Here is a 288,358-nt window from a genome sequence, read left to right on the forward strand (position 1 = left end):
GAAAAAGAATTTCCAGGTATTACATCAAGTTGAGAGATAGTAACAAGCCATTGTATTGCATAGTGTTTCGAACTTAAGTTGTGCAACTGTACTAGTTGCAAATATAGTCTATGCATACTTTACAAACTTTTCAGGTGAACAGAATGTTTATCTTAGCTGCATCAAACTTTTAATCACATTTTCCAGCTTTACAATAGCAGTTATTGCTATTTTGCTACACTTTACTGAAAACTGGTCAATCTTACTGAAAAAAATCAACTGCCTTACTGAGATGGATTCATCAGGGTTGGCAGGTCTGCCATAGCATCAGTTTAGATTATCCATGCCAGTATCCTCTCAAAATATCTAAAGAGCATGTTTCTACAAGTAAAAAAAAAATGGGAAAACTACTGATAATACCCATTCCCCTTCTCTCATTGAATATATCTTGATTGGGGAAGGGAGTATGTGCTATCCATACTTTTCCCCCTTATTTAGTGATAGAAATTAGTGCTAGCATGATTTTAGCACTGTGTGTACACTGTTTCTCTGAATGGAACCAACATAAATGCCTTCTTTGGAAGCAGGGACAAGTCAGGCTTCAATCTAAAGTCTAGAAGGTCTGTGTTGCCATTGTGGATCTTATTGATTGAAATCTGTCTAGGAAGACAATTTTCCAAATCTAAATGAAACCACAGTCCCTCAAAGAGATTGAATTGCTAATAGGCAAATCAAATTTCCAGGAATTCAAGACCGTTTCTTACATGTAACTGCCCAATTTTGAAACCTTATCTTTTATTCTAAAGTGGTAACAAGATTTCATAATCTAGGAGTAGAGATAATAGGATCTTCAGGATGGCCATTCAGTTTTCGTTTACAGCCAGCTAGACAGCCAAAACCCAAAGTGGATGGGACCATTCATGCAGGACAAGTAGTGATAACAAGGTTTTCAAGATGGTCACTGCAGCAGCATTATTAAATATCTGAGCAGCATCTTTTTCATTTAGGACCAACTAGAATGAAAACCCCATGTTGATATGATCATCCAATCAGGATGAGCAGGAAAAACAAGACTGTCATGATGGCCATTGTGGCAGCCATTTTGGATGAGCAGTCAGCACTCTTGTCATTTAGGACAAACTAGACGTGTTCAATATGGCTGCTGTGGCTTTGAGACCTATAGTCGGAATGAGTTATAGGACCATCTTATGTTGCCTATAGCCAAGTGGTCTTGTATAGCAGGCATCATAACTTTTTCCCCAATACCTTAACTAGCACATTCAGCCAGATTATATAAATTGCTCTTATTCTCTGTATTCAAGACTGAGCATGAACTGACCCCCCCCCCAACAAAAAAGGACATTGAATACATTATCCAGTCAGATCTACTGTAAGAATTTAACTTCTGCTCTGCACCCCAAACCCATGAAACCATCCCTAAAAAGATTTGTTTTCATCTTTCCCACCAATATACATGTACCAAGTAAAAGTTATGAATAATATTTAAGGACTGGAACTCGTCCAAGATACAATTATAAGTGGAGTTATTATCAATGGTTCTGTAATGAAGGGTATTGCTCTTTACCTAGAGTTATCATACGCATATTAAACAAGTGGAGACCCTCAGATCTGCAGACATGTATCTGATAATCTTCTGTGATTTTCAAGATGTATGGTGGCCATATTGTAAGATCAGCAACATTTTAATTTAGAACCAGTTACACATCAAATTAAATCTTTTGGTAAAAACTTATGTCAATAGGACCATCCATTTAGAAGTTGCAATTAAAACGTTTTCATTTAGGTTAGTTTTTCTTGGTTTAAATGGCAGTTTTAGCAGATTATCAGCTTTATCTATCACGAAATGGGAGCTAAATGCATTTTTCAAGGACTTGCTGAGGTTTCAAGCTGGAATGGGTTGGTATCTTACCCCAAACTCTTAAATTACAAGACCAATGCTTCACCAATTAAGCTACCACTGCTCCCTTTCACCGACGTCCAATTAGATATATTTGGTGAAAACCCATGTCAATATGACCATCGAACCAGGTAATGTAGCATTAAGATTTTCAGTAGTGTCTCTATAGTGGCCATACTACCTGTTGGATTGGCATCATTTTCATTTAGGACCAACTAGGCACAGTAGGAAATCTTCTCGTGAAAATTGCAAATAAATAGGACTTCCCATCTGGGAGTAGTAGCAATAAAATAATTTTCAAGTTGACCTCCATGGTGTCTATACTTAGTGATTTTTTAGATGTATGATACTGGATCATCACCATTTCAATTTAGCTTCAACAAGAGACTGTAAGTAGTCTTTTGGTGAAAACCCCGTGTCAGTATGATCATCCACCCAGAAGCTCTAGCAATATGAAGGCATTCATCATGGCTGCAGTGGTGACCATATTTCTGATGTCAGATCAGCACCATTTTCATTTAGGACCAACTCAATCTTGGAATGAATGTGTCTCAAGTTTCATGGTAATCCTCCAGATAGCAATAACAAGCTTGTGTTAAAAAATTGATGGATGATAGACAACTGACCATCTCATAAGCTCTTCTGGTTTTTAATCAGAGGTACTAACAAAGTAAAGTAACTCTTTGTTACATATTGTCTATCATCTCACAGCAAGCTGAATAAATAAAAATGAATAAATAATAAACCAAACAAGAAGTAATAGCAATGAGTGCATTACAAAGGGCCTCCACTTGCTACAATTTGCTCAGCAGGGCCCCACTTGTTACAATTTGCTCAGTAGGGCCCCCACTGCTAAAGTTTGCTCAATGGGGCCCCCACTCACTACAATTTGCTTAGAAGGGCCTAAATAACGGCATGGATGTTGAAACAGCAAACTTAAGAGAATGGAATGTTAGAAATTCATCTTGTTCTAGGTCTCATCATTATAAATAAAATTTGCTGAAATCTAAAACTCCTAACTAAAGTTATGCTGCAGAAAGCAGGGTCCATAGTTTTGTTATAAATGGTAATATGGAATGATGGAAATTAACAGTATTCAAGAATTCATCAATCTAAAGCCACAAACCAAATTCGACTAAAGTCTGACAAACCTTGTTAAAGCTATCCTGCAGAAACAACAGGTGGACAATTATGGGAGAATACTCCTGGAAACAATCATGGGATATACTCCTGGAAAAATGCCAAGAAAAGCTTCATGTCCAACTCTTTCAAGGTTCATCAATACAAAGTCACATACCAATTTTGGTTTAAATCCAACAAACTTGCTATAGTTATGCTCTGGAAAGGCAAGTCTAGAATGATGAACAAAGTGGGAACATAAAAAAACTAAATATCGCCAAGAAAACCATGCTGGACAAGGAACTCGTTCAAGGTCTCGTCAATACAAAGTGGAACACATTTAAGGTCTCATAAATAATGCATGCCAAATAAGTCTGAAATGCAACAATCCATTTTAAAGTTAGGCTGCAGAAAATGAACGCTGAACTGTAGTAACGATAGGAGGAAAGGCAATCAGGCACTTCCAGATCAGGAAAAGGCTTTTTTGAGGCCTCATCAATATAACGCTGCATACCAAATTTGGTTCAATTACAGGAATTCCCAGTAATGCTGAAACCAAACTGCTGACAGATGGACAGACAATCTGATTACTATGGGGGCAGTGCTGACTTCAAGTGGAGCCCTTAGTAGATGCACAATATTTATTTACATGAAACCAGATTATTTACATGGAATTGTCTCCCTAAATCAGTTCACCCATGAGATTTACATGTATGACTTAAACTGGATGAAATTTTTACAAAATGTATATACTTCAGTACATGTGAAGAGTAAACAAATTTCAATAATTTCTAAAGACATTTTACAGAAACAGTTTTAAATGGAAATGCCCTCATGATATAACTGTCAACTACTTACAGATATTGATGAAGATCTGCTGAAAATTAACATATAGGTATTAATACATGCTGAAAATTAACATATAGGAAAAAATACATGCTGAAAATTAACATATAGGTATTAATACATGCTGAAAATTGACAAATAATACTTTTTATAATGCCTTTGTTGTCCAATAAAAACAGGTTTTACTATACCTTAACGTGTGTGCAAAACAAAATTTAATGATAAAAAGTGTAAGACTAACATAAATTTTATACATGTAGGATAGAAAAATTCCACCATTGCTTGGCCAATAGTCAGATGCTAAATTCTGATCCTGAAGGTGGAATTTTGCAAAGCAATGATGCATAATAAAAGATTATTTTTCTCACATTCCTGAACAAATAACTAACAAAGTCAAAATGGTATACTGTGAATTGTGATACAACTTTAAAACTGCAAAACACCTACAAAAAATATCTTCACCTTATGTTTGATCATTTAAAAAATAAGGTTTATGCTGGAAAATTAATTGTAAACTTAAAATATCCAACAAATACATATTGGCATTCAAAGAACAGTAGTTGACATCATCAAGGTAATGCCAATACACAGTGTCAGAACTGCATAATTTGCACAATAAAATGTAAACAGGTAAAAAAACAAAGTCCCAAGAGGTGACTAATGGAGACAGGAGCTGCACTGTGGTTAGCATACTGGACTTGTGATGAAATGGGTGTTTGAGCTGGTACTAAATAACTACTGTTGCTGTGCCATATATCACAGAACAGAGCAGATCTATTCTTATCCCCATGTTTATAGGAGACACACAACTTAGAATTGATTATCCTTGCATATATAATAATAACAAATTAAAACATGAGATTTAAGTGATCCTGACATTGATGGCCTGCTTATATAACTTAACAGTTGTTCAAAAGCATATTTATGCTGTATTATTAGAACACAACCGGATGTAAACTATTTAAAAAACTTTGTATCATGTCAATTTTACCTATTCTACTTTTTCAAAGAAGAAAAAAACCCAATTAGTATGCATAGTATCATGGTCATATTCAAACTCCTACAAGATCTTGATGTTTTAAATCTAGATCAAATTGTATCAGAATCATGGCCCCAAGAATGCAAGCATCGAAGGACAGACAACGGACACAAGGCCTTACCATAAGCTTACTTGGCCTTGCAAGCTAAAACAACAATTACAGCCATGGCTGTTTTGACTTGAAACTAGACTAAAAACTGTACTTGTTGTTAGGTCAATATGGGCTAATAGTCCTGTTAAATTTAACTATTGCATGTTTTAATATAAAAATATTGCAATTTAATGCCTATTGTGAAACTATGCACAAGTGGTGATGGAAATTGGGGTTCTTTTAGGCTAGTTTGTGTGCACTGTGAATGCAGTAGATGGTCATGTGATAAAGACAGGAGTCACATGATGAACAACAGAGATATTTGCCAGCATTGTTCTACACTGGAAAACATGATCATACACAAATAGGAATGTGAGAAAACTGTATCTACCATTTAATTTGTAAATACATGCACATCTATTACTACCTACAATAAAACAGATGATGGTGTTACATGATTCTCATTCAACTCCTGAGATTCAACTCTTATGAACAACAATAATGAAATTCAACAACTTGCAAGTTCACAGTAGGCTCAACATAGTATAATAATGATTCAATCACAAAAACACCATCCATTTCTCACATGTATTCAGTCACAAAAATTTCATTTATTTCTCTTGGGCATTCAGTCACAAAATATTCTACATTTCCCATGTGTATTCAATCATAACATGTCATACATTTCACACATATATTCAAACAGTTGAACACGTCTCATAAATGTATTCAATCACAAAAATGTCATACATTTCTCACATGTGTATTCATAATTTGGTTGACTTTTAAATTCCAAGGCACAATTGCTAGCAAAAAAAATATATGCCTACAGAAACTTTCACTTATTAATGCATTTTAAAAATGTCTGTACTTTAAATTGACTATTTTCTTTAGAATAATGTGATCAATTTGATATAAAAGCTTCTAAATTATGAGAACTACGGAATATACCTGGCTAAAAGTACTACTATAAATAGCACAAAGCCATGGCCTAGATGCAAGCCCACAAATTAAGCATTTTTACAAAATGTGTAACCTTGACAAGGTAAAAAATTTGAGCAATATGTCACAAAATAAACTGTTTTACCTTCATAGTGATCCATCAAATCTATGAACAAAATCAATCAGGCATTTAGGAATTGTAAGGAAATAAAAAAATCTTTGACCAAAATCTAAATGCACATTTTCAATGAGTGTGATCTTGACCATATGGGTAAAGAGGAAATCGTGCATGGCATGTCTTAGATTTCTTAATGATTCATGAGAAAAATCTATAAAGGAATTTAGAAAATACAAGGAAATGAATTTTTTTAAACCAAACCCAATTATATATGACTTTGACCCCAAGGTCAAAGGAAATGAGCAAATGTGATGAAGGATGAATTGTATTAGTTTCATCATGATTAATACCAAGAATGATGAGAATATATCATGGAGTTTGCTCATGCTGCCAATGGTGGCAGAAAAGTGATCCTGTCTTATTTTCCCACAAATGTAGGCACAAGGAAAATTCTGTTGAAGCTAATTATACAAATCAAAAAAAAAAAAAGATTCACTGATCCAGTTAATTTGCCTGACATATGACTGACAGATAAATGCAATAGCAGCTGACCAAAAAATGAAAGAAATTTACTTTCTAAGCTTTTTATTATTTGTTATGAAAATACCATATTTCTAAGGATGATGCTGATAACTACCGACCAATTTCAATACTACCAAACTTGTCAAAATTGATTGAAAAACATGTCCATGACTCATTCATGTCATATTTAACCAAACACTTGCTGTTACACCCTAATCAATCAGGCTTTAGACAGAACCATTCCTGTGAGACTGCCTTGATCACCCTAACTGATAAATGGCTTCAAGCACTTGACCAAGGTAGAATAATAGGAACTGTATTTGTAGATTTCAGGAAAGCTTTTGACATGGTGGATCATGAAATCCTTTTGAAGAAACTGAAAATCTACCAGTGTGATGAAAGAACAATTAGATGGTTTACTTCATACTTAAATGAGAGAACACAACATGTTTACATAAATAATGTTCCGTCTGAACCTGAAACAATTAGATATGGAGTACCACAAGGCTCAATTCTAGGTCCACTACTATTCATTTTATTTATTAATGACCTACCACTTTTACTAAGAGACTCAATATCATCTACAGATCTCTATGCAGATGACACAACATTGTCAGACATCCAAAACACAAAGCATGAGCTTGAAATTTCTTTACAGAATGCACTAAACAAACTGGAAAACTGGTGCACATGTAATGGCATGGTGGTAAATACTGGTAAAACTAAAATATTACTTATCTCAACACGGCAAAGAAGGACAAATCTTGATAGTGATGAACTATGTCTGACATGGAAGGATACAAATCTGCAAATAGTCTGTCATGATAGGCTACTTGGTGTTCTGGTAGATAATAACCTATCATGGACTGAACATATCAAACATACCAGTAAAAAAGTCAATTCAAGTTTATGGCTTCTCAGTAGGATAAGACATTTTCTCCCTGAAAGGCACAGGAAACTATTTTATAACAGTTACATACAACCCTATTTGGACTACTGTAGTACAGTATGGGGTAATTCAAATGATAAAAACATAGCAAAGCTGGCACATCTTCAAAAAAGAGCATTTGGGCTAATATCAATCCAGAAAGAAAACAAGGAAAGTTTAGCTGGTCGGTTAAAAATATTACCTATTAAAGACCGAATCTGTTTGAGAAAAGCCAAATTAATGTACAGGATATCTCAGAATAGTGCTCCTGAATATTTACAATCACTATTCCAGTATAGGCTACCTGGTGATACTCCCCACCTGCGATCCATGTCTACCAAACAGTATAAAATTCCCAAACCAAATAAGGAGTTATTTAAAAAAAGTTTCCAATACTCTGGAACTCTGCTCTATTCCAGCTGAGATTAGAAATGCCCACTCTATTTCCTTCTTCCAAACCCAATATATTCAGTGGCTTCAGAGATGCAGCTTAAATAAATAAATTCCTTTGTATGAGGGCCTCAAGGTAGATTAGTTCTTAGCTAATTGTGTTACCCTCTTTAAATAAGGTCATTATTATTATTATTATTATTTCAAATTTAGGAACTGCTCCCAAGTTGGTACCTTTCCATTTGAACTTGTCAATATTTTCCTGAATACAGGCAAAAACCATTTCCTGGATACAATCTAAATGTAGTGACAGAAACCAGCAAGTACAACTAAAAAGAGCTCGCTTAACTCCTGATTGAATAAAATATGGTGTGCATCAGGGCTCAATTTTTGGACCTATCTCATTTCTCAAGTACGTTAATTACCTGCCACTGTATACAGAGAATAATTAAACTTTATATATGATGCAACAGTCCAATTTGGTCCAAAAAAGTTGAATCATTTCAGTAAATGGTGTCATGACAATAGAATGTATGCTGTTATGTATATTTAATTTGTATTACTTGTTGACTGTTCTTAATGAGTATCCATTAAATCTATCTGCATTTTGTATCTGATTTTATCTAAAATCCAAAATCAAGGTCATGGTGTTCCTGACCAGTAGCATTTATTTTGTAAACAACTCAATACATAGCTATATTTCTCTATCACTATCACTTAGATTTTTATATAATGTTGTTTACTTGAAAAATTACTCATTCTTACCTTAATATCTGAAACCAAATAAGTGTTATTGTTGTGCTCAGTTTTTAATTTGGGTGGATTCATCTATTCATATTTTCATTCACTGGAATTACAAAGTGCTCAAAAATATTCTTGGACTGGAATATTAATTTGGAATTACAGCAAAATCAGACAAGAACATCTGGATTATATTACTGTAATACATCAAAAGACTTAGCACATCATCACACTCTAGGACACTGACATATTAGCATGTTTTAGATTACGGGCACATCATGTCTGTAACATTGGAACTTCAAAGGAATATCACTACAATGATTGAAAAAATATCTACCAATACATGCAAGAAAACTATTCCATTCAAGTTACATGTTTCCCATAATGCACTACTATTGCAAACTATGGGTTCATACACACAAACTATATATAAAATTGCCAAAACAAAGAACAAATGCATTGATATAATTATCTGAATAGACAGGATCTTCTGAATGGGATCGGCCTCAAATTCAACTAAGGTAAGCTGACAATCTTGCCACATTCAAATCAGGATGTTTCAACTAACTAGTAAGCATATAATGTCTCCTACCCAATATTCTCTGTTTCTTGTTTTTATGTATATACACAAATCAGCTGCAAATAAGTTCAATGATGTACATGTACATACACTGCAAGTTTTAAGTGAAATATTTTTGTGATAGTTAACCCGTAATTATCACATTCAATCTTTCTTTCTTTTTAAACACTGTGTACATGCATGCACAGAATGATGTATGCCCCATGACGGTTCCATGTAAGATTAGCTAAACATCTGGAAAAAGAAGTGGTGCCCTCTGAAAATATTATTTTTATTACTATTATTATTATTATTATTATTATGATGATGATGATGGAATGATTCTTTTAAATAATTCACATAAAAATGAACAATCAATCACTCATGAGAGCTACAGAATTTGAAAATCGCAGACATGGATGCCAGTACTAATGACAGATGATCAACCAAATACAATGTTAAATGTTTTACGAAAAGCATTTGAATACAATGAGTGATTCAGGAGTGACAAGTAATATCAACATTTTTGACAGGTCTGCCACAAACGACATACTTAATGTGAAATTGTAATATATGTTACATAAAGCAAGGAATGTTCATGTAAAATACCCATATGACTAGACATTTAAAAGGAATATTCATGAGGTTTTTAATGTTGCCATATTTACTGCTAAAGTTACTGTAATATAAATACTATTGCCAGTGAGAACCAATTATACCTCTGAATAAATGTGTATTTAATGTCTGAATAAATGTGTATTCAATGCCTGAATAAATGTGTATTTAATGTCTGAATAAATGTGTATTCAATGTCTGAATAAATGTGCATTTAATGTCTAAGGACCATACTTAGTTTTTTAAGTAATCATAACAAGACTTTCAAGATGGCAACTATTTCACTCAAGACAATTAGACTTTTAGATGAATAAGCATAGGCACATAATTTTATAAGTACCTGATATACCCATGTGTAACACAATGATAAATGTTAACATAATGGCTTGATACCTATTATTGTAGCTGTCTATGTCTGTCCATTTTCCAAACAGATCTGTGTGTGCACTTCTACCAGAAGAAAAGATCTGTGGTTGTACCTTTACAGTGGGCTCAGCCAAATGTAGGAAATGGATCTATAAACTGCATCTTTTAAATGTTATGACTTAAATCACATCTGGAAGCTGACCATGTCACATTTTCATCTGTGAAACCACTGTTTATAAAGTGTAGGCATCTTTATTTGATGACATATGATGTAATCTTTAACTCTGATGTGATGTTCCACACAAGGGAAATAACTGCAAACAGCAGATGGACTGATAAGCAAAGCACGAAACAGATTAGACCTGGAGGTGATGCTTCATTATGCAATGGCAGATCCGAGTCTGTTATTCATAGTTGGGTACATGTTAGATGCTATTCACATTTGTTATTTGTTACAAGTTATTCAGTTGGGTATGTGTTATATGTTATTCAAAGTTGGGTACATGTTAGATGCTATTCACATTTGTTATTTGTTACAAGTTATTCAGTTGGGTATGTGTTATATGTTATTCATAGTTGGGTACATGTTAGATGCTATTCACATTTGTTATTTGTTACAAGTTATTCAGTTGGGTATGTGTTACACATTTTTCATAGCTGAGTACATGTTATGTTATTCAAAGGTAGGTACATGTTGGATGTTATTAATAGTGGGAACAACTGTATTATTCATAGCTGGAATATGTTTTACATGTTATTTATAGTTGGGTACATCTTACATGATATTAAAAGTTGGGTATATGTTAAATGTTATTGTATGGTTCCCATGCTTTTCTAAAGATAAATTTCCAGGGTTTTTCCAGGATGAAATTAATTATTTAAAGGTTCACATATGACCATTACTGAATGGAATTAATGAAGATTTTAGATCATAAAACATGCATTTTCACAATCTAAAGATGTTTCTCTTTCAAGACTCTCCAAAACATCTAAGCCCAAAAAAGACAAAACCACAAAATGTATCACACAAAACAAGTTTGATTATATTCCTATAAATTGGCATGTAAAGTCATTTCAATGTACAGAATAAAAATTCAAACTATTTTGCTGACCTGCATTATGTTTCCAAGTGGGAACAACATAATGAACAAAAATTAGTTTTGTTTCCTTTCAAACCTTTCATTATAAAGAATTCTATAGTACAATATATATATATATATATATATATATATATATATATATATATATATATATATATATATATATATATATATATATGTATGTATGTATGTATGTATGTATATATATATATATATATATATATATATATATATATATATATATATATATATATATATATATATATATATATGCATCTTTTAAAAAGTAAACATTTCCTATTACGGTATTAAAAAAACACAAATAATTAGAATCTTGTCTTGTAACGAGGAGTTTAACCCTTAATTTATCTGTGCTAATAAAATCCCAAACAAGATTTTTCAAGCAACCTAATATCCTTAAGACGATATGGTTAAAAATCCATCATTTCAAAAAAAAAATCAAAAGGGTTGATCTAAATTTTGACAAAAGACCTTCAAAATTATATACTATTGTATAAACAAGGACTGAATTTTCTGTAAAATCAACTTGTCTTCTTGTAATTCGCTAAAACAGTCCTCAAACCTGTATTGATACAGGGGCTCATATTGTTTTTTAATATATAATACAAGGGATGACAATTTCTCATATCAGCTCTGAGATTCAACAATCTGGACTACAAATTTGGATTAAAATGAATAGCAGTCCATTTTCTAATCTGAGTTTCCTCCAAATATTTCCACCCCATTTTTCATATTTTGACATTTAGGTTGGGGAGTGGGGTCATTACAACTGCATATTTAAAATGTTGAATTTTCCACCACTGTGTGATAGCGACATTTGGTAGTCGCTTACAAGTGGCCTAAAAAATTTAAACTTATGTTAAATTGACTTATGCCTGCATGAAATTGATAGGAAAATGATTTATTTTCTCAGAAATATCAAGTATTATAATCGTTACATCTTTAATCCACTGACAGACTAGACAAAACTATGGCATTGATGAAACCTGACCCAGTGCTCGTCATTTGCATTACTAGTCACATAACTTCACAACTCTCAAATGACGACATCGGAAGTTAAATAGTCCTGTGATATCAACAAGAAACTGAATTTTAATGTTGTTGTACAGAAATTCAATTATATTAAATGAAAGTCAGATACTTTCTGTAAAAAAACAGCAATCTGGCCAGTCTGATTTATTAAGCAGAGAGCACATGTGAACTTGATAGTCACGTGATACAACAAAACTCCAGAAGTTGTTCTCAGAATATATAAATATGGAAAAATTTGTGCTCTTTCATTTTTGTCTTTTAGTACAACCAGTATACAACTTCCATTTAATATTTTTATTTTTTTTTCTCTATATTTAAAAATGTGGGTTGTTAGATTTGTGTACATATGCCAACTAGCAATGCAAATCGCGAGTACCAGGTAACATTTCATCAATGGCATAGTTTTATCGTCTTTCAACAGATTAAAGACATAATGATTTTGAAAACTCAAAATTTCTGAGAAAATAAATAATTTTCATGTCGATTTCATGCATGTATCACTCCAAAGCTTAAAGTTTGCTAGGCAATCCGGTAAGTGGCTACGCTTTGCCACAACCATGTTGGCCTCTTGTGATGCTAGACTGGTTTTCAATGCTTCCATGTAAGGAAAGAAACGGATATCAACCTTATTTTGAAAATAAGTCTTCTAGATGATTCTAATCCACTAAGCACTTGGATTGTCTCAGCATATATGTTTATTGCGAGCACCCAAAATATCCATTCTGCATCCTCCGAATATTATGGTTAGAACTCGATAAATTTATCTTGCGATCAGTTTAGTTATGACTCAATTACGTGATTGTTTCAGGCACCAAGTGATGGCTGAAAATTCCCCGTTTTTTCATCAATATTTGCAAAATTCAATAGACTTTTCATGTTCTGGAAAAAAATTATCATTTTTCCTGACTTTTTCCAGGTAGCGTGGGAACCCTGTTATTAAAAATTGCATACATGTTACATGCTATTTATTGTTGGGTATACGTTAAATGTTATTCAAAGCTGAGTATATGTTACATGTTATTCATTGTTGGAGCATGTTTTACATTATATATATACTTTATATATATACTTGTGTATGTGTTACATGCTAGTCAACGTAGGGTCTTTGTTACATGTTACTGAAAGCTGGAAGCATGTTATATTCTATTCATAGTTGGATGATTGTTATGTTTTTCAAAGTTGTGTGCATCTTATATGTCATTCAAAAATAGGTGTATGTTATTCATAGTTGGACATGTGTTACATCTAATTCACAGTTGGGTATGTTTTGTATCTAATTCATAGTTGGGTATGTTTTGTATCTTATTCATAGTTGGATGTGTGTTGTATCTAATTCACAGTTGGATATGTTTTGTATCTTATTCATAGTTGGATGTGTGTTGTATCTAATTCACAGTTGGATATGCGTTGTATCTAATTCACAGTTGGATATGTGCTGTATCTAATTCCAAGTTGGATATGTGCTGTATCTAATTCCAAGTTGGATATGTTTTGTATCTAATTCATAGTTGGGTATGTTTTGTATCTAATTCATAGTTGGGTATGTTTCAAAATTCAAAACTGTTCTCAACCAGTCAAATAGAGGTTAGTTCAGTGTGCTTTTAGACATTACCAAATAAAGCCTTCTGGTCTTTTGCTGATGTACAAATTGGGTCACTATGCATACTTACTTCATTAATACCCTTGTCTCAAGTCCATAACTACCATTCAATTCTCAAGTAAAGGGTAGGAGTGGGGATCATTAGTGTAACATCATACAGCAGTGTACTCATATTTTGAAACTAATGATGAAGAATTGGAAAATGACAGTATAGTATAGGATAAAGACATCTACATCCTATTTTCAGACTAGTAATGAAGCAATCTACATTCTACTCTCAGACTAGCGATAAAGAATTAGAAAATGACAATGTGTGATGAAGCAACCTACATCTATTTTCAGACTAGTGATAAAGAATTAGAAAATGGCTGTGTGTGATGAAGCCCACATTAAATTTTCTGATGAATGGTTTGCAGCAATGTTATCTTTTACATGTATAAAATAAAATCCACTTCCATACATGGTAACTGTGCAATATAAAACTATTCCACTAATATCACCAACAAACATCGGTATAGTCTTAAATGAGATGTTGCTGGTATCATACCAATAATAGCACCATATATACTGTAAGATTTCTTGTAAAGACACTGAAATGAGTAATTTTACCAAATATGCATTTTGTTTTCATCACATATCCGCTTCATTTGCATCTGAAATGTATTCAGAATTCATTTTGTTTGTACTGATTCATATTCCATTCATATTTACATTTTAGTAATCATTCCATATTTCGTTTCTGGTTGCAGAAATGCATTAATTATTTTTATCGTTCATCATTTACTGTCATTTTTGCTTGTTTGGAATGAAATAGAAATGCATTTACCAAAGCTGGGTTTGCTGTCATTGATAGTGTTAAAGTCAGAAACGAACGTGCTTTCTGTACCTTGTAATATTAAAAGTGTGCTTTAATAAAACAGCAACATATAAACGCTGAATTTATGATAAATAACATAACCACAACTGCAATGAATGTAAAATTTACAGTTGTAGATTTGTCACTAAATTTCATTTATTATTTCACTTCATTATTAAAAATTAGTAAACATAAACCACTGGTGATGCTGTCATCACGTCAATTGGATACTGTTTACTGATGCTGTCATCACGTCAATTGGATATTGTTTACTGATGCTGTCATCATGTCAATTGGATACCGTTTACTGATGCTGTCATCACGTCAATTGGATACCGTTTACTGATGCTGTCATCACGTCAATTGGATATTGTTTACTGATGCTGTCATCACATCAATTAGATACTGTTTACTTCTGCTTGAAGAAAACAATGTCACGATCTGTATGGGTAAAAACTGTCACTGTAAAGAATCTAATTTTGGATTAAAACGCACATGGGCTTTTGATCATAGAAATTTAGTACCAGCTTGAAAATAACCAATTTCAAATCCATTTGCCAAACACATTCTAGTTTCTTTCTATTTTCTTTTATCATCCAAAGTTTTGTACTGTATTTTGAATTTGCAAATCATCTTAAAACATGTCATCATTTGCTTGCATTATAAATTTCATTTGTGTTCATTCTGCATTTTTTTGCATTCAAGTTTCATTTGCTTTAATCTGACTGGTAAAATTAGCCATTTCAGGGTTTGATAATGGATAGGAATAATAAGGTAGTTATCTGTATGAATTTAAGCTTTATGGTCATATATATGTATGCAGCAAGTATATACTTGATGACAAATAGGTATATGTGCTTCATATTTATATAAACTGTACATTGTTTGAATTACTTTTAATCTGACTTGTATTGCTATCCTTTCTGGGGTCACCAGTATCATATTTTGAAAAAATTTGCAACATTTGGAAATAACCTGGAAATACCTTAATAGTTATACTTCACAGCTGAATTTCCCTTGCATCAGTTAATGTAACACTTTTTGACTGGTCAAATATCAAAATTTGGAGCAGTAAATACAAGGTATGCTCTTGATTATTGTGATGCTATTATGAAATCATGACTCTATGTGACACAGTGCCATGGAAAATTGTATTTTCAACTACTATGAATTCATTGTTTTTCATGGGAATCAATTTCTGTGATTTTTGTGCTTGATCCCAATCATGAATTTACGAATCCAAGCAACAGTGAATCTTCTATGAAAAAAGAAATGATAGCATGTCTGTCTGAATAAAAAAAGGAACTAAAACAAAGAACCACAAAAACATATAACCATGAAAATAAATGAATTTGCAGTGTTTTTCAACAAAATGTTCCAAGGTTTGTTAAAATAGTGATAACAATGTTGTATTTAATTCATATGTTAATAATAATTTTACTACTGTAAATAACCATTCTACCCACTCTGCAGATGTGTCGCGATAAAACTGAATATACAAAAGTAAAACCACCATGAAAATTCTTGAAACGTAAAACACAAGACTATACTATCCCTGGATCAGTTGAACTTAGTTTACCATCGTTATGCAAATGAACCTAAAACAGCTTCAGTTTTTGTAAGCAAAGTACAGCTACCATGCTGAGTCAGTTTTCATTGTCCATCTCATGTCTGGTAAATCTACTGCTGAGCATCGCTTTGTATTTGTCTCCAATTATGCTCAACCTTGATTCCTATGCCGATCAATCTTAAACCAGTTTGCTGAGTTACTAGTTGCCGAAATACTTCTGTCCAAAGTGATTAGGAGCAACTGGATGGATTTCTGAGGTGAGAATGGTCATTTCTGGGAATAATTTGATCAAGGCTTTGACCGCTGTAAAAATAAAAAAAGAAAGAGAAAAGAGTCAATATAGTACACAGAATATACAGAAAGAGCTTTAATTCATCATACATTGTAAAATCACTATTGTTTGTTGGGTTTACAAAGATTTTCCTTGCTATAAACCACAAAAATGAAGTAACAACAACTAGAGATAGTAGCAATGGGTGCATCACAGAGGACCAAAATGTCTCCAATTTGCTTAATGGGGCTTTAAACAGAATAACTTCTGCTGAAAAACCAGTTTGGAGAAGATGGGAATTCGGGGGTCACAACTCTTCTAAATGGTGATGTGGAATGCTGGAAATTGAATTCATTCAAGGTCTCTTCAAAATAAAAGTACATGATAACTTTAGCAAAACAGCAATATTCACCAGCAAAGTCATCTTGCAGAAAGCAAAATTTGGAGGATGGAAAAATCAGGGGCTGAAACTATTTTAAAATGATATTGTGGAACATAACTCCTTTAAACTAATTCATGGAACACTGGCAATTAGGTTCTAGGACAATTACTTGGTCATTCACCCCATCTCTCCATGTCAACTGCCCCTGGACAATTGCACCCATGACATGGTTATTCCTGAATTATGTATCATCTTTTGAATTTTTATTGAAAATGTTAGACATTATGAAATTATATTTTATGTCGTTTAATTCAATGGTTAGTACTATTGTAAAAGTACATTTATACTCTGCAGTAAGAGTTCATTCATGACCTGGCTGATCTAGGCGATATCAACAAAACTAAGCAGGTCAAAATGACATGACCAGGCTGATCTAGGTGATATCAACAAAACTAAGCAGGTCAAAATGACATGTGAGCATTGATTGTTGGTCATGTAAACCAGTGTGGGGAAAGTACAATTGCCCTGAAATGTGCACTCTAGCATTTGATTGGTTCAATGAGATTTGAATGTCAGACCAGGACTGTTGTGTATGTTTACAACCAAGCTATTGTGAAAGAGAATAATATGATTCAAATTATTCTAGAAGTCTGATTCAGAGATCGTTTATTTGAAATGCCTAAGGACACTATATAATAAAGATACACACTCCAATTTCATTATTCATGCAGTTATGACAACTACATAAGAGTCATCGAGATAAACTTGTGATTCATTGGTAATATATTCATTGGTAATATATTCATTGGTCATATCTTGGTAATATATTCATTGGTCATATATTCATTGGTAATATATTCAATGGATATAGCAGAGCAGAAAATAATCATTGATTTAAACAGTCAGTACCTTGGGTTTATATGATTATATTCAAGGATTTGAATATCTAACTAAATTTTATCAGATTATGAAAAACTTTCTAGGACTTAAGTGATAGTCTACATCAAGGGTCAGATTGCATTTTATAAGACCATTCGAGGGCTGCAAACACAAATTTCTTTAATATAATTACTGTTCATGGGCCAGATTTCTGTGTTGTTTTAATTTGCCCTGAGGGCTAGACAGAACACGTTCGCAGGCCAGATGCAGCCCATGGGTTGTGTACCCCTGGTCTATATTCAAGAGATTACATTGAAGCAAATACATATGGATTAGTAATTCTGTTGATTTAGCTATATTATCATGGTAACACATAATCATTCTGCAAGCTTCAGATTATCTAGAACCATTTACAGATTAGGGAGAAACTGATAAACATTTCAGGATTATTAGGGTTACATACAGTGACTGTATGTTATTTGTAATTCTTTCACTTTTGCTTGATTTTATATTCTATTTAAATAAATTTATATTTTGGAAACTTGAATACTTGTTGGGTTGCCTAATCCTTTTGCTTAGGTTTAAGCCCCGAGACATAACAAATTCCCTGTATAAAATATCAGTTTTCTTCTACTATTTATAGAGCAGCCTACCTGTATTACATTTGACTTTATTATGCTAGGTCACTTCAGGCTTTAAATAGCGAGACATCAAAGGCCACAAATCTTGATAAACTAAAAGCTTCTCGAATTTTGTAAGTGTGACATCAAAGGCTGCAATGTTAAATGCTAAGGAGTACTTTATCCATTAATACATGTTAAGTATTATTTTCACACCAGCATTATACATAGAGTAGGCAAATAAAAAATAATACCTGGACAATTAGATAGTTTTAGAACTTATCCAAATTATAAGGCCTCTTAATTAAAGTCATAAAACCTGTTGTTTACAGGTAATATATTGCACAGGAGCATATGTTTTTGTTTGATTAAAGCACCTGAATCTATTTGTTATAACTCATTCCCTGTCTTTTGACTTCTTTATCAAAAGGGCTACAATGTCTGCTTACTGAGGCAGAAGTCAGACAAGAGTGATCTTACCTTGGACCAAATTCCCTCAATCATCATTTATTAATGAAGCATACAAACATGCTCATCTAGCGATGTTACTGTAGGAAGAGTTTGGGAGGGAGTATTTGTATTATGATTGGGTCAGTATTATCCAAGAAAAATATGTTGGTTCAAAAACTAGTTAACATATGTTGGTTCAAAAACTAGTTGACATATGTTGGTTCAAAAACTAGTTGACATATGTTGGTTCAAAAACTAGTTGACATATGTTGGTTCAAAAACCTGTTGACATATGTTGGTTCAAAAACTAGTTGACATATGTTGGTTCAAAAACTAGTTGACATATGTTGGTTCAAAAACCTGTTGACATATGTTGGTTCAAAAACTAGTTAACATATGTTGGTTCAAAAACTATTAAAAAAATATGTTGGTTCAAAAACTATTAAAAATATTTTGATTCAAAAACTAGTAAAATCATGTTGGTTCAAAAACTAGTTACTTCTTTAAATACATTACTGATTAAGACACATTACAACAATGGTGTGAAGAGTAAGACCCCCTTATAACCTTGAAGTTGGCTCTGGCTCAAATATCTTAACATTCTGCTTCAGCCACATGTCATATCAGCCAAGGATACAAAAGAGAGAGAGAGAGAGAGACACACACACACAAACACATATATATGCGCTTTTATATGTGAGGATGGTGTACAATAGCTTTGTAAAGGTGACCTGCTCTGTTTAGTGCAAAAGGCATGTTCCAGACTGACTCCTACGAGTGTCTGTTTGAGAAAGTTTCAGTAGTGGAATCTAGATTCTGTATGCTTGTTGAAAGATTGCAATGTAGAGTAGATTCAAGCATGGAACTAACAGCTCCGACAATGCAAACTAGCTGTTGCATATCATGGAATGGTTTCTAGTTCATGAGCACAGAAGATGGCTCAACCATGCGTAAAGTCTCTGTTGACAGCTTGTATCTCTTGAAGGGTTTCTGGTCACTGTGCATGGAAGATGGTTTGAATCTCTCTGTAGACAGTTTGCATATCTTGAAGGGTTTCTGGTCCATGTGCATAGAAGATGGCTTGAATCTCTCTGTTGACAGCTTGCATATCTTGAAGGGTTTCTGGTCCATGTGCATGGAAGATGGCTTGAATCTCTCTGTTCACAGGCTGAACTTCAGTACAGAAAAGCAGCAAGTTTTGTAAAAGTCTCGTTTGAAATAGGATCAGAGTCATTGTTTGTAAGAAGAACGGCATGTTGATTCTAGGGTCTTGAAGTTGCTTCCAAAAGCAATGGAAGATGTCAGTAACTCCATCACATTGCATTAACTATCTAAAGGAAGGCCGAGTTAAAATATGAACAGATGTAGGAATTCTACATGGTCATCAGCAGTGTTGGAGGGGGGCAGTAGCTGGAAGACTTCTATGAAGGCACAAAAGGCTGAATTCTCCAAGAAATCATTGGTTTAAGTATAAAAGAAGGCATCTATAATCATTTTCAGTGTTGGAGGAGTGGGCAAAGGAGAGGCATCCTGCATGGTAGTGAGGACTGAATGTAGGTAATCAAGTTGTCATGGATGATAAACTAAGTCTGAAGTTTGTTCATGATTTAAAATGGTAACCTCTAAGCATTAGCTTGAAGCATCATTGATACATATGCATCTGGAAAATATAATTCATGACGAGTGACATCATGGCTTGGTGCTGGTCCATGATTTTGGTCTGGTACTAGATATTGCTGGTAGGTCGATCACTGGATCTAGTGCTGGTTGTGCTTTGCATCCAAAACAAGGCTGGGGCTGGAAATGGTGTTGGTCAAGTGCCAGACACTGTCAACATCATGAGTCTGTGTCTGGGTATGTTGGGAGGACAGATCACACTACATAGAGCCAATTACACTGGATGCACACTGTGATGATACCTGAACTAAACTGGATAAGGAAAAAGTCTGCTTAAAGACCAGTCCTAATGTTGGGTACAAGCTATCTGTAGATTATCACCATAACTGATACCAGGGTGTACATGTGGTATGGGATTCCTCAAGGCTGGTTCAAAATTGGTTTTGTATCACTGCTTGGATGCCTACATTGCTGGCAAATCCAAAAGAGAGATGTAATAATAAGGGTAAAGGTGAGGCTAGATTTGTATCAGGCATTTTAAGTGGCAAAGAATGCTGGGCTTTCTTTTATGACTTATAAGCTTAAAGTGACTGCAACATCTGGAAGTTCACCACCAAGGCAGCATCAACATAATGGTTAACAGCATCTACAACCTTACTGGACTGTGTTCTTCCTCTATTATTAGCCAGGATAATTCCTTCACCAAAATCACTGCCCATCTATCCTTGGACCAAAGTATACAGATCTCACGAGTATGGTCTGACTGGCATAATAAACGGGTAATGATTGTGGAACTGTTATTCTCAGAAACCTAAAATTCTTGCAAGACCCACACATATTCTTGCAAACCGTTACCTGTAAAACAAATGGCATATACAAGCTAAACCTAACAAACATTTTGCTAAGCTTACATTATTGGTTTAATCCAAAACTGATTCACTCAACCACGCTGAAGGTGTGCATGGCTAAAACTAATTTTGACTTAATTTGGTGGAGGATTGGTTGTTTTGTGAAACACTCACCTACCCACCAAGCCTATCTATGGTAAGCTGACATCTGAGCACTTTTAATACTGATACAGTCAAACATACAGTCAAAAGGCATTATTACTTTATTCAATTACCTGGAAGGGCAGGATTTTGAAAGGTAGTAGAAGGATTCCTCCTTATATATTACAATCAGGACTCCTAACATATGATCATGAGGGCTCAATTTGTGAGGTAGTAAGACTCCTAAAATATGATCAGTAAGGGCTCAGTTTTTAAGGTAGTAGGCCTCCTAACAACATATTACAATCAGGAAGGGCTGGATTTGTGAGGATGGACTCAAACATATTATGATCAGGAAAGGTTGAATTTGGGAGGTAACAGAGGGACTCCAAACATACAATCAGGAGGGTTGGATTTGTGAGGTAGTAGAAGGACTCCTAACATTACAATCTGAAAGGGTTGGATGTATGAGTTAATGGAAGGACTTCTAACATCTTATGATCAGATAATGCTCTGATGATGACACTGTATTTGTATTATTATCTGAACTGATCTGAAAGAATTACATTTTACCATCATTCAACAAGTTTGACAATGTTAACTGTAAGATATACAAATTGAGCAATTTCATCACAACTTACATTCATACACACCTATGCTCTAAAAACTTAAAACTTACTCATGTAATCTTTACCTTCATGCAGTCTTTGCACTTACCAGTAGGTGTTGCAAACAGGTTTAAAAGAATTATATTCTCCTCTGGTACTTTGTGCTCTTTGAGAATGTTCACAGCTTTCATCACGGTATTACCTGAACCTGAAACAGATGTTCTTTCATTTAAGGCTGTACGATTAAAATATACTCGGGACCTAGGGAAGGCATTTCTAATGTCTAACTGCTACCGTATTCTCTGCTTGTCTTTGCATGGCAAATTATAATTACATTTTATCCAAAAATGTCTTTAAATATTACATTCAGTGATGAAAAACAAATTAATGATGAGTTACATGTACTATTTAAATTGTTGTAAACGGGAGAAGTGAATTTAACTATTCATTAGCTTGCAAACACTGATATAAGGAATAATATTTGCTTAAAATTACACACATGTTGATATAAAATCTCAATGGTAAAATCAGAAGGATATACCACCCATTGTTGAAGTAGTTAAAGAAAATTCATATGGAAAGATGAAAATCAATCTAGCAATGGGTGACAGAGTACAATTGACTTTGGAGGGCCATGATGGATTGATAATGAAAAGTAAAATTTGCAACTGGACCCCACCCCACCCCAGAATATGTTCCAGTTGTTGCAATTTCTATCCTTCTAGAGGCTTGACTTGAACACTCAGTACCTAAGTCAGCATCTGACCTTTTAGGCAAGGAACTGAAAACATGTTTCAAACTTACATGTACTCTGATAATACAAAATGCTGCAAATTGTATGGTTTCCTCCAGAAGCTTGCATCAAGGATGGGTTGAGACCAAAAAATTTGTGCTTCATCTTAAGTATTTATAAATGTAAAGTTAATGAATTTTTAATATGATGGGGTTTCCACTGTTTTACTATGGGAGTTGAATTAGTACCACAAATCCTACAGTGCAAGTTGTCATCTTGAAAATTTGTTTAACACCTGCATTGTGCATAAGGCTAAATGTGCACCTGACCCCACACAAGTCAATTAACTGATTCTGCTTTGTGTGGTCAACTACTGGAACTTTCACAAGACTAATAACAAGCTAAAATTACATTCAAATACTTAAAATTTGTAATATATTTTTTTAAACACTATGAGAAAAAAAGGTTTTTGCTAAATATAATTTTAAAAATTAAAATACATTATCCACTGCAACCCTTTTCTATATACTGGACCAGTATATAAATGGGCACAAGTTTTAGTACTGATGATGAAAAACTTCATGCATTTATGATTTCAAGATTGTAAGAAATTAAGTTTTAAAATAATACTGTTAGTCATATCAGTCTCAGCGAGCTAATGAATAGTGCAATCTCACAATCATCGGTAATTGGATGATATATGTAACTGGTCAAGGCTATTTTCAATTAACTGTAAGCTTAGCATATTACAAACTTTCTGCAAGCAGTACGTGTTTGTGTCTATTGTTTTATTACAACTGCATTTGTGTCTGAAAGACAAAAGTGCATGAATACAAATTTTTAAAAACTGTTTAAGCAATATAAGGAAAAGAAAAAAATGATTTGGTCGCCCCAGAATTGGTGTCCATAAACAAACAGTGTCTGATGACATACAGAAAATATAGTACCACTTTCGTGAGCCAGATGAGCAATCTCAGACACACTTTGGCCTCTTGTTGTTTAATGTTTGTAAGTGACCTCTGAACTTCCAACTTGTCAATATGTACAATCACAGGTGAAATGGTGCAAACTATCAATGATAGACTTGGTTAAAATATCAAAGTGTAGGCAGGTAAATGCCATCTGTTCACCAGGTTTTTGCACTGTCAGGCCAGGATTGTGTTTAAATTAAAGCATCTGAAACAAGTGGCAACTGGCTAAATGCCAATAAATAAATGTATATCCACATTACACAAAAAAGATATACTGTAATTGTAAGATATATTTTTACAACAATGGTCATCATGGAAATTATATCACACACCTAAACTGTCTAATCTAATTGTTTACCATATGATACTAATTCAGAAATTTAATAAAATTTGTAAAACTGTCCTGACCGTTATATCTAGATACCATACATTTCAACTACTGACTGTGCCATATACATGATATTTATTCAGCAAAAAAGTCCTGTGGCAGTGAATCTGATCATTTTCAATGCATAATCATTACTTGAAAGATACAGGTTCCCATTCCCCAAGTCTGTTATAACTGTATGGGCTAATAAGCACAGGAAAGAAGTATCAAACAGAAGCAATAAGGGAAAAACAAATAAACAATGAGGATTTTTTTTCCCCCAGTGACACTCTAAATGTCAGTGACACATCTAAGCAACAGTGACACTCCTAAACATCAGTGGCACTCCTAAACATCAATGAAACTCCTAAACATCAATGAATGACACTCCTAAATGTCACTGACACTCCTAAACATCAACGGCACTCTAAACATCAGTGACACTCAAAATATCAATGACACTCCTAAACATAAGTGGCATTCCTAAATATCAGTGGTAACTCCTAAACATCAATGGCACTCCTTTTCATCAGTGACTCTCCTAAACAAAAATGATACTCCTAAACATCACTGATACTCCTAAACATCAATGGCACTCCTAAACACCAGTGGCACTCCTAAACATCAGTGACACTTTCTAAACATCAATGGCACTCCTAAACATAAATGGCACTCCTAAACATCAGTGGCACTCTAAACATCAATGGCATTCTAAACATCAGTGACACTCCTAAGCATCAGTGACACTCCCTAACATCAGTGTCACTCTCAAACATCACTGAAACTCCTAAACATCAATGGGATTCTAAACATCAGTGACACTCCTAAACATCAATGACACTCCAAAACATCAGCGATACTCCCAAACATCAATGTCACTCCTAAACACCAGTGGCACTCCTAAACATCAGTGACACTTTCAAAACATCAATGGTACTCCTAAACATCACTGGCACTCCTAAACATCAGTGACACTCCCAAACATCAAAGGCACTCCTATCTTTAAAATCTGTACTTTAATGTGTCACACAAGATTTATGTATACACTGGAAAACATCAAAAACACTGGCTCAATAGTAACTATTTTTGCAATAACTGTGATACAGTAATCATGATAATAATGAGTTCATCAAAAGAAAGGGCAATCATCATCACAGTTGCTATCTATATTACTGTTACTGCAAGTGGTGCTGTTGTTGTTACAGACTATCCACTTGCCTACTCTTCAAGATGTTGTTGCTCTTTTTATTATTACTATTGTTGTTTTTGTTCTTCTAATTATTACTGAAGTGGTGCTGTTGTTGTAAAAGACCACTCATTGTCTTTTCTTATTCTGTTGTTGTTCACCTTATTATTATTAGTTATTATTATTCTTCTGATGTTTTTCTTCTAATCATTATTATTATTATCGTTGCCGTCATTAAGGATATGCAAATGAAATACTAATACCAATTCAATAATATCGTCTTCATTGTTCTTGCTATTGCTGCTATTCTTCTTTTTATTAAAGTATATTGATGTTTTCTTTCTTTATATTATTAGTAGTAGTAATATTACAATTGTCATTATTATTATTATTGTTGTCATAATTGTTATGAATTAGTTTAAGACTATTATTTTAAAACATATACAGGAATTTTGGTGTAAGCAATACTAAAATGCTTTGATCTAGTTCCAATTATTGTCCACAAATAAAAAGAACTGTCCTCAACATCCGTAGTTTTCACAACGTCAATAAAACGCGACCTCATTAAATCTGATAAGAATCAAGTGGTACTGAAACGCATGCATTTCTGGATGGTCTCACAATCTATGATGACATCATTCCATCCACTGTCAAACTCCATCAGGGTTACTAAAATTTAATTGACTTACCACCAGATGGAAGAGTGAAAATCAAGTATTTCATGCTGTAAACTAATGAGTATGGCCGAGGGAGGGGGTTTTTGGAAATATAACTCGTAGATAAAGAAAAATCATAATTTCTGCATCAAACTGGAGTTGGAAAAGTGACTGACCTTTATTCCAGCATGAATTTCATACACTTTTATAGGCCAGATTTATCCTTTCTCACCACAAATAACTACTCAAAGCAATTTCTGTTCCCATAACAACCATCAGAATAAATAAAATAAATTTATTGGTCTAGGTGGGGAATTGACATTTTTCTGTATAAACCATTTTTCTTCTCTCCTTCAAAGCGACCTTGACTGTTCACCTTTTGACCAGAAAAATCAACATGCTTATTCCGTACAAGTGAAAACCATCCAAAAATCTTTAACCCATGTCTTTGATGTAGAACTAACATTATTGTGTGGAAACCATTTTTCTTCTGCCAGTAACAATGGCTTTGACATTTTGACTTTCTGACCCCCAAAACAATAAGCTTTTTTATAAGAGGCAGATCAGTGGACAATATGATAGGACAATATGCTACCCCTTATGGTAGGCATATAATAAAAATCAAATATAACATAAAGCCCTATACTAACTTTGGTTTTAATCCATGCAGTTCTTGTAAAGTTACTAAACCAAATAAATATTCAAAATGGACAAGACAATATGGGCAGACATGAGGAATTCAACATACTCCTCCTATACAGATATGTGAAGGTGTGTAAGGACATGCTGTTTGCTACAGATGTCTAGTTGCCGAGGACAGATTTAGCAATTCAAAGTACGAATTATAACGTGAAAGAAAATTAGATGTGGCACACCAAGAACTGACTTATATTTATGAAGATAATCCCTCATTGTTTGTTCTTACAATCAATTTTATCAACAGTATTTAAATTGGAAAATGATTCACTAGTAGGCAAAAAAAATTATGCTGTTGAAATTTTTAAAAATGAAGCCAGATAGAAAGTTTTGGCAACTTCAAACATGATTGAAAGGAATGCACTGATACACTATGCCTATCTGTACATCTGATACATGTATCAAGATCTGTGCATCTGAAAATCTGATACATGTATCAAGATCTGTATAAAGATCTGTATATCTGATAATCAAGATCTGTGCATCTGATACATATATCAAGATCTGTACATACCATAATCTGATACATGTATCAAAATCTGTGCATCTGATAATCTGATACACGTATCAAGATCTGTACATCTGAAAATCTGATACATGTATCAAGATCTGTACATCTGATACACGTATCAAGATCTGTATAAAGATCGGTACATCTGATAATCTAATACATGTATCAAGATCTGTATATCAGATAATCTGATACATATATCGAGATCTGTACATCTGATAATCTCATACACATATCAAGATCTGTACATCTGAAAATCTGATACATGTATCAAGATCTGTACATCTGATACATGTATCAAGATCTGTATAAAGATCTGTACATCTGATAATCTAATACACGTATCAAGATCTGTATATCAGATAATCTAATACATGTATCAAAATCTGTACATCTGGTTATATGATACATGTATAACTCTGCACATCGGAAACACTGAAAACTGTTGTACAGCATCAAAATCTAAAAAAATTTATTCAGAGAAAAATGATTGAAAATAGAAACACAGCAGCTAATACAAAAGAGACTTACTTATAATAGGATACATAAGAAGGACTTTTCTTTGATCAACATCTTGAGGAAGCTTGGCATACACTACTTTGGCATCATGAGTGTCCTCATCACTGTACACAAGAATTTTTCCAATTCTAATGGATCTGCAGCAGTCCCTGAGGCCTTGCTCCATAGCTTCTCCTGTGTACAAATGATACAAAATTTTAGGGAAACTGTCCCACTTACATATTCAATCAAATCTGTCTAAAGCAACCTCCTAAAGAAAGTAAAAAAATATGGCTGACTGCATAATAGAAGATAATTTCCCCTAAAAAACATGCAAGTATCTTGAGAAAAGTGTCTGATCCTAAAAGTGATGATACTGAGACATCTAACTGTATCATTCAAGGTCAGTGACTTCCTCTGGGTTATCCTGTTTCCTACTTCATTAAGGGGAATATTCCGCCTACCAACACCTAGACCAGGGGTCTCTAACATGCGGCCCATCAAGTCCTACCCTGTGGTCTGCAAAATGATTGGCGTCACAAAGTGTCATGAGAGATAACTAAGGTGGTGTGGCCCTTGGGCCATTGAAAATGCCCTCATGTGGCTCTCAGGGTGGTTTTAGTCTGCAAAATGATTGGCATCACAAAATGTCATTAGAGATAACAAGGTGGTGCGGCCCTTGGGCCATCGAAAATGCCCTCATGGTGGTTTTAGTTTGAGACCCTGCCCAGACAGTCATGTATACTCTGTATGGTAGTCTTGACATACTGTACAAACCACACAAAATAAATACAGTTAATAATAACACAGTGATATAGTTTTCATACAGCATAGGATTCAAATATTCAATGAAAAGTAACCAAAATTCTTTTTAATTAATCATCTCTTCCAATGTAGCAAGATTCTGATGTGAAAATCATGTTTTTATATTTATTTCAAGAATTATATAGCATAAAAAATTCTGCAGTTACTTCAAGGACATTATTTTTTATATAAGAAAGCTTGAAACAACAACTGACATTTTTGAAAGCTTCTCTGTGCATAAGAGTTTTGTCTGCTATAACCTTCCCAATTAAGCTAATTGAACATTAAATCATTAATTGAATTAATTAAATCATGTTTTCAAAGAATGAAATGAAAGTAACCTATATGAGAAGAATTATATAAGAAAGCTTGAAACAACAACTGACATTTTTGAAAGCTTCTCTGTGCATAAGAGTTTTGTCTGCTATAACCTTCCCAATTAAGCTAATTGAACATTAAATCATTAATTGAATTAATTAAATCATGTTTTCAAAGAATGAAATGAAAGTAACCTATATGAGAAGAATGAGAACAAGGACAAGATCTAGGCCATGTGTTATATGTCGAGAACAATACACAATATTATCAGAAACAATCCAACAAGCCGATACAGCCCACAAGTCAGGTTAAATTAGATAATGCACACACTGGTTCTCTATATGGCTTGTATTATGGCTCAGTGAAATTTTCATCTTCCACCAATTTCTGTTTAGTTTATGTCAACAAATGTAATAACATATTTCACTATACTAATCAGCTGACCTTTTGGGTCAAACTATGGACGGTTTCTCTCACAAGATCATTGACCCTATTGCTGAGAAGATATATTCTTGTCATGCATCCATCACAAGATGTTGAAACTGGACTTGTTTCAATGACTTGCAACTTTAACAGGTAGTATGACACGAAATTTCAGGGCTGTAGTGGTATGTCAAATATAACTCATTATTAAAACACACAAGAACAATGTCATTAGAGACAAAGATCAATGTCATTATAGACAAAGATCAACGTCATTATAGACAAAGATCAATGTCATTATAGACAAAGGGAACAACAGAAAGCTGGAAGAAAAACATTCAGATAAAATTAAAGAACTGAGAACTGTTGGAAGAAACAAATATACAAAAAACATGATAGAACAATGGAACAGGTACTCACAAAGTAATGATGGAACAAACACGCAGAAAGTAGTTTCTCTTGAATCCATGATTTGTTTTTCATTGCCAGTTATTCCATTTTTAAGAACAGACCATGTGTTACAATTCAGTTTCTTCATTACTTTCAAACCTGTTGGCTGTGATTTTAAAATGGATGCTAAAGTGTAAAAGATAAAGATTATACGAAAAGATTCAAAATTTCCTATGTTATCTTGCTACTGTCTTTGATTTTCTATTGCCCCTCCTCCTCAATACCTAAATGTATATTTTAATTGGTAATTACAAGAGGAATGTTTAAAAAATTGTTAGGTTTAGGGTTATCAGCTTTTCATTACTGACATATTCAAGATACACACAGATCGTCTGTGTGAATTAGAGAATTTTTATGTGAGGGGTGCTGTGGGTAGTTGGGGGGGGGGGATTACCTAAGGTTTTCTTCTGAACCAGAATAGTTTTTTTCCTTTAATTAAATAATTTTTTTATTTATTTGAATGACTACTATAATTTATCTCATTAGTCACATTTTTTTCTACAAATCAGAGCAAGAATATTTATGTTAAGCTATATGGAGGCCAGGAATATTTTCCCCCAAAAAGTACATACCACCTACCCCTGGTAATTTCCTTACTGCTTGACTGTATTTCTCAACTCTTTCATCCAGCCTGTCTGTATTTAGTGTTGCTGACCATACCGAGGTGTTAAGTACACTTGCACTGATTCAGAAAACTGGCAAAGAAGGTCAATGGAGCTAAGATGCACTGTTACACGTACTTTCAAAAACCTGAACTTCTTAGTATGGATTTTAGACTTAACCTACTAAGTTATTGCAAAATTAAGCATACTAATCATCAAAGAAAATTTCAGCTACCCATAACACAAGTAAATCTGTCTTTGGGGTTCAGATATTAAAAAAATTTAAACTTTACATTTAAAAATATTGACATGCTACTTCAAAATTAAGAATAATGTCACATAATTTGCATACAGAAACTAGGAGATGGAACAGAAAACATCCTACTTCAAATTAATTACATAGATCAACCATTTTAGGTTGGTCAAGTATGTACAAATTCAATGAAGTATGAAATTATCAGCATTGTAATATTATGAGAAAATGGAGCAATTTCATATAAAAAGCATTTATCCTGATGTACTGTAACTGCCAATATACTATAGATTTATAAATATACTGAATTTTAAAGAATCATAAGCTTAAATCCTGCATGTACATTTCTCTGAAAACTATTACTAACAATGATGTATGTACAATTAGACAATATAAAGTTACAATTGTATCCCTCTCTACATGCTGAATACTGCAAACATAGATCTGTAATGATATACTGTATATTTCACCCAGATTTATCAGTTTTTGCACCACCATCCAATTATGTGTATATTATGTTTATTGTGTACCTGCCATGGCCTTCCCATGTTTACTGTGTACCTGCCATGGCCTTCACATATTTACTGTGTACCTGCCATGGCCTGCACATATTTACTGTGTACGTGACATGGCTTATAATGTTTCTTATGTACCTGCCATAAGATTATCATGCTGATTATGTACCTGCCATGGCTTTATGTTTAGTATGTACCTGTCAAGGCCATTTGCCATTATGCAATAAACATTCATTGTTTCTGTTTTTGCATTTACCTCCACTTCTTGCATAGGGTGCATCTTGATGTTGTCCTATCCATCTGTCCTTTTGAATACATGTAAGTGTTTAACTAGTGAAGCAATATCTGTACATTGAGTTAATATGGTACAGTGGAATCAAGATTTTACCATTAGGCATATGAAGTGTTCAAATGCATGGGACTTAATAAGCAATGAAACAACAGCTGAAAAACTGAGCAATAGATCATTGTATTCTACGATCTTTTCAAGTGGAAAGCACTTTTCAATTAAATCTAAAATATCCTAAATCTGTGACTTATTCAAACTCTGGCATCTCCAACTTTGTCAGATCTACAGTAGTATATATACCACAGGACTGGCTTTTTATCCAAATCCTGTTCATGTTGAGTACTGGTTATTTAAAACCACATATAGGTACGTATATGTATACAGTATGTCCCTTCGAATGTACAAATTTTGCAAAATGAGCATTCACATATATGCATATGCATGTCTACATCACTTTTAATATTATATTAATTTATAAAATTAACCAAGTTCCATTGCAACTTTTTATCAAAATTTATGTCAATATTGTACAACTAATGATATAAGACATTTATATAGTGACTATTGTATCACCAGTTATAATATCAAATTATTCCGGTATTCGATGTTAATGTGCACCCATAATAAATGTACGTGAATTACAGGGCCTGTGTTTTGAGGAGCACAATCACTTTCCCCCATTTTATTGTTCAAAACAAAGATTTCCAGATTTATTGAGATTTGGTACATCTAACATTCATGCACTGTGTGTCTATGTCTATGTGAATGTACAGATTTGGTACATCTAACATTCAAGCACTGTATGACTATGTCTATGTGAATGTACAGATTTGGTACATCTAACATTCATGCACTGTGTGTCTATGTCTGTGTGAATGTACAGATTTGGTACATCTAACATTCAAGCACTGTATGTCTATGTCTATGTGAATGTACAGATCTGGTACATCTAACATTTATAAACTATGTGTCTATGTCTATGTGAATGTACAGATCTGGGACATCTAACATTCATACACTGTGTGTCTATGTCTATGTGAATGTACAGATCTGGGACATCTAACATTCATACACTGTGTGTCTACGTATATGTGAATGTACAGATTTGGTACATCTAACATTCATGCACTGTATGTCTATGTCTGTGTGAATGTACAGATTTGGTACATCTAACATTCATACACTGTGTGTCTATGTATATGTGAATGTACAGATTTGGTACATCTAACATTCATGCACTGTGTGTCTACGTCTATGTGAATGTACAGATTTGGTACATCTAACATTCATGCACTGTGTCTATGTGAATGTACAGATTTGGTACATCTAACATTCATGCACTGTGTGTCTACGTCTATGTGAATGTACAGATTTGGTACATCTAACATTCATGCACTGTGTCTATGTCTATGTGAATGAACAGATTTGGTACATCTAACATTCATGCATCTATGTAATGTATATTTGCTATATCATGCATACCAGAACATGTCTGTACATTTCCATCTGATTTTGTTGTTGTTTAGTTTAATTATAGTGGCGTGCGCACAACTGTGCATGTGCCACTTTTTTCTGACTGCACCGCAGCCTGCTAGTTGTTCCTGGGGAAGGGGATGGTGCCACCTCCCCCAGGCTTTTATGGATTCAAGGAACCCTGATAGTTTGGCCTCAATCTGTGGGTCCATAAAGGTCCCTACATTTGAATGGTTGGCTGTCATTAGTGGGAAGGAGAGCTCGGGAACGGTCCTGCTTGCTTTACATCGCTGGTTTCTTGTTGCATTTGCCTGGTGTTTCTTGCGATTTTTTTTTTTTTGATTTTTTTTTTCTTCTTTAAAATGTTCTAAAAGGAGGGGGGATGTTCTATGCTGTTTATAGAGGTTCTTTAGCAGAAATCGTGTATGAAGAGAGATTTTCAAGGTTATTATGGTATTACTAGTCGAGGTGTTTAGGGTGTGTTTCCTACGTTATGTTATTTATAAGTTTTTAGATATTACCTCGTTAAGTTATTTATTAATTAATGTTTTTAGAGACTGAATGTTATTTATACTTTATTTAGCAAGAGACTGGAGTCCTAGCTGATTACACGGTTTGTTAAGGACATCTAGGACATCCGATTTTGCGGTTTCCTTAGTTTTTTATAGGTGCTTCGTAAGTGAATTATTTATTAATACTTTTATAAAATTGAATGATATGTTATGGGTTTTTATGTGGTGGCTTCTAAATTTATTTAGCTAGTTACTGGGTCTTTTGGTTTTGTGGGGACAGTAATTATATTTTGTTCCTAAGTCCTGCCGAGTCTAAGAATTGATTTATATTTTTATATGCTGATTGTTTATTTTTATTAGAGTCCATAAGTAACTCTGAGTATGTGTGTGGTGATCCAATCTCTTTTTGGTTTTTGATAAATATTTTCCGAGCGGGTTGGTATTTCGGGCATATATTGAATACGTGGTGTAGATCTTCGGTGGTGTGGCAGTCAAAGCAGTTAATGGTTGCTGGTTTGGGTCCTATAAACCTTCCAAACTGCTTGCTAGTTTAGTTTTTCCAGTTATTATCCAGTTTATGGTTTTCTGTTCTAAATAGGTACCCTTAGGTAGCTGTATGTTCCTATCTATGTTTTTGGGGGTTTCATGGTGCTTTTTACCTTTTGTGGAGGAGTTCCAAAAATCTTGCCATGTTTGGTCTATATATGTTTGTGCGAAGCTTATTGCTTCTGTAGAGCTATAGTTAAGCTTGATAGAGTTTTGATCTCCTAGTTTGGTTTTTGCAACTTTGTCTGCTGTTTCGTTGCCAGAGATTCCAATGTGCAACGGTATCCACATGAGCTCGACTAACTGATGTGCTGTGGTGATATCGTCGATTATTGGCATGCTCTGTCAAGGAATTGTTCCCTAGAGTGTGTATTGTGATTTTGGATCAATTTGATAACTCTTAGGGAATTGCTTATAATGACTGCTTTAGGTATTTGGTTGTATTTGATCCATTGTAGTGATTCAAGTATAGCCCAGAATTCAGTGGTGTAAATGGAGCAATAGTCAGGTAATCTGGATTTTCCATCTGATTGTACATATTTGGTACATGTATATCTATCATTCATGCATACACACCTTCCATTTATCAAAATGGTGAGAGATTGGGTCACTGATGTTTTACCACAACCATACTCTGAGCTAAGCCAATTCATAGACTCCTGTTCTTGACAATGTTATGAAATTGCCTTTAACTTACCACTTCTCATGATGCTGACACCACAATTTCCCTTCTCATACCGTAGTCCTTTATAGGGCTGACCTGTAGTTACGAAAAGAAAAGCATTAACTACACCGATCAAGTACAGCGCCTGCAATCAAAGAAGCTGGCCTGGGTGGGTAACAAAACCTGCAAGCCTTGGATTACAAGCAAAATGTTAACTTGCTGAACATCTTAAATGACTGATCAAATAGGAATATCTCTGAATTCAATACTTGTGGATTCAAGCCCCACTTAGAAGTTTTTTGTTTCTAATGCTTAATTGAAAAATACACTTTTAAAAGTCTACAACAACAGCTGCCATTGGTATTGATAGACCCGTGTAGTCGCTGCTGAAATTACTGCAATTTCGTCCAAGAATCCATGAAAAATATATGCAATTAAAATTACATCCATATGTTCTAGAACTAATAATTTGCTTGAGTTATAAATTATAAAAAAAACAACAACTTAGAAACCATTACGGAGGACATGAATGTCCCTGCCAAGATTATACAACTGGAAGGCAAAGTTTTATGTAAACCGGGACCACAATTTTACAAAACTGAATCCACATTTCAAACCCAACCTAGATCTTCCTAATGTAAAGACGTGTATCAACCTTGTTTTCAATCAATTAAATCCGTCAAAAAATTTATGAGTGAAAATGAAACATGTCACAGATGTGATATGACATGAGTGGCATCATAACAATATATGCTCATACAAAGATCAATTATAGAGTCCGAGAATAAATAAATTTATTACCAAAATATAACTTGCACATTCATTCTGTTTTGCACATGAATCCATATAAATCTATACTGTTATAGTAAAATCTGTCTTGAAAGACTACTTCTAAAACAGACCACCTGTTTTGAGAGACCAGGATCTCCATGCACAGATTGTTGATTATATTGTGACCTGTTGAGATATCACCTGTTTTGAGAGACCACTTTTTGGCAGAAGAGGTGGTCTTTCAAGACAGGTTCTACTGTTATTGACTTTTTCTACAATCAAATATGAAAAAAATAAAAAATGTTTAATCAGATTCAGTCAAGATCCTGGGTACTGTAGTAAAAAACTGGTCTTAAAAGTCTAAAAAAATTTTTTGAGATTACTGAGAGTGGAAATGACCACTAACTTTTACCTCATTCTTTCAGAGAAATGCAAAATATCTCAATTTTAAGATATGAACCTGCATATCTAAAGCTGTTTTTGCAAACTAATTACCTTGTGCCTATGCAGGAAGTGGCCTTGAATACAACCTACTCTAAAATTAATCATGTGACAACTCAGAACAAGGTCTATGCATGCTGTGGCCTTGTATACAATCTCATCAAAATATATCATATGACAATTCAGAACAAGGACTTTACAAGCTATGGCCTTGTATACAACCCTTTCTAGAATTACTTATAAGACAAATCAAAACAAGGCCTCTGTGGTCATAAGCTAAATGCAAGTACTTAACCTAAGCCAGCAAAACATGTAAAATATTGGTTATAGTGGCCTTCTTTTGTTGTATGGGTTTGTACTAGAGATGTATACAATTATCTAGTTGAATGATTCAAGTACCCTGTAAGCTGTAAACCCAGTGAAGCATGAAAGATAGATCACAGTGACCTGATTTGATGATGGTTTAAATTTCATCATGATGCATATATATGTGATTCTACCACCGCTAGGCATAAACATTTGAAAGGCTGTGTATTGCACATACCGTTTTATCAATGAAATTGACCACTTTTGAAAATTACATGAATTTCTTTACAAAATTTAATTAAAAATTCCAAACACAGTATTATAATGTGTTCTATCAACAAATCAGAGAAACAAGCCTGAACCTGGTCGGATGATAAGTTCAAGAACACCTGACATATATACACATGGTTCCCACACTTTTCTAAAGATAAATTTCCAGGTCATTTCCGGGGGGTTTTCCAGGATGAAATTAATTTTTTCAAGGTTCACATATGACCATTATTGAATGGAATTAAAGAACATTTTAGATTATAAAACAAGCATTTTCTAAATCTAAAGACGGTTCTTTTTCAAGACTCTCCAAAACAGCTAAGCCAAAAAAGGACGATCATGTACAAAACCACAAAATGTATCACACGAAACAAGTTTGATTATATTCCTATAAATTGGCATGTAAATTCATTTCAATGTACAGAATTAAAATTCAAACTTTATTTTTTTGAGATGCATTATGTTGCTAAGTGGGAACAACATAATGAACATACATTAGTTTTGCTTCCTTTCAAACCTTTAATTCTAAAGAATTCTATAGCAATATATATATATATATATATATATATATATATATATATATATATATATATATATATATATATATATATATATATATAATCTCCTTAAGAAGATCTGGTTAGAAGTCCATCATTTAAAAAACATTTTCAAAAGGGTTGATTTAAATTTTCACAAAAGACCTTCAAAATTATATACTGTTGTATAAACAAGGACTGAATTTCCTGTAAAATCAATTTGTCTTCTTGTAATTCGTTAAACCAGTCCCCAATCCTGTATTGATACAGGGGGCTCGAATCGTTTTTTAATATATAATACAAGGAACGACAATTTCTCATTTCAGCTCTGAGGGTCAACAATTTGGACTACAAATTTGGATTAAAATGAATAGCAGTCCATTTTCTAATCTGGTTTTCCTTCGAATATTCCCACCCCCTTTTTCATATTTAGGTTGGGGTGTGGGATCGTTGCAACTGCATATAAAAAATTTGAAACTTGACACCACTGTGCAGTAGCGACATACTGTAGTCGATTAATTACCAGTGGGCCTAGAAAATTTAAAGTTATGTTATATCGACTTATACCCGCATGAAATGGATAGAAAATTGATTTATTTTCTCGAAAATGGCAAGTATTATAATCGTTATGTTTTTATTCCGCTGACAGACTAGATGAAACTACATCATTGATGAAACCTGTTCCGGTACTCACCATTTGCATTACTAGTCACTTCACGAATCTCAAATGACATCGAAAGTCCATTAGTCACGTCATATCAACAACAAAATCTATTTTAATACTGTTGTAGAGAAATTCAATTATATTAAATGAAAGTCAGATACTTTTCATAAAAACCAGCAATCTGGCTAGTCTGATTTATCAAGCAGAGAGCACGTCAACGTGGTATTCCTGTGATACAACAAAACTCCATAAGTGTTGTTCTCGGAATATATAAATATGGAAAACTTTGTGTTCTTCCATTTTTGTATTTTGATTACAACCAGTATATGACTTTCATTTATATTTTTTTATTTTTTCTCTACAACATTTGAAAATGTGGGTTGCTAGATTTGTGTACTCATGCAACTAGCAATGCAAATTGCGAGTACCAGGTCACATTTCATCAACTACGATTTTAATACTCACAATTTCTGAGAAAATAAGTAATTTTCATATAACTTTCATGCATCTATCACTCAATCTAACAATGTTTAAAGTTTGCTAGGCTACACTTTGCCAACACGATGTTTGCCTCTTGTGATGCTAGAGTGGTTTTCATAGCTTCTACGTAAGGAAAGATATGGATATTAAACTGATTGAAAATCAAAGTCTACTAGACGAATCTAAACCACTGAGCGTTTGGATTGACTCAGCATATATGTTTATTGCAAGCACCCAAATGATAAACACTGCACCCTCTGAATATTCTGGTTAGAACTCGATAAATTTAACTCACAATCAGTTTAGTTATGACTCAGTTACATGATTGTTTCAAGCGTCAAGTGGTAACAGAAAATTTCCGGGATTTTCCCAACTTTCATCAATATTTGCAAAATTCTAGGACTTTTCATGGTTGGGAAAAAAATTTATCATTTCCCGATTTTCCAGTAGCGTGACATGACAAGCTGTTAACTCATTAACCCCTGGCGCCACGTTTATGCGGTAGGAGGTAGTAGCCTACTGCCTAGCTATGAAGCATCAAGGTCATGTAAGATACACTAAAGTGAGTGCTATTAAAGAAAGGCAGATAGATGTAGCTCTACAATGATACCAAATAATCCGGACATTCTCGTTGCACTACAAAATACAGAGGGAAAAACCTCATTTTTGGGACCTGATTTTTTCCCACCCAAAATTCGCCCATGGTCAGAATCTGATTTTGTGTCTGGATTTTAGACTTTTTGGCCTCAGATCTAAGGCAGACTGGTCTCAATTGCACACAGACAGGTGAACCTTAGCAAAGAGTAGGATAAGATGGGCATTTGGAATAAAGAGTGGTCTTGATTTGAAAATGATGGAGCTGTCTTAAAAAAATGTAATAGTCCAACTTTTACCCTTCTGCTCATACGCAAGCAAAATAGCCAATGAAAAATGATGTTTCTAAGACAACTAGGCATTAGGTTAATGGGAAATCTCTTGGAAGTTAATGGGTTAATTGATTATCTTATTGCTGGAATATGGGGAGTGTAAGGCCAAATGAGAGATGTCTTTTCAGGTGTTATAAATAATAAAGAGAAACAAAGGTAGTCAGGATGTCTTTTGAGCCGTTGATGAAAATCAGCTGACCGTTAATGGATGGGAGATAACATAAAGAGACCATAATAAATTATTTCAGCAAAGACACTAGAGGAAGTATCCAGAATTTTTTTCATGTTCAATTATTATTGTATTGTTCTTTTGAGAGGAATATTTAAGGCAGCTCTTGCTTTTGTTCAATGCATTATGTAATGCCAAAATTTGTACTTGCTCCGTCCCATTGCTAAGAAACCACCCACCAAGAAATATCAGAAGTTCAACAGTGCATGGGCATCATTGTTTTAATTGTGTGCAGGCAACTAGCAAAGGTCCTGAGTTTCCATTGTGTGTCTCAAAGGTATGTGTCTTTGTATTTCATTTACATAAATTAAATTCAATCCATTCAACAGTATATTACAAGATAATTAATTTTAAAATTAATACCTCTGATCATTCCTGCCTGAACAGAGCTTGAAAACTGAACTTAAAGTACAAAATCTACAGACCTGCCACTCTAACAAGGCTCTCTCGGCAAGGCAGTTGATTTTTTTCTTAAAGTTTGACCAGTTTTCGGTAAGGTGTAACAAAATATCATGTACTGCCCTTGGAAAACATGTACTTAAAAAGTTTGGTATTCAAAACTGATGTGGCAATGGTAAACATTAAGTTCAACTGAAAAGCCTGTAGACACATAGACCTTGTCTACCTCTAGTACATTTACACAAACTTCAGTCCCAACCCCTATGCAGCTCAATGGCTTGTTGCTATCTCTCAACTTTATGTAATTCTTGGAATTTTTTCCATTTCACATGATAATGGCAATTATGTCTCCCACCATAAGATGTACTCATATGACATGTGATAAACAAAACTGTGTCCCATCCTTCCTTTATTCACAAGAATCTGAATATTAATTTTTTATTTAACTGTACTGATTATTGGCACTTTATAAGAGGCTTATTTTTCCTTTTATCTTCAACATGTATCGCTTGCTGGATGCCATTTTCAAAAAATCTATAATCAACAGTTTTGCCATACTCATGTTTTGCATGAAAATGTATGCGCAGTTTAAAGCATCCAAAGTACTACTGTAAAGTTAGTCTGGTACCCTAACTGTATGACTGTAAAGTTAGTCTGGTACCCTAACTGTACTAGTATAAAGATAGTTGTTGTTGTTGTAAGGTTTAACGCCATTTTTCAGCACACAATAGGATATACATGGCAGCCAGTATTAATGGTGGAGGAAGAACCGGGGAAAACCCCCGGAAAGAACAACCGACCCACGAGAAGCTACTGGCAAGCTTTATCACATACCCACATTGGCTGAATCAAAGACTCGAACCCACGCAGACAGAGGTGAGATGGCAGTGATCTCTAATGGAGAGCGCTTTAGACCACTCGGCTACTCAGGGCCCCTTATAAAGATAGGCTTGCTCCAGAACTGTACTAATGCAAAAATAGGCTGGTTCCCTAACTGTACAACTTTAAAGATAGACTGGTTCCCTAGCTGTACTACTGTAAAGATAGACTGGTTCCCTAACTAACTCCACTAAATCTAATATGAAACTAAGATTCAAATCAAACACTGATGAGCCAATTATCTGGATTTTAGCACTATAATCACATTTCCGTAGCTTTTGCTTTTGAGCCGTAAGTCCATATTTTTCATTTTTATAAGTCTTTTGGCAAAATTGTAAGCATTGGTAGGTCTGAAATTATCCTAATTAAGTGACATGTCAAATATGGGTAAACATGAACTACTTTTATGATAAGTATCCCTTAACCAAATTTTTTAAATCAAGTTTCACGAATTTATGTATACTGGATCAGGATGCAGAAAACCAAATTGATCATGAACAAAATGCAGAAGTTTAACATGAGCCAGTAGAATGTGAAATGTCTCTCAGTGACCTCCTGTTGATGTAAAGCTGTGGTAATAACAGAGATGCAAGCATTTATTTACACCTCTTCCTCGATAACTCACACACATCGGGGTCCAAAAACAAAGACTGCACTATAAGCGAGGGTGCAAGTTACAGAGGGACCTTCCAAAAATCAGCAAGACAAAAAGACATCCAGAGAACCACGGGGTTGAGGGGGGTGACAGAATATTTGTTTTATAATCGCGTCAAGAATAATTGTCAATAAAGTGATTTTTATGATGAAGTCCTTTGTTATTCTGTATAAATCACATTTATTTTCAAAATGTCCAACATCTGAAAGATTCAATGTTTCCAACTGGATTCAACAACCAAAATGGCATGCGGAAATACACTTGTGTACTACATCATGTCTTTTTGTTTTTGTTGATTAGTCTGGTTCATGGGGTGTTGTAAAATAAGTTTTTTTAAACAAAGAGTCTTCGAAGCCAGGAACCAGACTAACTGTTGATACACTACCAAAAAAGTGTGTGATTTGGATTTTTAACATAGCTTTAACAATTTTTCAGTCATATTGCTATGATGTCTGCAGTGTGGCAGTTTATAGTGATGTCCAGCACTGGAGCATCTTGCTGCAAAAATATAGCATGATGTCCCACCCAGTCACATTATCCTGATACCAGGCCAACAAGTCTTAACACTAACCTCTTAATGCTGAGCACCAAGCAAGGCAGCTATTAGTATCGTTTTTGTAAGTCTTTGGTATGACTCGGCCAGGGATTGAACCCACGACCTCCTGCATCCAAGGTGGATGCTCTAACCGCTAAGCCACTGGAGTGGTCCTACCAAACAAGATTCCTTTTTATATAAAAAACGCAACATTTCATGAGACAATTGTCTATGTTGAAACAGAATTTTTGAATTGTTCAATTAGTAAAATATTGATGCCATGATTTCATTGCAAGTAACAGTGAAACTTCTTATAATCCTTGAGAATATCTCTACTTGCAAATTCAGGAATACCCTGAAACTCGTCTTCCCCACAATAGTCCATATCTGTGAAACAAAGCACTTTATTTTACGAAGTACTCATTTCGCTTGGTTGCCTTGCTATCTTTAATCACAGTTATGACTGAGTAGGTTAATTTAAGGTAGTTCAATTAGACTACGTAAACAATAATGTTTATAACAGTGTTCGATTGATCAACTGAAATGAGTTACCTGACATACAACTGGAGGCATTGGTTCTTAAGCATGTAGAAATTGTATGCCTTTCAAACTTTTTGTTTCTTCCACCTCCTTTATTAGATTCAAAAGACATAATTAACGTGATAAAAGAAAAGGTGGCCCGCTTTTTATTTAGTGCAACAATACAACAAATGTTCCCCCTAGTCCGATATCAAAACACAGTTGGCACTTAATTAGGTTCTCAGAGAAACATTGGCAGTCAGCTGTTACAGTAGATCGACACATTTTACGTTTATTTACAACAGAACACATTGCATTTATGATGATTACACTTAAAAGGAACTAAAAGATGGAACTAGAACACCAACTTCAACTGATACAAAACATTATTTAATTGGTATTTATTTATCAAAGTACTGCCTCCACTAGGTGTAAGTGACATTTTCGTTGATAAAAATTTCCTTGAGTATCATTAATTATGGTCTACTAAGAATGTAGTTTGGAAAGAAAATGTAACAAATTTTATGACTTCTTTTTAAGGTTGGTATTTCATAATGTTGATTAAAATTTCCAGGTCCTATCTATCATTTTCAATGATAAAATGAGTGATATATGTTTCCGTTACCAATTTTGATCGCAATTTTCTTCAAGTTCAACAAATAAGAATACACTATAAGTGGGTACGTGAGTTATCAGGGTGCAAGTTATCAAGGGAGTGGTGTACTTTGATAATTCTAGGATATGAAGAGGTTGAGAAAAAAAAACTTAAAACAAAATGTAACCGATCACTGAAATCATGAAATATGGCATTACAGGGACCAACTTGGTGTGATGCAAGCAAATGCAGTATTAGTTCTTCAGATGCATCTCCTCACCATATTTCATGATTCGAAGCAAAACTATTTACAGCCCCCTCTGTGGGTGGGAGATGCCAAGAAATCTGATCCAAAATGTTGCCAGGAACAGGAAAGAAAAAATGCTTGAGACTCTGTGAAGCTGTACAGATCTATATGTTTTTATCTGTGTGGATATCAATGCCAGTGAGAGTGCAAATATTATTTATTTATCGTGTGTAGTGCATGCCCAGCCATGTAACAGTGTCATTATCAGCAAGGTGCAGGGCCTGTAGTCCACCAGGGAACTAATAAGTGGACAGTTGTGCACAATGTGTGACATGGTCTGTAGAGCTCCACAGCTACAGGAAGAGTCAGTGGCCTGGCCCCACCCTAAAAGGTTGACTGCACAATGACTCTGTCCTGTCCAGAAATGGTTCAGCATGGTCCACAGATGTCGTGGAACGTTGAGAGTGCAATAAATTAACAGCTACTCATAAAGGTGAGCTAACTGGCATTCAGAGTGTTAACACATTAACCCCTGGAGGTTTTTGTTGTTTTCGTCTGAAATTTGAGTAGGAAACACATTTTGAAAGCTATTTCTGAATACATCCTAAAACACCAACTACCGGGTGATCTCCCAATAGCATACTGCCTAGGTGTGTTAGAAACATCATTTTTTATTGGCTATTTGGCTTGTGCATGAGCAGAAGGGTAAAAGTTGGATTTTTTTTTGCTTAACGGACTGTTATTTTTTTATCGAGACCACTCTTTATTCCAAATGCCCATCTTATCCTACTTTTTGCAAAGGTTTATCTGTCTGTCTGCAGTTCATACCAGTCTGCCTTAGATCTGAGACCAAAAAGTCTAAAATCCAGACACAAAATCGGATTCCGACCACAGATGAATTTCGAGTAGAAAAAAAATCAGGTCCAAAAAATGAGGTTTTTCCCTCTGTATTTTGTAGTGCAACTAGAAATTTCAGATTATTTGGTATCATTGTAGAGCTCCTACATCTGTATACCTTTCTATAATACCACCCACTTTAGTGCATCATACATGACCTTGAAGCTACAGCGCTCGGCAGTAGGCTACTACCTCTTACCACGTAAACTCGTTACCAGGGGTTAATGTGTTAACTCCAATAAACAATATCGTGCAGTGTCTGGGTGTGTGTGTGTGTGATTTAGATTTTTAACGTACCTTTAACAATTTTTCTGTCATATCGCTATGATGTCTGCAGTGTGGCAGTTTATAGTGATGTCCAGCACTGGGACATCATGCTGCAGACATGTATCACGATGTCCCACCCAGTCACATTATCCTAACACCAAGCCAACCAGTCTTAACACTAACCTCTTAATACTGAGCGCCAAGTGAGGCAGCTGATAGTAGTACCATTTGTATAAGTCTTTGGTATGACTTGGCTGGGAATCGAACCTGCCACCTCCTGCATCCGAGGCCGATGCTCTTAACCACTAGGCCACCGGAAGAGTCTTGCAATGTTTAAAATCAATATAATTTGGATGAAAACCTACAAGCAGTGACCCCAAAATGAGTTGCAATTCATGTAAATGATGACATGGACTGTTGAAAATTGAACTCATTCCGGGTCATATGAATATAAAGCAACATAACAAATTTGTTTTGAAAAACAGCAGGCATTGGTCAATGAGCAACAAAAAAACCAAAGTCACAAATGATAATCAGGGGGCATAACCCTTAGAAATGATGTTATGGATGCTGAAAATTGAACATATTTAATGTCTCATTAGCACAAAATCCCATTCCTAATTTGATTGAAATCCATCAAACTCTCAAAGGTATGCTGTAGAATCCCCAAGACAAATGGAAATGAAATCGGGCTACATAACTCCTGTAAATGATATTACAAGCTGGAATTTAGACTCATTTAACATACTGTCTATACTCAGTTATAAGATGAGTCCAACTGCAAACTGCACAGAACCAGATATGCCACTGCATAATGTGCCAGCAGATCCAGGTAAGTGCAGTTAGGAGAAATCAGTAGAGCAAGCAACATAGAGTATATATGGTAACTATTAAAACCATGCAAGGTCTCCTTATTATAAAGATCTGTACCAAATTTGACTGAAAATCTTTCACACTCTCATAAAGTTATGCTAAATAAACCAGCCAGGAGGGAAGGCAATCAAAGTGCAATTCGAATTAGTGATGTCAGGAAATACTGGAAATCTAATTCCTTGAATGATTTAGTGCTGCATGCTTGGGAAATCAAAGCTGGTAAAATGAAAGTTACGCGACAGGACATCAAGTGCCATAACTAATCCAAATGATGACACAAATCTGGAAATTGAACTCGTTCAAGGTCTTACAAACAAAATCTGGAAAATGAACTCATCCAAGGTCTTACAAACAAAATCTGAATACCAAGTTTGGTTAAAAATTTAATATTTCCCACTAAAATTCTTTTGTGGAAACAGAACCACTGACAGAGAGCCGGATAGATGGACTGACAATATGAATATTGAAAACTTAATGATATTGGACCTAGTAATTACTAGGTACAATATTGAAAACTTAATGATATTGGACCTAGTAATTACTAGGTACAATCTGAGATACTGTGACCCCATATCCCATCATTTAAAGTAATATGAAGATTGTTCTCGTCTCAACTCAAATTAAAATTTTGCACCATAAATGGGCTTTCTTTTTGCCAACCCCTTCCCCCGGATAAGTTTCGCTTTCTGCAAAACAGCAAAAGTTCGTTACAGTGTAAATAAATGCAATCAATGTGGATGTATCATCTAAAATATTTTGTGTCTGTTACCTGTTGGGGTGACGACTTCGCAATTTTTGTAAGGCAGCTGGTTCAAACCCTCCTCTACAACAAGACGGATCTGAAAAGAAAAACAATATATATATATATATATATATATATATATATATATATATATATATATATATATATATACACACACACACACACACACTTACAAACATAAACATGCAAATCCACTTGCCCCTATGGGAGAAAGGGGCTATATATTCTGTTTGTGATGCTTTATGTTCTACAAGGTGTGCCCTGTGATGACAGCACATATATCAGTACCTTTATTTCATGTTTATATTTCTTTAAATAACTGGCCAGTTTCTATCATTACCATGTTTTTATCCACCTTGCAGTCAATAACCAGTCTCACAATTTTCTTGTGCATACATGATAGTGTAAATATTTACCCTTTAAATAAAATTTTGACAAATAAGGCAAAAATATTTTAACATAGTGGCTACATTTTAATCTTAATAACTGTACATATCCGACTTTAAGGTCTTAACCTATCAGTTTTTCAATGTGAACTTGCCGACTCTAAACAATCGGCTTGACAAATATTGTTTTGATGCACATCACAGATTTTAAGGTGAGTGCTAATTTTTAATAATATAACGCACTTGTCTCTAATGATTAGCCACCAGGAGGATTTCGTTCAAAACATGACTCATGTACTGTAGCACCCACAAGCAGTGTTTATGAGCTGTTTTTTTTAACGTAATAATTATGAACCAAAACATACTTATTGCTTGGCAAACAATTAAATGGAGAAAAAAAATATGTTCTGAATCACTATGTCAACTTGTTATATATTCTGATGCATGTTGCCAATTTCAAGATGACTAGATGATTATGTTTAGCAGGGCTGACATGGGGGAGGGGCAATCAGGGATATATCCCTAAAGCCTGGGCCCAGGCAAGAGCCAAACACCTTTTTTTTTAATTTCGTAAAAGAAAAATTTTGTTTGTACAAGAACTAGGAAAGGCACGGGTGTTTCTTACCCAAGGAACTGTGATCGCTCTCTACGTCCCTGTTATTAAGCAAATGATAAAATAAGCATTCTAAAAATACTTTTATTATGAGTATAAATAAATCATTACAAACAGTTTTGCTTTCGTTATTCCTAATGTAGTTCATGAGATGAGACAGCTATCTTATCTAGGCCCAGAAAGGGGAACTTGATAAAATTACAAGATCTAATGAAATGTTTTAAAGAAAAATAAACAGTATGATGCACTGAAATGTGCAAGAAAGTTCTGATCATCGTAGAATGACAAGTGTCCCTGGCTGGACTATTCATAGTTACAAGTGTTTAATTTTTCAGTTCAAGGTCCTTTAACTTAACATCTGTGTCTGTCTCTCTCTTAAAAAAGAAATATCCATTCAAGTGTTAAAACAATCACAATTATCTAGTGATATATGTGTTAACGAGTCGACTATTTAAGGACACCAATTGTTACTGTCACAGGATGTATCTGAATATCAGTTTTTAACACTCAAAAAAGTATTAGATTCACAGATGAAAACATTTACATATGCAATCTGTTTTCACTACGAGCATATTTCTCATTTAAGATGAATTTATGATGGTAACTGTGCTTTATTACCTCACCAGACTCCCCATTTGATTTATTTTCCAGCTTGCATCATTTTCATCAGTTAACTGACTTGGCTGGTTATAACACAGCCAAGTTTTATGGACCAAGACTTGTTTGATAGCAGGGCCACACTGTGTGTATATATATCATACATGTATATTGTGAACATATTACTGTAATTCTTGGATACAATGTTTTTATCCAAATAAATAAAGGACCACTGTAATACTACAAGTAAATTACCGAACAAAGACATTTTCACATAAAAGTGGTTTTTATGATTCACCAGCTGGGACATGTACATGTTGACACTTTAATCATATGGTAAAACTTAATAGTTTATACTTTTTACCTTCATGATAACATGTATTTATATCAATGTATATTTTCTGACATTACATATGAGATCTCGGTAAGCACACCAGTATAACTGTTTTTTTTCATGTAAGAACAATCTCATCAACATGGGCAAGTACATACACATTTTGACAAATTTATGATCAGTTTTGGATATAACATTTCTTATTTATAAGATTCTGAAAATACCAGTCCCTTGGTAAATGTTATAAACAATCTTTACTCTGTTATATATGGCCCCGCAAATCCACTTGCCCAATGCCCAGACACAATTCCAATTTGACTAAAACAAGTTTGCAAGGTGAGAGATAAGGTATGATCACTTATTAATGCTTTATCTTCTGCAAGTTGTATACACTGCAAAACTTGCCCTGGTACATGTAACAGCACATTTATTTAATTTTTTATGTACTGTATGCCTCTGAAACATAAATGTCTGCAATTTCCTGCATCCATGAATCCAGTATTACTGGTTCATTCAGCATGGAGGATAATGCCATACAGTGAAACTGCCTTATAATGAAGTCAATATCAGTTTTATAAAAGGAAATGTGTTATAATAAAGGGCACTATAGTTGGGGGGGGGGTGCTGTATACAGATCTCCCTTATTATAATGCAAATCTGAATATAATGAGGTAACACTATGGACCCGATGACCAAAATGAATAAAATGTATGACAGTATGGACTGGAAGAAAAGAATATGAAGCATAGAATTGTGTCATTTTTAAAAAAAAACTTATTTGATAAAAGTAAGTTCACAAATAAGATGAAGTTAATACATTTAATATACATATCTAAATTATTAATATACATTTGACTGACATTTTGCTTATTCCTATCTCATCCCTCCAGAGTCCATCACATCAACATGCCCCTATCAAATTTCTTACTACTACAAAGCAGTTTGGAACATATAAGCTTTTCTCAATAAACTGCAACTCAGCACAAATAATACTATATATAATAAATTTGTCAATACATGATGGTTTCTCTGCACATTGCTGTTCATGTTATAACTTAATCAGTCTCACTCTCATATATATACATGTATATATAAAATTTCCAATGGCTCTTACTGGACATACAAGTTTTTCTGAAAATTATCATGGCAGCCATATACTGGTGAAATTAAATATGAAAGCATTTAAAGTCAAAAAAAGAACTTGTAGCAAAAAATGAAAACAATGATGTACGTAACCAATAAATGTTCCAAAAACTGTAATTTTCAGTCCCAGACTCGTTATTTTAGTGTAAGCATTATCCAAGATTCCCATGTTTCCTCTGAAAATATTTTGAACAAATGCTTTCAAAAAGCTATGTTTGAGAATTTCACCCATCAAAAGTAATTTATTCCACTTTATTGTTTTAAAAATTAGTTATCAAATGACAACAAGCAGATTTACTATTTGGAAAATATGTGACACTTAATTTAATGCCAATTCTGGTAAAGCCTAACGGTGAAGTTTCATTCAGAGTTCATCCTGAACTCTGAATGATAAATTCAAAGACTTCTCCCAACCATTCAAAGGCCAGAAACATACATTTCCAAGCCTATTTTCGCTAACATTTTCTATACAGGTTATATGAGAAAAACAATGAATGCAAAATACTATAATATTGTTTAATGATGAAATTCAAACTATAATTAATTTCCTAAAATTCGCTTTATAATGATCTGGAAGATAGGTTATCATTCATTGTTATTTCAGAAATACGTAACTTATGCATCAGATTTAATATAAAATAAATTGTTCTTTTAACAGACATCAGCACTGCTTTAAATGCATTATTATAGTTGCTGTTTTTTCTCCTCAATCATTTTGTAAAGAGAAGCCACCATTGTCATCTTTTCCTCTGCTCTTCTCCTACAAGCAAAGCAAGTCCTTTTAACCATGCTTCTTCTGCCTTCTGAACAGAGGAAGCATGTAGGCTGGCAATGTCAGCTTCAAGACGCAGCTTTTTGTCTTCAAGTTCTTCCACTTCATCTATGGCTAACTCCCGTTTCTTTCCATTTCTGATTTTCTCCTCATGCCCCTCCTCTGCTTTCTTCTTATCCAGATAGGCATGGTACTTACGCCTTACAGAGGAGGCATATGTCATTATTTCATTGCTAATGAAGATTTCCAAAGGTCCACCAGCTTTTCTCATTGTGTCAATGATTAGCCTTTGACCTCTGAGGCTTTCTCTGCTGAGGTTCTCAACAGATACCTGTTTGTTGACAGAAAATCCTCTCTCCACTGTTGATTGCTAATGTGACAACAACATTTTCTGGAGAACATTCCAAAGTTCAACATGCTCCTTTCTTTTGGAAAGGATGGAATAAAACACTTTATCAAGGCTGTCATCTGTTCTATTGAAGCATTTGAAGCATTTCAAGAGACGATTGTCCCGTTGGATAACTTCATCCACTAATTTTCCACACTGAGTCAATATTAAATCACATCGGGACTCTACTTCTCTTCTGCCACACACATAATTCGTAACAGTGTGTAGTTACTGTAGTAATTTGCATCTTACCTTTGGCATGACTTGTAAGGACTTCTTCTCCCACTGAAGCCAAGTAGTCCAAGTTTCCTCTGACCCTTCTCACCCCATTTTCGATATTCGGATATTTATATTGGGGTGTAGGGGTGAGTCCATTCCCTATCGAAAAGTTGGAATTCACCAACACCATTTGGTTTTGGCATGGGGTAGCCAATTACTAGCCATCCCAGCAAACGTGAACAACCTTTCATTGTTATATACCTGCATGAAATCGATAGGAATATGATATATTTTCTCAAAAATCGTGAGCACAGCATTCGTTCTGTCTTTAATCTGCCGACAGACAAAACAAAAGTACGTCGTTGCTGAAATTTGACCTGGATCTGGCCATTTGCATCCAGAGTCATATGACTATACAAATCTCGCAACCAACATGTCAATGACATCAGAGGTCATATAGTCATGTGATATCGACATTAAACAAATTTACAAAGTTGTTGTAAATATAATTTGGACATATCATAAAGAAGTCACTTAATGTTTGTAAATACATATAATGCACACTTAATTCTCAACATATTTGTTCTGAGAACAATGACCAGAAACCTGTCAGTATTGCAGCAGGGTGGAGAAAACCATTTTCAAGCATGTGTCAGTAATGCTTTTGTTGGTGTCACGTGACTAACACATTGACATGTGTTCTCTGCATAGTGAATCTGGTTTTCTTCAAATTACTGCAACATTTACAGATTTTCAGTCGTTTTCACAAAAATCATGTAGGTTGCAAGAGTGGTGTAGTCACATGACTAGGAATGCAAATGTCAGACCCAGGTCAAACTTCAGCAATGATGTACTTTTGCCTCGTCTGTCAGCGGATTAAAACAAATGCTATGATCATAATTTCTGGGAAAATAAATCATATTCATATCAATTTCATGCAGGTATGTCTCGATGAAAGGTCGTTCGAGTTAGCTAGGCCGGCTAATATGTAGTTACCGCATGCTCCCAGGCAAATTCCAACTTTTCGATAGGGCATTGACTCTGACCCTACACCCCAACATAAATGTCCAAATATCAAAAAAGGAATGGCAAGGGTCAGAGGAAACTCGGACTAAAAGCCAAGTTGATCGCCTTTTTAAACAATGTACAAAACGCCTTTCATTATCATGTTTTATTCTTTTTCAGCAATTCCTTGTATTTCTCTTGTTCAAGCCAGAAATCACTGAAAGAGCAAAGACCTGGCATTTTTAAACAAGAGGTGAAACAAAGCTGAAGATAATAAATCGACTGAACAAATTTTGAATCCTCGAGCATGTTACTTTCACTCACTTTCTACATAGAGTGAGCACTTGTTCAATGTAACCAAAATTCAACTGGCTGAACAGTCTTGTTAAAAAAAAAATTGTCAATCAGTGTAATAAACATTTTGATTGGCCAAAGCTGATGAACTCTTCCAATCAAACTGAACGATTCATCAAAAGAAAAAAGCCAGGAAAACCGACTGCATCCAAATTTAACTACATTAGGGGGGCCCCGAGTGGCTGAGTGGTCTAAAGCACTCACCATTATGGATCACTGCCATTTCACCACTGTCTGTGTGGGTTCGAGTCTCAGGCTCGGCCAATGTTGGTACATGAGAAAGCTTGCCAGTAGCTTCCCATGGGTAGGTGGTTCTTTCCAGGGTTTTCCCTGTTAAAATAACACATGTCCAGATAAACCACAGTGCAAGATATTGACATAATGTCTACAATACAGACCCTTAGGCAACTGTTTATGTATAGCTTTTTTTTTATGAGTCCTGGAGAGAAGCTTTCACACCATTTTTGTCTTGTGTTCTTTGGCCATCATGTGCTCAAACAAGTTGGAAAACATGAGCAAAGAAATGCATGAGATAATTATGGGTGCTTTATGTCTAATGTCTAACAGGTTAGCTAATAGTTCTTAGACAGTTTTCAGCTCACTTGTCCAATATGTCTCACAAATATGGTGATTTTAGAATCTAATACATGTAGTTCTGAAACAATATTACATATAGCTACTCCTAGCAGTGGGGTCCATTTACAGTATTTCTCTAACTTTCCAAGAATTTGGTCTCTAAGGGCCCACATGGATCAAATTTATGTACCATTCTCACTGTCACAGGGTCTCCTATGGCTTCCTAATTACAATCATACAATTATGAATATTTTACTCACCTACTTCTGCAATGAGGGAATTGTGCTCATCCAAACGCATCCTCTCACAAAGTCTCATGATTCAAGGTATAACAGTACATGTATGTACAGAATAATGCATGCAAAATCCTACATAGTAATGAATTAAACTCAAAACTTAACCCAAGTGAGTAAAATATGAAACGTAGGTCACAATGGCCTATTGTTGTAAGAATATGGCACCAACAGAGATTTATACAAGCATCCAGTTTAATGATTCTAGCATCAACAGCTAAAGTAAAATAAGTGACATACTTTTTCAAAGATGGTTACTCATCACCACCCCTAAGTTTCATAGTTCCAGGTACATGACTATGTATACAAGATGTAAACAAGAACATTGCACATTAGACTTAACTGCATACTGTGGTACATGTATCTCTCAAACTTTATACATGTATTATGTTGATTTTTAGCTTTTTCACTATATCCCCCAAAAATTATTTCTTAAGATAAAGGCATAATTATAATGCAGTCTCTTGCTCATAACCAAATCACCCAAGATCTTGATGATATAATGTTATTCACCAAGTTTTAAAGAAACTGGATGAAAAATAAACTCATGATCTAAAGAGGCATACCAAGCTCAGCCAATCAGATTTAAGATATCTCAATTGTGTGAGCAGGTATCTCTTATCACAGATCCCATCTATAACACAGTAATAGTATAACTATAAGGTGGAGCAAAATCCAACTGAAACTCAGTCATCAGAGTGACAACAAGCTCAGACAATCAGATACAAGTTTATTTAACAAGTCTGATGAAAATCTGATTGGACATACAGTCACTAGATTGTTGACAAGCTCAACCAACCAGCTACAAGATTACATCATTAATATGCATAAATTTCACTCCAAATCCAAATGAGCCTCCTGAGCGGTAAAAAAGATCCCCATATCAGATGCAAGATAATTATGCATTAGTCTCACTTAGAATGAAATCAAGAGTCCCTTGAAGGGGCGGACACACTACTTTCCAAAACAAATTTCCATGAATTAAAAATAAGAACATTTCTTCTTTATAACTGCTGAATAATGATACCATTTCTGCTATTCTTTAATGGTAAGATTTTCAAATTAGCCACTGTGGGAACCAATACTGGTGTAAGCCTGGGACCAGTTTCATCCATGATAAACCAGACATCATTAAAAGACTTCAGTGAAAAACCCATGTTGATACAACCATCTGTTCAGAAGAATAAGTAGCATGGCTTTCAGTATGTTCACTGTGGCACCATTATCATTTCATTTCATTTTCATTTAGGACCAACCAAATATTGTAATTAGTCTTGTGGTGAAAACACCATGTCAATATGACTTTCCATATAGAAGGCATGGCAACATCAAGATTTTCAAAATGGCTGCCATGGCAGCCATACTGGATGTTAGATCAGGACTGTTTTCATTTAGTACCTTATAGACACCATATAAAGTCTTCCGGGGAAAACGCAACCGTTCATATGACTCGCCGTCGAGGAGTAGTAATAGGTTTTTTTAAGATGGCTCCTGTGATGGACATATTGGATATCAGACAATTTAAGTTCAACTGGATGCTTTAAGAAGTCTTTTGGTGAAAACCCCACCATGATGACTTTCCTTTTAGAAAGAGCTGCAGTAACAAGTTTTTCAAGATAGATAACCACTGTGCTGGCCATATTGGACATTATATTGGCATAATTTTTATTCAATACCAAACTGACATGATAAGAAGTCTTCCAGTGAAAACAGTATGCTGGTGTGACTTTCCATTCAGGAGGATAGCAAACACAAAATTTTCAAGATGACTGCCAAAGTGGACATACATGTCTGAATGGGACTATTTTTTATTCAAGACCAACTAGACATCCATTCAGGAGTAGTAGCAATATCAAGATTTTCAAGACTGATTCAAAGGTGCCCAAACTGGTTGTCAGCTTGGTACCGTTTTCATTTAGGGCCAATTAAACTTAAGAAGTCTTTTACTGAAACCCATGCTAATAGGATCAACCAATCAAGTGGCCCTATCAGATGTCCTAGCATAACCATTTTCATTTAGGATCAACCTGACTATACAAGTCTTTTGGCAAACACCCCATGTCAATATGATTATAAAATCCATTCAGGAGAAGTAGTCATAACAAGATGTTCAAGACTGCTAACATGGCAGCCGTATTGAACATCAGATCCGCAGATTCCACTGAGGATCAAATAGACCTTGCATGTAAGTGTGTGTGATTTGGATTTTTCATGTAGCTTTAACAACTTTTTAGTCATATCACTACGATGTCTGCAGTGTGACAGTTTATAGTGATGTCCAGCACTGGGACATCATGCCGCAGACATGTAGCGTGATGTCCCACCCAGTCACATTATCCTGACACCAGGCCGACCAGTCCTAACACTAACCTCTTGATGCTGAGCGCAAAGCGAGACAGCTGCTAGTACCATTTTGTAAGTCTTTGGTATGACTCGGCCGGGGATCAAACATATGACCTCCTGCATTCGAGGTGGACGCTCTAACCATTAGGCCACCGAAGCAGTGATAATAAATGCGTTGTTCTTGGTTTTAACATGGTTTTTTGTGGGTGGGTGTGTAAAAATTCACTTTAATGAAGTAATACTTGCCTGTTGCTACTGCATAATTGTAAATTTTCCAAGAGGAAAATACCCTGACTGTATGACAAAATTCATCGTTGTGTTAGGGTGAACCAGAAGAATTCCAGCACACCGTATCACACTTGGGGCACCCAGCACATATTTGCCCATGCATACTGGCCCCCTCATTCTTTTCCAATAGGGCAGCTTCACTTAGTGGGACATGAGTGTGGGGACAGAAGAATAGGACATGAGTGAGGGAACAGAAGAGTGGGACATGAGTGTGGGGACAGAGGAGGGAATCTGGCAATAGCAACAGGTAAACTGTATTACACCACTGAAATTAATCTACCCCACTCCCACCCCTTTTAACATCAGTAATACCATACCAGTTGCTATTGCATAGCTGAATTTATCTGTTTGGTGGGAGGCTTGATGATTGCACAACTGGAAAATAAAAACCAAACACAAGGAACACTCACCCTCATTGAACAGAGTATGATATTGGTCTTTGCAGCTCAAAATACCTGATCAGGTGCGTGTGTGATCTGGATTTTTTTCAATCATATTGCTACAATGTCTGCAGTGTGTCAGTTTATAGTGCTGTCAAGCACTGGAGCATCATGCTGCAGACATGTAGCATGATGTCCCACCCAGCCACATTAACCTGAAACCAGGCGAACCAGTCCTAACACTAACCTCTTAACACTGAGCACTGAGTCAGCTGTTAATACCATTTTTAGAAGTATTTAGTAAGACTTGGCCAGGGATCGAACCCACGACCACCTGCATCTGAAGCGGAAGCTCTAACCACTAGACCACCAGAGCAAGTCTGCTAAGTAAGAGTCTGACCTGATGATCGGGCCTTTTGAAAGTTCTGGAGTGTGGAAAGGGCTGCTTGATAGCCCATAAAAGTAGAAACTGTGCACTGTTTTTCATTGAAAAGGTAGAGAAGAAAATCAACCACAAAGCTCATAGTGGTACATCTAGCAATGACAAGTTTTCTGCTACACCAATCACAAAAGCTTTTTCATTATCAATCATACAACTTTGACATTGATAGCCTATCCTCCTGGAATGAATGACGCAGTTGGCAACTTTGACTGAAAACTTTTATTCGCAAAGAGTTTGAGATGAGCCAAGCATGAAGGTGGAGAATCTGAGAATCCAAGTGCTGACAGGTGGTCCCTTTTTTGAGGTATGGTCTTGTAACAGTCCACCAGCAGAAGATAGCTGAACCATGATCATGGGGGCCACTGAGGGGTGATCAAACTGAGCTGAGCCTGACTTCGTATAGAACCCGTGGGATCATCCTGAAAGGAGGAAAGGTTCAGGGGAACAGACAATCCCACTGCAGGCTGAAAGTGACCATTGCAGAAGTCTTCTAAATTTATGTAATGGGAAAACATAAAAAGGGAGCCTGTTATTTAGTTTGGTGGCAAACAAGGCCACCAATGAGTCCCCCAATGTTGGAATAGGAAGTCTGCTACAGACTGGTGAGGGAATCATTCCATGAGGACTCTTTTCTTGAGAGACCGTCCACCAAAATATTCTTTCTGCTGGGAGTGTGGCTAACTCAGACAGATGGTAATTCCCAGTGAAGAAGGTTTCAAGAAAGATGGTACATGTGTGCCTCCTTGCTACACTACCACTGATATGTTGTTGGATGAGACCATCAGCACCCATAAAGGTCTCAGAACAGTGTGCATGATTTGGATTTTCAATGTATCTTTAATAATTGTTCAGTCATATTGCTATGATGTCTGCAGTGTGGCAGTTTACAGTGATGTCTAGCACTGGGGCATCATGCCACAGACATGCAGCATGATGTCCCACCCAGTCACATTATCCTGACACAAGGCCGACCAGTCCTAACACTAACCTCTTAATGCTGAGCGCCAAGTGAGGCAGCTGTTAGTATCATTTTTGAAAGTCTTTGGTATGACTCAGCCGAGGATCGAACTCACGACCTCCTGCATCCTAGGCGGACGCTCTAACCGCTAAGCCATCGGAGCAGTCCTAACAAACAAGATTCCTTTTTATATACAAAAATGCAACATTTCGTGAGACAATTGTCTATGCTGAATTTTTGAATTGTTCAATTAGTAAAATATTGATGCCATGAATTCATGTGAAATTATTTAAAGTGTGTGTGTGTGTGATTTGGATTATTAATATAGCTTTAACAATTTTTAAGACATATCATTATGATGTCTACAGTGTGACAGTTTATAGTGATGGTATAGCACTGGGGTATCATGCCACAAACTTATGGCATCATATCCCACCCAGTCACATTATCCTGACACCAGGCCGACAAGTTCTAACACTAACCTCTTAATGCTGAGCATGAAGCGAAGCAGCTGCTAGTAACATTTTTGTAAGTCTTTGGTATGACTCAGCCAGGTATCGAACCCATGACCTCCCGCATCCGAGGCAGACGATCTAACCACTAGGCCACCGGAGCAGTCAGTCTCAGAACACTGATACCATTTACAAATTGTTAACACGTAGGGTAGATTCTCTGGAACCATGAACAATGAAGCATCAGTCCTTCTGGTTCTAGATGAGTTCCCTAATCTGATGCCTCTGTGAACAGGTAGGAGATTGGTTCAGGGATGGGGACACCAGCCCAAAAAATGGTCCTGATTTGTCCACCATATCAGATGATGGTGGAAATCCAGACCTGGAGAAATCAGAGCAGAGTTCAAGGTCCCCTCAAAAAGAGAAATATTAGCTGACAATGTGGTCTTTAATATTAATGCTCCCAACAGGGACACAATCTTGTCTACTCAGTAAAGACCGAGAGAAAGCAGAGAATACAAGGGGTCTCTTTGCAGTTCTCGTGATACCAAGCGAAGTAACTGGCAATGAAAATAGTCCTTACATAAAATGATCAACATATTCTATTAGTAGTTTTACAGCATATAAGCGGGAAATTCTATTGAAAACGAGGTCAATGGTGACAGTAAAACAAAATGGCAACATTCATGTATTCCGACAACAATTCTGATGGAAGTTTTGAAGGATTTGAAAGTGATGATATTGATTTTAACCAGATTCAAGATGAAGGATTGGACATTAGTATAAGTCCTGTTTCGACACCTGACATTTCAGTTTTATCTGAATCCGAGGATGAAACGCAAAACAATCAAATCTTGTCGGAACATGTGAGACCGGTAAATGTGGACGACTTTACAGCAGTTTCAGGGCCAGCATTTATTTTAGAAGAAACTGCAAGGGATATAGATTTCTTTTGCTTCAGGCTGTATCATACAAAATTACCAAATCTGCAATAAAATAGTGGACATATTGGTGTGCAAAATAGTGGTGAGAAAAGTAATCTAATCTACATTTTAAACACAGATATATTGAGAAATATTTTTTATTATAAATATGTGAATATAAACATTGATTCCTGTGGATCGTATGTACTTGGTGGTGGAAATGAGTGGCACAAAACATTGGTAAGTGTTTAAAATGTTATTTTTCATTAAATTACATAGTTTGCATGGACAAAATTGATACAGAAAATGTAGACAGCATGTAAATAACTCAAGAAGTTCTCACTCAGGCAGCTATTATGATGCTCTGGGTTTCAGCCTACAAACAGCTGCTAGAAGGCAGGCTGCTAATCAGGCTTAGTAGCCAGGGCAGCAAGTACTTGCAGAAGGTAAAGACTTAAGGACCATCAGCAAGATAGATCAAGGTTGAGGAACTCGAACCAGCCATCATCTAAATATTATAAAACTCGGACACATAGTGACTTTAAATGTTCTCCAGCCATTCATCATGACCCTGGTAAAAATTATAGATGCATTGGCAAGGCAGAACAATAAAGTTTAAAAGTGGAAAACCTCCCTATGCAAGAAAACCTCAAGGTACTCCAAGTGTGGAGGCAAAATAGGGATGTGATGATACACATCTTGAAGATCACTGGACCAATTTCCAGGTCTTATGGCATTCCTAACTCAGGCTGTGGTCTCCATCTTGAATGGTTCATCCATCATAAATCTGCTTAGGGTGGAAAGGTCGATAATTAGAACTCTCCCCTTTCTTGGGGCCCAGGAGAATCAGAAAAGGCTGGAGACTGTCATTTAACACCCTTGTACTGTGCCCTTCCAAAGTAGGGAGCGAATCTTTCCTTTGAGTGTACCAGATTTAACTGGAAGAGAATGAGTGACCTTACTAGAGGAGGGAGATCTTAAGCTGGTAGCCATCTTTTATGATAGAAAGGATTAGTCATCAACTGTTATGCCTGACCAAGTCAGTGCAACAAAGGTTCAGACTGGCGACCTGAACCAACTATAGAATTTCATTTGGCTGGAAAGGGAGCGAATCCCCAAAGCTGTCCACCCTTGAACTAAGGAACGGCCCAAAACCTTCCTCCTTAGACCCGTATTGCAGGCCCTTTTAGGACCTACCTGAATAGAGCAATTCTGAAATGAAGTTCTTGCTTTGACTGTGGTTGTGCAGTTTTAAAGAATTTAGCCAATGGACCCTGAAGACAGTCAGGATAGTCATGATCATTTAGTTTGTTGACCAGTTTAGAAGAGTCAAGATTGGATGCAAGGGACTGGTGTTCTTGGTCTCTCTCTCCTCCTCCTCTGCCATCTTCACAGACAGGTGAGAAGTGGCAGTGACCTGAACAGAGGGGGTACCACATCGGCCTGTTCTGTATCAAAACTCGTGTATATCAACATTTATAGAAAAGACGTCTTCGCCCTGCATCCTCTCTTGGGACGCATGACTATGTGACCCAATGTCTATGTTGTGGGGGAAAACTTGAGGACGGGGCATAAACATGAACCAGTAACTCCTCCTGTAGAGGTAACAAACTGTCTTTAGCAGTGAACTCAGCAGGTGGGTCTGCGAGGCTCTCCTCCAGCCTAGAGAGTTTGGTATAATAATAAGATCCATCCCCCTCCCTCTTGTCTGACCCAATTTTATGAGACAATGATGAACCACAGCACCAAGTCAGCTAACCTTGGCTGGCCTGGGCGGTTATCAAACCCACAACCCTTGGATTTCAAGTTTGATGTTCAACCACGAAGCTACTGCAGCTTCCACTAAATGAGATGCATACATTTATCAAGTTCAATGATTCAAGAATAAGCATTTGAAAGTTAAGCTTCAAACATACATATGGTTAACTTCTGGGCCAAAAAAGCTATTCCAGTTATTTATTGTCAGCTACTTTAAGCTCTGCAAACACAAAAATTTCAATTAGGTACACTGCTCTTTCATTTTAGCACACCCAAATAACTCACAAACCAAATTATAATGCAAGGACAGTTGTGAATCCATTTTTTACAGATAGAAAATATCCCAAAAATAGGTCCCCATCTACTGAATATAAATAAAGTAATGAGCAAAACTGGAAAATGAAACTTTGATATATCAATCATTATATATTCAAAATGGCAATTAGTGACTGGAAAATTTGGAATCAACATTATTAAATTTGCAAATTGGAATAAGTCAAACATTTTGCTCAAATTATCTTTTAAAATGTGTAAATAGCAATATATGATAATATTGAGCAATGAAAATGGTGGTAATGCCTAATGGTGGCAACACCTGAAGAAATACAGTAGATCTCAATTAAACAAGTCTTGTCAAGTGAAATCAAGTGTTATGCCCTCTTGCATTCAAAATGAAAAGTGTCAATCAACTGTCAAAGTGATGCCAAAGTATTTCCATGAGAACATAATTAAGTGTCAACAGTGTTTGGATCTGCAATTTACATAAGTGTTTTTGCTTCATTGTTACAATCAATTAAAAATAACCAGCTTTGTAGTATCACATTAATTCCTTCTTCTGTACCAAATAACGAGAAGAGAGCAGAATAAAAGAAAGTTAAAAGGCATGCAAATTCTACTTGCTAAAGCTGTTGGTCATGGCTGGCTGTCAAGTCAACTCACTGAGAATACTGAATGTTGGTCAGGTTAGGTACATGTACATTAAACAGTATCAAAGTGATGAACATACATTATTGATAATCCTATTCTGATAATAAGCAACAACCAATATCCCTCAAACATATGATATCTGAATTTCAAATATTAAAGTCTTTTCTTCTCTTTATCTTCAAAATGGCTAATTGATTGATAATTAATTACCTCTCATTAGAATTCCATGGTGAAATGATTATACAGTCTGAGAAATTCAACCACAAAAGCAAAACTTAAGACCAAACACTACTTGTGAAATATAAGTCAATTTTATTTTTGGGGGGACTGAATAAAGTACTTATCTGGATATATGAACATAGAAAGTTGTGTGACCAGTCAAAGGTATCAAAGAAATTGATCAAAACAAAATACCAAAACACCATATTAACCCCAGACAAACTAATAAACAAACACTAATTAACTTAATTTAGCCCAAGTTATATCTTGATTTTTAACAAAATCCAAAGTATCCTATAATCCTACTTACCAGTCTATCTGCATAAAAGATGAAATCACTCCTATTTGTATTTCTGTAAAAAAAAAGAAAGTTCAAGAATCTAGAATAGACTGTAAAAAGGATAAAAGTATCATCTAGGATGATAAAATATAAAGTATTAACATATATTTAGTGCACAACCCATTAGTCAAGATTAAGGAAATTTTAGAATAACAATGGTGTATAAAATGTATGTGAGGAACACGTGGAATATGTAACCAGGGTATATGCTAGAACCATGGTTTTGAAAATTCATTCATACAACTCAAAAGGTGAGTGAAAATTTCCAGTCATGAAGTGAAATTTCTAATCACTAGATTACTAGACATTGTTTCAGTTATTCTATATTGTGTAAACATTTACAAATTTTAATAAATTTTGCAGTCTTAGTGTTAGCAAACAGTTAAATCGCTTACATACTGTACAGACTATTGCCGATTAGAATAATCAAATCAGAAATTGGCATTTGAATAGTCACTGCATCATGTACGTGTGAATGCATCCACTTTTAATGCAGCTTTTGAGTTACTGAACTTTGGGACAGCCCTCGCATTACATTAGTGTCAGTTAACGACCATACTATGTGCTCGAGTTTTGGATTTTTAATGTAGCTTTAAAAAAAAATTCAGTCACATTGCTATGATGTCTGCAGTGTGGCAGTTTATAGTGATGTCTAGCACTGGGGTATCATGCCACAGACATATAGCATGATGTCCCACCCAGTCACATTATCCTGACACCAGGCTGACCAGTCCTAACACTTAAGCCCTGGAAGATTTTGTTGTTTTCGCTTGAAATTCGAGTAGGAAACACATTTTGAAAGCCATTTCTGAATACATCCTAATACATCAACTTCCAGGTCATTTTCAAATAACATAATGCCTAGTAGTGTTAGAAACATTGTTTTTCATTGGCTATTTCGCTTGCACATTAGCAGAACGGTAAAAGTTGAGAGTTCTTTTTTTTTGCTTAACGGATCCATTATTTTCATATCAAGACCATTCTTTATTCCAAATGCCCATCTTATCCTACTTTTTGCAAAAGTTCATCTGTCTGTTTGCAGTTCATACTGGTCTGAGACCAAAAAGTCTAAAATCAGGACACAAAATCGGATTCCAACCACAGGTGAATTTTGGGTGGAAAAAAATTGGGTCCAAAGAAATGAGCTTTTTCCCTCTGTATTTTGTAGTGCAGCTAGAATTTCCAGATTATTTGGTATCATTGTAGAGCTACATCTGTCTACCTTTCTATAATACCACCCACTTTAGTGTATCATACATGACCTTGACGCTACAGAGCTTGGCAGTAGGCTACTACCTCCTGCTACTTACACTCATTGGCAGGGGCTAATGTGTTAAAGCTGAGCACCTAGCAAGGCAGCTCTTAGTACCATTTTTATAAGTCTTTGGTATGACCTGGCCAGGGTTCAAGCCTGTGACTTCCAGCATCTGTTCTAACCAGTAGGAAACCAGAGTGGTCCGACCATACTATGTACATATGGACTAAGTGTAGTCCTGCAAAGCTGGAGACCCATCAACTGCCATGGACAAATGATGCAGCACTGTGTGCGAGCACAAACACTTTGAATTATGTTCCCTACGGAGACAAAAAAAAAGAGAAACAATGCAAATTTCATCATTTGCAGCAATGATAGCCATAAATGACACCACTAACATAACATCTTCAGAAGGAAATCAGTATTTCATTGGTTGCTTGTACTTTGAAAGTTTTAAGTTGTTTAGTAACATCTTGAGAAATTAATTGTCATGGTTTCATTTTCCAAAATATTTATAGCAATCAAATAAAAAGTGGAAGTTCTATATTTTTTTAACTTGGTTTTCATAACAAATCCTGCATATCGCGTGGAGTCATTTTTTGCTTCCAAGTGAAGTGAAAAATAAAATGAATCCCTTAAAGGAACTGCTCCTATTAAAAGAATTTCCTCGAATTTATGACAAGCCCATTTCTTTGTTTTAACTGCTGAATGATGAACCCACGATGAGCGCTTTAGACCATTTGTGGCCCTCGAAATGAATAATATATGTTATAGTGATATTTTTGGTATGGGTGTTGTACTGAGATGCATAAATCAAGCTGACTAATTCATGCATGAACAGGAAAAACACAAAACTTACACCAGCAATAAATAAATAAATAAATAAATAAATATATTCTCGAATGAACATGACTTTTTGTATGGGCACATTATTAAGACAGCTGTAGATATAATTATCTAGTTCAGTGATTCAAGCATAAACAGGAACAGCAAAGGTGATAAGCAGTGGAGCATGGTATCTGGATCAATCTTAACTACATTTGCAATGATTCTGCAGTATTCTTCCCTTAACCAATCCATTTTTCAGGATTCTATGTATAGCAGTACTGGTATATATATGGATGAGGCAAACCCCAACCCCGAAAAACTATCCTGTCATTATCTTACTGCAAAAACTCAATCCGCGTCAATGAAATGCAAGTCGTGATGATCTTTAATTGTAAGGGTGTGGTACTAATGCAGTCATTTAGCTTGAGGATTCCTGCATGAATAGTGGTTGACATATAAACAAAACTGAAGCCAAATCAGTTCAAAGTAAAATATGGGTCAGTGACCTGATTTTGCAAAGAGTTGTACATATAGTACTTATCAAGATACATGTCCTCACCAAGTTTAATGAATCCAAAACAGTATATATATGGAAGGCGCAAAAAACCTCTTTGGTCAGGAGTTAAATGCAAAAGCTCAATTTAAGCCAGTAAAATGTAAAATATAGGTCACAGTGACCTTCTTTTGTTGTAAATGTTGGATACTAATAAAGCTGCATGCAGTCATTTAGTGAGATACATGTAACTCTAGCATGAACTGAGTTTCAGAAACAAACTTGCAAATTTAAGTCAGTGAATCATGAAATATAGATCATAGTGACCTATTTTTGTGATGATGATATAGAAATTGTCAAGATCAGTCCTCAAAAACATCTGATAGCCCGATGCCCAGGGCTCCTCTAGTTTCAGATCAGGTTCCTCCCGTGTTCTAAGTGAGATGCCCATTGGGATTATCAGAAAAAACATTAATTTGCCCAGGAAAAGACCTTTAACTGCCATAACACGGAGTGTCATGCTAAAAATGTGATTTTTACTCCCAAAACCAAAGATATGGCCATGTTTCAGAAAACATGATATTCAGTAATTTTCAAAATTCAGAACCAAAATAAAGACCACCAGTATATGCCCATTACATACAGCAAGATGGTAAACTGTCATGGTTGGAGACTAGATAGAGGCTAAGAGGTTATAAATATTCCCCACCATTTCATGTTTTACATAACTGGATGACAACTAGTGTGATGTGCTTGCATACCATTATGTTAAAACTGCATGCCAGTTTCATATGGGTTGTATAAACAGTAAGCAGGCATGGTTGGAGCTTATGTAAAACTATTATTTAGGAAGTTTAATTAAAGAAGGTTAAGAGGTGAGGTATAAAACACCTGTTTTAGATAACTGGCTGACAAGCAAGTGTAATTTGTTTAAAGACTGCAGTTTGTGAGCCTGTTGTGCTAATTTGCCATAGGTAAAGATCACGAAGTGGAATCAACCCAATATCCATAGTTAAATGAAAGAGATGCTAGATGAACAAAAGTTATTATATATCACTGCCTTCATCGAGAATGTTTAAATAAGACATGCATTAAAGATTATTGACAAGTTTGTGAACAGCGGCAACATTTCTCTGAAGTCAGATAGTACTCAATATATAAAACAGAAAGCAAGATTCATTCAGCAGTCGGAATAGGGTTCAAGTGTGATTCATTTTTTAAGGCAATTTGGGAAGCAAAGCCGTGCAAAGTAAATTTTAAAAGTCTTGTTTGATGTACCTCTACTTTGTGATGTGAAGCACACAAGCAACAAAAAAGGTGGGGGCATTTAATTCTTTGTAGATACGTCAAACGACATATAGACAAACTTCATTCCTGTGTACCATGACTGTCAAAATAAATAGGAACACCACCTGTAACATATTCAACATGCTGAACTGAACAGTCAGATTAGTTCCCTTTATTCATTATCTTGTTAAAATACCAATTATTAATTGACCTATGCAATGAAATTGACTGAAAGGCAATAATAAGCACATGCTTGTGTTTGCAGTTGATTTGTCATGCTGAAGGGTTAGCACCCATACTGGACAGATGTGTTTTTTACCGCTGTGTTACCTGTAAAGCCCCCCCACCCTCAATTACAGAACAAACTACGCACACACACACCAAAATGATGTATATTCAGTTTTCAATAAAGGCAAGCATACGTCAGTATTGGACAGCATGAGATACAGTTCTGACAAGTCTAACGTTATTGTCATCTAGAACAACTCAGTTCTGACCAGGATTCACTGAGAGAATCAGGTAGAAGTTTGAACACCAGGTCCATCTAGTCTTTAGTGAGTGAAAAATAATGACATTTGCATTACCTTAAAAAAACCCTGTATATTTGAAGTGTAGCAATTGCAACTTTGTGAAAAATACTATTAAAAAGGGGGGCTTTTTTGGCATATGTATTCCAGACTTGTGGAATTTGCATTAGGCATGGGTTTTTTCCTAGTCACCAGCCCTGGGCCAGTGTCTAATGGTTTTTTCTTAGCACTGCAAGGTGCATTCCATCACCAAGTTTAACGATTTGGTGGATGACAGTATGCAGAATATGTGCAAAACAAGTCAAATGCTAAAGCTCCTATTCATGAATCTACAACCAGTATTTACAAAATAAACCATTCCCAAAACATTCCAAAACCGTTGCCTAAAACCTAGGAAAATATTTTGGTTGAGATACAGTAAGGCTGTACATTTTTATGCCTTTATCCATTTGGATGCAGACACCATAGGTTGTGCAACAGTTCTCCTTTACTGTGATGTGAGCTAAAATGAGGGAAATATTAAAAATATACATGTAGATGGGATTTAGTGATGAAATACAGGCACATCTTGAAAATATATTAATGCAATGTCTTGTCATGATTTTTGCAAAATGAGCTCAAATCCTCCAATAGCATATCCTAGATTAGACCCTTTATAACAACAAAGTTTCACTTGTCTGACCGTCATCATTGTCATCCATGTTGATTTTTGTTGACCCTGCTGTAGACACTGCTCGTGACGAAATTTCAAATCTGCTCACTGTTCTGTAGTAGTCAGGATTGGAAAATCGTACATCCAACAGCCGGATACTGCTCATAAGTTAAATTTGAAATTACTAGTTAGAAGTAATATGAAACAAAAATCAAAATATCATGCAAATTCTGGGCATGAATAGAATTTTGGAATATCTGGGTCTTTCAAAGCTGTATCAGTACAGTTTACTGTGAGAATGTATTACAGTTCATACAATATGTCTGGCATCTGAACAACAATGTCTGTAGTGAATAACATTGATGAACATCTGTGCTCAGGGCCATGAGAGACCGGACTCAAATTTAAAGTTCAAACGTGAACTTTTTAAAACATGTATTCAAGTCATGTCATTCTTACATGTGGAAATTAGACTCAAATGTAACTGACAGGGAATGCACAACATTAACAAAGCCTGAAAGATGACAACCGTTTATGAAACGTTCTCACTATGGTTACTCATTCCAAGTACAAGACTTCTATCTTAAGATTTGCATTCAACAGAAATCAATGACAACTATAATGACAGTAAGATATTAAGTTACATGCAATTTTATTGATAGATATTACATGCATAGCTGCCAACCTTCTAGGCTCACAATTAGTGAAAACAGGGATAAAAAGTCATGAATTTGGACAAGAATTAGTGAAAAATACCATGACAATAACTCCATCCACTCTGACCGTCAATACTACACTATATCAAGATCGCAATATAAAACTAAAACACTATATATATGCAGAAATATTTATTTATCAAGATATGATACTGTGGCAGACTTGAACTTCCTCAACTGCTTGATCGTAAATTTGTTTTCTAAACAGTTCAGACTTCTTGCAGCTGGTTGATCTTGATGACTAAAATTGCCAACAAATTTTCTGCAGCCAAGGAGACCCTAAAGTCTGTCTTATTTTTCCTTACTAGAGAACATACTCTTTTGCTGTAACTGTTGCTGTGAGGAATGCACAGGAGCTGCACCACTTTTGGTTCTTCCATAGGAAAATCTGGAAGCGATTTTTTAGTCCGGGAACATTTGTCAGAAAAAATGTCTGCATGGTCTCCAGCTGATAAAGGTAGATTGTGTTCGACAAGAAAACTCACAAATAAAGCCTCAGCGTTGGTAGCTTGCAGGTCTTCCGCTGATGGCTTAAAATATTCCAGAGCTGAAATCTGCGAAGTCTTAATTTTCCCAACTTCTATGTGTTTTTTGCAACCAATGTGATTCCTCACATCGTCTCTGCGATGGCACACTGGGTGCAAAAAGCATGATGAACATCAATGTTTAATGGCCAATTTTTGATATATTCCAAATTAAACTTCACTTTTTGAGCAACACATTTCTTTTTCCTTGTTGGTGAAGACATTTTCAAGATCTTACATGCGATGCTGAACGGTAACTCAAATCAGTGTTGGTGACACATGTACAGAGCAAAATTCCAGTTAGGCCCCAGTTTCTTTCAAAGCATTTGTAAAACTACTCTTATACATATAGATTAAAATAGGCTAAAATGCTTGCTACCGGGCCAAACTGTACTAATTGGCTGTAGATCTACTAATATCGTGACCAGCAGAACCGGACCATTTCGGCAACTGTGAATATCATGACTAGCACTTAAAGAGAAATCGGTTATTTTATGAAAGATTTAAAATAATTGAGAATTGGAGAATTCATGAACTTTTGACTTGCCGCATGAATCCATGAATCACTGAAAAAGTCGTGAAATTCATGCCAAATTCGTGAGGGTTGGCAGCTATGTACATGTATTAATCCTCCTCTATTTGTACCTTCAATACTCGCTTTTAAATGGAGTCCAAATGCAAACAACTTAAACACTGATCCATCATCACATAATATGCAGGCATATCAGGGGCTGTGTTGTTTGCTGTAATGGTTACCCGTAACAAATAGCATGGACCCAGATATGTTGCCACATTATGATCTTGACAATCATGTTATACATTATTAATGGTAGCTAGAAAAAAGAACAATGTAGAACACTGTTGTGCTGAAAGATTACATGCATACTGCTAAGATCTGCATGGAAATTCCATATTTAACTTATACTGTTATTTAATAACATCATTTTATACATCTAATTATTTCATATAACAATATGTAATAAAAATACAGATAAAAATCAATACAAAAAGACCATGGAAATGCAGTTATCTTAATGTCTTTGCATGGTGGATGCCAGTGATTTCTCAGCATGATACTGTTGTTACTTTGCATCACTGCCATTATTAAATAATGAATACAAAACACGCTTCATTTTGGTGTGTTGTGTTTGTGTCATTAGGAACTTGAACGTAGCTTTAAAAATAATTCAGTCATAGTGCTATGATATCTGCAGTGTGCCAATTTAGAGGCATTATGCCACAGACACATATCATGATGTCACCCAGTCACATTATCCCGTCACCAGGCCGACCAGTCCTAACACTAACCTCTTAATGCTAAGTGAGGAAGTTGTTAGTGCCATTTTTTAAGTCTTTGGTATGACTCGGTCAGGGTTTGAATCTGCGACCTTCTCCATCAGAGGCAGATGCTCTAACCACTAGGCCACCAGAGTGGTTTCTCTGTTCTATAAAAGGTAGTGTTAAAAACAAAGAGTCCCCGAAGGACCAAAAAGAATTTCATGGAACCCACTATAAACCCATTGCTTCAGTCATTTTATTCATTTAAACTGAAACCACTTCAGACATTCCTGAGAAACTCGGACATAACAAATATGCAAACAAACATATTTTCTTATATTTGAATTAACACATTCACAAGATACCCAAAGGTGTATTGCAAAATTTCTTGTCATTGCCTTTGACTTGAACCTGCTATCATGGACAGAAGATCGCTGCATTTATTTAAAACACTGCACTGTTGTAACGAGTAATCAAGTACCCAAATACGAGATGAACACATCTTAGACTTCGCAGAGTCCAAATTTTGGATGTGATCACGTGATAAAATGGAGACAACTTCTAGAGACAAATTAGAATTTTGTGATTTTCTTACAAGTTAAGGTCATGGCAACCACTTCAGGGGACACATATTTCATACAAGTGAGAAATGTAGTCAATACTTTACGAGAGGGCACTTCTACATGACCTACTTTTAATCAAGTGGTTCACAAGCTATACAAGGGGGTTAGGCTTAAAAGAAGCTGTAATAATGTTTAGTTCAAATATTCAACATGTCATGCCTACAGTGCAGTAACACTGCATTTCTACCAATGAATATTACTGCCAATCCATTTTCCTACATTAAAACAACCCATAACCATGGCTACATTAAAACAACCCATAAATTAACCATGGCTTCAATGGCTAATACGCTGTACTGAATGGAATGCTACTATCTACATCCTAACTGGTCAAGCAATAATGATGGAGAATCAGAATCTTATAATTGTCATTTTTCCAACTGAAATATAGCTTTAGTGCATCAAAGCTAAATATAAGAGAAAAGTTTGCATCTCCAACAGATGGAAAATATATATAGTGAAGGTACGTGTGTAGACATGTTCTCAGAGCAGGCTAGAGATACTGCACGAATCGTGAGAACAAGTGGAATATGCAGATTCAAGTTCTCAGTTTGTATCTACTGTCAAAATATTCTCACATTTTAGGTTTGATTAAATCTGTAAAGTTTTGGGAGGCAATTTTTTTTCTTTATATTTTTAGAATGTTTAATCATCATAAAAAGACAGCAGAGTGCTGACATGCTATTAAGCTCTTTATATACAGTACAGTCGTCATGTGTTCAATGTTGATACCCTGCTATGGACATGACATGAAATTTGTTTGGGGGGGGGGGGGGGGGTAAAACTAATTTTAATTATGCAATACTTACCTGCTGCTATTGCACAGCTACCTATTTTCATTCCGAAAACTGTTATTCTGGCTTTTCTCTACTATGGGAGTTAGTTTTCAGCATGAAAATAGGTAGCTGCGCAATAGCGACAGGATAAGTAACTGCTACTATTAAAATAAAATCCACATTCATCCCCAATAATTCATCATAGATTCTTGTTCTTTTGGCAGCAAAGATGGACTGCATTTAAAATCCAATTATTTTTAAGAAATACTGTAAATTGTGGTTGGTTTTCAATTTAAATTACTGGAATAAAAGAATTCATTCAAACATTCCTTGCTTGTTATTGTTTTTATTTTAAATTTTCTTGAGCAGCATCAGCATGCAAGAATTAAATTATTTCATTGAATTTGTGTTAAAAGTCTTCTTTCTCCTTTTTCTCTCTCTCATTCTTTCACTTTCATCACTGATCAAAATGAACCAATGACAATGTCTAAAATTTGTGTGGCCAAAATAAAATTTGGCAATTACTTGATAGGTTTTGTTTTGAAAGAGACATTATATACGTAGGAAAACTAAAGTTTATAAAACATGTAGTTCAAGAAAATGCTGGACATAAGTTACGCCAAACCAGAAAATTACTGCAATATAGGAAAGACAAAAAGTTCATAATGTCATACTTTGATACAGTTTCATAATTTTTTGAAACAATAACTTGTTAAAGAAAGGTTCCATGGAATACATCTTATCTTTTTGACAACATTTGATGAATAAATGCTGTCATCATTCCGAAACTTTGAACTACTGAAATGAGAGACAGTACAAGACGTAACAAGAATGAACACTATCTACATAACTGGGCTATACTACTAAATGAATAAATGTGTGCCATCCAGTTTCAAAACATTCCAGTTTATTGTTAATTTTGGCTAATTCCATCTCAAAATGTAGTCTCATTTTAATATGTACTTAAAGAAAGGTAGAGATGGAGATTTTCTTTCTTTCATGGTGCATATAATAACCATCATTTATATATCAGCAAGATAAAATTAATTACACTGCCTACTTCCAACATACCTACATTATTCATGTAAGTGAAAAGGTATGCACGAAATGACTGTTATTTCTAATCCACTGGTGTAAATCATTCCAAAACAATTTTAAGATGAATTAATGTTTCATGTGAATCCGTAAAAAAGAACACTATTATTATTTACTATTCAAATTGTTTCCAAAAAGTATTTGTTGCAAAAACTCTATGCAGTAATTAATAGTGAAACCAAATTAGATTAGAATCTTTTGTAATTTTGTATGCAAAAGGCGAAATGACTTGTCCAATTCAAATGGTTTGGCAGATTAAGGTGCATTTTCCATTTAATTCGTGGTTTAGTTTCTAATATTTTTGTGTCTTTCACCAAGATACAAAAAATATTTTTCCAACCTTTCTTAGTTTCGAGGAGAAGCAAGGTCTCTTTTGCAATCCTAGTTTTTTTCCCCAAAAACTTCTGGTTGGGATTTGACAGATAATCTATTCATAAATGATTTCGCCGAGTTCAGGACTCCTACATATTGTACAAAGTTAGTCCCAACATTATATATTTCATTTACTTTTTGCCATGAAAGGAATTATTCATAACTCTGGAAAATATAGTTTATAAATAGTATACCAATTTTCAAACCATTTTTTGCTAAAAATAAAAAATAAAGAGTCTCCAACCATATTTTCATTATATTAGGGCTTCAGTTAGAAAATCTTAAAAGTCCTTGGAATAAACCTTGTTAGAGTATATGTTATACAAAATATAATATCAACAGCTTCAATGTTCCTTTCTATATAAGTGTTACTCCTTCAAAAACTTAATTCTGTAGGGAAGATAAAGCCTAATACATGTACATGTATTGTGAAACTACCAGCTATCCAGCACAAATTATATGCTATACACAAATGGCTGTTGCTGTTTTACATGCTTCCTATCAATATTCTTGTTTTGAGAGATTCCATATATTACAGAGAGGATATTTGCTTGCAAGAGTAAATAACAATTATATTTCATTTAATGGGTGAAAATACTTAAGTGTTTTCACCCATAAGATGAAATAATTCTGTTATTCACTTGAAGCAAGCAAATTTTCTTTTAATTTTATACTTAAATGTATTGGCTGGCAAAATGCATCACGTATTGAGCTAGCACATTTCTTATACGCCATAATGTCAGTGGTTTATGGTTTACAGTTTTTGTTTTGCTGTGTTTTTTATGTATATTTGCACAAAAATATCTGAAAATAATTCTCCCTCCCAATTCAAGGTAAAACAGCACATATAAAATTTGTTTCAGAAATAGGCAGGATTTGAACTTGGTTCGTTTCCGTCCATGGCGGCAATACTTACCACTAGACTATGCCAGGACTAAAATTCACTCAAATGTTTTTTTGATATATTACAAATGTCTGTTGACAGGACTATGAAAAAATGTTTATCATAGTCTATTCTAGTGAGTTAGCAAAATTATTCCTCTTGGAAAATCCAGTTATTCATAGCTTAAAATAAAACGAATAGAGGATATTTTCTTTTTGTACATTAATGCTGGATATATTTCATCATGTGGTATCAAAACACGATATTTTAATGAGTGGCAAAGCCACAACTTAAAATATATATTTTTTGGTACCATAAGATGAAATATATCTGGTATTATTGTAGGAAAAGAAAATTTATTTTTATTATACACCAAACTTGCTCCAGAACTGAAGTTAGAGGATTTAACTCACTCTTCAGCACAATACACTAACCCCCACCCCATTTTTGTAAATTCACCTTTCATAACCAGATCATATAAATATACATGACTTAAAAAAGTGGTAAGATCGTTGTGACATAATCTATTACAGTAAATTACATTTTTGTCATTTTGTATACTATTGGACCATCTCTGAAAACAACACAAGTCTAACGCAGCAATGTATCCACAGCGGATTTGTTGCTGTTGTCAAGGAAGTAAAGGAAAATAACTTATGGCATCTGGTCAAATTTCTTAATAAAAAATACATTTTCATGTCTGTAATGTAGGGCAGTTTCTATGTATTTGTTCTAGCTCACAAAGTACACATTTTTGCTGCAAGTACAACTTTTGTGGGAATTTACAATGAACCACTGTATGGCATTATGGGACACCTTATATTTTCACATGTGAAAACATAAGAATATATTTTTCACAAGTGAAAATATCAGATAGAAAAAGAAGAAAAAATTATTTCACCAGTAAGTCTCTATATTTCGCACTTAAGTATGTAATAAAACCCAAAACATGACAAAAGCTGGCTTTCTCCACATTGCCTTGGATTAATAGGACTGCTTTGGTAATCCAAGAGACCAGGCAAGGGTAATATTTTCCTGTGACAATAATAAGAAAAACTGACAGATCAGCAGACAAAGAAATCAAGTTCCGCTCTCCTATTTTCGTAATTTGCCACAGTCTCTCTAAACTCCATATAAAACACACAAAAAATATATAAAAAATGGAAAGACTAAGCAGAGGACATTAAATTCTAGTTTAATGACTTCTTTTAAATATACTGCAAAGATTCATATCCTTAAAAAAACAAATTTAATTCAGTGTAAAATTAACCAACCATGCAATAAGATCATAGGGCACTTTATTCATATAAAGAGAATTATTATACAATCATATCTACTTATATCAATATCAGTTTTGTCAACAAGCTGCCTATGTCAACAAAAATGCAAAGTCCCAGTCCTAATAGTCCTACTATCTATTGTTACTACCAAATCATGCAAAGTCCCAGTCCTATTGTCTACTGTTACTACCAAATCATGCAGGAAAGTAACTTTACGCTTACAATGGCCACCAACGACTGCACAAAACGCAAATTAAATTTACAGTCTCTAGAAATAAAATATCGGGCCATTAAAAAAGTTTAAGAAGGGCCAGCACGTTAAACTTGCTGACAAGTTTTCATTTCCTTTGGTAGTCTCTCTAAGATGAGTACGTTTGCTCTCTCCAGCAGAGCAAACACTAGGCCAATGTAAATATATGTATCATGTAGCAAAAAAAAACCATTAGTGAATTGTTTGTTGACAATGGGACATAGATTAAATGAGGACTACTGTTTTTTAAAAGGATGTGACTGATATGATACAAGAATTATCTAATATCTGACCTATACCTGAATTCATATACACGCACAGCACTTAACATATTCTGGATTGTATTACATAAAGGTACAGAAATGTAAATTGTCCATATACAAGTGTACTTTAAACATGTTTTTGTCTTCATTTAATCAAACATTCCATTGTTTATTTCTCTGTGCAATTCCTACTCAATGACGACAGGTCACCTCTTACAAACTTCATGCGTATGAATTTTTTTTCCAGCCCCCACCCCCGTAATGCAAATATAATTTAATTATGTTAGATTAATAAACAGATAAATTTGTCTCATATTAAATTCTTGTTATTAAAACAAAAACTTTTTTTAAAAACCAATAATACAAAGCAGCAACTTCTACCACTTCTACTATTTAAAAAAAGCAAACTGTCTACAAAACATGACCAAAACTAAACTAGTAATTTTTGTTCATATTATTATATTTTTTTATTTGCTATAGTGTGGATCATTTGAAAATATATTGTGACAAAAATTATAAGTGACAAAGATATAGGTTTATAATGAAAGTATCAGCCTGTGTGTTAAAAATTCTGAAAAATGTTTGAGATTAAAAATTTCCAATTATTGCAATGAGTTCCCCAGAATTTTATTGCAGAATAATCCCTGCTTACTTTCTGATTTTTACCCCTGAGCATCAGAAATCAGTATTTGGTACACAATGAATGATTTTAATTTCCAATTAATGTGACCACCATTCTGCTGGGTATTCCAAGGCGACCTCTGACAGTAGGTGCTCTAAACAGAATGTCACATTACCTTGGCAGCAGTATGGTATAAAAATAAAAATTCATGAAATATTTCATAAAAGCAAGACATTTAATAACAAAATTCAAGCGTTAAATTCATAAACTTAATTAATGCCCAAGTCATAGCTAAACCATTATATAATTATGATTTATAACATTCATATGTTATATTACAAGGTATGTTTATAGTTAACTTTACTGTATACCCCAATGTCTTGAAAACACCTTTATTGTTTTTAGTTTTAAAGGATGACGGGGTTTATGAATTTACCTTTAAACTGATCTAAGAACCCATGCTGAAATAAAACTCGCAGTTTGGACAATATATCCTTAATGGGCCCTCCACATTTCAATAACAGTGTAAGTCATATCACCAATTGTTTAAACTGTGAAGCAGACTATTTGTACAAGTAGATATGGCCATCAATTTACTCCAATAATTATACAAATCATAAAATGGTCCAAAACAGCATTCATTTTTGGAAGTAATTTTATCCTATGAATAAAACAAAAATTAATATTTATTTATTTTGTTTACAAGACAAAATAATGACTCTGTTAGAAGATAACAAAATATTAAATAACCTTCTACCTAATCAATTACTCTTTGAAAAACAAATATATTGTAACAAAATTCCAAAGTGACGACTACCAACAAAACTGGGGCCCCGAGTGGCCGAGTGGTCTAAAGAGCTCTCCGTTACGGATCACTGCCATCTCACCTCTGTCTGCGTGGGTTCGAGTCCAAGGCTCGGCTAGCGTGGGTACGTGGGAAAGCCTGCCAGTAGCTTCTCGTGAGTCGGTGGTTCTTCCCTGGGTTTTTCAGGGTTCTTCCTCCACCATTAATATTGGCCGCCATGTATAGCCTATCGTGTGCTGAAAAATGGCGTTAAACCCTACAACAACAACAACAACAACCAACAAAACTGGCTAAATTCTTCCATTGAATGAGAAGACTTTTATTAAGCACATCATAAACAACTTCACCATACTCCATGGCTTCAGCGGTGATGCCACAAAAGTCACCGCAAAAAAAATTACAAAATTATACTCAAGTCCTCTAACATATGTTAGTAGCACTCAGGAAACAAACAAAAACACCTTGACTTATGGGTTCATCAATCCGCAGAATGAAAGGATGTTTGTACTAAAATTAACAAGTACTGGTTTTGAGAAGTCCACAAATTTCAAATGTACGCTGAACCTTTAATCCAACATATTGTGCATTACCCAGCAAACCAAAAATATTTACCTATGGTGCCTTCAGTCCATTAAAAGCAAAACACCATGTGTAGTTAAGAAATCATATGAATCTTTTGCATCAATAACAAAATATCTACTACTTGATTAATATTTTTTCTTTTCTTTTTACGTCAGTGATATAACTTATGATATATTATTAAATGTACTGATGTATGATCGAACAGTAACCCCCAAACAAAAAATGACAGCCAATGTGGACCAAAATTAAGATCCTACTTATCCTTCATAAATAGAAAAGCAATAATAGTTAAAACTTTATTTCAATCAGTAATATTTAATTGATAATAATAATATTAATAATAGATTCATACATATAGAATTTATATACAGATTTCTTTGCCCACATTGCACTTAAAATTCATACAAGGTTATACAATCCTTTTTTAAAAAATGTCTGCTGTTGTTATCATGTATTTAACTTAACTGACATTAGTGTACCAGTACTCAATTTAATCATTGCATCCTTTATTTTTGTGCAAATATTCAGCCAGTGCAAGCGTGGACATTCCATCTTATTGGTAAGTTGAAATTTATATATTATAATATGTGCATGCTACCATACTTATGTTAGGCAAATATTGCAACCCAATTAAAATCAGATCTCCACTGTCCTACATGAAGATCTGACAATGACCACTTAGAGGTCATGTTCTGGTGACCTTTGAATTAGCCAATGGAAATGCAGCTTTCAAAAATCTGAAAGTGAATGAAATTGCTTGGCACAGTGATGGTCTTCAACTATAATGCTCAGTTTCCCAAACTAGAAGATGATAAGATTTTATCTGATTGGCTGTCAAAATGAGTGATTATGGTAATAACAGGTCAGCAGAACATTAGCCCTAAGTAATCACTGTCAGATCTTCACTTAGGACAGTGAAGACCTGATTTTAATTAGATTGGTAAATACCACAATAATACAGAGTTGTTCCCCCATGGTATGGTAATCTGGGCTGACCGACATAAGAAGTTTTATTTCAGTTACTTGAAACACCAAAATACACCCTGTAATTATGATTTGTAATTGATTTAATAATAGTCATAAGCAAAGCAAACTTTGACTGTCTAAATAACCTTTAATCAGAATTTACCTTTTACCAATTTTGGGTGCAATCCATGTTATGACATCACTTGGTCATACTTGATTATACTTAAGATTGGACAGGTATGATAAATCGCTATCTGTCAGAACTTAAAATATAAGAGCATGATTATGACTGAAGAATCTAGAATGTATATTTACATATTTTTGTGGAAATGTCATATACTTTTGTGTTTTAAGTAAATGAAAACATAACAGACATACAAAATGAGGTAATCAAGTATGACCGCATGACTTCATTACACGAATGGAGCAATAAATATAAAAATGTAAATAATTCTTATAAAAACATCACTAAAATAACATTTTAATTTGCTTTTATAATAAGTATTAAAACACATAAAAAATCATAATACATTTATCTTCACGAGTATTAGGTTACACAACAAGTGTATTTTGGCATTTCTAGTAACCCGTTCTATTTACATTTTTTCGTAGGAATAGAGAGAAGAAAAGTCAGAAAAACTTCACAATTTGTAACAATGCGGCAATAACGGAACGGTTTTATTATGTACGGACAACAATATGAAATACCGCGTTAAAGGCCAATGAGATTTGATCACGGACTTAAATTTATACATCAGAAGCAACTGTACTATATTTTCACCCTGAGTAGAATTATTCTTCAAATTTTTAACATTCAGGGCTATGTGAACTACCTGACTCTATGTTTACATGCAGATTATTCAGATGTGACATCAATGAACAAAAATGTTTAAATTGCAGCGACAATAGGGTACTGTAATATGCACGTGCAATCCACGAGTATTACCTGTCTCGTAAGACTGTTTGGAGTTCCCGAACATTATCAGTGACTTTCAGTCGTTTAAGCTTTGATCCAAAGTCATAATCATCGTATGTTTCAATTGTCACAGAATTCTGAATCAGATCAGGCTCCATATTTTCACCCTCACACTGTTTTTGTGAACAAAGCATGTATGAATGAACCCAACAGCATCTATGCTAGATTAACAACGCCGTCCGGTAAATGTATACAAAATAAACCCTCTGTATATATGATGATATTTTGTTTTCTTTTATGTATGAAAAAAAGAACAGTTGCATTCAGAAATATTTAAAATCAGCTCTTTATTTTATTTCACGAAACATATAAATAAGATAATGAACAAATTTTGTCAGCGTAGTAATATGTAATTTACAGGGGAAATCACCCTTGCTGAAAATATGGCTATGTTGATACACAGTTGTAAGGTGCTGCCGACAAAACAGAGGCTGCTGGCGACAATAACTTGTAGATCTCTTCATCGTCTATCGGGAAAACTTCAGACACCAAGGAATTTGCTATCACAATGCAAATTAGGAATTTCTTTGAAAATAGTGAGCTGATAGTGAAAAGTTTAACCCCGTAAAGAACTATATAAATGTCAAATCACCCAATGATAACAAATGTCAAGATTTAAAATGAATAAAAGTTGAGCCAAGAGATTCAGAAAGTTTCAAATCTCACATAGAGTATCAGTTTGATCACACATTATGAGCTTTGAGGGCTCTCAACAGAGTTTCAGGATGAGGAATATTTCATCAGTTGATATTTTTTGTTAACTTTCAGTTGAATGTTTCTACTTAAATCAGTGAAGCTATTTTGAAACTTGTGATAATTAGGCTGACAAGTGATATATGGAAAAATGGACTGATAGTAATCTTACTGGTGGTTGTTTCTTTTTTTTTAAAGGTGGGGATTATGTTGTCCTGCCTGTCTGCACCTCCATCTGTCCATTGAGTAATGCAGTGCTTCTCCTTCTCATCTGAAAATACATAAAACTTTGTGTATGATTGGGGATGGTCTGTTGATTCAAATGATATACTTTTACAATTTTGATATAATAGAAGGGAATGAAGTCAGGATTGGTGATGTTTTTTTTCTAAAAATCGCAAATAATTTCTTAAATAGCTTAAATGAATATTTGAATAAGGCATGTGTCATCATAAAGCCCAGAACTATAATGTAATTTTTTTAATTCAACCCTCAGGTTATGCTCCAGGAATAGGGGAATAATTCCCCAGGCTGTTCTTGAAAATGTTGAGATGTATACCTTATAATCAAATATAGGGTTGAAGAACATCATGAGAAGAAATCTGGTGTATGTGTTTGTAGGAAAAGAGATGAAACTAGGCATAAAGCCCAAACAGACCATTGATCATGCCTTTTGGGTTCTGTACATTGTTGGATCTCCACCCTATCACCATGTATACCGCTAATGGAAATAAGGAGATAAATTTACATCCAGCACATGTCTTAGCCCATGCATAGTACTTGTATATATTTTTACTGGGTGGGAATCACAACAGGTTCTATGCTGTGACCTAGATACAAGTTCCTTTCCAAAGGAACATGACCCTGGCTCTTTATTGGCTATATGCCTAATTGTATCGCCTCATGTCCTTCAGTTCTATGTTTGGGGTAGGAGATAATTTCACATGGGTATCCAACATAGACCCTGGATCATGCCCCAGAAAAGAGGACTTGCCTCAGTTTAATAAGTTAAAAAAACTACCTCATAACCATTTATACACTATTTGGATCATTAGAGCAAGGTGGTCCAACATCCTCAACACTGTGTTCCACGTGGACCATGAGTGTAAAGTTCACAGGCCGTACATATATGATTGTATAAAAAAAAATTACCCATGGGCCTGTAGTTGGACCATTCTGATTTAGAGACAAATGCAGTGTTGTAACAATCCCCCAACAGGTTGTACCTCTAGTAACATAATGTAGCGGTGTGCAATGCATGCCATGGACATGCATCTAATTTTGGTTGATAATTTGACTGATGTCAATGTATGATTGTCACAATATTGAACTAAAAAGACATACTTCTTGATACTTTTTAGACGAGACAACACCAGGCACTGTACAGGAAGAATGCATCTTTTCCAGCATCAAAATTACTTAGAAAGGTAAGTGTTGGTACAGAACAGTAAGTATTAAAAGATGAGTACATTTTTGTAACATCAAATTTTAAATTGTTTATATGTATGGTATGTATCATTTTACCACTTGAAATATCCAGTTTAAGAATGATATTATTAAAAAATTTGTTAGTAGAAGCATACACGGAACAAAAAGTATAAAATTATTAAAATTACTGTAATATATTTGTCAGTAATAATGGGAATGCAAACACTTTATTCCTTCCATCCAATCTGAGAAATTGAACAGATTCAGTTTTTTTGTTTAAAACACATATTTGAAAATTGTATGAATTTACTAAAGGTGTAAAGCATCTGTAAATGGATAAGTATGTGTTTTGCAATCCTTTGTTTATGCAGAATCTTGAAGATATGTCAGTGAACAGTGTTTTTTTAATAATTTTGTTTAAGTCTTTACATCTGATTCATTACTATGCATCATTTATCTTGTCTTAATTCAAGAGGTTAGTGTTAGGATAATGTGACTGGGTGGGGTATCATGCTACATGTCTGCGGCATGATGCCCCAGTACTAGACATCACTTGAAACTGCCACACTGCAGACATTGTAGCAATATGACTGGAAAATTGTTGAAGTTATGTTAAAAGTCTAAATCACACACACACACACACACACACACACTCTCATGTCTTTATTATATTTCTAGCTTTTTCCCAAGAAAACAGGCTGTCAGACTTGTTTTCACCCAGGTGCATCCACTCTAGCACCGAATGAATTCCAGGGTGCGGACAAAGTGCGTGGATGGGACATCATCAAGGCAATGCTATCATATGTGTGGCCCAAAGATAAACCTGGAATCAAAGCTAGAGTCATCTTTGCCATTTCACTTCTTATCGGCTCCAAGGTTAGATCTTAGCCATGTTATATTTTCTTGCATGCATTGGATAAATATAAGTATGACAGTATCATATTCGTGCACTGCAGCATTCTCAGCAACAAGATTTGTGTTGAAAAGTTATTATGCCATACATTATAGTGTGGTTTGGAGGAGAATCATTATGTTCTACTGAAATCATGGTGCGATCAGGCCATCTTTCTACAGATAAAAATAAACCAACTTTGTTCTTCTAAAAGGGCCTTGGGTGGCTGTATGGTCTAAGATGCTTGCCTATACAGATCAGTGATATCTCACCACTCTTCATGTGGTTTTGAGTCTCTATGTAAAAAAGAACCAACAAGCCAACTCACTTTTTCTAATGAGACATCATAGGATATGATTGAGGTGGGGTGAGGAGTTAGTCTGTAAATATGCACAAGGGTTTTAGAATTTTGTTGCATCCACAGAATGTGGGGTGACCAAGGAGACATAATCGGATTTGATTGGTATTTGTTGAAGTAATTAGTCTGTAAATATGCATAAGGGTTGTAGCAATTTGTTCCATCCACATAATGTGGGGATTAAGGACTGGGACTGGTTCTTTCTAACAAGATAAGACTTCCCGAGTTTATATTATTACTTAGTCTTACTGTCTTACAGATATGAAGACTGAGTATTTTTGATCATTCACCAAAATGTCCAAACATATCTTATGGAATTTTGAATGAGACCCATGCATCATAACTTGGACATTGGATCCATGTGTATAACCATGTACTAGTATACATGCATTAGACATGAAAAGGCAGATTTGGACATGAATTCCTCATCAACCCACTGGCACTTAATTGGAAATAATCAGATTCTTGACCCTGTATTGATGTACAGGGCATAAAAAGAGTTCAAATAAGCAATCTAAGTTGCCTCCTTACACCCCACCCCTCAGTGACTTGGCTCAGGGTTCACAGATGAGGTGGGACAAACAGAATGTTCTTTATTATGAATTAGTGTGGGATATGAAAACACAGAATCTCCCCTTGAAATGTATTCTTGAAGGAATATCAAATTTTAGCAGTTGTTTGTTATCACCTCTTCACTTCTACTTGGAGGAGAGTCTTGAAACTTGGCACACAGTTTCATCCCCATGATCTATTTGGTCTTCATTGAAAATACAGCCCCACAGGCATCCAATATATTTGTCATGGTAACCATCATTAAAGTCTGTAACTTTTCATAAAGGAATGGTCATATCTGCATGTTTTTCTAATTGAAATATTTTTGTATGTAAATGGTCATAAATGGTGCTGATATGACAGACAACATTGCTACCATAGTGGCCATCGTGAACATCTTTTTCTTGCTAACTCATCTAGAATGGATAGCCCTGTTGACATGTGGTTTTCATTTAAAGCCTAGTTATGATTTGTAAATGGATCCTAAAAGAAAATGGTGCTGGTATATTGGCTACTATGGTGTCCATCTTCAAAATCTTGTTTTTGTTGCTCCTTCTAAACATGGTCCTGTTGATTCTAAGTGAGTAGTATTATAATGATTGGGATGATACTAAGGGAGTGCAGTGTTACAATGATGGTCATGATAGTTCGGGACTAGTCTAATAATGATGGGGATGATAGTACAGGAGTGCAGTGTTATAATGATGGGCATGATGCTAAGGAGCAGTGTTATAATGATGGCCATGATAGTAAGAGAGTAGTGCTATAATGATGGGCATGATTGTAAGGAAGTAGTGTTATAATGATGGGCATGATTGTAACGGAATGGAGTGTTATAATCATTGTCATGATATTAAGTGGAGTGCAATGTTATAATGATGGCCATATAGTAAGGGAGTAGTGTTATAATGATGGGCATGATAGTAAGGGAATAGTGTTATAATGATGGCCATGATTATAAGGGAACTGTTATTATGATGGCCATGATTATAAGGGAATTAAGTGTTATAATGATGGGCATGATAGTAAGGGAGTAGTGTTATAATGATGGGCATGATAGTAAGGGAATAGTGTTATAATGATAGCCATGATTATAAGGGAATTAAGTGTTATAATGATGGCCATGATAGTAAGGGAGTAGTGTTATATGGATGGCCATGATTATAAGGGAATAGTGTTATAATGATGGGCATGATAGTAAGGGAGTATTGTTATAATGATGGCCATGATAGTAAGGGAATAGTGTTATAATGATGGCCATGATTATAAGGGAACTGTTATTATGATGGCCATGATTATAAGGGAATTAAGTGTTATAATGATGAGCATGATAGTAAGGGAGTAGTGTTATAATGATGGGCATGATAGTAAGGGAATAGTGTTATAATGATGGCCATGATTATAAGGGAATTAAGTGTTATAATGATGGCCATGATAGTAAGGGAGTAGTGTTATATGGATGGCCTTAATAGTAAGTGAGTATTGTTATAATGATGGGCAGGATTGTAAGGGAATGCAGTGTTATAATCATGGGCATGATATTAAGTGGAGTGCAATGTTATAATGATGGGTATGATAGTACAGGATTAGTGTTATAATGATGGGCATGATAATAAGTTTGGAACCATAGAACTCAACCGTGTTATAGACTGAACCATGTTATAAGCAAAATGGTCAGTTAGCTGAAGAAAATGATGCTTGTACCCCAACAAATTTGCGGGGTGGAGGTGGGGGTAGGTAATAACTGCAGGTGGTAAAGTATGTACCTCATTGGCACAGTTACCATCTTAAATTGGAAATACACCTGTAGAGAAAACAGATAAGGCATATATAATGTTTTGCTTTATTTAGAGAATCATGGATTGGTACATATGTGTGTACACTGTTTATATATACATGTCTTATGTATAGCATGGATAGATTATCATCACTGTGTACTCACCCATGAATCTCATCAGATACATTGAATCCACAATACAAGTTATTCAATTGAAAAAATCATCACAGATTTAAAATATTCAGTAATTTTGTCACAGGTCATATAGGTCTGAATTCATTAGATAAACATAGCACAATCACGTAATGAATAATGAAGCACATTTACATTTCAGTACCTCCCAAGTCGGTAAAAGTTAGTTTGCGTTTTAAACCACCATTGGTAGCATTCATAAGCACAAACATTTTCCCTGCAAAAAGGAAACTTTCACAGCACAGTAAATGTGTTCCAGTCATGTCGGAAAATTCAAAAGTCCATCAGATTCCATCGCTTTTATTTAAGTTTGGTACTGACTTCTTTGAAGAAAAGTTCTTTGTTTTTATTGAAGATTATAGTCGGCTTTTCTGATGAAATGTGCATGCATTGTTGAAGTCACTGCTAAAGGCCAGCTTTAGAGAATCAAACAAATTATTGTGGCGGCAACATCATATAATTGTATTGCATGATTGAGATTGATTTTTTTTCCCATTTGCTTAGTATTTTTTCATAACAGTTGGTGCTTCAAATGTAATGTTTTCTTTGAAATTTCAGCAAACTATTTTATCTGGGTACATTTTTAAACAAAAGGAATTGGTCATCATTTGGTCGATTGTAGTTACAGTTCCTCCCTGCCTATTGAATGATCCAAGTAAGGTTGTTTTATTTTTTACATTTGTGGTTGCGGAGTGATGCTGCCTTCCACTCAGTTTAACAAAGGGTCAACGGACGACAGAGATGCAGGTGTTCTGGTCTGATGACAAGAATTAGTACAGAACATGTGGGTGTTCTGAAGGATTTAATTCTGAGTGGAAAGAAGAGGAATTTTACATACCATCCACACACAGATGTCAGTCTGTGTAAATATGCTAATTACTAGCAAGCAGCCGAAAATCTGATGAAAGATAGATTATGAGATAATGCTTCGTCCGGTTGATCTCTGCTAGCAGAAATGTCAACAAGAAAGAAAATCGGATATCTCACAGCATAAGTAGTCATGCTCGATGTCAACATAAGCAGATTATGATATAACAATGCACTGTTAAGGTGGTTTGTCAGTATGGACAAGGAAATTATTTATGTAACAGTATATAAATTTCAGTACATTTTATATCAGGTTTGCGGATTCCTTTCATGGGGCCTCTGAATTTCTCTATTCCAAACCAATGGTTGTATATACAAGTTTAAATAGCCAACAATGTCGTTAAGAAAAATATAAAAAATCGCCAGATGTTATAATTTGCCACCAATTAGGAAAATAAAATTGCAGTTTGAGACATTAACAAAGCCCTACATGATCCTAGAATAAACATTTTACACTTGATTTTTTGTACTTTTAAGAAAAATACATATAAAATTTCAGTAACCACTCCATGATCATCTTGTATTATTCATGCATGATCTCTTCCCCAAAATGATAATAAACATTTTACGTTTTTTGGGGGTAATTTTCAGAAAGAATTTGTTTTCATGTGTGAGAAAAATACATGTATTTAAATTTCAGGAGCCATGCCGCACCCATGTTATATCCAAATTCATGTTATAATGGAGCGTGCTATAGCAGGGTCACACTGTATAATGATGGCCATGATTGTTAGGGAATGCAGTGTTATAATGATGGGCATGATTGTAAGGGAGTGCAGTGTTATAATGATAGACATGATAGTGAGGGAATGCAATATTATAATGATTAGATTTTTTTTAGGGAGTGCAGTGTTTTAATAATGGGCATGATTGTAAAGGAGTGCAGTGTTATAATGAAATTATGATTGTAAAGAAGTGTGGTATGTTGGACTTACTCAAGAATATCAGTGGCAGTTCCACTACTGTAGCAATTATAAAGAATAAAAGGAAGAAAGAAAGAAATCTGTCATGAATTTCTATAGAATCTTCATAGCAGTAGAATGTCAGTACCATTGAGGGACTTTTGTTTTACATTTGAATTGTACTTTTACTTACAAAGTGATTACATGTACTTGCTTTTATCTTTCACAGGTTTTGAATGTGCAGGTTCCATTTATCTTCAAATATGCTGTTGATTTCTTAAATCAGCCTAGCAATTGGCTGAATCTCAGTGAACCGGGATCCACAATAATGACTGTGGCAACAGCTGTCATTATCGGTTGTAAGTATCTGTAATGTCATTTCTTGTAATACAGAGGATTCTTGAGTAAAATATTAGGGTTTGCAAGGTAAAATATTCATGTCATAATAATGTTTTGGGATAAGAAAAATAATCTTTGCCCACATCTTGGGTTGGGAAATTCCACAAATTAAATGGAAATATTGTCTAAGAACATGCAAAATTGAGATATGACCAGCTCCATGCTTTGCCTTTTACAGAAACTCAGTGAATAGTTTTACATGCATAATCATCAAATTGAAAATGTGTGAAACTCTTACCACATATTGTTGTAACTCTGAATGTATTAAAAAGTGCCGTTTTGAAAAGAAATCTGAAATTGCAAGAAACAAACATTTGATTGGCTTGACACTTCCTTTCAGTACAAGCACACACTAATGGCATTGTTACTAAATCAAATTACAACTGTACTTTTATATATAAAAATTCCAGACTGTTTTAATTTTGGGAGTACTTTCTGTACTTAAATTTTACAATGTTTCTAATTTGGTGGCACCAGCTTTAGAGGTTTCAGCTTTCAGAGATCAGTGATTACCATTTTTTAGGTGCAAACCATGTAGATGATAATTACACAGGTCACAAGACTTTGTTATTTAGATCTTAATTTATTGGGGTGTATAGAATATTATGACCTTCGTGAACCAATTACACCCAGAGATGAATGACTGTCTTGAACTCCGTACACCGTGATCTGAATGACTGTTTTGAGTTCCATATACATGATCTGAATGACTATCTTGACTTCCATACACCATCATCTGAATGACTATCTTGACTTCCATACACCATGATCTGAATGACTGTCTTGACTTCCATACACCTGATCTGAATGACTGCCTTGAGTTCCATACACCTGATCTGAATGACTGCCTTGACTTCCATACACCTAATCTGAATGACAGCCTTGAACTCCATATGCCCTTAGCCAGATAATCTAACATGTAATGAATTTCTTGCATCATAAACCTAAGAATTTTCACCAAAAATTTCATCATGCATTGTAAATCTTGAAGCTGTCATTGTTGGCTATTGCAAATCTTTTAGGTGTCACTGTTGGCTATTACAGATCTTTTAGTTGTCACTGTTGGCTATTACAAATCTTTTAGTAGTCGCTGTTGGCTATTAGAAATCTTTTAGTAGTCATTGTTGGCTATTTCAAATCTTTTAGTCACTGTTGGCTATTAAAAATCTTTTAGTAGTCAATGCTGACTATTACAAATCTTTTAGTTGTCACTGTTGGCTATTAAAAATCTTTTAGTAGTCATTGTTGGCAATTTCAAATCTTTTAGTTGTCACTGTTGGCTATTAAAAATCTTTTAGTAGCATTGTTGGCTATTACAAATCTTTTAGTTGTCACTGTTGGCTATTACAAATCTTTTAGTAGTCACTGTTGGCTATTACAAATCGTGTAGTAGTCATTGTTGGCTATTACAAATCATTTAGCTGTCATGGGCTGTATAAACAATTGATAACAGCACAGTGGTTGTAGCAGTCACCTCACTTATACCAGACAAAATCCTGTTGAATGAATGATGAATCAGAACCGTTGAATTATAATCAAGCCTTCTGTGGGGCATATTGTCCAGTACCAAACTGCACATTAATTAATTGCAATATTTAATAAAAGTCATTATATATATATATATATATATATATATATATATATATATATATATATATATATTGAAACAAAAATAACATTATAAATTCAAAACAGTTTCCCAACATCATGAGCAAAGGAAGCTCTTTGTCAGGGGAAAGAAAACAACTTACATATGCAAAACAAACACTTAACACAAAATCTATGAAAAATTCTGGACTCCCACACATTAGAATCGCTAATGGCAATTTACAACAAGACATATCAGTACAAAGTTGTGCAAAAATAATAGACTAGTGGAGTGGGTTCTTGTGTTTATCACATAGCGAACCAATATTTTTTGACCTAATTCTAAGTTGTGAAGAAACGACAGAAGCATTGTTTGGTGAAAGATCAATGCCATCTACAGGATTTGGAAAATACATTATGCCCTGGTCGAGTTATGCAATGAGGTTTTGAAGAAAAGATGTTAAGATAATTGTATGTCAGGATAATGGACAAGAACTTTAATAATAATAATAATAATAATAATAAATTCATTACAAAATGTAATTACAGGGTAGATATTAGCACAAATTTTGCATTAGGGTGCAATTTTGGTAAGACTGACCAAGGTATGAATGTTTTATTTTTTTAGATGGAATTGCCAGAGCTGGAGCAGCTGGGTTTAATGAACTTAGGAATGCTGTGTTTGGCAAGGTGGCACAGAATTCCATTCGCACTGTGGCCCGTAATGTCTTCCTTCACCTTCACTCCCTTGATTTAAGTTTCCATCTTTCACGTCAAACAGGTGCCCTCTCCAAAGCTATTGATAGAGGAACAAGGTTTGTTGTAACTATTGGAGTTTTGTGAAAATGCAGCTGTGTGTAATCTCTGTGAATCACCAAATATTAAAAAGCATAGGTGCATGATTAGTACAGATACTAAATCACTAAAATGTTATACATTTTTGATGATCGAAACAGTGGTAGAAAATTTACATATACATGTAGTTGTAAGTTGCCACAGTTTAATGCAGCAAAGTGTTTTATAAAAATATCAGTGAAATGTAATACTTTTAATGCAATCATTTTGCACTCCCAGCTTTTTTATTAATGTAGTATGTTTTGATGTGGTCCTTTTGCAGTCTTGACTTTTTATGTAATATATTTTTTAATGCAATAGTTTTTCAGTCTTGGCTTTTTATGAAAGTAATATGTTTTAATGTAATAGTTCTGCAGTCTAGGTCTTTTATAAAGTAATGTTTTGATGTAATAGTTTTTCTGTCTAGGCTTGCTGTAATACATCTGTATGCTCTCATTTTGAATGTCACTTAATAGTCCAATTTTCTCATCTAAACAGTTGAAAATTTGCCCAACTTTTTACATTAGTTTATGATAACAATATTCAAGATAGGTATAATTTTGTGTTCCCACCTCTGATGTCCAGTGGAGGAAGGGGGTGTCAAAGAACAGATATACAAAAATTCCCATTACCATGACATTTGAGGATAAGTTTTGAGACATGTACCAACAAATTTCCTGAGTCTCTGTAATGAATGATCTGCATATGGTAGTGCTTAACAATGACCTGTAATGGACTGGCTAGTTTTTTAAGCCACCTGCTTTCAAAATAAATTTCCACAATAATCAACATGTCCACACTTTTAAATTAATTTGATTGGAAATACAAATCAGTCAAAAGCTGATCCTTGTAGGATTATCTTCCTTATGTCCCAGGGACCCATTCACTTCCAGAAACTCATGACATTCCCAGCAACTGAAAATTTACTATCCACAAAGACCCTATACTGACCAAAATTAGATATTTCATATTTAAGGTATTGACGAAGGCATCCCAGATATTAATTTAATGATGAGGAAAGTAAGCCATCAGTGGTCTGATTTCCCCATCTTATCACAGAATGAAAATTTAGAAATAGAAGTAAGAAATGGCCAGGAAAAGTTGGATGGCACAAGTTCATTGTAGGCCAAAACTTAGTCTCAAACCTTTCCATGTATATGCATTAGAATTGTCCCCTTATGCATAGCACATGTAGTAAGCAAACTTGTATCACTGTAAATAATGGGAGAGACAAATGGAAATAAACTTCACTACAGGTATCTCTAAAATAAAAAATGTGACTGTCATACCCATCTGTTTTATACTAATTTAGATATTTAAAATCTACTTTTTGATATATTTCAGAGGAATTAACTTTGTCTTAAGTGCCCTTGTTTTCAATGTTGCACCAACGATTTTTGAAGTTACTCTAGTAACTGGCATATTGGTAAGTATTTACAATTAATTTATCCATATGAGATATTTGTATTAAGTAAACTTACACAGAGTTCTCTGTAAACACCAAGTTAATAAACTTGGTGGAACCTCAATTTAATGCCTTTCTGTGCATCAAGGTCAGCTGGACAATATATCCAGATTGGTGTTGGAGAAAAGATCTTTCTCAAGTGGTCACTCTATGCTAGTAGTCATCCTTTATTTGTAGAATTTTGTTTCTTATTTGTTACAATGACATGTGAGAGAAAACAGATAAAAAAGAATGAAAGAAGTTTGTAAGAAATTATTTTAAAAGTTATAAAGAATTTGTGTTGATTGATTTACAAATATTGCAGATGAGTATATACAAGTACCATCAGATTTTCTTTGAATTATGGTATAAAACTAATTTCATTTTGAACTTGAAATAAATAAACTAAATGTTATATTTCTCGTCACTTTATCAGTTTGTTCAGGTCTTATGCTTGCATGTATATGGATTACACTGGTCCAGTATATTAAAAAATAAAATCAAAGCACCAAAAAGTGGTGATTGTCATTTGTATTATCATATTTTTTAATTCTGCTCATCATAACACTTTGATAAGATTCTAAAGTGAAAGACTGCTGCATAAGAATAGCATAAGGACTAATTTGACCCTTCATAGTTCTACATGCACATTCCTAATTTTCTATGTGTAGCAATTGTATGTGACCCATTTCCAAGAAAACAGATGGTTTTCTTTAATTTGCCATGCAGATTCATTATATCCATAGTCAAGTTAGTTAGAGGAACAGTCTGTATTTTTCAAGAAAATGGTACCAATGTTAAGCAAAACTGGCTTTTATGGTGGATGAAAATTTAGATCAGATAGGTCTTTTTAAATTTCAGAACCTGTCCCATTAGGAAAAACTCAACACTGCTTTACAAATTTGTAATGAAGAATATGAGAGTGATGCTGTTCAGCACTTGGACTGAGCATGTCATCATGCAGAATTTGTGTATTTCCTTATCATTCAGCAAAAGTTAGACATGTAGACTAAATAAGTGAATGTGAACATAATAATTTTTCAGTATGTTTTGCGTTTCTATTTTGGTTCTAATCCACATGAATTTTGCCCATTTTTGCCAGGTATTTTGACCTGCAGATCCAGGTTAGTAGTAAAAATGTACATTTTTCATACATTTTTCATACAGTGTACTGGACCGCTCTGGTGGCCTAAGTGGCCTAGGATATGCCTCAGATTTGGGAGGTTGCAGGTTTGAATCCCGGCCAAGTCATACCAAAGACTTATTAAAAATAGTACTGGTGGCGCTATACAGTTTCGCATTTTGCATAGGGTTAGGAATTTAAAGAAAAAGAATGTCCCCGGCTTTCCTCACTGGTTATACTGGCTATTTAAAAAAGACCTTGTATATCTTAGGTATAATGCAAAGGACCTTTAATTCCCTTTATTTTGGTGTATGATTGATGGGTGTACTATGGGTTATAGAGTATACAGCTTGGCCTTACTTCAAATGTGCACCTTTCAAAAAAGTGCTAGCTCTACTTGGTCATTTTCACTTCCTGAACTTCAGAGGTCAGTTGTATAAAAAAGAGCCGATAACTTTTTTTACATTTTATATATTTGGTAATTCATTCATTGCACTTTCAGAAGCTGGTATTGTCTAGTCTGGCAAAATTCATTTTCCCTATTTTAATAGCTGCTATGTATAGTGTACTTTAGACTAATTCAGACTGATTTTTTAACACAAGGGAGCAGTCATTTTAGTTAGCAGTGTGCTTAAATCATGTAAAATTTCCAAAAGTACAATATCCAAAAGAAATATCATCCACATTACATTAATGTAGCATAGAGGTATGCAAACGTTCTCTCCACTGTGCATGTTTTAAATGCGAACTACTTCACCTTACATACGTCACTCTCTCAAAAGTACATATTATCTGGTGAGCGCCACCATAAAGAAGATGTAGGTATTATTTTTTATGATTTAATTATGTTTATATGGCTGAAACATTTAAGTCGCAAGCATCAAAACAATCCTTATGAATAATTCTCCTGCCTTTTTCCACACAGAACAGTATTTATGAGAGTCAGAGTCTCTAATAAGTCCAGCCTACCCCCCCGCCATGATAAAAGTGAGCTATTTTAAGAATGCACATTACATTTTGTAAACATAGCAACCAATGTTATGCTGAATGACAGGAACATGAAACTATCCAGAATTATTTCTGAGATATCAACAATGAATTTTACAATTAGAAAAGGGAGGTAACTCATCAGCTTCATAAAGGTCAAAGGTCAAAGTGTAAAATATTTGCCTATTGTTTAATATGGAAGAAGCGAATTCACTTTCTCTTCATTTATTTTTTTATTTCATTGCAAATAAATGAAAAGAAACATTTTCACCATATATTTCTGTCACTTATTGCAACAGTTTTAAATTTAAGTTGACTCTATTCCTATATTCTAAGTCTTCTAATTTCCCCATAATTAAGGTCACTACTCACACAAATATACCTCATGGCAAATTATGTAAGCAAGAGAAAAATGATCATAATTAGCTTATTTTCATGCTTAAATGCAATATGAATGTACCATTTTATTCAGAACATCATACATAATTATATGAAAATAAAAAAAAATAATTGCAAACATTTTTTTATTTTCTTTAAGGTGGCGCTATACAGTTTTGCATTTTGCATAGGGTTAGGAATTTAAAGAAAAAGAATGTCCCCGGCTTTCCTCACTGGTTATACTGGCTATTTAAAAAAGACCTTGTATATCTTAGGTATAATGCAAAGAACCTTTAATTCCCTTTATTTTGGTGTATGATTGATGGGTGTACTATGGGTTATAGAGTATACAGCTTGGCCTTACTTCAAATGTGCACCTTTCAAAAAAGTGCTAGCTCTACTTGGTCATTTTCACTTCCTGAACTTCAGAGGTCAATTGTATAAAAAAGAGCCGATAACTTTTTTTACATTTTATATATTTGGTAATTCATTCATTGCACTTTCAGAAGCTGGTATTGTCTAGTCTGGCAAAATTCATTTTCCCTATTTTAATAGCTGCTATGTATAGTGTACTTTAGACTAATTCAGACTGATTTTTTAACACAAGGGAGCAGTCATTTTAGTTAGCAGTGTGCTTAAATCATGTAAAATTTCCAAAAGTACAATATCCAAAAGAAATATCATCCACATTACATTAATGTAGCATAGAGGTATGCAAACGTTCTCTCCACTGTGCATGTTTTAAATGCGAACTACTTCACCTTACATACGTCACTCTCTCAAAAGTACATATTATCTGGTGAGCGCCACCACTAGCAGCTGCCTTGTTTGGTGCTGAGCAATAAGAGGTTAGTGTTAGGACTGGTCAGCCTGGTGTCAGGATAATGCAACTGAGTGGGACATGATGCTACATGTTTGCAGCATGATGCCGAAGTGTTAGTTATCACTGTAAACTGCCACCCTGCAGACATCGTAACATTACATTGTTGTAATAACAGTTTCCCCCTGAATCACTTTGTAATTTTTGAAGAATAGAGAATGTCCTCTCTATATCAGCATTAGAATGTTGTAATAACAGGACAACTATGTTCAGAAAGAAGGCAAAGAAGCTTTAACTTAAATTTTCCTGTTTCTGGTTCCTCCCCAATACTATCCAATACTGCCCCACATTATGTTCACCCCATGGAGGAAGTTCCTGACTTGGATTTAAGAGATATTCCTGAGCCTCATCCTCATGGCTCAGATCCAGAAATCTGATTGAATATTCCTCTTAAGACTTCTTGAACAATAAAATAAAAATTAAATACGCCCTCCACCCCAAAGATTCAAATTACTTTAGTGTGTCTGCCGAAATCATTTATTATTGCTAGTCCCTGTCTTATCTCTCCTGTGCCAAAGTTCAGCCAGTTTTCATCAAATGCTTAGAAGACATCATAACCACCCTTTATTCCTTTATTACTTTTAACACCTAAAAGAATCCCACATTTGGCGTTAAACTCCCTGAATTCCAACCATAAGGTAATCAGTTAGCTTGGTGTGAGTACATGTCAACTTCTATTCAACAATTCTAATCCTATTGCTCTGCCATGCATCATTGTACCAGACATTGTACTGGTGGAACATTTCCAGTCTCCATTATACTTGTTCTGTCTAGTTTTTCTAATGTGTTGATAGAACACATAAAAATAACATGCTTGGGTTTTGTATCATTAAAAAATAATAATTCAAAAGTAGGAGATTTCAACTATAAATGGTATACCTGGTAGTCTTCAAAATGTCATTTTTGGCCTACTGTCACATTAATTGATCAAGGACTTCTACAAGCTGAGTAATGAGTGAGATGAATTTACATGAATGAATTAATCTTGTGTCTGATCAGCTGAGCCTCTTACAACTATGGAAGCCATATTTATTATCTGACTTTGATCACATTTGAAATATTGGTTTCTATCGTCAAGATCTTTCATAATGAGCAAAATCCACACATCTAAAATCTTGATGACATAAGCCCACATAGAATGTTTGATCAAAATAGGATTGGATAACACACAATGAAGGGCCATGCCACAAGCTCAGTTTGAATTAGGGTAAGGTAAGCTAAACATAATTAGAACATATAAATCAACTATAGGTTTTGATGAATCTTTGTTATTCCACATTTGTTCTGCCTTCATGTACGTTGGTATTGTGTTGGCTAATGTTATTGTGTAGAAACAGTGACATTGACCTTTGACCACAAAAACAGTAGGTTTCTTTTATTCCTGTAGTATAAGCCGTCCATTATGTTCGGACCAGGTATGTGATGCAGAACTAATATTATGTGGAAACAATTTTTCTTTCTTTCTGTGACAGTGACCTTGATCTTAAAAATTTATAGGGTTTGCCCTAACCCCATGTACCTGCCATTCACAAAGCTTGGTAACAGTAAATAGTGGAAAACTGAACTTACTGTGCGGAAACCATTCAACTTCTTTCACACTGACCTTCACCTTTGACCCCAAAATTGATACTGTTTTTTCTTACCTCATGTGTAAACCACTCACAAGTTGGCAAGTGTATTTGGCTGACAACTAGAGAAATGAAATTGGTAATAGTTGGATGGACAAAATCAAAACAATAAAGTCACATGCATGCCTACCCTGAGAGAGGTATAAGCATAATTTTTTCTAATATAAGTGGAAAAAGTGTAATTTGAGAATAAAAAGTGTATTCTATATATTACTAGTACTAATACTAGTACCTCTATGTCATCAAGGCTATGTCGATGTAGCTAATATATTATTTGCCTAATTACAAAGGGGGCATGGTTCAGTTTTTATGTACAAATTTATGGCCGCAATCAGCGACCTAGTATAAAAAAATCATAAAAAATCAAATACACAAGTGAGGTCAAAAAGGTCCATATTTTTAGATACCTATATTAAAACAATGCATAAGAATAGTATTCACTTGACCAGAGAAGTCAATGGCAGTTCATAGCAGAAGAGGTTTATGCACCCCAACCACTATTTTATACATGCATTTTTCACATCCAAATGCCATTTTTGACAGCATGTGGTGCTCACAGTGCAAACGCAAGCCATTTCCCTGGATGAAAATTTTGAAAAACATTGTCTACTAAATAGTTTGATGCAATTCAGAATAGTTGTCATCCAAGCTGTTTTTGAGATACTCTGCTTGCCTTGAACCCATGTGTCTACTGCTATGGGAAGCTAGCTCTTCTTCCTACCCAACTATTGGTATTTCACTATCAACATACTGCAGAGCAACTATGGAAGGTGTACATGCCTGACATCAATTTCAAGAACAACACAAGCTCAAAACACCTAGTTCACAAATATATCCATATCTATAAATAGTAAACAATAATAGCTGAAAAAGTCGCACCATAGCCTTAAGTTAAGAAATTTGCCAGGGGCCAATTTACGAAACTGGACCCAGCCACCAAAACACTATGTGGGTGGGTGTGATTTGGATTTTTAATGTAGGTTTAATAATTTTTCAGACATTTCACTATGATGTATGCAGTGTGGCAGTTTATAGTGATGTCTAGCACAGGGGAATCATGCCACAGACATGTATCACTATGTCCCACTCAGTCACATTATTCTGACACCAAGATGATGAGTCCGAACACTAATCTCTTAATGTTAAGTGCCTAGTGAGGCAGCTGCTTGTACCATTTTATAAAATTCTTTGGTATGACTCAGACAGGGTTTTAACCCATGACCTTCTGCATCCAAGGCGGATGCTCTAACCACTTAGGCCACTTGAGCAGTTGAACTATCAGGTAAAATGGTGAACAGTGTACTTACTAATGTAATCATTGGTTCACTCATTAAAGTTAGGGCATTAAACTCACCTGTAGATAAATTTACTGTTTTCATTGGGGCCCCGAGTGGCTGAGTGGTCTAACGCGCTCTCCGTTACGGATCACTGCCATCTCACCTCTGTCTGCGTGGGTTCGAGTCTCGGATTCAGCCAATGTGGGTATGTGAGAAAGCTTGCCAGTAGCTTCTCGTGGGTCAGTGGTTCTTTCCGGGGTTTTTCCGGGTTCTTCCTCCACCATTAATACTGGCTGCCATGTATAGCCTATCGTGTGCTGAAAAATGGTGTTAAACCCAACAACAACTGTTTTCATTAATATAGACAAGTAGGCATACAAAAATGCTATTGCTTTAATTTAAGAGGTACTTATTTGACTCGGCATTAAGTTCAGGGAAAGAATATCCACTCAGTTTTCTGTCAGTTTTGCTTAACTACATGCTGCATTGAAATGTACAAAATCAGGAAGGGACAATGTGCAAGATTAATCATTCCAGTTATTTGATACTTATTTTTATCCAACAGTTTTCTTTGTAACCATTTGCACCACCTTTAAAGAGACTTGACTTTTAGTTTGGAAATAAAATTTAGCAGTGTGACAATTTATGTCATACAAATATTGTTTCATTACAAAAGAAATGTAAAAAGTCAGGATTCCTACCCATTGTGGATGCAAAATTAAGGATACAGGATTCCTACCCATTGTGGATGTAAAATTAAGGATTCAGGATTCCTACCCATTGTGGATGTAAAATTAAGGATTCAGGATTTCTACCTATTGTGGATGTAAAATTAAGGATTCAGGATTCCTACCCATTATGGATGTAAAATTAAGGATTCAGGATTCCTACCCATTGTGGGTGTAAAATTAAGGATTCAGGATTCCTACCCATTGTGGATGCAAAATTAAGGATTCAGGATTCCTACCCATTTTGGATGTAAAATTAAGGATTCAGGATTCCTACCCATTGTGGATGCAAAATTAAGTTCACAGTAGCCTTTTAATTCCTACATTTAATGGTTATTCTGACTACTTGGATAATCAGGTCTAAATTTTGAGTCACCTCTGTGGCTAAATTGCATATTTATTCTGTATTTATCTTTGTAGTACTACAATTGTGGAGGTAGATTTGCCCTTGTAGCCCTGGGTTGTATTGGATCCTATACATTTATTCTGTATTTATCTCTGTAGTACTACAATTGTGGAGGTAAATTTGCCCTTGTAGCCCTGGGTTGTATTGGATCCTATACATTTATTCTGTATTTATCTCTGTAGTACTACAATTGTGGAGGTAAATTTGTCCTTGTAGCCCTGGGTTGTATTGGATCCTATACATTTATTCATTATTTATCTTTGTAGTACTACAATTGTGGAGGTAAATTTGCCCTTGTAGCCCTGGGTTGTATTGGATCCTATACATTTATTCTGTATTTATATTTGTAGTACTACAATTGTGGTGGTAAATTTGCCCTTGTAGCCCTGGGTTGTATTGGATCCTATACGTTGTTTACTCTACTTGTCACCAGTTGGAGGTAAGACTTTACAAATATTTGTATTTCTATATAAGCACTATTTTGTATATATTATGATAGACCATTTCCATCCATCTGCTAATGCTTCTTTCCATCTGTATGTCACAGTTTTTCTTGTAACCAACACCAGCTGAGGATAGGTGGTGATATCAGTATGCAGTTTTAAGCAGATGAATAGATGACAGTAAAGGTTTGAGATCCTGGATGCTGGGAAGCTGGGGCTGAGGGTTACAGATTACATTTTCATCTGTAATAAGGACTAATCCAGTTCACTTGAACTCTATCTACACTGAGTTAAGGGGAAATGATATAGTAGTCCCCCTCTTGAACGGCCCCCCGCCACCCAGACCAGCGGCCACCCGCTCCTTACAGCCAGAATCCATTGGCACCGACAAGTTTATGTTCAAAAGTACCCATCACGAAAGGCCACCCGGCTAACATGACCAGCGGCCACCATATTAGTGCAATAATATAAAATTTACCCCTCATATGCGGGCTCATTTTATTTTAATATGTATCCAGTATTTTATTTATCATGTGTGTTAAGTTATCCGATTTCTGTTTCCTGATGTCAGGTTTTCGTTGCTGAAAAAAGTGTTGACTAAAGTACATGTACCACTAAGGTTAATATTATATCATTTATGCCTCACAAGAAGTCACATTTATTCCATAAAGCCGAGAAAGACTCAAATTTTGATCCATACAAAATGGTAAGTACATGTAATCCCATTAGCCTTACTGCTGTGTTGTCATAAGATGTCCGGTTTAGTCACTCTGATAATTGTTAAGATTACAATTATTGAACAGTAGTAACAGCTGAGAAGTGGCAGTATTGATGTACAATACACAAGTCAGCAGGAAAATGGTTTGATAGCCTTTATGGCTTCCCTTAATAAGATGTTGAGCTTGTTCACTTTGATAATTAGTGGCTATTAACGGCCGCGAGGTCAAATCTGCATGATGTTAATGGTACATAACGAAGCAATTTTGGTTTCTCTCACATAGTGTAAAGAAATGTATATAAACAATAGGATACCAGACTGCGACTAATGAATCACATGACAAGATCACTTCCTTTAAAAACACACAGCAATTTGTTTAGATGCATAAAAAATTGTTTTATCAGTATTGTAGTTGGTAACATGAATAACTTACTGCAAAAAGATCAACATGTCATTGAGGAAAAGAAAAATTCTCAGTTTAGAAGAGAAAGTGAAAGTAATTCAACTGACCAATATGTGGAGGCGGGGTCGAGGATCCTTGCAGAAAACTAATGTCGGAAAGACTGAGATAAACAATATCGTGAAAGATAAGGAAACAATTCTGCAGAAGTGGGAAGGTGAAGTGGACGGAAAAAGGAAGATTGTTTGAGCCAGATGTTTGTATCCTGATTTGAAGGACAAGAAAAAGCAACAATTTTGTCAGTTAAATTGGGATATGACGACTTTACTGCAAGTAACGGATGGTTGCACAGATTTCAAGTGTGACACAATATTAAGTGTTCTGTTCTTAGTGGAGAATCAGCTGATGTTAATAATGAAGTTGTCGAAGATTGGAACAAAAGACTCAATGATATATGCAGGGGATATGACAGCAATGATATTTTTAATTGTGATGAGACTGGTTTGTTTTTTAGACTGCTACCAACAAAGTGACAGATGATGTGATCTGTAACATAATTATAAAGACAGTTTTAAAACTATATCAATGGTTATTCATAACATTCTTTTGAAAATGATGAAACAGTTTGTTTTACATTTATTTCACAACATGCATTTGATTTTTTTATTAAAATATTAAATGTTTTAAATGTACTTGTGACTTTCTTATGTCTTTACTATTCACATATGTCACCCCCTCTAGAAAGGCCACCTTCATTATAAGGCCACTTCCCTGCTGCAATAGGGGTAGCCTTATAACAGGGGGACTACTGTAATCATATTTGGTATGATATTTCAGTAGAATGGATGGATAAAAACATAGGCTTTAAATCCTGAATGCAAAAGGAGAGGGGTTACAAAATGGGGCAGTTTTTTTCAAAATGGCATTTATTTCTGATGGTTTTCTTTTCTGTTTGTCTAAATTAGAATTAAAGATCAATATGGAACTAAATATGAATTTTAAATATTTAGTTTTTATTGTGATGAGCAATTTATTTAATTTAAATTTGTTATCATTGCTTGGTACAATTTTGCTGAAACAGCTTTTCAATGTTCATGGTCACTTCAGTTATCTAACTATGAACCAGACACAATTTTTTTTGTGAGTGAATTGAGTGGTACCAGTTAACATAATAGAAAGAGTGATGGGAGAGGATGTCATAGTGTTTCTTTAACTATTCCCGTGTATTATTTTGTGATGCACACATACACACATAAATGTAGTATTCATAATATGCTAGTGATACAGTGGAAATTGATCTCAAATCTTGTCCCAGTGTTCTCACATCATTGCAGTGGCAAATTTGACTCTGTTTCACCATCCTTGTACAAGATTTTATAATGTGTAGTCCAGCTTAGTAATGTAGATTCTCCTAAAGTGCATGTACCTAATTTTCAAAACCAGGACCAAGTTTCGAGTGATGATGAACAAAGCCGACAATGCAGCTGGCAACATAGCAGTTGACTCCCTAATTAACTATGAGACGGTGAAGGTAAGTACACCATGTTTTCCCTGCTTTGGCATATTTTGAGGCTTGTACCAAAACCCACTTTTTAGCTGTTGAAATTCCCAGTTTCCAGAACACAGACAGTCATGTGATCTCTAATTATGGATATTAGTCACTGTTCACTTTTCTAAAATTGTGTATTCACAGCTCCAGTTGACCTCAATGATAACACACTCTGGAGCAATACATTTTATTACAGTGAAAATATTTCCATGTCTAAATAGGTGGCGTGTAAGCTTCAAGAATCCGTACAAGATCAGTGCTTGTATAATAAGTAGAAATAGGGCAAATAGTCATTTACAGAGCATTGATGGCTGGAAAAAAGACTCGCATCCATCAGGAAATCGTATCAGTTATGTGGTATTTTCAGTTTTGATGATACAGGAACGTTTTCAGAGGACTACCTGAAAGATCACCAGTTCAAAAAGATGCTTTACCAGACTTTTTCCATTTCTTTCACAGCAAATTTTACTCAGAAATAATTAACTCTCAGATAACTAGAATTCAGAAAATAATTAACATTAATTATAAACAAATTTGACATATTTGAAGATTTGTCATAATTGGAAAGATGACAAAGTGAACAGACATGGTACTTTTAGTCGGACTGAGCATGTGTACAATGGCTTATTTTTCTATGGTAAAGTTGTTTTCAGTTCAACTGTATTTACTTATGAAATAATCCAGAAACTTATGAACTAGCTTTTATCTTGACTTGCATTTAAGTTGAATCTAACCCACAAACTCTACCAATGGCATTGACCCTGATATGCCAGTGCATTATGCAATGTCAGATTAAGGTCAGTAGTCCTTGCAGTTAGACTCTAATTATAAGCAAGTATATAGCTTAAATACTTAAGGTGAGTTTCTGTTTTCTTACCAAATGGATACAACACAATTTGGAAATTAAGACTTTCAAAAAGTTTAAACTAGATTATTTATTTCTGAGATAGACTTTATTAAATTTCAAATATGTGATTATCCTGCAAATTCTGCAAAAATATATAGCAAGCAAATAATATGTTAACTTTACAAAAGGTCTGAGTATCAAATAATGGTTGCAGTAACAACACATACTGCATGGACATCATATATCACACGTTATGATGTGGTTTCAGATATGACAGTCTGTACTGTAAAACCGTGTTACAGTAAAATCTGATTGAGTGACCTTCACTGTGAGCAGCTACCAGTCATAAGTGTTATGTATATTTTTTGGTATGTTATGAATGACCTTTGAGCCTACATGATTATTGTCTTTTTTTATAAACAACATATTGCATTACTAATTCATGTCTATGATTTTCAGTTATATTTTTAGGTCATTGATATTTGAAGGTAAACATGTTTATGTAAATCTAAGTTCATGAGACTGGTATTCCCCTTGGAAAAACCTGGTCTACCTGATGTTTTAAATGTTCATTATTACATTTAAATTATTCATTGGAATTACAAATTGCTTATTAATACTTCCAGACTAAATCACTGTTCATTTAGAGACAGTGTAGATTATGTCATTGTGACACATCAACACTATTCCAAGCTTTTGGCACATTCACAATTGAAATTCATTTAGAACACTGTTGGAATTCATTCAGATTACTCTATAATTTCTGTTTTATGATAGAACTTTTAGGACAATTTGAGATTTAATTCACATAGAACTTTTAGGATTATTTGAGATTTAATTCACAATACTGCAATTTCTTTTTAAATTTTAACTTTGTGTTCTAGAGAAATAAATTATTTTATTAACTTTACTAAACTTGGTGACCTTTGCTCTTTTCTGTTGCTTAGTGTAAGACTATAGAGTTATAACATAAGCAGCTACTTGCTGAACTCAACCAGCAGTGATAGTTTTTGTTTATCCCAATTTGATGGAAGCAGTACGTAGCAGCCACTCTCATATCTGTGCATGTATATGTCCATTTGTCTGCACATCCATCAAACACTAGATTAAATTTGTATTTTACGTTGTGTGTTTAGGTAAACAGTGTTTATTGCCACATATATTTATAATTTTACAGTTGCAAATATGTCTTGTTTTCAGAACTGTGTAAAAATAAATGAAACTGAAATGATCTAATTGGCAGTACTTTGACAATGATGAATATGAAGCAGTCAATGACACTGAAATATTCTGATTAACATTATAGTAACAATGATGGGTATTGGGAGGACTATCATTCTGAAATCTTCTGACTGACAGTATACTAACAACAATGGGTATCACATAGATGATGACACGTGTTTTGATTGACGGTATATTAGCAATGATGAGTATCAGGTAGAGAGTAACACTGAAATGTTCTGATTGACAGTATTTTAACAATGAGGAGTATGAGGCAAACAAGTTTGACAAATACTTGGCCAGATATGAAGAGGCATCCCTGAAAACGACCACCAGTTTGGCCATGTTGAACTGGGGGCAGAATGTCATCTTCAGTGTAGGACTCACTGCCATCATGGTGCTGGCCAGCCAGAATATCATGTCAGGTAAACGTTTTGTTCTTTTGCTTACAGGAATTGCACAGGATGTTCCATTTACACATACATGGGACTCAGGAAAGGCAGTTAAAAACATGTTGAATAAGTACTCTGATCATAAAAATCTCTTAAAATTCAAAATTGCATCTTTAGGTGGCTGCTCAGATGTGATAGTGCTTCTCTGGGTCACATAGAACAGCCCTTAAGAATCTGGCATAACTTCTTCTTAACTGTTTCGATATATCAGGGTTGTGATTTTTTAAAATCAAAGTTTTATTCTTAGTGCTTTCTGTCACCAAGTTGGTGGAAGAGTACAGAGAAGTGAATGCAGCAAGGTCAGAATCTTTACAGTTCAAAACATTCACTTAAAACAGCCATTTTATTAAGCCTTTGAAGCATTTGATATCAAAACAAAAGAAATTCCTAATAAACTGTATGACGGTATTACAGTTTTCTTTGTCTGATTCACATTAGTGTAATGTTTTCTGCAAAAGGTGATAATCTGTAAAATAGGTTATTAAAGACAAATGGGTGACATTTTGCAGTACTAGTTCCGTCTGCCTACCTTTACAGGTTGAAATATAAACTAAACTTGTTTAGCTTTACTAATAATCAGCCAGTATACCATCACATAGTAATAATTTACTCATGAACCAGCTACAAATGCATGGCGTTTCACTTTTATAAGCTTCATGTGTTAATTTTGGTGCAAATCTCATACATTGAAACATAATTGCAGATGTAAATAATTTTTAATTGATACAAAAGTTAGTAGAAAAGCCAGAAAATACTATATGTAAACTGTTTTACATTGAACTTTGAATGGATAATATGCACAACAGTTGATAACTCTGCGAAGTACACGAAAGCTTTTATTAGCCAAAAATTTGGATATAGGTTGAGGTGACGTTGACTGTGAGAAGCACGGACCCTAGAATACAGGTCAGCCTTTTCCAGAATGCTGTGAAAAAAATGAGAATATTCCCTTGTAAATATCATCTAGACAAATTTTATTCTAACTAGATTTTAAACAATCCCACCTCAAATCAATTTTGTAGAAGCATAAACAGATTACAGGACTAAACCTTGTATGTATTGACTGAATCAGATTCGATTAAAAAGTATAAACACTGAACTTGTGACAGAGTGGGATGATTTCAGAAACTTGCAGACAATTTAAACAAAATTATGCGTATGAAAATTAATTTGAAAAATTCCAGCCATGAATTAATTGTCTTAAGTAGATGTCTTTGGTACAATGTTTTGATCTATGATAGAAAAACTTGAAGTATTATTATTTTCCAGTCTTGTCATGGATGCTAATAGGTCCTTAAGAATTTTTATATATTTATGACAATGAAGTTCAGTCTCTAGGTGTCAGTGTGTGACCAAAGACTTTTAATTATTGTCTGGAATGTGCACTATGAGGTTGTTTATATTGCTAATACTTTAGAACAACTTAAAGAACTGTATGCATGTGTAGAGTTTTCAAGAAACTTTGCACATATCAACTTTAAAATTGCATTTTCAATTTTCCAGGTACCATGACTGTGGGTGATTTGGTAATGGTGAATGGTTTACTGTTCCAGCTGTCTCTTCCTCTTAACTTTCTGGGCTCTGTATACAGAGAAGTGCGCCAGTCGCTGATTGATATGCAGACCATGTTTAATCTTCTACATATAGAGCCTAATATAGCGGTAAGACTATGACAAGATTGTGTGTGTAAAAATGCCCTTTTTGTTAAAATATGTGTAAATTACAGTCTTGTGTTGCTATCATCATTAGTTGAATTTGCTGAGATGTTTTTATTTAGGACACAAAAATGGGGTCATCTAGCACTTTGTTGTCCAAGTTTTTGGGGTTTGTTTTGTGAGTCTCTGGACAGCTTTGAGTAAAAAAAAACTTTTTTTCCTTATCTCTTACTGACTCATTTCTATCTTTGTGACCCATTTCTATCTTAGTGACCCATTTCTATCTTAGAGTCCCGTTTTTATCTTACTGACCCATTTCTATCTTATTGACCCATTTTTATCTTACTGACCCATTTCTATCTTATTTACCCACTTCTATCTTAGTGAATCATTTTTATCTGACTGACCCATCTCTATCTTACTGACCCATTTTTATCTTAGTGACTCATTTCTATCTTTCTGACCCATTTCTATCTTAATTACCCATTTCTGTCTTAGTTTCCCATTTCTATCTTACTGACCCATTTTTATCTTAGTGACCCATTTCTAACTTACTGACCCAATTTTATCCTACTGACCCATTTCTATCTTACTGACCCATTTTTATCTTACTGACCCATTTCTATCTTAGTGACCCTTAGTGACCCATTTCTATCTTACCAACCCATTTATATCTTAGTGACCTTTTTTATCTTAGTGACCCATTTCTATCTGACTGACCCATTTCTATCTTACTTACCCATTTCTATCTTAGTGAGCCATTATCTGATTCCTTTTATATTTGGAATATAATACTGTCACATTCTCTCCTTTTCTCATTACTGCTTTGGTAAAAGTTGGTAAACTTGAAAATAGGTTGCTATCAAAAACAGGTAGCAGACATCAAAGTATAAGACTTCTTTTCCTGCTTGTACAGAATAATATAGGAAATAATCTTGTTTTCCTTTGCTGGCAGTCAGTCTAGAAACCTCCAGAGTAACAATTTTCTTGTGATTTATCGACCAATATATGGAATTTTTCTCACTCTAGCTTCATGTGTGAAATTTTGGCAAATCTCATAGATTACAATACAGTTGCATACATAATGATTAAAATGAAACAGAAGTTTATCAGAAAGCACAGCAAAACTATGTTTATTTAGTTTTACATTGCATTTAAACAGAAAAATAGCAGGACTTGATATATATCCAAAATGTGAAATCGTTCAGTTGCCTAAAACTTGGTGGGCAGATTAAGACCTAAATTCAGAAGATAAATTCAGCTTCACTTTCTCTGCTTATTTTGGTACACTGACAGGCATTGGGGTGATTATTTTTGGGTGCAGTGACAGGCATTGGGGTGATTGTTTTTGGGTGCAGTGACAGGCATTGGGGTGATTATTTTTGGGTGCAGTGACAGGCATTGGGGTGATTGTTTTTGGGTGCAGTGACAGGCATTGGGGTGATTATTTGGGTGCAGTGACAGGCATTGGGGTGATTGTTTTGGTGCAGTGACTGGCATTGGGGTGATTGTTTTGGGCCAGTGACAGGCATTGGGGTGATTATTTTGGTGCAGTGACAAGCATTGGGGTAATCATTTTGGTGCAGTGACAGGCAGTGGGGTGATGTTTTGGTCCAGTGACAGGCATTGGGGGGATTGTTTTGGTCCAGTGACAGGCATTGGGGTGATTATTTTGCCTCATTTGCTCCTTAGCATTCACCCAACTGCTTCTGTTCCTGGGTTGAATCATTGGGTTAGGAATTATGATGGGGACATATTTTGGATAAGGTTGTCTTTTATCATTTTATTTTCATAACCACATCGCCAGTTCACCTCTTGTTTGTAATATACCAGCACACACTCCACTGTTAGAACCAACCCTGAACTTTGTATATGTCCCTATGGTCAAGCCATGGGATAAGAAATTATATTGGGTTCACATTTTGGTTAAAGGTTTCAATCAAAGGTTTTACCATCACTTATATTTATATAACCCATTACCCAACATATTTAGAATAAAATCAAATCACACAGTCTCTTTTATTCAGTACCTAACCTTCCCCTGAGTTCTTCAGAAATTATAATGACACATTATGTTAAAGTTTTTGGTTAGGTTTTTGTATTTAGTTTTCTTTTCTGCTTATATTGCAGCAATCTTTATATTACACTGTATATTAAGAATATATTAAGGATATCAGTAGATAGGAAATATTTTGTGACTGAAGTGGAAAACATTGTATTGTCACAGGTTGACAGTACAAAATTTCATGAATGAAATATTTCCTTATATCAACTCAAGAGAACATAGATTTATTTTCTTTTTATTACATATTTTTTTTTGATGCATAAATCATCAGTTTGCATGATGGATTGTTTTCTCATTCTGTGCTAGTGGGATTAATGGCTGTATTGATACATTGATAAAAGAAGTTCCAAACTTTAAAAAAACATTCAATAATGGCGACCTTTTACAAATTTAGCTTATTCATAAAATGCATCAGATTGCATATTTTGTCAAATTAATGACTGTGTTCAAACATATTTCTTGTGTGGATTACTACAGTAAGCTTTTTTGGGGTGGAAGTCTGTAGAAACATCACAGAGCAGTCACATCCAACAGATTTCACAGCATAGCATCTTTAAACAAAAGATTTTTATGATTGTGAGTTTATTTGTATGGTTCATTATTTTGTTCATTTCTGCATTCAAAAATGAATTTTTTGCCTTTGCAAGCTTCCAGTCTAGTTTGGTAACAGACACTGCACCCAAATTTCAGGGTCACTTAATTTCAGTTTGCAGTCAAGACTCGTCAATGCTCGATTTCTTCTTCATTTTTAGGCATTGTGCTGTGAGTTTGAATCAATAGTAACAATTTGATTACTATTTATTCAAGAGTTTTTTTTTAATAAATGTGTCTGTCACATGTAAAAGATATATGATACTATATGGGAGACAGAAAATTGAATAGCAAGACTTAATGTAAGTTCAGTCACATTAATATAATTTACAGGATTGATGTGGAAAACTAATTAAATAAAGTTAATATTTGAAGCCTACTTTTTGTTCTTTGGAGCTCATTTATGTGCATTTTCTGATGGCACCTTCTTTATGATTCAATATAGTATACCATGGGTATACAGTCATAACAGATTTTTAGATCTGTTCATTTTGATGGAGAGAGAGAGAGAGAGAGAAGAAAGAGAGAGAGATGTAAATATGGAAATACAGATTTGAATAACATTCATAATGGTAGATATATTTCCTAAATGGGAAAAGAAAGTAAGTCCAAAAAGCAATACTGCCACTGGTGATAAAAGTAGTATTGCTACTTTTGTGATATCATTTTGCTCCCACTGATATATTTCACTATCTTATTATAAAATATATAATTAAACATCATCACACATTCACCTTGTGGGTTTTATTATTCCTGCATCAAGATCAGTAAAAAGAACATCTTTTCTTTACAGTTTTGATTCCATCCCTTTCTATTAAATTCACCCTTTTATTTTCATAAACTTTCTGTTGAATTCACAATAAATTTAGAATATTGTGTGATGCCAAGCAACACTTTTTTCCTTTACTGCTGTTGTCCTTTGGGTTATGTTCCAAGACAGGGCCATGGGATTCAAGAAGTAGGTTACCCTGTGGTTTAATTTTGTCTAAAATTCAAATCACTGCTCACTAATTTTACTTAATATCTGGAGTAATATACAATCCCAATATTCCCTTTCTTCTTATACCACTGTTTCCTCGGTGTTATGTCCCTAGGTGTGGCATTTGATACTGGTGATGATGATTATTATTTTCATCATTGCTATTATTTATAGTATTGTCTCACATGCTTAAGCATGTTATAATATTTTAGTCATTTTTGCACCACTACTTGCAGTGATGGCATCATCAGCAATGTTAAAGATTTGTGTTAAAGTTCCTGAATGATTTAAGTCTTCTACATTCATTGGCTGCATGAAATCATAGCTGTGTAGTTCAGAAGTTTATACAATCTTGAGCTAGGAATTCCTATCTTGCCTATCTTACCTGCTTTAATATCATGGTGAACAATGGTCAAGTTTTGCATTACAAGTTTGTCAAAAGCCGTATATGGTCTACATCACTGGCTACATTCCACTGAAATGTTATGATAATAGTACTATGAGTTTAATGTTAAAGTTTTATATGAAAGTTTATGAAAGTCGGATAGAGAGATTATACAGACAAGTATACAGATGTACGTTTGACACCAGGTTGAATGGAACACATTATTTTGATGATGATTATTATTATTATTGTTGTTGTTATTATTTTTTTTTCTTTTCATCAGTAGAGCCTTATTGAGTTCAGTTCTTATTTGAAATATATCATATTCACGTTTTCATCTATCACCATGCACCACTCCTACTTATTGGATTATTATTAGAGTCAATAAGTATGATACTTTCTTTTGGTCATAGTTATTTGCAGCCAGTTTAGAATATGTAAGAACATCACATCATTCTCATGCATAAAGTAGCACTTTTACCCTTGATTCGTGCATCTGGTTTGGGGTTGTGGGGTTATGCCCTTTGATATATTGACAGCTTGATGGGGTGGGGGGGAATCACATATTTATAAAAACGTAGTTCTTGCTAACCTGGTAAAATGCTGTAGAATTACAAAGTCATATACTATTGGTAGTATTTGGTGCCTTTCTGTCCTCCCTAAAGCGGTATTGCTTGATCTTCTGTATAGTGCTGGTCTATAAAATTTTCTTCCCTGCTGATCAGATGAGGGCACGAGCATAAACCATCCTTCCATCTGACTGTTTACAAGCATTGTCAACACACTGACAGCCAATGTATAGATTTGATTTCAGTCTAATTTCCTGTTAAGTTTCATCCAAAATAGACTTGCACGAGTCAGGCAGTGAGCAGTTTGCTGGTATTTATTGCCATGGATCAATTTAGAGTAGGCAATGAGCACAATTTGTTGGTATGTATTGCCTTAAGTCAACTTAAAGTAAGCATTGAATACAGTTTGCTGGTATGTATTGCCTTCAGTCCACTTAAATTAGACATTGAGTACAGTTTGCTGGTATTTATTGCCTTCAATCCACTTAATTTAGACATTGAGTGCAGTTTGTTGGTATTTATTGCTTTGAATCAACTTAGATTTAAATTTGTTGTTAAATCTTTATTTTTACAAGGTCTCAAATGATATTGATGTTTAGTACATTTGGACAGAATTTTGCATAGTTATTGCTCTTAATTGAATTTGAATTCCAATGGCATGTAAACACTAGATCAAAATATTTCATTTATTTCAACCAAATTTGCCATGAATTAATATCTTAACACAGTCTCAGATGACTTCATTGATCAGCAAACTTTGATGATCTTGTTTATAGTTATGGCCCTTGATCAGATGTTTAAACACTTGCACCATATTTCCTCTAGCTTTGGCATTTTCCTTGGGAAAGCAAATAGGGCAGGGTGCTGGTCAGATAGGGCATGATACTAGTCAAAAGGGGTAGAGTGCTTCAAGTAAGATTCAGATTCCAAAATGCATGCCTGCTGTAGAAGATAGAGGATAAATTTTTAAACTGAATAAAATTTAATTATACATGTATATTATGCTGTGGTGAATGATGTCCTTGGTCGAGAAAGATAGAGAGAAAAAAGAAGGATAGAAAGTTTTAATTAAGAAAACCATTTATATTACAACAGATTGAAAAGAAAGAGTGAAAGTCAGTGAGAATTCAGAAATTAAATATGAAATAATATGTATAGAACTGAACTGATTCAGATTGTTTAAAATTAAACACTTATTAATCTAGGACAAATGAGCAAACACTAGATATACAACACAATAAAAATATAATTGGACATCTATGAGCTTTTGAAAACCAATAAATTTCAAGTAATCGTTTTATAAGTACTTTGTTTTATTGACCTATATATAAACAGTCAAATGAAAGACTTGAACAAAATGGGCACACTTGAAGCATTTAGCACATAGAATATTATCGACTGTCAGTTTTATTGTTACCTTGGCAGAAGCTTAGCATAGCAATATCCCTTTGTGTCCATGTGCATGTCTGTACATCTATATGTCTGTCCATGCCCAAGATTAACCTGAATGTTAAAGTTCATTTTGTGGTCAGTTTCTCAAGTACAGGTGGCTGAAGAATCATTTTACATAGACTGCAAATAGATCTTGATATGAACAACACAAATTAACCAAAAGCTCAATGGTGGGCAGACCATGGCCATGTTCTAGTCTTTTGTCTCAATTTGTCTTTTTTCATCCATTGGTTCTGTTTTCAGAGTAAACCTAAAGCTCACTTGCTACTGGTGTCTCCACAAGAGTCCAGCATCACCTTTGAGGATGTACATTTCCAATACTTACCAGGACAGAAGATTCTTAATGGACTGTCCTTCTCAGTTCCCTCAGGGAAAAAGGTGGCCATTGTTGGTGGCAGCGGATCAGGGTAAATAATGTTATTTCTTTTGCTTTCTTTTTTATGAAGTTGACATAAGATCCGTGAGTCAACTATTACATTTGGCTCTCAGTGACACGAACGTTGGCAGACTGTGGTCTTTGGTCCATCACAGAGACTAGAAAATCTGAAGGAATCCACCACATCATTTAACATTTGTTAGACTTACTGATAAAAAAGTTGACAGCTTAGGCCAGAATGGGATATTAGTTCTTGGCCATTTCTCCATAAAACACTTGACCTGATCAATCCATTGACAGCATAGGCCAAAATGGGATAATAGCTTTTTGGCCATTTCTCCATAAAACACATGACCTGATCATATTACATTCTGATAACTTTCCTTGCTAACTCTGAATCCAGCCCTCCAGGAAAGCTGGACAAACATATTTTTGTATATTATTATCTATACAAAGGGAAGCAACTATTACAGGTTAACTCCCCTCTCTAGCTGCTAAGTGGATAGTATTATATCTGGTTTAAATTAGATTTTGCTTTCACTGCCATGTGCTACGATATCTTCAGGACAATGCAGTTAAAACTGGATACATTTTATAACTTCAGTTTAATCATCCTCATCTCTTTTTCATTGGTACAGTAAGTCAAATCCTTGTTTTATATGGTCATACAACATTCTGTTGAATTCCAGTGATTTTATTGATATTTTGCAATTATTGGACCATTCATTATTTGTATTGAATTTCACTGGAAAAATTTTGAGTGCTGTGACTTATCAGCTATTACACATCTGAATCATTTTGTTGTATGTACTTGTTTGTTCTTCCTCTTCATTACAGAGATAGCAACCAGTTGCAAAGAAGTGTAAAAGATTTTAGGTCATGGAGGAGGGACACAGAACATGTCTATGTATATATTTGCTCGTTGGCACACACATGTGATGTATGTGCACCACTTGGTACAAAAATATTTGGGCCAACAGTTTTAAAAAGAAGTTCAAGGGCTGCAAAAACAATCATGCTCCAATAGATTTTAACAGACACTTCGTGTCCAAATTCTTGATGTTTTTACACAGAAATCCATTTTTCTTCTTGTCAAGAGTGGTGTAGATATTGTAAAACCACACAAACAGGGCTTCCATTCCTTAACATTTCTGGTATAAAGTTCAATGGAAATTGAGACCTGTGAAAGAGATGCAACTAGCACTTGATCAGTTTTTACTTGTCTATCAAATCCTTCAATATACTGTTTCATGCAACCCCCATCTAAGTCTTTGGGCCTTCACTAAGAATTCAGAAAATCTGCTGCAGAAACTTGCCTGCATGACACACCACAGAAAAATGGGTAATGTTGGTTTATGGTTGACTACATTAGCAATCTTACTTCCCATATTGTGTGATGGATAATCAATGTAGAAAATCTGACCTTGTCCCTTCTACATTATGGTCCATCTAGCTATGGACCCCTTATCACTTGGCATCTTTCTCTCTTATACGTCATAAGAATCATTCATTCATTGGAGAGAACAGCAACCAGACATTGCAGTTGGACCTTCAGGAAGACATTAGATCAGATCATATCCTAGTTTGGGGGGCTCTCCACGGAAATGGTAGCATTCCTAGTCGGTCATTCAGTAAGTATGGTTTTTGGTTCACAACATCAACAACCTTACTGCTCTTATTTGCACTTGGGGTGGATAATCAATGTAGAGAAGTCGGACCTTATCCCTTCACAACATTTTGTCCATCTAGATATGGAACACTTAACCCTTTACCTCATGCAAGTGTCTTTGGACGCCTCTACACCATTCACATGGAAGCGCCTTTTGACGCCTCTACTCAAGTCGCATGGAAGCGCCTTTTGACGTCGGCTGTAAACATCAACCATTTTAAACCAGTTTTCATAATGCCACCTTCGGGGGAAAACCCCCTATTAGATACTACATTCATTTCTACGAATGACAATTACGTCAGGTCACGTGGTCAGTGTTTATACACTGGTCGATATTTGCTATTTAAAGTAACTGGGTCGTAATCTCCACTCTCCAAAATAGTGGTCGCGGATTTCATTCAGTACTTACGAAGTTTTTACGATTAAAAATCACAACTATGCAAGATTCAATAACCTAGGTAACAGCTCTGATATTGATGTAGGCAGCAATTAGTTTTTATAACTTATCAAATTCAGATGACTTAGTGATGTAGACACAGACGAAAAACTTGTAAATTTCGAGTATGTGAAATGGCAGCTACAGTTGGTCACGTGGCCTCACTGACATGACGGTGAACAAGTTCTCTCAAGATTTTAAAGCACATAAAAAATTCTTCCGTGATAAATAATTACACAGCTATAACAATCGGACTTTACTCTTAAATTTTTCCACATATAATAGATGTGTACCAAAAATGTAAAATGGTTAAAATTGCTGTTAAACGTAACATACACTACATTGCTTAACAGTTCACAGGCAACTGTATGCGTATGGAGTCGACTAGGTAACAGGTGTTCTATTTATAGTGCGCTGCACTTTGTAACTATGCTCTATGAGATAAAGGGTTAACACATATTAATTTGGTGTCTTTCTCCCAGCTGAATTGAAAGTATAACTCATGCATCAGAGAAAGTATCAGACAAAACATTGTTAAGGTAAGGAAGTTTCTTATAGCTCCTCTGCCTATTCATTGTGGGAGTGAACCTGTTACAATGCCAGTTTATGACTGGACTGGACCTGTGATTGTCATTGGCATGTGGATGCTTCCAGAGAGGGCTCTTCATATCAACCACTTCGAAATGAAAGCCACTCTCAACACCTTCCAAACATGGATAGAACATATCCATGAAACATGGTCCAGATAATGTCGAACAGTTCACATGTGGTGACATACCTTGGCAAGATGTAGAACAATCATTAGACGTTTGCCTCACAGTAAGGGAATGTCTTCAACTAATTCATCCATGTACAAACTCCTCCTTCACTCATGGCTTCTTTCAGAGATGTCCTGATTGAAAATTAGTTTGGAGCTTCAGTCCTGGAGAGAATCACAACAGTTGAATGACTGGTGCTTCATCAGTGAAGCTAAGTCCACTCTTAGCACCCATTCTCCAATGGCAAACTTCTGTCTTGTTCTCTTTGAAGACAAGAAGTCAAGGGGTACCGTTTCATGATCTCAGACTTCATGGAAGAGATGTTTTTGGAATACTACAAGGTCATCTGCAGGTTTTGATCCAATTCTGACATATCCATGCACATGAACAGAAACGGCTATCATACCTGACTTTCAGTTTATGATAACTCTAACTTAAGCATGCAAAGTGTGTGAGCTACATACAATATCTGTAGATCCAAACATCTTGCAGTTCCATTCTCATAGTTCAGTCATTCTCATGTTATTTCCTAAGAACTTCTTGCAATAACTATTCATTCCCTCTCCTTAATTGTTCTATCAAGCAAATCAAAGATGCAGGACCCTATAGTGTCCTTAGTTGTTATCAGTCATTACACAAACAATATCTGCATCAACTGTGAATAACTTCCTGCTTTTAAAGGCAGAAATGCAAGAAATACCCCCCCAGCACTGGTCACTTGTCTAAAGTGAGTTATTAAATCAGTGTACTCTGAACTCTCACAGGATCAGGAACACTAATGAAGATTTCAGCTCATGAAATATGAGCAGCTTCCATCAGCCTGGCCTTGAATGTAATGTCCATTTTGGGACATAGCAGTGTCAGCTGACTGGCATGCCCAGTATGCCTTCGCTAGTTTCCACTTGCATGACATGGCCTTGCTATGGAGAGAATTGAATCTCATTGGTTGGGGTAGCTGCACAGGCAGTGACTATTCCCCCATTCATCAAAGCACAACCTTTGACCCAGTCACAAATTTGCCACCTTCACTGGATTCACCTGGGAAACTTGTGATTTTGATATAATAATGAAGTCAAAAATGCCACAGGACTCTCCTATGTATGTGTATAAACAAATTGTATGTTTTTGTTGTGCTAAACTAACATTAGAAGTTCACCCTCTTAGTAGAGCAATCATGCTCCCACTGGGTGGCACAGGTAGAAGGAGGATGCTTAACATTGTTTCCTCCTTGTACCTATTCTCCTAATGTATCATGATCAGGTAATGTATCATAGAGAAAGCACATTTTTTGTAAACTATGTTTCTCTGAATACTTTCTTGATCACATTACAAATAATTCCTCCCACTCTTCCCCACAATGCAAGCATCCTTTAAGGTGTAACTCAAGTAATAATAAAAAAAAACTGGTTTGAACTCGATATAATAGTAGCTACCTTGTGGGTAGACAGGGAAGTTAACCTGTAAGAGTTATTTCCCTTTATTTGTGCGACAAATAGACAGAAAGATGTCTTTCTGGTAAGACTGGATTTGGAGAGAGCAAAGAAAGGTATCTAAGTTATCTTAATTTCAACTACACATCGTTTGAACTAGTCCAAACCACACTCACACTGGAGCAAAGGTCAGTCCATTTTTTTTTGCCTATACTGCCCTCCTCCTAGTAGAAAAAACAAGCTGACTGAATCTCTCTTTTTGGAGCAGTTTCCGAATCTCCTGGAGTATGGAAATTCAATAGGTGGCAACCTGATTATTCTTGAAGATTTCAGCTTTCACTTGGACTGTCCCGGAAACCCAGACACATCAAAACTCATAGATTCCATTAATGTTTTCAACCTCAAACAGTCAGTTAACCAACCCACCCATAAACATGGTCACATTTTAGACTGGATTCTTCATAGACCTGATGATAGCATTCTACAGTCCTCCCTGGTATCCCATGAACTTGCATCAGATCACCTCAGCATTATATGCCATCTTGATGTATCAGTCCCTAACCCTCCACCTTTATCTGCTACTAAGAGAAACCTCTGTATGATAGATAGAACCAAACTAATGCATGACATCCAAGAAAACCTAACAACTTGCTTACCTCCTACAGCAGAACAACTCGATAACTGCCTGCGTTCATTGCTCGACAAACATGCCCCAGCTACCAAGTGCAGAGTATCAATTCAAAAGTGTTCTCCAAGGTATAGCAGTGTTAGGGACCAGCTTCGCACTGCTAAAAGAGACTGCCGTAAAGCTGAGAGGCTTTATCTTTCCACCAGGCTCACTGTTCTTAAGCAAATCTATGAAGCCGCTAAGAAGAATGTCACAAATATAGTCCATGCAGTGAAATCAGCCCATTACACTACTAAGATCATGGAAGTTCCAGCTGCAAAGAGCTCTTTGAGATTACTAACAAGATATTGTCAAGGAACAAATGTACACCACTTTCAACTACTTTCTCTCCAGTCGACCTTCGGACATGTTTGCAAATTTCTTCTGTGACAAAGTACAAACCATTAGAGATAAGCTTGACACCACAATTTCAGTTGACTCATCATCAACATACAGTTGGGATACAGAATTTGAGCAGCAACCATTAGCAGAATTTGAACCTGTCTCTATGGATTTTGTACGTACAATCCTGGTGAAGAGTGCACCAAAGTCATGTGAACTTGATCCAATTCCAACATCACTGCTGCTTGAGTGCTTAGATCCAGTATTGCCTTCACTAACTGATGTTATTAATACCTCTCTCTCATCAGGGGAATTCCCATCATTTTTCAAAACTGCCATTGTAAAGCCTCTGCTGAAGAAACCAACACTAGACCATAACGATTTAAAGAACTACTGCCCAGTTTCTAATCTCCCATTCATATAAAAAATCTTAGAAAAGATTGTTCTAATGCCAGCTTGAATCTCATCTGAATTCAAACAGTCTTTTTAGCAATATACAATTGGCATATTGCCTTTGCCACAGCACAGAAACTACTCTTCTAAAAGTAGTTAATGTCATTCTCTCTGCTTTAGATAGCGGAAAGATTACAGTCCTCACCCTCCTTGATTTGTCTGCAGCATTTGACACAATAGACTGTGATATATTACTTCACTGTCTCCAGCATGTATTTGGCATTCATGATACAGCCTTACTGTGGTTCAAGCCCTACTTGGTCAACAGGACACAAATTGTGTCTGCAAATGGAAAACACTCCAGCCCAGTTGATCTATGTTGTGGTGTTCCACAGGGGTCTGTTCTTGGACCTGTTCTCTTCATTATATACACTCAGTTGCTCTCAAGTGTCATAGATCATCATTCAGTGTCTCACCAATTGTACACTGATGACACACAAATATACAAATCTAGCCACTCAACTGAAGTTGATGCTACCATCCAAGGTGTAGAGAGGTGCATTTCTGATGTGAAATCATGGATGACATGTAACTAGCTGCAGATGAATGATGATAAAACTGAGGCCATTCTGATCACAAGACAAGACTTTCTCATTCACATCCTTTACCTGAAACAATAAATATCACCAACACCAACATTAAATTCACACAATCAGTATGAAACCTAGGTGTTACTCTGGACAGTACTCTCACATTGCACCAACATGTCATGAAGATATGCAAGGCTGCATATCTTGAGCTGAGACATATCAGCTCCATTTGCAAATTTCTTTCAGTTGATGCCACTAAAACACTTGTGTGTTCATTATTACTTTCAAGACTGGATTATTGTAACTCAATTCTGTCTGATTCATCTCAATATCTACTCAAAAAGCTTCAAAAAATTTCAAAACACAGCTGCTCGGATCATACTTAGAGTACCACGATCAGAGCACACCTCCCTGGCTATCCATTTGATCCAGAATCAAACATAAAATTTGTTCTCTATGCTACGTTTCACTGACGGACTCTAGTCCAGCATACCTATCTGACCTCACTGATGTGTACACACCAGCAAGATACTTACGCTTCTCTTCTGACAATCATATACTCATTATTCCCACTATGAAAACAAAGTCATATTAACAGCGTTCTTTTGCATACCAGGGCCCAGCAATGTGGAATGAATTGCTCACTGAACTTTGACACAAAGACACAGTGAAAACATTCAAGAGGGCTCTCAAAACTCACTTATTTCGACTGCAAGAACAAACTTAAAGACGTAATAATGTTTCCTACCTTAAATATTCTCAGCATGTTTTTTCTGTTTTCTAATTTCATGGTGTTTGTGTTTGTAATCATATCATTATATATGTTTTTTATCTTATAGGTGTTGTCTAATGTTGTAAAGCGCTTAGAGCTTCTAAATATTAGGCGCTATACAAAGTCCTCATTATTATTATTATTATTATTATTATTATTATTATTAATGTATTGTGACCTGGTAATGTTATCAGAGAAACATAATTTACAAAATAATTCACTATCTCGACTTAATATACAATTACTATAAGTCAAGTCTAATTGCAAGCAGCACAGACCCAGATCTGCTGTGGAATTATGCGCTGGCAGATCTGGGTTATTCAGTTTGTTAGGAATAATCAGTAGTACAAACATGATAAACCCTGACCTGCAGCATATTATGAGATGGGAGATCAAGGTCTATGTCATTTGCAGTTGTACCAAACTTATAAGTAAGTATATACAGTAATGAACTGTATGAGAGTTTGATAATTGAATGGCATCCATGAGAAACAGGGATTTTTTTTGTGTGAAAACCATTCACTCTAAAAACAAGAAGAAGATTATATTTATAATTTATTTTATGCCTCCATGGCTTGCTGAGGGAGCATCTTGATTTGGTACCGCCTGCTTCAATGTATTTCCATATGTTTATCCATCTATCAAGAAAATTCTTTTTGCAGAATTACACAAAAACTACCTGATGTAGAAAAATGACATTTTTTTCTAGGCATTTTCAAAACTATATGTACCATATTTTGGTGTGTGTAATGCACACTGTTGTACAATACAAAAACCCAATTTTCAACCCAGAATGAAACTGTAAAAAGTTGATTCTAACATATAACATGCAGATATTTTAAAATCTTAATAATTTGGGCTGTTTTCATAGTGCAATGATAGTCAGTCATTTTTCTCTTGTCTTATCTGTCGGTATGCGGCACCTGATCATGACCAATAATTTTTTTAAAGATATCTTAAGAAAAAAAGAGAAAAAACTGGCAGTATTAAAATTTTATGGTTGGCCTTCAAAAGGGTCATTTTAAGTTTCGCCTTGTTAATAGAGTTCAGTCTGTTGCATGACCTAATTATATTTTCGAGATGCTAGTGCCATTTTTATAACTTTCATGCATTTTGTGGACTTGCATATTTCTATTGAAAATCTTATTAGCACGATTGCGAACAAGCATGTGACATAGACAAAATACATTTTGCAGGCATATTTGTAACATATGAAGATTACATGAGTCAATTTTAAAGCTATTAAAGCAATTTTAAATTTGTGATCATATACTTTTCTTTAATTGAAAACCTTTGTAGAAGATTTGTGCAAAAAAGATTCCCACTTGACATAGATAAAATGAGATTTTATATATATATATAGTCCTACCCATTTATATTGACATCCTCAGGCCCGAGGAAATAATGTCAACATAGGCAGATGCCGAGATAAATGTTGGGGGGATCTGAAAAAGATACAAGTTAAATTCGTCAGTAAGAGGTGACCTGTCATCAGTGAGTAGCTTTTACCAACAATGGAAATTCTGAGTACACGAAAACAAAACCAGTGTGAAATAGACTTGTATATTGACAAATTACATTTTGGTTACCTTTGTGTAATAAAATCCACAATAAAATATTGCATCTGTCACATCCTGATATGAAAAACATTTACTACGATATTCAATGTCGGCATTAGCACATGGTTGCATAGTTGTTATTTACATGCTTCAAGTACATGTACTTAAATTGGCCTAGATTTTGGTCAGTCTGTTCCCATCTTATTGAGGCTACCAAGTGGATGGGGCTATTCACAGGGAAATGAAAACCTGTCAGCAAGTTGGTTTAAACAGTACATGTATTTAGTTACAGAAGTCATCACGAAAAGTACATAAAAGCGAACAAGAGATATGCGGCTGATATGATTAAAGAAGGCATACTATTGTATATATTGACACATGCTAAATAAAGTTAAAAAGGAAACTGTCACAGCACAGTAAACTTGTTTTAATCACCGATCACTTTGGAAAGTGCAAAAATCAATCAGATTTCATTGCTTTTGTTTAAGTTGCCATGAGAGGCCAACTTTATAGGACCAAACAAAAGCTTGATTTTTTTATCCGACCGCGACATTAAAGCCTGGCAGCAAGATCAACTAATTGTTGAATAAAGCACAGGTCAGAACTGGCCGCTTGCCAACATAAATGATTAGGCAGGAAAATTAAAGCCTGTTGGCAAGATTAACTAATTGTTGAACAAAGTATGGGTCGGAACTGGCAGCTTGTCGACATCAATGATTAGAAAACAAAGGATTTGTTTAAGCTCGGACCAAAAGCTTCTGTCGACATGTACGTTTATTTTTTATCTCGACATCGACATAAGCATGACAATTTTGGTAGTAATAGTAGACCAAGGGACCGGGACTTTGCTTTTTTGTTGAAATAGGCAGCTTGTCAACATAACTGATGTCGATCTAAGTGGGTAGGACTGTATATGTATGTATGTATGTATACATACATACATACATACATACATACATCTTCAGCATTGACATTGTAAACTGCAGTAGTGGTATACATGTTTAAATCTTGTACTTAACCTCCTTCACTCACTCTTAGACTAATTTAACATTCAAGTCAAGTTAGCACAGGGCCATACAGTAATGCTTTAATTCACTGATTAGAATAAGAAGGTTTTTAAGCCTTGAGTGCAAAAAACATAAGCATTTGTAATTTTTTATTTGCAATAGACTTTTAAGTTTTTTTGATTTGTGAACTTTTAAAACTCAAAGAATGGCATTTATGTTGTTAGTTTTAAGAACAATATGCCAAGTTACTGTCATTTATCTTCTCAAGATTATTTCTTTTAATTTCTTTGATCAATAGACAGGACTGTCTATCATTCATTAGTTGTGTATGATGTTATTTACATTCATTTGTAAATCCAAATAAAATAATAATTTAAACTTATATCATTTTCACAAATGTTGTGATCTTTATGCAGTTGTAATACTGGAATTTGTGTAATGTCATATGTTCTGTGTAAACTCACCTTTCTTCCCTCAAAAGATATGATGGAAAACTTGGACATATGTTTGTACCTACTTTGACTTAAAAGTTGGACAAATTTGTTTGAATATCTTTTTACTTATCTTCTACCTAAATCTGTGATGTTTATGTTGAATGGAAAGATAATATGGAGTCTTTTTGTTTCAGAAAATCTACAGTTGTTAGACTGCTGTTTAGGTTCTTTGATCCGGATCAGGGTAGGGTACTTATTAATGGGCAAAACATCAGAGAGGTTGATTTAGTTAATGTCCGAAAAGCCATTGGAGTAGTCCCTCAGGTAAATGTTATTCTGATAATTGAAGTTCAACTTGATAGGTTATCTAGGCATAGATTTTAATAATTGCACATGTTACTACTGATATTATCACAATGAAGACAGGTTTAACTTGCATACTTAGCTGGAATTTATTCTTTTGTAAAATTATTTCCTTCTTACCTGTGAGCTTTTTGCATCTTTCTTGGGCCCTGGGTGACTGAGTGGCACTTACATTTACAGATCACTCGCACATCTCACCTTTGTCTGTGTGTGTTCGAGTCTTTGTTTGACCAAAGTAGCTATATGAGAAAGCTTACCAGTGGCATTCTGTATTTCCTTGGTTCTTTCTTAACCGGATGTACTTGCTGCCATATGTAGCCTATTATGTGCTGAAAAATGGCATTCAGCACCCACAAAATAAAAAAAGCCATGCCTCTTTCTTAGAGATTCATATGTTCTTCATTGATTTAATGCACTTTTTATGCTCCCATTATGTAATACATGAGATATAGCTATGACTATGTCTGTCTGTCTTTCTGACTCTCAAATTGTTCATAGTATTTGAACCAGATTGGTTCATATGTCAAGCAAGTTGCATAAATATTCATTTTGATAGTTTGAATTTTCTGCATTCAGTATGTTTTTATGTTAACATGGTAGCAAAGTTGTAAATAAATTGAGGCTTTTGGAATTTATGCTGATCAGGGTACCTGGGAGATACAACTTTTTTTGTCTATTTGCATTTGATGCAATCACAATATGCCTTTATTACATACACCTATGTAGTATTCACATAAAGGTCACAACTTTCATATAGACTGTGATTTGTTTTATTGTCTTGTTTTAATATTAATCAAATTGTATCTTTGTATATGTGTTTTTTTTAATGGTGATTTATTTTCTATTCATCCTTAACTTAGAACTTATCAGATTTTTAAAAGATGATTAACATGGAATAAATTTGACTCGTAATTTTGTGCATTTTTCATTATGTCATAAACTTTGTCACTACTGGTACAAAGCATATAATGTTATTATTTTTTGTCACTATTGGCACAAAACTTACTGCATTTCACAGGTTATCTTTGTCACTAATGGTACAAAACAAACTACCGTATTTCATGTATTTTTTTCATACCCTTTAAATTTTTGTACACAATCCAGTTATAAAAATAATTATTATTTAAATGGATGATAATTTTTCGTACATATCACTTTGTATTTATTGAAAAAATCCATTAAATTATCAGACATAAAATTTCTACTAAGAAGATTTACGTTTGCAAAAAAGATTGAAAATAGCATATTGCCATTTTCTTTTTACAAAAATTAATAATTAATGGTTGGTAAGAAAATACAATGATTGATGCATAAGCATGGGCGCCTGCAGCATAAGTCAAGGGGGTCATGTGACCCCTCTGGAAATCATACTGCATATATATATATATATATATATCATTTGGTGGAACTGACTGTGTATGAAAAATAAAGGGATCATACCTTAACAAGTTTGACAGATCATCATCAATCTACTTTAGTTTTGTGTTTTGGCTGAACAACATCATAACTTTCAAACCGCTCCAGTGGCCTAGTGGTTAGAGCGTCTGCATCAGATGCGGGAGGTCGTGGGTTCGATCCACAGCCGAGTCATACCAAAGACTTACAAAAATGGTACTAACAGCTGCTTCGCTTGGCGCTCAGCATTAAGAGGTTAGTGTTAGACTGGTTGGCCTGGTGTCAGGATAATGTGACTGGGTGGGACATCATGCTTCCTGTCTGCGGCATGATGCCTCAGTGCTAGACATCACTATAAACTGCCACACTGCAGACATCATAGCGATTAGACTGAAACATTGTTAAAACTACATTAAAAATCCTAATCTCACACACACAGCCTAATGGTACAAACGTACAGAGTAAACGTATATTTTCTGTCTCATTCTGCTCTTCATTCAAGAATCTAATTGCAATAAAAATAAAAGTACTCAAAGATTTTTGTTGTTATTAGTTTACGAGAGAGAGAGAGAGGATTATGTCTCTGTGTGCAAGCTCATCTGCATTTAGAGGATATGTAGTTGTTATGTTGTGTGATGTTGGCAAAATGATTAAAATGGTTTGAACATGTATTAGTTATGGGTATTATTTATTGGTAAATAGTATGCAACGATATGAGACCACATTGTCAAGAAATTAAGTGCAACTTGTATTTTTACATTAACAATAATCTCATTATCAAATTGCAATAAAAAATAAAGAACTTGAAATCACATTTTAGTTAATGTGCACGTGTGCGAATGTGTGTGTGTGTGTGTGAGAGAGAGAGATGAAGCAAAATTTTGTCAGTGTACAAGACCATATTTATTCAGGGTGGTTTTTATTTGTAGCATTTGCAAAGAGAAAAAAGGACTGTTACCTGACAATTGTGATAATCCTCTTTGATATTTTCTTATCCAACAAAAATTACAACTCAGTACATGCTAAAGTGAAGACCACAGACCATTGATCAACTAGTCTTATTGTTTCATTATAGTCATACAAACATAAAATATAAAAACATAGTCATTTTCTATCGTAAATATGAAAGTCACGGACTCCGTTAAATCGATTCGTATATATACATATACTGTCTTTTAAGTACTTGTTCTATTTTGATTTGGATATAATAAACATTTTATTGCAAATCTGTTCTATCATATGCCCATCTTAATCATTTTGCCAATATTACACAACAAAACAGCTACATATGCTCTAAATGCAGACGAGCTTGCACACTGAGACATAATCCTCTCTCTCTCGTTCACTAATAAGAACAAAATTTTTTTGAGTACTTTTATTTTTATTGTAATTAGATTCTTGAGTTTAGAGCAGAATGAGACAGAAAATGTATGTTTACTTTGTACGTTTGTACTGTTAGGTTGTCGAGTAGTGTGTGTTCTGTAGAACTTGTTCAGGTATGATCCCTTTGTTTTTCATACACAGTCAGTACCACCAAATGATAATTATTTATTTTACATATAATTTTTGTACACTGAAATTAATAATTATTTTTTCGTGTACGAAAAATAACGTGAAATACAGTATGCTTCACAAATTGTCTTTCTCAGTTTTTTTTTCCATTTTGCATAGTATATGCTAGGCAGTCAGATTGTGTCCCAAGATATTTTTGACCACAGTAAGATAGACATTTTTAAAAATTTTTTAGTTGCTTATGAATTATTGGATGCCCTGCATTACATATAATTATATTTGGTGGTAAATAATCTAATACTATCGTTTTTAAGTTATCATATATGAGTTATTCTTTTAGGATTAAATGCAACATATCTGAATAATGTAAGCAATACAGTCACTTTGAAAATTATTAACATGGAAAATCTGGGCTTGGTAGGACTATGCTGCATTTCTTGCAGTTTAGAAGAAAAACACTGATGACTGATCACATTCATTGTTGGACTGCAGAGGTGTTCAGTTACACTACAAATGTTCTTAAAGTGATTATATTATATTGTATAGGCTTGTCTTGCATGTACTGTTTGTTAAGAACCATTAACAGCATCATCATTACTGTATATACTTGTGTATAAGCCCGTTCACATATAAGCCAACCCCCCAAACTGAATAGGTATAAACACTAAGAAGTGCATGACCCATGTATATGCGGACCCACAACTCCATGATATCATAAGATGCAAACGGTAAGTTCTAAATACATATTTTTTAGGCAAACTTATATTAAGATAAATTACACTTATACTTCTCTCGGATTGGCATCTCTGATTATTAAAAAGAAATGGTATAAACTTGTTTGAAAAGTAATTTATTTAATTTTCTGTTTTTTTATTTTTTCTGTCTAATTTAGATTTGTGTATAACTAGATTGAACGATGACAAAAATTGAGCAAACGCAAGTTGCTATAACACTACCTCTCCCTTTTGACTCAATTATTGTTTGTTTATGCATTACTGCATTGAACATTTTATATCAGTGCACCAGTAATTACGTTTTTATTTTGCCTTGAAAATGGAAATACCTAACACATTAAAATGTGATCCCAGTATGACAGCACAGCGAACAACAAAACAGGTTGATTCAACGCTCGCAATGAGAATACTGAATGTATTTACATAATGGTGCCACCACATGTACAGTATAGGTTTAAACATGTGCTGAATGAAGTACATCCCTTGGAGACGAATCATGGAATGAAAATACATAACATGCTTCATGTGTCCTCAAAAAACTAATTCAGAATACATGTTTCATAGGAAACAATACTAAATGCTGTTGACAGTAAGGAAATAAGGTCTGATACACAACAAGGGGAAAATAGTTGCCACATGTACGGTACCGTGAGGCTGCCTATTTAGGTACCTTTAGTTCTACAGAACTGGGAATCCTTTATCTGCCAATCTATGGCTCATGCTTGCATAACACACAATAGTCTAGAACATGGTTTCTTTGAATTATGACTGAGGGTCAGTTGTTTTCACAAAATAGCTGCGTCGATAAGCGGGATTAACTTTTATCTTTCTGGCTTTCTTGCTTGTGTATTTGAGACTAACCTTTAGCTATTATGCAGTTTGGCCACAGCTGACCAGAATATGAAAATAGGGCATTTTGTGGGGAAAAATAAGGGGTGTCACAGAGAAAAACAGTGTGTCCTTAGCGAATTTCACACATATTGGACCCAGAAGATCGGTCAATATTTAGTGAAACCAAGGTTTGAAAAATGCCACAAAAAACCTCTTGATATTTGGTCCCAATTTCTCTCTTTTTTATTCAGTCTTCCTACTTGAATTTTGAAAAGTTTACAGGTTTGCCTTACACCCCATTTTACAGAACTACGGTAATCGTGCTAATATTATGGAATGAAAGGCAGTTATATGTCAATGTACTGGTATAGTTGCCAGTCAGAATTCCCTCTTAACACAAGCTAGTTTCATGGTTTTAATGATTAACTGGCCTGTATTGCTGTCAGAAAACATAAGACAAATCAGGCAACTATCAACAAAGGAGACACCGAAACATCAAGCTTTCCATTGTGTGGAAAGTTGTGTGTGTGGGTGTGTGATTTGGATTTTTAACATAGCTTTAACAATTTTTCAGTCATATCGCTATGATGTCTGCAGTGTAGCAGTTTATAATGATGTCTAGCACTGGGGCATCATGCTGCAGACATGTAGCATGATGTCCCACCCAGTAACATTATCCTGACACCAGGCTGACCAGTCTTAACACTAATCTCTTAATGCTGAGCGCCAAGCGTGGCAGCTGTTAGTACCATTTTTGCAAGTCTTTGGTATGTCTTGGCCAGGGATCAAACCCACAACATCCTGCATCTGAGGCGGACGCTCTAACCACTAGGCCACTGGAGCGGTTTGAAAGTTATGATATTGTTCAGCCAAAACACAAAACTAAAGTAGATTGATGATGATCTTAGTTGATCTATATGAGAATTTTAGCCTTTATTATTACCACTCTTCGTGAACATGTAAGTTATGCTGGTTATGTGCCTTGTACAATTAAACGTGTACCTTTTCATAAATATTACCTCAGTTTGTAGGGTCGCTTATATGATCGAAAATGAGTAATTTGTGAGCATGTGGTTCAACATAAATGAAACTGCTATTAGGAATAGCTGAAATGTTATCTGGAAGAATGCAATTTGGTAGAAACAATGAATAAAGCAAAATCTGCATCTAATATGTTTGGGAATAAATAAGGATTTAAGTGATGCTATGCATGCTTTGCGCTTTGTAAGTACTGTACATTATAGTTCAGCCTGGTCTCCCTGGTAAACTCAACTGTCCTGTGAATTATGAAGTCTGTATTTACCTTTATTTAATTTCATGTTACAAAAATCAGAAAATATGCACATGCAAAATAATAATAAAATCAATCATAGTACTTTATAACAGTTAAATAAGTGTTGGGACACCAAAAATGATCTTTTTTTACATGCATATGACTTAGGACACAGAAAAAATTATTTTTTCGTGTCTCAAAATTTACAGCCATTACAGTAGTCAACAAAAAGACTTAAAAACTGTCAAGTTTAGACATTGGCCCGCGGATAAGCCACGCTCCCTTCTTCCAGGGCTTTAATTTTTCCAAAATTATTTGGCTTATATGCGAGTATATATGGTAAATGAATATTCAAGATGCAAAACTTAAAACATTGTCATATTTTTAACAAGACTTGTTGAAGATGCCATGACAGTAGCCAGAAGATGAATATTTGAAAAGATATCAATTGTAATTACTTTAAATTTTCATTTTTATTTTTAACCATTAGGACTGTGTCCTGTTCCATGATACTGTGTTTAATAACATCCACTATGGTAATCTAACTAAGACACCAGAAGAGGTGTACCAGGCAGCGAAGATGGCTGAAATTCATGACACAATTGTCAACAGGTTCCCATCGAAATATGAAACACAGGTTGGGGAGAGAGGGCTAAAATTGTCAGGTAAGCTTTCAACTGCTTACTGTTCCACTTTGTAAATTTGGCTTAGAAAAGCAGAATGGTTTGATGTTTAGTCCTGCCAATGAAAAGAGGGCTGTTACATCATTAGCTAAGCTCAAACTCAAGGAATGCTTACATTTGTTTTCATTTTTAACTGATGTGGTTTTTTTGATGCCAAGAAACAATACGTTTAGGGCATACACTCAAAACTCATTTTATCTTAACATGGACCCACCTACAATAACAAGCAAAACATTTGTTTTGTACTGTCTATCCATCTGTCACACTTATCTTTGAAGCAAGATATCTAAGAAATCATTGGGTCAAACTAGGCCAAATTGGATATTTAGATATCCTGAGCAGGTTACAAGACCCAGTATTAGGTAACAGTGACCTTATTTTCAAAGTCTTTGGGTGATACTGTGGTGTGGAGACATGTTGTTGCTTTCAAAAACAACTCTTCAATTTGATGATTGAATGCCATGTTGTAGAAGGCCTTTATGTTTTTTTTATCATATACAATGGTTCCCATCAAATAAAACCCTCCCAAAATTTAGGGCAACCCCTGATGAAAGACCGAAAGTACCTATTTACTATTTTGTACCCTACATATTATAGATACCATTTCATTGCAGAAAAGGTGACCTTTTAAGAGGCTGGCCCTTTTTGTATTTCATTTCTAAATACACAATTATGTAATTACAGAATTTTGTACCAATTAGTGAAAACTATGAAAACTTGTATTAAATTAAAATGTTACTTTCTAAAGTAATATCAAATTCCTGAAAATTTAAAGTTTCCAAAAATGAGAAATATTATTTAAAATTAAATTGTTATGTTTATCAAGTTAAACATTATCTTAAACAGCTGTGTCTGAGTTTAGAAAAATAACCTCATAGGTGGGTGATTTGATAATGGAGGTTTATTTCTACATCAACTTGACGTAAGGAACCTATGATAAATGTGTCTGTTTAGGACAGATGATAGGACATCTAAGGACAGGTTTAACTGTATTTTGGGCAGATAGGGTGAATCAAATTTGATATAAAAATATTTGATTTTCTTCATATTCTTCATATGTACAGGTGGTGAGAAGCAAAGAGTGGCCATAGCTAGAGCCGTATTGAAAGATCCACCCATAATTGTATATGATGAAGCCACATCATCCCTAGACACCATTACAGAACAGGTAGGTCATGTCGGAAACTTTGTAAAAAGCAAGGTAAATGATGGCAGTAATTAAAATAAGGTACTGTGCTGTGAACAACTTGAACTCCATGTTGAGGTTTAATTAATACATGTTTAACATAATGTTAAGAAAAGTAACACTGGTCTGGATAAAGGGTTGTCACTAATCTAGTGAACATTTAACAGTAACTTTGACAGTAATCTGTTATTGTCCCATAACTAATTAGTTTAATGGCAGTAATACATTAGCTGCAGTTACTGCATTGCCATATCTTTTCCTGGCACTAGTCCCCGGTCCAAGGACATTATCCCCCTTCAGTTGAAGGTCTAGAAAAAAAAACATGATACCAGTCTAATTTATCCCCCCTCAAATTTGTAGTTGAAGGCCTAGAATAAAAAACATGATACCAGTCTAATACCTTAGTCCACTTGCAACAATTGTTATTTCGTCCTTGATTTTTTATTCTTTTCATTGTTCGTTGATACAAATATGTCTTGAGCAATCAATACTTCATCAGATAGGTGATCTTTTGGCATTCCTACTGTCAGCCAAATCATATTTGTGCTGTATTGATTATTTCCTCCCCAGTCCTTGCTTCAGTTTTGTGTATCTTTGTTCAGCTTAGTCGACTTGAGGGTTTTGAGTATGCTACTAGCAAAATGGTGCTTCTTGTGTTTAATCGTTCTAATAATAATTACATCGGGGTAATTCCTACCTTTTTGCTGTTCCAGTTCATTTTTATTATATGTTTATTACTTTCAGCCTTCTTTAATGCTCCAGAGTGTTGGCAAATGTGGGAATAAAAAGGCTATGTGGGACACTCACACCATCTGTCTTGCATGCATGCAGGTCACGTGGGAAGTGCAGTTATCATCCTGCACTAGTAAACCTCAAGTCAAAGACCCCAAAGAGAGACTCCAAAAAGATGGTCATCAGGCATTAAATTAGTTAGTTTTTTTAAACTTTGTTTCCATTAAGTCCCAGTGGGGTATGGACTTGAGAGTTTTGAGGACCAGTGGGGGATAGGGTCATTCCCCCCACTTTTTTTAATGTTACTATTAATTCATATGTAGCTTGGGGAATCTTTGCCATGGCTCGATGCATCAGTAGTTCAGCACACCTTAGATCTTCCCCACTTCCTCTGGCCTTTCAAGTGAAGAGGAGCAGAACTACCACTTGCCAGCACTGAGAGGGAATCACCAATCCCTATCTCCAGGAACAAAAGATCAGTGGACTAGTCCTAGCTTTCACCTTGAGCAGAAAAAAAAGCCCTGGTTCTGACATCACCTTCTCCCAGGAAGAAGATGAGATGAAATAGTCCTACCTTGGCCCAAGAGCAAAAGACAGCATAATGAACTGTTGTATTTTGTGAATGCAGACAAGTTTCTGAAAGAACCCATACATCATGCAAGTCCTTCTCAAATGTTGGGTTCTGCATCCTTCATCCCACCCAAGGAGTCCGGCGATATAGGACAAAGAGGTGTTGACTTTTGATGATGCAGTAAATGAGGTTTACTGTTAATTCCACCAGATCTATGTTCCAAACCTTCTGGAATATCAGAGACTAGGATCATCTCAAGTTAGGAGAGGCTTTCCATAGCATAGCCCAAGCAAGTCATGCTATTGCTCCCTCACTCAGTGATGGTGAGGGAGCTGGCTCAAAATATTTTTAAGGCCATGTTGGGGCTAGACAGTGGAAGGGTTGATCTATCCTCTTTTCTGTGTTTTGGCCCATGGTCTTATTAAATGGCTACGGGGTCCATTCACCCACTTGGACCTATAAAGCCCTCCCACTGCAGATTTGGGTACCTTAGAGCTGGGGATTTAAATAGGGACATGGGCCTGTCTCCCTGTTATTGTACACAAAGGTTTAGCACTGAAGTCATGGACACTAGTTACCATAGCCTCTTATGCTGATCTTTTTTAGAATGCCTCTTTCAGTCTGCTTTGTGCAGAGCCATGTGAGATGCCATGGCCAAGACATGAGGACACACTCTCGATGTCTGTAGGGTTCTCTTGATATCCTTCACCTCCACGGAGATGCAGCCATAGAGACATTAAAGGTTTTGCAGCAAAAGTCTTTCATGGATATGGAAACAGTATTTAGAGGGCTAATAATTAAATTGACCTCCCAGGATTTGAGGGATCAGCAACACTGTTCACCAGGCCTGGCTAAATGGGCAAAGAAATGCCCCCATCCCAAAAGATTGATGGCGGCCCTGCCAAAGCATTTTAAACAAAAAGCAATCAAGATCAATCCCTGTTTTAAATCCATTTCTGCCTGTTATTCTGACAGTGAGGTTGCCCCACTGGCCCCCTTTTCTTGAGAATGAAGGGAAAGAATGGAGTGTAGAACTCTTTCGTTCCTTCCCATTGTCTAAGGAGAGAAGCAATCATTATCCATAAGTCCCACTGTCCTCTGCTAAGTCACCATTTGCCAGATTAAGTCTTTTTGTAGTGGTTTGGTTGATCCTTTCAGGGTGTGAGTTCTTTACACTGTAAGGGGTGGTTACAGTCTCAGCCTCTTTCAAGGACCCACAATGTGTTCCAGCAGCCCCAACTTGTTTCTCTAAAGACTGGTGCAGTAGAGAAGGTTATGAACCTAAGAAATTCTGGATTTTATTCCCACATTTGTTTCAGCATCTGTCTTTCCCCTTGTAACAAATTCATTCAGGAAGAGCAGTTCAGGAAGGAGACAACTGCCCCAGTTAGGAATGCCATCACACTGAATGACTAAACAGTCTCATTGATCTCCAGGATGGTTATTTTCATATTCCTGTCTTCTCCATTTTGACAGGGACAGAGCTTTCAGTTTTAAGCCTTTCTTTTTAGCACAGCTTCTGCTGCCATAGAATTCACCAGGGTGATGGGTGTGACAGCGGCCTATTAAAGGTCCTTAGGGGTTCCCATCCTCCACTACTTCTGCAACTATGTTGATGCACAATGTCCTTAGACATGCCCTTTTGAGGGATCTGTCTCATGTTGGGAGACATTGACTTGATTATGCCTAATCCCCAATCAGGAGAAGTCATATCTTTTCCATTCTCAGAATTTCTTTTATTTGGGGGACAAATTTTCTCACCATTCAAGGAACAATCTATATCCTCCTGACAAAATCCCACAAATACATGCTCTTTTAACAAGACTGGGTGAAAATGCATCATGTCTGCTCAACCCTTCCTCTCTCTCCTGAACGAGGCAGCTAGACTGAGTTTCCCTGGGAAGACTTCATATACAGTCCATCTAGTTCCTGCTTCTCCTTCTAGTAAACTGGAGACCTTAAAGTGACTCCCTATAAGCCTGTCACTGAGATTCACACTCCAAACATCATTTTTTCCTATATATCCATGTTTCAAATTCAGGCTGGGGAGAAAGCTCACCTAGACCCCAAAGGAGTAGTCCACAAGTGCCTGTGATCTCAGGAAGCTTCCTTCTCATCAACAATCTAGAAATGCAGGCTGTTCTTTTAGACTGCAGGGATGTGTCAGTCACATAAGACATCGCAGGATCATGGTCACTGCAGACAACATATTGGTAATAGCATGGCGCAAACACCATGATTTACAATGCCTAATGAAGAATTTTCTGTAATTGGTGCAGCACGAAATGATTGATCCTGTCTACCTCTTTTTTAAGTGTAGTAGCATATTTTGTTCTTTTTCTCTTCAAAGAAAAAGACTGCAATGTATCCACCAGCAGCCCTCTTTAACAATTAAGTTTTCCATTGGCTCCATCATAAGGTTTGACCTACAGCTTTCAGAACTGATTCTGTACAGTGAGTTCCAGAGACCATTCTCTTGCTCATTAATGTCCAAGTGTAACTTCTTGTGTATGTTTTGATTGCTATCTAAACTGGAGTGATGCTTCCTTCAAAACCCTTGCAATTAAAACTTTCTTCCTCCTATATCTTGCTCCAACAAAGAGAAGGATTGAAATTACTGCTTTGCCATTGGAAAAGGATTGTTTACTTTTTAGTGCTAACTTTTATTCTATATTACTTCTTTCTCAGTTCATGGTTTCTGGCCAAGAATCAGCTATGTTTGGTAGCTCCTGTTCCTGTTGAAATCCCCTGTCTCAGTCATAGCTGTGCTAGGATGATCATGGTAGACTAAATTGCCCAGTTCGAACATTACAGCTTTATCTAAATCAAGAGATAATAGAAAGGGTTGTAACCAGCTTTTTCTCCGTTTCAAAAGGTCCTTCAGATATTTTGGGATTGTTGCAAGGGTCTCCTGAGAGTTCCCTCTTTCACAAAAATAATCACCCTATGAAGTCACGGCTATTGCTGCATCTTGGGCCTTTTTGAATCACTCCTCGTTGGAAGATATCATAAAAGTTGCCTTCTTGTGTTTTCACTCCACATTTTTTTCATTTTACCTTCCTTCAGTGGTGCACCAGAGTGTATTTATTACACAAGTCCAGTCATATCAGCACTTCAAGTTGTCAGGTTGTAGAACATATTGCAGCAGTTGTAAATCCACTTGACAGCCTATCTTAGGCCGTCAGCCTCACACCAGGTTGGCAAATTCAGCAATGTAATAATAGCGGGTAATGTATTACTGCTATTAAAATGTAATTGGGTGGGTTGTGTTTAAAACTGATTTTAATTACTTACTCTGCTATTAACTCATTCGACCCCGATCCTGTCTGTATGTGTGATCCAGTTTCTGCATTCAATGGCTAATCCTGCCTGTAGTTGTGGTTTGTTTACTGCATTCAGTGGCCGATCCCGTCTCCAGTCGTGGTGAAAGTGTGTTAGATACAATGTCTCAGATTGGTTACAAATGTTTTTTTTCCAGAAATCAGACCAATATTAAAACCAATCAGAAATTATTTGACTTTCCTTTGTGCAAATTTGAATTGTTCAGAAGCCAAGGGTTACTAATTGAGAGCAGTTTCACTACATGTGTTCTGTTCATGAAAAATCGTAAAGATGGTGGACGTAAGAGTGATTTTTGATGATGATGAGAGTGAAAATGAGGAGTTTCACAGGTTTGATCCCGAAAATATTGAGTTTTTGAGATTGAATCATCATCAGAAGATGATGATGATGATAGTGATAATGATAGAGTTCTTGTGGATGAAGCAGATTGGAGCCGTCATCTTCTGCCTGTCCAACTCAGTGATTTTAGTAAATTCATATTTGCTGATGAAAAAATCGTGGAACCATAATATCGTCACCAAAATCAACAGGGAAGGAGCTAGAACCCAGTTGGAGTTTAGAATGAATCTTGCACATCAACTACTTGAAGGATTTGTAGGTAAAAGGAAAAGAGAAATAGAAGTTCAACCCCTGCTTCAGCAAGGTCAACAATTGCCAGTGTTCATGGCAAAGAAAAAAACCTGCAAAATGTGTTCACTGAACAAAGTTCAACAATGTCAAGTAAATTTATGTGCAAAATGTTCAAACTATATCACAGATTAAATTTTCCTGGTTTATTTCAATGAAATTAAGGGCGATGACATGATATTTCTAAAAATGTTGCACATGATTTTGTAAATAGTGTACAGATAAGTTGTGAAAGACTTGGACAAATAGGAAAAAAAAATACATCACTGTGTAGACAAATTCATATGAAATAATTGGTGAAAATTTCATGGATTTTTATTGAATATAAGAAGAGAAATTAAGTTAAGAGTGAATGCATGTGCGTGATGTTTACAAAATTTTCCAAACAGGTAAAATCTCTCTGGGGCACAAGCAGCTAGACACAGCTTAGTGCTGCTGGGGCGTAGCAGCAGTGATACTGATAACAGTGCTGGGGCTGAATGAGTTAAGGAACAATTCCCTCCTTCTCTCCCCAATCTGATGTCCTTCAGTCTCATTTAAGGTCAAAGAAGGATGATATTTCAACTGTCAGAATCATACTAAGGGTTTAGACCTGGATCATTGTATTTGTATTATTCCTGACCTCTAGTTAATAACTGGAGAAGGGAATAATGTCTTTGGACTTGGACTAGTGCCAGGAAAAGGCATAGCAATGCAACAATAGCAAGCAAGTATTACATAACTAAAATTAGTTGTAAAGTAGTTGTAACTCCGAAACACATTTTTCAATATCACTATTCTGTTAGATATAGTAATTTTTAATGGGTGGTGGATCAGCAGAGAAATATAAAAATATTATTGGTAGATAATAAGGTTTTCAAAAGAGAGGGGGATAGCAACCAAGGTAGTGCTTAGTATACGTGTATTTTAACACATGTATAGCAAGGAAGGTTTTATTTTAATTTCTAGGAACAGTGAGTATTTTTATTTTGTTGTACAACTTAATTTCCACAAAATAATGTATACCTGGGTTTAAAATTAACAGTAGTATGCTAGCCAGATGAATATTTTTCCTTGCAGACAAGTATTTTTTTAATAATTTTAATTGTCTAATGACTAGTAAATCTTAAAATGTGCATAATATTCTTCAGTGAGAAGATTCAGCAGGACTAGTGTAAATTTCTCACTTGGCTGGCTACAAAGAAAGTTATGTTCAATCTCAGCCAGTACAAACTTTCATCTTAAGAAGCATACAAGTTTTGGTAAAGCCCATGAGTTGGTGAAATATTTTTAGTTTTTTAAGTGACAGTGTTACAGAGAAAATTATTGATGATGGAAGAGAGATACAAATTTTTTATTTGATGACATAAATGTGTTATGATTTAAAAGTAGTTGTACTGTTTAATACCTGACATCTCAAGCACACAAATATTTTGGTTCATTTTTCTAAGCTTAAGTAAAAATTATGCATTCTATTTACAGAATATTTTGTGGGCTTTACGAAGAGTAACCCAAGGGAAGACAACAATTGTGATAGCTCACAGACTATCAACAGTTGTGGATGCAGATGAAATCTTGGTACTAGATAAGGGACAGGTTGTAGAGAGAGGAACTCATCTTAGTCTTCTTTCCAATCCAAACAGTGTCTACCATGAACTTTGGTTGAAACAGAGTCAAATCCATGTAGCGGTAGAAGAAAAAGAGATCAACATGGAAACAAAATCGTGAAAATAATAGGATTATTGGATGATTGTAATCATATATTACAAGAATATAATCATAGTATTATTGCCAGAAATAAATGGGATGTGGTAGTGGGCACAGATTAAATTTATATGGTTCAACTTTCATGGAATTAGGTGGTTTCTAAGATCTTTAATAGGATTGTGATGAATTACTTGGACATGCTCCCATTAACTTCTGTAAGTGATGATAATTTTGATGACCGTGATCCAGATTGATTTTAATCCTCTTAAGTTAAATCAATATTTTTATTCATGTGAGTGGAAAATTCAGGATAAAATTATAAAGATGCATTGAACCATGTGTGTGTGTGTGTGTGTGTGTGTGTGTGTGTGTGTGTGAGAGAGATGCAATAACACAATGGTTGAAGTCCACAGATTGCCATCATGCCATTTGCCATATAGTACAATATCCAACCAAGTCAGTCAACTGAGTAAATTATTGCATATATATTTTCTTAGGTTTGCAAGATGGTGGAGGGGGTGGTGGAGTTGGGTGCCAAACTATGGACATCATTGATGCAGTTACCAACTTGATGCATTTTAAATGAGAAATACTTTCAAAAGTTATTACATATTTACTATTTAATTTTTGGGGCAGAGAACCATTTATTCTTATTTACATATATGTGAGTTAGAAGATTGGCAGAAAACCATTTATTTGTACCTACATGTAAGAAAATTGGCATAGAACCATTTATTTGAACAAACATATATGTAAGAAAATTGGCATATAACCATTTATTCATACACATATGTAAGAAAATGGCAGAGAACCATTTAATTCATATATACATATATGTTAGAAAGTTGGCATAGAACCATGTATTTATACGTACATATATGTAACTAAGAAAATTAGCAATTTTAGTGAATCACCAGCTGATTTCACAGTATCCATATTTATAGTAATTTGATTCAAAATACAGTCAAACCCACTTATCTCGACCTCGGTTATCTCGACAACCCGCTTATGTCGAGCGTTTTGGTCCGGTCCCGAAAAAATTCTTCTTTGTTATGCTATTTTTTACCCGCTTATCTCAACCTCTGTTAAGTCGATAACCCGGTTATGTCGGGCATAAGTTTTGGTCCGAAGTAACATGTGGACCCGCTTAATTCGACGAAATGCAACTTTTTAACGTCAATCTCACAGAAATTGTACAAGAAATAGTCAGCAAAAGCGATCGATTTTCAGGCACAATTTTGGTCCGTTACGGCAGTAGTCACATGTTTATTTCATATTCTTTCTATTTTTGGTTCGTAAGAGTAGCTTAATCGATTAGTTTATTAAGAATATATCATGTTCACTACGTAAAATATTCAAGGATTCACAAAGACAAGAGTGTGTACAAATTACAATGTAACTTTATTTTACGAAAACGCAGAATCTTAGATGTCAGCTACATGTGTATTTTATCATTTCCCTTTTATTTCTTAAGGTACATTTCAGATATGAATTATGTTCCGAAGTACATGTATACAAGAAACAACAATCAAGGAGATACAAGTAATGAAATATTATGTACATGTACACATTAATAATCAATGTGCAGACGGAAAAGTGCTGATCGGCTGAATATTCAGGTCATGAAATTGCTCCATATGCACGTAATATCATGACGATTTATTGTATAGCATTTTATGACAAAATAGCCAAACATGTCAGCAATATTTTCAAAATATCTAGGAATTATAAACTGAACATAATGTAGTGGAAATACAAAAATATACGGTAAAATTACCTACACGTACATGTACAATAAACGCATACTATATATGAATAAAAAAATGAATACATGTACTTTTTTCATTTTGAATCTATACATCTATAAAACACACAAGTACATAAACATATCATAATGTGCACTACATTATTTTTGTAGAAAATATGAAGTAATATCAGTCTGCTTTTGTTTACTCCGGTGCTGATTTGTAACGAACGATTCAAAAGCACTTACGTTTTCATACATATGCTCGGCACCGTCGACGCTTGCCACAAACAATTTCATTTTTTTAATGCATTCAGCCATTTCACTGTAGCTTGGGATAGTGATAGGCTGATCATCATCATCATCATCATCATCTTGCTTGCATGATTGTATCTGCTTCGTTGTCACCGATTGGATTATTTCCTCATCAGTAAGTTCACCATAGGCATTGGCATCATCATCCACGTGAACATAATTAGAAAATTCATCCCGAGCAATGCCTATGGAGTCCGCAATCTCATCAGCCATCGCTTCAAGACCTATTTCTGATTAAGGCTCTTTAATTTCTTGTGCAATTAAACACTGCTGGTGAAATTCTTCATCAGAAATTTCCGGAAAAATACAATGGAACCAGCAGTTTTGAATGGTTTTCGGTGATACACTGTTCCAAGCTGCACGGGCATACATGATGGCGTCTAGCAGAGTTGGTTTATAGGATCGCTTTTCCTCAACTGCAAGCAAATAATTGCAAACTTAAGCTATCCGATAATGGATTTTAAAAGCCTGAATTATTCCTTGGTCGAGTGGCTGAAGCTTACTGGTAGCATTGGGAGGAAGAAAATACACTGTGATTGCTTGTAACCCTTCTACACGTGGGTGAGCACGGCAGTTGTCTATTATCAATGCGATCTTTCGTTTTTCAAACTGTAAGTGGCGATCTAACTTGCGTAACCAGCTGGTAAAGATATCACCTGTCATCCAGCTATTTGACTGGCTTTTATAGTCAACGGGGAGAGAAGACCTATTCAGGTTTTTGAAGCATCTTGGATTTTCTGATTTTCCTATTATTAATGGCTTGATCTTGTCACTTCCATCCATATTTCCAGCCAAAAGCAAAGTTACTCTCTCTTTGGATTTTTTTCCTCCATGGCATTTGTTTCCTTTGAAATCCATCGTCTTGTTAGGCAGACATTGCCAAAATAGCCCCGTTTCATCAGCATTGTATATATCGCATGGCTTGAACTTGTCTAAGATTTTTGGCAAAACTTCTTTATGTCATTCCTTAACAGCCACATCTGAAACAGATGCACTCTCTCCACACACGGTTTTAAAACATATATTATTGCGCTGTTTGAAACGATCTAACCAGCCATGTGATGCTTTCCATGTTTCGTGTCCCAAGTCTTTTGCAAATTTCTCAGCCTGTTGCTGGATACGAGGGCCATCTACTGGGATATTTTCGGCACGGACGTTTTTAAACCATTTTAGTGTTGCCTCGTTGACATCATCGAACTTTGCGGAACGCATTTTCTTTCTATCGGGACCAAATTGTCCAAGTTCATAAGTAGTTTTGATTTTATCAGCATTTTTCTTCCAGCCTGAAATAGTGTTTGATGGAATGTTGTACTTGTTTGCCAAATCAGCACACTTTTCGCCTTTTTCAAGTTGTAGCAAAATTTCATACTTCAGTTCAATGTTTTGGTTTGAAAGCTTTCTCTTTTGGAACATTTTTTTCTCTCTCATGAAACAGCATATACTGTACATGTACTTGTCAACAGAAAATAAACAGAACAGATATATTTCTAGGCAGAATATCACCCTATATATATGCTCGTATATATGCACGCGAATGGATAATCTCAGGCACTTGGCTTCTATACAATGGTAGTCGAGGCCCCATAATTTAGTTCTCATGCTTGAGGTCTTCTTAATTTTGTTTTGTTTTCTTATTTGTAATATATCTTATTTAGGTCTGGCAGAAAAATTGGCTTCCATTGTTTTAATTTATTTTCAAAATTCCTGTGAATACCAGTAAAGGGGAACCCAAGTCGGCGAAAAGAAAAACAGAAAAGAAAATAAGAATCGGCACACTTGAAAGAGTCAAAAGTCAGTTTCCAGTTTCCGGTTTGCTTTGCAATAAAATAACCTTTGTATTTGATATCCTGCCGGTAAGTTCAAAGAATTAGTTTACTGCTCGCTACCGAATGTGTTTATTCACCACCCGCGCATCTATTTATTTGCCATCTGGAATCATAATTGATACAAACTCGCATTGATGCCTGCGGGGTAAGTAGTCTACTCAACATTAACTTGCTTTAATAAATACTCTTTGTAACCTATGCTAGCGAAAGGAGTGTCATTTGCACTCACAGTCAATGTACATGTACATGTACATGTATTTTCAAAAACATATATTGATCTTTATCTGCGAGATACTGTCATATATTAACCTGGATATAATACAATCTTGGTTATTTTGCACCTAACACCGCGTTATGCGTGAATGGCGGGTGCCTGAAAGCAATCGGTGGATGTTTCTCTCTCACTCTCTCGTTTGTGATTTTCTTTGATCCATTTTTCAATCTGATAACATATTCAAACCTCTGAGTACAACCAAACATGATTTGTTTTTCAATATTCACATCAATTATAAAAATGCGTCGTGTGTTATCTGACATAAGTGATGCACACTACAGTAATGGATGCATACGCTACATGTGATATAAAGAGTTCATAGATATATTTTTTCTTTAATAAATTACTTATGATGATAAAAAAGGAATAAATGATAACAACACCAGGTTAGTTCATTTCATTTTATTATCAATTAAGCGTTTTGTTTATTTTATTGTAACATGCAGTGGGAGGGGATTCCAGTAAACACCAGCAAGAGACAGGAGTAATGCTCAAGGACATTTTTAAAATTACCGGTTTTTATGAACCCGGATATCTCAGGACCCGTTATGTCGATGATTTTTTTACACCCCCGACGTAATTGAGATAACCGGGTTTGACTGTATGCACAAAGAAGCATAATTTCTTTACTTTTTCTGCTAATTTCTATTTGAATCCAAATACTTAGTTTCTTGCTAATAGATTCACACTAACTTAGGAAAAATTGCATTTCCAAAACATTCAAATTTGCTGGACATGTCCAAAGGGCCTAAAAAATAAAAGGCATATCCAGACAGTGCCATTTCTGAAAAGAAACTTGTATTTAGACTTGAAAATATTTTTAATGATCATATTAGATGTCAAGGGTATTAACCCTGTGATGTACATGTACTAGAGATGTGTTAACTGCATAGGCCCAGTTTGGCAGTAACCCATCAGTTTCATGGTAAACTGATCTCCATGAAAAAGTAGAGTCAGTCTCTAATAGACAGAGGAAAAAATAAATAGAAAATAAACCCACTATTAATTCCAAGATATTTACAATGATGACTTTGTATGTAACTTCAGAGCAAAACTACTTCTGACAATTTGGGCAATAAACAGATGTTGATTGAGCAGACACTGGTGGTTTATTGTTTTCCCTTAAATGGGTGGGGTGGGTAAATTTTAATTGATTTATACAATTGGTTGAGAAACTTTTAAACCTCCACATTATTTTGATATTTTGTTGAGATGATTGAGCAAACGTTTGATGTTTGTCATTTTGAAATGATTGTACACAGGATATAGTGAAGACAAACACAAAGAAGAGTTAATGGCTTTACTGTTGATCATTCAATAATACTTGGATTAACAATAATCAGCTTCGTAAGGGGCTAAAAACATTTTCAAAAATAAGCAATAAGAATTTTTTTCTTTAGGAGTGTAACATGTTGCCAAATTATTAAATTCAACTCACTTATTTTATTACCACTGAAACTTCATTGTACTTTAAGAAATCGTTGAAATTTTTACAGAATTTCATGAGGCACACCACAACCATGCTAAATCAGTATTCATGTTATCACAAAGCATTTTATATATCGCTTCCACTGTAAACACTAATACAAGTGGTAGTTCTTTATTCAGGATATAGATCCATAGATTTTCAGAAAGTAATTATTTTAAAAAAATGCTATATAATATTTACCTATTGAATAAATGTTTTCAAAGACATGCTTTAATCTATTTATTGCATATTCTAGTGAGATACCTGTCACCTGTTGTAAAGGGTCTTACATGTGACAGCAAATAAGGATGCAGAATTCGGGGTTTTGATTCTTTTGATCAAAATATGAATCAAGGAATTTCATCAACAAGAAATTGATGTGGGATGTTTAAAGAGGCATTATTTTTATGTCAAGGAGGCAACTCAGATGATAATATTCTGGTTATTTGATTATTTCAGTGAAGATCTGGTACAGTAAAAAATAAAATTGTATATCCAAGAGAATGTGGATGTTTTGGATTTTTTTTGTTGTGAGCATCATATCTTCATTATGAAGAAGGAAATATGGTCAAGAAATTGCATAATCATTATGATTCATTTTAACATGTTGAATGGGCACCAACTACATTATGGTAAAAAATATCATTATTGAATAATGAACTATTAACCTTGCAACTGATATATCTCTGAATCATAACCTTTCAGTGATTGAACTCTGACCTATGAGGTTCATCATATTTGTTGTTGTTATAGGGTTTAATGCCATTTTTCAGCACAAGATAGGCTGATAGGCTATACATGATGGCCAGTATAACTGGTGGAGGAAGAACCCTGGAAAACTCCAGGAAGAACCACCAACCCACAAGATGCTACTGGTAGGCTTTCTCATGTACTCGCATTAGCCAAGCCCGAGACTCGAACCCACGCAGACAGGTCAGATGGCAGTGATCCAGAACGGTGAGCACATTAGACCACCCAGCCACTCGGGGGCCCCCTTCATCATTTTTGCCTTTAATTCTTGATGTGCATGTGTTAAGTGCAGGTGTATGAGATAAAACACAGTGGGGTTCAGTAAGGTGAAGAAGGTAAATAATGTGAGATTATGGAGTTCAGATAGGTGAAGAGGATCTGGGTTTATAAGTTGACAAAAGTTGTCCCCACACAGACTAAGGGTGGGTGGGTGTGATGTGCATGTCAAGCAAGACTTGCATGTCCACTATACATCATATTTGGAAGAAGGGACAATGAAACATAATTAAAGAACATGTTATGGTACCTACCCAAAGGACAAGAAATGCAAATTTTGTACCACTGAAGCATGGGTTGTAGAGGGGGCTGGCCAGGCCAACCATAGAACAGCTATGAGGATGGATAAGGGGATTGACCAACTGATCAGTCCCAGTAACAGGTTATAGATAATGGAATGGTTTCTGGCTTGACTCATTGTTACAACTGACTGCTGATCAAAATTGGCAACAGCTGGCTAATCACTGGTTACTGACTGTGAGCTGGAATGAAGCTCAGAATTTCAACATCACAAAACTTTGATTATGAGTGCTTTACCAATCCTTTTAATTGTTTCCACCAATCTGTGGCATGTCCAGTCTTCCAGCATGTACAGGCACTGCATTGATTGGACAAGTATATATAGTACACCCAAGACACATCCTTTGAGACCTTTAGCTTTTTAACTTTATACACCCACTGCACATCTTGTGAGTGTCCTCTGCAATCTTTAGCTATTTAACTTCATACATCAACTACACATTTTGTGAGTGTCCTGTGAGACCTTTAGCTATTTCATACACCCATGGCACATCTTGTGAGTGTAATCTGAGACCTCTAGCTATTTAACATTATGCATTTAGTCATCACTGTTTACCTGTAATGACAATGAAAATAAATGCAATGAACACAAAACTTGCAAACTTCAAACTAATACAGATTAGAGCAATGAAAGCTGTAAATTACAAAAATGCCAAGAAATTAATCACTGAACTCTAAACATAAATTTTATTACTGAGTCAGTAACCAGAAATGCCAAGGTCAGTTAAGCATATCCACAACACGTAAAAATATACAACAATTACTAATGACAAACTAATGACAAATAAGTAGTTACCCAGGCTTGAAGCAAAGAATTCTGTAAAACAATATCCACTTTAAAGGAATGGCTGATAGTTGATACAGATTCATCATCTCCAACAAGCAAAAGCTTAAACTGAAAGACTATGGAGTATATGGATAGCCACTAAATGGTGACTAAGGGAGGTAATTATACTAGTATTTTAAAACAGATACACCCTACAGATATTGTTTTGATTGTATTGTGTATAGATATGTCAATATTCCTGTAGAAACATGTTCAGATTCCCTATTTACCCAATATTTTGAATTTTACATAGTATCAAATATCACTAGCATTACTAAATTGGAACAAATAGAAACTCTTTAAATGACTTTTCAAAACAAACAGAAAACTGTTGCACAAAGGCCTTTCAGTTTCCACCATCAAATATGGCTGCAGGAACTAAAAATGGAAAATCCTGTAAACTTCTCAAAAACTGCTGAAGAGAATATGACAGAAAGCATCCTAACTCAAACTGTTATCAGTTTTGTTTAAACAATGCTGATATGCCTTCAAATATGACTCAGACTGTAGTTACTGACAAGAGGCCCAATATTGTATACATTACCAGTTTATGAACACACCTGTTGAAACTATAAGGAAACGAAAAGGTTTGAGCATTTAGTAATTATGACCATATATACTGGATCATTTCTCTGCATAAAAAAGAAATGTTATTTACACAACCAGCATCTTCACCTGAATTTCTCCCAGACCTAGGTTACTTTACCCTAATTCATAACTTGGAAATTGTTCATTATCCGCAAAGTAGAGGTAAGCTACTGTCCTACTCTTAGTATTGGCATATACAGATGTATACTCTCACTCAATGACAACCATTCTTTCATCTTGGGTCCTAGGCAACAGATTTGAGTGGGTTTTGTAGAACCAACCCCCAGGGTAGGAGGGTGTAAATTTGAAGATGTAAATTTATTTTAGTTGAACATTCTTAAGTTTTTGCATACAGTGGGTTTTATGTGCACTGTATAAATACTGTTATATCTGGAATCATGGTGAGAGGATACATCTTGAGTACTACATCCTCATCACAGACACTGGTCAATGTGAAAAACGTCACACTTCACTGACTTTGGTTAAACTTTGTGGTTTAAGTATATTTTTCAAGCTCTATTCAAGACAGAATTATCAAACTAGATCCAAAACCTTGCAACAGAAATGTCATAATGTCAATTTTTTGCATTAACTTACAACTACTTTGGTGTTTTATCTACTGCATAACACTGCTGTACCTAGAATCATGAAATATACTTGTGTTATCCCTGGAATCATAAAACTTGGTAAATGAATGCACCTCGAGTACCACATTGTCATCACAAAAGCAGGTTACTTATATGTATATTTCATTCTTCAAGGACTTTAGTTATATTGTTGTTTTAAGTTTATATATCGAGCTCTGTTCATGCTAGAATTGTTAAACTTGGTGATTTGTGTGCATTTCTATTAATAACATGCATTTACTACAAAAGAATGTTACTGAGTCAAGTACTTTTCACATTTTACTAGCTTGTGTTAAGTTTTGCTGTTTAGCTCAAAACTAAATAATAATAGATAAACTATTTTCGTTAGCCTCTTGTGTACATGCTGTTATTCCAAAATTAATGAAATTTCATGAGAAGATGTACCCTGATGAGTATTATACCCTTGTTACAAGAGCATTCCCTGCAAGCCATATTTCATGCTTCATTGCCTTGGTTTCAGTCTCAAGCAATGTTTATGCCAGAATCATCAAACTAGGTATGCATCCTTGTTAGTATCACTCTCTTTCAAAAGGGGATTATTATGACCTATGTTTAACATTTTACGGCATATGTTAAGTTTTTGCATTTAGCCCATGACCACAACAGTGTTTTAACTACTGTGTAATACTGCTAAGCCTGGAACCACATAGTGAGAGGATGCATCTTGATGAGCATTAAACCTTCATCTTAAAAGCAGGTCACTGTGACTCATATTTCATTCATCACTAATACAGGGAGACTGCAAATTTGGAGTGCAAAAGAAGTTCAAAAATAAAAAAGAAAGTAAAAAGAAAATTATCTGCAAGTATGATAAATGTTGAGGAACAATATATCCATATGGAATTGTTCTTCAATATCAAAACAAAACAGGTCACCATTTCAGTTCTTTTAATATAAAATATATTTTTTTTATCAGTATATGTAGTATTAACATACATTATTAAAAATACAGTTCACACACATATGGAAATAAATACAAACATGCACGGGAAACAATGTCATACTGAACACCTCAATTAGGCATGACTATATTGATGCATTTAGTATTTGGTGTTAAAGTGTACCATAATTTAAATGATCTACACAACCCCTAATACACAAGAGGAAAGTCCCACTTATACCTCTAGGTAGTTCACACGTAATAAGCATGTAAATGCATATTCAAACATAGAGGGGAAAGAAAAGGTCAAAGAACAAAGTTTTTCTGTTAATGGTGGTCTTTATGCTTATCTTTTTTCCTAGATCATATATATATACTTGGCATAAAAAGGACAAATCATTTATGCAACCAGCTTTGTCCCTAGTATCTCTCCCAACCCCTGGGGACTGGACTGCAATTCATACCTTACATACTGTTCACAGCTCCACCCTTAAATTACATACTTATTTGGCTGTATAAGAGGAATTAATCTTTGTATTCAGCATGAATTTTTCTGTCTGTCCTTAACCTTCTGCAGCCTTGCCCCTAGAGTTGTAACTTGGAAACCAACAAGATCCTGACCCAATGGAGCTATGACTGTTCTGTGGTTAAGGCACTTGACTCATAATCAGAAGGTAGCAGGTTCAATACCCATGATCTGATCAGCCAAGATCCTCATATGCATGGGTCTTGCTCATAATCAAGTTTATCTGTGATCTTGATGATAAAAGTTTACATACCAAATTTGATCAAAATCGGATCAGAAGTATGGCATCTAGAGTGTTTACAAGCTCAGCCAATCAGACACAATTAATCCACGACTACAACAATCCAAGTTTACTTGACAATATGTACACAACCTGATCAGAAATGTCCTCATGTACTCACAAGCTCAGCCAATCAAATGAAAGATCACCTCATTATTAAGTGTAGCTGTTGCTCGTAATCCAACTCATCCAAGATTTTGATGATACAAGTTTACGTGGCAAATCTGATCATAGATAAAGTGTTCACAATCTCAGCAAATCTGATGCGAGACCATCACGTTAATGTGCATAGATATCACTCACAATCAAGTTCATCTGAGATGGCTGTGATGCCAAATCTGAAAAGATATATGGCCTAGAATGTTCCCAAGTTCAGCCAAACAGATGCAAGATCACCTCATTAATATGTACTGATGCCATATATAACTGAATTCATCAGACATCGTGATGATGTAAGCTTACCTACTAAACCTGATAAAACCCCTATCAGTAATTTGGCTTTCTGGGTGTTTACATGTCCAGCCAATCAAATACAAAAGCACTTCATTATTATGCATAGTTGTTGCTCATAAAAATTCATCCAAGATAACTGATACAAGTTTACAATCTGACTGTAAACATGGCCTCTCAAGTATTCCCTAGCTTGAACAAGATTACCTAATATTCTTATTTATCCATGATATTGATGATATAAAACTGTATTCAAAATAAGATCAAACTTGGATCAAAAACCTGACTTCCAGACAAGTAACCAGCTTGTGTTAATGGAAAAATGGACGACTGACAATGGACACATGGCATAAACTCACTAGGCCTTATGTCAGTGTGACTTGTATCACACTTACACTCACCCACCACTCATCTAATCACATGACCCATGTGTACCATGGTAATACTAAACTGGTTCTCTATTCTATACATTAATGCATCTTGTCCAACAAGGAACATTCCAGTCATCTGCTCTAAATGAGACTTCAGAAGTAGGTATGAATTAACCTCATGCTTTTTGAGATATTAAAACAAAAGCTAGATAATTTATCTTTTTACTTGATAATTTAACCTCCAAAACATGCATAGATGATAGAATCTATGATTTCTTTTGATATAATTATGATTAACGCTATTCACTGTATCGATTGATATACATACGAACTAAATCTAACACATCTGCAAATAATGTAACATTCACTCTGACTGGCTGAATGTTAAATTTCTGCCATGAAATATACAGAATATACAGTCAGAAATGTTGAAAATATGATGATGCCGATCATTTCCTCTATTTTAGTCATAAGTTTCCATAGTATATTAGAAAAGGGACAACTGGTTAACTGTTTTCTCTAATGAACTGTATATAAGACTTAATTTTCAATACTATAACCATTGATGAATATCATTGGTCTGAAATCTGTGAAATCAAAACAATGAAATCTATGAATAAAATTAAATCCATTAAAAATCTATGAATGAACAGTTCACTTCAAACTGTTATTAATAATGCTATTAAAATTATATGTCAAATTTGCCTATCCCAGTTTTGATTTAGCAACAAGCCTTTTGAGGACTTCCTCCATTTTAAGAGCTGCTGACAGGTCCCCTGAGACTCTAAGTCGTCCACTCATGTAGGCATGCATGGGCTTCAGTCGCCCCAAGAACATCTCTTGCATGTCCTCCACACTTAATTCCAGGGTTGTATCTGGGTTGCCATGGGGATCTGGTCCCTCTCCTGTACTTCCAGTACCTGTAGATGAGACATTTTGTATTGGAGGAATATACTGTAAACAACAATATTCTTAAGAGAGTCTCAAACTTTTCTGAATACCATATCTTTAGTATAATCAAAACAAAAAATACTCATAACTTATTTATCGCATTTTACCATTTTCATGAACAATAATTTGCAAATGTAGCATTGGAAAATTGGAAAACTTTTCATGCTGGTGCCAAAAATAATTGTAGGTCCACTGATTGCCATACTTTTATGTCTTTTTTTTATAAAAAATTGTATTCTGCAAAACTAACAATAATCAAAACAAACAATAATAAAAAAATAGCAGAAATTGCCAGCCATGATTTTGATGGTGAAAACACATGAATGCTACACGCATTTTGCCTAATGAAGATGTTAGATTAAAATTGGACTAAAATAATTAAATGTAATCATTCTTGTGCGTAATGAAACCAGTACAAGCTGGTTGGATTTGAACACTTTAGTCCATTCAATAACACTCACATAAAATAATTTCACATACTGTTCAAGTGCAGGAATATTTTTGTAAAACTTGTATATACAGTTTTGTTGCTTAATTTACATTCTTTTATTTAAATAATGAAAGGATAATGACAAAACAATTTTCTGTGTGCAAATGTTGACCAAAGCACATGGGAGAGGCTTTCACCCTTGAGTTCAAGCTCGTCCCTCCTGCTATAGCTAACATTTGCACAAGGCAAATTTTGCATTATTTCTACATCAAGAAATTGTCCAAGTTATAATGCTGTATCATAACAATATCTAGACTAATGGAAGTTAAATAAAAAATAAACCACTGTACATGTGTCAGTTTGACACAACATAACATTTCAAGGTCAAATATGGAGAAAATTTTCACTACCCTTATTTTGTATCAACTATGTGGGCCAAATATGTGTAAATTAAAAATTCACTTTCCATGACAATTTATTCACACTAAATTGCTGAGCTAATGTAGACTGTCCTTTTTCTGTTGCTTCTTTTGACAAAGGCACTGTCACTGCAATGTTTTGCATGATGCATGACATCAATGCAGAATCAGTCGACCATCTATTACTGTTGAAGCGTACTTTTGGGAAGCATAGTTTAACATTTATTACGGGCCATGCATGACCAAAACTTGCAACAGGAATGGAAAGAAGTCTTCTTTTTTTCTTCTTTTTAGTCTAAAGGTACTAATTTGATGAAACAGAATCTTACACACGAAACAAACTCTTTTCATAATAAAACTGCATACCATGAAAACATATTAAATGGTTCAGGAGGTATTAACCACACAAGAGAGAAACATTAATCCAAGTTAAGCCCCATTTCCATCTGATTTTCTTGAAAAATGACAACATACCAAATTTGGAAATATGTCTTGATATGTCTATATTAACATTTTCACAAGATACCTGAAATTCTCTGTCAATGTTATTGAACTTGAATTTGAAATCAGTGAACTTGACTCGGGGGACACAGATAAGATATAACCACATGCTAAATTTTATTAAATCTAATGGTTATTCTTGGAAATGAAATGAAGTTCATAAAGACAATCAAGGTATATCTACAAACTAGGTTAAATGATTAAGATCCATTACGTAGCAATAACATGATTTTTGAAGCAATGTTGGAGGTCAGACTGACACCATCTTCATTTAGTACGAAGTAGAAATGATACATCTTTAAGTAAAACCCAAATTATGTATGACCATCCATTCTGAAGGAGTAACGATAATATTTTTATAATGGCCATCAGAGTAGATATCAATGGGATGACATACCATTTCAAATGTTTTTCTGGTATATCCACAAACTAGGTCCAATGATAAAAATCCAGCAAGTAGCAATGACCAAATTTAGTGGCAAATCTGGAGGTCAGTTTTGCACATTTGTGATTAGTACCTAGCAGACATTTAGGTCTTCAAGTGAAAACCCCATGTAGTTTTGATCATCCATCCAGGTCATGAAGTAAAAGTACCAAGAGTTTTAAGATGGAAGCCATACTGGATGTCATTCCAGTGCCATTTTCATTTAGTACAAAGTAGTCATGTATCAAGACTTTTAACGAACACTTAATGCAGATATGGACATCCACGTGGAAGGAACAGCATGCTCTAAATTATTATGTACTTGTGAGTGGGTGTAAAGTGAATCAGTTTGCATTTGCAACATGCACAATAGACAAATGTTGGCATATCTCTACATTGCTTTCATGTAATATGGCTGAAACTGCTTTGGATATTGTGCTTGTGGTTCAGGATATATTAAGTAAACTGTAACACGTAGATGCACAAGCTGGCTCCACCTTATTTTCTAAAAACCAAATATATTATAATCTAAATACCTCTACCAAAATACTGACCAAGATATGTTGTTTATAATGCACCATATTTATGTGGACCTGTTTTATAATGCACCATATTGATGGAGACCTGTTTTATAATGCACCATATTGATGGAGACCTGTTTTATAATGCACCATATTGATGGAGACCTGTTTTATAATGCACCATATTGATGGAGACCTGTTTTATAATGCACCATATTGCTGGAGACTTGTTTTATAATGCACCATATTGCTGGAGACCTGTTTTATAATGCACCATATTGATCTAGACATGTTAAATAATGTACCATATTAATAGAGACATGTTTTATATTGCACCATAGTGATGGACACATCCTTGTAATTTTGACACATTTCAAGTTACTTTCCTCCCATGTTTTGCTAAATATCTTCCATCATAATTCACTGGATGAGAAACAAAATCAGGTCATAATATTATGTCAGATTATAACTTCTTTTTGACGGGGGGCCCTGAATGGCAGAGTGGTCAAAAATGGATCACTGCCATCTCACCTCTGTCTGCGTGGGTTTGAGTCTCAGATTTGGCCTAAGTGGGTACATGAGATAACTTGCCAGTAGCTTCTTGTGAGGCGGTGTTTTTCCCCAGGGTTTTCCCGGTTTCTTCCTCCACCATTAATACTGGCCGCCATGTATAGCCTATCTTGTGCTGTAAAATGGCATTAAACCCTACAACAACAACATTTTTTTTACAGGCATTTTTATCCATTGCAAACTTGCAATGGTCCCTGCCATTTGGGTCTCAGTCCTGAAAGTGTGATGGCCTCAACACAGGAAAGGAAGAATAGTTCCAATTTATAATGTAGCATGTCTTGAAAATAAAATTAGTTTGGCCCTCTCTGTATACTAGTTCATGACAAGAAACAATTCAGATAACATTACAGACTGGCAAAAATATAGTGATTCCTCAGAGAAATAAAAATCTCTGCTAGCAGAAAGGTAAAATTAGAATCTGAAGAACTCTGACTATAATTAGGGTAATCAAAACATTCAAGGTCTGGTGGTCATCTATTTCAATCATGTTTTTGAGCATGGGTAAAAATATGTCAGTTCAAGTTCCAACTTCATATTTTGCCATCAGCTTGAGAAAACATACCTGGTGATCTGTATGAAATATTAAAAATTGTTACAAATTATTTTTTTCTTGTGTCCAGAAACTTGGAGGATCCAGACATTTGGATTACTGATGTAGTTTAAAAAGGCTTGATAAAAACAAGCTGCTATAATGCAAACATTTGGATCTCTACTTTGCCAAAAATGCTGAAATTTGTATGCACAAGTTATAAAAATATTAAATTCGTACTTAGAATATTTATACAATGTTAAGGTATTTTAAAAAAACAAGTAGAATAATACATTTTGGTAGTTAGTAATACTTATTTCTATAATCTATAAACATTCGCTTTTCAAAATTAAGACCTACCATTTTTGAGATCCAGGAAAAAGGTACCCCCATTCTGTCCTGACACCTCAAACTGATAGACAGAACCCACACATCTGACCAAGGACTCGGACAATACCGACTTTATGGCAATTAGGAGTTCTCTTGGGTCAGACAAGGGCTGGAGTGCAATGTCCGCACTCCCCACAGCTCCAACCCCTGAGGGCTGTGGATCTTCTGAAATAGTCCTCACACTGGCTGGCTGGGGTACATGAATGCCTAAAAAAAAAAAGCAAGCGTTGCATAAGATGTAAGTTTTAACTAAAAGAGACACTCAGGCTGGTTTAGAAACATACATATACAAAGGGTATAGCACACATATAGAAAAAATAAAGAATCTATTTAGTGATACAAAATTATTCCAGGTTATAACAAACAGAACACAAAATGATGAAGTGAAACAGCATTCACTTTAAGCTCGTTACTTCTGGACACCAGAGAATCAAGCACAATTTAATATCATCACTGGATACTGCAGGGAGAGAGGAAAGTTTCCAATGCCTACCTCTCCAGTTCTCCATTCTTTATTGTTTTCATGGGGCATCATTTTAGGTGAGACCTGTATTGGTCACATCTTAGACAAATATTAACTTGTATTGGATATAAGCAGCTATTTGGAACATTACGTACAGAAGCAGTTACTGCTGCAGCTGCTGCTGGTGTTGAAGATCATTTAATTAAGACTCTGGGAAGATGGTTTTCATCCCATTACACATTACATTTGGGTGCAGCCATGCCAGATCCAAAATGCGCAATTCTGTTCATAGGACTGCAAATTGGTTTAATAGAAATTTCAACAGCTGATTTCTTCCCCACTGGAGTTTGTTCCATTCTTGCAGTCCTCAACATTGTAACTTTCAACTTTTATTTTCTGTCCTGAACAATGTAACTTTCAACTTTTATTTTTTTAAGTCAAACAATTACTTTGCTTGCTTGTAATGGGATCGCCCAAGTATAGACCTCGGGATCAGCCCAGGGAATGATGGAATTCCCTGGATGAGAGAGAGGTATTAATAACATCAGTAATGAAGTGCAATACTGGATCTAAGCACTCAAGCAGCAGTGATGTTGGAATTGGATCAAGTTCACATGACTTTGGTGCACTCTTCATCACGATTGTACGTACTAAATCCATAGAAACAGGTTCAAATGCTGCTAATGGTTGCCACTGAAAATCTGTATCCCAACTGTACAGTGGTAGAGTCAACTGAAATTGTGTCAAGCTTATTTCTAATGGCTTGTACTTTGTCACGGAAGAAATTTGCAAACAGGTCCGGAAGGTCGACTAGAGAGAAGGTATTTGGAAGTGGTGTACATTTGATCCATGACATAAGCTTGTTGAATTCCCTGGATGAGAGAGAGGTATTAATAACATCAGTAATGAAGTGCAATACTGGATCTAAGCACTCAAGCAGCAGTTATGTTGGAATTGGATCAAGTTCACATGACTTTGGTGCACTCTTCATCACGATTGTACGTACTAAATCCATAGAGACAGGTTCAAATGCTGCTAATGGTTGCCGCTGAAATTCTGTATCCCAACTGAAATTGTGTCAAGCTTATTTCTAATGGTTTGTACTTTGTCACGGAAGAAATTTGCAAACAGGTCCGGAAGGCCGACTAGAGAGAAGGTAGTTGGAAGTGGTGTACATTTGATCCACGACATAAGCTTGTTAGTAATCTCGAAGAGCTCTTTGCATCTGAAACTTTCCTTGATCTTAGTACTGTAGTGGGCTGATTTTGCTGCATGGATTATGTTTGTGACGGTCTTCTTAGCGGCTTCATAGATTTGCTTATGAATAGTGAGTCTGGTGGAAAGCCAAAGCCTCTCAGCTTTACGGTGGTCTCTTTTAGCAGTGCGAAGCTGGTCCCTAACACTGCTACACCATGGAAAAAACTTTTGAATTGATAATCTGCACTTGGTAGCTGGGGCATGTTTGCTGAGCAATGAACGCAGGCAGTTATCGAGTTGTTCTGCTGTAGGAGGTAGGCAAGTTGTTAGGTTTGCTTGAATGTCATGCATTAGTTTGGTTCTATTTATCATATGGAGGTTTGCAAATAAAGGTGGAGGATTAGGGAATGATACATCAAGATGGCATATGATGCAGAGGTGATCTGATGCAAGTTTGTGGGATACCAGGGAGGAATGTAGAATATTATCATCAGGTCTATGAAGAATCCAGTCTAAAATGTGACCATGTTTATGGGTGGGTTGGTTAACTGACTGTTTGAGGTTGAAAACATTAATGGATTCTAGTAGTTTTGATGTGTTTGCATTTCCAGAACAGTCAAAGTGAAAGCTTTAGTCTCCAAGAATAATCAGGTTGCCACCTATCAAATTTCCATACTCCAAGAGATTCGGAAACTGCTCGAAAAAGAGAGATTCAGTCAGCTTGTTTTTCCTACTGGGAGGAGGGCGGTATAGGCAGAAAAAATGGACTGACCTTTGTTCCAGTGTAAGTGTGGTTTGGACTAGTTCAAAATGATGTGTGGTAGAAACTGAAAGTTGTGGTGTGGATAAGACGTTTGTGTGATGACTTGATGGAGTAACCAGTGTGTGTTAGATCCGCACACTTGGTCCCATCGCCTTATGTTTTTAGCCATGTTTCTGTCAGGAAAAAGACGTCAATATTCTGACTGTTGACTATTAACTATTTCTGTATGCTTTTCCGGTGGTCCTACTGATTGGGCATTGAATAATACAATACTCAGAGGTATCTCTTGGATAGTTGACACAAAGGTTGACGATTTAATAGGGATTTGAATTAGGTTATCTAAATTAACGGTCAAATTTTTAAACTGTTGAGCTGGAAAGGGCATAAGGGAGATAACTGGAATGCTTCACCCTGTTCTACACTGGCCAGCTTTGAAACGTTTCTTTTTTTCGCTTCTGTTTACATTTAAGTAATGATGAATGTAGCCCCAGCTCATTTAGTCTAGAGCACAATGTAGTGTGGAGAGCCAAGGAGTGGTCATTTAAAGCAATTAATGAGGGTCCATCATAGCATAAATGGGTTGACTGGCAAGTATCATGTGATGGCGGTTTATTCAACAACAAAGGAAGTTGTAGCAGTGGAGCAAGACAGCTGAGAAAAAGTCTAATTGTTCTCGTTTCCAAAACAAGGAGATGAAGAAACACGTACAAACTGAACAACCAATACACGATGAGCACAATAACGTAAATGAAGACAGGCAACAAGTACATATATCATGAAATACGGCACCAAAAAACGGAACAGCTGCTTCAAGCCAGTTAAGCGATAGCGGCCATCTTGTACAAGGTCTAAAAATGGTTGGATTTCAGAATTCCCCATGATTATCAATAATCCCCATCCAAAGTAAAATCTAATGCAAACCATGTAGATCATTATATATAAAAAACATCTCAAAAACAATAATCAGCATTATACTGTTGAAACTCATCTTTCTACAGACCTTATTTCATGGGCAGCTGTACATTGGATACCACAGCCTCATTTTTTAAGCTTGGACCTAGTTCTAATGCTGTCATTGGTAACAAGTCAATGAGTGAGGATTCTGATTTTCATTCGGACTATAATTCAGATTGGTCATCAACTGAAGCATTGGATTCTGATGCCCTGCCTATAGATACGGCATGCAAAGATCTGGATCATCTAGACACTTAACAGTATTGTCCTAATCAATAAACAGTGGCTATAATATGATGCCCTGCCTCAAGATATAGTATGGATAAATCTGGATCATCTAGACACTTGAAAGTATTGTTATAAACAGTGGCTGTGTTATGGAGAATTTAATATAATATAAAACATTTACATATGACCAGATTATATATATATATATATATATATATATATATGTGTGTGTGTGTGTGTGTGTGTTCCTTTTTTTTATCCAGTTTTGATTATACTGATGAACTTAATTAGGGTTGATAGTCATATCTATTAGCATTTACCATCAAGTCAGTCACTTCATTTCATCTTCTTGTATGGACAGGACCAGCTGTTTATGGACAGGACCTGTAGCATTTGTATGTTTGGGATTGCAGGATTTTATGGCCACTTTTGCACACTGTTAATGTATCATCAAGGATGCTCCAGAATAAGGAGGAGGATGGCAATTGCATAAAATGAATTAAATATAAGTGGTGAAGAAAACCCAAACTTACAGTGTTTTTTTTTGCTTTCTGAAAATGAAACAATGGGTGGTGAGGCCTCTGATGTCCGCCAATCATTCCTTCTGAACTCCTTAAAAAAACCTCAGGAGACATACATCTGTGATACTTCAAATTTGGGATTATCAATGAAACAATATAATAAAAGTGTTATACACAAACAAAACCTGCATCCTAACTACTACCTGAGGGTGATGTGAAAGCCTGGAACACCTGCTGTAACACCTGGGTTATCCCAGACCCACCACCAAACATACTATTAGGGTTTGGGCGCTGCAAGATCCTCAGCTCTGACCTGTAACAGTAAAATACACCTCTTCTCATTCAAGAACAAATACAACAGTGCTGCATTACATTCTTTGATAATTGGTATTCAAATTTATCATCTGTGAGAAAATATTATACTGCCAGGGTGGCAATAAAAGTGGTACCATTGCAATATCACCCCTGGAACAACTTTCTTTTTCACATTTAGGAAATATCTGCCCTTAGGTAAGATGAACTTTCTATATTTAATTAATTTATATATATGTATATATATATATATATATATATATATATATATATATATATATATATATATATATATATATATATATATATATATATATATATATATATATCTATCTATCTCTGTCTCTCTCTCCAGTGTGAACAGATCACAATAAAAATGCTTCAGTCTACACTGTACTTTATGAGTGTACTGAGAAGCAATAAGGATGTATGTTTAAAAGCAAACTCAAAAACATGTATATATGATTATTTACAATAATTTTTCACACGAGTCACCTAAAAATGCATACTGTCATTGACTGAACTTACATGGCCCATTTCTATTTAATATAAAGTATCTTTTGTTGCCAAAATAACTCATATCCTCCATAACAAATGATGAAAGTTTAAATGAGAAACTCAATCGAATATACATGTAATACTAAACTAACAATTTTACCTCTCATCTCACTGAAACTTATGTTTGTCAACTTTGGGGAAATGGAGTGGTATCATTATGCTAGTTTTGCCTTTTTTTTATATACCTTTTTTGTCGCTGATACACATCTGATACAGCCTCTATCCCCATGACTTGGCAAGCAGGCTGTATGATATGTGCAACCCATGGATGATCAGCATTAATAATCCACTAAAGTGATCACTACTAGAGATACAGGCTTATGACCTTTATCAAGCCCATAAGAAAGACAAAACCTGAGCAGATTAACACTACTAATCACAACCCATGGAATGATTAGCGCGCTTTTGAGACTGTATACAGTATCTGCACACATCAGTCGCTAGGCAGCCAGTACTGGATCGATTGATACTTCCCAAGGCTTAAGTGGCTTTCAAAATTACTAAATATACTCAAAGTCCAACAGCAAACTGCTAAGACCTAGATCTACCATTGCATACTGTGCCCACAGATCTAGATTCATGTAGACTGTTATGAGTAAGCAACACAGACCCTGATCTGTTGTTTGCAGCTGGACTCAATTTATAAATTAGTACATGTATTTACTAGCAACTCTTAGCATGCAACACAAGATGTTCAAATACAGAATATAATACGGACCTCATACAATGTAATTTATTTCTTCCCAATCTAGTAATAATATTGGATACTGCAATATCTGCACATTTTTTGAACACTTATACAATTTACTGAGAGGTCCACAGTGGTTGGCTATTTTCTGTTTTAACTTTTGACTTATATCACATGTAATGATCTGCATTGAAAGATCATCTGTGTTACACAATGTAATGATCTATAACAAGAGCTGATTTGTGTATGTATAAAAGTAATGATCTGTATTGAGAGATCATCTGTGTTACATAATGTAATGATCTGTATTGAGAGATCATCTGTTACATGACACAATGATCTGTATTGAGAGATCATCTGTTATATAAAGTATAATCTGTATTGAGAGATCTGTGTAATATAATAATGTAATGATCCGTATTGAGAGATGATTGAAAGATCATCTGTTACATGATGTGATGACCTGCATTGAGAGATCATCTGTTACATGATGTAATGATCTGCACTGAGAGATCATCTGTTACATGATGCAATCTGTATTGAGAGATTATTTGTGATACATAATACAATGATACGTATTGTGAGATCATCTGTGTAACCTAATAATGTAATGATCATTATTGAGGGATCATCTGTTACATGATACAATGATCTGTATTGAGAGATTATTTGTGATACATAATATAATGATCTGTATTGGAGATCATCTGTTTTCAGAGACCACATTTTGTTGCCAGAAGGGTGCAGGTTTCACACGATGACTTTCATAATACTAGGTGTCAGGTGAATACATCTGCATTTCAAGATTATGACAAATTATCTGTCCAATGTATGATGATAGGACAGAAGTTTCTAAAAATGAGATTAAGACTTTCATCATAAATTTGGCAAGGCACAAATCTTATTCTCCCATCACATCCACATACATGGAGAATATTTCAATAAATACATGTAGTATTCATATTTACTGCAGGCAATAACTTACAGTTCCAAACGATCTATCTTGATTCCCCAGCTCTCAGCAGTCCTATTGCAGTCATTCTGGAGAAGAAAAATGCAAAGAAATTTCCACTAGCGAGTCTTCTTCAATCTGAACAATTACATGAAATAGTTGTACGGTAAGAAGTGGACTTAATGGATAAAGACATTATGTGACACAGTTGTATGACATGATATCGTCTTGATAAAAAAAGACAATAATGTATATACTTGTTTATGAGCTGAATAATTTAGAAAAAATAAAAGCCTGAAAAGAAGGGAGGTCAACTTATCTACTGAACAAGGTCTAAAACTGGAAAATTTGTATGTTTTCTAATTTACTGGTATATATTGTTATAGTAGATTACTGAGGACAAGATTGCATGCCTGTACTGAAACCTCATGGCTTATTAAAGAAGGAATAGTTGTAAATAAACAAGTATCTATTCCTGCCAGTCAATAATTTTGCATTTGTAAATTGTCATGCAGACTCTGTCCATATCTGGTTAATTCATACACACCAGCTTCGAATTTAATTTACTCCAAATCTTCCATATCCAGAAACAATTCTTAAATTTAAGCAACCTCATATGGCTGTATGTTTAAATGCTATTTATTATAATGCAAAGCAGATATCAATTGACCTTTAAAAGTGAACTGTTGTTTCACAGAACAAAATTATCATTTCAAAAATGCAAAATATAGCAAATAGTGTTTTCACATTTAAGACCAACATAATATATCACCCTATTAATATTTTTTGTTATAACTTGATGTAAACCTTAATTATGTCACATAGAAACATCCTATTTTAATGCACAATCTGTCCTTTATTTGATGAAAAGACCCTGAAACATGTGTTCAGAAGACATAAAACTAACAAAATACATGAGAGTTGTCAGTGGGCGGGAGAGGCAGCAAGTCAGTGCTGGTTAACAGGAGGATTGGGGGATGAGAAACTTTGTTTTCTCTGTCTCTCTCTCTCCCACCCACCTTCTGGTCTGCTTGAGAAAATTTTGGGCATATGGTTGCCTACAATTTGCCTAGTCATGAAAAGGATGTCACTGTTGCAGTGAAGTATAGTGCTGTCTTTTGAACAACAATCATTCCTTTTCTGGTATGGCTCCTGATGAGACTGCGAAGAAGTGGGGGATTGCAATAACAGCTTAAATGACAACTCTTGCACTGCCTGTTTTTGTGCTTCCTCAATTCAGCCCTTGCCCAATGGGGATACTAAATGGAGAGCTTGCAGGGCCACCACAAGGCAGGAGATAAGAGAAGTTTGCAAAATGGTGCCTCTTCTTATCAGATGAAGATTACATGAAGCTGTCAGAGCATTTGCCATCTTATCATGTGGTGAGCTGTCCTGTTGACTACATTCTTAACATAGCATAATGACTGCCATGTGTAATCACTCTCTGCCTTCCTGAGTTTGTGCATGGTATTGACTGCCAGAGGAGGAGTGCAATCAGCCAGTGGCAAAATTCTGTAGATCTCTTAAATTTCTCTTTTTCTATATTTTCAGAGAGAGAGAAAGACAGAGAGAGAGATGGTTTAACCTTTTTGTCTTTCTGGAAGACTTTGATTCAGAGGCAACAGAAGTTAATTCCCAATATTAACATGATTGGGTAATTTATTTAATAGAGAAATGACAAAAGCTGCATACCTTATCTTGAAGCACTGTCTTTACCATGAAAACTAGTTTTTCAAATTCAATCTCTTGCTAATTTTGCAAAAATTTTATGCATTTATGATTTGTAGCAATACAATATGACAATCACTACAAACAGCTTATCAAATAATTAAACTTGCTTCATAAATTTCTTTATTTAATGAACAATCATGTAAAGTTACTCTGTACAATTCATGCAAGATCCTTTAAATAATTATACAAGATTCTTTAGTCAATCATGTCAAATCCTCAAGTCGATTAAGTAATATCATTTAGACAATCATGCAAAATTCTCAGATTCTCGTGTTAATTATTCAGTTCATCTAGACAATCATGCAAGAGTCTCTAGTCAATCACGTCAAATCCTCCAGACAATTATACAAGATCCTCTAAACAATTATACAAGATTCTCTTGACAATGAAGTAAGATCCTCTAGACAATTATACAAGATTAGACAATAATACAACATCCTCCAGACAATCAAGTACAATCCTCGTGACAATTACATGTTTCTCAAGACAATTATACATGATCCTCCAGACAAGTAAGATCCTCCTGACAATTAAAATCCTCTAGACAATTATACAACATCCTCCTGACAATTAAGTAAGATCAGCCAGACAATTATACAAGATCCTCCAGACAATTATACAAGATCCTCCTATAGAAGATCCTCCAGACAATTATACAAGATTCTCTAGACAACTATGCAAAATCCTCCAGACAATTATACAAGATCCTCCAGACAATTATGCAAGATCCTCTAGACAGTTAAATAGGATCTTCAAGACAATTATACAAGATCCTCCAGACAATTATGTAAGATCCTCTAGACATACCATGATGTGAGAGACGATATTTCCCTTATGTGTCTCTATATCCTCCAGTCCATACTTGACAATATGGTTGTTCAGCACAGTCCTGACAAGGCATCTGACTGACACATTGATATCCTGTACTGCAGTCACCGATCTCACAACATCAGAAGTTAGGTAGTGAACAGTGGCTCCAAGTTCCACAATCCCTCCATCTGATGTTATCACCTGGAGAACAGAAAAGACCAATCAACTTGCAGTCTCCAATCAGAGATATGTTTTTATCTCAACAATATAATTATGATAGCATTCATAGTAAAAGATATTACAGTTGCAACAATGAAGCAGTATTTGTTGTTGTTGTTGTTGTGGGGTTTAACACCATTTTTCAGCACACGATAGGCTATACATGGAGGCCAGTATTATAGGTGGAGGAAGAACACCGGAAAGAACCACTGACCCACGAGAAGCTACTGGCAAGCTTTCTCACATACCCACATTAGCCAAATCCATGACTCGAACCCATGCAGACAGAGCTGAGATGGCAGTGATCCGTAACGGAAAACACTTTAGACCACTCGGCCACCCAAAGCAATATTTACCATGAACACTGATACTGTAATGATGATATATAACTTTGCCTCCTTGTATCACCCACAAACAAGGCTCAAAGTGATTATCAAATTTAATTCTGTAACTCTGTCAAATTGACACTTTCAAGTCCAGAAGTTACTAAATATGCAGACTGCTTTGATATCAAATTTTATCATGTTATGGATAGTTTCAACACAAAATTCATTATTCATTTATTCTAATGACTGGAGAACTTAAATATATAATACATATACAGTGGGCACAAATTCCCTGCAATAAGAGTACAAACTTTCTACTTTGTACTCTGTGAATATCCTTCATGTTATGGTCTAAAATGTTAGTTTTGACCAGGTACCTTGGAATCCATTAGTATGAGAGCCATATTAAGGGATTGTGGGTCTAATACCTGCCTAGGCCAGCTGCATCACAGACCTGCCAACCCTGATGAGTCCATCTCAGTAAGGCAGTTGATTGTTTTCCGTAATATTGACCAGTTTTCAGTAAGGTGTAACAAAATATCAATAACTGCTATTGTAAAAGCTGGAAAACATAATTAAAAGTTTGATGCATCGACGATAAACATTATGTTCAACTGAAAAGTTTTTAAAGTATGTGTGGACTTTATTTACCACTAGTACAGTAGCACAAACTCTAGTTCCAAACCCTCTGCGGCTCAATGGCTTGTTGCTATCTCTCAACCTGACATTATTCTTGGAAATTCTTTTCCATTTCACATGACAATGGCAATCACATCTCCCACCACAAGACATACTCAAATTGGCACGTGATGTCCAAAAAATGTACTTGTGTCCTTTCCAACTTTTATTCACAAAAATCTAAATACTCCTTTTTATTCTTCTTTGTTGATTATTAACACTTTTCTAGAAGCTTAATTTCCCTTTCATCTTAAACATGCATCACTTTATGGACGCCATTTAAAAAAATTCAATAATCAACAGTTTGATCATGCAGATGCTTAACATGAACAAATAGGTGCAGTTTAAAGTGTCTGAGGTGCTTCTGTAAATTTAGTCTGGTTCCCTGACTAATTTCACTAATTCTTAGATGAAACCCAGATCCAAATAAAACACGGATGAACCAATTATCCCGCTTTTTGGCAATGATCATTTTTCCGTAGTTTTAGCTAGTATGCCGTAAGTTCGTATTTTAAGGGCAATTTTCATAAGACTTACAACAAAATCGTAAGAGTTGGCAGGTCTGGATGGCATCAGTGTCTCAAGTTTTATGTATACTTAATCTGTATTGCATGCTTAACCTTTGTCCATGATTGTAGCTGTACTTTAAATTATGGCCACTTGTAAAAAAAATATTTATGTAGCATTTGAGTTAACGGCCAGTTTATTTCCAATGAGTGTGTGTGTGGCTTGATTTTTAATGTAGCTTTAACAATTTTTCAGTCATATCACTACAATGTCTGCAATGTGGCAGTTTATAGTGATATCTAGCACTGGAGCATCATGCCACAGACATGTAGCATGATGTCCCACCCAGTCACATTATCCTGACACCAGGCCGACCAGTCCTAAGACTAACCTCTTGATGCTGAGCATCAAGCGAGGCAGCTGTTAGTACCATTTTTGTAAGTCTTTGGTATGACTCAGCCGGGGATCGAACCCATGACCTCCCGCATCCAGGGCAGACGCTCTAACCACTTGGCCACCGGAACAGCATATTTCCAGTGAGACAAGGTCATCTATTGGATTGCTTCAAATCCTATTACAATGTAGGTCAAGTGAAAATGTGAATAAATAAGGATTTGATAAACAAATAACTCACTCCTGTTTTAGATCAGTCTGTGGGAATCCATTTGTGATCAGAGTTTACAGTAAATGTGTTGCTGACACCAGCTATAATTCGAGAGGAATTATTTATTTAAAATATTCACTAGAATTTACCAAAGTGCTTGACATGCACTTTTGGATTCATACACTACTTTGGATTGGGAATTAATTCAATGACATTCTGAATAGCATCACTGTGTTATATCAAGACATTAAAGACTATTGGAATTCATCTGGAACATTATATATTTTTGGACTTGTGATAGGACATTTAGGATTATTTAGAATTTAATTCATAATATTGCGTTTTTGAATTTTCATTTTTATATTGTAGGGAAATAAATAAGTTGTTGGTTTTACTTAAATTGCTGGTTTCACTTTCTTCCTATTACATATATTAAGACCTTGAGTTGTAACCAAGGAAAGGCATTTACTACCATTTGCTTGGCATGATACATGTTTTAAAATTGTCATTAAAACCCATAAATAAAAAAAACTGAATCCATCTGCTCTACATTCAAAACTGTGTTTTATCAAAGCCTTGTTGAAATATAGAGTTCCAAGATAAGCTATCACAACAACATCCTCAACAACCACAAGAAGAACAATAACAACTCTTGGTTCTCATAAACTTGCATGGCTACAGACAACAGTTAATAAAAACCAAATGGGGTCTTTATTTATTCTTCACAAAATTTGTATCAAAAAAAGATATGCAAGAATGCACTCTTACTTTAGTCAGTGTAAACTGGTACACAACAAAGAAAAATTCCAACACTCACCTGATATTTAGTTTTAACATGCATTATACACAATACCAATGCAATGATCATCAACAATAAAACAAAAATAAAAAATATGTACCATATATACAGGAATTTAAGTTGAGTCCAACTGCATCAGCATATATTCTGATCTGCTGTTGAACAATGCACTGACAGATCAGGGCCATGTTGCTTGTTTTACTGATTACTTCATAAAAAAATAGCAGAGACCCAGGTCTGCAGGCACATTATGTAATGGTTGATCTAAGTCTGGGCAAGTGGACTGAACTTATAAGCAAGTGTTATGTTCTTTAATATCCCTAAAACACACACACACACCCGGCAAAATCTAACTAATGATAATAAGTATAATTTACAACAATAAAACAATTACAAAAATTAGATAAAATCATTTACCAGGAGTTACAAAATATATAGATATACATAACACTATCCCTCATAAGAAAAAAAAAAAGATGTATACAATGAAACACATACACACATACATGATAATAATGAAATTCCACAGGAAGATTTATAATGAATACACAAAAATGAAAACAATTTAAAACAATATACAACTCATATATAAAAGTGCATCTTTGATTAAATTGTCTTTATGCTTGATGTTGTGAATGTCAATGTTGTATTCTGGCAACATCAAAATCCATCTCAGCAACCTGATTTCTATATTACAATTTGTTGATGAAAGTAAGGGAGCTGTGATCACTGAATACAATATTGGAGAAGGATCAGAATTAATATACACTTCAAAGTGCTGCAAAGCCAGAATTAAAGCCAAACGCTCCTTCTGAATAGTGGAATACATCTCTGGCGTTTATTTTTTTTTTTATAGAAATAGTGCACTGCATGATCCATGCCATTTGTATTTTCCTTAATTAATAGTCCATCAACCACTACATCACTTACATCAACAGGCATTTTAAATGGTTGATTGAAATCTGGAGATGAAATAACTAATGCACTTTTAAATATGGCCTTTAATCTATCAAATTCCTCCTAAATTTTGTCAGACCAATAAAATTTCTTCTTCTTACTCAATAAATTAGTCAGAGGCTCAGCAATTATGGAAAAAGTTGAGCAAAATTTGACAATATCCAGCTGTACACAAACATTACATTGATTGCTTTTTACTGATTCACATATGGAATTCGGAGATAGCTTTAACCTTAGCTTATACTGGCCTAACTTGATCATGTCCCACAATATGTCTTAAAAATGTGACACAAGCTTGGTAAAACTCATTTTTACCTAAATTATTCGTCAAATGTACCTCACTTAAGTGAGTGAAGAATTCCTGATGATCTCCCCAGGAATCATGGTAACAATGACGTTGTGGGTGCATGCATTGCAACCATCTATACAAGATGTTATCATGTTCATTATGAGCTGGAATGCTGAGGGAGAATTTCTCATACCAAATGACAACTTTGTATTGATAGTTGCAAAGGCTGAAATGTATTTTACTTTATCCATAAGTTGAATCTGCCAGAATGTAACAGGTCAAACCTAGTGACAGAGTTTGTATTTCCAATTCTGTCAGTACACTCATCAATTCATGGTATCAGAAATGAATTTGTTTTGGTGACACTGTTCACTTTTCTTTCATCAGTGCACATATGGAAAGATTTATCTGGTTTTGGCACAAGAATACACAGTAAACTCCAATTACTTTTGCTTGGTTCAACTGAGTCATTCTCCAACAAATATTCAACTTTCTTTTTCAACCATTCCTGCTTTAGAGAATTCATCCTGTAAGGATGTTATTTTGCAGGTTTAGATTTTGTTTGTTCATGTTGGAACATACAGTAACAAGTATTCACATTCAAATATTAGCTGCTTAACTCATTCTTTTTCCTGTGGCTGTAGATGTGAAAGTTTATTGTCCAGATTCTTTTAATATTTCAGAATTTTGTTGAAGAGTCATTGAACCAAAGTCACTACAATCTGGTTGTACATCATCATTTAAATCGTCACTATGTGGGACAGGAACAACTAAACTTAATGAATGATTTACAAGGCTACCTCAATCAACTTATTCCTTTACCATGTTTATATGGCAGAGTTGCTCCCATTTCTGCCTCCCAGGAGTGTCAATGATATAATTTAAGTCATGTACTTTCATGTTAAGTGTATTGGGACCATACTACCTAGCATGAAGAGGACTTTAAAGTATAGGCAAGACAGCCAGAACTTTATCACCAGGTTGAAAAGTTCTTTCTTTTGTAGTTTTGTCATACCTTATTTTCATTTTCAATAACTTCAATGGTCAGTGTGTCCAAAAACAAGTTCAAAAAAAGATTTTACTGACTCCTAAATGACCAGCCAAGGGAGATTCATGGACTAAACTAAGAATTTCCTTTCTATACAGCTTAGGAACAACATTCCGATAGCTCACTGATCTCTCACGAGCAGGTACCTCTGGTGCTCTCCACCTTTTCATAAGGACCCCATTTATAAAAAAAATAGCAAGTTGATACCTCTGCAGAATCATCCCTACTAATAGCCCTTTGAAACAAACAGGAGATCTCAGGTTCTTTTCCTGTTTGATGATGAGTGATTGTCTTTTGTCACCTAATTTGAAATAAGAGAATGAATGGTTCAAAAAGGATCACAATGATCAATACCTCTTGACTTATTAGTAACAGGAGCAAAAGCAACCTCATCCAAAGCCTGACCAATACATGTGTCAGCCAAAGGAAAAGTTTCTTCATCAGCGTCATTCTCAAGAGCTCGTTATGCCATAGCTCTAATAACTGTACAAGCAGGGAATAAATCAGGAATTTAATTTCCAATAGGATCAACCATTTGATCCAAATAATGCTTGTGAGTTATAAAAGTATTAACCACAACCTTATCTCCAATTAAATCATTGCCTAGCAATAAATGTTCACCTTCAATGGGCAAAGAATTCACAGCACTGATAGTCACTGGTCCTGAAACCAAGTCTGATGTTAAATTAACATTATGGAGTGGAATTTGAATAAAACTGCACATTTAAACTAGAACATTTTCAGAAGATGACTTCTCAGACAAAGTACCTGATAATAAAAGACTCTGAGAAGCTCCTGTGTCCCTTAATGGGGATAGGCTTGGGGAATCACCAATAAGAGATACAGAGAATTTTGACATGAATGGTTCATAATTATGCATAATAAAATCAGGAATTTAAGCCCACAAATGTATTGTTTCCAATAAATTATCATGACCTTGACCTAAGAAACAAGAGCATTAGGAACAGCTCTGTCTTTATTATATTGCTTTTTTTTAACATAAAGAAGTCAGAAATAATGTGATCTATTTTCTTGAAATAGGTGAAATTCGGAAGCGATAAGGATTTCTGATCAGTCTTATGAGACATTTGATTTTTATTTGTGCCAAATTTAAATTTGTTAGTAGTCACTTGAAACTGACATTGTTTCTTGTTAACCATTTGTTAAGAGGAAAACCTTCTGACAAATGAAACTTTGTGAGTCAAAGAATAGTCATCAGTTTTACAAACAGCATTTTCCAAAGTGTCTACCTGGTGTACATCAAGGTAAATCATGCATTATTATGAATGTAGTTCTTAAGCTCTTTAATTTAATATGAGTTCTCTAAGTTTGTCATAATCTTTATCAATCTTTTTAGATGTACACCACCAGTCAAACCGTTTTTCTTATTCACTAGCAAATTTGACATGGGTTTGGCTACTTTCTTTTTTGCAATTCCTAAACCTCTGTCAATATGCCTCTGGTACGGACTCATAGCCCTTCTAGATACATTCCCTGAACAATTTATAATCAGCACTTTCTTTTATATAAACTTCACAAGCTTTGCCAATAAGTACATTCTGTAGTAAAAAATACCCAATGCTCTCTTAGCCATTTTGAATTCTCTGCTCTTTTTCAAAATGTGAAAAAATATTGATACATGTCTTTTTCTTTCTAAAAAAAAAATTGTAACATCAAAAAGCTAACTTTCATGAAAGGAGAGATTTATGCTTGCTAGTTCTAATTCTTATAATCTAAGTTGAATTTCCATTACTTTCGTTTCTTTTTGTATTTGCAATTTCATTTGCATCTCTTTCTTCTTTTTGTATCTGCATTTTCTGCTCTTCCATTTCTCTCTCTCACCCCTCCATTTGTATCTGCAACAGCCTATCTTCTCTTTCTTTTCTCCCATTTGCATCTGAATTTCTCTTTCCTCTTTTGAATTTTTCTTTCTTTCTTCTGTCTGAATCTGCATTTTCATTTCATTTTCTTTTCTTCTTTTCAAATTTTTCTCTCTCTCTCCTCTTTCTGAATTTGCATTTTCACTTCATTTTCTTTTTCTTCTTTTTAAATTCATCTCTCTCTTTCCTCTTTTTGCATCTGAAGCTCAAGCTGTCTTAGCTCCATTTCATTCTTGTATTTTAATTTAAATTCCGTAACTTGCAAGTTTGAGCCAGATGTAGAATTTCTAATCAAACCCAAAGCACTTTTATCCAAAATAATTTGTTTCTATAAATAATATTGAACCAAAATGTTTTAAGTTTCTTGTTTTACCAAAAATGGTTTTGCCTCTGAAAGATCATATTGTCTGGCAATTTGGAGCAATTTATCCTTTTCAAGGACTCTAAACATTCCTGGGTATGACTTTAAATAAAGTTCTCCATTTTAGATGACATTGTGAAAGCTTATAGATTTCACTATGTAAAATCAAAAGACCAGGGACAAAGAAAATTCCCCCAAAAAATAAATTTTAATTCTAATTTTAAAAAAGAAATTTCAATTTATCTGAAATACTCCTTAATTTTTTAATATTCCTAAAACAGATACTAGTTAGGTAGGCAAAATCTAACTAAAGATAATAACTATAATTTACAGAAATGAATAAAATTTACAAAAATTATATAAAATCATGTACCAGGAGTTCCAAAAAATACAGGTATACATAACATTAGCATATATATGCTAACTTTGGCTTAACTATGCAAGATTCACTGTAACAACCTTAACTTTTGTGAAGCCAAAGAAGTAGGCTTTATGACTGTATTATCACCCAGTCAATTTTTTTACATTATTTTGCTTGCAATCTAAAACTGGCTAAAATACATTGACCCATATTACCTGCAAAGGAGGGACATGGAAAGCTTTCACTCTTGTATCCACTCTCTTCCACTTATCTATACAGGGTATAATAAAGACAACACCTGAAAAGATACAACCATAGGTGATAAACATGCATAACTACTGAAAGGTTCCCTTTTATCTTCTCCTCAGTGAGAATATTAATAACTGACTTCACAAGATAAATTAATCCTTCTGTGAGATTATGAAGTTATGGTAATTATAGTTCACAAGATAAATTAATCCTTCTGTGAGATTATGAAGTTATGGTAATTATAGTTCACAAACAAACAAAAACCAAAATCAGATTAGTTGTGACCCAATAAACCTTGCCTCTATTACATCCCACCCACAGCCCATGATGGAGATGAATCTATAGTAAAATAAATTGAAAATGCACGATGTGATCTGGATTTTTAACAAAGCTTTAAAACAATTTCAGTCATATCACTATGATGTCTGCAGTTCTGCAGTTTGTCGTGATGTCTAGCACTAGGACATTATGCCGCAGACAAGTAGCAAGATGTACCACTCAGTCACATAATCCTGACACCAGGCCGACCAGTCCTAACACTAACCTCTTAATGCTGAGCGCCAAGCAAGGCAGTTGTTAGTACCATTTTTTAAGTCTTTGGTATGACTCAGCAGGGGATCAAACCCATGATCTCCCACATATGAGGCAAATGCTCTAACCACTAGGCCACTGGAGCAGTTAAATTGAAAATAGTGTGAGTACAATAATTTGTCAATAAACTTATCCCATGATCATGAACATAATAAGTGCTAAGGTTCAGAGCAATCTGCTAAGAAGAGGCCCAATTTGGCCTGATATTGCTCACCTTGGTAGTTCACATGTCAATGTGCAAATGTAAATTTGCACAAGTACTAAAACTGTGAGGGGGAAAGAAAAACTTGGAGCACCCAGTTGCAAAATTATCTGTTGAATGTTGGTGTGATTTATTTTCTTTTCCAAGTCAATAAATATAAGATTAATTTACTGGCATAAAAAAGACACATCATTTATACAGCCAGAAATGTTCCCTTCACTTTTCCATTTCCTGGGAACTTGGCTTGAGTTCATAACTGTTCAAACCCCCACCCATAAGTACATAAATTATTTGGCATTACAAGGGGAGTTAATCTGTGCAGTCAGCATGGGTTTCTGAGATTGTCCTTAACTCCCTGGGGCCTGCCCCTTTAGTTAAATTTGTGGAAACCATAGAGATCTGCACATGTTATACATCCAGCATTGTAACCTGGATTTCTTGCAGTCCCTTGAACTTGGAACTAATTCACAACTCAGAAACTCTTCTATATTTAGTAACAGTAACCATATTTGATGGCAGATTAGCATCATTCATATAAACTTAAAACCAATCATGCCAAAATGCAAGTTGTAAAATTTGATTAAATTATGCTGAGTAGTTTTTTAAAGAAAGTCTTTTCAAAGATTTTCAATATTTTTGTCATAACAGCTATATGTAACAGTGAACTGGCATCATTTGTATTTATTAAATGAACGTTTTCTGTCAAATTCAGTCAATATCTGCTGAGCAGATTTTGAGAAGGTGTTTAAAATGTTCTCTACTAACAGCAGCCATATCTGATGGTGGATTGGCATCATTTATACAAAAGCTGACTCCCTCTATATCAGACCTGCAACAACTTTAACACAAAACTTTGGAGATGGGCGAAGTGTGACATAACTGTTAAAATCATAATATTGTAAAATTAAAATACAGTGTTCATCTGCAGGTGAGGACAATACTGTGAATTCATTGATTATTTGAACTCAAATTTTTAATTACTGAGCATGAATCATATTGATTCCAGAAAAGGATCATTGCTCATTGGTACTTTAAATGCATGGTTCGCAGTAACCATAAAAATAATAAAAATTGGTACCTCAAGAAAAGTAGTGAATTGAGGATGTTACAAACCAATCTGTAGTTTGTCTGATATTGGAAATCTGAGGATGATTTAAATTGTTGTTGTTGTTGTTGTAGGGTTCAACGCCATTTTTAGCATAAGATAGGCTATATATGGTGGCCAATATAAATGGTGGAGGAAGAATCCAGGAAAACCCTGGAAAGAACAACCGACTCACAAGAAGCTACTGGCAAGCATTATCACATACCCACATTGGCCAAACTCGATACCTGAACCCAAGCAGACAGAGCTGAGATGGCAATGATCCGTAACGGTGAGTGCTTTAGACCACTTGGGGATGATTAAGTCTTCATAGACATATAATATTTTACTGATGCTGCAACAACAAATATTAACACACAACAAGAATACAAGTTTAAACATTTACCTGGACCTTTTGGACTCAGGAGTCTGCCCAGCCTAAAGATGATCAGTTTCTCATATTCAGCAACCACCTAAAAGACAAATGTAGCACAAATTTAGCCAGAAAAAACAATTAAAATCCCTAAACGTTTAATGTGCATTTCTTTTAATGAACTCATGAGTATAGGTTTGTCTTTCTACATGTGTAACATGAATTAGTTGCATCCATGTTTATGAATACAACCTTCCCTATATCATTCTTGTGTATCATGAAATCATGAATGACAATTACAACATGACCACAGAGGTCATTGGATGATTTCTTTTCTCTAGAAACGTAAGAAGCAAGACTAGTTCTAACCAAAACAGTTGCAATGTTGCTTGTTTGCATAAGTACTGTTGACAATCACTTATAAGTCAAGCTCTACTGCAAACTGCATGGAATCTGATCTCCTGTCACATAATGTAGCATCAGATCAGGGTATATATTGTTTGTTTGACTTCTTACTCCAAAAAATTGCATTGACTCTGCTCTGCTGTTACATAATGTACCAGCAGATCAAGGTGTATATTATTTGCCTTCTTACTTCAAACAAACTGCATTGATTCAGATCTGCTGGTGCATCATGCAAGAGCAGATCTAGTGCAGATTGCAATTTGACTTGACTTATAAGCATTAATACATGGAATTTTGATTATAAAGTAGAGTACAGCTGTACTTGACTTAAAAGCAATAATATATGGTAGTTTGATTAAAAAGTGAAGTACTAAATTCAAGCCCTTATCATGGAAATTTTGTATTCAAGTTTAAAAGTATCTGTAACATAGTCATCTTCTATATTTAACTAATATTTTTGTCTAATTAATGGAGTTCAAGACTTCTGAGATTTTTATTTATTCAATTCATAAGGTCTTTAAATGTTACAAACTTTATTATTAGAAATATTATTAAATTTTGCAAAGCTGTTCAACTTTAGAAGTTAAAGATTCATATAAATGAAAACTGTATTGATATTTTCTTCAGATAAGTGAAAATTATTCCAAAGCAGATGAATTTGTCCACTCATTTGCCCAAATTGACATTTAATTTTCGAAGTTAATATGAAGTTCTGTCTTAATCACATAAATGGTGTTATAATTTATGCATGTCAAATAAAAACAGCAAGCCGTCATTATAATACCATTAAAAGTTAATATCAAGGCGTCTTGATAATGGTGCTATAATTTATACATGTCAAATAAATACAGCATTCCCTCACTATAATACCATTTAAAGTTACATATCAAAGCTTGTCTTCATAATGAAGGGTGTTATAATTTATTCATGTCAAATAAATATGGCATTCCCTCAATATAATACCATTCAAAGTTAATATCAAAGCCTGTCTTGATAATGGTGTTATAATTTAGGCATGTCAAATAAACACAGCATTCCCTCAATATAATACCATTCAAAGTTATATATCAAAGCCTGTCTTGATAATGGTGTTATTATTTAGGCATGTCAAATAAAAACAGCAATCTGTCAATATAATACCATTCAAAAATATATCAAAGTCTGTCTTGATAATGGTGTTATAATTTAGGCATGTAAAAAAAAAACAGCATTCCATCATTATAATACCATTCATAGTTAATATCAAGGGCTGTCATAATCATATAAAGGGTGCTCCAATTTATGCATATGAAACAAATAAAATACTTCCTCACTATAACACCTTTAGAAGTTCATATCAAGATCTGTCATAGTCATGGAGTTTTAATTTCTGCATATGAAATAAATGCAACACTCCTTCACTATAACACCACTCAAAAAAGCCATATAAATGTACCATCTTATAGATGAGGTTGCTTTATATTGATGTAAATTATAAATAGTATCACTATTAAATATCCATATTTAACTTTTACATTACAAATAGTATCAATATTAAATAAGCGTATTTGCCGTATACATTACATATAATATCACTATCAAATAACGATATTTAACTTATACATTATAAATAGTATTACTATTAAATAACCATATTTGCCTTATGCATGGAACTATTATTCTGAAAATTGTTACAATGAGGGATTGTTACAGGATATTTTCACTGCTGTTTTAATGGAATTGCATAAAAATGGAAAAATTTTAGTTTTGTAGTATTTAGTGTTTACAAATTAAATGACCACATCAACACGTGTGAACATGTATGCAAATATGTAAGTGTATATATTTTTGCAGAACAATAAATGCATAAACCAGAATGAAAGTGCATACAAAATGTTTGATTGCAGGTGTATGGAAAATCCATGTCTCAATCCTTGATTGTATATAACAAAATGGCAAATACAGATTACCTTATAGCTTCTCCATATTGTGAATGGGAAGAGCAAAATACAAAACAACGTGCACAACCCTGTCACTACGTAATGGCATATTCTGCTCATAAGAGGTTGCTTTACTGAAAGAAGAAAAACTGATGGACACAAAATGCACAAGAAACAATCTCAGTTAAGCTCTCAATAGAAATGTTTCATTTGTCAATGCCACACCCACACCTTATTAAAATATAGGGATTAATCTGTACCTTTAGCGGGAGGGGAGATGCGTATCCAAATACATCCTGAGCATGTCATACGAACAACCATACAAATGAAAATATTTAATAATAGTTGGAAGACTTGTAGTTATGATCTGATAATTTGATTTTAAAGGACAGTAAGAACAACTAAATTCAGAAGCAAAGCTAATCATTATATAAATATGATCATATATACAGCTTTCAATCACTTCTATAACAATAAAATGCAGATCTTTTCCATGATTGATTGGAAATGATTTCTAAAAAGCCTTCTCTTACTTTTAAAATAACAAAATCCAGGTATTCTCCATGACTTTTTCTGGATGAAATTGATTACTTATATGGTCATCTATGACCATACCTGAATGGAATCAGCAATGATTTGACATAGAAAGTATACCTTTTAAGACTCTCCCATGACATCCAAGTTTTTACCTGAACTGGACATCTGATGATGCAATAAAACACAACATGTATAATTAGAAACAGGTCCAGATAAAATATAATTCATCCAACTTTGCACATCATTTAAATGGAGTATATAAATATGTTTTGGGACCTATTATTTAATTGGGAAGGTGAGTGGGACCTGGGATTGTCTTTCGAGCCAGGATAATAATAATAGAAAATGACCTGCATACAAAAATGAACAGGAAAGGCAACACTCTATAATTCTATATAAAAGCTTCAATTTCAACTGACTTTCAAAAAAATACATACACGGAAACAGTGACAGTAATTGAATGGAACCTTACATAACAGGTTTACCCCTGTATAAAATGGTTTGAAACTTTCCTCAAGAAATGTTCCCAGTAGCCTAACCAGAGCTTTTTCAGGATGCCAGTTATGCAGTACACTTTCCACCTTTTTTCCATTGTCAACATGACACTTGATTTAGCTATTAATGGTTGCTCAGTAGTACTAGGAAAAAACCATTTGGACAAGTGTTTTTGAACACTTTCCTGCAGTTTCCAAATACCTGTGATTTAGATCACTGTATAAGGTGCCAAGAAATACTTGCATATGCCCAAGGGACATATTCAGTAACTGCACACCAACTGCCTGAAAAGTTCTGTAACTTTCAAATATTTCAGTAATCTAAGTCAAAAAAGCAAATGCATAATCAGCTAAACGATGATTTTTAACACGATTTGCTAGAAATGATCTATACAAAGTGGCTGCTGAACATTCATGTTTTTAGTGACTTTTTGAAGAAAATGCCAGGTCTTTCCTAATCAAAAATCTATATTATTCCTGACTTTTCCCCATTAGCATGAGGACCCTTAATAAAGCATAAGTAATTTGTTTTTCAAATGAAATACTACCTGGTTGTATTGAATAGTCATAAATGATTTTACCACAATCTCAAGAAAAATGTGCAACTGCATCATAGCCATCTGTGTTGCTAGATGGTGCATCAAATTCTGTCACCAATTTCATTTCCAATTCTGACATGACACAAGAATTCTTTTACAAATCACATCATCAATGCCCCTGACAAAAACTGTCAATGCCCCTATGCTAAATAGTTTCTATAACTGTTTGAATAAATTTCATTAATGCCAGAATGTTATGTGCATCTGTGATGCCTTCTACTACTGTGTTAATTTGCCAGTTAATGAAGAATAAAAAACAGAGACCTTAAACCTGCATTCTAAAATACCAGAATATAATGTATTTCTTTTATAACTCGTCCTAATTTAATTGTGCCACTAAATTCAGATATAAGATTTAATATGACGTAAAGGTGGTATTCAAAATGTTATCCTGTTTTTCCATATCCTTGGGACTTGAACCTCTTCATCAAAATGTATTAGACTTCAAATGACAAGCTTGGACTGATTCTCAAGGCAATTTTGTTTCATACGGATACATTCATCTTCAATGATATTACAGGTATTATAAGCACTCAGAAAGTATTTCATGTACATTCAAAACCATCAAAAAAATTTAAACTTTAAATTGAAATTAAAGTTTCAAAGTTTGCATATATTGTGTGGAACCAAATCAGCCATCTTAAAAACCCTCTTCTTTACAGGTAACACATTTTAACATTGTATCTTAAAAACCCTCTTCTTTACAGGTAACACATTTTAACATTGTATCTTAAAAACCCTCTTCTTTACAAGTAACACATTTTAACATTGTATCTTAAAAACTCTCTTCTTTACAAGTAACACATTTTAATATTGTTGATACATTGTTGAACTGACCCAGTCATGCACTACTGAATATGAATATCCAAAAATGTGTGAGTGTTATTGGATTCTTAACATAGCTTTAAAAAATTTCAGTCATATCGCTATGATATCTCCAGTGTAGCAGTTTACAGTGATGTTCAAGCAGAGGCATCGTGCCACAGACATGTAGCACGATGTCCCACCCAGTCACATTATCCTGACACTAGGTCGACCAGTCCTAACATTAACTTCTTAATGCTGAGTGCCTAGCGAGACAGCTATGAGTACTACTTTTATAAGTCTTTGGTATGACTCGATCAGGGTTCGAACCAGTGACCTCCTGCATCAGAGGTGGATGCTCTAATCACTATTCCACCGGAGTAGTTGTCATGAATGTAATTAATATAACCCTCTACTAAAGTGCCATTTTCTTATGAGGCAACTGGACCCTAATGTTTCCTCATAAAAAAGTTGATACAGACTGAAAGTCCTAGACTCCAAATGTCAAAGGCTTAATAACAATACTGATTCTTGAACCTGTCAAAACATTATCATACCAATCTCCACACCTATCTCGTTTGCTTGGTGAATCATGGACTGTGCTCTAGGACCACCATAGGTAAAGATGGACTTGTATTTCTTATCAAGATTCTTTGAGTCATTATATTGAAATCCAGACTCAAGGTCAAATGTCACAGATTCAAACTCGTCTGTCGGCAGACGGGAATATCTAACAGAGCTCATCTTTCTAGCGACTGGTGAGGGATTTGACTGGTTTTGAACAGTCAAGTGTCATCATGCTCTATCTTGTTGATCTTTCCTGTGTCGTGCATCGTAATTCTGAACTTTGCTGAGAAATACTGTAAATCAAAATATTGAGCATTTAGTAAATGCACTATATTTGTGAAAATACAAAATTTTATTAAATAATTAAATTATTAATTAATCATGCTTACTGTCATAGTCGAAATAATGATTTAAATTTTAAATAAAAAATTTTTAAAATTATGTTTCTTAATTAAATTCACAACAATTCTGTCATTATGCAGTATTAAACCAGAAATGGAAGCTAACACAAATATCTTTGGAACAGTCATAACTGTCATGTAATGGCTAGAAATAATCACAGCACAGATTACAGGTTATTGTCTACATTAATGTACTTAGTTCACTTAATTCCATTTTAAGTCTACAAATTTGCCAAGACACTGGAAGAAACAAATGAGCATACTGTCTTTACTTTCTTTTCATCTCATCTTTAAGCAACACATCACAACAAAACTACATTCACATTTTTCTTAAGCACACATCAATAAACATCTCAACAGAAGGTTTAAGATCCAAAGCCTTATGTTCTTGACCATTGTCCATTACCCACATCAATTTCATTACAGTTTCTTGTTTTAAACACCCATGGTCCTTTGTCTTTATACAGTTTTATGTCTTTCACAAGCCACTGACATTATAAGTAAAACCAAAGCAGCAAAGTCTAGAAACATGTCTGAGTGCAAAAATCTAATACTGATATGGTCATTCTTTTCTCATTCTGAGCCCATGGAAAATGTCCTGCTGCACGATTCATCCCCTGAATCTTGATATTCTATTTTCTTTATCCAAACTAGATACACTAATTACTTTCTGTTGGCCAGTCTTGCAAGAATCAAGCCAATCTACAGTCTTGGCACCATAGAAATTATAGAAAGTTGTCATCTAAACTGAAAGTGTATACTTAACACATAAAAATAGCTGATCTTGATGATAATTTATGATAATCAATGGATGTCATATTCCTCTGACAAACAAAATAAGTCCCAAAATTTTGGAACTTTTTTTTTAAATATGGTATACAATAAAATGTGAGCATTCCATATATCACAAATGGATTTAAAATAAAATTAAAAATGTGTTGAGTGATGCTTATCAAAGCATGGCATCAAACCATGTATGTAATTGGTCTTTTGATAAAAACAATCATTAGGCACTAGCAGTCAATTAACAGGTGACCTAATCTCCTTGTCTGAGATCTAACCCAAGCAGCTTCACCCAATTCATTTATGATCCCTTGAATTTTGTTTGATAGCCCACTCACAATATAACTAGCACGTGTTTGTAGAAATGGATTTTTAAAAAAGTTTGTTGACAAAAAGACATGTATAGAGGACTTGGCTGTTGGAATTTACATGTGTTCAAAATTAAAAGTATGCAGATTTCACCATCCTAAAAAAATCTAAAATCAACCACAATTTATTTGTTATGAGTACTAGTATAAGTGATAAAGGTGAATGCACATATCAGGTTTATTGACCATACATGTAACAGTGCCTGGAAAGCCGGACTGAATTTTTTTTCTCAAGAATAACATTATTCAATGAAGTATCTCACTTCCATAAACACGTACATTTTGCCTGAAGTGATTTCAGTTGTGAACACATTCAAATTTCATGCCTGGGGATACAACAGTGTTTATGCTCAACTGGCCTTGAAAAGTAGATCATTTTAACCTACTTCTGCTGACAATATTATCATCCAAGCTTAATGTAATACTATTTAGTGATCACTCAATAATACTGCTCAACAGTTACTTGGAATTCTGCATATGCAATACTATCCAGTCTAATGTATCTACACATTTGGTTACTCGTTAATATACTCTGACAGTCCTAGTACTACACTTCATTTGCAAATACTAAAGATAAAAATTGAAGCATCAACAGAAATTGCGACACAGTACATAAACAAAACTACATGCATGTTTTGTTCCAAGTCAGCATTCTGTATGAATTGGGATTTAAAAAGGTCTGATTCACTGCACCCTAAAAATACCTATGCATGAACGTCAAAGAAGAAACTGAAGTAGTTCAAATCTGGGTGTGTGGTAAGGAAACATGGACTTGAATAGCTGTATCAAACAACTGATCAAGCATTAAAGATTAAATGGGTAATAAAAGGATGCACAGATAAGAAGAATAGAGCCTGCTATGAAACTTTTATGCTTATCTCATGTAGGACCTTGGGTCCTTAAGAGAATTGTAATATCATCTGCAATAAAATATTGATAAAAGGACATTTAAATATTCAGAGGTTCAGGTAGTAAATGAAATGGGCATGATAATAATAATAATGAGGACTTTGTATAGCGCCTAATCTTTAGAAGCTCTTAGTGCCTTACAACATTAGACAACACCTATAAGATAAAACACATGCATAATGATATAATTACAAACACAAACACCATGAAATTAGAAAACATAGAATAAACATGCTGAGAATATTTAAGGTAGGAAACATTATCAGGTCCTTGTTATTTCTTGCTGTCGAAATAAGTGAGTTTTGAGAGCACTCTTGAATGGGATCACTGTGTCTTTGTGTCTAAGTTCAGTGGGCAATTCATTCCACGTTGCCGGTTCCTGGCATGCAAAAGATTAATAAAGATATGTGCCTTTAAATCACAAATTACATTGTTTCAATAAGGAATAAACTTTCTGTGATAACTTACAATCATGTTTTTTACTAATATATCAGAGGAAACAAAAAATTCACTAGATCTTGTATTTGAAACCATGAAGCTGCCATTATTGTATCCTTTCTCTATTCCTGATATACATTCAAACACTTATCATTACTTGCTGTATATATATTGCTACAAAGACATACACCAATCTACACATATAGATAATTATCGATACATGTAAGTCGATTGTAGCAGTAGCTGAGCTGTACAGTGAAATTAAAAGTACGATGACACTTTACTCACTGCCCAAATCACATTAAAAAGCATGTATCTCTTTATACTACTGTAAACCATCCTAACTCCACCCCCGGGATTTTTCTGTTTGCGTGTCCGAGCATATTAGTAGAAACATGTTGATAGCTGAGGGTAAAAGCGATGAAAGAGTAGATTGAAATCTGGATAAGATCAAAGCAGGTTTACAACAATCTAGATCATTGGTATTAGGGTTTATTATGAAATGGAGGCTATCTTAAAATTACCGTAGTCACTTCAGTTAGAATTGCAGTCCTAAAATGCAAGACGCCTCCCCTGATATGGTTTGGGGTCTTCAAACGTCTTACATCGTAGGACTGTTAAATTAATTAGCATTGCAATTTCACACAGAATTTCAAAATACTACTGTTTTGCTATATAGATGAGGAGCAAAACAAAACCCAGATCTAAACAGAAAAGTATACATTTATCCACGAAATCTGTATCCACTTTACCTAACTATGCAGAAGCCATCTAACATAACTAAGTTACTCTGAGAGTTTCGCAATTTTCTGATAACGTGATCATTACCAGGACAAGAACTGTAAACATAGACTGAATATGGGGATCTATCTTAATTCTGTCCATGGCGGACACAATACGATCGAGGAGCAGTTTTGCGGTCCCATCGTAAATTAACTATAAAGGAAATGTGTTCCTAAACGATACATCCCCGGTCACGACCCAGTAATATTTTGTTGCACAGAAATAGCCGATGTGGTCCGAATGATCACGCCGCGAAATTAGAAATTAATCAGCTGTACTCTAATCACGAAGATGAACAGAAATGTAAAACTCTGCAAGACACACATGAAAGCGTTTAAGACTGATAACATTTATTTTGTCTTTGTTCTTCGTTTTCTTGCTTGTTTGTTTGTTTAATTTTTTGTTTAATTTTGTTTTGTTTTTGTTTAGTTTTTATTTTATTTTTATTTTCTTTATTTTTTTATAATATACTCTGGGATTAGTATTGTGCAGGAAATGGTATATAGGCCATTTCTAAACTAATATTTGACTGCCCATTGATACGCAAATGAGGCACAGCCACTGTCTTAGCACTGTCAAATGAGGGTATATATTTTCGAGGACTATTTACGTGGCTCGTATTTGCAAAGTTGCTAATCTTTTCTTCCAAAAATTGAATAAACATTTATAAACTAAAAATTATGTTAAAGTAACACTATTATACGTTTAATGCCTATTAAATATTCCAGTATAAGTTTGTTTTAAACTTTAACTATTCAAGAAAACATTTTCATGTATCATTTATAACAATCTAATTTATGTAGACATTCATTTATAACAATCTAATCTATGTAGACATGCATTTATAACAATCTAATCTGAGAGTTTCGCAATTTTCTGATCTATCAAAACTATCTCCCCTATTACAGAGTAATTTTAACAATCAATAATTGTCTCTGATTTAAAGTTGTTGTTGTTGTAGGGTTTAACGCCATTTTTCAGCACACGATAGGCTATACATGGTGGCCAGTATTAATGGTGGAGGAAGAACCCGGAAAAACCCCGGAAAGAACCACCGACCCACGAGATGCTACTGGCAAGCTTTCTCACATACCAACATTAGCCGAATCCGAGACTCGAACCCACGCAGACAGAGGTGAGATGGCAGTGATCCGTAACGGAGAGCGCTTTAGACCACTCGGCCACTCGGGGCCCCCTGATTTAAAGTAACTAAATCTCTTACACACACGTACACACACACATACTATATATATATATATATATATATATATATATATATATATATATATATATATATATATATATATATATATATATATATATATATATATATATATATATATATATATATATATATATATATATATATATATATATATATATATTCTTTATGTCATTGTTTCAAAGATCATTTAATGGTATGAAAAAAGTAAGATGGAATACACTTGTGCAGTTGTGTCCTGTGTACTAACTTAAAAATCGTTTGATAGTTTTATGAAGGTTTGCAATGCCATAAATATTTGCGTATTAATTTCATCGAAATACATTGGATTGCTGGATGATAATGTCTTTATTGTAAGTCGGGTCGGCAATTTGAACAGAACACTATGTCTCGGAGTTGTATATTTTTGACATTCGAAAAGAAAGAGTTCAACTGTTTCTACGGGTGCAGTACCTATAGTTAGAAAAAGATTTAGGAATAAACCATTATTTAAGCTACTGCAGTATAAGTTTACGACTTCAGCTACAGATACAACATGAGAACAGTTCATTAGAAAAATGTTATATAACTCCGCCGTTGATTGATAAGCAACATTTTTAATTAGTTTACATTTTCATCGCTTTTTTATGATAGCAAACAAGTATGATCTAAATAAACTGCATTAGTATATTGTATTATCTCTTATAGATGAAAAAAATACGTGTTTAATATGTCTCAGTAAAAAATAATATTCTGTGTGGTGTATAAATCAGATACTGTACGGTAATGTGTCAAGTGTCTGGAAGTCCTTGTAGACCTAAACCAACAAGTAGGTCTCCGCTTTTTTTTCTGACAGCGGGAAAAAGCCGAGTCCCACTTGTTAGTCTAGAATGCCCCTGTGGCACAACTGATATATTTGTTGAGGCGGACGATAATTCACGTGTAATTTTAGTCACAGATATACTGAAACATTTTTCAATGTAATATGATCTATTCAAGAAATCATATGATGTCATATGATGTCATAATACAGTGTTGATTGTTAACTATTACAGAGGATTGACAATGCCTTTTTTCCACTCTGCTCTCCCAAACTTTTACCCCCTCCAAAAAAAAAAAAAAAAAAATATGCTCTAGATTGACCATTAAAATATAAACTATATTTCCGCAGCACTTTTGAAATACTTGTTACGGTATTGAACTCGAAAATCTCACAAAGATAATGACAGGATCTTTTTTTATTCGCAACTTTTGATGTCAATCCGATTGATCGCATCCCAGGCATATTTTTTTCCTCACAGAAATGTTCGAGGGAGTCCGAATGAAGGTTTTTCACATTTTTTAAATGTTCTATGCTAAGCATTGATGTTTCCTGGATGTGCAGAACCGACAATTGCCGAAATTAATAAATAAGCATCATTGAAAACCGTAAGTTTATACTTAAAGTCTACTTTTTGCTATTTGGAGTCTACTACTTTGTCAGGCATTTCTTGATGGCACCACATAGATTTTCTAGATATACACTAGTGGGTCTGTACTTGAAAAACAGTGTTAAGATCTGTGCATCAAGATCTGGGAGGAGAGGAGGGTGTGAAGATGTAGAGAGGGAAGGAACATAAGAAGCGAAAAAATGTAATAGGCTTAAATAGGGAAATACAGATTTGAATAACATCCATAAAGACTGATATATCCTGAATCGGGAAAAAAGGTAGATCCAAAAGTGATATCGCCACTGTCGCGATGAAAGTTGTGTCCTATTATGGCGATATTACGGGTATATTTCAATATGTCACTTAGAAATATGTAATAAAAATTATAGCACATAGATATGAAATCTTTAATGATATTTAATTTTATATAATAATAAAAAAAACGAAGATCGGCTGGTTACAAGTTGGTTGCAAGATTAGGAGAGCAAAACTCGTATCGAAATATTATGGGGGAGGGGTCTGCTAGAGGTATTGGAAAAGATATCGAATTAGTATAAGGAGGGGTCTGCTACAGGTCGTGGACAACATATCGAATTAGTATAAGGAGGGGTCTGTTAGAGGTCGTGGACAAGATATCGAATTAGTATAAGGAGGGGTCTGTTAGAGGTCGTGGACAAGATATCGAATTAGTATAAGGAGGGGTCTGCTAGAGGTATTGGACAAGATATCGAATTAGTATAAGGAGGGGTCTGTTAGAGGTCGTGGACAAGATATCGAATTAGTATAAGGAGGGGTCTGTTAGAGGTCGTGGACAAGATATCGAATTAGTATAAGGAGGGGTCTGCTAGAGGTCGTGGACAAGATATCGAATTAGTATAAGGAGGGGTCTGCTAGAGGTCGTGGACAAGATATCGAATTAGTATAAGGAGGGGTCTGTTAGAGGTCGTGGACAAGATATCGACATGATTATGATGGAATAAGCTCAGAGAACAAATCGAAATTAGTTGAATCAGTCAGTAAAATTGTTAAAGTATGTCTTGGTTGCTTTCCACAAAGAACTTCAGCTTTAATGTGTCAGCATCCAGGTATCTTAATAGAGGATTGTTATGCATTTTCGATTTTTCGTCAGATATACAGATATGCAGACGGATAATCCAAAATTGCACACTTTAGTCACGATGAACTTGCATTTTCCTTCAATTTCTGCATCTGCTATTTCTTTTCTTTCAAAATATAGCTGATAATTATAGGTTACTGCATTTGTATGGGAAAATATGAAAGAGCTTTTCGGATGGAATACTGCATGACCTTGGGTGTGCAGTATATCCATCCGACAAAACGAATTCTTATTGTCCCATACAAATGCAGTAACCCTTTTTATTATATGCTTATTTTCTTATTGTACCTAAGGCTTAATTATATAAACAGAATATACTACAATAAACAAAGTAACTGAATGTATGCCTTATTAAATTTGAACTTAATCGCGCGCTAGACATAACTTTCGAAAGAAAATGGCGTTTTGGTCTACTTAAAATTGAAATTTGGAGTCATATTGTGAATGAATGCGCATTGCAACAACCTTTCCATTTGATCCAGAATGAATAGATTTTGTCACTTGCATGTTATTTGTAGGTACCCAGCAATTTTATGCAATCTGGCGTCTATCGCCCAACAAAATCCGAAAAACTGTATCAAAAAATTTAACGCGGAATGTAGCAAAGAAGCTGGCATGAGGCAGTCCACGAAACAACTGTTTGAGTGTATATTCAGTTTATTCGATGGTTATAGTAATACAATATTTAAGGAGTGTGGCCATAATAAAAATGTCGATGATCATACTCGAAAAAATGAGGTAAACGTATAGAATCAAACTACTCACAATTGTAGCGAAATGGAAGCTTATCAGTTAAAATAACCTAGAGGTCATCAGTAAAAATGGTATTCCTTCCTCTGTTTCTTCTTGGTGGGGATGCGTTGGGACAGTATACTTTTAAAATGAAGTCTTTATAGTAAAATATGGGACAGTGATTTAGTTTCTCGTGATGCAATATGACAAGATTCATCTTGTTTATCTTGTATGTGAGGATATGAAAGATTAACCTTCTTGCTAAACAATCATAAGGTTTGCTAAACCATCAACAACGAATAAATCTGAGGTATGTGTCGATAGCCTGCATAGTGTAGTTTATATTTTGTATCATAACTTTCGGTTACAGTTTACTACTTCTAGCATATGAAGCAGTGAAACCAGTTTCATCCTTTTTAACTTCGCTTTTTATCATAAAGATATTTCTGTTTGAAATTTCACACCTGCCCTTTAATAAGAACCTAATTTCAAGACAGGAAACTAGGTCTATGCCTTCAACCTGATGATTGATATCATGATCTACACAGCCGAACAACGACTCTCCTTCAAATTTATGGGTGTAAAATGTGTATACTCGACCGGATGGCGCTGACTGACAACATGGACTTAAATCTGATTAAAATCAGATCTCCACTGGTATACATGAAGATCTGACGGCGACCGCTTAGGGGTCGCGTTCTGGAAACCTATGTTATTACGATAATCGCAAATTTTATCAACCAAACAAATGAAATCGTATACGTTTGGAGGCTAAGCAGTGCTGATGAAGAGCATGAATGTGTACCAAGCGATTTGATTCACTGTCAGTTTTTAAAAGCTGCATTTCCATTGGCTAAATTCAAAGGTCACCAGAACACGACCCTTAAGCGGTCGTCGTCAGAACTTCACGTAGGACAGCGGAGATCTGATTTTAATCAGATTGCATGGATTTACACGTTCTCATGTTTCTATATGGGCACCATTTTCTTGCCAGCTCAACATTATTATGCAAGGTCAGAATTCTGATTAAATTCATATATCGACTGTCTTCACTTAGGACAGCGGAGATCTGATTTTAACCAGATTTGCCAGGTCAGTTCAGCAGACGCGTCCGCAATGCTGCTATCAACTTCCAGAAAATCAGAGACAGGGTGTGTTAGGTCGATAAATCGGCCTTTCACCGGTGATGATATTGGTTTTAGGGTGAGGGGCTGATATCACCTATTCATTAAAAGATGCAATTATCTGCTTTCAAATGTGGCTTCATACATCGATGTATATTTTATACACGGTAATTCTCGTAGCTGTGCAGCTTCCGTCTGCTGAAGGGTTCTTTTGGTGACATGTAGATTATATTTCCTGAGCAAATAATATGTTTGGTGACTTGTAAATCCACCTGGAATAGCACAACCATCTGTCCTGTGGCCATTTTGAATTTCGCGCTTAATATGGCTGTTACCAATTACCGGTATGTGTCTAAAGAGTACGCTGGTTTGTTCCGAAATGATTTTCATGCAGTTAAATTGCATATTTTAATGAACAGGTGACATCATACCCACAACATCGTCCATCAGTATCAACACATATTTGTGGGGGTGATATATCGGACTAGGGATGTGTATGCTGAGTTGGCCAGTTAGTATTCATTCATTTACAAATGTCCAGCAAGAACAGGGAGACAAACATGCAGGTTGCATTTACTTATCCTCAACTGCCACAACCACTACCTGCAGTTCCGCTAAATTTGGTTCCCGCTCCAAATTCGCGTCATCGTGTTATAGCTTCATTAGTATACTAATTCCAAAATTGCTGGAGGTGGTAACCAGACCCTTCATACTAACAGGCAACACCTACCGTATCTTCTGCAAGCGATATCCGCCGCTATTACATTATGAGGCATTCGGCTGGGGGAGGGGGTGGCGCACGTAGGGGATAAACCCTCGCCCGTATTTCACCTTTAAACAGGTTTTGTCCTTTAGTAGTAAAACTTACTAGCTGACCACTACATGTTTGCCGCTATTCCCTTGCTGAAAATAATTCTGCGGGCGCCCCGTCCCCAATCCACTCGACATAAAGACATAACAATTTCCGGCGACTCTGCCTCAAATACAGCGGCAAATCTGCCTTAACAATAATATCAGTGTCATACTGCCGAGCGTCTGCCTCGGATGCGAGAGATTGCTGGTTCGAACCCCGGCCGAGTCATACCAAAGACTTATAAAAGTGGTACTAACAGCTGCCTCGCTAGACGCTCAACATTAAGAGGTTAGTGTTAGGAATGGTCGGCCTGGTGTCAGGATGATGTGTATGGGTGGGGCATCATGCGGCACGATGCCCCAGTGCTAGACATCACTATAAACTGCCACACTGCAGACATCGTGGCGATGTGACTGAAAAATTGTTAAAGCTACGTTAAAAATCCAAATCACACACACACACACACACACACACACACACACACACACACACACACACACTGGCGAGTACGCATTTACAATTGTTATTTAGCCATTCTGGCGAGTTGCGATTCCGCGTCACAGATAGTGAATGTCGGCTGTTCGGCCCGAACAATTATATCATTCAGCAGTGCTCGATCACGGCTCGTAGATCCTGTATTCATCGCTACCAACTTACCTCAAGTAACCTCGTGCAGAAGAGGGCGAGATCCAAGGAATGCCATATATAATAACTGTATATTAGTTGTGAAATACAAATTTTTATAGACGACTTCTCTATTATTTCTTCCTATGCCATCATGTATATAATGTACAGTTCTCCTGTCCGTCAATCCATGTAGCAGTACATTGGTATTGAGCGACTTGTCGGTTTCAGTTCTTAGTCTACTTGTTCATTATACCATCTGCTTTATATTGTGTAATTGCTGTATTGATGTTTGTCCACGTAATGGTTGCAGGGTCCGTGAGCTGGATGCTCGGCTAATTAATTGGTCAGTTTGTATAATTTTGGTTCCTTTTATTGTAAAGATAATTATCCACAGCACTCATTCACATATTAAAATCAAACCGAACATTTTCACCTATCGGAAACAAATTTATAACCTGTATATTAAAGTCATAAATTATCTTTTAAGAACTCTCTAAATTGTAGTTGGTGTACTTTTGGTGCTTGTTTTTTGTTGTTGAAGGAACAGAACAAGAATATAAGCAGAGATAGTATGGTCGTGGCCATAAGATGGGAAACTTACAAAGAGGATTAGGTGAACAGAAGACATTATCAAATTATCTTCAAGGTACAAGGGGATTACAAATTTATGCATTAAAACAGATATCATCTGACAAGAAGGAACAAGCATAAATCAGTTGTGTTTTCTATTTTAGAAATTTTTATTATAATAGATCACTTGCAGAGCCACAATACAGACAGGTATTTAAAAAGTATTTTATTGACAAACCTTATTACATCATCTAGTCACGTAATATGATGATCTCAGTATTTTAAAATATAAATATCAACTTAATTTAATTTTTAAAACTTCTTTCTACTTATCTTAAATTTCTTTCATGCTTTGCACCAAACTAACTCAATCGTTTTTCTTATATGAATTGTTTGTTTGCACGGTTTTTAAATCAAATAAATATACCAATAGCTTGTGCTTTAAACGTTCAAAATGTTTAAATCATGTTAATATTTTTACAATTAACAAATCACCAAAAGACACACGTACATCCCTTAATACGTAATGTAATTAAATATTTCATGAACAGGAACACTTGAAATCCAATACAACTCCGGTAAAATATGATTTCACTCGAACTCCTAAATCATGCTTATGACATGTATGCAAAACATAATTTCAGAATTTTAGACCAATTCCTAAATCATGATTATGACATAAAAATATTATTCAGTTCACGAAGAAACAATTCTTCATCCATAGGTAAATTAGAACCCAAGTTTCCCTCACCTTATAAACATACTTTTTGCTAGGTATGCTGATGCAGTCTATACAATTTTATATTGGTTATTATTGAGTTATTCTGGTTACTCATCTGGAACTCGCCATGCAAGAAGTTTCTTAATCCTTTGTGCCTCTTGAAGGCAAGACCCACCAGTTCTTTGATCTTCCTTACAAACAATAACAAGACGATTCCCTGCCAAACACGCAGCCATGGAAACGAATTTGTTGCTGTTTGGCGTATCTTTGTGGTTGTGAACGTTTTTGTCATATATGTCTTTTGTAATCAAAGAATCGCTGTTCAAACGAACTGTTTCATTTATATCTTCTCCTTTTGTGGGAGAGTTTGAGACACAAAGCAAAGAATCTTTGTCAGGCTTCAAACAAAACAAATTCTGATTTCCAATTGTTATGTTGAAGAAGGATGGTCCAGGTCTTGAAATACATTGAAATAGCTTTTCAGCGTCAGCAGACGACAACGATGATTCCCTGAAATATGATTTCCTTTGTCTGCATTTGTACTGTTCGAATAGATCAATAGAAAACTTAAAACTCGAGCAATTTCGGGAGCCAATATATTTTGTGAAACACATTTCAATATCCAAATCAGAAATGAATGACTTTTGCTTTCCAGATATTTGTCTTCAAAATCGGATTTTACATTTGGAACATAAACAATCGAAGGCTAGCATCTGTCTGCTTTTCAGCATTCCATGTACATAAAGCATATAAACAGTATTCAACCGAATAAAAATCGATAACACGTGGTATCCACGGTACCAGAAGATTATGGAGATACGTAACGGACAATAATAAATTCAAGGGGCTCAATCAATAGAAAACTGTAAATGTATTACCTGGATGGCGGGGTAACCACGCGCTGGCTAATAATAACTCGATGAATGTGTTACAAATTATGACGGTGATAATGTCGACAGAAGCAGCTTGCGTCACCTGAAATTTTATATGCGGACAATGCGTTTACCCATTCTTGTTCACCTTACGCAGCTTATAATTGTCAATTTAAATTTACAAGCGTTTATTTTTACCAATGGCTTTTGTGAAAATCCAACAGCTGGGCTAAGGTATAAAGCCTATTAAATGCACGTTGCTGTATACATACATTTAGAAAAACAAACATCTGAAAGTTTTTAAAAGACTGGGTTTTGGAAATTATTGAATTACTTTCGTTAACAAAAAAGATACATATTTCGATTGTGTTTTATTTCCCAGCCTCTAAGCGACTTTACAATAAATCAATTAACATATTTGTATGATTCGTTTTGCCAAGCAGTGGATTCCAGTAAAGAAATTAGATTTGTATTTTGTTATATAAGTACAACGTTTGATTGCGTGCGACATAAAGGACACCTTACATTCAAAGGATAATGGCATCACAGCAGGTCTCTTAAAACGGTTTTCCTGGTATCCAAATAACAGGAAACAACGAGTGATAGATACTTTCTGGGATGTTTTCAGAGTGGAGATGTATTTAGAGCCAGTATGCCCCAAGGACCCGTTTCAGGCTCCATACTTCTTTTTTTGTGCTGGGGTGTTGGGTTGTTTGATATGTTTAAATTATATTGTACATAATTTACATTCACATATGTATTTATTTGCAGATGATACAATCTTCATTCTATCATAGTTACAGCCGATCATAACCCTAACTCTGACTTGGAAAAAATGTTTCGCTCTGCTAGCAAAACTTGACTTGGACCCTCAACCACTCTAAAACTGAATCCCTGACAGTTTCTAAGAAAATTGATAAACCTTCAATTCACCACTACATATATGTTCGACCAAAGAGTGGACGAAGTTGATTTGCACAAACATCTTGGAGTTTTGTCCATCGCACGATTGCTCATGGCACAAAACAGATTGATGATATTTCACCTGACAGGAAATCTTTAGAAATTATATATACGTCTTTTATACGACCTATTCTGGAATATGGTAATATGCTTTGGGATAAATGTACATTAATTGAGAAAAGTGAACTCCAAAGAATACAAAATAAGGCAGACAGAACTGTGACTGGTGGAACAAAATTAGCAGGCCTATTTGTTGAAAGTTTATACCGAGAAAACGACGGGAAAGACTAAAATTCAGACTACAAAAGCACAATCTTACACTTTTATACCAAATTAGAACTGGTTCAAGCTCACCGTATTGCACGTTCCCGACTCCATCATCTTTTAGTTATATTACTCACAATAACGTAAGTAAACTTCCGATCTATACAAGCTACAAGTCCCTTGCTACTTTTATCTTCTTTCTGTCATTCGACACCGGAACAATTATCTATCCAAGTCTCGTCAAAACGACTTCACTAACAACTTCAAAAGAGCATTAAATAACTGTGACACTCACGTTCCCGGACACTCATTTGGGGTGGAATAAAGTTTCAATTTCTTAATTCTTGATTTAGGGCAAATTGCAATTCACTTAATCGATATTTATTTATAATTTATTTTCAGTTGGCCAACGAGAAGGTAGTATTCCATTTAGCGCGTTGTTCTTGCATATTAGGAGGGCGCAATCAGGGCCATGTCGAGTGGTAGTGTGGGAAAATGATTTGGCATTCCTTAAAGGTATGATATTAAGTCAACCTTTTGATAGGGATACACATTCTAATGCCTGAGCTAAATATCGGTACCAAACTTATTAAGCTACGCAGAGCGTAGCTTGAAATATCGGCGTTTATTCGTAAATAGGTTGCGCGAGCAAGGAGACAAGTGTCATCCCTTGCAGTGATTATGTAGTTCATGTACGACAGGTCAGTTGTAAGCAACGATACGAGCTCCTGTGTCCAAGACAAACAAAGTTCATCGAGCCAATGCAAATTGGAAAAAGTCCCTTATGGGGATTTAGAATGGACCTGGACACATCATATGCTTCCTCTGATGAAATCTCCAGCTATCCTGATACGGCGAAGCAAGCTTCGTCAGCTTCTAGTAAAGCAATGGACTTTAATATCCCATAATTCATTGCTTCATTTAATACATTATCAATCTTTAACAAAGCTGTGATCATTCGGCACTATTTTCCAAGCATGAAAATTGAATAGTGTACCCAAACCACGCGTATAAGCTGCATCCAGAGGAACTGGATACTCGTTAACTACACGTCAAACCACAATCATCAGTCGACAACTTCATGAATATTGCAACAGAATCAGCAGTATCGTTATACTTTCGCAGCTGTTGGTCGATATAGCTTATATTTACATTAATTTATTCCCGCAGCTAGCACAGATAAATATATACGATTTTGTTAAGGAAGACGGTAAGACCTGATATGCTTATCAGACGAAAAAGGATGTGAATGCTCTTGAAACAATGTATTATATGACACCTTGCTGGAACAAGTGTCATCTCAACATATGCATGAATAGGTTTATGGATCAACGTTGAGAGAGAGAGAGAGAGAGAGAGAGAGATGACACCTGAATTTATATCACCCTTTAAAAATTTAAAGCAGATAATATAATTAATATTTGAGTAATTTCATTTTTTTTCTGATTCAGTTTGCTCATCATTGCATCTCTGAATAGCAACTACAGAAGTTTACATAATTAATCTTCTTTATGCTTGCTTGAACTTGGCTTGCACTGTTTTTTGGGGGGCTTTATTGTATTTCCCAAACGGACAAAAAACTTTAACGAACACGTTATTTAGACTATATAATACTTGGCATGAAGCAGTCAAAGGTAGGACTGGCATAACCGAATCGTATTGTACACTTTTTAAGAAATACAATTTCTGTAACCTTAGGCCGATTGGACCGATTTGGCTCAATCGGGTTCCGCGCTCACAGAGGCCCCGCGCGTTAGTAATTTTTAAAAATATATCTATAGAGAGAAAGTAATTTTAAAGCGATGGAAGAACATTTTAAGTTCGATATCATATAAAACTTGTTTAATTTTTTTTTTCTCCAAATGTCGCGCTCACAGGGGGGCAACCGCACTTAAATCCAGGTGGCCCCAGCACTTAAATCCAGGTGGCCCCGCCAAAATGATCCGAATCTGGCCCGCGTTTGCTAAAGCCGTTACTGACTGTACTCTACTGGCTAAAGAGGTTGAATATATTTGTATCCTTTCTACATCATGCTTCAGGATGAGAGATTCTTTGTTAATAATGTGAACTTTAAAACTGATTTACAGGTTGCAAAACAAAATATATAAAAATAAAAAAAATAAAAAAATCCGAAATATACGATTTGAACAGTAAATAAATAAATAAATAAATAAGTCTTACGGCTGATATTGATTGCCAAAAGAAAAGGTTACTGATACAATAAATTTAGTCTTTTAAAAACAATGGGAGGACCAACTGAATCACTTATATTACAAATACCACGTATGTATCGTTAGATACTGTAAAAAAAAATATAAACATCCCTTTATCCAGTTTGACACGCTGATGAATTTAATACAGAGTTAAAACTTAAGGAGAGTCGTTTTAGTGTAAGAGCTACATTAAGTAAACTTTTTAAATTTACTTGCTGGGGGGGGGGGGGGGGGCGATGTCTAAAAGTTTACCGAACTCAATGTCCTTTGTGAGCTGAATGGTTGTAAAGATTTTAAAGCAAGAGTGTTGCAAAAGTTGCAGAATCTAGGTACAACAATTTCGTAAAGATCAAAGTGACGAGACATTTAGAGGTTGTTGTATCTTTATAGATCCAACAATACATCAATAAAACCGGTTGGCCGAGTAGTCTCATGCGTTCGCCTTAAGAGATCATTGGCATTTCCATGCAATGCTGCGTTTCCAGCATATTAATTTTGTCTCTTATCATTCAGCTGACCTTATCTATCTTCTTCATGAGCCAACTAGTCAACTAGATAACTTTCTCTCTCTCTCTCTGTCTCTCTCTCTCTCTGTCTCTCTTTCTCTTTCTCTCGCTGTCTATCTGTCTGTCTCTGTCTGTCTCTCAATATATATATATATATATATATATATATATATATATATATATATATATATATATATATATATATATATATATATATATTTATATATATATATATATATATATACATATATATATATATATATATATATATATATATATATATATATATATATATATATATATATATATATATATATATATATGGGATCGGTATGAAATTGTACAGTTCAGTCTTGGATACCTCTGACGTCAAATTTCCCTATCGTGAAAATTTCACGCTCCTGTACCGACGCGTTATGAATGATAAATTCCTTCGTATCAAAATCTTAAAACTTCATGATTGAACAAAAATGTACATTGTCGGTTTATATTTATTTTTGTACTAAAATGGACCATTGTTGCCATTGGTCGAGTTTAAAAACTACATATTTTTAAAACAGGGATTGATTCCAAGGATGCGTATATACTGCCAAGACAGCGCTTGAATGCAGGCCAAGAATAGGTAACTAATTTACGCACGATATCGGACAGATTTGGTTATGTCACGTCCGAAGAAGAGTCGAATCAGTACTATCAATAGGTCAATGTAAGTTTGCCGTATCAGCAAGTTATTTCAATGTTATTTGTACTTGATGATAGCGCAGGATGAAGCTTGATGAAGTTCTTGTTCACCTAGGTGAGTTTGGCACCTACCAGAAACGTATATACATGTTGTTGTGTCTTCCCCAACGTAACTCAATAATACAGCTCACATTATCTGTATTTTTTTCGAGAGTGCCAGATCACAGGTACTGTGTTTCTCTTTCTCTATATGTGCGGTGGTGTAGTACTAACTAAAGAAGTGAGAGAACTTAGTAAAATAGTCGGGGGTGGGGCAATATCGAGCATACCAAAAAGTAAGGGAACGCGCAAAAAACAAGCAAACAAACAAATAAAAAAAACGTAAGGGAACGCCGTTCCCACCATTCACACAGCACTACACCCCTGTATATGTGTCCGGCTATTTTGTGGTGAATTTTCTTATTCATCATTCATACTTATCCATCAGTAGGTGTTGATGAAGCATTCTGCCAATCTGGTTACGTCATAGCTCGTGGATTTGTGGTTTAATGCTTAATCATTCGTCGCATCCCACATGCATACATACATACATGCATGCATGCACGCACGCACGCACGCACGCACGCACACACACACACACACACACACACACATAGATATTAAACCACCCCATAAATACGGTCAGTTTTTTTCAACGTCCCTCTGGTGGTTTTAGCAGCAGGGCTAAGTGAACAAATACAGCGAATAGCAAATAATAATGGCTTTTTTTGTTGTTGTTGTCTCTTCTTATATTACTCTTTGTTGACAAAGTGGAACTATTTGCGCAAAATAGCGAGTGAAATATAAAGGGAGATAAATCTCCTTTGTATGATGTTTGTGCTCTTAAGAGTACGTTATCTTGGTCATCATCATCATCATCATCATCATCATCAATCCCTTAGCCCAAGAGGTCGTTGGTAGTTGTATGCATATTGGAAGTTCTAATATTACCTAGCATTTGTTCCAGAATTTTCAGCAACAAACAAATAAAATTAAAGAAATGAACAAAGCATAAAACACTAAAAGTTCAATTAGTACATGTATCGTATTCGTTTACAGTAATCACAGAACGACACGCATCCTTTTAAAGAATATTATGTTTAAACGAACCGCATACCGTTAACCAAATAAACAAATGTGATAAGAGCCGAATATAATGAAATTTGCATATTTAACAACTGTGAACAATCCCACTGTCTGTAGCGGTCACTACATAAGAAAATTAGCTCAAATACATTCCGTCATGAAATATAAATATAAATAAATAATAATATGCTTCGCAATTAGAAAAATGATTAAAGTACTTTCACCAAATACAAATAATGAAAATAAACATTTGAGAAATTTGCATTGAACGGCTTGCTCACAAGAATTCGTGGCACAGTCAATATGTGTAAGTACGTTTGTATGCCAGAATGTACGTACATGTATGCATTCACTAGTATATATGTATGTCCATCTTTCATCTATCCATTTATTCATCCTCATCTATCTATCTATCTTTATTAGTGGTATAGATATGCGAAAAAATATAGCCCAGAAATAAGACAAAACTAAATTAAGAAAATTTAAACAAGTACAGCGAATAGTTAATGATAATGCCTTTTTTTCTTGTCCTTTTTACTGTTTGTTGACAAAACGTACACTCACAAGGTAGTCAAATATAAAAAGACATCATTACCAATAATTGTCTCAAAATGCGAAATCTTTATCAACAATGATTTAAAACTGTTATTCAGCATAGTCCTGCATTATTCGTTCAGTCATGCCAACACGACCTTTTCTAGTTGGCCAGATTTCAGAATATATCGCTGCCCGAAGGCCGTTTTGACCACAAGGTCATTCAATTTTTCGCACGTCATCTTTGCTCATTGATATTCGAGTACGTTGACTGGATCACATTTTTCATCCATTATCACATATTGAAATCCAATCAAAAACAAGATATAAAAAGCAAGACTGTGTAAGGCTGTTCCGATATGGTTCATCATAATGTTACTGGTATATAGATGTCAGGAGCGTGCTATGTTGTAACATAGCCATCCCTGTGCCCAGTCTCTGCAAGTAACCAACTCTCGACAGTTTCCTCCACCGTCTTAGGTGAACATCTTTACATTCTGTACTAATGTAATTGTAGAGAATTGATCACAGGAAAGCATTCTGAATTGATGACAGTAATCATGGCCGAAGGCGGTGTACTTGACATTACCGACCTTGGTTTTCTGCCCGAGGTATAAGAAAATATTGTCGGCCATTGTCACATAAGGAATCGGAGAAAATCGCTAAAATTCAAGGACTGACACCGGTTGTTTCTCATGCCTGACATAATACTGTAAATGCATTTAGTGCTTTGGATGACAAGTTTTTAGACTTTGTCTTTGCTGATTACTTTTGCCTGGCACTATAAAACCTAGTTGGAGCTGAGGCGACTTTAAACTATATGCATTATATCAACACAACTATTTATTTTCTTTCTGAACCATAACAGGAATGGAATTAGTGGGTCCCAGGAAAAGACGATGGGCAGGAAATGTTTGCGGATAGAAAAGGTATTTTAGGACATGTGCTTGATGGTATTGATGCATTTTAAAGGTTTGCCGATACAAATGCTTTTAGGACATGCGCTTGATGGGTCGCTAATGAATGTTTTCTGGATGTTCACTTGATGTCATTTTTGCGTTTTAGTGGTGAACATGCTTTCTGGATGCGAGTTCTAAACAATAAGAAGGAATGTTCTTTCCTAATGGCTCATCGGTGTAACAATGGTTGACATCTTATTTGACAATGGCCGTAATCTATATTAGTTTGTCCATTCAATTTATTGCCAAGAGGAATCACGCTTGATTTAGTTATTCTGTATAATTTCATACGGTGGATTTCGCTCGTTATGTAATATATTTCATGTTTCATCTAAATTTTAAAAAAAAATATATTTTTGGGTAGTTCAAATGGTTTAATTTTTATTTTAAAAATTGGCCTCAATACTCCCTTAGACTCGTGAATTTGATTCCCGTTATAAAAAATAATGGAATATATTTTCTGCCGAAACTCAACAAATGTGCTTTTTAGATTTCCATTGCACTGGTCCTTAGCTTGATTTCTTTTATTACTTTTTTGAAGTACAAAAAGTGGAATACGAGCTGTTAAAAACACTGTTTGGAGGAATATTTATATAAACTAATAAAAAATGGAGATACACATTTTTGAGGGTAGTCATCTGGTTATTGTAACAACAAAAAAAGGGATCGCATGAAGAAATAAGTAACATGTTATCGGGTTGATCTAAGCCACATGAAATTGTGGCGCAGCACGAAACATTAAGAAATCTAGATTTTGAGAACGAAATAAAGTACAGAAAGATAAAACAAGAAAAACTGTTTAAACTGTATTCTTAAAACGTAAATGAAAATACGATTTGCAAATGATGACAAGGAATGATTTAAAGACCAAAAGTTTGGTCCATTTAAAATATATTGCAAAAGGTATGCACAATTTCCAGAGAGAAACAATAAAAGACAAAAGAAAGATTTTATTAGCAAACCGACATAAAAAACATATGCAAATATGAATTAATGCTGGAACTAAAATATAATATAAGTAGATTCATTTATATGCATTGTTTTAATTTACAGGACCACGAATCTATTTAATATTGTTTTTATTTACGAACCCAAACCCAACATCAAATAATAATAATCTGCATAACTATAAAATATTATGACAAATATTACATGATATGGATTTATTATTAGGGTATATACGGCTCATTATGTATATATTATTCTCTATATTAGATAACGTGAAACCGGATAAAATGCCATTTCTGTGGATAATCGTATTTTGTATGCATATCAGGGAAAGAAAAAAACAGTAGTAACGACTACCCGCACGCACATTTACTGGTGTACAATGTGTATACTATGAATGGTTCTAATTACAGTTTTGGAAACTCAAATCTAAAAAAATTGTCTTATCAAGTTGGTATAGTGAGATGATTAGGCAAATACGTTAAGCTCAGTTGAGCCTGAAACGGTATAATTTGTGTCACAACGTTCGTATTCCATTCAGCTATTGGTTGTTAGAGGGAAACAATGTTTAATATAAAGTGTGATTCATTGACAAGCATGTGAGCTGTCCTACCAGGGGAATAATATTTAAACATCGTGCAGCAAATATTAGAAAAATTAAATTTAAAAACAATTTAAGCGCTAATCGGATGACACTGTTCACATATAACTGAATTTGTGTAATCACATTACGAGGAATGTTTGCATTAGAACAAATTTGCTGCTGTCTGCATCATGCTGGCATCAACATGGCGGTTTCAAATACACCGAGTTTTATTGTGCACACACATATAAATTTAGCTATGAATGCTTGAGAATTCACTGTGTAAAGAAATGTCCATCTCGCGCGTGTGGAGACATAACTTTTCAAATTAGAGGGTTCTCCACACTGGGACTGATGTATGATATAGAAGGACAGGTTTTGTTATAAAGGATACTACTAAATTTCAAGTTGATAATTATCCAAAAATTGTTGCCCTTCATAAAGGAACAGATTAGGACCTTAAATGACGAGTAGATGAGGCCCAATGTGCAATTGACAGAAACGGGGAATACTCCCAAAAAATATACATAAAACAAATTGGAGTCTAAGACAAAAAAGGGGAAGTCCGCCAGTAGTTCTTATTAGGTACTATTCAAGAAAAATGAGACGTCTCAGTTTGCTAATAATTACATAATAGCCATGCATCTAATACCCGGAAAACCTCAAAACCCCAAAACCGATGATTGTCTAATTCGTCAGGACGGAAAATGAAAGTGAAAAATGAACCATGGAAAACGAACAGGTAAAAATTTCAGATGACATGACTAGTGTCCACGTTGGGTTAATAAATAATAAGAAATTTAATCAGCTTCGTTCGACAACAGTTGCGCAAACGTTAAACCAACGGGAGTGAGTAAAACGTCTAAGGCATGTACCAGATTCGAACTTGCGGTTCAGATGACTAGCAAGTGAGAGAATGTCGAACCAGAAGACCTTAGATGCAATAAGATTCGTATATAGAAAATTACGTATTACATGTTTTATTTAATTAGAGTAATGATTTTTTTCTTGTTTCTCTTTTTCAGACACCCCATTGTATCCTTGCAACAGAAGTTAAACTATAAAATTAATAATTATGATGATGCAACATGGGATATAATGCAATGTAAGCTTGATTTCGGGAGAATGCGGAAGATTCTGTGTGTTACTTGAGTACAAAATGATGAAAATGTTAAAAACAAAATAAGCATACGTCAAATCTTATGTAAAAGTTTCGAGTGGATCAAGTGACCTCTTTCAGTGTCCACTCTTATTGACACCAATGATTTTCTCACCTTTTCTAAATGACCTGCACGTATAATTTCTGACATAGACAATATGCTTAAGCGTTATCTTCTACCTTTCGCAGATGATTTTGTATTGTGACGCAGCAAATGAAATACAGCGTTTGTTATATAGACCTATCCAATACTGTGACCATTGAAAACTTTAAAAATATCTTGATAAAACTGAAGTAGTGGTTCTTCTCGGGGTTTTCCCGGGTTCTTCCTCCACCATTAATACTGGCCGCCATGCATATCCTATCGTGTGCTGAAATATGGCGTTAAACCCCACAACAACAACAACCAGAAGGGCAGTTGTCTAATGATACTTTGTGGACAAGAAACTTAAGTTTGGTTCTTATTATTGGGGTTGTTTTCTCATCAAGGGAAGTTTGGAACAAGTGTCAAAAAATATTACTAGTACAAGCTTCAAAGGCAATTTAAGCTCTGAAATTAATTGGTTATATTTGTGAAATTGTCTGCAAATATTGTATTTCAAATGTGTGACTCCACAGTTTTGCATATTTTGTCTTCTGCTGCTGAGGTATGATGATTTAATGAAGACTGTGATGTAGAAAGAGTGAATAATAACTTTTGCAAATTTATCTTACCATTAGGCGGATCGAATCCTACATTTTTTCTGCGTGGAGAATTAGACTGCAGCTCTCCTTATCTGTATATATTGCCAGAACTATACAATATCGGTTGACATTACTTCAGATTTAATGTAATCAATCGCCCAAAATTATGTTATAAAATGCAATTCTCCTCTTGCCTTGAGATAAAGTTGTAGCGATGCAATTTGGGTTCATAATATAAAGAAAATTATAAAGTATCATTCTATACATTTAATTCTGTAAAATGAAAGAACAATATATATATAAACTGAACAAATTCAGAATTCGAAAAAATGTGGATGTATAAAATTTTACAATTTGGGGATCTATAGAACTGATGGAGGAATTTTATATGATTTTGAAAATGTAGGATAATTAAGAATCAAAAAGTATGGTTTCTATCCTGCGTAATGCATCACAAGGCAAATAATGAACTGTGATACCCTTTATCTTGATCTTCTGACTGATATTGATATGCAAATATTCGTCCGAAAAAGGATAAAGAGGTACAGTCTCAAAGGTTTTAACAAAATTAAGTGAAGCCAACAACCCCATGGTTTATTTGTTAAACCAAAATAACTGGGTAATGAGTCGTTATGGTAACAATTTATATTGATGATCTGTGATGCAACCACTACCAACGCCTGGGTTTAAATGGATTAATCCTAATAAAATAATAATGCTTATGATTCGAAGGATATATTTTGGAAGTCATTCTGGAGTAGCTTTATGAATTATATAACAGCCTCAGCGGTTGTCCGTTGGCTCCCAAGAGATCGCAGATCATGGGCAAATGGCTGAGTGAATACCAGTAAACATTAAGTCTATTCCGAATTTACTGAATAACAATACGTATGTGGTCTAATACAACATTCTGAAATTATATTTAAAATCTGGGCATGAAAATAACAAACGCCCATGGGTTTTGCAATTTAGCCAATCACAATGGATGTCACCATACATCCAGTTGAACACTGCCTCGAAGGCCTGGTCCAAAAAACAAAAGTCAAACTTAAAATGCTTTCTTCAAACCGTTGAACAAGTTAATATTCAGCATAAACATGGATAACCTGAGAAATAGGGTTAGTTTTGAATTAGTTAGGACTTTAGAAGCAAAGAAAATCAGAAGACTTCAAGCAGACCCCGGATTTATATAAAGAAAAAATATTTGATGAAGATTTGGTAGCATTTCAATCTGTAAAGTCAAAGCTAATGCTAAAATGACCCTTTTCTACCGGACAGCCTGTACTGGATCTAAGTTCTTAATGCATGAATATTATCTTAATCACCTTGAAATGGACTGAATATGAATGTGTTACACACAGACATAGATAAATTGCTGATGTAATTGAAAACAATTTATTTTAAGATAACATGAAAAAGAATAGCTCGTATCCTGCTGACCATCAGCTTTTATGTACTACAAATTCAAATGTAGCAGGGACATTCAAGGACGAGTGCATTGAAAAACTAATAAGCGAATTTCTTGGGCTTAGGCCGAAAATTTATTCCATCATTCTTGATACCATGAACCAAATGAATCAGGTTAAGTAAGTATAAAAGCGAATTTGTCATAAAGAACGAAACTATGCGTTGTCCTAAAACTCATTAGTTTAACAATGTAGATGGAACATTGAATGCACTACATAAAGAGCGAAAACAACTGCATGCGATTATACAAGATAACAAACACAAGCCTGATCCCACTCGACACAAAAGTAAATGCATTACGGAGGAAGGAATCGGTACTTATTCTTAAGGTAATTATATACTAAGATGTTAACCATTATATTTCTGAATCAGTAAGGGAGATTATTCGTTCTAGAAGTACGCATTTCTTATTGTTAAGAAAGCATGTTCTAATAGCATATTCATCTGTGAACCTTTAAAACGCATAAAAATACCATCAACCGCATGTTGTAAAAATATATTATATCCGAAGACTTGAAACACTATGAATGTTATGTTCTAAAGACATTACAATATGAAAACACTCTTTTAGCCTCCAAAAATTACAAACACTGAAATGATCCCCTTCCCCCAAAAAACAAACACCCCGCGAAGAAACAGCACCATCTTACAACAACCATTTTCAATCTACTAACAGGCTATACACATTGCTTGCATTGGTTGTTTTGAAGCTTATATGTATCTGTGTTGATAATCAACCAGAGCCTTGACAATCCTGCATAACATCAATAATGACGTTCTTTACACCCTCATTTTTATTCTTGAAGGAAAACAAAGAAACCACTTGATCATCTTTCTGTTGTCAACTTGTTCGATTTTCTCGATAAAATATTTCTATTCAACTCATTCGTTTACTTTTTCTCCACTGGTGTCAATATTAGAGGGAAGAAAAGCGTATTTTCTGTTATCCTTTCTTGCCTTGTGCAAAGGTTTGGATATCGAACAACATTGTCAAATCTACCCTGATTCAAAGCCGGGTTTTAAAATTTCTTAGTGCTCCTTTTCTGGTCAACTTTAAACAACGTCTATTCGCCGATTATGTATTCGATGTGCATGCCAATGTTCATGTCGTCCGTAAACGTTCTTTTGTATGTGTGCCAAAGTTATAATAAGGCAAAATATGTTCACTCTGAACAGTCTAGTCGCTTACCAAAGACACACGGGCACATTCTTTTTTTTTCTCCGAAGAATCGCATAACGATTCGCTGAATAGACGAAGATGTTCTGAGTGACCTTTGCTTACCCTGTAATGGCTATAGGACACACGGTACTAATTCAACTCCAATAGTAAACATATGGAAACACCATCATATTCAAAATTCAGTAACTTAACATTTCTGGGTGCTGATGATGAGACCTATAATTCTCCATGCACATCTAACCTTGGTGCAAGCTTATGTGTGGAGAACACCATATGACCCGCGGCATTTTGTTTAGATACATGTGCATGAAACACATATTATTGATTCTTCACCAAATGAATCAGGTGCTACTTTCATTATTGAGTACTCCTGGGTCAAGCCTATAAGAATGCTAAAATTGCATCAGTAGAAATTTGTCTATTTATTTTTAAATTACATATAGGATAAGCTCTCAAAAGATATTTTTACTAAAATTTTAATTTTCATTATTAACCAATTATGAACCACCAAACCCGTAAATACTCTATTATTTCTTCACCCATTTCTAGACTGGTTCACAGTTCTTCCGTATAATTAGTACCGTGTGTCCTATAATGAATGCAAGTATTTTCCAGAACTTTCTGTAGCAATATGGGAAAATGTATGTGTCGTATATAAACGTATTAAAGAATATCCAGAACCTTTGGTGGCACTACTGGACAATGTACTCGTCGTAAGCACATGTATTAAAGAATATCGGGAATTTTATGTGGCAATACGGGAACACGTATGTGTCGTATGTACTATTTTTAAAGAATATCCAAGCTTTAAATAATGATTGAATATTTGTTTGTTTGTCGTACAGTGGAGAATAATTACTTTGTAATAGTTTAATAGTTTTAAAGATATCAAGAAACTAGTGCTCTGTATTTAGGCTGATTTTGGTATTTAAACATTTGATATTGCTACATAAATTCCAATGAATCAGTAATATTTGTTAAAAAAATAATGCTGATACGATATATTTATCAGGCAGTTGACTGGCTTATTAACTCAAGTTTTATACGGAAACAAGCAAATGTAATATCTTTATCGCACTTTTATTCATCTAATATGAAAAAAATAACTCAGTTCATAAGCTCCGAACTTTTTTTTTTTAATTTTAAAGGTTAATTTTCAACCGCTTCCTTGGCTGCTTGCATATAAATTGAATCTTAATTAATTAATGGCTGAGTGGTCTAAAGCGCTCGCCGTTACGGATCATTGCCATCTCACCTCTGTCTGCGTGGGTTCGAGTCATCATTGCAACGGAATAGAGATGCTTCCTTTATGCCATGCATGTGCTGAAATGTGTAGTTTAAACGAACCTTGTTGTCACGATGACTAAGAATGAGCCTTGAGAGGAATGTGGGTGTGTGCAGAGTTGTTTCATGCTTTTGAGTTTAGGATGCCAACTATTACAAATTTACGAAATCTGGCACGTTTCTAGCACAGAATAAAGCCAACAGGATTACTGCTGGAGTCAGTGTCCCGGCTACGTCAAGTCGTTTCTCAAAATGAAACAAGGAGCGAGCGGCAATCCCTCCTGGTGTAACATCTGCATGCAATAATTATAAGGAATTATTGATTTCTTCGTCAAAAGGAACGTTATTGTTTTCGTGTTTGTTTATGTTAAATGTTTGTTTAAATTTAAAACATAAAGTAGCCTAGACACAACTGGTATATGCAAGAAGCGATATGCAAACATAGAAACAAATTATCTTGGGGTGGTTTTCTAGGACGAGTGGCTATTCATTCTCTTCTACGATGGGATCTCAGTACTGCAGCCAAGCTATAAAGAAACAACAAAAATAACCACTAAACAAATGATCAGAAAAGAAAATCAATACAACAAAGAGAAAACGAAGAATACCAAAAAAAGATAAAGACTACCAGTACACTCTCAAGAAAGAGAGGTAATGATAGTAGAATGCGCACGTATTCAGCGAAACGTCGATCTTTAGAAATTACATCGTCATCCCCCGTCATCTTCTGTTCTTCTCATTTTAAGATGACTCTAGCTAAACCTAATTTAAGTTAAGTGTTTCCCAATCTGTTGAAAAGGCCCCCATTTCTAAAATGACTCATACACTCCTTCTTCTGCTGCTGATGATGATCTGGTTGATAATGCTTGTGCCAAATATTCGCACCATCTAAGAAAAAGTGATCGACAGAACAGGTTGCTGGATTTGTTCAAGAATAAACTTGCACAATTTTGTCGGTACACAAAGCTTCGTTGTTCCATTGCTACGTAGTACACTAAGTCGAGTTGGTATGACGTCCCTACAATCAGTGGAAACGAATTTATATCCAGAAGAGGACTTTTTGAGAAAGGTTGCTTCAGTGCACTGAACAAAATTTCCTCCGCTTAAAGAACACTATCACAGCATCGTCATCCAAAGATTCCTCTAAACGAGGGAAAGAAAGACCATTTCTCCTCGTTTAAAAAAAAAACATGGATGTGTCTTAGGAGTCAGTGCTCACGAATGCGAATGCTTCAATGCAAATATAATATATTCCACAAGCACCTCAAGAAATAATCGTTACATTCTGTGAAAATTGTTGAAATGTATTTAAAGGGACGGTTCCCTTAATCACGACACAGAAAGAGAAAGTAGGATGACGTCGTCATATACTTCGATAAATGGTAAAAATAAAATCCCAGTCATTCAGAAGAAAAACGTATTTTTTCAACGGTGAGGATTTCTTCCGATGAAGATATTTCCTTTGTTAGCCAAAGTGAATGCTTCTATGCTAGGAATACTATTTGGTCCTCTTTTAGGAAGAGCGCTGAAGTGAACATAAAAGGGTGGTACCTTCTTGAAATGCATCAACATTAACTCTAACCCCTTACAAATGGTGGATGGAATTCCGCCGCTCGCACGAACCGATACCTCACTTAGCACCCAATCTCACAGAAATATCACCTACAACAGGAGTTACAGTTGCTTATCAACCGAATAGACTTATCAGAAAATGTGAAGATAGCAACAGTACAGAAAATTCTTTCAGCGTCTGCAACAAGTTCATCAAAAAGGTTTAGATTATATCGCCAAACCTGTTCTTAGAAATGTCAAAAATGTTATAAGGTCCGAATAATAAAAACAAAATCTACAAAGACGTCAACCCCAGACGCTGATACATCTATAGAAGAGAAATAGAAAAGAGAAGAATTACAAAATGTTGAAACCACTTCTGCTCAGACATCTTTTTTCTATAACAAAAACAACATTGCATCCCTGTCGACACCTTCCCCTTCGCCGATTCAGCAAGTAATGAAAGCATGGTTCAGAATGATGATGTAAACAGGAAAGTAAATAAATAAAGACAAAAAATGATAAAGGGAATTTGGGCATCCTATTGCTTCAAAGAAGTCAAACAAAATTAACTGCGCTCGATCGTCAGTGGCAAACGATTTAGCAGATGTGTTTCACTAGGCTTCGTACAAGTCACTGATAAATATGTTTTGTTTTATTAATAATCACCTTTATTTAACTTTACCTATATAGATATTTAAAAAATTATAACCGTAACTATGAATTCTTTGTGCGTTTATATTTGTTTTGAAATTAGAATTGAAATTAATCCATACAGTATACACCCCATACACAGGCACTTGATTCTGGGGTAAACTAATGTGTACACTCACCAATTATCACAAGGTAAATAACTCTCGCCGGTCACAATCTTCACGAACATCCAGAGATCACCTATTTAGCTATTCAGAAAGCGCTAAGAAAAAATTAAATGTAATTAACAGGTCAAGAAATGTTGTTAAATATTTTCCCGGAAAATGTCACATAGTTTTGAGCACATGTAATGATCGAAACAGCGAAACGACTTGACAGAAAATACCGTGGATATTCCGATTGCATATTTGCCGGGTTAAGCCGAGATGTAGCGATTGAAAGCAATGTTTGAAAAGACTCATTCAGTGAAGGAACAAATCACTGAAGCAATCGCATTCACCGGAAGTAGATCTTTGCAATGGTCGCCTGTATGTAGAAGACACGAAGCAACGGATAAAAATCTTTTCGCAAAATTGGCCCTTCAGAAGCAGTAAGGTTGCTTAAATAGTAATGGCTGAAAGGTGTGGAGTGTCTTCTATACAGTGGTGTACGTTATGAGTTACTAAATGCGTAGACAGTATCGGAAAATTAGATCGGAGTCATCGAGGGGTCAGATTGCGACCGGCGAGAGTTAGTTACCTTGTGATAATTGGTGAGTGTACACATTAGTTTACCCCCAGACTCAAGTACATGTGTGTCATATAAATCAAAGCGTCAACAATTATATCTACATATATGAGCAAACTGTGTACATATATACGAACGAAGAAATATGTAACGTAGATGCAGCAACTAATAATCGTTACTCGTGATATTTGAAAGGCGTCCTAATATGGTTCAAGCAGAAGCAGGAAGTAGAATTGATCGTTTATGGGAGTCTTTCCAATGGGATGTTTTGTACAACTAATCAAAACCGTCGTTTTTCGCAAGCATATTTGCATATCTGAATATATTAATATTTAATTACAGACAGGATTTCTCCTTTATTTCCTCTCACTGTGAGCTAATATATGCGCTGAGAGTAGTGAATGGGGCCACCCTAGGGACAATGGGACTTAGCATTAAAAACACCCCTGGGCCACTCTAGGGACAATGGAAATTTAACATGGAGAAAAACGCTGGGCCACTCTAGGGACAATGGGAATTTAACATAGAGTTTGGGCTTGTCTAGGGACAAGGGGAATTGAACATGGGAATAGAGTTTGGGTTTGTCTAGGGACAAGGGGAATTGAATATGGGATTTTTTTTTTTAAATGTTTTTTTTAAATTTAAATTTAAATTTAAATTTAAAAAAGGGTAGGCAATGGAAAGGCTATCTCTTTTCGAGAAATATGGCTGGCCCTGAAAAGGGCCTTTGGGTTTTCTTCTTCTTCTGCTTCTAATTTCTTCTTTTTCTCCACCAACTTCTTATTTTATCTCCAACACTCTTTCTCTTCTTTTCTTTCTTTTTTTTCTCCTCCTCTTCTTTCTTCTTCTCTTCCTCCTCTTCTTTCTTCCTCTTTTCATTTTCTTCTTCTTTTTCAATTTTTTCATTCCATGCTCTCATCCTTATCCTTTCCTCTTCATCCTCCTTCTCCTCCTTTATCTCTTTCATTACACCACTTATCTTGTCCTTTACCTTTCTCAAGTTATTAATTTCCATCTTTACACGATGGGGACTATAGGAATAGTGGTCTTCAACGAGTCTTATTAACATCTGCTCCATCATTCCTAAATTGTCTAAAACGTCTTGCAATGTTTGCATCTTGTCCATTTGGTTCGAAGCCATCTTCTTTGTAGAATGGTTTGAACGACGAATACTGTGGGTGCTTATAGTGAAAGCGCGGACGTGATGGAAAACATCCCCCTTAAAACATAAAATTGATCTTACCTAGATCATGACCAAAGAAACAGCAACGCGCGGACGAGAAGGAAAACATCCCCCTACTTTTCTCATTTCATATAATAAAACCCAAACTATACTCTCCACATACGCTAAGAAACAATAAACAAAATCCATAATCTACTATCCACACAATCGTACGTGATCGGTTACAAAACCCAAACTATACTCTCCACATACGCTAAGAAACAATAAACAAAATCCATAATCTACTATCCACACAATCTTACGTGAGCAGTTACAAACACAAACACACAAACACATACCCTCGCACTATGAAAAAAGAGTTAGTGTTAATAATCACACTACTCTACCTACACACACACACACACACACACATTGGCAAATCGATAGTTATTTCTTTTCTAGAGTATTGGGTAGCCCTTAAAAGGGCTGTTTTTTTTTTTTTTGAACTCCAGATGCACCTATCTAATGGTTGCACCTTCCTGGCCTGGCGCCACACACGCATCTTCTTCCCCAGTCTCCTTTCACCTTTCTTCTGGGGAGCGCAGAGGAGGATGATTCGCTTCAACACCCCAATCCTCTGTCTCGGGAATATTGTACGACATCCTCTCTTCTAGTTTCTTTTCCTCCTCTTCCCTCTGTCTTCTGTCCTCCTCTTCGTTCTTCATTCTTTCCTCTTCTACTATAGCCTCAGTGGCCAGTTCATTTAACAGGCGCCTGACATATTCCAGATGTATCTGGAGTTCAAGAAGTTTGCTTATTCTGCTATTCATTCTTGTGTTGATCAATCAACAAGGGTAGCTAGACTGCCCAGCGAGTTTCAATTTATAGTGAAAGCGCGTAAGTGAAGGAACACATCCCCCTAAAAACATAAAATTGATCTTACCTAGATCATGACCAAAAAAAAAAAACAACAACGCGCGGACCTAAAAGAAACACTCACTCACTTTTTTATTCTACCCATCACTATTTTAAAATTTTTTATAAATCACTTCAATTGACTATCCACATACTCAAAGCAATCCAATCTAACCCCGAAATCTACACCTCAAACACCAAATAAAGACATCATTTTAATCTACTATCCACACCAACGTACTTGATCACTTACAAACACACAAACTCACAAACACATACCCTCACATTTTTTAAAAAGATTTAGTGTTTATTTTCACACTACTCTACCTACACACATTGGCAAATGGATAGTTATTTCTTTTCTAGAGTATTGGGTAGCCCTGAAAAGGGCTGTTTTTTTTTTGTTTGCTATGGCAATCTTTTAGTTTCTAAGAATGCGATGTCCTCTGAGGATAGACTTTCTGGCGATAGGTCTGCTTCTTCGAAAAGAGAAGAAGAACTCTTTGGTGTCGATACGACAATCGACAAAGCCTCTGTCAGCTTCAGGTTGCTGCTGCTGTTGTTGTTGTTGCTGCTGTTGCTGCTGTCTCTGAAGTCTGTACTTCTCAATCCATTCTTCTTTTTCCCTGTTCATTTCTTCTCTGAAGAGCTCTTCTATCAGGTCTTCAGTGATTTTTAACATTCTCACATTCTCTATTTCTTCTGGCTTCGGTATCAGACTGTGTCTGACCCTATGCAAATTCACGTAGGCTTCGTTGAGCTTAGCTAGTTTGGAACACATCTTCGTAGGAGGATGAGTCGACAATGGATGGTTAGACTGGAAACAACCCCGGTTCTTAAAGTCAAAGCGCGGACGTGAAGGAAAACATCCCCCACACGGTTTTTGAGTCGCAACGTTTAGTGAGTGTCATGAGAGGGATAGTAAGAAATGAAAGAGCATCAATCCAACATTCTTATTGCTAAACAAAAGACAGTCATTTTTTTCAAAACACAACATTTTTTATTCAAAAATCACTTAACACTAAACAACAACTCTAACATTTTTAACAATAATCCAACAATATAACATCAAACAATTTTTTCAAAACACAACATTTTTTATTCAAAAATCACTTAACACTAAACAACAACAACTCTAACATTTTTTAACAATAATCCAACACTAAAAGTTTCTCCACTAGGTAAAGAGGGATAACAATCTTCCATGGTTTCTAGTAATCTAGGATGACTTCTCTCAAACTGTTGATTTCTATGGTATTATCGAATTCTGCATACAGGATGACGTTCACCGTTTCATCAGGGTCTCGGTCTTTAAACTGAATTTCCACACGAATCTGGCCGGATTTTATAGGGTGGAAATGTCCCTCGTCGCTGCCTTGGTCTGGAGTGAAATCGAAAGCCCACAAAGCGTAGCCTCCTGCATAATCCTCGTACGTAATACCGTGACTGGTATTGGTTCCTAACTGTCCGGTGGCTTCGTACAGGGACAAGTACGATCTCAAGTAATTCTTCTTGGTAAAGTCAGGTTCGAAAGGTCGGGTACACAAGGTCTTTCCATCGCGACTGACTTCGATTTTGGACACGCCAAAGTGTTGAAAGTAGAAAGGATTTTTTTCGGCAGCTCCGTTGAAGGCTGTATTCTCGACGATACCAACGATCAAACGTTTGGGTAACTGTCCTTGGAACAGATGATCTTCGATCATGGATCGCTGTCCCTTGGGAATGGTGAAGGTTTTCACTTCCACGCGTCGTATGGGATACTTGGCAGTCGTTCTGCTCAACGTCTGACTGATGTCGTTTCCCACTTTAGGTAACACTTCCACACGGCGTACGTAGAGTCTGTCTTCTAGGATTTTGGTTTTGTAACCGTCACTATCAGCCATCAAATGGAAAGCGGCACTGCTACGATTCAGTCTCAGGCGGACATCCACCCCGTTCAGCAAATACTTTTCTTGCAACCACATGTCCAAATGCAAACGATCCATCAGTTCTAAACTTGTGTCGGCTCCCGTGATTCTCTTTCTTCGTTCTACAAATCCATCATTGTTGTCTTTCTTTTCATCAGTTTCCAATATTTCAAACTTGGTAGGTTCGTCAGCTTCCCATACCACACAGGCATTGAGATGAGTGTTCTTGGCATCTATTCCGTACGTCAAGAGACTTTCCAGGTAGGCACGATAAGGGTAAGTATTCATGCTGCTACTGACCAGTTTGTTATTCAAGTACAAGTCCACTCCACTGAACAAGGAATGCATGAAATTGTTGACGGGAGCTACTGCTTCATCGTCTATAGCACCTCCAGTCTTATCTAGAATTTTGACTTTCAGGTACAAGTAACTGCTATTCAGATCGATGTAATCTTCGGGCTGTCCTTTGATTTCAAACTCGATGGGAGCGGAATCGGTCAGTGAGGAGACGGGGTGAAATTCCACCCACTGGGATTCTTGCATCGTCATCATCGTGGGGGGCATGGCAAACAGATCCAGTTCCGTCTTGGAACAAGCGCAAGATTCTCGGTGCATCATTTTTTTTGTTGCTGTTTCTCAATAATCGAAAACGTCTAAGTCTCGAACGGTTCTTCTTTTCTTGGCCTTTCTCGCTTGAAGTCTGGTGAAAGGGTATTTTCTTCGTCGTCTCTTTCTGCCTTGTCCTTGCTGAATGCCTGACTCGGTAGCGTGCAGGGCATTTATAGGTGTTTCTCGTTGGCCTAAAATGTCTTTGCCCGTTTGCAGCAAGACATTTTTGCCTGCCCTCACGAACGCTTCTTTAGGGTTTTGTTTGTCGATGATGACATTTTGGAGAAATTCTTTGCCTTGCGTCAGTGCCGCATCTTTCAAGGCGTGCAATCCGCGTGTCACCATCGGTTTCAACACCGGGGCCACCGAACGAAAGGCCGATTTTAACATATCTCCTAAGCCGTGTCCTCGCTGTCGAGCAACCCCTCGGTACACTGGATACATGAGTTAAGAGTCGTGAGAGAACCGTTTTCGAAAATGGAGTTTCACCGTGACTTTTCCTTTGGTGAATGAAATATTTTGTCCCAGATCTCCTTTTATAGCAATGTTGACCGTGTCCAAATACGACTTGCTGACCGGCAAATAGTGAGGATGGACAAATTCGCGGTGGACGTGGTAAGTGTTTCCACCTTCCTCGTCAGCGTTCGTGGCAGAATCCACTTTGAAAGGAATGACACGCAGTAACGGTACGGAGGTGTGTCCCACCACGTTGTACTCCACCACATCGGAATACACGAACATCAAATTCAGTCCTTGGTTCAGTTCTACCGGGGCACGAAATAACTTGCTAAAAGACTCGTTGTCGTAAACGATGGGTAATTCGTTTTTCTTGATCATGGTCTTTCTCATGTTCATGTCTCCGCCCAACATGTCAAACAATTCAGGACAAAATAAAATGGACAGGATTTTACTTCGTTCAAATTTCATCAAGAAGCGACGAGCTGCTTTGTGGTACTCCATGGTGACATTTTTGTTGACATTCTCCAAAGCTTTCAGAAACACGACATTAAACCTGGAGGTTATGGTGCTGACCAAATGTTGACCACTAAAATAATAGCCTGGGGGAATGAACAAGTGATAGGTGGTGTACTTTTGTGTACGGGTTTTCTTGTCATATTTGACATTGCTATCCATCCACTGTTGCATTTGCTCGTCATGAACTTCCACATCAAAAAAATTTTGATTGGGAAGGACATTGAGGACTTGGGTCGGGTGAATCATTTCTACTAAAGCCACTTCCCAATGGGCTTCGTGATCTAACTGGACGGCCTGAGGTAATTTGGCCGTGTAACAGCACAACGTGTTCTTGGGAAACACCTCCATGGAACTGTCACTGGGTAAAGTTAAGTAAAATTGGTTTTGGTGACTCATAATTCCAGAGTTCTGTGGCTGTCCGAGGGGTTAGTGGACGTCAGAGGCGTGTCTCCGTCTAAAATGGGGTTCTGGTTGTGATTGAAGTGGTGACTGGCACTGGCACTGGACACAAGGTTCCCGGGGTTCCCGTTCGAGGTGAATTTCAGGGAGGGATTAGGAAGCAGGTAACCGATGCAACTGCTCAATAAAATGGTCCACAATTGTTTGTCTCCTTGTTGCAAACTCAAATTGGCGATGGCTGCCCCGATGACACAATACACCACGAAGATTTGGCAGAAAAAGACGATTTGCGTTTTAGGCACACGTTCTCCACACCACACCCACAAGGGTTGTTTTTGTAAATCTTGCACAGAAGAACTAGGTGAAGGAGGAGTGGTCGACGTAGCTGCGTCTGCTGTGTGAAAGGGCATGATGGTCACTTCTTTTTATAGTCGATGACTTGTGAAGCGTCGATCCAAGAATCAAAACTGGGTGGATATCCTTTCCAACGTACTTTGACTTCTTTGACACGTCGTTTGCCCACTTTACGGATTCTGCGTTCGAGAATGCTTTCGATGTCGTACACGTCGTCTTCTTTTTTGGTGACACGTTGTAACTCGGGCAAATAAAACGTTCCTTTGAGCACTTCTCCGTTCATGTCTTCCAATTTATAGACGGCAGGATGACGGCCATGCACTCGTCCAGTGACGCGAAACAATTCGGTCGTCCAGTTAGGTAAGTAACCTTTGTCGAAAGTGCGTTTGGTTTTGCCAATGCGCACCCAATCTCCTACGGCCAACTCTCCACTTTTCTTGGGGACAGCCCTCGTCGGGGACGTACCAAACAGACGCTCAAACACCAACACTTCGTTGTCGGGAGTCACGTCTTGCGGGGCACGTCCGATGCTTCGATGGTAAGATTGGTTGTACGCTTGCACCAGGTGCGGTAAGATGTCGATGTACTTCAGAGTGTGGTGATGCGTAAAATATTTCCACATGCGTTCTTTCAAAGTGCGTTGAAAACGTTCCACGATGCTGGCTTTGGTTTCGGGATTCTCGGTGGTAAAAAAATGAATGTCACGTTTCTTTAATTCTTTTTGGAAAGCTTGGTTCAGAAATTCGGTACCTTTGTCCGTTTGCCATCGAAGAGGGTGAAGACCGCTTTGTTTCAACACTCGTTGCAGGGCTCGCACTAACTCGCTGCTCGATTTGGAAGTCAAGGGTACGACCCAGGCAAATTTGGAAAAGACGTCGATGACACAAAACAAATATTTGTAGCCACGATTGTAGCTGGCCAAATGAGAGACATCGGCTAAATCGGCTTGCCATTGATGATCGATGCCTTCCACTCGGGTGTGACTTCTGGCAAACTTGCGTCGAATGGGTTTGTGTAAAGTGTAGGTAGCTTGTTCTTGTAACCATCGTTGCACTTGAGGTAAACGGAGACTTTTCAGTCGCGTTTTGGCAGCACGATACAATTTTTGTAACCTGCAGGATGGGAGGGATCGTAGTAAATGCTGGCTAAGACTTTTTCCATTTTTATTTTTTGTGTTAATAAGACACCCACTCGTGGAGGATGCTACTCTTTTTCTCTTGGGGTACTTTCTTGGATTGCAATGCTTTGCGTGTGCGGCCGGCAATAGGTGTTGAAGAGGAGGAGGATGTCTGAGCGGGGGATATCGGTTCTTGTTTCACTTCTGTCTTCACTTCTGTCTTCACTTTCTTTTTCTCTTGTGATGAAGAAGGGGTGGCCATCATCTTTTTAATCCATCCAATTCTGGAGGTAGGTGGTGTTGTTAACTTGCGTACTTTTTCTGGTGGAGTTTGAAACCCTTCCTCTTCTTCTTCTCCTTTTTCTGTCTTGGTCACGGGTAGTGGTGGTACTGGTACTGGTACTGGTGATGGTGCTGGACTTTTCATCAAGATCTTAAAATCTTTCAGAGTGGGTAGAGCTGTTTCGTCTAAAGCTTTCTGGTGAAAGAGTTGCAGTCGTTGCAAGAGTTGACCGTACTTTTGCGATTTTTCTGTTTCGGACAAATCTTGGCGATCCATCAAGGACTGCAATTCGTGTTGTAACTGGGACATCTCGCTCAAATTGGGATTGGGAGGTAAATGCGGGGTGCGTTGTTCTTGCAACCGATGGTATTCCATCCATCGTTTGTAAGGCACTAAAGCTAGTTTTCGTCCTTCCATGAGGCTGTCAGGGGTCGATTCTGAGATCTTGGGACTTCCGAGGGCCTTTTTATCTTGCTCCCACCAGTCCTCCCAACATGGTTCCCAAGACTCCTTTCAGTATGGGACCTAACAAGAGAGGCAAAATGCCTCCACGTTGGACCAACATCTTCTTTTTTGACGAATGGGAATTTTCTTTCGAACCATTTGGCGAAGAACGTGACGATGCTTGCTTAAGCATTGTTTCTGGTGTTTGGATAAAGGGATCGTGCCTTTCAAAACGTTCAAACAACATTCGCACACGGTATCGATGACCTCTTTGGAGGCTGTTTGAATGAGTTTTTTTCGTAGGGGTGGAGAAGCTTTGGACAGGGCATGTCCCCATGTTTGGCTAAACGTGGTGGCAGTCCTTTCCTTTTCTTTCCTTGGGGTTTTCTGGAGGGTGACATCTTTGAGTCTTCAGGAGCACCAAAAAAACACTGATACCCTACTTGGTCACAGGCCTTTTTTATACTGGAACGCGTCGCCACTGATTGTCTTGACGTCGTATCAGTTTGAGGACAGGCATGACACGTCGTGCAGGGGTACGCAACGGACTAAATCGAGCCAGTTCTTGCTTGGACAAATCCAGTAAACTTTGTAACATGCCCGATCTTTCATGGACTTTGATTTTGGGAGAAGGTACTTTGTGAGCAGCAGCCACTGCCACTAAATTGGAGGGTCCTGCCACTGGGGAAGTTCTTTTGGGGGTCATTAACGGAGAAGTTCTTGGTGTGATCAACGTCTCCAAGTACTCTTCAGTTCCTGGTGTCATCAACGGAGAAGTGGATAAACGTGAGGATGCCGGAGACGCAGTCACTGCCGTGGCAGATCGTGGTTTGCGAGTGTAAGGTTGCGTCCTGGCCGAAGTGCCTCTCTTGCGACTAGTTTTCTGTGGACTTTTCTTTTTCTGGGGACTTTTTCTCTGTTTCTTTTTCTGGGGGCTTCTTTTCTTTTTCCGGGGTGGTGGTGTCTGGTCAGAGGAGGGTCCTGCCACTGGAGAAGTTCTCCTTGGGGACCTGGTCTTTTTCTTCTTGGGGCTACGTTGGACTTTTGTCTTGGGTATAACTTTGGGGGCATTAGGATCCCATCTTAAGAGTGAGCGAATGATGACCCCTCCTAGAGTACCGCTCCCTCCAGGTTTCAAAATGATTTGTTTTTTGGTTTGAGTGTCGATGCGGGGATCGGCCAGTTGGACCAAAGCGACTTCGTTTCGATCGAAAAAGCGTTTGGTTTGATGAGGAATCTGAATGATTCCTTGGAGTAATTGACGTGCCGTCACCGTGAACCATCGTAAGACTTCTTTGAGACTAGCTTCTAAGACACGAGCTCGTGTTTGTGGATCTTTTTCTCGACTGATGCCATACAAGGCACGAATCAATTTGACGGGAAGATGCGACTGAAGGGACGTCATGTTCGCACTGAGAGTGAGACAGACGAAAAAGGGTCTGAGGTTTTTATAGATTTTTGTATGGGGAGTGAAATGAAGTCGAGGACGGAGACGTGTACAGGACAGGCCCTCCGTCTTGGCACCAGTGGTGAAACAAGTGGGTACGAAATCGCAAATCCTCGGGAGTCGTAGGTTTCAAATCGACGAGTAAATAGGCGTGTGGAGTTTGAGTGGCATCGTCGTACGCCTGAGTCAACCAAGGCGTTCCTAACTGTTTGGCTAAGACTTGCACTTGCGATTTATCTCGAGGGCTTTTAAACAAGACCACGTAATGCGCATTGAGACTGATGGTGCGATGGGCTTTACTTTGTTGAAACAAATTTTGGGTGATGTAAACGACACTGGCATTACGGTGATGCCCTTTGCGCGTGAACCACAGTTTAATTTCTTCTTCGTCTTCTCCTAACATGTCGTCGAAAATGACCAAATGGGTTTGACGGGAGTCAGAGACGATGCCGTCGTCTTCTTTAGGAATGCCTTCCACAAACACGATGGAATCGCCTTGACTTTCTCGCAAGAGGTTGTACGCCGATTGCCACTCTTTGTAACACCACACGATCCGTTGAGGTGGCCGATCGATCAAATGATGTTTATGTTCGATCAAACGTTTGACGAATTCGGTTTTGCCTGAACCGCTAGGTCCAGCAATGAGGATGTTAAAGGGATGGCGAAGATACAAAGCCTCCCAACTGGCACGATCTAAGTGTTCGTCGATGACTTTGACAGTAGAGGAAGAGGGAGCAGAGACAGCAGAGGTAGCCATGGTGTGAGAAATGTCACTTGTGACACGAAAAACAAACAAGACAAGAGTTTATATACTTTTTCAGAACACGTTTATTGAATGTTTTTTTTCAAACATGAATACGAAAGACAAAAATACATAAAAGCCAAAGGCTTAAGTACAAGAATAAAAGGCACATGATAACCATGAACGTGGAATAAAAACAAGTGTCTGTACAACAACCACATGTTTTGGGTAAAGTTCTAACCAGTTCTATAGTAGGGGGTAAGGTCACACAAGTGTCCTCCCGAAAGGGTCTTTCAGGCCTGTCCACGACAGTCCCGTCCTGGGTGACGGGTTCTTCTGGCACCGTCACTAACACGGGTTGAAAAGTAACTTTTTTCCTTGAATAACTCTCGTGCATACTGGGTTACCTCTTGTGTCCAAGCCTTAAAACCCTGGTCTCGGTGATGTCCAACATTTGACTCCTAACCAATCTGGTTTCTTCTTCGTCAACGACATGGTAAGTTACTTCAATGAACAATGAACTATCGATCTTGCCTAGGGTTCCTTTTTATATACAGGCCAATACCGACGTGACCGTACGGCAACGTAAAGTGATTGGGAAGTCGCACTCGCTTCTGGTATACAATTTGATAGACTTTTTCCAAGGGTCGACTGACGATGTGGTGAGTGGGTAAACGTACAATCTTGTTCGGTTGATAGGTGGTCACTTTAAAGTTTCCATCCTCTCCCGATTGCAAGGCTTCTTTCAATACCCCAAAGTTGACCACTCGACTGGTACGATAATTCAGAGTCAGTCCTTTCACTTTGCACGTCGTGTGCACTTCTCCTTGTTTGTCCCGGTATTCGTAGCCGTAATTTTTGGGACAGCCACTGACGAAACTTAGAATCTTGTCGTCGGGATGCTCGTCTGTCTAGGCTCCTAAACGGTCTCCTTCGATGTCAGGGTGCTGTTGACTCGGGTGATGGATGTAAATGCAACTGTCCGTGTCAAAGTACAGGACGCGTTCTTCTAACAGTTCTAAAGCTTCGTACAATTTTAAGCGAGCATGAGCTGTCACGTAAGCCGCAATGATGACATTTCCAAAAGGGTCGTCTTGTACAAAGTCCAGATCTTCTTCGTAATTGACCAAGATCAAATCCTCTCAAACGACGTCCACGTGTTTCATGTATTTGGTTTTGTCGTGAATCATCTGGAAGTAGCGGGAAGGTTCTGTCAAATATTCCGTCTTGGGTAAACACGGTCGTTGTGCCATTTTACCCCACAAGCAGTTTAACATCACTTTGGCAAACGATCGCCTGCCTTCGTTTTTTTCGATGTGTTCTAAAGAGATGCCTTCTTGTTCGTAGTATTTCTCTTTGAATTTTATTTGGTCTTCGGGAGTGTGACACCAGGAAGGATAGCCGCTGGCTTCTTGTTTCAGTTTCAAAAAGGCATCCACGTAGTCGGCGAAAATGCCTTTCTGAGTAGGGTCACCCTTGTGGTATTGTTGTGTCTTGGGAAAGTGGCAAATTTCGTACACTTCTAACAGTTGGTATCCCATGTCCAGAGCTTTGAACAATTCTACGCTGACCCAGGTTCCCGTGAAGGCACGTTCTTCCTGGGTGTGCTGACAAGGTTGGTCTTGGTTGCACGTTTCGGCACAAGTACGGCACAAGGGAAACATCAGTTTGCCTTGACAATGGTGAGGTAAGACGGGATGGTATAGGTTCGTGGGAGGCAAAACTTTACACTTGATCAAGCCTTCGTATTGTCGAATGTTTTTCAGGTCGATGTGTTCCGTTAACAATTGCGGGTGCCGACAGGAAAGCGACAATATTTGCACACGTAGGGATACAGCGAACACACGTCCAAGTATTTGATTTCTTCTCCTTTCTCTTCGTCGGCTTGGTACATCAAACAGGTGGCATTGGTCCTTCCTCCGTACAAACTATCCCTCGGGTTCAGCGGGTCCATGAACTGGTAACTTTCCACGAGGCGTTTAAACTCGGGATCGGTTTTCATACGGTGATCGTACTCGTGTTTCCACATTTCCACCACTTGGTATCCTTCCTGTTCTAACTTTAGGCGCCGCTGACAAGTGTCCTGGTACAAGTCTTCCATGGTTCGTTGCAAAAACTGATTTTTAGTGCCACGGTCAGGGTAACAGACGGGACATCCGTGAAATAAGCAACCGTTAAACTCGTACACGATCTTGGGGTTTTCTAAGTCCCAGCCATCGACCGAATACGTTCCGATGGTCTTTTCGCCCCCTCCGTTGCGGGCATGCTGAATCCACTTGTCTTCCTTGTCGCACAAGTAATGTAACCAACGTAGGGCTTTGACCGAGTATTGACGTTTGACAAAGTGGATCGTTTGAGGACTGATGACAGCCACAGTGTTTTCAGGCATGAATCGTTGTCGATACACTAAGGAACACGCTTTGTCAATGGTGCAAGCTTCTTTCAAAGGATCGACCCCTCCGTGTTCCATGAACAGTTCTCGAAATTTTCCACAGCAACGCCGTAAAATGTCCACGTCGGAACGACAATACTTTAGCATTTCTTCCTGAAAGTCGAAAGGGTCCGAGGCGTGAGCTTGGTACCAAGCGTAGAAAGCTTCTCGTTGTTCGGTACGCATGTTGTCGGGGTCGTAATAGTGAGCCTCAGGTAAATGGGGTAGAACGGCATGTTGATTGGCTTCCGTATTGAAAAAGTGAGGAAAGTACCCTTTAGCCATTTCTGTCATTCCAAACGTTTTAGGCATTCGACTCAAAGGCATGGCCAAGTAACTCATCGAATCTTTAAACTGCACTTGTCCCACTTGCATGAAAATGATTTTGGCTCCGTTCAAAGTCACTTTAGGACGCTCGGTGCCTTGTTCCGTATAGTATCTGAGAAGAAACTGTCCATCGTATCCGGAGAAATTGTGAGCCATCACTGTGGCATGACGATGACAATCTCCGTAACGTTCGATGTCCTCTTGGCTCCACGTCTTGTCGATGGGATCTAAGACCCATTTGGCAAAATCGGCTAACGTGTTCGGTCCTCGAAAGATTTTTTCACGCCCTCCAGGAATCTTGCTGCAGTGAGGGCAATGACTGAAGATAGGTTCTTGAATGCACTTCTCGCACGCTCGATGAGCCACGCAGAAATTAGGAATGTGAATGCCGGTCTCTTGCATGCATTCGAAATCGAAAAAGATGAAATTGCCTTTCTTCTCGTGACCGTCCTCTTTCTCTGGTGGAGGTTGGTATTTTTGCACGTAGCATTGGTGTTCCAAGTCCACGATGTGGTGTCAAATGTGACATTTTTTCTTTCCTCGACATACGTGTGCCTTGGCAGTATTGGTACATATGTCTTGTCCACACGTAGGGCACAATCTCAGGAGTTGACAAGCACATTTCTTCTGTGAACCTTGTGTTTTCAAATGTTGCTGGTAACAGGTAGGGCTGACAAACGTGCGCAGACAAGTCGAACAAGGCACTGGTTCTTCGCTCAGACAGGGTGGAGAGGCCAAACATCCTGGGCATTTCCATCCACAATGCTTGTGTTGCTCTCGATTATTATAACCATAGTCACATTTCTCACAGTAATATCTGTATCCCAGGAATCCGGTGATAGTGGTAATGGTATCGAAATGGTCATCGTGATGATAAACATGAATGTATTTTCCGTCCTTAAAGTCTTGGCCTCGAAACAACAGAGGTCCGCGCATTTCTTGAGGGTGCACTTTCAAGGTGTAGCGTGGAGCTAGGGCATCTTGCAATTTTTGCATCTCAGGAATGCCACAAGGTGTGTCTTTGGACAGGCTAGCTTGTTGCAACAGGAGTTCTGCTTCGTTTCGTTGTTTGGTTCGGTTCGATTTTCGAATGTTCTCCCAGGTTCTTTTCCATTCTACCGTGTCGTTCTTGTTGGCATAGGTTCGTCCCACCACGATGGCTCGGGCTAAGCACATCTGGTCTTGAGGGTTGTTAATTCGGACGAGACTTGTTTTGGTGTTGCGAAGGTCGTCCACCAATAACATCTTTTTGCGTCCAGTCCCTTGAGGAAGAGAGACGTGAGCCATTTTCAGTGTGGCTTTACCATCGGTGATGTCAAACTGGTCATTAGATTGTTGTACGTGTTGAATCTTGTCCATGACTTTGGAAGGGGTTAGTTCTGCGGGTCTGCTAAACTCGATCCAAACAGGGGATTTCAAACCGTCGTGATCTATGGATAGTGTCAAGCGATCGTCTTCTTTGGGTTGACATTGTCGCTTGAGTGAGGTGAGCAAAGAATCCCACATCTCGGTGATAAACCCTTCTGCTTTCTCCAAGGGTACGTCGGCCTTGAAATCTTTAAACTTCACCGTGTAGGTGTAAGCCGTGGTTCTAAATTTTCTAGAGGAGCGCTTTTCCGTCTCTCGAATGGAATAGTACTTTTCAGGGTTGACTAAGGGTGGTGAACTTGGTTTAGAGGGTTCGGATTCTGGTTCACTCATGTCCTCTTGAAAATCACTGGCATGAATTTGTGCCAAGATTTCAGCCCTGGTACGAGGCGATAGATCACGTTTCTGCCTCTTACTTTCTTCTTCTTCTTTCTTCTCGAATGAATAGGATCGTTTCATCTTGAGTGCAAAACGTCAAATGACTCAAGTTTAAACACCATAGACTAATTTATAGTCATGGCAAACCAACGTATATAAAAAGGGTGTGTGTCTTGTCCTTTCACTATTCATTTCACTCTCAAGCCGAGCACAACGATGGAAGAGACTAACCAAATCGAACGTTTGGTCAGAGCTTTGCGAGGGGTCATTAGAAAATTCTCTTCAGACCAACCTACGGACTACTCTCCTTCCTTTCGAGATAAAAGTCAGGATACTTGCTATATCTGTCAGAAGAAAGGGCATTGGTCTTCAGAGTGTCCAGACCGTCAAAAAAGAAAAAAAACATTGGCTAAAAAAGACAAAAGTCAAGATACCTGTTATTATTGTAAAGAAAAAGGACATTGGTCTCCAGATTGCCCAAAAAAGAAACAAGAGGAGTCAGAAGAAAAGAAGGATTCTTCAGAAGAAGAGAGGGATTCTTCGGAAGAAGAGAGGGATTCTTCGAAAGAAGAGAGGGATTCTTCAGAGGAAGAAGAGGAAGAAAGAAGACAATTCTATTTAAAAGAGACAAAGAAACAGGAGAAGAAAAGAAGAAGGGAAGAAAATGAGGAAAAAAACGGTGAAGAAATTAAAAAAACAGAGAGACTAAATAATGAGAAAGAAGAAGTGTACGAACTTTTTAAAGTGTTCTGTGGTGAATTGTGAATTGGATTGTAAAAAATGGATAAAAGAATACATGAATGATATAAGGTAAGTATCTTTGAGTTTTGATTTTAAAATAAGAAGTTACACTCACGCACTCATACACAGACACGTACTATAAGGGTAAAATGGGTGGGGTTTATTTTTGAGTTATTGGCAAATTGAAATTGTATTTCTTTTCGAGAAATGTGGGTGGCCCTGAAAAGGGCCTTTTTTCTTTATAATGTAGGAGTGAGTTTAACCAATCAACTTTAACTGCCTTAAGCCTTTGCCACGGCCAAAGCCAACTTCTGATGATTGGGTTGAAATCACTAAGGGTGGTACGACAGGCTTAGTCACAGGGTTGGCGTGTTTAGCTCGGGAAGGTCGTATTCTCTTCGGTCGTGATAAAGAAGTCTGATACATTTGTTTCAGACTTCTTAACTCCGCTAAAATGTCCAACAGTACCGTAGCCGTTTGATTTTCACCCTCTTGTTTCTTTGCTGCTACTTCTTCTTGCTGTTTTTGCTGTTGTTTTTTTCTTACCTCTTCTTGTTGCTGTTGCTGTTGCTGTAGGAGAAAAGCTTGTTCCGCTTCCTTTTGTCGTTGCATAAATTTCTCCAATTCTTCTTTCTGTCTCTGTCTAAAATTCTCCACTTGCGGTAATGAAGAATGAGACGAAGGTTCCGGAACAAATTCTTGCGAGGTAAGAAAATCCACAAAATCCCAATGTACCTCTTCTGAAAGTAAGTCCGGGTTCCCTTGGGCGGTCTCCCCTGCTGGTGCACCCCAATGGATCGTTTTCTGAATTTCCGTCATGTTGAATCACTGTCGCATAGATTGACTACACACAAGCGCTAGCGAATCTATATAGACCAACTGACGTCACAGACTAATCTCTTCGGATTGGATGCGGGCTGACTGAATTTTGTAACGCGTGTTTGGATTGGTGAATGAACTCAATCCGTTTCAATCCTACCTCTACCTATAAATAAGCGCAGTTCAGTGCATTGATTCACTTGTTCTCGTCGCTTCAAGATGTGGACCGATGTGCAATCTTCTACGCTTGTGTCTTCCATGATGTTCCGGACGGACATACCCATGTATGTCCGATCCAAGTGGACCGTTGTCCACAGGACAAACACCAGTCTGTCGATACGTAGGATCTACGTAGAAAGACAAGGATGCCTCAAAAGAGTCCTGATTTACGGTCCTACAGTGAAACGCAGCCTAAGGACAAGAAGAAGACCAATGCGGTGCCCTTTATGTTAATGGATACATTAACATAAACCCAAAGGCCCTTTTCAGGGCCAGCCATATTTCTCGAAAAGAGATAGCCTTTCCATTGCCTACCCTTTTTTAAATTTAAATTTAAATTTAAATTTAAAAAAACATTTTTTAAAAAAACAAAAATCCCATATTCAATTCCCCTTGTCCCTAGACAAACCCCAACTCTATTCCCATGTTCAATTCCCCTTGTCCCTAGATAAGCCCAAACTCTATGTTAAATTCCCATTGTCCCTAGAGTGGGCCAGCGTTTTTCTCCATGTTAAATTTCCATTGTCCCTAGAGTGGCCCAGGGGTGCTTTTAATGCTAAGTCCCATTGTCCCTAGGGTGGCCCCATTCACTACTGCTGAGAGTGAACACACATATTCAAATTATTTTCATTTCAGGCTTGTGGTTGGTATGGTTTATTTTCGTTTGTCTCATAATACGGTAAATTAGGACGGAAACTACTATATGGACTTCGCTATTTCCGGCTTGGTTGAGATTCCGGTGCAGCTTCTCTGCCTTGTCCTTCGTGATCGAACTGGAAGGAAACGGTTGTATTTGGGCGGCATGTTGGTAGCTGGAGGTGGATGTCTATCGACGTTAATCTACATTTTTCATCGCGGAAACGGTAAGTTAACAAAGGTGATGCACTTGATAATCTTCTAAACTTATAACCAGCAAAGAATATCCAAATATGTTTAATGCTTTTATTATCATTAAATAATTCAGCTTGCTCAAATCACTTTTGTTCACGTCCACCTCGAGCATAACCCAGAAGCTATTAGGTCTAACGATAGCAATTCTCTAGGATAAAGATACATTATCAAACATTCATTTCAATTTTCAAAAATTAAAGTCTAATTTAATTGGTACATTAAAACTACGGTATTTGTACACAATTATAATTTGTCATACATTTAGTAAAACTATACACCTAGAACTTTACTTCTCTACTTTATCCATTTCGTTGCAAGATGTTATGATTGAACTTCCTTGTGTTTTATTGTCAGGTCTGCATTAGCAATGGTTGCCAAGTTCGGAGTTTCTGTGGGATTTAATGTAATTTACATCAACTCTTCGGAACTTTTCCCCACCGTGGTACGAAACTCAGGCATGGATGCTGGCTCCTGCTCCGCACGTATTGGTGCTATTCTAGCTCCTTGCGTTGTAGATTTGGCATTTAGTGTTTTTTCTTTTCTCTTGACCTCTTGTTTTGTTCTTTTAAAATATTTACAACTACGATGATCGTGAAAGACATCATTATATGCTACATCATTATCAGGATATAATCTGTTGAAGGAACTAAAATTATGTGTATAATTGGACCTTAAAGCTGTTACGTCACATTTGAGTCTATTATGATTTAAAAGAGATATGGTACCGCCGACACGTCCCGAGGTATTGTCCTATCGATTAGTTATCATGTAATGATACATGATAAGGGCATCAACTGCATACCTGGTTTATCACAACCTGGACATATATTTAACATGCTTGTCTCTGAAATTCATCATTTCCCATGATTTATAGTCAGTATTTGTGTCGTCGCCATCATCTAAAGAACCGGCTACTTATAAGAATAATTAGAAAGGTGTCTGAACAAGATAAAATCTCTGTTTTGATTTTTTTGATGGGAATATCGAGTTAATTAGGGATAGGTATCTATAAATCATAATATAAGATTTGAAATATTGGGGTTTTACAACCTTTTTGACCTCAATGTTTACTTTTGATAAACAAACTCTTTAATGGCATTAGTTCCGTCATCAATAGGGCCAATCATTATTCAATCAATCATGGATGCCAGCTTCTACTAAAAACAAACATCAAAAGTATTTTTGAAGCTCATGGCTGACTGACTGTTAAGGAAATTTTGACTTTCATGGCAATACAAATGAATAAGATGATACCACAATGAAATAATTAAATCGTTACTCGTAAACACTTATGTCTGGGACACAACAACAACAGCACACAAAACCAGTCTATAGACATCCTATGATGATATCGTGCTGAATGATAAATAATGCCCGTGCATTGTGCCTCAAACTTCGCAGACAATAACGTACTTTGGACGCAACATGTAAATTTCAAGTCATTCCTATTGCCATCCCTCAAGCGAATAAAATTACATTTGTCATTGACTTTAATCATAGTTGGTTGATGAAAATATTAGTCGTTTTTTCCAATACGGGACACATTAATGAGTATTACCTGAAAATTAGTAGACAATACTACGTTTCAAGTATCTAACGTTTTTAACCTGCTAAACAGACAATCGTGGCCAGTCACTGGCGACCATCAGCTACGTTCCTTTGTCAACAGGGGCGGCATATGCTTTGATTTGCTTGTTTCATGTGAACATGCATAAATCTGTTTAACCAATCACTGCGAGTGCAAATAAAATTTTCTTGATATTGTGACCCAATCTGACCTTTTACATTCTTCGAATGAACCAATCAAAGTTTCTCTTTCATAAACATTCACTTATCGATAAGTTAAACGGACACTCTCAATGACGTGTTGAAAATTGGTTTAATTGTGTTGTTGAAAAGGTATTCTCATTCGTGCATACTCATGAAAAAAGAGGAATTGTTAGCACAGGCGGTCAAGGCTGACAAGAGAGTGCAGGAGATATACCGCCCGTTGCTTACGACGATGCACACAGTCTTGCAGATGAAGTTTTATAAATATGTATTAAAGAGTGCTATGGAAAAAAAGGCTATATTTCTCAGAGATCCACACCTGAAATTAATTTGCAAAAAGAAGAGTTCATAGCGATTGGGTGTTGAATTTAAATACACTCTGTTTATTAACAAACCTCTCATGCGCTAAGAATTGCATTGTTTTAGATAATTCCGTAATTAACTCTTTGAGGGATTAAAACGGACCACATTACAGAGGTTCAGTAATATAACGGAGATAAATCTGTCGTGCATTCGAAGTATTGCACGTGTTTCTTTCGCTTTGCTAATAGATAATTGAACAATGATCAGGTTTTCCGAAAATAGCATAAAAAATGGTTACGTTACAATCTCATTAAAATTGGCTAGTTTAGAGAGGAAAACTGCAATTACACCAACCCACCACCAAACAAGCACCCCCACTGACGAAAAATTCATAGAACTGAATTCAGGAATTATTATGAAGGACATCCATTTGTGACTAATTGTAGGGCTAGTTGGACAGGAAATTAGCATTCTGCAATAAATGTATATGTCTAGCGAAGCCCATTTATTTAAAAGGTCCTTTTTTTGGTTACAAATGTCCTTGAGCACAGGCTTATCACAAGGACCGAGAAAGAACCTTAAAATATATTAATACGGACAATCTCATGTCATCCAATTCAAACAATAGAAAAATGGCGAGTGATCATGCTCTCCAGGGAATCGTGAACGATGTCTGAAAGTATGCGCTATGTCACACAAAGACAAAATCACCCTGCACACACACACACACACACACACACACATATATATATATATATATATATATATATATATATATATATAGAGAGAGAGAGAGAGAGAGAGAGAGAGAGAGAGAGAGAGAGGACTTTCACTAATCATATTTGGAGTACTGTCTACGGTGTCCGCACTAATATCGCTGCTACTACCGGAAACTCGAAATAAGCTACCAGAAACCATAGAAGACGGGAGAAACTTTGGGAAGTATGTGATACCCTTTAAGTGACTTTACTTTACTGCTGAATATTTTAGTGTAATATTAGATCATTTCAAATGTCATTTGACGACTATGCTCGGTATCATAACGCATCTGAACAGTTTCAACTTCACCCTTTCTTTATCCAACATTTTGTAGGATGACACATAACAAAATGAAGCAATAAATTGCTTTTTCGGTGTATAAATGCAAAAATCTAATGAAGCACCATCGTAAGAACTTATCCAGAAACAAATATTATATAACAGAAGAAGAGCGTTCCTTGCTGGCAACAATCGGTCCTTATTTGGTTTGCTTTGGTGTTTTCGACGCAACAATACTTTCAGCGATATATTGTATCGTGGCAATGTTTTAAGACGAAATGGTTTTGCCCTGAGATACACTACTGCAGCCAGTCCAGGTTGATCTAATGATGGGGATCGTATGCTCACCCTTCTGGAAACAACTACAACGATTTAACCATGATCTACTGTAGTTCATTGGGATTATATTCTACATGACATATTTCTTGACAAATGTGGGACTCCACGTGTAAAGTAAATATTGGAATCCAAAAGGTGTCTCTTTAAAAATAATATTGAAGATTATGTGTTTGTATATTATCTCTTGTATGCATACACCTGACCAGAAACCTGATATGACCTTAGCATAATCACATGATGTATTTATAATACTGATGTCCGTATAAGATGCAATATATCTTAACTTCGTATTCTTAAGAAATACCTAAAGTTCTATCTATCTATTGATCTGCCCGTTTTTACGACTCAACGTACAGAGATGTCGCCTCACACAGAGTTGGTCTGCATGCTCTAACATTTTCGTGGGGTGTTTTGATTTATAATATATGTATGTTAATAACCATATGCAAACAATGTTGATTGTACATATTGATGTTTAATGCAGACAACTTAGTTGACAAAGGGATACACTCCTATTTAGGTGTGCAACTTCCATACAGTGTACACATTACAATGCCATTTATTTTATCCACGTCCAAAGTTCGTAAAAAGTCTCAGCGTACAAGATATAGTGTGTGTGTGTGTGTGTGTGTGTGTGTGTGTGTGTTATAGAGAGAGAGAAAGAGGGAGAGAGAAAGTCCAGTGTTTGAACTGGTTGGAAATGCTGATATAAATAATATTGCAGAAACACATTATTGTCTAAGCTGCAACGTATTTGTGTGTTGTTAACATTGTCTGTTAACGTTAAGTCGGCCATTACTGATCGACAAACACTGACGATCGTGTTTCATTTACGTACAAGATGAATTGGTGTGTGTGTGTGTGTGTGTGTGTGTGTGTGTGAGAGAGAGAGAGAGAGAGATGCATGTCTTTCAACTGGTCAGAGCTTTATAAGGGAAATTTAAATGCATAATCAAGTCAGCTTTCATATATTTTCTCAAACGCTTTGTTTTTAAAGTGTAAAAATTCTTAATGTTAAATTTGTCTTAAATTTTCAAAAGGTTTAAACTTTCCGTTAAATTAATTTCCCCTTGATTTTATCCTCTAACGTAAAAAATTAGTTTATTAATAAAGAATGTTTGTGTTATCAATGAAAATATCTCAAAATTAAAGTTTGACAGAATAGTGTATTTCTAAAATCCACAAAAAATAAAAAACGTTTGACTGATGTATGCATGTATTGCGAAAACTGTACACACACTGTTAAGACAAAATTCATCGAATATATATATATATATATATATATATATATATATATATATATATATATATATATATATATATATATATAACGAAAAGTGATACATCATTAAACTTTTAAAAGGTGAATAGTACAACGGGCGAACAATCAGATGAATATTGTTCTTTTACTTTAAAAGCTGATGCTTTTTCGAGTTCATATTTCGACAGCGAAATACATTAATGACTAACTTAGTCAACCTGTAGTGTTCTCATACATTCGCGACGGTAATGTACAAGAATAAATATTATAGTTTAGAATTATAACAGTGTCGATTTTGTAAATTTAATAGCAGTTAATTTTAATTTATCGCAAAGAGAAAAAGGTAAAAAAAAAACGGCTTTAGATATATATATATATATAGACCTTTAAGAGCATACACTAGTTTTATGCAAGAAACTATTCCTAAATTTCAGGTCAACTAAACAAGAAAAAGACAAAAATGTCTTCATTTAGGAGCGTAACGCTTTAGATGCAGATCCATCAAAACCAATCAACAGAGCAGGATCCAATATCTATGATTATAGTGAAATAAGAAAATGATCATGCGTAAAAGCAACGACAAAATACCATATCGACTTTTTCATAATTTCAGATATTTCACGTTTCATCTCAAAATTATAGTTTTGATATCTTACTATCACGCTACAGAAAACAAAAAATAGAGTACACAACAAGAGTCTCTCGAAGAGACTGACGCTCTACTGGCTAAAAATAATTTCAAGGAATTCAAGATAAGACGATTTCTTCCATTTAACTGCCTAGTGTTCAACCCATCTTTGATATTCTTCTGCGATAACAAGATTTTCAAAATTAACTGCTATGGTGGACATATTGGATGTCAACCTGGCGCCATTTTCATTTACGACCTAAAAGACAAGAAATATTATGGAGGAGACCACGTGTCGATATAACTCTCCGCTTTGGATGAGCTAAGATAAATGGATGTACAAGATGAATGCCATGGCCGCCATATTCAGTAACAGATTGGTGCCATTTCTATTTAGTACCATCTTGTAGGTCTTTTCGTGAATGCAAAATGTCAGTATAACCAGCAATCTAGAAGAAGTAGTGATAACAAGAGTTTCAAGATGGCCGGCATGGCAGTCATACTAGAAGACGGATGGCATAATTTTCATTCATGACTAATCATCGTATTAAGTTATTTGTTGAACATCCCATGGCAGGATTCATTTTCTTTTAGGAGGAGTAAAGATAACAATATTTTCAATATTTCTGTGACGGCCATATCAGATGTCAGATCGGTCCCATTTTCATTTAGGACTAACCAGATATCATAAGAAATCTTCTGATGTAACCTCATGTTGATATCTTCATCCATTCAGGATAGGTAACGATTAAGATTGTCAAGATGGCCATATTGGATGTCCGATCGACACCATTTTCATTTGGGACCGACTACATCATGGGATGAATGTGTGTGTGTCAAGTTTCATGGTAATCCTCCGAGCACTTGGGGACAAACAAAAGACAATGGAAGACGGATAACTGACCATCTCGTGGTCTATGCCCAGAAGAGTTATAAAAAATACTGTTGACAGTTTTAAATGGTATAAAATGTCAACCCATTTTTAAGGTTGTCTTACACCTAACAATTGAAATGCCGCCTGTAACAAGAAGGGATAAACCTGTAATAAAGATGTATATATAAAAATGCATATTTTGTAAGTTAAAACTTGGACCGTATGACAATATCGTATTCCTAAAATACCGTTAGACATGGGCAAGATATTACTAATCTCACTGATTGTTAGATACCAAATTGATAATTTTACAATTCCAGATCACGGACATGTGAATAGCTCTATGTAGCATTCGCTGTTCAAAAGATTCACATTTCACCGTTGCTTGCTGGCTTTTCTCCACTGAATGTAAGCAGGCAATATGCTAGAACAACCACTATCTTTTCTTTTGACCCCATTTAAGCAGTATTCGATAATATTTTGTTTATTGCTTCAAAGAATCAGCTTAAATGTAATAAGAATTTACATGGGGCCATGATTTCAATTAATTGCAAAGGAAACAGAAGAACATTTTGAAGCCTCTTGTCAAAGAAATCATGAAACCACTATTGGTACATTACATGATTTTAAAAAGAGATTTGAAATAGTTGTGGATTAATATTGGAACCCGAAAATCTTAATATGGTGAACGTGTTCGGCAATTGCAATTCTTCGCTGCTTTGTAATATTTACTTTTTGCAAAGCATAAAGTTTAAAAATGAAAAAGATAAACTATAAAGGAAAGTAAGGTAAACCTGAACGGGAGAGAAATTACAGGATAATGATCATACTTCAATGTATCTAAGTTGAAGGAAAGAATATGGCATGCTGATTGGTGGGAAATATTTTGTGTTGGATATACACACGGACCAGCAACTTACGTATCATTTCAGACATTGCCTTAAAGAAGTACAAATGGCCCCTACCTTAAAAAATGAATGCAAGGTATAATTGGATTTTATTCCAAACCTTTTAACTGCATCAAGTTCATGGCTCTCCGTAAGAATCAGACAATGACTTTACATAGGAAATCATTCTGACAAATGAAGAAGTTTAAAACTTGCTCTCTCTGAGTTCTTCATTTTTACTTGAAAATGGCGTATTTTTTTTTCTTTCTTAGTAATGCTATTCACTTCAGATGGCAAAACGTTATTTCACTTTTACCTTACGTCACAATCCCTTTGTTACTGGCGTTGGATTGTTTAAGTTTGTGAAAACATGCGAATCCTGTCAAATAATGGCTAAACATCAAGGGATTTTTGTGCAAACAAAGATGACAACCAATTTGAAAAAAACAAACCCGGATATTTTATAAATATTTACATAAATCGTGAATCGGATTCAAGATTATTATTAGAGTACATTAGCCGTGTTATCATCAAAACGTAATACTTCATATTCAAAGTGATAAATTAAGAACCTGAGTTATTACAAATTGAACAATTGCTGGTAACTTAAATGTAATTATTACTTACAAACGAATCTTCTATGAAGATAATTATGCAAGAATAAATAGGATTTTCTAATCCCAAAATTAGGAAGGGGGCCAGAATGTGGACCATTCATGTAGGATTACTATTTGATTTTCAATATGCGGTGTTAATAAAAGTTTATGAAATATCATGCACGAAATGAATATTGATACAGCCGCCAAGTTTACTTACGATGTATAGAAGACATTGCACTATATCTGTCGGGGTCCGAGTGGCCGAGTGGTCTAAAGCGCTCATCGTTACGGATCACTGCCATATCACCTCTGTCTCCGCGATTTTGAGTCTCAGGCTCGGCTAACGTTGGTACGCGAGAAAGCCTGCCAGTAGCTTCTTGTGGGTCGGTGGTTCTTCCCGGGGTTTTCCAGGGTTCTTCCTCCACCAATTATACTGGCCGCCATGTATAGCCTATCTTGTGCTGAAAATGGCGTTAAAGCCTACAAAAACAATAACATAGACTTGTTAAGTAAAGCCTGAGTTAACTGTCTTTAAGGATTCTGATTAAATAATAGGTTGTATATAGTAATAAAAAGCTATCATTATCAGTGATTAAGAATACAATAATTATACATTATTTTCACAAATATTGAAAATTTATTCTTTTTAAAAAAAATATTTTATCCTGATACATCTGGCTTTTCGGTCTGGTTCAACAGCAAACAATATAAATTATGATGTGCCGTCAGATAAGGGTCTATGTTGTTTGATGTACATTCTGCTCCTAACAAACTGCATAGACCCTGATCTTCCAGTGCATTATTAGACGGCATATCTTGGCTTGTACAGTTTACACTTGCATCTTACTTATCAACGAGTAAATAGGTACTAATAACTATTTTAAAACAATGAAAATAAAAAAAAATCGTTTACTGAAGGGATTAAAAATGTGCAATCATGTCAACTTAAATCACTTTTTACATGTACAATGAATTCTACTTTCTGAAAGTTTTGTAAAATTTTATGAAATAGATCAGACTGGAAGCTCATTATTTTCCATATGCTATTTAAGTTTAGAATGTATCTCGTACCTGAAACAATAGACAAATGAAAAACAACATATACGTGTGAAACGATTGTTAAAGAAAATATAATCAGTATCAACTCTTATGTTACGTGATTAGGCTCGAATAAAATGTAACACAAGAAAGAATGAAAACACAAGCTTTGAATGAATTAAAAAATTATTTATTTCCCTGGAAAAATACTGTAAAAAATGAAAAAATAAGAACTTACGGTTTTAAGAATCAAATCCAAAAATAATCCAAGAATAATCCACGAATTTGTTTTTAGAAGTCTTACTATTGAAATGTTCTAATGAAATCAAATTCGAGTCCTGCCGAAGAATTCAAGATGGAAGGCGATGACGTATGGTGTATTCTGTACAGTGTTAAAATCTACAGTTCCTTGAGGAAACACAAGAAATAACACTCCGGTGTTGAAAATCCGAATACAGTTTTTAAGAAATGTCTTTGTTCAAGATTTCTGTATGAGCACACATATATTTCCAGAAAAAAAGAATTAATCCTTTCGAATCCAAATAATTTGAATAAACATTAAAATAGCTCCAAACTGACACAACAAAAGAACACCTTGACATCAAATGTTTTAAGCCCCAGATTGACAGATCTCTCTCTCTCTCTCTCTCTCTCTCTCTAAGCATGACTGTTAAAACTAAGTAATGCGCAATTTCGGAAATGACTGAATTGCAAAATAGAGGACCACGTGATCATTTATTTATTCTAAATTTTGAGAGACGCTTTTCACTTGTCGACACGAAGACATAGTTTTGCAATAATTCATTATCTTCCGCTGTCATGACATCATAATGTTTATTCATCGTGCTATGTAGTTGACATAGAATTATAAGCAAATTGAAGCATGTGAGATTACTATTATATACATTTGTTTGAATATGATGTTTTGTGAACCAGTCATCCTTTCGTACTCACTTTCGGTCAGTATGAGGTTAAATGGTTCATAAAACGTCATATTCACCTCAGCAATTATCCACAACTGAATGCTACCTGCTGTGGAGTTAATTCAGGTAAAATATTGCTTCAGTGATAAGCTCCTTCAATTTTTTGTGTGTGAGACTATGAAAGATTAACCTCGCTAAACAATCACCAGGTTTGTTAAACCATCAACAACGAATAAATTTGAGGTTTGTTTCGATAGCCTGCATAGTAATGTGTATGTTTTGTGTAATGTCTTTGGGTTATTGTTACTACCTAAAACATATGAAGCAGTGAAATCAGTTTCCTCGTCTTTAAATTCGCCTTTTGTCATAAGGATATTTCTGTTTGAATTTCGCACAAACGTTACCTTTTACTATAAAAAAAAAACAAAAACAACTTTCAAGACACGAAACTCGGCCTACGACTTCAATGTGACCTAAGCAGTCTCCATATGAAGAATCTCCTAATATATATTGGTGTTAAAACAGGTATAGTCCAACAGATGGCGCAAATTAACAACGTGGACATACACGTTCTTATGTTTGAATATGAACGCCATTTTCTTGCACTTTTCAATCTTTTTTTTTCTGTTAGGTATTTAATGTAGTTAAATGATGTTTATACAAAGAATTTTGTCAGCAAAATATTATAATGCAAGGTTAGCTCAGCAGACACGTTCACAATGTTGCTATCAACTATCAGACAATCAGAGATGAGGTGTGCGTGCTGAGTTGATCAGCAAGGACAAAGAGATCAACAAGTGGGTCTCCGCTTTTTTTTCTGGCATTACCAGTAATGTCAAAAAAGCAGAGATCTACTTGTTGATCTACAAGGACAGACGGCAGATTGTGTTTACTAATTCTCCACCGCCCGAACCACCACCTGCAATTCTGTTACATATGGTTCGCCTTCGGCCTTCGCGTCTTCTTATTAACCTTCCGATATCCTACTAATTCACTAATTAGTGGAGGTGGCAACCAGACGACTCACCAAGATAAACCTGTCGTATCTCTGCAAGCGGTATTCGCCGCTATTGAATTATGGGGCATTCTGTCCACAATCCACTCAACTTACAGACATAACAAGTTCTGGCGGCTCTTTCTCAATACAGTGGCAATTCGGACTTAACAGTGGTATCAACCAGTGTCAAAGTGGCTGGTCCGCCTTGACAATTATGCCATTCGGCCTTACTGGCAAGTGGCGATTGCGCCTTATAGACAATGCATGTCGGATATTCGGCCTTGAAAATTATGTTATTCAGAAGTAATGACGATCAATCACGCCCCATATATGCTGTATGCTTCTCTACCATCTTACCGCAACTAACCTCATGTAGAAGTGGATGAGACCAAAGGAATGCCAAATATATATATATAAATATGTACTGTTTGATAATTGTATATTAGTAGTGTAATACAGTTTGGTTTTTTTTTGTTATATAGACGACTTCTCTATTATTTCTTCTAGGCTGTATTGTATTGTATCTAATGTACAGGTCTCCTGTCCGTCAGTCCATCTAGTTGTACATTGTTAATGAGTGAGTTTTCGGTTTCACCTATTAGACCACCTGTAAACTATTTTACCTACTTTATATTGTGTAATTGTTATGTTTATAGTCGTGGTTATAGTCGGGACAATGAGCTGCATGTTCGATTGATCTATTGTTCAATTCGTACATATTTGGTTCCTTTTGTTGTAATTTTCAGAATTCTACATATAATATCCACAACACTCATTCACATTTTAAAATCGAACTGAACGTTTTCACCTGCTGGAAGCTGATTTCTAACCTGTATGTCATAGTCATAATTATCGTTACGAACTCTCTAAATTGTAAAAGTAGACGGAATATTTGCTGTGCTTATTTTTGTTGTTGATGGATCAGAACAATAATAGAAGCAGAGGTAGTATGGATGTGGCCATAAGATGGGGAAACGTAAAATTAAAGTCTAATTTAATTGGTACATTAAAACTACGGTATTTGTACACAATTATAATTTGTCATACATTTAGTAAAACTATACACCTAGAACTTTACTTCTCTACTTTATCCATTCGTTGCAAGATGTTATGATTGAACTTACTTGTGTTTTATTGTCAGGTCTGCATTAGCAATGGTTGCCAAGTTCGGAGTTTCTGTGGGATTTAATGTAATTTACATCAACTCTTCGGAACTTTTCCCCACCGTGGTACGAAACTCAGGCATGGATGCTGGCTCCTGCTCCGCACGTATTGGTGCTATTCTAGCTCCTTGCGTTGTAGATTTGGCATTTAGTGTTTTTTCTTTTCTCTTGACCTCTTGTTTTGTTCTTTTAAAATATTTACAACTACGATGATCGTGAAAGACATCATTATATGCTACATCATTATCAGGATATAATCTGTTGAAGGAACTAAAATTATGTGTATAATTGGACCTTCAAACTGTTACGTCACATTTGAGTCTATTATGATTTAAAAGAGATATGGTACCGCCGACACGTCCCGAGGTATTGTCCTATCAATTAGTTATCATGTAATGATACATGATAAGGGCATCAACTGCATACCTGGTTTATCACAACCTGGACATATATTTAACATGCTTGTCTCTGAAATTCATCATTTCCCATGATTTATAGTCAGTATTTGTGTCGTCGCCATCATCTAAAGAACCGGCTACTTATAAGAATAATTAAAAAGGTGTCTGAACAAGATAAAATCTCTGTTTTGATTTTTTTGATGGGAATATCGAGTTAATTAGGGATAGGTATCTATAAATCATAATATAAGATTTGAAATATTGGGGTTTTACAACCTTTTTGACCTCAATGTTTACTTTTGATAAACAAACTCTTTAATGGCATTAGTTCCGTCATCAATAGGGCCAATCATTATTCAATCAATCATGGATGCCAGCTTCTACTAAAAACAAACATCAAAAGTATTTTTGAAGCTCATGGCTGACTGACTGTTAAGGAAATTTTGACTTTCATGGCAATGCAAATGAATAAGATGATACCACAATGAAATAATTAAATCGTTACTCGTAAACACTTATGTCTGGGACACAACAACAACAGCGCACAAAACCAGTCTATAGACATCCTATGATGATATCGCGCTGAATGACAAATAATGCCCGTGCATTGTGCCTCAAACTTCGCAGACAATAACGTACTTTGGACGCAACATGTAAATTTCAAGTCATTCCTATTGCCATCCCTCAAGCGAATAAAATTACATTTGTCATTGACTTTAATCATAGTTGGTTGTTGAAAATATTAGTCGTTTTTTCCAATACGGGACACATTAATGAGTATTACCTGAAAATTAGTAGACAATACTACGTTTCAAGTATCTAACGTTTTTAACCTGCTAAACAGTCAATCGTGGCCAGTCACTGGCGACCATCAGCTACGTTCCTTTGTCAACAGGGGCGGCATATGCTTTGATTTGCTTGTTTCATGTGAACATGCATTAAATCTGTTTAACCAATCACTGCGAGTGCAAATAAAATTTTCTTGATATTGTGACCCAATCTGACCTTTTACATTCTTCGAATGAACCAATCAAAGTTTCTCTTTCATAAACATTCACTTATCGATAAGTTAAACGGACACTCTCAATGACGTGTTGAAAATTGGTTTAATTGTGTTGTTGAAAAGGTATTCTCATTCGTGCATACTCATGAAAAAAGAGGAATTGTTAGCACAGGCGGTCAAGGCTGACAAGAGAGTGCAGGAGATATACCGCCCGTTGCTTACGACGATGCACACAGTCTTGCAGATGAAGTTTTATAAATATGTATTAAAGAGTGCTATGGAAAAAAAGGCTATATTTCTCAGAGATCCACACCTGAAATTAATTTGCAAAAAGAAGAGTTCATAGCGATTGGGTGTTGAATTTAAATACACTCTGTTTATTAACAAACCTCTCATGCGCTAAGAATTGCATTGTTTTAGATAATTCCGTAATTAACTCTTTGAGGGATTAAAACGGACCACATTACAGAGGTTCAGTAATATAACGGAGATAAGTCCGTCGTGCATTCGAAGTATTGCACGTGTTTCTTTCGCTTTGCTAATAGATAATTGAACAATGATCAGGTTTTCCGAAAATAGCATAAAAAATGGTTACGTTAAAATCTCATTAAAATTGGCTAGTTTAGAGAGGAAAACTGCAATTACACCAACCCACCACCAAACAAGCACCCCCACTGACGAAAAATTCATAGAACTGAATTCAGGAATTATTATGAAGGACATCCATTTGTGACTAATTGTAGGGCTAATTGGACAGGAAATTAGCATTCTGCAATAAATGTATATGTCTAGCGAAGCCCATTTATTTAAAAGGTCCTTTTTTGGTTACAAATGTCCTTGAGCACAGGCTTATCACAAGGACCGAGAAAGAACCTTAAAATATATTAATACGGACAATCTCATGTCATCCAATTCAAACAATAGAAAAATGGCGAGTGATCATGCTCTCCAGGGAATCGTGAACGATGTCTGAAAGTATGCGCTATGTCACACAAAGACACAATCACCCTGCACACACACACACACACACACACACACACACATATATATATATATATATATATATATATATATATATATATATATATATATATATATATATATATATAGAGAGAGAGAGAGAGAGAGAGAGAGAGAGAGAGAGAGAGAGAGAGAGAGAGAGGACTTCTACTAATCATATTTGGAGTACTGTCTACAGTGTCCGCACTAATATCGCTGCTACTACCGGAAACTCGAAATAAGCTACCAGAAACCATAGAAGACGGGAGAAACTTTGGGAAGTATGTGATACCCTTTAAGTGACTTTACTTTACTGCTGAATATTTTAGTGTAATATTAGATCATTTCAAATGTCATTTGACGACTATGCTCGGTATCATAACGCATCTGAACAGTTTCAACTTCACCCTTTCTTTATCCAACATTTTGTAGGATGACACATAACAAAATGAAGCAATAAATTGCTTTTCGGTGTATAAATGCAAAAATCTAATGAAGCACCATCGTAAGAACTTATCCAGAAACAAATATTATATAACAGAAGAAGAGCGTTCCTTGCTGGCAACAATCGGTCCTCATTTGGTTTGCTTTGGTGTTTTCGACTCAACAATACTTTCAGCGATATATTGTATCGTGGCAATGTTTTAAGACGAGATGGTTTTGCCCTGAGATACACTACTGCAGCCAGTCCAGGTTGATCTAATGATGGGGATCGTATGTGCACCCTTCTGGAAACAACTACAACGATTTAACCATGATCTACTGTAGTTCATTGGGATTATATTCTACATGACATATTTCTTGACAAATGTGGGACTCCACGTGTAAAGTAAATATTGGAATCCAAAAGGTGTCTCTTTAAAAATAATATTGAAGATTATATGTTTGTATATTATCTCTTGTATACATACACGTGACCAGCAACCTGATCTGACCTTAGCATAATCACATGATGTATTTATAATACTGATGTCCGTATAAGACGCAATATATCTTAACTTCGTATTCTTAAGAAATACCTAAAGTTCTATCTATCTATTGATCTGCCCGTTTTTACGACTCAACGTACAGAGATGTCGCCTCACATGGAGTTGGTCTGCATGCTCTAACATTTTCGTGGGGTGTTTTGATTTATAATATATGTATGTTAATAACCATATGCAAACAATGTTGATTGTACATATTGATGTTTAATGCAGACAACTTAGTTGACAAAGGGATACACTCCTATTTAGGTGTGCAACTTCCATACAGTGTACACATTACAATGCCATTTATTTTATCCACGTCCAAAGTTCGTGAAAAGTCTCAGCGTACAAGATATTGTGTGTGTGTGTGTGTATGTGTGTGTGTTATAGAGAGAGAGAAAGAGGGAGAGAGAAAGTCCAGTGTTTGAACTGGTTGGAAATGCTGATATAAATAATATTGCAGAAATACATTATTGTCTAAGCTGCAACGTATTTGTGTGTTGTTAACATTGTCTGTTAACGTTAAGTCGGCCATTACTGATCGACAAACACTGACGATCGTGTTTCATTTACGTACAAGATGAATTGGTGTGTGTGTGTGTGTGTGTGTGAGAGAGAGAGAGAGAGAGAGAGAGATGCATGTCTTTCAACTGGTCAGAGCTTTATAAGGGAAATTTAAATGCATAATCAAGTCAGCTTTCATATATTTTCTCAAACGCTTTGTTTTTAAAGTGTAAAAATTCTTAATGTTAAATTTGTCTTAAATTTTCAAAAGGTTTAAACTTTCCGTTAAATTAATTTCCCCTTGATTTTATCCTCTAACGTAAAAAATTAGTTTATTAATAAAGAATGTTTGTGTTATCAATGAAAATATCTCAAAATTAAAGTTTGACAGAATAGTGTATTTCTAAAATCCACAAAAAATAAAAAACGTTTGACTGATGTATGCATGTATTGCGAAAACTGTACACACACTGTTAAGACAAAATTCATCGAATATATATATATATATATATATATATATATATATATATATATATATATATATATATATATATATATATAACGAAAAGTGATACATCATTAAACTTTTAAAAGGTGAATAGTACAACGGGCGAACAATCATTAATATTGTTCTTTTACTTTAAAAGCTGATGCTTTTTCGAGTTCATATTTCGACAGCGAAATACATTAATGACTAACTTAGTCAACCTGTAGTGTTCTCATACATTCGCGACGGTAATGTACAAGAATAAATATTATAGTTTAGAATTATAACAGTGTCGATTTTGTAAATTTAATAGCAGTTAATTTTAATTTATCGCAAAGAGAAAAAGGTAAAAAAAACGGCTTTATATATATATATATATATATATATAGACCTTTAAGAGCATACACTAGTTTTATGCAAGAAACTATTCCTAAATTTCAGGTCAACTAAACAAGAAAAAGACAAAAATGTCTTCATTTAGGAGCGTAACGCTTTAGATGCAGACCCATCAAAACCAATCAACAGAGCAGGATCCAATATCTATGATTATAGTGAAATAAGAAAATGATCATGCGTAAAAGCAACGACAAAATACCATATCGACTTTTTCATAATTTCAGATATTTCACGTTTCATCTCAAAATTATAGTTTTGATATCTTACTATCACGCTACAGAAAACAAAAAATAGAGTACACAACAAGAGTCTCTCGAAGAGACTGACGCTCTACTGGCTAAAAATAATTTCAAGGAATTCAAGATAAGACGATTTCTTCCATTTAACTGCCTAGTGTTCAACCCATCTTTGATATTCTTCTGCGATAACAAGATTTTCAAAATTAACTGCTATGGTGGACATATTGGATGTCAACCTGGCGCCATTTTCATTTACGACCTAAAAGACAAGAAATATTATGGAGGAGACCACGTGTCGATATAACTCTCCGCTTTGGATGAGCTAAGATAAATGGATGTACAAGATGAATGCCATGGCCGCCATATTCAGTAACAGATTGGTGCCATTTCTATTTAGTACCATCTTGTAGGTCTTTTCGTGAATGCAAAATGTCAGTATAACCAGCAATCTAGAAGAAGTAGTGATAACAAGAGTTTCAAGATGGCCGGCATGGCAGTCATACTAGAAGACGGATGGCATAATTTTCATTCATGACTAATCATCGTATTAAGTTATTTGTTGAACATCCCATGGCAGGATTCATTTTCTTTTAGGAGGAGTAAAGATAACAATATTTTCAATATTTCTGTGACGACCATATCAGATGTCAGATCGGTCCCATTTTCATTTAGGACTAACCAGATATCATAAGAAATCTTCTGATGTAACCTCATGTTGATATCTTCATCCATTCAGGATAGGTAACGATTAAGATTGTCAAGATGGCCATATTGGATGTCCGATCGACACCATTTTCATTTGGGACCGACTACATCATGGGATGAATGTGTGTGTGTCAAGTTTCATGGTAATCCTCCGAGCACTTGGGGACAAACAAAAGACAATGGAAGACGGATAACTGACCATCTCGTGGTCTATGCCCAGAAGAGTTATAAAAAATACTGTTGACAGTTTTAAATGGTATAAAATGTCAACCCATTTTTGAGGTTGTCTTACACCTAACAATTGAAATGCCGCCTGTAACAAGAAGGGATAAACCTGTAATAAAGATGTATATATAAAAATGCATATTTTGTAAGTTAAAACTTGGACCGTATGACAATATCGTATTCCTAAAATACCGTTAGACATGGGCAAGATATTACTAATCTCACTGATTGTTAGATACCAAATTGATAATTTTACAATTCCAGATCACGGACATGTGAATAGCTCTATGTAGCATTCGCTGTTCAAAAGATTCACATTTCACCGTTGCTTGCTGGCTTTTCTCCACTGAATGTAAGCAGGCAATATGCTAGAACAACCACTATCTTTTCTTTTGACCCCATTTAAGCAGTATTCGATAATATTTTGTTTATTGCTTCAAAGAATCAGCTTAAATGTAATAAGAATTTACATGGGGCCATGATTTCAATTAATTGCAAAGGAAACAGAAGAACATTTTGAAGCCTCTTGTCAAAGAAATCATGAAACCACTATTGGTACATTACATGATTTTAAAAAGAGATTTGAAATAGTTGTGGATTAATATTGGAACCCGAAAATCTTAATATGGTGAACGTGTTCGGCAATTGCAATTCTTCGCTGCTTTGTAATATTTACTTTTTGCAAAGCATAAAGTTTAAAAATGAAAAAGATAAACTATAAAGGAAAGTAAGGTAAACCTGAACGGGAGAGAAATTACAGGATAATGATCATACTTCAATGTATCTAAGTTGAAGGAAAGAATATGGCATGCTGATTGGTGGGAAATATTTTGTGTTGGATATACACACGGACCAGCAACTTACGTATCATTTCAGACATTGCCTTAAAGAAGTACAAATGGCCCCTACCTTAAAAAATGAATGCAAGGTATAATTGGATTTTATTCCAAACCTTTTAACTGCATCAAGTTCATGGCTCTCCGTAAGAATCAGACAATGACTTTACATAGGAAATCATTCTGACAAATGAAGAAGTTTAAAACTTGCTCTCTCTGAGTTCTTCATTTTTACTTGAAAATGGCGTATTTTTTTTTCTTTCTTAGTAATGCTATTCACTTCAGATGGCAAAACGTTATTTCACTTTTACCTTACGTCACAATCCCTTTGTTACTGGCGTTGGATTGTTTAAGTTTGTGAAAACATGCGAATCCTGTCAAATAATGGCTAAACATCAAGGGATTTTTGTGCAAACAAAGATGACAACCAATTTGAAAAAAACAAACCCGGATATTTTATAAATATTTACATAAATCGTGAATCGGATTCAAGATTATTATTAGAGTACATTAGCCGTGTTATCATCAAAACGTAATACTTCATATTCAAAGTGATAAATTAAGAACCTGAGTTATTACAAATTGAACAATTGCTGGTAACTTAAATGTAATTATTACTTACAAACGAATCTTCTATGAAGATAATTATGCAAGAATAAATAGGATTTTCTAATCCCAAAATTAGGAAGGGGGCCAGAATGTGGACCATTCATGTAGGATTACTATTTGATTTTCAATATGCGGTGTTAATAAAAGTTTATGAAATATCATGCACGAAATGAATATTGATACAGCCGCCAAGTTTACTTACGATGTATAGAAGACATTGCACTATATCTGTCGGGGTCCGAGTGGCCGAGTGGTCTAAAGCGCTCATCGTTACGGATCACTGCCATATCACCTCTGTCTCCGCGATTTTGAGTCTCAGGCTCGGCTAACGTTGGTACGCGAGAAAGCCTGCCAGTAGCTTCTTGTGGGTCGGTGGTTCTTCCCGGGGTTTTCCAGGGTTCTTCCTCCACCAATTATACTGGCCGCCATGTATAGCCTATCTTGTGCTGAAAATGGCGTTAAAGCCTACAAAAACAATAACATAGACTTGTTAAGTAAAGCCTGAGTTAACTGTCTTTAAGGATTCTGATTAAATAATAGGTTGTATATAGTAATAAAAAGCTATCATTATCAGTGATTAAGAATACAATAATTATACATTATTTTCACAAATATTGAAAATTTATTCTTTTTAAAAAAAATATTTTATCCTGATACATCTGGCTTTTCGGTCTGGTTCAACAGCAAACAATATAAATTATGATGTGCCGTCAGATAAGGGTCTATGTTGTTTGATGTACATTCTGCTCCTAACAAACTGCATAGACCCTGATCTTCCAGTGCATTATTAGACGGCATATCTTGGCTTGTACAGTTTACACTTGCATCTTACTTATCAACGAGTAAATAGGTACTAATAACTATTTTAAAACAATGAAAATAAAAAAAAATCGTTTACTGAAGGGATTAAAAATGTGCAATCATGTCAACTTAAATCACTTTTTACATGTACAATGAATTCTACTTTCTGAAAGTTTTGTAAAATTTTATGAAATAGATCAGACTGGAAGCTCATTATTTTCCATATGCTATTTAAGTTTAGAATGTATCTCGTACCTGAAACAATAGACAAATGAAAAACAACATATACGTGTGAAACGATTGTTAAAGAAAATATAATCAGTATCAACTCTTATGTTACGTGATTAGGCTCGAATAAAATGTAACACAAGAAAGAATGAAAACACAAGCTTTGAATGAATTAAAAAATTATTTATTTCCCTGGAAAAATACTGTAAAAAATGAAAAAATAAGAACGTACGGTTTTAAGAATCAAATCCAAAAATAATCCAAGAATAATCCACGAATTTGTTTTTAGAAGTCTTACTATTGAAATGTTCTAATGAAATCAAATTCGAGTCCTGCCGAAGAATTCAAGATGGAAGGCGATGACGTATGGTGTATTCTGTACAGTGTTAAAATCTACAGTTCCTTGAGGAAACACAAGAAATAACACTCCGGTGTTGAAAATCCGAATACAGTTTTTAAGAAATGTCTTTGTTCAAGATTTCTGTATGAGCACACATATATTTCCAGAAAAAAAGAATTAATCCTTTCGAATCCAAATAATTTGAATAAACATTAAAATAGCTCCAAACTGACACAACAAAAGAACACCTTGACATCAAATGTTTTAAGCCCCAGATTGACAGATCTCTCTCTCTCTCTCTCTCTCTCTCTCTCTCTCTCTCTCTCTCTAAGCATGACTGTTAAAACTAAGTAATGCGCAATTTCGGAAATGACTGAATTGCAAAATAGAGGACCACGTGATCATTTATTTATTCTAAATTTTGAGAGACGCTTTTCACTTGTCGACACGAAGACATAGTTTTGCAATAATTCATTATCTTCCGCTGTCATGACATCATAATGTTTATTCATCGTGCTATGTAGTTGACATAGAATTATAAGCAAATTGAAGCATGTGAGATTACTATTATATACATTTGTTTGAATATGATGTTTTGTGAACCAGTCATCCTTTCGTACTCACTTTCGGTCAGTATGAGGTTAAATGGTTCATAAAACGTCATATTCACCTCAGCAATTATCCACAACTGAATGCTACCTGCTGTGGAGTTAATTCAGGTAAAATATTGCTTCAGTGATAAGCTCCTTCAATTTTTTGTGTGTGAGACTATGAAAGATTAACCTCGCTAAACAATCACCAGGTTTGTTAAACCATCAACAACGAATAAATTTGAGGTTTGTTTCGATAGCCTGCATAGTAATGTGTATGTTTTGTGTAATGTCTTTGGGTTATTGTTACTACCTAAAACATATGAAGCAGTGAAATCAGTTTCCTCGTCTTTAAATTCGCCTTTTGTCATAAGGATATTTCTGTTTGAATTTCGCACAAACGTTACCTTTTACTATAAAAAAAAAACAAAAACAACTTTCAAGACACGAAACTCGGCCTACGACTTCAATGTGACCTAAGCAGTCTCCATATGAAGAATCTCCTAATATATATTGGTGTTAAAACAGGTATAGTCCAACAGATGGCGCAAATTAACAACGTGGACATACACGTTCTTATGTTTGAATATGAACGCCATTTTCTTGCACTTTTCAATCTTTTTTTTTCTGTTAGGTATTTAATGTAGTTAAATGATGTTTATACAAAGAATTTTGTCAGCAAAATATTATAATGCAAGGTTAGCTCAGCAGACACGTTCACAATGTTGCTATCAACTATCAGACAATCAGAGATGAGGTGTGCATGCTGAGTTGATCAGCAAGGACAAAGAGATCAACAAGTGGGTCTCCGCTTTTTTTTCTGGCATTACCAGTAATGTCAAAAAAGCAGAGATCTACTTGTTGATCTACAAGGACAGACGGCAGATTGTGTTTACTAATTCTCCACCGCCCGAACCACCACCTGCAATTCTGTTACATATGGTTCGCCTTCGGCCTTCGCGTCTTCTTATTAACCTTCCGATATCCTACTAATTCACTAATTAGTGGAGGTGGCAACCAGACGACTCACCAAGATAAACCTGTCGTATCTCTGCAAGCGGTATTCGCCGCTATTGAATTATGGGGCATTCTGTCCACAATCCACTCAACTTACAGACATAACAAGTTCTGGCGGCTCTTTCTCAATACAGTGGCAATTCGGACTTAACAGTGGTATCAACCAGTGTCAAAGTGGCTGGTCCGCCTTGACAATTATGCCATTCGGCCTTACTGGCAAGTGGCGATTGCGCCTTATAGACAATGCATGTCGGATATTCGGCCTTGAAAATTATGTTATTCAGAAGTAATGACGATCAATCACGCCCCATATATGCTGTATGCTTCTCTACCATCTTACCGCAACTAACCTCATGTAGAAGTGGATGAGACCAAAGGAATGCCAAATATATATATATAAATATGTACTGTTTGATAATTGTATATTAGTAGTGTAATACAGTTTGTTGTTTTTTTGTTATATAGACGACTTCTCTATTATTTCTTCTAGGCTGTATTGTATTGTATCTAATGTACAGGTCTCCTGTCCGTCAGTCCATCTAGTTGTACATTGTTAATGAGTGAGTTTTCGGTTTCACCTATTAGACCACCTGTAAACTATTTTACCTACTTTATATTGTGTAATTGTTATGTTTATAGTCGTGGTTATAGTCGGGACAATGAGCTGCATGTTCGATTGATCTATTGTTCAATTCGTACATGTTTGGTTCCTTTTGTTGTAATTTTCAGAATTCTACATATAATATCCACAACACTCATTCACATTTTAAAATCGAACTGAACGTTTTCACCTGCTGGAAGCTGATTTCTAACCTGTATGTCATAGTCATAATTATCGTTACGAACTCTCTAAATTGTAAAAGTAGACGGAATATTTGCTGTGCTTATTTTTGTTGTTGATGGATCAGAACAATAATAGAAGCAGAGGTAGTATGGATGTGGCCATAAGATGGGGAAACGTAAAATTAAAGTCTAATTTAATTGGTACATTAAAACTACGGTATTTGTACACAATTATAATTTGTCATACATTTAGTAAAACTATACACCTAGAACTTTACTTCTCTACTTTATCCATTCGTTGCAAGATGTTATGATTGAACTTACTTGTGTTTTATTGTCAGGTCTGCATTAGCAATGGTTGCCAAGTTCGGAGTTTCTGTGGGATTTAATGTAATTTACATCAACTCTTCGGAACTTTTCCCCACCGTGGTACGAAACTCAGGCATGGATGCTGGCTCCTGCTCCGCACGTATTGGTGCTATTCTAGCTCCTTGCGTTGTAGATTTGGCATTTAGTGTTTTTTCTTTTCTCTTGACCTCTTGTTTTGTTCTTTTAAAATATTTACAACTACGATGATCGTGAAAGACATCATTATATGCTACATCATTATCAGGATATAATCTGTTGAAGGAACTAAAATTATGTGTATAATTGGACCTTCAAACTGTTACGTCACATTTGAGTCTATTATGATTTAAAAGAGATATGGTACCGCCGACACGTCCCGAGGTATTGTCCTATCAATTAGTTATCATGTAATGATACATGATAAGGGCATCAACTGCATACCTGGTTTATCACAACCTGGACATATATTTAACATGCTTGTCTCTGAAATTCATCATTTCCCATGATTTATAGTCAGTATTTGTGTCGTCGCCATCATCTAAAGAACCGGCTACTTATAAGAATAATTAAAAAGGTGTCTGAACAAAATAAAATCTCTGTTTTGATTTTTTTGATGGGAATATCGAGTTAATTAGGGATAGGTATCTATAAATCATAATATAAGATTTGAAATATTGGGGTTTTACAACCTTTTTGACCTCAATGTTTACTTTTGATAAACAAACTCTTTAATGGCATTAGTTCCGTCATCAATAGGGCCAATCATTATTCAATCAATCATGGATGCCAGCTTCTACTAAAAACAAACATCAAAAGTATTTTTGAAGCTCATGGCTGACTGACTGTTAAGGAAATTTTGACTTTCATGGCAATGCAAATGAATAAGATGATACCACAATGAAATAATTAAATCGTTACTCGTAAACACTTATGTCTGGGACACAACAACAACAGCACACAAAACCAGTCTATAGACATCCTATGATGATATCGCGCTGAATGACAAATAATGCCCGTGCATTGTGCCTCAAACTTCGCAGACAATAACGTACTTTGGACGCAACATGTAAATTTCAAGTCATTCCTATTGCCATCCCTCAAGCGAATAAAATTACATTTGTCATTGACTTTAATCATAGTTGGTTGTTGAAAATATTAGTCGTTTTTTCCAATACGGGACACATTAATGAGTATTACCTGAAAATTAGTAGACAATACTACGTTTCAAGTATCTAACGTTTTTAACCTGCTAAACAGTCAATCGTGGCCAGTCACTGGCGACCATCAGCTACGTTCCTTTGTCAACAGGGGCGGCATATGCTTTGATTTGCTTGTTTCATGTGAACATGCATTAAATCTGTTTAACCAATCACTGCGAGTGCAAATAAAATTTTCTTGATATTGTGACCCAATCTGACCTTTTACATTCTTCGAATGAACCAATCAAAGTTTCTCTTTCATAAACATTCACTTATCGATAAGTTAAACGGACACTCTCAATGACGTGTTGAAAATTGGTTTAATTGTGTTGTTGAAAAGGTATTCTCATTCGTGCATACTCATGAAAAAAGAGGAATTGTTAGCACAGGCGGTCAAGGCTGACAAGAGAGTGCAGGAGATATACCGCCCGTTGCTTACGACGATGCACACAGTCTTGCAGATGAAGTTTTATAAATATGTATTAAAGAGTGCTATGGAAAAAAAGGCTATATTTCTCAGAGATCCACACCTGAAATTAATTTGCAAAAAGAAGAGTTCATAGCGATTGGGTGTTGAATTTAAATACACTCTGTTTATTAACAAACCTCTCATGCGCTAAGAATTGCATTGTTTTAGATAATTCCGTAATTAACTCTTTGAGGGATTAAAACGGACCACATTACAGAGGTTCAGTAATATAACGGAGATAAATCTGTCGTGCATTCGAAGTATTGCACGTGTTTCTTTCGCTTTGCTAATAGATAATTGAACAATGATCAGGTTTTCCGAAAATAGCATAAAAAATGGTTACGTTACAATCTCATTAAAATTGGCTAGTTTAGAGAGGAAAACTGCAATTACACCAACCCACCACCAAACAAGCACCCCCACTGACGAAAAATTCATAGAACTGAATTCAGGAATTATTATGAAGGACATCCATTTGTGACTAATTGTAGGGCTAATTGGACAGGAAATTAGCATTCTGCAATAAATGTATATGTCTAGCGAAGCCCATTTATTTAAAAGGTCCTTTTTTGGTTACAAATGTCCTTGAGCACAGGCTTATCACAAGGACCGAGAAAGAACCTTAAAATATATTAATACGGACAATCTCATGTCATCCAATTCAAACAATAGAAAAATGGCGAGTGATCATGCTCTCCAGGGAATCGTGAACGATGTCTGAAAGTATGCGCTATGTCACACAAAGACACAATCACCCTGCACACACACACACACACACACACACACACATATATATATATATATATATATATATATATATATATATATATATATATATATATATATATATATATATATATATATATATAGAGAGAGAGAGAGAGAGAGAGAGAGAGAGAGAGAGAGAGAGAGGACTTCTACTAATCATATTTGGAGTACTGTCTACAGTGTCCGCACTAATATCGCTGCTACTACCGGAAACTCGAAATAAGCTACCAGAAACCATAGAAGACGGGAGAAACTTTGGGAAGTATGTGATACCCTTTAAGTGACTTTACTTTACTGCTGAATATTTTAGTGTAATATTAGATCATTTCAAATGTCATTTGACGACTATGCTCGGTATCATAACGCATCTGAACAGTTTCAACTTCACCCTTTCTTTATCCAACATTTTGTAGGATGACACATAACAAAATGAAGCAATAAATTGCTTTTCGGTGTATAAATGCAAAAATCTAATGAAGCACCATCGTAAGAACTTATCCAGAAACAAATATTATATAACAGAAGAAGAGCGTTCCTTGCTGGCAACAATCGGTCCTCATTTGGTTTGCTTTGGTGTTTTCGACTCAACAATACTTTCAGCGATATATTGTATCGTGGCAATGTTTTAAGACGAGATGGTTTTGCCCTGAGATACACTACTGCAGCCAGTCCAGGTTGATCTAATGATGGGGATCGTATGTGCACCCTTCTGGAAACAACTACAACGATTTAACCATGATCTACTGTAGTTCATTGGGATTATATTCTACATGACATATTTCTTGACAAATGTGGGACTCCACGTGTAAAGTAAATATTGGAATCCAAAAGGTGTCTCTTTAAAAATAATATTGAAGATTATATGTTTGTATATTATCTCTTGTATACATACACGTGACCAGCAACCTGATCTGACCTTAGCATAATCACATGATGTATTTATAATACTGATGTCCGTATAAGACGCAATATATCTTAACTTCGTATTCTTAAGAAATACCTAAAGTTCTATCTATCTATTGATCTGCCCGTTTTTACGACTCAACGTACAGAGATGTCGCCTCACATGGAGTTGGTCTGCATGCTCTAACATTTTCGTGGGGTGTTTTGATTTATAATATATGTATGTTAATAACCATATGCAAACAATGTTGATTGTACATATTGATGTTTAATGCAGACAACTTAGTTGACAAAGGGATACACTCCTATTTAGGTGTGCAACTTCCATACAGTGTACACATTACAATGCCATTTATTTTATCCACGTCCAAAGTTCGTGAAAAGTCTCAGCGTACAAGATATTGTGTGTGTGTGTGTGTGTGTGTGTGTGTGTGTGTGTGTGTGTGTGTGTGTTATAGAGAGAGAGAAAGAGGGAGAGAGAAAGTCCAGTGTTTGAACTGGTTGGAAATGCTGATATAAATAATATTGCAGAAATACATTATTGTCTAAGCTGCAACGTATTTGTGTGTTGTTAACATTGTCTGTTAACGTTAAGTCGGCCATTACTGATCGACAAACACTGACGATCGTGTTTCATTTACGTACAAGATGAATTGGTGTGTGTGTGTGTGTGTGTGTGAGAGAGAGAGAGAGAGAGAGAGAGATGCATGTCTTTCAACTGGTCAGAGCTTTATAAGGGAAATTTAAATGCATAATCAAGTCAGATTTCATATATTTTCTCAAACGCTTTGTTTTTAAAGTGTAAAAATTCTTAATGTTAAATTTGTCTTAAATTTTCAAAAGGTTTAAACTTTCCGTTAAATTAATTTCCCCTTGATTTTATCCTCTAACGTAAAAAATTAGTTTATTAATAAAGAATGTTTGTGTTATCAATGAAAATATCTCAAAATTAAAGTTTGACAGAATAGTGTATTTCTAAAATCCACAAAAAATAAAAAACGTTTGACTGATGTATGCATGTATTGCGAAAACTGTACACACACTGTTAAGACAAAATTCATCGAATATATATATATATATATATATATATATATATATATATATATATATATATATATATATATATATATATATAACGAAAAGTGATACATCATTAAACTTTTAAAAGGTGAATAGTACAACGGGCGAACAATCATTAATATTGTTCTTTTACTTTAAAAGCTGATGCTTTTTCGAGTTCATATTTCGACAGCGAAATACATTAATGACTAACTTAGTCAACCTGTAGTGTTCTCATACATTCGCGACGGTAATGTACAAGAATAAATATTATAGTTTAGAATTATAACAGTGTCGATTTTGTAAATTTAATAGCAGTTAATTTTAATTTATCGCAAAGAGAAAAAGGTAAAAAAAACGGCTTTATATATATATATATATATAGACCTTTAAGAGCATACACTAGTTTTATGCAAGAAACTATTCCTAAATTTCAGGTCAACTAAACAAGAAAAAGACAAAAATGTCTTCATTTAGGAGCGTAACGCTTTAGATGCAGACCCATCAAAACCAATCAACAGAGCAGGATCCAATATCTATGATTATAGTGAAATAAGAAAATGATCATGCGTAAAAGCAACGACAAAATACCATATCGACTTTTTCATAATTTCAGATATTTCACGTTTCATCTCAAAATTATAGTTTTGATATCTTACTATCACGCTACAGAAAACAAAAAATAGAGTACACAACAAGAGTCTCTCGAAGAGACTGACGCTCTACTGGCTAAAAATAATTTCAAGGAATTCAAGATAAGACGATTTCTTCCATTTAACTGCCTAGTGTTCAACCCATCTTTGATATTCTTCTGCGATAACAAGATTTTCAAAATTAACTGCTATGGTGGACATATTGGATGTCAACCTGGCGCCATTTTCATTTACGACCTAAAAGACAAGAAATATTATGGAGGAGACCACGTGTCGATATAACTCTCCGCTTTGGATGAGCTAAGATAAATGGATGTACAAGATGAATGCCATGGCCGCCATATTCAGTAACAGATTGGTGCCATTTCTATTTAGTACCATCTTGTAGGTCTTTTCGTGAATGCAAAATGTCAGTATAACCAGCAATCTAGAAGAAGTAGTGATAACAAGAGTTTCAAGATGGCCGGCATGGCAGTCATACTAGAAGACGGATGGCATAATTTTCATTCATGACTAATCATCGTATTAAGTTATTTGTTGAACATCCCATGGCAGGATTCATTTTCTTTTAGGAGGAGTAAAGATAACAATATTTTCAATATTTCTGTGACGGCCATATCAGATGTCAGATCGGTCCCATTTTCATTTAGGACTAACCAGATATCATAAGAAATCTTCTGATGTAACCTCATGTTGATATCTTCATCCATTCAGGATAGGTAACGATTAAGATTGTCAAGATGGCCATATTGGATGTCCGATCGACACCATTTTCATTTGGGACCGACTACATCATGGGATGAATGTGTGTGTGTCAAGTTTCATGGTAATCCTCCGAGCACTTGGGGACAAACAAAAGACAATGGAAGACGGATAACTGACCATCTCGTGGTCTATGCCCAGAAGAGTTATAAAAAATACTGTTGACAGTTTTAAATGGTATAAAATGTCAACCCATTTTTGAGGTTGTCTTACACCTAACAATTGAAATGCCGCCTGTAACAAGAAGGGATAAACCTGTAATAAAGATGTATATATAAAAATGCATATTTTGTAAGTTAAAACTTGGACCGTATGACAATATCGTATTCCTAAAATACCGTTAGACATGGGCAAGATATTACTAATCTCACTGATTGTTAGATACCAAATTGATAATTTTACAATTCCAGATCACGGACATGTGAATAGCTCTATGTAGCATTCGCTGTTCAAAAGATTCACATTTCACCGTTGCTTGCTGGCTTTTCTCCACTGAATGTAAGCAGGCAATATGCTAGAACAACCACTATCTTTTCTTTTGACCCCATTTAAGCAGTATTCGATAATATTTTGTTTATTGCTTCAAAGAATCAGCTTAAATGTAATAAGAATTTACATGGGGCCATGATTTCAATTAATTGCAAAGGAAACAGAAGAACATTTTGAAGCCTCTTGTCAAAGAAATCATGAAACCACTATTGGTACATTACATGATTTTAAAAAGAGATTTGAAATAGTTGTGGATTAATATTGGAACCCGAAAATCTTAATATGGTGAACGTGTTCGGCAATTGCAATTCTTCGCTGCTTTGTAATATTTACTTTTTGCAAAGCATAAAGTTTAAAAATGAAAAAGATAAACTATAAAGGAAAGTAAGGTAAACCTGAACGGGAGAGAAATTACAGGATAATGATCATACTTCAATGTATCTAAGTTGAAGGAAAGAATATGGCATGCTGATTGGTGGGAAATATTTTGTGTTGGATATACACACGGACCAGCAACTTACGTATCATTTCAGACATTGCCTTAAAGAAGTACAAATGGCCCCTACCTTAAAAAATGAATGCAAGGTATAATTGGATTTTATTCCAAACCTTTTAACTGCATCAAGTTCATGGCTCTCCGTAAGAATCAGACAATGACTTTACATAGGAAATCATTCTGACAAATGAAGAAGTTTAAAACTTGCTCTCTCTGAGTTCTTCATTTTTACTTGAAAATGGCGTATTTTTTTTTCTTTCTTAGTAATGCTATTCACTTCAGATGGCAAAACGTTATTTCACTTTTACCTTACGTCACAATCCCTTTGTTACTGGCGTTGGATTGTTTAAGTTTGTGAAAACATGCGAATCCTGTCAAATAATGGCTAAACATCAAGGGATTTTTGTGCAAACAAAGATGACAACCAATTTGAAAAAAACAAACCCGGATATTTTATAAATATTTACATAAATCGTGAATCGGATTCAAGATTATTATTAGAGTACATTAGCCGTGTTATCATCAAAACGTAATACTTCATATTCAAAGTGATAAATTAAGAACCTGAGTTATTACAAATTGAACAATTGCTGGTAACTTAAATGTAATTATTACTTACAAACGAATCTTCTATGAAGATAATTATGCAAGAATAAATAGGATTTTCTAATCCCAAAATTAGGAAGGGGGCCAGAATGTGGACCATTCATGTAGGATTACTATTTGATTTTCAATATGCGGTGTTAATAAAAGTTTATGAAATATCATGCACGAAATGAATATTGATACAGCCGCCAAGTTTACTTACGATGTATAGAAGACATTGCACTATATCTGTCGGGGTCCGAGTGGCCGAGTGGTCTAAAGCGCTCATCGTTACGGATCACTGCCATATCACCTCTGTCTCCGCGATTTTGAGTCTCAGGCTCGGCTAACGTTGGTACGCGAGAAAGCCTGCCAGTAGCTTCTTGTGGGTCGGTGGTTCTTCCCGGGGTTTTCCAGGGTTCTTCCTCCACCAATTATACTGGCCGCCATGTATAGCCTATCTTGTGCTGAAAATGGCGTTAAAGCCTACAAAAACAATAACATAGACTTGTTAAGTAAAGCCTGAGTTAACTGTCTTTAAGGATTCTGATTAAATAATAGGTTGTATATAGTAATAAAAAGCTATCATTATCAGTGATTAAGAATACAATAATTATACATTATTTTCACAAATATTGAAAATTTATTCTTTTTAAAAAAAATATTTTATCCTGATACATCTGGCTTTTCGGTCTGGTTCAACAGCAAACAATATAAATTATGATGTGCCGTCAGATAAGGGTCTATGTTGTTTGATGTACATTCTGCTCCTAACAAACTGCATAGACCCTGATCTTCCAGTGCATTATTAGACGGCATATCTTGGCTTGTACAGTTTACACTTGCATCTTACTTATCAACGAGTAAATAGGTACTAATAACTATTTTAAAACAATGAAAATAAAAAAAAATCGTTTACTGAAGGGATTAAAAATGTGCAATCATGTCAACTTAAATCACTTTTTACATGTACAATGAATTCTACTTTCTGAAAGTTTTGTAAAATTTTATGAAATAGATCAGACTGGAAGCTCATTATTTTCCATATGCTATTTAAGTTTAGAATGTATCTCGTACCTGAAACAATAGACAAATGAAAAACAACATATACGTGTGAAACGATTGTTAAAGAAAATATAATCAGTATCAACTCTTATGTTACGTGATTAGGCTCGAATAAAATGTAACACAAGAAAGAATGAAAACACAAGCTTTGAATGAATTAAAAAATTATTTATTTCCCTGGAAAAATACTGTAAAAAATGAAAAAATAAGAACTTACGGTTTTAAGAATCAAATCCAAAAATAATCCAAGAATAATCCACGAATTTGTTTTTAGAAGTCTTACTATTGAAATGTTCTAATGAAATCAAATTCGAGTCCTGCCGAAGAATTCAAGATGGAAGGCGATGACGTATGGTGTATTCTGTACAGTGTTAAAATCTACAGTTCCTTGAGGAAACACAAGAAATAACACTCCGGTGTTGAAAATCCGAATACAGTTTTTAAGAAATGTCTTTGTTCAAGATTTCTGTATGAGCACACATATATTTCCAGAAAAAAAGAATTAATCCTTTCGAATCCAAATAATTTGAATAAACATTAAAATAGCTCCAAACTGACACAACAAAAGAACACCTTGACATCAAATGTTTTAAGCCCCAGATTGACAGATCTCTCTCTCTCTCTCTCTCTCTAAGCATGACTGTTAAAACTAAGTAATGCGCAATTTCGGAAATGACTGAATTGCAAAATAGAGGACCACGTGATCATTTATTTATTCTAAATTTTGAGAGACGCTTTTCACTTGTCGACACGAAGACATAGTTTTGCAATAATTCATTATCTTCCGCTGTCATGACATCATAATGTTTATTCATCGTGCTATGTAGTTGACATAGAATTATAAGCAAATTGAAGCATGTGAGATTACTATTATATACATTTGTTTGAATATGATGTTTTGTGAACCAGTCATCCTTTCGTACTCACTTTCGGTCAGTATGAGGTTAAATGGTTCATAAAACGTCATATTCACCTCAGCAATTATCCACAACTGAATGCTACCTGCTGTGGAGTTAATTCAGGTAAAATATTGCTTCAGTGATAAGCTCCTTCAATTTTTTGTGTGTGAGACTATGAAAGATTAACCTCGCTAAACAATCACCAGGTTTGTTAAACCATCAACAACGAATAAATTTGAGGTTTGTTTCGATAGCCTGCATAGTAATGTGTATGTTTTGTGTAATGTCTTTGGGTTATTGTTACTACCTAAAACATATGAAGCAGTGAAATCAGTTTCCTCGTCTTTAAATTCGCCTTTTGTCATAAGGATATTTCTGTTTGAATTTCGCACAAACGTTACCTTTTACTATAAAAAAAAAACAAAAACAACTTTCAAGACACGAAACTCGGCCTACGACTTCAATGTGACCTAAGCAGTCTCCATATGAAGAATCTCCTAATATATATTGGTGTTAAAACAGGTATAGTCCAACAGATGGCGCAAATTAACAACGTGGACATACACGTTCTTATGTTTGAATATGAACGCCATTTTCTTGCACTTTTCAATCTTTTTTTTTCTGTTAGGTATTTAATGTAGTTAAATGATGTTTATACAAAGAATTTTGTCAGCAAAATATTATAATGCAAGGTTAGCTCAGCAGACACGTTCACAATGTTGCTATCAACTATCAGACAATCAGAGATGAGGTGTGCGTGCTGAGTTGATCAGCAAGGACAAAGAGATCAACAAGTGGGTCTCCGCTTTTTTTTCTGGCATTACCAGTAATGTCAAAAAAGCAGAGATCTACTTGTTGATCTACAAGGACAGACGGCAGATTGTGTTTACTAATTCTCCACCGCCCGAACCACCACCTGCAATTCTGTTACATATGGTTCGCCTTCGGCCTTCGCGTCTTCTTATTAACCTTCCGATATCCTACTAATTCACTAATTAGTGGAGGTGGCAACCAGACGACTCACCAAGATAAACCTGTCGTATCTCTGCAAGCGGTATTCGCCGCTATTGAATTATGGGGCATTCTGTCCACAATCCACTCAACTTACAGACATAACAAGTTCTGGCGGCTCTTTCTCAATACAGTGGCAATTCGGACTTAACAGTGGTATCAACCAATGTCAAAGTGGCTGGTCCGCCTTGACAATTATGCCATTCGGCCTTACTGGCAAGTGGCGATTGCGCCTTATAGACAATGCATGTCGGATATTCGGCCTTGAAAATTATGTTATTCAGAAGTAATGACGATCAATCACGCCCCATATATGCTGTATGCTTCTCTACCATCTTACCGCAACTAACCTCATGTAGAAGTGGATGAGACCAAAGGAATGCCAAATATATATATATATAAATATGTACTGTTTGATAATTGTATATTAGTAGTGTAATACAGTTTGGTTTTTTTTTGTTATATAGACGACTTCTCTATTATTTCTTCTAGGCTGTATTGTATTGTATCTAATGTACAGGTCTCCTGTCCGTCAGTCCATCTAGTTGTACATTGTTAATGAGTGAGTTTTCGGTTTCACCTATTAGACCACCTGTAAACTATTTTACCTACTTTATATTGTGTAATTGTTATGTTTATAGTCGTGGTTATAGTCGGGACAATGAGCTGCATGTTCGATTGATCTATTGTTCAATTCGTACATGTTTGGTTCCTTTTGTTGTAATTTTCAGAATTCTACATATAATATCCACAACACTCATTCACATTTTAAAATCGAACTGAACGTTTTCACCTGCTGGAAGCTGATTTCTAACCTGTATGTCATAGTCATAATTATCGTTACGAACTCTCTAAATTGTAAAAGTAGACGGAATATTTGCTGTGCTTATTTTTGTTGTTGATGGATCAGAACAATAATAGAAGCAGAGGTAGTATGGATGTGGCCATAAGATGGGGAAACGTAAAAGGAGGAAGAGGGGAACAGAATAATCATTACTTTGCGGTAAAAGATGAAAACAAAATTATGCGCTGAAACAAGTTTCATCTGACACGATGCGACAAGCATAAATCAGTTCTTTTTTCAATATTATAATTTTATTTATAATAGATCACTTGAAGAGACACGACGCAGAGAGCATTTTAACTATTTTAAACATCTTGAGTTTTTCTCTAAAACGATTGCTCATTGCACAAAAACATATTGACGACAGGAAAGAAAAATAAATGTCAAAAAGTGTAATGCGCAGACTAGCATTTCACCTGACAATAAATCTTTAGTAATTATACTTCTTTCGTACGACATCTTCTGGAATATGGTAACGTGCTTTGGAACAACTGTACATTACTGAGAAACTAAACTCAAAAATATAAGGCAGCCAGAATTGTGACTGATGCAACAAAATTAATATAGAAATTTGGAAAGTCTAGAATTCACAATATTACACCTTTGACAAAACGACAGTTGGTTCAAGCTCTCTTTATTTCACTTCTCTGACTACATAATCTGTTAGTGATATTACTTGCTATAATTTACGTAATATATACATCCGATATATCAGAGCAACAACAGGTTCCTTGCAACTTGTTTCTTTATTCAGTCGTTCATCACCGGAATAATTATCTATCGAGCCTCGTCAAAGCGACTATATTAACAACTTCAAAAGTGAATTAAATAATTATGACAATCATTTTCCCGGACACTTATTTGGGGTGAAAGTAAGTCTCAAATTCTTCATTCTCGATTTAGGGCAAATTGCAATTCACTTAATCGATATTTATTGAGAATCAATATACATGTAACTGAATCACCTTTCCGTCCCACTAATCTGCCGCTGTATTATGGACAGGAAATCCTCGTATACTGTTCACAGTAGAGTGCGCAAATAATTAAAATGTCTCTAGGCTATCTTATATTACAAATGGAGAGCCCACAATGTACAAGAACGGCTGCATTGATGAAGTATGACGATAGCGTTCAATCACACATATTGACCTTTTAATACCTATATTGTAATATGTGTACTGGATGATGAGTTATTCTCATGACTGACATTTTTCGAATGCAGTTAAAATTGGTGATTTCATTTTGCATCTGTTTGTTACTTGTTAGGAGAGCACAGATAACTGTATACTGTAAGGACATGGGCGAAATAATTTTTAATCTTTGCGGTAAATGGATGGCATGTATCCAAGTGTAATGTGTAGGTTTAGGCAGCATTTTGGATTTTTATCTGCCATTCAATTTTAATTGTCTAAATAAATAAGTAAATAAATAAATAAATAAATAAATAAATTCTTCCCAATGTGCAATTAATTTTTCTTAATGCTATATGTTTGGCTCAAAAATGTAATTTGCAGATTCTTTTTTCTCTTCTTGAAATGCGTAACTATAAGAATAAACAAATATCTTTAACTAGACTGTGTGCATTATTCCGTAATCTTATCGGTCTGTTGTATAGCCACGTAATTTATCCATGTTTGCCAGACAGCAAAGAATATCCAATTTACTTGCGATCAGGGCGAACTTGAGCATACCCCAAAGATCAGCGAAATGCAGATGAGTCAGCTATGTCCAGAATATCTGACAACAATACGAAAAGTGCCATTTCCGAAACATATCCATAGAAATAGGTGATATCCCGCTAAGGTGAGGAGAAAAACGTATGTACTTCCTGCAGAAAATGAATCTGGTTGAGGAATATTATCAGATAATGTGTTCCGAAACTAAAATGCCCTGGATGAGTTGCAACTCTTTTAGACATATATTCGACCCGTACAGCCCAATTCCAATCAAGAGATAATTATTGAACAGTATGGCAGCCATGAGCAAAGCCTCTTTCCGATCAACCGAGACATGACGATTTTCGCTTTCCACAAGTTCTGCTTTTTTCTCACGAGTTTGTATGCCCACATCGAAATATATATCCGTATTGAATTGGGATCTGCCTACCAGAGTACCAGGATGGTGTCCAAGACAAACATAGTTCATCGAGCTAATGCAAATCTGAAAAAGTCCCTTTACCGGATTTAGAATGGACCTGGACACAGCATATGCTTCCCCTGATGAAATCTCCATCGATCCTGACGCGGCGAGGCATGCTCCGTTAGCTTCAAATAAAGCAATAGACTTTAGTATCCCATAATTCATTGCTTCATTTAATGCATTGTCAATCCTTGACAAAGCTGTGATCTTCTCGAAACTATTTTCCATGACCAATACGTGAAAAATCAAATAGTATAACCGAACCAAACGAATAGACTATATCAAGAGGAATTGGACGCTCTTTTAGTACATGTCAAACCAAAATCATCAGTCGACAACTTCATGAATATTGCAACAGACTCAGGAATATCATTATCTTTCCCAGCTGTTGGCTGATATAGCTTAGATTTACATTAATTAATTCCAACAGCTAGCACAGCTACATATATACGGATTGTTAAGAAAGACGGTGAGACCGGAAATGTTTATAAGATGAGAAAGGAAGTGAATGCTCTTGAAACAATGGATCATATGACACCTTGATGTAACAAGTATCATCTCAACATCTGTATGAATGGATGTATGAGGCGCCATAGCGGACAAAAGTTGGTCCAATGATAAAGTTGCAGTTGAAATTTCGATGTCGCACGTCGAGAAATCCAATATCACGTGTTAGATCAAATTGCATGTCCTTAAAATTCCATTTTCTAGATCGACAGTTTAGGTTTTATATGTTGAATCATACAGTGGTAGTTTAAAGTTATATTTCCTATGTCGACGTTTTACAGTGTATATTTTGAATTACACAGTGGTGGTCGAAATTTCAATATCATATGTCGAGAATCCCACGTTGTATGTAACTGTTTATGATGAAGGTTCCATTTCATATGGCGAGTATTTAGATTTTATCTGTTGAATTTCACAGCAACGACAAGCAGCCTACTTGTTTAAATATAACGCGGTCCGTTCACAAGAGCGACCTCTAGCAAAGAAATTCTTAATAATTCTCGACTTGTGAATAGTAACTTTCAGACTGTAAATGCACGAAATGTAATGGCGCCTCATAATTGAATACACGAATGATGTATCTTAATACTCGATATTATTTTGAATTGTTAAAGTGGACATTGTGTAATGTTACTTTTAACACAAACACATCATTTCACCATATAAAAATAGCAATTCTGACATGCACAATAAAATATCCAATCACCGATGTGTAATTCATCAGATACAATTTAAAAACTCAACATACGAAATGGAACTTTCAGCACAATTAATGTGATTCAACATGATAAATTGAAACTCTCGACATATGACATTAAGATTTCAACAACCGCCATGTAATTCAGAATATACAATCTAAAAACTCAACATTAGACATAGAATTTTCAACCAGAGCTGTGTAATTCAACAGATGAAATCTAAATACTCAACAAATGAAATGGAACTTTCAACATAAACTCTTTGAACCAATACGTAAATTAGGAATTCTCGACGTATGACATTGAAATTTCAACCAGCGCCGTGTAATTCAAACGACACGATCTAAAATCTTAACCACTACTGTTTAATTCAACATATACAATCTAAAATATCGACCTTGAAAATGGAACTTTAAGGACAAGCATTTTTGATACAACATGTGAAATTGGAATTCTGAACACATGACGTTTACATTTCAACGGCAACGTTCTGATTGGACCAGTTTTTGTCCGCTACGGCGCCTCATATGGATGCATTGTGTACTGATAAATGCTATGAGAGAGAGAGAGAGAGAGAGAGAGAGAGAGAGAGATGTATGGGTGCATTGATCAATGTGTGTGTGTGTGTGTGTGTGTGTGTGTATGTATTCGTTCCTTGTAGATCATTCAATCTGTATTCTACAGTATCTTGGAATGAAGTCTACTATCATCGGTATAAATTTTAACTGCATTCAAAAAGTATAAATAATGTAAAGAACTTATACAGTAAAAATATTAAAACGTACTTAAATGTCAATTTGGTATATTTCGGTATTAATTAAATACATCACATGAAAATGCAGATGCTATAAAAATGCGTTTGGCCCGTTTTAAACTCAGAGGACGTTCATATAGAGTTACAACTTCATGGAAATCCATTTAGTGTAAGAGATATAATAAGTAAAACTTCATAATTATTTGTGTTTGGCAGATGCCTGAAAGTTACCGAACTCTATGTCCTTTGTGGTTGGATGTTTGTAAAGAATTCAAAGCAAGAGCGTTGCAAAGATTGCAAAAATTCATGTTTAACTTGCAATAAAAGTGTTAGAATTTCATACAGATTCAAGTGATGATCGGTTTCGAATATTTTTTATCTTGATAGATCCATCAATACATTAGTAAAAATCATCCAACTGTTACTACCAGGACGCACATTTCGAAACAAGAGTTGTTGGTCATGGGTAAATTGCAAAGGGCCTCGCTCATTACAGTTTGCCTCAGAGGATTCAATATCTGAAGTTGTGTTGGGAACCAAAGTTAAGAAACGATGCTCTTTAAGGGGCTATGACTCATTTAAATAATGACATTAAATGCTTGAAATCCAACTCCGTCCAAAACTCATCAGTGCAAGCAGCAGCCCGTGTAGCGGTATAATTTTGATCCTCAGGGGTCATAACTCTGTCCAAAATGGAATAGACGAGACAAAACCCATAAGAAGTACATTTAGGTCTTTGAAACATCACAATACGTTCAATTGTTCTTTAGCTATGATGATTAAACACATCGCCCTATATAATTTGTTGTTCAACATGGAACATATACGTGTCCAAAATGGCGTGAATGAAACAAAACCTTTAAGGTAACGCAACAACGGTTTTCGGCTAGCGCCTAAGTGAAGATGCACCCTTTCACCTTTGAAGTCATATGCTCTCAATGTTAAGCTCCATAAACATCAACAAATACATATTTAAAACTTGTCATAAAACGGATAAACGGAATCAATTAAACGATTGGCAGGGCAAAACTTATCCTTTTATGAATAATGCCTTTATGGTCACATCAGCTTCATGCATAAGGCTCTGGCAATTCAGTCCCAAAAATACTGTGTAACGAGGAGGAAGGTGGACATTAGATTTCCCACTAAATTCACTCAAATTGTAAGTTTCTGGCAAACGAAGAAAAACCAGAGCCAGGAGAAAATGAAAAGCCACTTGATAGACCCTCCCCCCTTTGCATACATGAACATGTGTCCCTTATACCACTGAAAACGAAAATTGGAGGGATTGTGAGAAAAGGTACGGCTATCTCTTCAATCACCACGTTTCCCCATGACCAACCATACGGAATTGTTTAATACTGCCGATAAGAGCAGTATTCTTACCAAAGTTTGCACGAAGTTTAAAAACTAATTCGAAGGCTACAACTTTAATAAAATGGCGTTAACGAGACTAGACCCAAAAGGGCATACTTTTGTCTATGAGACAATGTTTATACCAAATTGAAACAGAATATGTTGAATGTCTTTCGGCAGTACTAGTTACAAGCAACATCCCATGAAAATATGAGGTTAACTGTCACGGGACATAATTTGGCCTGAAATGTAGTTTAAGCGGCAATTCACCTAACAAGTGGCATTTGATTACGTCTAAAAGTTACAGAGCTTGGTGGTCATAAAAAGTGTAAAAAGACGAGTGGGCGGATGGACGCAAAAGGTGATCACTAAAGTGCACTGCATCTCCACAAGGAGGTTTCACGGTTAGTATTCTCCCCTTGGAAACACCAGAGGGCATCTCGGTGCAATTCACTTCCGGATAGTTCAATCAATTAAGATGGCAGATGCAGATCAAGAAAATGTGACGGACTGCTCACATTCTGAAAGCAGGATCGATATCTCACTATCTTAAAAGAAATTCCGTCAATATTTGATCAATTGTTTTTTCATATTTTTTTCTTCACTAACTTGCGCTGCTCCAAGCTTTCAAATAAATATTCTCTGCCCATTTCAGAACTTCATCATCTTTCCATTACTACCTTATGCTCTAGTTTGTATTATTTGATTGTGCGAAAGTGTATCACTGCGTAAAACGTTCTTGCAATTTATCTCGCTTGAAGAATAATAAAAATATGTTTATTTTTTACAAATTCAATCATAGCAGTTAATGGAGGTTGAACGACAACGAGAAAAAAATTCTAACTTCCTAATGTTCTTTTATTATTGATTTAGATTGATGCTTTTCTATTAATGTTCATTATACTTTTCATGAAATAACTTGATTTTTTTCAAAATGCACAAACGTCAACCACGCTTGAACAGACAGGCGCACGTACGAGTCTCCTTGATGATTATTTTAATCTTATTTCCTTGAACGGTTGGAAATTTTAGAGTATACAGTTTGGAGAAGTATCGATGGCAGACACACTATGCATGTATAGGACATTTGTGGCTCTCACCTATCTGCCTGTCTGTCTGTATGTATGTCTGTCTCGTTTCATCTGACGCATGGGTATGTATATCCTCGAATGAATGTGTGTTTGCATACGTATATTACATAAACATACTTCTGGTTAAAAACATGATGCTAAGATAGAAAGAGTGACTGATAGATAAAGACAACAAATATGAATATTTGTGAGTATCCATTTATTATTGACTTGTAGAGCATGTTCTTACAAGCAGTCTCTTTTTTAAATCATACTGTTTGCAATTTTACATCTGGTCACGTGGATCAATATTGATTTAAAAGGCGAACCAAAGTAATAGGACGGAATCTTTGAATTAATTGGATCTTTAAAACTTACATATTTGAAGCAAGAAACGTTCAACAGAATTAAACTAATTTTAAGATGGCTGTTCTATATGAATTTGCTGGTGGCAATCAGAAATGTTCTCTAAAGACCCCAGCAAATTTGAGAGTTATTACGTGTCAGCATAAGCAAAGAAAAATCATTATTGCATGTACCGTCCGAAACTTGATGTTTCAAAAGTCAAAAAGAAAATGAAACAAAAAAATAAAACGTCATTGGGCATGTGATTTAATCTGAATATGGTATATTTACACCAAATATGAATAAATATTCCGCCAGCATTAATTACACTCCTTTATCGTTATGATAGTTAATGTAATTATTGCTTTGTTAGGTTCCTCTGAATACATTAAAATACTGTGTTCCATTTTAAAAAAATATCTTTAAAATATTCAGCATTACAAATCAGCTGACGTATCGAATTCGTGTTATAATTTTCTTATCGAACTTGTGTTATAACTTTCTTAACTCGTGTTATAAATGAACTGTTAGCCTTGCGAAAGTAACTGAGAAAGAAGGATATATCAACATATGAAAAATGCAAATTGTTGAGATTGTTTTCGTTAAAGTTATATAGCCAAAAATGTGCAATAAATGCTTAAAATCGGAGAGCAAAGTGAAATATTTCTGCAAATGTATCTTAAATTATGGATAATGAATATATATTATCAGGTATGGACAGTGTATTTAATTTAATTATTTGATATCATTTAAGTATGGAAAGAAAATATTATTTAATTATCTGATATAATATAAGTATGGACACTGAATCTAATTATCTGATTTAATGTCTATAATTATTCTCCTAGTATGAACAAAAGATGTTTGACATATATAACTGATTCATTGGTTTAACCATAATTATCTGTAGTACAGCTAAGATTCCTTCCTTTGTTGACTTTATGTTTCGCTATCCAAGTGTAGAACGGTGAACTATCCGGAACTGGAAATTTTTTGTGGGCATGCGCATTGGTTCTAAGGGAGGTAATTTTAGGCGCTACAATCAGTAACTCCGTTGCAACCGTGAAACCCCCTATAGCCCTACAGCAAAGATATCAAACCGTGATAAAAGCATCACTGCCTTTCAGTACGGGCATGAAGATAGCCGATATCCGGAAAATGCTTTTAGACATGTAGAGTTGCAAATATTGCCATTAATAGATTAATGATATTGGAGTGGGGTTTTTTTTTCTTCTTCTAAAATTGACATTTAACCATAATGTGCATAAGTGGCAAAACGTTATAAAATTTTGACCTGAAATACTGAACCACTTTCCTTTGAAAACACGTAAGAAATTTGATATGTGAAACACGACTTACTACTTAAATGAAGCAGATAACATGATAAAGTTGTGGTACTTGAAAATCACTGATCGAATTGGAAAGGCTGAATACTCGATAACAACAACGATGTAATGGGTGTTTTTCCGTGGGAAACATCTTGACTGGGAAAGATTAGAAGACTACTTGTACTGCCTTGCAGAGTTTAACAATTACACATGTATGTATATATGTAGAAGGACTATAATATACATATGATTCCATCATGAAACAAAAATACACACAAAATATGAACAAGGAAACTGAAATATACATTCAAAACAGGATAGAAGCAAAGTAGAGAAAAATACAATGCTGTTATCAAGTAATCAAAGAAACTAGTGAGCCGCGTATTGAGAGCCAATGTAGCAAAGTTTATGATCTGACAATCTGATTAAAATCAGATCTCCACTTTTATACATGAAGATCTGACAGCGACCGCTTAGGGATCATGTTCTGGTAACCAATGTTATTACCATAATCGCTAAATTTATCAACCAATCAGATGAAGTTCTATATCTTCGCGTTTGGAGACTGAGAAGTGTGAACGAAGAGCATGAACGTGTATCGAACGATTTGATCCACTTTCAGATTTTGAAAGTTGCATTTCCATTGGCTAATTCAAAGGTCACCAGAACATGACCCTTAAGCGGTCGTAGTCATATCTTTACGTAGAACAGCGGAGATCTGATTTTAATCGATTGATGATCTGACTGACATAAGCGAATGACTGACCGATTAATTCAGATTTCAGCTATCCACATTTACTTGCATACTATGTACTCTCCTTCTCTCTCTCTCTGTGTGTATATGACGCTGTTGCTTAGCAATAAGGCTTGCATGTATAGTACTGGCGATACTCAGTAATTTATTTGTGCAAAGTGTTTGTCCAGCAGAAACGTAATAGTAATTTTCATTGAGTTTAGGAATTACAATAGTTGATGGCTACCACCTTAGTACCTAAAGTTGATCACATAAAAAGGTATATCAAAAGTATTTCCAGATTTACAAAGCTATGTCATTCCAAAACAATATCAAACGGTTGACATATGGTACAGCATGACACAGATAAAATGGCATGTTAAAACAAAATTGAAAATATTATCGCTGCACGAGTCTCGAGTACGTAAAACTAAAAATACAAATTTCGATCGCAGTGTAGATAAAATGACCTGCAGTTAGAAATGTGTTATCTATCTGTGGGTGATAACTGGTTTCCGAACTTTTTTAGTGCCGATAGAGGTGGACTCGTGCAAGGCTTGAAGTTTAGGAGTAAGTCTCACTTATCCCAAGGATAAACATAATAACAATTTTACGCACTTTCGTATTTCTCAGGATACTCAGTGCAGAGAGTGCGCATAATTACATCTTTTACTGGCGCATATTTGAGTCATTCGTATTTATTTTTCTAGGATTTCTGGTGTTCTCATATTTACGATAGCATTTTTTTCCTATTAGCATGCAATTTCTAACGCGTCGGTGGCGAATGCATGTATCTCGCAAGAACTTCAGCATCTTTCCAAATGTCTTCTAAAAGTGCCTTAAATAATTTTTTTAAAAAAATGTTATTTGGTATAGTCCGGTCTTATTCGTTGAATCGGCTACTAAAACCCTTTCCGATTAGTTCCGTTATGTCACTAGCCTACCTATTCAGATTATGGTTAGAGTCACCTGTCACCAAAATTCGCCAAATGTGTCAATACCATTAACTTGATATTCTACATCATTTTTTTTATATCATCAATGGCAATTGTTCTATCTGTGTCAATACCACCAACTCGATATTCTACATAATTTTATATCATCACTGGCAATTGTTCTATCTGTGTCAATACCACTAACTCGATATTCTACATCATTTTATATCATCATTGGCATTTGTTCTGACTGTTTTGACAGTCAGCAACCCTTATTTATATATCTGATTCGTTGAAGAACACACGGCCATTCCGATATTGTGACTCGTCAAATGCAGTTTAGGCAGTTGTTTAATTAACACAATAAACAGATCAACTACGAAACGAATGATACCCCATGTTTTATTATATACATTGGACACAATACCACTTGTTATCTCATGGTTGCGATCTGTGGTTATCCTTACTGATCCTGCTGAAGTTTAAGTGATCCGTCGGCAAATTTACTTATTTCGGATTTGAGGAATGGCATAAATTTCTAGACCTTTACATAAATTTTAGGTACGGAAATGTGAATTTTGCCAGAAATTTATTGCAAATCGATCTGTTTCCACATTTAAATTTTTTAGTAGTAAAATATATCGATATTTTATTAACTAAAGAAATCAAAAGATAACGACTTCCATACTTCATCAACTTATCTCAAAACGTGTTATAAAAAAATGAACGTGTCACTAATACGTATTCAGTCAAGATAAGAATTGTGGCGTATGAATAAGCATAGCGTAAACAGATTTATCACCTAAAGGCAAAAAGAAAATTATTTCAAGAGAAATGCAAACCAGTACATATTTTGTAGTGGTAACAATCACAACTTGGCATAAATATAGCAGCAGAGGGGGCGAATCGGACATTTTGTCCAATCGTTATTTTGCTTAATTATTACTTTCTGCACTCAACGATCTAGTGTCGTCAGCGCCTGGTAAAAAAAAAACGACGTCGGTCCATCCTACACGATGGTGACGTCATTTGGTTTAATTAACACCTTCTGCGCGCCGATCCCCAGCGTCGTCAGCGTCCGGTAAGCACATCGACGACCGCGTCGATGTCATCGCCCCCTCTGCTGCTAAGTGGCTATTTACAATGAGGGTCTTTATGATCTTACAAACAGAGTGATCACTAACTCCTCCTCTTGCAGATCAATTAGGTTATTTGACTGATCGGTAAGTCTAAAATTAATTCTCGTTAAAAACCGATCATGGCATCGCATATAGACCGGATTAATCGGACTCTCAACGATTAAAAATCCCGGAGGGGCTGTTGGTGAAAATGAATAAAGGATGTACCCCTGTTGAGCTTGATTTGATTGCTTGGTATCCACCTGGTAACTCCCTTCGATAACATCACACACTAGATTGATCGCTATCACTGATGCGATATTTACGTTGTACGGGGCAATATGCCTACCACCATCTCCGTTATCGTGTTTGAGGATAGTTGATGGACCGAGAAAATCATTAAGAGAATTTCTTAGTTCTGGCGCGTTGTATCCTGGAAACTTGAAATCGGGTAAATCGGCTTCTGTGATATTATACTCGGTTAGGAATCGTTGTTTATTATCATCGATGCTATCGGATATTATCCCGACGATTCGTTTATTGATATATTCCATGTCTGATATAAGTTGATTTAACATCTCAACGTGTTTTCGTTCTTTTGTTTCCCGTAGCTGTTCTAGTTATGATTGGTAAATACGATTAATCTCGGCAAACATATCAGTGATATCATTTAAATTAACTGTTAATACGACGATCGATTCAGGGGTTTTGTCATGCTGAAAATACCACTGCATGGCGTCCCTGTCTTGAAATATAAACCTGCTGGGTAATGACGTGTTTTTCATAATAGACAAATTACCAAGATAAATGGGAAAAATTTTATAATACGATTTCACATTCGTGTGCAAGTCCTCGGGTGGATTCTTAGGCCATCCTAGTATGGTTCTTATTGAACTGTTATAAATATCAACCATATACCCCGGTGTGCTTATTTCAATCGTCGATGATAACGTCGGTTCATGAACCGTAATAGCGATTTTTGATTCCTTTCCTGTGATCGATTTTATTCTGCGTTGAAATTCTTTATTGATTTGTTCTATTTGGTATGACCCAGTTGGTATTTTAACCTCATTCCAGTCTGGGGTCCCATCGGGCTTATTTGTCCATGCAAAAACCAGCGAGTTATTAGGTTGTTGTCCGTTAAATGCGTCCGCTCGGATATTAGGCCAACTGTGATATACTCGCAATTTTGCCAGTGCTATTTCCTTTACTGGAACCGGCGATGGGAAGTTCACACTGAATTCTGGCTTCGTTGACGTTATCGATATCATATTTGTTTGTACCGGAGTGGTATTCTCCGCGATCCGCTGAAGCAACTGAAACCCTTCGGGGTTCAGTGACATTATTATTATTCGTTGTCTTTAGTGTCTAATTTCAACAACCAGGTGGTTCCGGCTGCCAGTTAAAAATCCTCGATTTTTGACATCGCGGAGCTATACAACTGGACCATCGTGGAGAATTCAACATCGGATACGAACAAATTATCAATTGACAACGAGATCAACCCGGATAATTTCGAGTACGCGTCGGATACTATTTGATATTTTACTGTATACTCGTTGAGTTTTTTCTGAAAACACGATGATATCTTCCTAGTGATTGCGTTGGCGACTCCAGCAACTGTTGTCATCGCGGAGACAGCGATTGGAACAGCGATCGGGGCTATCGTGGTCACCGTGGATAAAATAACACCGGTACCGGCCACTATACCCGACACCGAGTACACGACCGCGTCGATGGCGGTTATTTTTCTGCGGTATTTTTTTATTTTTGCGCGGTATTGTTCGGAAAGTGTTTTCAAATTCGCGGAGAATTCTTTTACGGTATCGAATCGATATTGATGTGACGTCGGTGATACCTCTGATTCAATTTCCTTGGTGGTCATTTTTATTTTAAAAGAGCTAGTGTTTTTAATTACTTAGATCCGCTATAAATTCCACATACCATGTGATGTTTGCCCTAAATAGACCGCTATCAACGGCATAAATTGTAAACTGTTCAATTGTGTCCTTGTCTATAATTGTTGATATTGTATTGTTAAACCCGGATGAACTCGACGATGATATACTAAACTGCTTCGCCGAAATCAATGTCAATCGATAAATACCCTTAACAGTTGCGGTGATATCTACTGTATTCTGTGTAGGAGTCCAATCTAATGATCCATGCTGAATTGTGTATACTGTGTTGATGATGTTCTTATGAGGGGTTTTTATTTTTTCGAGTTGCTCTGCCATTCTCGGTAGTTTGTCTTTAATCGATTCAACAATAAATTTGATTATTCCTATTTCCTGTCCATACGCAGTGATATCATTTATAGTTATTGTGATTTCATCCGGTTTGATATTTTTTTTACCAAAGAATTTATCAACGGCGTTATCAATCCTGTTAACATTTTTTCGTAACGAGGGTAAATTGGCCGACGTCGCTATAAGATCCGAAATAATAGTTTTTATCTCCGCAAGATTCGGTTCGGTTACCGTCGGGGTCCCGAAAAAACTAGCGGTAGTGAGCTGTATATCGGTGATAGATTTTTTCACCTGCGCGTCAAGTTCGATTATTGATCTATTCGACCTTATAACACCGTCTTGGATTAATTCTATCATATTCTCTATCTCCAATATATGTTTACCCGGTCTGAGTCGTCCGTCGCCGGTATACAACGCGATATTGCCCTCGGCGGCATCACGCTGTCGTATTAAAACGTCATTCAGCGACACATTACTGGATTTCAATTTACCCTGGCGGTCTTGAAATACAACTATTTCGCCCGGGTCAACACTGGTTAAATTCAACGTATCAGCGATTTCATCCTCGATTAGTTTTTTTATGTCGGCGGCGGCCGTTTCCGTGGGCTTTTTCAGCGCCGAAACCGGTCGTCCCCAGATATCAATCATCGTTATTGTAAATGTTATTCTCTAAAATCCGTTGAGCTTCTACGACCCCACTAGTGTATTCGTTTACAACCACATGAGGTGGTTTCCGCGATGATGAAATCGCCACGAGTACGTTCAATACTTCATGGCCGCATATCGGCGGGTCGCTTAACTGCTGTGTTGGCAGCGTGGAATAAAACGCCCGGGCTGAACACGCCCGGATATACCGCATGAACTCGTTTGGCGGGGCTAATCCGTATGAATCAAAATAGACGATCGCACGCGGATCAATCGCGTATGCAACCCAATGAGTTCCCACTCCGGAGGACCCATCGAGGTTAATTATGCCGGTTTCAATATTCCTTGGCGCCGCCGGTAATTGATCCCTCATAAAAACACCTCTGAAGTTTTTTATCGCTAGCGCGTTTGCGGCGTCTATTAAATCAAAATTAGACATAGGAGTCATTAAACGGTTCCCGGTAGTCTTAGACCCTTCCCCGAGTACCATGAATACGGGGTTCCCGGTAGTCTTAGACCCTTTCCGGCCACGGGTCGTTTTTTTTGTAGCCTTTCCCGGTTGCCTTCTTCAATGCCATTCCCGCCGCGGTACCAACGGCTCCTAACGCCGCCGCCTTAGCCACTGCTGGTGCGGCCGCGGCAATCAATGCCGGAATCGCAGCTAACAGCGGAAATATCCCACCGGTCTTTTCCATGTTTTTAATTGCTGCGGCGGAAAAATCTATTTGAACACCCTTTTTATTCTTCATCGCATCATTGAAATGTTTTATTTGACGCGCCGTCAACGATATCTTATGATTACCACCCGCCATCTGTGACGGCTTCAGCGTTATTGTGGTCCCGCATTGTTTAGCCGACTTTGATCGTAATTTCTTGACTTGACCATCAGTCAACTCTACACTGACGACACTATACGACATTTTATTGTAAACGCGTTTTGTGCTTTCAATTACATGTTTTCCACTGGCGCATCAATGATTCTCATTCGTCCACCAACACCTTCTAGCAGCATTGATTTATCGCTGAGAATGACAGCGACCGCTCTATATTCGGCAATACCACCAGGACGTTGCACACGAGCTCGGAAGTGTATATCAACGACGGATTGTCTCGTTAAATCAAGATGTTCCAACGAAAAATAATAAATCGGATACAGGTTTTTAAAATCAAGTTGTGATATTTGCAAACCAGTGTCGACGTTTTGATCACGACCCATATATGACAGCAATCGATGATACACACGTGCGATATGGTTGTTGCCGTAATTAAGCTGTATGTCCTCGGATGGTTCCTGCTGTCCGTTTATTCTCAACGAGACCTCATTGACACCGATTTGATCAAATATCATATGGCTGCGTTCTTGGGAGCCTAATCGTGCCTTATTCTGTAGCGCTACAAATATATGACGCGGGGCTGAAACACCCTGTTTGGATGCCAGGTGCCATGTAAATATACCATCCATATTATCCTCTTTAGCATCAGTGGTTACTGTGAGCCAACTCAACAGTGATTTACCACCTGTCTCCATGAATGAGAGTAATCGCTGTTCTGCGGTGATTGATGGGGTCATTACTGGCATCCACAATACTATATTCTTTATATTGACCTTACCGTCGGCAACACCAGCATCATGCCAGATTGCATCATTATCATTGCCCTTTCGCACGAGTACTACTGTATGCTTAGCCCCATAGATGACTTTTCTGACGTTTCTGCAGAATCCGAATATGTGATGCAGTGGAATCGCGCATGAAAACTGTCGGCGTTGTCCTTGCAACATCCCTGCTCGTGTTGCAAACCCTAGATTGTAATTAGTAATAACATTTATGACATCAAAATCCCCAGCTGGTCTTACATACCCGCCTGGTGCGGGATTAGCCGCGGCAGCATTTGCTGCCTTTACCCTAGAAAACTGATTGTGTTCAGCGTTATCGGTAGTATCCTTCGCAAACATCATAGACGGACCAGCCGACCTTGTATAATCATCTGAGTATCTCGCTAACCCGATTATCGTCGTTGCAACATCAACATCGCGTTCTATTGATTCAATTTCTCGCCCGTCAATGAGATATTTTGCGCTCTCAAATAACGCCATTACGCCGTTGTTGACAAAACCAACTCGGATAGTCGGGTTGTTGTCGTATGGTGCATTATCGGCAGCATTTGTTACAAGTTCTCCATCAATTTCGATAAACGCTTCACACGGTAGAAAGTATTTACTGGTATCTTGGACTTGAAGTTCAATTCGCGATCGTAGGTCAGGTTGCGCTGCATAATAAGAATAATATTGATAATCACGAACAGAATCATCCCTGCGCACTGGGGCATCCATATCAAACGCGGGGTCAGCGGTACGCGCAAACATTCTATTATTTATCATGTTGATGTTTTCAATTGCGATTTTTTCGTCGTAAATTCTTTGAATTTAAACCACTCCCCGCTATCGCGTTCATGAGCGCGTTGGTTGCCGCATCGGCTGATGACGCAGCCATTGATGGCTTCGTCGCCAACGACTGAGTCGCCGCCAACGACTCTAATTTTTCTTCCACGGCGTTATTTATTACTTTACTGACATTTGCAGGCATCACTGTCGTTGATGGCATTACCGGTGGTTTCTGTTTTTTTCTCCTGAATTTCACCAATGACATTAGTTTGTCCCGCGCGGCTGAAAGCGCCCTTCCGGCAACATCTCCAATAACACTAATTCCCTTATCACGAATAACATCAATAGCCTTCATTCCTAATTGTTTGGCTAACGGCGCTACTTTTGGAGCCATTCTTGTAAATAACCCCGCAATGGTGCTACCGAGACCATCTCCATAGTACGCGCGGTAGACAGGCAATCGCGAGTTTACCACGTAGACGAGTACTGGTTTATCATGGTTGTAATGTATGATCATCCTTATTAAAAACACCAGTTTTCCAATTAATCATCCACGAGTTCGTCTATGAGCGTTCGATATGCATTAATGTCCATAATACCGCCTGCAAATAACCGCTTGCAAATATCAGCGGCCTCATTGATTATTTCTGGAGAGTTATTTCCGGCTCGTTTTCCTCCAATTAGTACTTCCAGCCGTGATATATCACTGAGAACACTATTAGGGCAGGTAACGCCGTAGGATTCTTTACCAACAGGGTATCCTTTTCCTTTTTTTGGTGTTATACTCTTAACTTCCTTGTGGAATTCATCGTAATCGGGATCACCACGATGTGGTAATGCTTCTTTATGTTTACTCGCTAAATACACTATTCTTGCCCAGTCCTTTAACGACTTTATATTTTTCTCGTAACCGCTATTGATATGCTTCTTATCTCGTATGCTCTTAGCAAAATTGTTGGCAGTAAAATTAATTAATTCTTCCCTGTTGCTGAAGCCTCTAATTTGATCTATTGTGCTCTTCTTGAGTACAATACGGGGTATATTCCCCTCTTTTTCTTCCGGTATTTCTTCTTCTGGTATTTCTTCTTCCGGTATTTCTTCTTCTGGTTCTCTTGCGGTGGCGCCTAGTTCTTCTTCATCGGCCATTGTAACATAAGGTTCTTGTGGTTCGGTTATAGCGAGTGGTGGTGGCCTCCGTGTTGTAGCAGCCGCTATTTTTGCAGGGAGTGTTTCTAAAGACCTTTTTGTTTGTTTTGTCTCTGCCGCTATCTTTTCAAGCGCACCAAGAACGGGTACAGTTGCCGCTGTAACATCCTTAGTCGCTTTAGTTACCGGGGCAAAGAGTTGTTCGCTTCCAACAGTAAAATCGGTTTGCATTTGTTGTCGCGTTTGAAGTTTCTCTCTCACCCTGTCTCGTAACGGTATAAACTTTTTAAGCGCTGCTAGCCGCTCTCTGGCTAGCCGAGTAGTAAGTGATTCGCCTACCATTATTGTAAATTGATCCGCAATTTTCTAATTTTCCGCCGAGTGTACCATCGGGGGCTCCACGGAGTTTTCGTCTATAATTCTTCTAATGTTTTTGATTTTACTAGAAATCTCCCTGCGTCGTTCATAAACACGTCCGAGTTTTTTTCGTATTATTTCAACGGCAGTGAATAGTCCAATGAATGCATTTGCGTCATTGTGGTACAAGTTTTCATTGATCGTATGTTGTAATCGTTTTATAAAAAAGTACTCGCGGGCCAGGGTAAAACGCCCCCGTTTTGATTGTTCGTTAATAATCTCATAATCGGATAATATTTTTTCACTGTCGAGACCATCAGATAATTCAATTCCTTGATTTTTTAATTTTGAAATCTCGGCTAATATATTATTGATGTCTTCGATATTCATTATTCTTATAAAACATCTTGTTTTTAAATAAAAAAAAATGAACCCGTGTATCAATCCCGAGGTGTTCATACTTTGTTTTCTTCCGGAATGGACAATTTATTGTCATGGCGACTTCGTCAGCGCCACAGGCGCCGGTGACTTCGTCACTCGCTGATATTTACATATGAAAATCGAATTCTATGCCCGGTCTTTTTTGAGATTGCTGTTTGATATACTCGTTCTGCTACTTTTCGTATTGAGGCGATACAAATGTCAAAGTATCTACTGGCTTCATTCATCGACTGAAATATTTTTTCCTCGTGAGTTGTTGTATCAAATGACTTTACGGGTTTTGCTTTCTTTGGGTATTTACCGGTTTGGCCTTTTTTGGTATTTTGACTCTGCGAGACAGCTTGCAGGTTTGTAAGAGAATTATCAGTCTTATTACTATTAATATGATCAATCACAAGTCCATTTTCGATTAATCCGTGAAAACATTCATAGATGATTCTGTGACAGAGATATTTCTTCTTTCCGGCACCAAACATTAAATACCCGTGATTACTTACGGTACCAACTGGCTTCTTCAATTTGCGGTTTCTAACAATGCCATCGCGAGATGCCTCGTAATTGACGAGCACAGGATGCGGCTGAAATTCTTGGTTCATTTGTATAATAATACTATTTGTCTAATTTATTATTTGGTTTAATTATGAATCTTTCAACGTAGTCTTGGGGGGTTTTAATGACGAAATCGGCGGTGGGGTCAATGACGGCGTTTTTAATTCGTTTGTCATAATAGCGTTTTAGTTCCCTGTATCGCTTTCCGCCACAATTAATACACAACTGCGATTTTCCTCTTACACCGACGTGGCAAACCAAGCACGGGAGGGGGCCAAGAGAACCATTACGAACGCTTTGTAAATGATACCCGCAGAATTCACCTCTACATGATTTATTGCACGGGGTTGTCGACCCAATCATCAACCATTTGCATTTATTCATTATACTATATTCTTTCATTTAAATACTTGTTTTAATTATATGGATGAGTTCGAGAGATTAGCAGCAATTAAGCCCCGGAAAAATATTAAGTTCAATCTCGATAGAGTCCTCAAGGACACACCAAAAGCGTTAATAAACGATAGAACCCTGTTAAATAAAATACGCGATTGTATCAATGAATTCAAACGTGATGGTGCATCTCATAGTTGGTCAACATTTCGAATTGATGGCGTTGTTGATGCTACCATGAACGACAACCGCGCAGCAATGATAATATCACAACTTGACGGTAAAAGATATTTCTTCAGAGTAAAATTCATTGTCCGGGTGGAATCAGGCGATTGGATCATACGTGATAAATTTGAACCAGTTCTCAGCGACATGAAAACAGTCACTGTCAGCCGCGACTCCAAGCCGGGGTTGTTAACCGGAATTGACAAACCATACTATGAACGAGCGTATCCTGAAACAGCAGTTGTTTATGGAATATACCCGTTAAATAAGAAACCTGATATCGGAAAACTGAAACCGATGAAACAGTCAACGGGGATAAATTGTGTAGCAGAACGAATAATAGAGCATTTTACAAATGCATGTCGAGGAAACAAATTGACTGATTTACGACGTAGCAAAATCAACCAGTGGGAACTAACCGTAAAAGAGCGTGGAGCGACCATCAGCGACATAGCGAGATTAGAAACATCGCTGAGATTTCCAATAACCGTTACGACGATAACCGGTGAAGTATTATACGAATCAAAGTATAAATCGAAGGGAGCCCCAATCAAAATTATTGATCATAACGAACACGCATGGACGCCCGCGATCACAATATTTCCACGGGATAGAACAGTAAAGTATATACCCGAAGAATTCCTGGGAGAACAATTCTCCAAGGACGGTTTTCTCGCGGAGAGGAAACTATTTGATGCTATTGCCTACTTGTGTAAAAACGACTCTGTATCAGTGTGGTTACTTCGCAGCGCTGAAAACGATGCGGATACCTTTGATCAGTTTGTAAGACCAAACGGCGAATTATATCGTACTGAAGCATTTCACAACAGGATGAAAAAAACCGCCATGGAATTTGAAGAGCATGATGAACAACTGCTAACAAATTGTTTTACGATTCCATCGGTTGTAGCTCATGTTGCAGCAAGGAAAAATGCGTGGAGACCAACGCGCAAGGAATTTCTGCCGGATGTACAATCCAGTTGTTTGGAATACTATCACGGTGGACTATGGAACACTGAATACAACCGCGACGCTATGATCTCGGTTGATATGGTTGCCTGTTATCCAGCGAGTTTTCTCGGGTATGGATCCGCCGCTGAGTACTTTAGACGATTTGGACACCCCAGACATGAAATGACTCGTGTTGCTATTAATGGACCACTGCCTGATTTTGATTTAACCGGATTCGCTCGCATAGTATCATTTGAATTCGCGGCAGGACTTCATCGCTCTTGTTATATTTGGATCGGTAGACACATGGCTGAAAAGAAGTGGCTGCCAATAGCGCTGCTACGGTATATGATTGATTGTAAAATGCTAATTTCGTTGATTGTCAGTGACGCGATTATATCATATCGGGCGCAGACTGAAGTCTGGTTACCAGAACCAGAGCGTCTAGATAGCATAATTGACGAGTCCAGAGCACACATTGATGCCGACGAGGAATATATCATCGAATGGTCCAAAAAGATATTCAACCAACGAAACCGCGAGGCAAAAGATCTCGGTAGAAGAATAATTGGTAAGTTCACACAAGGTGGAAAAAACCACGACTACAAACGATATTGCTCACGGCTGATTATAGATGACGCAGAATATGATTTCGTAATCAAGGATGCAGTGGCAAAAAATAGATACGTGAACTGCAAAACAGCTTTCTTGTCCAATGGAACAAAGTTGGGTACAGTTGTTACCTACTTCGATGGAGACAGCCCCGCGTATCCGCATTTGAGGGCGTCTATGCTGGGTTACGCCGCTATCAATTTATTCTCGATGATAAATAGATTTCCCGACACCGCGGTTAGAGTAGCCGTTGATTCGTTTTATGTTGACGTAGCGTATAAGGGAAACTTAGCCGAGTTTACTAGTCCGGACGAGAGTTGGGGTACATGGAGAATTAAAGAAGAAATACGACGCGATTATTCCCCGTCAGCAGATGTCACCGTTGAGAACAACTACTTACGCGGTGATAAATTGTCAGAATGGTCTAATGCACCATCGTGTTCTGATCCAATTTGTAGACACAAAACAGTTTATTTAAGCGGCTGTGGCGGGTCAGGAAAGACGACTCGGGCAATTGAATTATTTCGTACGCGGGCAAGTATAATCGTGCTTACAAAGACCCATAGACTAGCGCGAGAGATAAAACAACGAAATGTTGACGCCGTTACTTATCACAGCTTTTTTCGATACAGCGGCGGTGAGTGGACTCCTGATCGAATGGGTGAAAAATTTATTCCTGGGGTTATCATCTGGGATGAGATATGTACTGTTTCGTTAGATACTTTACAAATGTTTCTTGATTGGTTGCTGCGCGCGAATACAGCGGTGATCATGTGTGGCGACCATGGTCAACCACCACCATTTGTCGGCGAGGGTCCACATGATTGGTTAAGGGGTTTTGTGGACTATTATGAAGAAACCGATACTGATTACCGAGCACTTGATGAACAACTGCGCGAGGTTAAGAAATTAATCAGATTACAGCCGGATAGAGTTCAATGTGAAATAATCCGCGAGGTGATTCCGGAAACGCCGTTAAATGAATTCTGGGAAACATGGAGACCAAACGATTTGATTGTAGCGAGTAGAAGGATAGTCAGAGACACACTTCAGCGGAAGTTGTTTGCGTTGCATAAGGAAAAGTTTCCAACGCGTCCAGTGCCGTTATGTTATAGACCCGCGGACACACGGCGGCAGAACATTGAAGTTGAAATCCCAGCCCCGACAGCGTCGGGGACAGAAAAACAAATTCTCGTGCTGAATGATATCGTGCTCGTTGATATCAGCGTCGTCGAGGACGCGCTACGTGCTGATAAATCCCCGTGGACGCTAGGATACGCAACAACAATACATTCCTCGCAGGGACTAACCATCACGGACACAATTGTTTGGATGGTTGATAATCGCATCGAATGGTCAAATCTAGTCTATCTTGCAGTGTCCCGAGTACGGAGGATAAATCAGCTTCGAAGAATTGTTGTTGACGAAGCCGGTGACGGAGTCACTGACGACATTATCGATGCAAGCGTCATTGATAGAAAACTCTCGGGTTACCGCCAACAGGATAAAAAAAAACAGCGGCGTTTTGATATTGATGCCGAATTAATAATTGCGTTACGACAACAACAGAATAATCACTGCGCGAGTTGTAATTGTGTAATGCGCTTGCGTTATTCGGATAAAGACGCTCGCCAATTTACCGTGGACAGAATCGATAACAGTCTCGGTCATGTTAAAAACAATGTGAGGTTGACATGTCTTGAGTGCAATAGACGCAACGGCGCTAGTTAAGACCACGCGGGGGTAATTGAGTATCGTCAGGTATCACTTGTAGTTGCTCGCGTGTAAATCCGCGCTGAGGAGCAGTTGAATCCAGTCTGTAGATCGGTGGTCTACCAGTTGATCGTGTTATCGTTGATATGTTATGTGTGGTAACACTCCAAATAGGATCAGTAGCTCTTTTTTTACCGCCTTCAAGCTCTCCTGGTTCATATAGATATCTAACAGTGACATCGCCAAGAATCGGCTTGGAAACGCTATTTATTTTTGATTTTCCGGGTATATACTCGTATTTAATCGCGTCGCTGGGCTTCATGTTGATTGCTCGGGTAATCTCGTTATTTAACGCTGCAATTACGCCTGGCAACCTTTTAACCCATTCACGAGATCGTTTTTCTTGGATGAATTCCTTCGCGTATTGATATCCAAATAACCGTTCAGCGAGAGTCCGATTGAATCGTTCAACAATTGCCTGATCACGATGTAGCGCAGTATGACCTCGTCGTATCGCGACGCTATGATGTTTCAGCGTTGATAAAACAGCGCCGCGAAATTCACTACCGGGATCAACTTGTAATAGATTTGGCCAGCGCAGAGGGCCTCTTCGATAAATTCTTTCAAACGCAGCGGCTACATCAGTTGCCGACTTTGTTTTTAACGGCTCCGCTTGTTTGTATCGACTCGCAACATCAACTACGGTTAGCGCGTATTTGTAACCGTTGTCATGCGGCAGAAATAATATATCAGCCTGATGAACTTCATTAGGTACGCTGACATCAAAGCGCGAGAAGTTGATTTGTTTAGGCGGTGGTAGATAGATTTGCCATATAGCCTGTTTGGATAACCAATTAGCCGCAGTGGTCTTTGTTACCTTTGCAGCGCTTGCAAGCTTACCAATTGCGGCCTTCCCCTTCCAGTATCCTCTCGGAGAATAATAGATGGATTCCATGTTGTTATTAATTACCAGCACCCATCATTAATTTACCTTTCATAGCCGATTTTACCAACCATGAGGCCAATTTTTCTTTGACGGATTTATCAGGAATAGCATTTAATGCGTGAATTAATTTTACATCCGCGATATGACGCTGTTGCAGATCGCTACTTTTGTAAGCAACATCATGAGCATGACACGCCTTATCGATAGCGTTTATTGGATACTCACCGGGTTTGGGCTGATTTTGATCATCGAGTCTGATATCTAATCGTGTTCCGGGGCCACAGTAGCTATATCCTGGGAGGTGTTTTTCTCCTGGATACTTTGCCCACGGTGTTCCGGGGAGTTTTGCCAATTTGGCTGCGATGTCACCTCCTCGCTTTTTTTTAAAACATCTCCGGGTCTAATAGAAATAAATCTAAATTTCTTTGTACCGCATTGTACACACTTGCCAGTAAGCGCCGATCTGTTATTTCTTGTTGTAGCGGTTGTCATATCATTTGTGCCAGTACGTACTCTACACTTCACACAATATAGATCCATAATTTATGTATAGAGATATGAATATAATTGATTTTTCGGCGACTAAAACAAGAGAACCAGTTAAGCATGTTGCAGCGTTACCAAACTCGATCCGGATGATTATCATCGGACCATCTGGATCCGGCAAGACGCAATTGTTACTCAATTTAATAATGAGATGGATGAAGTGGGATAAGTTGTATTTGGTTGCTCCTAGCGTGGATGATCAACGATGCTACGAGGTGTTGAAAGATTTCAACGAGAATGCATCAGCGATCGCTAAAAAAAATGTTATTGAGTTTATTACGGATATCAATGATGCACCGGGTATTGATGATATTGATGGCGACGTTAACAATCTAGTCGTGTACGATGATGTTATGTTAGATAATCAAAAAAACCCAGCTAGGATATTTTCCAGAGGCAGGCATAAAAACACTGACGTGATATATGTCACTCAACGATACACTCAGATTCCAAAAGTAATTAGAGACAACTGTAATATTCTTGCTGTGTTCAACGGCGTTGATACACACACGCTACGAAATATTTGGCAGACATGGTGCGGCGGTGACATGGACTTTAATGTTTTTCGAAACTTTTTTAGTCATGCTCAGTCGACCCCACATGGATTCGTAACGATAAATTTACATGATCCTCGCACACGATATCGTATCGGACTTGACCAAATATTCGGTTAGTTGTAAATAATTTTCATTGTAAATAACTTCTTAGCAGCAGAGGGGGCGATGACATCGACGCGGTCGTCGATGTGCTTACCGGACGCTGACGACGCTGGGGATCGGCGCGCAGAAGGTGTTAATTAAACCAAATGACGTCACCATCGTGTAGGATGGACCGACGTCGTTTTTTTTTTACCAGGCGCTGACGACACTAGATCGTTGAGTGCAGAAAGTAATAATTAAGCAAAATAACGATTGGACAAAATGTCCGATTCGCCCCCTCTGCTGCTAATATTTACTGACACTGACGCCTAATTGAAGGAAGTAATACTTGGAAAATCCATCCATTTGATTCTGTAAATGTTTGGCTTGCCTATCAGACTAATGGAACATGATTCACAGGATGGAAAGAAGGTTGAATACATTAAATTTTACCACAGACCAAATAAACATAGGTGAAATCGGTGATATCAGTGAGCGTTTTCTTGATATTTTACATGCCAGTTTAGGAGAGGAAATAAGCAAAAGCACAAGGCGGATGTTCAAGAGGATTAAATATATTCAATTAAAGGTATATGGGTATAAATTGAAAAGTGGGGGCTAATTTATAACCTGAATGGGATGAGAAATATAAGGTTTGCATGAACGTAAAAAATATGGATGATAGATGTTTATATTATCCCATTGATTATGTACTCAATACTCCTTCAAAAAATCCCCAAATACCATCTATATACAGTTTGGTTAGATACAGTCAGTGGTTTGACATATGCCCCGTTCTATTGTACATTTCCCAGGTTCTTCGTCCACCAGATATACTGGCTGGCATCTATAGCCTATAATGTGCTGAAAACTGACGTTTGACACACACCAATAACAACAGATCGGTGTCAAAACTTGCCTTTCCAGTGGGTGACTTAAAATGTGCTGTTTTGAATCTGTCTTTGCTTTCCGCAGATTCTTTCTCGTTTTTGACGAATCGATTTATTTTACCGTGGTTAAGTAAGTGAGATCTTCATGTTGTGCTTTCAGTGTGGTCAATGCAAGTTTGTGTCTTTCTCAACATCAAGTATGTAATTTAGTCCCTCTTCGTACTGCACATTTTGATCATCATGCTCAAGGACAACTACTGCTACTGTCAGCGTTTTCATCATTTATTGCAATATGGAACTCAGCATCCTTTCTGAAAGATAACAGTACATCCTTTATATAAGAAATAGGTAAATGAACACTCGTATTTCACTTTAATGCTGTTTTGTCTCACTACTAACTGTGACCATATTTTGAACCCATCCAACTCCAAAAACCTTTTGATGCTGGGACTGTTGCTTTTAGGCTGAACCCACTAAACATGTCTATCACCACTCTGAAAACTGTATGAGATGACAACACTGTTACATTGTTGCGCTTAGATTTTGAAATACCACAATTGTAGCATTGTATCAATCCATTTATGGTATTAAACCGGTTTCGAATATCACATTATTTTGATCATATTTTTAACTCCTAAACATCTGTCTTTTGATACCGAGATTGTTGCTTTTTTGTTGAACTTACTGAAAAACTATATTACCTGTATGAATACTTGAGTTGACTACATTGTATCATGTTTGCGTCATTTATGTTGTTCATAAAAATTTCAAATTGTTTTGCGTTGTGATTTTCAAATGCCATAATTTTAGCATTTGATCAGTCAATTTAAGGCATTGAAGCGGTTTCAAATATCACACTAGCTTGATCATTTGTTTTTACTAAGGCACTGGAGAGTTCTGTCGGTCATATTTTGAAAAGTGGTCCGGTAGATAGGTATAGGAACATATCAGTGTTTTAGTTTTCATGCAGTAGCTGATGGCTTTGAGCCAGTGATGAGGGTTAAGTAAGTTTATGGTATTCTGAATTAATCAGTCAGTCGTTTTTGTGACTTGTCGTACTATTTGAAATTTAAATAGCGATCCAGAACTCCCCATTACACCCTACTAACAAGTTCGTACAGTTTATCAAAGTGTGTCAATGCATTGTGGTATTTCCTGAGCATCAACTTTATCTTTCATTTGATAGCATTTGTTCCCCATCTCTCTCTCTCTCTCTCTCTCTCTCTCTCTCTCTCTTGTACCGACGCTTCCTGGGTGATAAATTCCTTCGTATCAAAATCTTAAAACTTGATGAATGATCAAAATAGTGCACTGTCGGTAACATCATCTTTTGCACTAAAATTGACCATTGTTGCCATAGGTCGAACTTTAAAACTTTCCAAAATAAATAAAGAATTTAAAAAAAAAAAAAAATCCCCCAGAAGACAAATTCCAGTAATATCTGCATACTGCCATGACAGCGCTTAAAGGCAGACCAAGTATAGGTGAACAAAATGTCTGCACTAGGTCAGTCAGGATTTGGTTATGTCACGTGCGAAGAAGAGTCGAATCAGGACTATCAACAGGTCAATGTATGTTTGCCGTATCAACAAGTTATTACAATGTTTTGTGTACTTGATGATAGCTCAAGATGAAGTTTGATGAAGTTCTAGTTCACCTAGGGGAGTTTGGCACCTACCAGAAACGAATATACATGTTGTTGTGTCTTCCGCAACTTAACTCAATAATACAGCTCACTTTATCTGTCTTTTTATTGGGAGTGCCAGATCACAGGTACTGCGTTTCTCTTTGTTTATATGTGTCCATCTATTGTGTAATGAACAGAGTATTTTTTCATCATACATAGTCTTCAACAGGTGTTGATGGATCATTCTAGAAATTCAGTTATGTTTTCTAGTCTCGTGGCTTTGTGGTTTTGTTTCATATAATCTCGTGGCTTTGTCGTCTTACCCTTAATTCCCACCCACCCACCCCTCGTTTCACCGTCCCTGTCGTTTGGAGAATTAGTCCTCATCCAGCGTGTCGAAAGAGATGACTTATGGGCGCATCTTTTTTGCCTTGGGAGGTTTCCTGTAAATAAATTCCAGCTAAGAAGGTCTTGGGCTTTTGAAAGAGTTAAGTTTATTTTTTATATTTTTTTTGTGTCTTTGACATTGTATTTTACGGATGAACCATTTAACTATAATCTTTGCTTGTATGCCGTTTGGGATATACCTAAGTTAACCTAACCTTATTTATCAAGATATAACCACAACTATGATGATATGCCTTGAACCGTGTACATAGACATATA

At 35.9% G+C, this 288,358-nt stretch overlaps 4 protein-coding genes across 6 annotated transcripts in view; 2 read left to right on the forward strand and 2 right to left on the reverse strand.

Annotated features, from left to right (window-relative positions):
- Positions 1 to 11,551: 11,551 nt before the first annotated feature.
- LOC149797268 (uracil phosphoribosyltransferase homolog) lies at positions 11,552 to 78,818 on the reverse strand. Its single transcript, XM_089961977.1, has 7 exons — positions 78,621 to 78,818; positions 61,568 to 61,610; positions 45,894 to 45,963; positions 34,669 to 34,731; positions 27,820 to 27,981; positions 22,278 to 22,376; positions 11,552 to 16,655 (listed from the first exon to the last, which is right to left on the reverse strand). Exons 1-7 carry the CDS (start codon positions 78,782 to 78,784, stop codon positions 16,552 to 16,554), a joined length of 705 nt encoding a protein of 234 aa, XP_089818103.1. The 5' UTR covers positions 78,785 to 78,818; the 3' UTR covers positions 11,552 to 16,551.
- Positions 78,819 to 79,030: 212 nt separating this feature from the next.
- Positions 79,031 to 142,807, forward strand: LOC149797269 (iron-sulfur clusters transporter ABCB7, mitochondrial-like). The gene is made up of 15 exons (XM_089961978.1): positions 79,031 to 79,186; positions 80,705 to 80,770; positions 81,450 to 81,647; positions 86,541 to 86,670; positions 88,926 to 89,112; positions 90,476 to 90,557; positions 98,333 to 98,421; positions 100,987 to 101,074; positions 103,411 to 103,585; positions 105,116 to 105,273; positions 111,552 to 111,715; positions 121,936 to 122,065; positions 128,340 to 128,514; positions 129,597 to 129,700; positions 136,452 to 142,807. The coding sequence occupies exons 1-15, from the start codon at positions 79,034 to 79,036 to the stop codon at positions 136,695 to 136,697; spliced, it is 2,145 nt and encodes a 714-aa protein (XP_089818104.1). The 5' UTR covers positions 79,031 to 79,033; the 3' UTR covers positions 136,698 to 142,807.
- A 3,756-nt stretch (positions 142,808 to 146,563) lies between these two features.
- LOC149797270 (stomatin-like protein 1) lies at positions 146,564 to 181,828 on the reverse strand. Of its 3 annotated transcripts, none has more exons than XM_089961980.1 (10): positions 181,690 to 181,828; positions 177,953 to 178,255; positions 174,992 to 175,095; positions 172,671 to 172,737; positions 170,354 to 170,436; positions 162,107 to 162,310; positions 159,602 to 159,657; positions 157,262 to 157,371; positions 152,903 to 153,139; positions 146,564 to 149,117 (listed from the first exon to the last, which is right to left on the reverse strand). In XM_089961980.1, exons 2-10 carry the CDS (start codon positions 178,137 to 178,139, stop codon positions 148,903 to 148,905), a joined length of 1,263 nt encoding a protein of 420 aa, XP_089818106.1. In that variant the 5' UTR covers positions 178,140 to 178,255; positions 181,690 to 181,828; the 3' UTR covers positions 146,564 to 148,902. The 3 variants fall into 3 exon arrangements, with proteins under 3 accessions (XP_089818106.1, XP_089818105.1, XP_089818107.1); XM_089961979.1 differs by having other exon boundaries at positions 181,614 to 181,809; XM_089961981.1 differs by lacking the exon at positions 177,953 to 178,255 and having other exon boundaries at positions 181,614 to 181,809.
- Positions 181,829 to 287,650: 105,822 nt separating this feature from the next.
- Positions 287,651 to 288,358, forward strand: part of LOC149797271 (organic cation transporter protein-like) — a 45,480-nt gene continuing 44,772 nt past the window's right edge. The window contains exon 1 of the mRNA XM_089961982.1: positions 287,651 to 287,838. Coding sequence (XP_089818108.1) covers positions 287,696 to 287,838 — 143 coding nt within the window. The 5' untranslated portion in view covers positions 287,651 to 287,695. The remainder of the gene's footprint in view (positions 287,839 to 288,358) is intronic.

This window comes from Sinohyriopsis cumingii, chromosome 6 (genome assembly GCF_028554795.1).
Source record: "Sinohyriopsis cumingii isolate HCF-2022 chromosome 6, ASM2855479v2, whole genome shotgun sequence".
Taxonomy (NCBI): domain Eukaryota; kingdom Metazoa; phylum Mollusca; class Bivalvia; order Unionida; family Unionidae; genus Sinohyriopsis; species Sinohyriopsis cumingii.

Excerpts from the sequence above, each read along its gene's own strand:
- LOC149797268 (XM_089961977.1), bottom strand. The coding sequence starts at position 78,784 with ATGCTTTGTTCACAAAAACAGTGTGAGGGTGAAAATATGGAGCCTGAT. Across the intron at positions 27,982-34,668 it reads TGTCAGCATCATGAGAAGTG|GAGAAGCTATGGAGCAAGGC; the intron begins GTAAGTTAAAGG and ends ATTTGTACACAG. Across the intron at positions 16,656-22,277 it reads CCTGTTTGCAACACCTACTG|CGGTCAAAGCCTTGATCAAA; the intron begins GTAAGTGCAAAG and ends TTATTTTTACAG.
- LOC149797270 (XM_089961980.1), bottom strand. The coding sequence starts at position 178,139 with ATGAGCTCTGTTAGATATTCCCGTCTGCCGACAGACGAGTTTGAATCT. Across the intron at positions 170,437-172,670 it reads CCTGAGTCCAAAAGGTCCAG|GTGTTGTCTTTATTATACCC; the intron begins GTAAATGTTTAA and ends GTATCTTTTCAG. Across the intron at positions 159,658-162,106 it reads ATATCGTCTCTCACATCATG|AATGACTGCAATAGGACTGC; the intron begins GTATGTCTAGAG and ends TTTCTTCTCCAG.
- LOC149797269 (XM_089961978.1), top strand. The coding sequence starts at position 79,034 with ATGGCTATGTTGATACACAGTTGTAAGGTGCTGCCGACAAAACAGAGG. Across the intron at positions 101,075-103,410 it reads TTAACTATGAGACGGTGAAG|TATTTTAACAATGAGGAGTA; the intron begins GTAAGTACACCA and ends TCTGATTGACAG. Across the intron at positions 122,066-128,339 it reads CCATTGGAGTAGTCCCTCAG|GACTGTGTCCTGTTCCATGA; the intron begins GTAAATGTTATT and ends TTTAACCATTAG.